Genomic DNA, 288,358 nt, shown 5'->3' with positions numbered 1-288,358 from the left:
GTGCTCATCTTCCTGTCTTCCAGAATCAGCCTTGACAGAAATAACCAACTTTGTCCTTGCTCATCTTCATGAGTTTATTTAGTAACAACATTTAACAATTACTGTGTGTTTGCTGTCCACAGGTGCTGAGCCTGGGACATAACAAAGACAAGATGGGCTTAGGTCCAGGGCCAGCTGCTGGATTTGCAGGGCCCGTAAAAAATTGTTAAGAATTTCAAGACAGGCCAGGCATGGTGGCTCACACCTGTAATCCCAGCACTTTGGAAGCCTGAGGCGGGTGGATCACCTGAGGTCAGGAGTTGGAGAGCAGCCTGACCAATATGGTGAAACCCCATCTCTACTAAAAATACAAAAATCAGCCAGCTGTGGTGGTAGGTGCCCGTAATCCCAGCTACTCGGGAGTCTGAGGCAGGAGAATCGCTTGAACCCTGAAGGCAGAGGTGACAGTGAGCCACGATCATACCATTACACTTCAGCCTGGGTGACAGAGCAAGACTGGGTCTCAAAAAAAAAAAAAAAATTCAGGACAGCAACAGCAGAGCCTTAACCCCAGTGTGGGTCCCTTCTGAGAGGGGACCCTGTTCGGTGCACAGATTCTTTGCCCATGATGCTGGCCTGAATAGGTCATGTTTCCATGAGACGAGTATTAAACCATTAATTACATATCCAGTTGTTTTATTGCAACTGTGAAAAGTGTTATGTTGGAGAGATGCCGGCTCCAGGAAAGCTAGTAAGAGAGTCACACCCTTATGGGTTGGGGCAGGGGGTTGTGGGAGAGAGAGGCATTAGGGACTGACAGTCCCTCACCCCAATTCCTCATCACCTGTCCTGCCTGCCTGACAATTGGCAAGCAGTGTTTTCTTATTTGAGATCACGCGGGCTCTCCAGTCCAAGAAAATGGACCACAGACATATGGCTTCCTCTAGATGTTATACCACACTTCCTGCATGTAGAAATAGCTCCAGGAACAAAAATCATTACAAGAAAAAAAATGCTGTTAAAATAAAGTGAATGGAAACATAAGGAGGTCCTTTACTGCTTTAAGAAAATAAAGCCAGTTCCAAAATATTCTGAGACACACATTAGAGAATTAGAGGGGATCAGAAAAGTCCACAAAAAGACCAGTTAGACGTCACGTTCGGAAACCGATTTAATTCTACACTCACAGCAAGGAGACCACAGTTCTGTTTTCAGTACTCTTTTCTTCTTTTCTTTTTTCACACAGAGCCTTGCTCTATCGCCAGGCTGGAGGGCAGTGGCACTATCTGGGCTGACTGCAACCTCCACCTCCCAGGTTCAAGTGATTCTCCTGCCTCAGCCTCCTGAGTAGCTGGGATTATAGGCACACGCCACCACACCTAGCTAATTTTTGTATTTTTAGTAGAGATGGGTTGCACCATGTTGACCAGGATGGTCTCAACCTCCTGACCCTGTGATCCGCCCGCCTTGGCCTCCCAAAGTGCTGGGATTACAGTCATGAGCCCCCTCCCCTGGCCCTCAGCACTCTATTCTAGTTCTGAGAAAGTCACTTCACCTTTCTGTTCTTTGTCTGAATAAGAAAAAAAAAAGTAGGTCTGTCATTTTGGATTTCATGATTATTATATTAGGATGATTCTTTGAGGATACTTTGAGCTAGCTCTTGCAGAAGCACAAACTCTGTATTTATTCAAAGAGAAGGCAACCTAAGTTTGGCATCCACTGCCCAGCCAGCCTCACACAACCATGGTGTGTGTGTTGGGGGTCACTGGAACTTCATCAGTGCCCACGCCCTCCCTTTGGACAGGGCCTATCTGAGCCAGGTGCTGGGGAGAGGAGCCAGCTTTTGGTGGCCTCTCTGTCTGAAGGCCTCATCCATGGGTAGGATTGGTCTTGACGTTTATTTTTGTCTTCTCTTAAGTGGAACTATTTTTTTTTTTTTTTGAGATAGACTTTTGCTTTTGTTGTCCAAGCTGGAGTGCAGTGGCATGATCTTGGCTCACTACAACCTCCAGCTCCCAGGTTCAAGCGATTCTCCTGCCTCAGCCTCCCGAGTAGCTGGGATTACAGGCATGCACCACCACACCCAGCTAATTTTGTATGTTTAATAGAGATGGGGTTTCGCCATGTTGAACGGGCTGGTTTCGAACTCCTGACCTCAAGTGATCCACCCGCCTCGGCCTCCCAAAGTTCTGGGATTACAGGTGTGAACCACCGAAGTGGAACTATTTTAAGCCATTATTTTGTCCTAGTGATCATTTTTACCTGTCTTATAGACCTGTGCAGCCACACAGGCACACAGTAGCAACGGAAGCATGGGCGGCATGACCACAACAGGAGTGCCTTGGTGTGTAGCTGACGGCAGGGCCCCCTGCAGGCGGGTCTGCCCCTCACTGCTCCAGCACCAGTGCTGTTCAATCTCCCCACACTCATTGTCACACCCATCTCTTCTGTGGGTGGTGCATGAGGCAACAAAGTCACGGCAGGGTAGGGTCTGTCATTTTGGATTTCATGAATAAAACTACGAAAGGGGAAAACTACATAAAGGAAGGTTCGTTGATGTTTCAGGGACACAAAATAACTACAGGATTGAGAGGCTCACAGTTCCATGTTAGAAGGGGTGGGAATAAGCTTCCTGGAGACTGAACTCCTTAAAATCGTAAGACAAAGTGTGTGCACCTGCATGGGTGGGCATATAGGTTTCTTCTAAGCAGAGAGTCTTTAGTGTTTACCAAATTTTAGCCCAGAAGTGCCCAAACACTGCTTCTGCGGCGTCTCTACTGAGTGGCCTTGCAGATGAGAAATAATTGCCTCCTGCGGGGCCACCCTATGTTAGTCAGAGTGTTCTAGAGAAACAGAAGCAATGGGATTGCTTGTGCACTCTCTCTGTCTAATCTATCCATGCAGTGAGAAAGAAATTTATTCAACGGAATTGGCTCATGCAGTTGTGGAGCCTTGCAAGTCTGAAGTCTGTCGGGCAGGCTGTCAGGCTGACAATTCAGTAAGGAGATTGATGTTGCAGTGTTCAGACTGAATTCCTTCTCCCAGAAACCTCAGCCTTTCCTCATCAGTCCTTCAGCTGATTGGATCAGGCCCGCCCACATCATGGAGGGTCATCTGCTTTATCCAAAAGGTCTACTGACTCAAATATGAATCACGTTTAACAAATGCCTTCACAGCAACATCCAGGCTGGTATTGACCAAACAACTGGGCACCACAGCCTGGCCCGGTTGACACATGTGATTCACCATTGTACTTCTCCAGCTTGGGAAAGCTCTGGATTTTCTTAATTGCAGTGAATAATTCCTACGATGATATTCCCAGTTGATAGTTTGAAAGCCTCTTTAATTGGCTCACAGTTCTTATGCTTGCCCAAGGTCATGGCTTGCTTTCTCATATGGCCACATCCCAGCAAAGTCAGCAATCACTTCTGGTGAATGATTTGATGAGCATGAAGATGCAACCCTACTCCCACCCTCACCCCGCCCCCACCCCCCAAAGATATTTGTTCTTTTCTCTTCTAGAAACCTTAACATACTACATCACTCACTTTGGGGGTTAAATCATAAACCACAGAAGTCCAAGCTGGTGGGCATTACTATGGCAATGTGGGGGAGGTGAAGCTGGTTTTTAGAGCCAGTGGTAGTCATTAGTGCTGCTGTTCTCACTTCCAGTGCATGGTAGGTTTGTGCCTCACCCACTGTGAGTTAACTATGGCCACAGGCCTGCTTTGGCAATGGAGGTGAGGATGTGGTGTATGCTGCTTCTGGGCAGAGCTGTGAGTGTCAGGCCACCGTTCCTTATACCCTGTCCATGGCCCATGATAACTGTGGGAGCCTCTTCCATCTGAGACCCTGGAGGACTTTGATGAGCACAACCTCCCTGTAATCCAGACAAGAAATGGAGCATGAGTGAGAAATTGTGCTTGTTACTGCAGCATAACCTGAGCCATCCTGGCTACACGAAACCATGAGTTACTTTCACAGCATACACCTCCCCATCATCATTGTGAGCAATTGAGACACAGGGCTGAGCTACTAGAAGCCTCTGGCTTTTCAGGTTTCTCAACACCACAGGGTTGCATCCCACTGAGGCCTGGAGAGGTGTCTCAGCTTCTTCCCTCATTCTTCTTCATGTTAGCCATGTCCTCTATTGCTATGGTCTGAAGGTTTGAGTCCCCAGGATTCACCTATTGAAATCCTAACCTCCAAGGTGATGCTCTTAGAAAGTAGGGCCTTTGGGAAGTGATTAGAGTGGAGCCCTCACGATGAGATTAGTGCCATTACCAAGAGATCCCAGAGAACTCTCTATCTCTCTTTCTGCATATGAGGATACAACAAGAAGATGGCCATGTTCAAACTAGAAAGAGACCCCTCACCAGGTACAGGGTCTATCAGCATGTCGATCTTGGACCTCCCAGCCTCCAGCACTGTGAGAAATCAGTTCCTCTTGTCTATAAGCCACTCATTCTATGGTAGTTCTACAGCAGCCTGAACTGACTGAGATGTCCATGAACATAGAAGCAAAAATAAGCCTTCACATTTTGAATATTATATTATGAAAAAGAATTATGTATAACTCTATGGTAATAAAATGGGAAATTGAAATGCAATTGAATTGAGAAGAAAGAAATATAAAAAATTAGAACAGAACAATACCATGGAAGAAATTGAGAAGAGATGTCAAATAAATCGCTTCAAAAAGTTCCATAAACTACTTTTTTTAATGGGCACGTTCTTTTCAGCTTTTAGGGAATAATAATGAATAATTTTAGGACAAGTAGAAATAGAAAAGTCACATCAGGCAATTTTACTGACAAAAGGAGCAAAAAAGAAAAGAATCTATAAGTAAATCTCAACTTTGAATATCAATGCATAAAGTCACATTTAAGTAGGGTTTATTCTAGAAATTAAGGCTGATTAATAGTAGTAAATTGAACTGTGTCTTTGTTCAAAGCAGCTGAACACAGGATGCCCCATTTAGGGGCATATTTACCAAATATGCCCCATTATAGGCATATTTACCAAATGCCTATAGTCTATCTACTAAGACCCTTAATGGGGGGTCTACTAAGACCCACTAAGGGTGTTAGTAGATAGACTATAGGCATTTGGTAAAACTCAACATCCATTTAGAATGAAAATGTTCAGAAAGCCAAAACTGGATACTTCTTTTTTTTTTTTTTTTTGAGTGTTTTGTGTTTTTTTTTTAATTTTTTATTGGATTATAGGTTTTGGGGTACATGAGCAGAGCATGCAAGACAGTTGCGTAGGTACACACATGGCAGTGTGCTTTGCTTTTCTTCTCCCCTTCACCCACATTTGGCATTTCTCCCCAGGCTATCCCTCCCCACCTCCCCCTCCCACTGGCCCTCCCCTTTTCCCCCCAATAGACCCCAGTGTTTAGTACTCCCCTTTCTGTGTCCATGTGTTCTCATTTTTCATCACCCACCTATGAGTGAGAATATGCGGTGTTTCATTTTCTGTTCTTGTGTCAGTTTGCTGAGGACATAGGAGTAGGCAAGGACTTCATGAACAAAACACCAAGAGCATTGGCAACAAAAGCCAAAATAGACAAATGGGACCTAATGAAACTCCACAGCTTCTGCACGGCAAAAGAAACAGTCACTAGAGTGGATCGGCAACCAACAGAATGGGAAAAAATTTTCGCAGTCTACCCATCTGACAAAGGGCTGATATCCAGAATTTACAAAGAACTCAAACAGATTTACAGGAAAAAAACAAACAAGCCCATTCAAAAGTGGGCAAAGGATATGAACAGATACTTTACGAAAGAAGACATATATGAGGCCAACAATCATATGAAAAAATGCTCATCGTCACTGGTCATCAGAGAGATGCAAATCAAAACCACATTGAGATACCATCTCACGCCAGTTAGAATGGCGATCATTAAAAAATCTGGAGACAACAGATGCTGGAGAGGATGTGGAGAAAAAGGAACACTTTTACACTGTTGGTGGGAGTGTAAATTAGTTCAACCATTGTGGAAGACAGTGTGGCGATTCCTCAAGGCCTTAGAAATAGAAATTCCATTTGACCCAGCAATCCCATTACTGGGTATATATCCAAAAGACTATAAATCGTTCTACTATAAGGACACATGTACACGAATGTTTGTTTTTTTTTTGAGACGGAGTTTCACCCTTGTTACCCAGTCTGGCGTGCAATGGCGCGATCTCGGCTCACCGCAACCTCCATCTCCTGGGTTCAGGCAATTCTCCTGCCTCAGCATCCTGAGTAGCTGGGCTTACAGGCACGCACCACCATGCCCAGCTAATATTTTTTGTATTTTATAGTAGAGACGGGGTTTCACCATGTTGACCAGGATGGTCTTGATCCACCCGCCTCGGCCTCCCAAATTGCTGGGATTACAGGCTTGAGCCACCGCGCCCGGCCACTTCTTTAATATGATAAAGAATATTTCAAACCAACAGCCAACATTGTACTTGATGGTGTAAGTTAGAGACGATTCCATTAAAGTTAGGAAGAGGAGACTCATGACGACCACTCGTTTTACTGTTGTCAAGAAAAAAAAGGGTGAAGAGAGAGGAGTAAATATTGGTGAAGTGACAGAAAATTATCCTCAGGGTAAAGAGATTCAGAACTATTCACAGATACTAACAAATGAACATTGCCTAAAATATTTATAACTAATTAGCAATTGCAATGAGGCATCTAGCTGCAGGAAAGAGTTATCAAAAACAAATATGCTGAAAATACCAAATAGAACTGCAAAGATGTTGACAATAGCTTTAAAAATATGAAATTTCTGCCGGGCATGGTGGCTCAATCCTATAATCCCAACACATTGGGAGGCCGAGGCCAGTGGATCATCTGAGGTCAAGAGTTCGAGACCAGCCTGACCAACATGGAAAAACCCTGTGTCCACTAAAAAATGCAAAAATTGGCCAGGCATGGTGGTACGATCAAGACTTTGTCTCAAAAACAAACAAACAAATATATATATATATATACACACACACACACACACACACACACACACACACACATACATATATGAAATATCTACAAATTAAACTTATTTTAAGAGGAAATGTAGAGGGTGCATATTTAGAAAAAAGCCTTTAAAACTTTATTTTTTAATTTAATTTAGTTTTAAGAGACTGAGTCTCACTTTGTCCCCCAGGCTGGAGTGCAGTGGTGTGGTCTCAGCTCAGTGCAACTTCCGCCTTCCAGGTTCAGATGATTCTCCTGCCTTAGTCTCCTGAGTAACTGGATTACAGGCATCTACCACCCACCCGGGTAATTTTTTTATTTTTAGTAGAGACGGGGTTTTACCATGTTGGTCAGGATGGTCTGGAACTCCTTACCTCAAGTGATCCACCTGCCTCAGCCTAAAAGTGCTGAGATTACAGGCGTGAGCCACTGCACCTGGCTAAAAACTTTATTAAGGGGCAAAAAAAATGATTAAATGGAAAGGCAGATCATGTTGCTGAGTGGGAAGATATAGTACATCCATGTAAATTATCCTCAAATGAACATAAAGTGTTAATGCAGGGTGAAGGGGAGAAAGAAAGCAAAACACACTGCCATGTGTGTACCTACGCAACTGTCTTGCATGTTCTGCTCATGTACCCCAAAACCTAAAATGCAATAAAAAATTGAAAAAAAAAAAAAGTGTTAATGCAATCTCAATTACAACTCCAATATATTTTTTTAACTTTGAAAAGTGATTATAAATTTCAGCTTGAGGAATAACTTGAGAGGAATAACTAAGAAAAATTAATAATAATAATACCTGAAAATGATGATGAGTATATTTTTATTATTACATATTAATGTGTCTTTCGCTACTAGTTAAAACAGGTTTCTGTTCATGTAAAAAGAGGCAGACCAGATTTAGAAAGACCATTCAAAATCCAGAAACAGGCACAAGTGCATATAATTATTTAATATAGGATAACTTTGGCGCTTCGTATGAACAAGTAAAGGAAAGATTATTAAATGTACCAGGAAACCTACTTACTTATCTGGAAAAGATTAAGCTTTTTACCTTACTCCAAATATCAAAATAAATTTCAGATGGATTAAAGAGATAAAGTGTTAAAAGTGAAACCTTATGAGTAGTAGAAGAAATTTAGTAAATATTTATATAATGTGGGTGTTTGGAAGGCCCTTTCTAAAACCAACACTGAAATCAGGGATTGTAAACTGAATTACCAGTATCTCTGACTGCATGTGATAAATTCTGTAAATCTCCTGAGCAAAATGAAATGTGACTTCGCAAAGCAGAAAAATACCTGCCATATGTATTCCAGATATAGGACCATTGCCCTTTAGATATAAAGAGCTTCTGCAGGCCAGAATGTAAAAGATAGATTCTTTGGCCAACAGTTCACTTTCTGAAGTTCATCCCAAGGAAATAAGCCTGGAGATGACAACACAGAACTTGCCCTTGTAAACTCCCTGTGGAGTTGATCGGAGACTCCACCTTTCTTAGGAGAAAGATGCAGCAAGGCCAGAGTGAGGGGGAGTCAGAGGCGCTGAAGAGGGTCTACTGGAAGGGATCTTCTGGGGGCAACACTGCATAGCTTCAGCCGCTGGAGAAAGGGGACACTGGGGAATTAAAAGAAGGCATTAGTGGGGTGTCGTACTAGGAGGAGTGTCAGAATCTAAGGACAAAGACCTCCGCTCTGGGGGCCCAATAAAAAATGACAATACTCAGCCAGAGTGGCATAAAAGACTGCAAAGATTCCTTGAAACAACTTTATGACTATGAGTAGTTACTGTCACTTCTTTTGTTTTTGGGTTTTTTGGTTTGTTTATTTGTTTGTTTTTTGCAACAGAGTCTCAATCTGTCACTTAGGCTGGAGTGCAGTAGCATGATCTCAGCTCACTGCAACCTCCTGGGTTCCAGCAATTCTCCCACCTCAGCCTCCCGAGTAACTGGGATTACAGACATGCACCACCATGCCTGGGTAATTTTTTTGGATTTTTAGTAGAGATGGGGTTTCACCATGTTGGCCAGGCTGGTCTCAAACTCCTGACCTCAAGTGATCCATCTGCCTGCTTTGGCCTGCCAAAGTGCTGGGCTTACAGGTGTGAGCCACTGTGCCAGGCCAGTGTCACCTCTTTTTAAAACTCAGGAAAATTAAGCTGAGAAAGATGAAGTTACCCATGCTTCCATTCTCGAAAAGGAGGAAACTGATCAAGCCCACACTGTCTTCCAATTCTTTTCTCTCAATCTCTGTTCTTTCTTGGGCGCCTTAACAAATGTTCCTGCTGCTTCTTTTCTTATAGGCCCCCAGTAGGAGGAGGTATTTTTGTGAGAAACATCGGTGTAAACTGCCTATAAACCAAGCCTGGTCAAGGGCAGACTTTCTGTGGGGACCGGTTCGCAGTTTCACGGGCCCCTGGACTGCATCCCCTGTTTCCATAAACGTCCCCAATAAGTCTGGAGGGTTGAAAGAAGAGCTCTGTGTGTTCAAGCTCAGATTTCACGTTGCCATTTCGCAGCTAAATTATAGACCCTGCCACTTAGTTGTGAACGGGGGGCCAGTAATCAGTGATTTAGGTGGGGCACAGAGGCCTCCAAAATTCTTTAAAAATCAGTTTCTCTTTGTTTGTTTTTCACGGTGGGAAAAAGTCAGGCATTGAGAACTGTGAGTGCCTCCACAGACGCTTTTGTCAACGAACATTTCTCAGAAACAAGTTACCAGGTCTGAGCGTGGGTACTCGGTTATTGAAAATGTTTTTTAAAAATCTTCTTGTGCAGGCTTGCAAAGATCCCAAATGTGGAGGCTGTGTTTTGCCTTCTTAGCCCCTTTTTCCTCTCGGACTGTCTCATTGGCCTGCTGAGGTGCACAACTCACTGCGAAATTACAGTGCACATGGACATTCTGGACTTCTTGTAGTCCAGGGATCATCAAACTTTTCCCATCAAGTGTTAGTAAATATTGCAGGCTCTGTGGAGCTTGATGGTCTCTCCCACACTGTTCACCTCTGCCATTTGAAAGTAGCCATAGACAATCCACAAATGAATGGGCATGTCTGTGTTCCAATAAAACTTTATTTACAAAAACAGGTGGGCTGGATTTGGCCCATGGGCCATAATTTGCTGCTCCCTGTTCTGGTCAAAACTCCTGAACTTTATGTCTTGTTTTTCATATATTTCATGTTCTTTTCTTGCTTCTTCCACATTTTATTTAACATCTAAAAGATAACCAGCCCACTGACAACCTCCAGTGAGAAAGTCGGGTTTTGAACATTTTGGTACCTAGGATAGCTCAATGTGCTCCTTCCTCTATGTTCCTATTTCCAAGATGGATTCTTTTTTTTTGAGATGGAGTCTAACTCTGTCACCCAGGCTGGAGTGCAGTGACGCAATCTCGGCTCACTGCAGTCTCCACTTCCCAGACTCAAACAATTCTCTGCCTCAGCCCCTTGAGTAGCTGTGATTGCAGGCACCTGCCATACATGCCTGGCTATTTTTTGTATTTTTAGTAGAGGCAGGGTTTCAACATCTTGGCCAGGCTGGTCTTGAACTCCTGACCTTGTGATCCACTGTTTTGGCCTCCCAAAGTGCTGGGATTACAGGCATGAGCCACCACACCCAGCTTTCATTGCTTCTTTAAATGTCTCCTTTTCCTTTTGTTGTTTGGTATGAAATGACTGGTGCTGCTGAGACAGGGCTCTGAAACTCATCGTCCTAATTTTGCAAGCCACTCTACCCAGACTGAATTCTCTTTGCAGCCAGGTATTAAGAGCATTTATATCCACTGCTTTTCACTACTATTTTCACTAAGTACACCTGCATGCAGAGGAAACCATTGTCATCTCTGCGATCTCCCAAAGCCTCTGACCCTTGATGCTTGCATGCACTGCTATAGCCCTCCATTAACATTTAACTTTTATGGTATTGGGTGGAAATGACTCCTTTTATCGAAATCCTACTAAGTACAGAATACCTTGCAAGTTGTCCTTAACATATCACATAATGTCATTCCTACGACTGTGGCATCCCATTTTCCAGAAGAGGTAATAGAGGGGTTCACTGCATTGCTCAGGGGTACAGCTAGGATTGAACCCTGGTGTAGAGTGGATATTTATCCCTGCCCAGATTTCATGTTGCATTGTAATCCCCAATGTTGGAGGTGGGGTCTGGTGGGAGGAGGTGTTTGGGTCACAGGGGTGGGTCCGTCATGGCTTGATGCTGTTGTAGCGATAGTGAGTGAGTTCGAGAAGGATCTGGTCATTTAAAAGTGTGTGGCACCTCCTCCCAACCCCTCTCTTGTTCCTGCTTTGGCCACATGATGCACCTGCTTCTCTCTGCCTTCTGCCATGAGTAAAAGCTTCCTGAGGCCTCCCCAGAAGCAGATGCCAGGGCTATGCTTCCTGTACAGCCTGCAAAACCATGAGCCAATTAAACCTCTTTTCTTACAAATCACCCCGTCTCAGGTATTTCTTCATAGCAATGCAGGAATAAACTAATAGAAATTCTAAGTTTGTCTGACTCCGATCTCATTACTTGAATCATTATTAATTTACCCACGAATTATTATTATATTAGTATTAATTTACACACCAATTTTTACACTCACCCAAAAAATATTGGTGGAGTTCTTCCTAGGTCCCTGGCGCTAAGCCAGGCACTGGGAATTCAGCAGTGACCAAGGGAGCATCGACCTGTCTGCTAGGAGCGCTTGGATGTTTACCAATAAGCATCGTAATAATGGTGTCAGTACGACTATGGCACATGCTGTGAAGGGAACCCCAGGGAGCCATGTGGGCATGTGGCAGGGGTCCCAGATGCATCCAGTTAGCTCCCACCAGGTTAGAAATTTATTTAAGGACTCATATCACTTGCTGTTTTATGTAGCTGTTCCCAATGGGACAAATTATTCTGGAAGGAAGTCTTTTCCCATTGCCATCCACTACCATGCATGTGGAGTGATGGCAGAGACCCACGTGGCCTGCGTGCACTGTGGTGTTCTCTGCATCAACACAGACAGAACTTAAAGCATAGTATCATGTGGGCAAAGTAAGAGAAAGAATGCGATGTACACCATAATGCCAATTGTGTAAATTAAAGCACATACACATAGCCCAATATGTCCTACAAAGGGAATCCATGATTATTTGGTTATTTGAGGACTTCTATAAAACACCTTACACTGGGTCTGGGGGTAGAAGCAGGGGAATAGCCAGGAAATCAGGGGTAAAAGGAAAAAAATACAGCAAGAGAGGAGCCTTGGACAGATTATACTGATAAACACAATTGATTAAATCTCTGTCTGTGAGGTCCCCAAAATAAACAGAAGTGAGAAATTATTTGACAAAGCCAGTAGCCTCTTGTACTGAACAGGGGGGTGATCTTTAAATACTGGCCTCAAGCTTAATGCAAAAAAGTTTCATGATGGGAAACCAGGTCAGGAAAGATAGAGGCAAAATGGAGGAGAAAAGAAAGACAGACAGAAGGAGAGGAAGAAAGAAGGAAGGAAGAAGGGAGGGAAGGAGAGAGAAAGAGACAAAGGAAAGAAAGAAAGAGAAAGAAGGAAGGAAATAATACACACAGAGAGAGGCAGAGAAACAGCAAAAGAAAAAGGAAAGGAAGGGGAGGAGGGAGGGGAGGGGAGGGAAAGAAGATCTAGGAACAATGGTGAATGTTTCTGTGTTTATATAAATGTGTTACTTTAAGATGGTTGACTCCTTACAGATAAGGGGCCATATCTTCATCACTTCCTATAAAGCCTCTGTGCAATGCCCAACAAAGTGAGAGGTCCTTGGTGCTCCCAGAGCATTTAAGAAGTAACAACAGTAATGTCCATGTGAAATCCTCTCGCTGATGTGTGGCCTCTGAAGTGCATCCTGTGTGGTGAAATGGTAGCCACTATCCAGTGTTGATAACCTCCGTTCACTGTGGATCCCATCTGACAATGTGTAAAGTCAAGAAAAGACAACTGTGACCCCACAGAGGGGGAAACATCTAGTCTCTGCTTCCTGAACAGGCTGTTCCAAAAACGGGGCTGTTGTTTCAGTTACTTGCAGTAATAAAACCACTGCACTTGTGTGCAGGCCCCATATCCATCTTTCCACATTCCCCGCATCCCATCCTACCCAAGGTCATGAATATCAAACTTGGAAAGGAAAGAACGAAGGACGTCTCCCCCAGCAATTAAGGGCCAAGGAGAAGAACGAAGGACGTCTCCCCCAGCAATTAAGGGCCAAGGAGAAGAACGAAGGACGTCTCCCCCAGCAATTAAGGGCCAAGAAAATTAAGTCCTTTTTCTTGTCTCCAAATAAAATCTTGGACATGATGGCAATTGCATTTAGTGGGATACCAAACGCTGCTTTCATATGCCAGCATTCCATTTGGGGAGCTGATTTGTAGGTTAAAAGTATGCAGTGTATGAAAGAGGCACTCATTCATCCCTTTCCTCTCTTGACTGACCTTGGGCCTTGATTTATCTCAAAACCAAGAGAATTTTCCTCTTGGTAAAAGAAGACTTAATTCTTTCAGCAAGTTCTTGATAGCTTTTGCCATCAAAAACAAACCATATGCTGAATATACAGAAATACTCTGAATTTAAGAAAGATGACGTGGGGAGCAGTAAAATCAGGAGGAGGAAAAGTGTGAGCAGAAAAAGAAGCATGGAAAACAGGGGCAGTGGGGAGGAAATTGATGTGGAACAAATCATGCACATTTCAAGATTTTTGAAAAAGCAAAGCATCCCCATTTGGGGATGGACAGCTGTCGCACTCGCCACCTTGGAAGAAGGTTTTGCTGGTTAACTGGTTATTGTCAAGCAGGCCGGGGTGGCGGCCTCGGCGGGCTGGCTGACCTTCCCCTGACTCCAAGAGGAAAGAAATAGTGAGGCTCTGTGTCCTGCAAGTTGGGCCTTCCTGTGACCCGAGCGCACCGCCTCAGCCCCTCTCCGAAAACCCTCCAGCAAAGCTTGCTGGAGCTCTTGGTTTATTTTTTCAGGTGAGTAAACGCCGTATCAAATACTGGTTTCCCAGTTGCTTTTAATTAGGCTTCTGGGTTCCACTCTTTCATCTCGCCTGAAATCTGCATCACTTTTCTCCAGCTATTTCGGGCTCTAAAGCCATGGGTTTGCTTTCATTCAGCTAATTGAAGGCACACAGAAAAGGAGAAGGGGAATAATCCCAATCATTGGGCATTTTTTAGGGTTGTGATAAACCATACATTTTTTAGCAAAAGAAAACCACTTTCAAAATGTGAACTCTGAAGTCTCTCCCCGGGGGCTGGGGTGCCTGCCGCAGAGCCTTTAAGGTTAATGTCATATGGGCTTCTACAAGACTCCTGGATGCAGAGAGAGACTGGAAGGGCAGGTGAGATGCCGTGATGTGACCCAATGGGCCCCATACTTTCCCTTTCTGGTGTCAAGCTACTGGGAACGTTGCTATTAAACCATGTATCTGCAAAGCTCTGGGGTGGCGGCAAGTCACACACCAGCATCAGAGAACAGAGCTGATGCTGATTGTCCCATCAAGTGTCAGCCAGGTGCTTGCTTAATCCCAGAAAAGGCAGATATCTTTCTCAGTAAAATTTCATTAAATCCTAATACAAGATCTTTTTTTGCCTTTTGGAGCAAAAACTCTTGAAAACTATATTCATGAGGTATGTATAATTTGTTGATTTTACCAAGGCTTTTTAGTAAACAAACTTTAGATCTTGCCAGAATATTCAAAATAGGTTTCTATAGAGCAAATATTTAAATTTATCTCTGTTATTCTATTTTAATAATTGATGGATAGGATCATAGGCATTTAAGAAAACTTCTACAAAATAGAGCAGGGTGGGAGGTAAATCCTGCTTATTTGCTACCAAATGAATCAAAATTACATTTGTACTTATATTTCAATATATGGTTCTTCAAATCATTTCAGGAGATGAAACAGAATACATTACTAATGACTTCTGATTTTAAAAGCAAAGTATCTAAATGGATCCAAAACAGTCAGTTGACAAGAAATCTAAATGCCGTGTTATACTGGCCTCTGTAAGACAACAAATGGGAAAAGTATTTGTAATTCACACACAGTCAAAGAATGCCTGATACCTAAATAGCTCCCACAGTCAACAAGAAAAAGACCAACTATCTAGTAGCAAATTGGGAGAATGACACTTTACAGACAAGATCACAGAAGTTTAGGTAGATGAGAAGATACTCAGCCTCACTCACGGTAATTCGAACACAAATTAAACTATACTGAGATTGCATTTTTCAACTCCCAGGTTGTTAAAAAAACAAAAACCAAAACCTAACAGGTTAATATGCTGGTGGCAGTGGAGTAGAGGAAAGACATTTATGAAAACTTGATGGGAATATATATATTGGTTTTGACTTCTATGGGAATTTGTCAATACCTGCTAAAATTATAAATGTAAACGTGTTTTGACCCAAACTTCTTTTTGCAAAAATTCATTCTACAAATGCATTCACCTATAGGAAAAGTTCCTCTTCTCCCGGTTTTCCATACTGTCCTTTTTGAAAGGAAGTCATTATCTGCAGCCCACAGTTACGGGGTGGGGAGTTAGTGCTCCCCCTCCTTGAGGGCAGAGTAGCTGCAGAAATTATTTTGAAATTTTCTGCCCAGAACATTTGTCTCTTTTCTTCAATTGATTTATTTTTTCAATCATTTTGTTTGTATCAGTATGAGTTCGCGGATATTTATTTTATACTTTGGGTTATAATCCAATGCTACTTTATTTACTTAGCTGAGTTTTTGATTAAATGGAATGATTGTTTTGGCATCCTGTACAAATCGGCTTAGAACCCAGAGCTAATCACGCAGCTATGTGGCCTAGTAGTCTCTTTTTATGCGCTCAGGGAGCACCCATGTCTCTAGCCATTTGTTGATTTGACAAGCATGTATCATGTGCCCTTCCCTGTGCTAGGTATACTAGAGTGAATGGAAGAGACTGCCTGACCACCCATGGGAATTATCAACCTCATGTTGGGATGGTATATTGTATACATAGCATGGCATCAGAAAATCTGGGGCAATCGCAGAGGCAATATCATTCCTGTCTTTGGAATGATAATAGTCATCTGGGCCAGCTTGAGGGACACCCAGACTCACACAAAACTAGAGAGAAAATAGGTATAGAATACAGACCAAAACACCAAAACCTGTCTGGTGTGCTGAAGGATGAGGTGAACAAAAGACAGGTTTCTTGTGATGGCACGGGACAGATGTTCTTATAAAAGTTTTGTTAAAATAAAAGAAAAATAAAAAGTGATGTTGAACAAATCATGCACATTTCAAGATTTTTTTTTTTTTTTTTTTTTTTTTGAGCCAGAGTCTTGCTGGGTCACCAGGCTACAGTGCAATGAGATGATCTCAGCTCACTGCAACATCCACCTCCTGGGTTCAAGCTATTCTCTTGCCTCAGCCTCCCGAGTAGCTGAGACTACAGGCGTTTGCCACCACACCAGGCTAATTTTTGTATTTTTAGTAGAGACAGGGTTTCATCATGTTTGTCAGGATGGTCTTGAACTCTTGACCTCGTGTTCCACCGCCTTGGCCTTCTGAAGTGCTGGGATTATAGGTGTGAGCTACTGCACCCGGCTACTCAAAAATTTTTAAAAAGCAATCATTAAAAGAGATATCATAAAAGAGACAACCATTGGAATGATGGGATCAAATGTAGATTTTTCTATGCACCATTTAAAAAAAATAGAACAGACAGACGATCTGTAAAATGTAGGGGGAAGAGGAGGCTGTAGGAGACTGAGGCTGTAGCTGAGAGGTCACCCATAGAGCAGACACTTTCAGCCACAGACGGGCAGAGAGGTTAGTTTTGGAGAGAGGATGAATGTGGAGAAAAGTAAAACACACAACATTCAATGTAAAAGGGAACATGCATTGTTAGGCTCTCTGAGAGGCAAAATAGACCATGCATTCTTAACAGCTTCTGGTGTGTTGGAAATACCTATGAAAACTTTCATTAAGTTTTGGGGAAAAGCAGGTAGGGTAGCTCCATAAATCCAATGTTGAGCTGTTGTGGTGTTTTGTGAATGGTGAAAGATATATTTTTTCCCTTTACTGTGCCAAATTTTACTGCCCACACTCCTACTATTGCTCCCGGGAGATCTGATATGTTGACCTCTTTTTTTTATTTAATTTAATTTTATTATATATATACATTATTGCACTTTAGGTTCCAGGGTATATGTGAAAAACATGCAGGATTGTTGCATAGGTACATACATGGCAATGTGGTTTGCTGCCTCCATCCCCCTGTCACCTATATCTAGAATTTCTCCCCATGTTATCCCTCCCCAACCTCCCTACCCCCGCACTGTCCCTCCCCTATTCCCCCACAACAGACCCCAGTGTGTGATGCTCCCCTCCCTGTGTCTATGTGTTCTCCTTGTTCAACATTGGCCTATGAGTGACAACATGCAGTGTTTGATTTTCTGTTCTTGTGTCAGTTTGCTGAGAATGATGGCTTCCAGATTCATCCATGTCCCTACAAAGGACATGAACTCATCGTTTTTTATGGCTGCATAGTATTACATGGTGTATATGTGCCACATTTTCCTTGTCCAGACTATCATTGATGGGCATTTGGGTTGGTTCCAGGTCTTTGCTATTGTAAGCAGTGCCTCAATGAACATACGTGTGCATGTATCTTTATAAAAGAATGATTTATAATCCTTTGGATATATACCCAGTAATGAGATTGCTGGGTCAAATGGAATTTCAATTTCTAGGTCCTTGAGGAATTGCCATACTGTCTTCCATAATGGTTGAACTAATTTACACTCCCACCAACAGTGTAAAAGTGTTCCTATTTCTCCACATTCTCTCCAGCATCTGTTGTCTCCAGATTTTTTAATGATCACCATTCTAACTGATATGAGATGGTATCTCAATGTGGTTTTGATTTGCATTTCTCTAATGAGCAGTGATGATGAGCACTTTTCATATGTCTGTTGGCCTCATAAATGTCTTCTTTCAAAAAGTGTCTATTCATGTCCTTCACCCACTTTTGAATGGGTTTGGTTTTTTTCTTGTAAATCTGTTTTAGTTCTTTGTAGATTCTGGATATTAGCCCTTTGTCAGATGGGTAGATTGCAAAAATTTTTGCCCATTCTCTTGGTTGCTGGTTCACTCTAATGATTGTTTATTTTGCTTTACAGAAGCTATGGAGTTTAATTAGATCCCATTTGTCTATTTTGGCTTTTGTGGCCAATGTTTTTGGTGTTTTAGTCATGAAGTCCTTGCCTATGCCTATGTCCTCAATGGTTTTGCCTAGGTTTTCTTCTAGGGTTTTTATGATGTTAGGCCTTATGTTTAAGTCTTTAATCCATCTGGAGTTAATTTTAGTGGAAAGTGTCAGAAAGGCGTCCAGTTCCTGCTTTCGGCACATGGCTAGCCAGTTTTCCCAACACCATTTATTAAACAGGTAATCCTTTCCCCATTGCTTGTTTTTGTCAGGTTTGTCAAAGATCAGATTGTTAGAGATGTGTGGTGTTGTCTCTGAGGGCCTCTGTTCTGTTCCATTGGTCTATATCTCTGTTTTGGTACCAGTACCATGCTGTTTTGATTACTGTAGCCTTGTAGTATAATTTGAAGTCAGGTAGCATGATGCCTCCAGCTTTGTTCTTTTTGCTTAGAATTGTCTTGGCTATGCAGACTCTCTTTTGGTTCTATATGAAGTTTAAGGTGCTTTTCTCCAGTTCTGTGAAGAGGGTCATAGGTAGCTTGATGGGGATAGCATTGAATCTACAAATAGGGCAGTATGGCCATTTTCACAATATTGATTCTTCCTAACCATGAGCATGGAATGTTTTTCCATCTGTTTGTATCCTCTCATTTCGTTGAGCAGTGGTTTGTAGTTCTCCTTGAAGAGGTCCTTCGCATCTTTGTTAGTTGTATTCCTAGGTATTTTATCTCTTTATAGCAATTATGGCTGTTTGTTCTTGATTTGGCTCTCTTTAAGTCTGTTATTGGTGTATAGGAATGCTTGTGATTTCTGCACATTGATTTTGTATCCTGAGACTTTGCTGAAGTTGCTTATCAGTTTTAAGATATTTTGGGCTGAGGATGGGGTCTTCCAAATATACAATCATGTTGTCTGCAAATAGAGACAATTTGACTTCCTCCTTTCCTATTTGAATACCCTTTATTTATTTTTCTCACCTGATTGCTCTGGCTAGAACTTCCAGTACTATATTGAAAAAGAGTGGTGAGAGAGGGCATCCTTGTCTAGTGCCAGATTTCAAAGCGAATGCTTCCAGTTTTTGCCCATTCTGTATGATATTGGCTGTGGATTTGTGGTAAATAGCTTTTATTATTTTGAGATACGTTCCGTTGATACCTAGTTTATTGAGAGTTTTTAGCACAAAGCGCTGTTGAATTTTGTCAAAGGCCTTCTCTGCGTCAATTGAGATAATCATGTGGTTTTTGTCTTTGGTTCTGTTTATGTGGTGAATTATGTGTATAGACTTGCGTATGTTGAACCAGCCTTGCATCCCCGGATGAATCCTACTTGATCATGATGGAGAAGCTTTTTGATGTGCTGTTGCAGTTGGTTTGCCAGTATTTTATTGAAGATTTTTGCATCTATGTTCATCATGGATATTGGCCTGAAGTTTTCTTTTTTTGTTAAATCTCTGCTGGGTTTTAGTATCAGGATGATGTTGGTCTCATAAAATGATTTGAGAAGAATTTTCTCTTTCTGGATTGTTTGGAATAGTTTCAGAAGGAGTGGTACCAGCTTCTCTTTGTATGTCTGGTAGGGTTCAGCTGTGAACCCAGCTGCCTCAACTTCAGCCCATGTTATTGGCTTACTCAGGGTTTCAACTTTTTCCTGGTTTAGGTTTGGGAGGGTGCAAGTGTCCAGTAATTTATCCATTTCTTCTAGGACTACTGGTTTGTGTGCATAGAGTTGTTTGTAATAATCTCCGATGATGGTTTGCATTTCTATGGAATCAGTGGTGATATCCCCTTTATCATTTTTTATTGCATCTATTTGATTCTTCTCTCTTTTCTTTTTATTAATCTGGCTAGTGGTCTGTCTATTTTGTTGATCTTTTCAAAAAATCACCTCCTGGATTTATTGATTTTTTGAAGGGTTTTTTATGTCTCTATCTCCTTCAGTTCTGCTCTGATCTTAGTTATTTCTTGTCTTCTGCTTGCCTTTGAGTTTTTTTTATCTTGCTCCTCCAGCTCTTTAAATTTTGACTATAGGGTGTCGATTTTAGATCTTTCCTTGCTTCTCATGTGGGCATTTATTGCCATAAATTTTCCTCTAGACACTGCTTTAATGTGTCCCAGAGAGTCCGGTATGTTGTGTCTTTGTTCTCATTGGTTTCGAAGAATGTCTTTATTTCTGCCTTCATTGTTTATCCAGTCAACATTCAAGAGCCAGTTATTCAGTTTCCATGAAGCTGTGCGGTTCTGAGTTAGTTTCTTAATCCTGAGTTCTAATTTGATTGCACTGTGGTCTGAGAAACTGTTTGTTATGATTTTTGTTCTTTGCATTTGCTGAGGAGTGATTTACTTCCAGTTATGTGTCCAGTTTTAGAGTAGGGGTGATATGGTGCTAAGAAGAATATATATTCTCTGGATATGGGGTGGAGAGTTCTGTAGATGTCTATTAGGTTTGCTTGGTCCAGATCTGAGTTCATGTCCTGGATATGCTTGTTAATTTTCTGTCTCATTGATCTGTCTAATATTGACAATGGAGTGTTAAAGTCTCCCACTATTATTGTGTGGGAGTCTAAGTCTCTTTGTTGGTTGTTAAGAATTTGCTTTATGTATCTGGGTGTTCCTGTACTGGGTGCGTATATATTTAGGATTGTTAGCTCTTCTTGTTGCATTGATTCTTTTACCATTATGAAGTGCCCTTCTTTGTCTCTTTTGATCTCTGTTGATTTAGAGTCTATTTTACCAGAGACTAGGATTGCAACTCCTGCTTTTTTTCTTTCTCTTTTGCTTGGTAAATCTTCCTCCATCCCTTTATTTTGAACCTGTGTGTGTCCTTGCATATGAGATGGGTTTCTTGGATACTGCACACCGATGGCTTTTGACTTTTTATCCAATTTGCTAGTCTATGTCTGATTGGGGCATTTAGCCCATTTACATTTAAGGTTAATATTGTTATGTGTGAATTTGATCCTGCCATTTTGATGCTTGGTGGTTGTTTTGTCCCATTAGTTGATGCAGTTTCTTCATTGTATTGATGCTCTTTACCATTTGGTACGTTTTTGGAGTGGCTGGTACTGGTTGTTCCTTTCTATGTTTAGTGCTTCTTTCAGGAGCTCTTGTAAGGCAGGCCTGGTGGTGACAAAATCTCTCAGCAATTGCTTGTTCATAAAGGATTTTATTTCTCCTTCACTTATGAAGCTTAGTTTGGCTGGATATGAAATTCTGGGTTAAAAGTTCTTTTCTTTAAGGATGTTGAATATTGGGCCCCACTCTCTTCTGGCTTGTAAGGTTTCTGCTGAGAGATCCGCTGTGAGTCTGATGGGCTTCCCTTTGTGGGTGACCTGACCTTTCTGTCTGGCTGCCTTTAGCATTTTTTCTTCATTTCAATCCTGGTGAATCCATAGAGTTATTTGCCATCTGTATACCTTCTTTGGTGAGGGATCTGTTAGGTCCTTTGGCTTATTTTCTAATTGAGTTGTCTTCTTATTGTTGAGTTTTAAGAGTCTTTGTCTCTTTTGGATACCAGTCCTTTCTCAGATGTGTCTTTTGCAAGTATTTTCTCCTAGTTGGTGGCATGTTCTTCTTATTCTCTTGATAACTTTTTCACTTACAGCTTTGCAAATGTTAGCAAATGACCATAATAGGGCTCTGGGGCAACACAAGCAATATCCTCTCACGAGGCTTCATGTGGCAGTGATTGCTCTGAATGCCAGCATTGTTGCTGCAGCCTGGCCAGCAGGTGATTAATCACTGTCAATGTTTTCATACCTTAACTTCTTTCTGAGGAGTGTCTCAGACCTGCTGGTAAATGGTATCATGAAATCTCTGCCCGCAGTCCAGCTGACTTTGTGTGGGCCAGCTGAGTGGCCAGGAAACTGGATTTCTTCCCAGTTGTTACTCTATGTCCGAGCTATCCGTAGGAAATAGGCATCAACTCAAGAAACCAGATCTCCCTAAACTAACATTAATTAGTTTGAGCTCAACTCTCTCCCCTTCTTTGAGTGTTATATGTACATTTTCAGCTTCAGTTCTAGATTTTGTAAATTGCATTCTCCTGATCACAGGGGACAAGTTCCTTTGCCACTTACTATTATGTGATGCCAATAATTATTAAGAAGAATAATAGTGACAATTTACATTCCTATTGCAAATGAGACATACAAAGTGACTTCACACGTTTTCTCATCTTGTGATCGTGGACCTTCTTTACAAGCTTTATCTTTGTAATGATTATAATTAACATTTATGGAACCCTCTTTGTGCTCCAAATTCTGTTCTATGACATTTCTTTGTACTAATTTATTTAACCCTTATAATAACTTCTGGCAGGTAATTTTACTATTCCCATTTTACAGATGAGAAGACCAAGCATGACACCTTGCCCAGAGGTTATTTGCTTGTACGCTGCCCAGGCTGGCGTACAGTGTTGTGATCACGGCTCACGGCAGGCTCAAAGTCTTGGACTCAAGCAATCCTTCAACCTTAGCCTCCTGAGTAGCTAGGAATACAGGCATATACCATCACACCCAGCTAATTTTAAATTTTTTGGTAGAGACAAGGTCTCTCTATGTTGCCCAAACAGAACTTGAACTCCTGGCCTCAAGCAGTCCTCCTACTTCAGCCTCCCAAAGTGCTGGGATTACAAGTGTGAACCACTGTACCTAGCCCTGATCAAAGCTAAACATACTCTTGGCTGTCCGGTTTCAGAGCCTGCACCCATATCTGCTCTGCTACCCAGCTGGGATTCAAATCTCCACTTGCCACTCACTGTCTGCATGAGTTTGGACAACTTATCTAACGTTTTCTTAAAAAATCTCAGTCCCCTCATTTAAAAATGAAGGTAATAGTAGTATCAGTTACATTGGGATTTGATTGAATGACATAATTTTTGTGAAGTTTCTGCTATGTACTAAGTAAGTGTTAGGTATTATTTTCATCCTAAACCATGTATTCTTCTGATAAACAATGAGCACATATTCTCTGTCTGGCACTAGACTTATACACTGAGGGTCTTAGGGTGTATGAGTCACCTACTGATGCTAAAAGAAGTTGCCTGAAGCTTGGTAGCTTAGAACAACACAAGTCTGATTTATAATCCTTTAGGTATACACCTAGTAATGGGATTACTGGGTCAAATGGTATTTCTGGCTCTAGATCCTTGAGGAATCGCCATACTAGACTGTATTTTAAGAAATGTGGTACACACACACCATGAAATACTCTGCAGGCATAAAAAAGGATGAGTATATGTCCTTTGCAGGGATATGGATGAAACTGAAAACCATCCTTCTCAACAAACTAACACAGGAACAGAAAACCAAACACCACATGTTCTCACTCATAAGTGGGATTGAACAATGAGAACACATGGACACAGGGAGGGAAACATCACACACTGGGGCCTGTCGGGGGGTGGGAGGCCAGGGGAGGGACAGCATTAAGAGAAATACCTAATGTAGATGATGGGTTAATGGGTGCAGCAAACCACCATAACACATGTATACCTATGCAACAAACCTGCACATTCTACACACACATCCCAGAACTCAAAGTATAATTTTTTTAAAAAAATGTATATAAAGAAAAAAACACAAGTTCTGTTGTCATAGTGGAGGTCAGAGTCTGAACAGGGTTTCACTGTGCTAAAGTCAGAGTGTCAGCAAGATGGTGTTCCTTCTGGAGGTTCCAAGGAAGGATCCATTTCACTGTCTTTTCCAGCATCTAAAGGCCACCTGAGTTCTTCGATTGTGGTCCGCTTCCTCCATCTTCAATACCAACAATGGCAGGTTGAGTCCTCACATCCCATTAATTCAACCTCTGCTTCCAAGGTCACATCACCCTCTCTGGCTCTGACTCTCCTGCCTCTCTTTTAAAAGAACCTTTGTGATTACATGGGACTCACTTGTCCAATCCAGGATCATCTGCCCCTCTCAGGAGCCTTAACTTAAGCATGCCTGCAAAGTCCCTGTGGGAAGAAGAAAAGTTCCTCTCTAAAGTTTCTTTTCTTGTTTAAGAATAAATCATAAGTGTGCTAATAACTGTTTGTTAAGCCCTATCCTATGTATCTGTTAAACATGCCATGCTTACAGGCACTTAGTACATTCTATGTCTTTATACTTTAACCAAGATATCTGTGCTGGGTGTGCACACAGGCATGTCCCAGCTCTCCATTGCTTTTACCTGTTTAGAAAAGTTTTAAGTTGTTAGTCAATTGGGTTTTAGTTTAAATTATGAGGTCTAGCTTCAGCCAACAGAAATCAGACACAGCAGTAAGGACAACCCCAAATGTGTAAGGGATAAATATGTCTGTTTTCCTTTGTTCATTGTACTCTCACGGCAAGATGGTTAGCAAGGGTACCTTCCTGCAGTCCAGGAAGTAAAAGTTGCATTGCTGAAGGATCTGTCGTTTCAGTGCTATTTTTTCTTTGTGGCACTGAGAATCTGTTTCCCGCAGTCCCTTTTGCCACATAAGATAAAATATTCACAGGTCTCAGGAATTAGGATGTGGATATCTTTGGGTGTCATTCTTCTGCTTTCCACAAATGATAAACCAGACACTATCTGGCTTAATGAGGTTTGCTTATGATTACCAAAAAAAGTTAACAATAAGAGGTGAAATGGTTTACAAAAGCCACTGAGAAGGCCAGGAGTTCTGAGCATTGTCACACCAACTATTTTAAGATTCGGGAAACTGAGCTTTTATAAACTACTCAAGTTTCTTCTCTAAATATGTAACCTCTCAGATTAAAAAGAGAGAAAAGAGAAGTTAGTGTTGTTAAAGATGTCAATTATGATACTCTAGTTACTTGTCCTTTTAAAAAACTTTCCTGATACTTCAGACGTAGTATTAATACACTCCGATACATTAACTCCGGAGGTGCTATTTTAGGAAGACTTTGAAAATATATCTAAAATTCTTCCTCTCAAGGGCGATTTTTTTGAACTATCTTCCTTTGTTGCTATGATTAGCCACATTTGCTTTCCTGTCAGGGGGTTTAATGTACAGATTACTTCAGCACCCAGGTACTAAGCCTAGTACCCAATAGTTATTTTTTCTGCTCCTCTCCTTTCCCCCACCTCCATCATCCAGTAGGCCCCAGTGTCTGTTATTCTCCTCTTTGTGTCCATGAGTTCTCATCATTTAGCTCCCACTTATAAGTGAGAACGTGCAGTATTTGGTTTTCTGTCCTGCATGTTTGCTAAGGACAATGCCCTCCAGCTCCATCCATGTTTCTGCAAAGGACATGATCTCATTCTTTTTAGGGCTGCATAGTATTCCATGGTGTATATGTACCATATTTTCTTTATCTAGCCTTTCACTGATAGGCATTTAGGTTGATTCCTTGTCTTCGCCATTGTGAATAGTGCTGCAGTGAACATACACATCCATGAGTCTTTATGATAGAATGATTTGTATTCTTTTGGGTATAGAAATCATTTTTAGCTCTTTGAGGTGTCACCACACTGCTTTCCACTGTGGTTGAATTAATTTACACTCCCACCAACGGTGTATAAGTGTTTCTGTATCTCCACAACCTTGCCAGCATCTGTAATTTTTTGACTTTTTGATAATAGCCATTGATAGGTGTGGAATGGTATCTTGTGGTTTTGATTTGCATTTCCCCAATGATCAGTGATATTTGAACTTTTTTTTCATATGCTTGTTGGACACATGTAAAAAAAAATAAGGTTTTAAAAAGTGAGAGTCCATCAGCCTTGCTGTACTTTGTAATGACTACCATAGCTCATCCGCTGCTGTTTAAAATCGCTGCACAAGCAGAATTATTCAGTTCTGCTTGCGTATACTGCATGTAACTCCTTTGACAACTCCTTCCAAAAGAACATTCTTGCTAAAGAAAAAATGCAGCCCATGACCTCTGCTTTCCATGCATTGAATAAGCGTGGACAGATTTTTCATGAAGGAGGCCTGTCACTGAAGGCCACAGAGATGTCACCATGCCAGCGTTTCCTGTTGGGTAGCTGAGATGCCTGGGACATGAGAATTGGCTTTCTCCTAATAGATCCTGACTGAGTTAGGTAAGTTGTAACACAGAATACCATATCCACGAATCAGAGAGCAACTGATTCTCAGGGTGTTTAATATGTAGGTCAGTAAATTTGGTGAAATCGTGATTCAGTTAAAAAATTGGAAGAGATCATACTGATCATTGGCCTCAATTTTATTATTTTCTGATTGAATGGAGTAACTGGAGCCCAGGAGGCTCAGGTGACTTGCCAGGGCCACCCTCAAGACAGAGGCAGAGCCAGGATGTGCCTGGGACCAGTGACTCACATCACACTTTCCTGGGTTCTAAACTCAGTGGAGGAAACTCTTTGTTTTAAAAGTTACATTTTTCTCTTTCAAGCTACTGAACTTCCTGCATCTGTAGGAAAAATAACATTTTTGTGTGTACGTAGCCAAGAAAAAGCAGGATAAACAACATGCCATTTAAGAATTTTGGTGATGATATCAAGCACAAGAAGTGTAGAGAAAAATGCATTTTTTATTAATTTTTATAACATTCTGGACAGATGTAAAAGTTTTAATATGCAAACATTATTCTTCCTCAAGTTCATATCTGAAGTGTACATTAGCTCCATGCTCATCTCTCCTTGTCCTGCTCCTCAACCTCTGCCTTTCCAATCCCATATTCCCATCCTTCCCTCAAAGTAGGCTCCAGACATGCCAGACAGTTAGTGCTCACCAGGTGGGCCATGAATTTCTGCTCCCGTCCCGCTAGATATTCCCACCTCTCTGCACGAACACATCTCTTCCACACTTGCTGAATTCCAGCTCAAGCATCGCCTCCCCAGTGCAGCCTTCCCAGACGCTGGGACAGAATTAATCAATCCCTCCCCTGTGCCACCATTGTATGCATTTTTTTTTTTCTTTTGAGATAGAGTCTTGCTCTGTTGCCCAGGCTAAAGTGCACTGGCACAATCTCGGCTCACTGCAACCTCCACCTCCCAAGTTCAAGTAATTCTCTTACCTCAGCCTCCAGAGTAGCTGGGATTATAGTGCCTGCCACTATGCCCAGCTTATTTTTGTGTTTTTAGTAGAGATGGGGTTTCACCACGTTGGCCATGTTGGTCTCGAACTCCTGACCTTAAGTGATCCACTCGTGCCTCGACCTCCCAAAGTGCTGGGATTACAGGCATGAGCTGCCACACCTGGCCACTGTACCCATCTTGACCTCCACTCTAGCTCTCATGGCCTTGTATTATGGTTATTTATTTACTTGTACATCTTCCAGTATTTGACACAAGAGCTCCAAGCATGTTTAATAGATAAATGGATACTGATATGTCAAGATTGGAGGTGGGGCCTGGTGGGAGGTGCTTGAGTCATGAGAGGGTATCCCTCATGACTGGCACTGTGCCCTCCATGTAGTAATGAGTGAGTTCTCACTCTGTTAGGCTCTTCTATAACAGTTTACATGAGAGCAGATTGTTTAAAGGAGTCTGAGATCTTCCCCTCTTTCTCTTGTTCCTTCTCTAGCCATGTGAAATGCCACCTCCCCCTTTTGCTTTCTTCCATGACTGTAAGCTTCCTGGGGCCTCCCCAGAAGCAAAGCAGATGCTGGCACCATACTGTACAGCCTGCAGAACCATGAGCCAAATAAACTTCTATTTTCTGTATAAATTACCCAGATTTGGGTATTCCTTTATATCAATGGACTAACACAAATACACAGAGGTCCTCAGAATTTAGCCTGAGGCAGAAAGCAATGAACAAAATCATCTCAGTGGAACAAGCCATCCTTGCAACAGCATGCCTAATTCTGAGGGCAGTTTGACTTTTACAAGCATCATGCAGAGCTTAACCCTAGGGAATGTGGGCATTCAGGGAGCCTGAAGTTAAGCTGTGGGGGGGCACCGTTGGTTCCCAGGCATTGCTAAGTGGAAGCAACATCCTGAGGAAGTGAGTCCGTTTGGGGACTTTCTCATGCTTTGTTTTTTTCATGTCTTAAACGTAATGTGTGTTCGTGTGGCAGAAACACACTAGACAGAAAAAGCTGGAGCAAAATGACCTATCAAGGGGCAGAAATGTCAAGGGCATGACAACGCCATGACAAGACCTAAGACAGAATTTTCAGAGTGACTTTAAACTGAAGATCTGCCCAGGCTCAGGGAGTTCCTCAACTCTACTTATGGGCATGCAAAACGTTATTTCCTATATATATTTGATAAGAGGCTAAGTGGTTAAGACACAGACTTGGGCTGCAGACCAACCCGGGTTCAAATCTCAACTCTAGCACTTGTTGAAAATGTGACATTTGATGTGCAGCCTCTCTAAGCCTCCAGGTTTTCCTCTTTGAAATGGGAGCTTACTGCCAATATTGAGAAAATGCAGCTAAGACATTAAGCACAGTGCCTGGCATACAGGAAGTGACCAAAACATTAAAAGCTAGAGAGAATAATCTGGTGACAGTCATAAAATACATTTTTCTACTTCTGGACAAGCTGGAGACTTGAAATATGTCTCTAGATAAATGAACCATATAACCAAGACTGTTGAAATGTCAAGAAAATAATCCTTTTCCTGTAAGTTGTGATTAATTTGCCTCTGTTAATTTTTTGGTTATCTCAGTGACTGGTACATTGAGTTTCTTGATATTCCAAGCATTTTGATTATCTGTTGCTGGATTAAAACACTGCCCCTAAACCTCAAAAGTATATTACTAAGTAAGAAGCCTATCTGCAAAGGTTTCGCACTGTGTGATTCCAACTATACAATATTGTAGAAAAGGCAAAACTATGGAGACAGTAAAAAAAAAATCAGTGGTTGCCAAGGGTTAGCAGGAGTGAGGGATTAACAGGCAGAGCACAGAGGATTTTTAGGGCAGTGAAAGTGCTCTGTAGGATACTGTAATGGTGGACACAGGACATTTTACATTTATCAAAACTCAAAGAGTTTTAATACAAAAAGTGAATCCTAATATAAACAGGGACTTGACTGGGTGCGGTGGTTACGTCTGTAATCTCAGCACTTTGGGAAGCTGAGGTGGTTGGATTATCTGGGGTCAGAGTTCGAGACCAGCCTGGCCAAGATGGTAAAACCCTGTCTCTACTAAAAATAAAAAAATTAGCCAGGCATTTTGGCAGACGCCTGTAATCCCAGCTACTCAGGAGGCTGAGGCAGGAGAATTGCTTGGACCCGGGAGGCAGAGGTTGTAGTGAGCCGAGATTGCGCCATTGCACTTGAGCCTGGGTGACAGAGCAAGACTGTCTCAAAAACAAAACAAAACAAAAAACCAGGGGCTTTAGTTAATAATAACGCACTGATACAGCCTCCTTAACTGTAATGGATAAACTACCCTTAGTGCAAGATATAACAATTGGAGAATGTGTGTGCAGGGCACAGGAGCTTGAGAATCCTCTGTATTTCCCAAGGGGAAGCCCAGATTCTAAGGGAGAGCAAATAGATTCCGTTCCCAATATAAGGAGTGGCCAAGAGTGTATGGCCATCTATAACCGGCTCAGCAGGTTGATTCATGTCTTAGTGAGTAAGGTGGTTCCGCTTGAAAAGAAGGTAAAAAGACACAGTTGTTCTTCCAAAACAGGGCAATTTACCCGGGATGTTTTGTAAAAGGTCTAAAGTCACAGTAAAGGACTCCGAACCCAGCATGACATAATGTACAGACAAAGGTTGATCAGTGTGTGTAAAAAATTCTTTTGCCAGAAAATTGTAGGAAAGTTGCATCATTTCCAAATAATTAGCAGGAAGGGTGGTTTAAGTTAATGAAAATTCTGAATTACAGCCTTGTAAAAATGCAATATTATTACTTTCAAGCAAGAGTAGTCATTAGACACAGGCTAATAGTATTTCTAATTAAGTCCTTAAATACTGCAGCAAACATCTCTTCCATTAAAACCATGGAGAAATGTTGGTGGGTCCCTCCCATGGTCTCCAGGACAGCTGAGTAGCTCCAGTTCTTCTGGCCACAACAGGGGCCCTGGAGTCTTAGAGAGGTACCAATGGCTCAGTGGCCCAAATGCACGATCCCACCTGGGGTCTTGTGGAAAACCTGCTGGTTCCCTCCCTGCTGTGTCCCTAGCCTCATGGAGTCTCTCTTCTAGTCTGTGGGGGACTCTGTACATCATACTCTCCAGCTCTTGGCCAGCACATTTGCCTGTATCCTAAATCCTTTCTTCTCTAATGACTTACAGTTTTTGTCCTGAAAAGCCAAAAGCATTCCTAGACCATTTTTCTTTGTGATTTGACATTGCCTCCTTTGAGACAATGAAGATATGATACCCTGGCAGATACCTGCTAGAGTTGAGGGCAAGAGGAAAACACAGGTGCAGAGGGGAGAAGACTATGGATTCATGTGTCAAAAATACAACACTTCCAGGCCCAGTTGTGTCAGGCTCTCTCAGAGAGAAAACATGGCCAGCTAGGATGCTGCATCATGCCTCACCAGGAGTCCATATTTCCAAACCATGGGAATATTCTATCAGAGAGACATGAGAGAGTGAACGGAGCGTGCGGCAATATGCTGCTGTTCCTTTCCTAGACCACATGCCAACCCAGCCAAATGGTAGAGACTTAGAGCAGAGATGTAGAGGACCTTGGGACACCCCATACCATTCAACGCCATGAAAAGAAGAGAAGCCAGGATGCACTGGGATGGGAAAATCCATTGGCCACCGAAGTAATGGACCCACAGGGCTGGGGGAGAACTTGAGTGCACTGATCAAAGTGGGGCTCATTTCAGAACTGACAAAAGGTTGAGGGAGTCTTGAGAGGAGGAGAAGAGGAAGGAGGAAGAGGAGAGGACAGTAAGTAAGATAGGCAAACTCTGTGGATAGTAGTTGGAGGAATTCCAGCAAATTCTGACACGAGACAGTTTGAAATAAGATGCTGTCCAAAAAGTGCCTTCTTTCCAGGGTGGTAGGAGCCTGGAGTACACAGAGAACCATGAAGGCAGGGCTGGGACTTCAGTGACTGGGGCCAATGGAAGACAACTAAAAGGTGAAGGACAGCAGCAAGGGCAGCTCCCAGGAAGCATGTGCCCAGCCGACTGAGTGGCTCACATTCAATGGTGAGGTTTGTTGCAGCAGCTCCCTGCCTTTATAACAGGGGACTCAGTACAGAAGAAAGTCACTGGGAATGGGGAGAGAAGAGAAAGACCGTAAAGCCATCCCACCCTAGTCCCTATTTTGGGAAAGAAAACCTTTCCTTATTCTTTTTCTGGATGGTAGTAGCCAATCTTATCCAAAATAAACGAATGAAGAATCAAGCAGGATGAGCCCCCTTCTCGGTGCCTGAGCAGGCAGGCAGCAAGAAGGACTTCATTTAATAAACGCAAGGTTTATAGTTAGTGTGTGAACTACCTAGAGATGGTTTCAATTGTTTATTTTATTACTGTCAGTAGGTAGATACTTTACCATATTTACACTATTAACAGAGCCCCTTTCCCTGGAGAGAACAAAAGTAAATGTTAGTTAATGCTTCCAATCCCTCAAAGTTGATAATCTGCACACTTTTCTTTCTCTTTGTACTATTTTCATTAGCATGATATGCACCTGTGACCCATATCTCAGTGCAATCATCGCAAATGTCACTAAGATATACTGCATGCTTTGAGAATATGCAGGAACAGATGCCAAATGGTATTTGTAACTAGCTAGTAAGGGTTTTGCCTCTGGAGGCTGGTTACTCAACTTCTGAAAATCACTTCCATCTGAGGCAGGTTTGGGGGCCGAGTTTGATAGAAGGGGAGAGACTCAGCCAGTAATCTGATCTCAAAAAAAATCATCACAATTATCACCTATGCCGGTGGTCTTGGCCCAGGTTCACACTGACCAGGAGCAGAGAAAGAATCCACTGGAAGAAGAACGGAGAAGAATCTCCTTCGTGTTCTCAGAGGCATGGCTATGGTACCTCCAAGGCCCTCCGTGGTTAGCAAAGTATGGAAGGCATTGCTTCTGTGTGGGCAGAGCAGGCACAGGACTTGAAGGTGCAAAAGCCTCTCACCCAGAAACCCAATACGTTTCAAAGGCAGGGTTCTGAGATGGCCCAAGATTTCTCCCCCGGGGCACACTGCGCATCTCTCAGCTGCTGATCTAATTATGGCTGGGATAGGCGTTCACAGTTGTAATCAAGGTCCCAAATCAGTTGACAAGATAGGGAGGTTGCCTGGTGGGCCTCACTTGACCCATGAGCTTTTTACACCTGGGTGTAGAGGCCCGAATGGATTCTGAAGTGGAAGGAACATGAGAATTCTGTGTGCCATTGCCAACTTAAAGATAGAGGGGCTGGCCAGGTGCGGTGGCTCACACCTGTAATCCCAGCGCTTTGGGAGACCAAGGCAGGCAGATCACAAGGTCAAGAGATAGAGACCATACTGGCCCACATGGTGAAACCCCATCTCTACTAAAAATACAAAACTTAGCCAGGCATGGCGGCAGGTGCCTGTAGTCCCAGCCACTCAGGAGCCTGAGGTGGGAGAATCGCTTGAACCTGGGAGGTGGAGGTTGCAGTAAGCTGAGATTGAGCCACTGCACTCCAGCCTGGTGACAGAGTGAAACTCCATCTCAAAAACAAAAGATGGAGGGCCACATGCAAGGAAGGGGGGCCTCTAATTGCTGAGAGCACCCCCAGCTGGCAACTAGCAGAGAAATGGGACCTGCAATCCTACAGCTACAGGAACCAAATTCTGCCACCCATGAGAAAGAGAGCTTGGAAGCAGATTTTCCCCCAGAACCTCCAGACGAGAATTCAGTCCAGCCGACACTGTAATCTCAGCTTTTATCCTGGTCAGAGAACTCAGCCACACCGTGTGGATTTCTGATCTGCAGAAACTGTGAGATAAGAGATGTGTGTTGTTTCATGGTCATAAAGATGGAAATAATAGGCACTCTGGACTCCAGAAGTGGAGAGTGTGTGCGAGCAGCGAGGTTTGAAAAGTTTCCTGTGGGTACAATGTTCACTGTTTGAGTATGGGGTACACTAGAAGCCCAGTGCCCACCGTAGGCAGTATACCCATGGAACAAACAATCATAGGTACCCCACAAATCTAAAATAAAATAAAAATGAAACAAAGATCCATAGAAACGGTTGAGAAAGAAGAGAGAGAGGTGTATTGCTTTAAGCCGCTAAATCTGCAGTCATTGATTACTCCGCAATAAAAAACAAACACAGCCACCTTTGTGTCCTCCTGTATGTGTCTTTCTCCTTCTACCTCACTCTCATTCTCTATCTCTGATGTACAAAAAGCAAAAAGTCTGTCAAGGTCTGAGAGGAGAGTCCTTCATATGTTTTAAGGTAGAAGTAATATTTATATAACAAGTTTTTGGCATTTTAGATTTTGTGCCTTAAGAAAAAAAAAACAGCTTGCTGACTGTGTAAAGTGTAAACAGGTGACTCTCTGTGATGCGTGATGTGCCTGGCTCTCCTCTGACACCCACTGCCTCAGCTTCCTGGGGTCAGGAAAGGCGTGGCCGGGACCAGCGTGCAATGAACAAGGCACTTGCCTTCGGTGCAGTTTAAGGAAATATCAAAAACTCAGTCATTAAGAGAAGTAACCTGTTTTAATTGCAGTGAAATATACACAACATAAAATTAACTATCTGAACTATTTTTACTTGTACAGTTCACGGGCACTAAGTACTTTCACATTGTTGTACAAATATCATCTCCATCCATCTCCAGAACTCTTTTCACCTTCCAGAACTGAAACTCTGTACCCAGGAAACAATATCTCCCCAGATCAAAGTTACTTTTTCTTAGCCTACATTTTTTAGAGCAGTTTTAGGTTCACAATGATACTGAGCAGAAGGTATAGAGGGTTCCCACAAACCCCCTTCCCTGACACACGCACAGACTCCCCCATGTCAATATCCTCCACCTGTGGGGTTCATTTGTCACAGTTGATGACATATTGACATACTATATTCACACAGAGTCCACAGCTTACAGTAGGGTTGGCTCTTGGTGCTGTCCATTCAGTAGGTTTGGACAAATGCACAATGACATGTATCCACCATCATACTATCATACAGAGGTAGTCTCAACACCCTAAAAATCTTATTTGTCCCTTCCCGATTTATTTTTACTTTTTGCTGACCTTTTTACTGCCTCCCTGATTTTGCCTTTTTCAGAATGTCATATAGTTGGAATCGTACGGTATGTAGACTTTCCAGATTGGTTTCTTACACTTCCTGATATGCATTTACATTTCCTATGCAATATTTTTTAAAGATCCAAATTAATGCAAAAAAAAACCTCAGGATGAACGAAATACCATTAGTGTCTGCCCTGTCTTCACACTTCAGCTCACACTGCGCTCTGATAAAGTAATAGGGCTGGCTTGTCCTCTAATAAAATTGGGGCATTTCCCTTTGACCATTTGCTGCCAACATTTTGTGCTTATTTCAGAGCCCTTCTAAGTGAATTACTAAGTTGGCGGTGACAGTTTGGAAACAGAGTCTGGCGGCTGCGCAGTCGCCGCCAGAGCGTCGGGTGCATTCTTTCTCATTCCCACCCTCCCCTGCTGGACATTTCTGGGAAGTTTCTAGGTGGCGGGTGGTGTAGATTACAGCTGAGAAATTAGCTCAGATCATGCAAATAAATAAGAGGACTGGAGAATCAGCATGGAGCTCTGTCCTCGGCTTCCAGCACAAGCTCCCATCACAGTTTCCAGAGCTTTTACTGGCGTGACTTCAAAATAAGTTCTTTCTGAAATTCAGCAGAAAAGTGCTTTCAGGGATGAGAGAATTACTTGGTGATTGGGGGAAAAGCAAAGTTCTGTGCCTTCACCAGCTGAGTCTTCTTCCTCACCCAGCCCACACCCAAAGGGTGCCATGAGGTTAGGATTGAGGCGCTGCCAGTGCTGGCAGGTGCTTGTTCCCTCCTGTAATGAGGAGGGGCTTACACCAGGGTGACATCCTCAGGGGAGACAGCCATAGGGTCATGGCTCCCCTGAGTGGTGTGTGGGTCATCGGGCCACCTCAAATGAGTGTGGGAGCTCATTGCAGTGGATGGAAAGAAAGGATGAAATTCCTGTTGAGCCCAGTACGGGGAAAGACGTCAGACAGCTTCATTGCTAATCTCCCTCTGACGGAAGACGGTCTCTGGGCTTCTCAGATGCCAGGGAGTGGCCTGGTCAATGTTGATCTTGGAGGGTGTGGGACCAGTGGGTGAAGGAGGAAATGCTCCAGGCCTGACAGCAACTGCAATGAGGAGATGGGGTAGGAGGGGTTGGGGCTGACAAAGCTGGACCTGGGAGGGGAGAGGAACCTGTAGCAATCTGAGGCATGCTACCTCACCCTCAGATTGGGCCTGGCCCCTGGCAGAGTGGCTCGATGCCATCAAATGCCCTTTCTCTCTCAGGAGACAGGGAAGCAAAGCCCTCTCCCCGCCTCCAGGGAATGTTCCTGAAGAGATCAAGTGGACAGATCATCAGGGAATCCAGAAAGACCAACACCTGCTACTTTCTTATGTTGATTCTTCTATGTCTATTATGAATGTGCCAGTTTCAAAAGAAATAGAAATCATTTTCATTTTTGATTTTCTGGAAATAGAGCTCAGCTTTTAGAGCAGAAGTACTTTAATTTTAAAGTATCTTATCAAAGGAACGACTGAAAACCTTGCATCTCTTCCCAGCTTTTATGAGTCTTGATGGGGTGTTGAGGGGATAAAATCCACATCCCTCATGGGAATTGTAAGCCACTGTAGGCTGTTCCTCAGAGGCAACTTCCCTGCAGAAAAGGGAGACAGAGGCAGAGCATGGGTCAGATCTGCACATAGGCACTTTACACTGACTTCATGTTTGCCCTAGATAGTGGATTAGTCTCTGGATTTTACTGACGAGGAGACACGTGCTCAGAGAATTTAAAGTCAGACAGCGGACAACTGGAGTTGCTGGGAGCCCAGCCTTAGTAGGGCTCAGGCCCCCTGTCCCACTATCCTGGCTGCTCCTGGAGAGTCAGATTTCTCAGAATGAGGGCAGCCTGGGGACGTGAGGGAGAGCGGAGGGGATCCAAGGGATGTGGGTGCTTTGTGAATGAAGTCAAGTCACACAGTGCACTCATCCAATATTCCAAGACTTCCTTTTGAGAAATGGAATATTTTGTCATGCATGTTGCTGGCCTGTGTGGGATAAAATTAAAAGCGAAAACTAGGCTTTTGGTTATTTTCCAGAAATGGCCATTCTGATATTCTCAGGACCTAAATCAAACTGGGCCTTCCCTCGGAGAAATCAAAGGCCTCAGAGATGCTAGCAACTGATGCTGCCCACCAATGCCACCCCACTCCCTGTGGCCCCATCCAATCCCCCAAGTGCCCACGGCCCAGAGGCAAGAGGCAGGACACCTTATCTCCTTTGATGCATGTGAAAAATGAGATTCAGAGGGATTAGCCAATTTCCCCCAGTAGTGGGATTTCAGCCCAAATTTCCTGACTGAAGGTTTCCACTCTAGAATAGCACAGTGAGAACAGGTCACCTGTTCATCTTGAGGGCCTGAAAGAGGGCTTGCTGTTGAATTGGGAATCTGGGATCCTCAGAGTCTCTATGCCAGGACTGAAGGATCCAAATTTTCTTTCCTGCTCCTGAGAGAAGAGCCCAGTGCAGCTCTTTGAGCCTGCCAGATGGGCCTGGACATAGGGCTGGAGGATCTAAAGAGGCCTGTGACATTGAACCCCCTCCAACAAAGTGAACATGACGCATTCATGTTTCTGCAGGAGCGAAAACTCACCCTTGGAGCCACCCAGGAAGCAACTAGAGTGGCTTTTCCCCCTGAAAATTCTACCCATGTTGAAGTTTGTCATGCAATAAACCTAACAACATGCTGCCATTTATTTAATTTAAAATAGCAAAAATGCATCTGGGCTCTAAATCATCTATTTTCTCAACAAGGAACTTTGCTGAAACAATCTTCAAAATGGCTCATTCCTCACCGCCAAGATTTTCTCCGTTCCTCATCAAGAATGGCAAAGAAAAGAAGCAGAGGGCAGAAGGAAAAGGGAAACCCTTCAGACCGTACAGGTGTGTTTCTGCTTCGTCCTCTTTCACAGGGAAGTTCATACAAAAACAAACGGCTCATAAAAATACAACCTCAAGAGTTGTGTGTTTGTTCCAGCTCTGTCCTGATTTGCATTCCTGTTTTGATATGTCTTCGCTACATCCTGGGCCTATGATTGTGATTTTCTTTTCTTCCTAGTAAATTTTCTATTCTTTTGAAGTTAGGAAATGTCCATGGTTTCTTTCAAGCGTCTTTGGGTGAGTTTTTTTCTTTTTTTTAAGAGTCAGAGCAGGAAAAGTCCATTCAGCTTATCTTGTCCAGTTCCCGAAATCCAAACAAACTCTCAGAAAACTGCCTCACACCCTATCCATTCAGCATGTGTCTCTGTACTTGGACAGGAGATTTCAGAGCCATTTCGACTTTATGAAAACTTTTGGAACTGGTTTGAATAGCCCCCAAAGATTTTGAGAAATAACTTAGAAAGTTTGAGACTAAAATTGGTGTGGTTAGTTCCCTCCTAAGGAAATGATTCAGAAAAAAAAAATTCTTTCTTTTCTCAGAGAATTCCATCCCAGTTGGCTGCCCAAAACTTCCAAGCAAACTGATGGCTGATATTTTCAGACTCCCGTCCAAATTCTATTTACCCGTTCATTGAGTGGAGTATCTCAGCCTTTTCTTAGAGTTCCCTGTATCCTAAGAAATGAGTTTCGCAATTGGCATGTGACAGAAATTAAAGGAATCTATAGTACTTGCCCGTATCAAACAAAACATAGTTTAGACTCATTTACAGAACATTAGCATTCTCACTGTGCAAAACAAAAAAAAAGATAAGAATTTCAGTGCAAACTTCCCCACCAAAAGAGTCAAAGCTATCTCCCTTAAGAAACAGTTACCAGAAGGCAGGGGATCTGTACAAACCAACTAACTTTCCAAACACAGCACCATCTCTTGGTGACTCTTCAGCGCCCCTCCTAACAGACTTTTTCCCCTTCCAATGTGGAAAAGCAAAAACGTCAAGGAAAACATATTGCTAAGGAGAAGGGAGCGGGAAACGACAATGACGAATTTTCTCATCAGACAGTCTCAGACCATACCTGGTGTGGTCTTGGGAACATGACAAACTGTGGGTTTATGTGAGTGAGCGCTCAAAGCCTCTGCCATTCTGATAAAATTAACTCTAAATGGCCATGCTGCTGAATCAACGTGTTTACTCCAGAAGCCTGGGAGGGTTGTGCCCAGTGCCTGCCACCAGGAATCTGTCCACTGTTATCAGTCCCGACCGTAAATGTATTCATCCATCAACCCTGGCTATTCATGTGGAAACCCTAAGCCAACACTCATCAGAGGAGTCAGGCTGGGCCGGGCCACAGAGAGAGCCCAGCCTTACAATGCGGGATTTTTTTGTTGTTGTTTTAAAGTCACATTATCAGACCACAAGATTTGTAGCCATATTTCATTGTCAGAGTTAAAAATAAGACCCAGTCCCCAAAAATCATGATATCCAATTCCTTCTGTCAAAATATGATTATTTGCTTTTGAACGAATTCCAGTGACACCTTATTTTTCAAACATCTTTGATGAAGGAGAGACTATTATGAGTGAATCATCAAGATAACGTTTGCAAACTCTTGAAGGAGCACATTTTTATTTTTAATCTTAGAAATGTTCATTACATTTTTTTTCCTGAAATACATTATGAAGTTGCTAATTCTCTTATGGACTGATTTTTTACTGTGGTAAAATACACAAAACATCAAGTTTACTATTCTGACCATTTTGAAGTTTACTGTTCAGAGGCATGAAGTATATTCATCTTGTCGCATCATCACCACCATCCATGAGAACTGATTTTTCTTAAACATAAATTTACCTCGTCTGATGACTTTGTGCCATGATTACAAATATGCAGTCCTGCGCTGGGTCATTCAGTATAGCAGTCACAGGGACGAATGAAGTGTTTATGACTCCTTATCCCACATATAAGATAACCTGAGGTTGCTAAGCTTTCTGAGGTCGGGAGATGTTTTTTATTGTCCTTATATTTGTGGTTGTTCTTTGTCTTCTTCCGTCAGGTTGTAGGCAGTCATTTTTATCTACTTTCAATACACTCACCCGGGGCATCTATCCTTTCCTAATGACTGCAGGGAAACCCAATAATCAAACTGTTAGAATTGTACTCAACCAGGAGTCCCAGTGTGGAGAAAGACTTCCTGTGAGTACGGGTCAAAAATACCCAGACGATATCTCAGGATGTGCATCTGGGCACTTTGTAAAACATTTTTGCTTCTTTCAGGTTCTCAGCTTGGTCTTAAGAGTGCAGTGATGGACATATATCTGACCTGTGGATGAAGGAGGACTTGTTCTTGTATTATCTTGGTTGCCTTAAGCTTCCCTTAACATCAAAAGGCAAAATATACCAATAACATCTGGTAGCCTCCTCCCAACTGTGAAAGCAAAAGAGAAAATTCAATTTAGGAGACAGAAAATTTAAGCAAAACTCCCTTCTCGGTAGCTACCATTTCCTGCCATAGAAATGAAAGATAGATCCTTTCTCTATTTGCTCTTGATTTGTCATGAACATAACACTTTTTCTCCTGAAACTCCTCCTCCTCCATATGTACCCGGACAGAGAAATAAACCCTGACTGAAGCCGGAAAATTCAGAGCAATCAGAAAGCAGACAGCACCAGAAAGGACTGAATCGGGTGGGTCGGTGATGCCTTCAAATATCTTCTCTCCTTTCAGTTTCAGGATCTGCTGGCTGGACAAGTATTTTCTCTGAGTATCTGCCACCAGCACTCAATCTTGGTCTTTAATTAAGTGGGTAGTTCTCACCTGGGAGTGACTTTGTCCACCCAGGGGACATTTGGCAATGTCTGGAGACATTCTGATTATCAGACTGGGGAGGAGGTGCTCTTGGCAGGGATGCTGTTAAATATCCGCACAGGACTGCACCCATAGCAAAGCATTTGGTCCCCAGTGTCTGAAATGCTGAGGGTGAGAAACCTCACCGAGCCGCTGAAGTAAGCTATCCAGGGAGTAGCAGGAGGAAGAGATGGGAGCCGGTGAGGGAGAGGAAAGCTGGCACCCTAGCACTACCTGTAGGTCACATAGGTGCGGCGAGATTTATGAAATGTTTGTGGGTAGAGTCTCTAAAAGTTGATTTGTGTAGCTAGAGGACTATGGCTTATTGGAGTTTGAGGCTACAGAATGTGAAGGGTCATGGTAAGGAGTTGCGGCTGCAGGGAGGAGCCCAGCCGAACACTCCAAGAGCTGCCCCTGAAGGCAGGAGACAGACGTTGTCTTGGGTCTGGAAAAGGGACCTGACTCCAGCTTGATCTTTAAAGAATGTGATGCCCAGAAGAAACCCAATTAATCAATAGTAATTGAAGAAACGCTCAAGCTCTTCATAATCAAAAAACACAAATTGAGAAAATGGAGCACCCATTTTCACCCTTCAAATGGCCAGTTTTTTTTTTGAGACAGAGTCTTACTGACTCTGTTGCCCAGGCTGGAGTGCAATGGCCTAATCTCAACTCATTACAACCTCTGTTCAAGCAATTTTGCTGGCTCAGCCTCTCGAGTAGGTGGAATTACACACATCCACCACCACACCTGGCTAATTTTGTATTTTTAGTAGAGACAGGCTTTCACCATGTTGACCAGGTTAGTCTTGAACTCCTGACCTCAGGTGATCCACCTGCCTTGGCCTCCCAAAGTGCTGGAATTACAGGCATGAGTCACTGTGCCTTGCCAAAATGGCCACATTTTTAAAACTCTGACAATATCAACTTGTGTTCTTTGTCCCTCAGTATGGTTTTGTATATTTCCCAAAGACTGTGTACTCTTGTATTACTTGTGGACTGAAACAGTCATCATTCACAAGAACAGAAAACCAAACACCACATGTTCTCACTCATAAGTGGGTGTTGAACAATGAGAACACATGGACACAGGGAGGGGAATATCGCACACTGGGGTCTGTTGGGGGCTTTGTGGGGTAGGGGAGGGATAACAGGGTGGGGATTAGGGAGGAATAACATTAGGAGAAATATCTAATGTAGATGACGGAGGGATGGAGGCAGCAAATCACCATGACATGTGTATGTTCCTATGTAACAGTCTTGCAAGATCTGCACATGTACCCAGAACTTAAAGGTTAAAAAAAAAGTCACAATTGTTGTCTACAGAATCCAGTCCATTGACAAGTTATATAATACCAGTCAGGACTCACTACCATTTATTTTGTGATCTGTTCATGTTCATGACCCATGGTCTGAAAAACACACCCCAAGAAGAAGAAAACTTGTATGAGGATGTGGTTTAAATATTGTTGTGTGATGGTTAATTTTATGTGCCCATTTAGCGAGGCCACGGTACCCAGATATCTGGTCAAACACTATTCTATATGTTTCTGGGCAGGTGTTTTTCCAGGGATTAATTTGTATCAGGAGACTTTCAGCAAAACAGATTATCCTCCGTGATATGAGTGGGCCTCATCCCATCATTTGAAGGCCTATGGAAAAGACTGACCTCCCTCAAGTCAGAGGGAATTTTGCCAGCAGATGGTCTTCAAACCCAAACACAACTTCCCTAGGTCCTCAACCTGCCAGCTCACCCTGCATTATGGGAACCTGCCAGCCCCACAATGCCATGAGCCAAGTCCTCAAAATATACTTCTCGTTCTCTCTCAAATGTTGGATTTTGTTATGAAAAATACCCCGGTCACCTAGGATAGGATATTCACATCTGTCCTTTCTGGATGATGGTTGAAGTGGGTTGAAGAGTGCCCCCATCAAAAAACTGCATCCACCCATAACCTGTGGATGTGGTGATATTTGGAGTCTGTGCAGATGTAATTAAGTTGGGGATTGGAGGTGAGATCATCTTGGATTAGAATGGGTCCTAAATCCAGTGACAAGTCCTTACCATCACAGACTCCAGTTTTGCCTCTTCTCAAAAAATATGTTAATGTATTTGAGAGAGAATGAAGACACGACTTAAAGGCATGATGATTTGATCTGACCTGCACAGCAGCTCTCAACCAGCCCTTGTCCCTCTTGGGTAGAATAAATTTATACATTAGAATTTCTACATTCCAGTTTCTACATTAGTATATGGTCTTAGACCTTCCCACCAGTCCTCTGGCCCTCTCTCCCTCACTTTAGTAATGCTGGAAGCCGGGGCCTCCAGACAGCCCAGCTACAAGATGAAAGTGGCAAGGATCCCGCTCACCAGAGGAGAGCTGGCCTGGAGAGCTGCCTGACCCGGCCTTTAATGAGCAAGAGGTAAACTTTTCTTACGTCACTGAGACCTTGGGGTTTGTTTCCACAGCATGACCTGTTTTTCCTGACTCATACAAGCCCCTGAAAGCATCTGACTCACTAATCCATTGACCTTCTCTAACATCAGCGTTTACAGATCCTGCCATCAAAATTCTTCATTCATTATGAGGGCTCAGCCAGTTCTCCCTAGGATTATTAAACCATTAGTAAAAGTGCATTAAAATCAGTTTATAGTCTCTTCCAATGGGATTTCACAAATATCACTCCATAGCCAAATGGTTTACCGCTCTCTTCTGACTCAGAAAAGCATATTGTAATTACAACACTTTTGCACAATAATAAAAACAAAGCAGCTTTCACAGGTTGCGCTGGATGTCAAACGTGGTTAAACCACTCAACTTTGAGCTCAGCTCAGCACAGGTTTATTTATTTACAGGCACTTCAAAAAGAAGGGGGTAGGCCACGTCCACACAGCCCAGGGTGTGGAGTGTGGATGCATTTGTCTGTCTGTTATGACTAAGTCTTGCTCGGTCTTAATTCTTCCTGGTCAAAAATTGTTGTTTTTAAAAGACTTGAACACAAAACCCTTCAGATGTGATGGAGATGTGGCCAAGGGAAGCAGTGAAGGGTAGTGATGCTGTGATGTGAATGCAGGCTCTGAGCCCAGATCCCAAATCCTGACACCCACCCGCAGCTGTGCGTGTTTGAACTTACGAACCCATTTCCGCAGGTGGAAAATGGGCGAGTAAGCTCACCCTTGGCTTTGTCAGGAGCATGAGAAGGCCTCAGCAGGGAGCCTGGCTAGTCCTGCTCCCAGGCTAAGAGGTAGCTCTTCCTGTTGTCCTGCGGACCAGAAAGAATGTCACAAACTCTCCCGCCCACAGGTGGAGGCCTGGGGAAGATGGAAGAGGCAGCCCATCACTAGGCGCCTTCCACGGAACACTGCCCCCTACAGGCCGACGGTGCAACAACCCCGTCCTGGCAGCTGATACCTTAGTTGTCCCGGAATTCGAGAGCGTTTTTGGAAGAGATAGTTAGGTCCTTCCTAGGGGCACGGAAAGGGGGACCAAGCCCTTACCTGACTGAGATGAGGAGTGGACACCATGGGGAATGGGGGAAGAGAGAATTGCAGCCCAGAAGGCGCTTCCTTTACAGAATCCCGAGGCCAACTCAGGCAAATGTCAAGACCAGCAAAAGCCGCCCGCTTCAAATCAATTAAATGTCTAGGACCAGCTTCCAAGGAGGAATAACCTGGGTATTGACAAGCTTGTCTTCAAGTTAATTCAAGAGAGAGAGGTCTTGAAGGATATTCATTAAAATGATCCTGGTTATCCCCGGATGGTGGCATTTGGGGTGATGCTCATGCGTTTTACAAAAGCAATTAAGCTATTTTGAATAAGGGAGGAAAAGGAAATACGAAAGAACTCAAGTTCTGGGTTAGAGATCTGACTTCAAATCCCACTTCCACTACCACCAGCTGTGACCATGAACAGTCTCAGCATTATAGAGGGCCTCAGTTTCTGCATCTGCAGAATGGGAATAATAGTATCTACCGCCTAGGATTATTGAAGCTGAAAGTGGATAATTTAGGATATGCCAAACATCTGGAATCGGGCTCAAAAAGTGGTAAGAAATTTTGAAGATTTTTTTCTTTACCACTCCAAAACAACTGGTCAGGGAAAGTCATTTTTCATGGAAGGTGCTGACTTTATTGGAGACTGACCATCCCGTCATCACAGTCCACTCCAGGAAAATCAGAGGGAGGTGGGGAATGTTGTACCCAACTTTCTAATGTTTTTAAGATGTGGGTGGCAAGGTGGGGGCTGTCGGCACTCCAGAATAATGCTGCTATCCACCCATTCGGGGCTTCGCATCACAGCCAAACTGAGATCCAGACCCCAGAGAAGCCGTGTGAATCAACAGCAACTGTGCAGACCCCCACCCATGCGACCCCACCCCAGCCCTGGCATCCCACTCACTGAGGTTCTGGCCAGGTGGTGGTGACTCAAGCCTTCTCCATTTTAACTTGGCATCTCAGAGCTTTTGGACACAGTCCACAAATGCATGAGACAGAAATAGGCCTGCATGCCCTCCCTTGCCAGGCCCTCATTGTTGAGGGATGACATGAGGGCTAGGCGAGCCATCACACAGCCAAAACCAGGGCCCTAGAACCCAGCTCTGCCACGCATGGGCGCCCCAGACCTCTGCCCACAGTGTCTGCTCTTTGTTCTTGATTTCTCCTCTACTTCTCCTCCACCTCCCATTCTTTGTGATCGATCTTTTTCCAAAAGTTGACAGGTTGGCAGAAGACAATTCCCCCTGCCAGCTTTTCCATCCTTTCCACCTTTAGTTTAAGTCATCCCAGAGGGCTGGGGATCCACTTTCTGTCTCCACTACCTTCCCGGCACATCCGCGGCCTCCACCTTCCCAGCTCCCTCCTCCCGGGGCCTCAAGCTGTTCCCTTTTTCCATCCTCTATGCACCTTTTCACCCCGACATGCACGTTATTGTTTTATTGTGGCATCAACCATCCTTAGTGACTTTTCCCAGGACTTGCAATTTTGTAGCAGACAGAGATTTTCTATTGAAAGCAAAATGCTGGTCCTGTTTAAATAAATAATAATAAGATAAAAGAATCAGGCACTGTAGGGGTATTTGGCCCACAGCCATCCTGTCTCAGCAGGGTCCTTTTCATTGAGGGAAGCATTTTTCATATCTATAATTTGCCCCTTTCCTAACCCAGGGTGCATGCTGCCATGGCCCTTGGTGACACTTTCCCTGTGGCCTTCCTCCAATGCTTGCTTCAGCAAACTCGGACACGGTCTCCTCCCTGCCTTTCTGGCTATGGCTTCTTCAACCCGCCCCCCTCCCCACCCCTAGCTCCTGCAGACAGAGAAGCAACAGCAAGGCACAAGAGAAGACAAAGACCCTCTAAGCCCCTCGCTGCCACTCCGAGACAGCAGGGCAAGAAACAGGCTCCAGCTCTGAACGGCTCTCCTCCTCCGGACCCGAACCCTAACTGTAAGCCGCTAGAACACCCATGGGAGAAAGGCGGACCTGTGTTGAGGCTCACCTTGGGTGCACATGCATCCCGCCTCTCTCAAGAAGGAAGCTGGTGTCTGAGAGCCGCGGGTCATCATCCCAGCTCTAGTATTTCTCTCATGTGGTCACGTAACCTTGAATGTCTGACCCTCAGTTTCTTCATCTGTACAGTGGTGAAAATGATCTCCACTTGGCTACATTGGTGTGAGAATTGCTTAAGAAAAGAGGTGCGATGGCGGCGTGTTTGTTGAGCTAGGAGGACTTGGAAACAAAATTACCTTCTGCACTGGCTGTACTGGAGCCAGGGAGGCCGCTTCGGTGTGGCTCTGTTTTTCCTGGTTTGTGTCCCAGAAACCTGCCAACCCTCATTGTCCAGGATTTTCCCTTGGACTCCGAAAGCCGTGTCATTTTTATCAAGCCTCTTTATTTTTGTTATTATCCCATCAACATACTCCCCTCTGATTTGCCCTCATTAATGACCAGCGCCCTTTCCAAAATCCCAGCACCCCGTCTTGATAATCTCTTTGAACGGTCCTCAGAAGGGCTCCGTTTGTCACCTCCGCCCCGCTCAGGGGCGCCCGGACTCTGCGGTGAGACCCTCCCCGGCTCCCGGGTTCCTTCGATCGCGTCCCTAACCGTGCCGGCCGCAGTGTTGGCCTAGCGGGTCTCGCACGGGAGGGAATGTTTGGATGGCTAACACCCAGACGTGGTCTTCCCTGTGTCTTTTCTGGGAACACGTTCGTGCCTGCGCCCCACGGGACCGAGCCATTTTCCCGCCCGGCCACCCCGCGCCCGCAGGTCCCGCTGCCCGCAGCCTCTTCCCGACGCCCTCGGCGGTGCGCGGGCTCTGCGGGGCTTTCGCTCCTGCGCACCAATGCTTCTGCGAGCTTTCTCGGAACAGCTGGGGGGCGGGGAATCTGCTGAGGAATGGCGCTTTATAAATCAAAAAATAATAATAACAGAGCCGACGGTGAGCACCGGAGGCTGGAAACGGCAGGGCATCCGCTCGGGGCGGGGCGGGGCGGCCAGCGAATGACAACAGTGCCCCCTGGTGGCCGAAGCACCAGGCCCGAGGGCGCACAGGCCCGGTGCGAGCCAGGGTTCTTCACCTTGCAGCTTCCCATCTCATCCCATAGAAACCGTAATTGATGGGAGGCCGAGGCGGGCGGATCATGAGGCCAAGAAATCGAGACCGTCCTTGACAACACATGGTGAAACCCCGTCTCTACTAAAAATACAAAAATTAGCGGGGCGTGGTGGCGCGTGCCTGTAGTCCCAGCTACTCAGGAGGCTGAAGCAGGAGAATCGCTTGAACCCGGGAGGCAGAGGTTGCAGTGAGCCGAGATCGTGCCACTGCACTCCAGCCTGGCGACAGAGCGAGACTCCGTCTCAAAAAATAAAAAAAAAAATTTAAAAAAAGAAAAGAAAAAAAGAAACCATAATTGAGCAATGACAAGAATTCCCCAGGAAGCAGTAAGAACACAGGGGAAAAATCCGAATCCCGTTTTTTTAGAGTATTAATTTATTTACTGTTCTCAGATAGAAAGCTGAATTTCTGAATAGTTCAGAGCTCACAAAAGAAGCCAAGACCTTTCAGGGCATTTTATAATGTTGTTTTTTTATAAACAAAAATTTAAACCATTGTTATCACTATTACTGGGGAATTACTGTTGATCAGAAATGCCTGTGAAACTCCCAAAAGAGTCGTTTGTGCTTCTTTGGCATTAAGTAAAAATGTCCTGTTTGGTGTGTACACGTTTTCATATTTAATCATTCAGACCGTGCACTTTCTACATAAACTCAGCGCCAGAAACCTGGCTCATCCACAGACCCAATGAGAGCACAGAAGCCAAGCCTGGTGGAGCCTGTGATTACCAGGGCAATTCACTAAAGCTTCACCCACGCACTGTAAATATCTCTCATCAAGGCTGAGGAAAAGTTGTAGCATACTTGGAAACTGGGGTGGAGTACTGTCGTCCAAGAAGACATATTTCTTGTGGTGTTTTCCATGCCTGGCTGTGTCACTATGAAGCCTCAGCTCTCCCACTCTCCCCATAAACTGGAGGAATTCTAGTGTTTCCTATCCTGCCACTTCATGTGCGGGAAAGATTTTTTTGCAGCGGGGCGGGAGCGGGCGGTGACAGAGTTTTGCTCTGTTGCCCAGGCTGGAGTGTGATGGTGCAACTTCAGTTCACTGCAACTTCTGCCTCCTGGGTTCAGGCGATTCTCCTCCCTCAGCCTCCAGAGTAGCTGGGATTATAGGTGCCCCGGCTATTTTTTATATTTTGTAGTAGAGACCACACACCCGGCTATTTTTCATATTTTTTGGTAGAGACCCACACCCGGCTATTTTTCATATTTTTTAGTAGAGACCGGGTTTCACCATGTTGGCCAGCCTGGTCTCAAACTCCTGACCTCAGGTGATCCACCTGCTTCGGCCTCCCAAAGTGCAGAAAGAATCTTAGGATGGATTTTTAGTAAGACTTTAAGCAGTTTTATGAAAGCTACCTTCAGTAAAGTAGAAAACTATATATGCACATATTTAGACACCGAGTTCCCAGGAAGGATGTACTCTGAACATTACAGGTCTAATCTGTCCCCAGATAAGTTGATAGAAACTTCAGGGAAGCATGTAAGCGACCTTGCTGTGCATTTTATTTTACAGAGTGTACGTGCCTAATAAATGCGTGTGTGGGTCTGAAGAAAGTGATATTTTCTAATGAAAGTATAAGTGTCACAGTCCAGAAAAGCAGAACTCAAGCAAACACGGAAAGGAGCACGCAAGGCCCACACCGTGACACAGACTCTCCACACCTGACCGGGGGCCAGGCCGCAGGGACAGAAGGAAAGGTCGCCGGCACCGAACACCAGGCAACCCCATGACGTGTGCACTCCTGAGAGCAGGGGCCCCCAAATGAAGTGGGCGGTGGCCTGCGCCTCCTTGAGAGCTTGTCTTCCACAGTTGTTAAAGCTGCCTTCTGCTCTGGTCAGTTCTGGTAAGATACACCTAACATAAAATGGACCCTCCTAACCATTTGTCAGTGTGGAGTTCAATGGCATGAAGTACATTGGACCATCTCTACCCTCCATCTCCAGGACTTTCTCCTCTTCCAAAATGGAAACTCTGGCCCCTCTACACACCAACTCCCCAGCTTCTCTCTGCCAACCCCTGGCAATCCCCATTTCACTTTCTGTCTTTGTGAATTTGACCACTCTGGGAACCCTATGTAGGTGGAATCAAGCAGCCTTTATCCTTTTTATGACAGGATTACTACACGTCGTGTGATGTCCCCCAGGCTCATCCATGTCGCAGCCTGTGTCAGGATTCCCTTCCCTGTTAAGGCGAATCACATTCCATCACACGTACCCATCGCATCTTGCTCATCCATTCATCTATCCACGGACCCCGTGGACACTTGGGTTGTTTCCACCTTCTGTTTCATGTGAATAACACTTCTGTGAAATGGGTGTACAAATAACTCCTTGAGTTCAATTCCTTTGGATATATGCCCAGAAGCGGGATTGCTGAATAATGTGGAAATTCTGTTTAATTTTTGGAGAAGTCACCCACCCACGGATCTGAAGGGTTCCACTTTTTCCGCATCCTTGCCAACACTTGTTTTCTGGGTTTTTGACAGTGGCCATCTTGATGAGTATGAGGTGGTAGAGCTGCCTGCTTTTTGATTAATGTGACAATCACACCCTCTGCCTGGGAGTTTTACGGAATGATGATTTCTTTTTGTGGCATCTCAGGAAAGAAAAGAACTTAGTGGATGTCCTTAGTGAGGATCTACTCAGGCCAGGCTTACATGAGACCTCACTTCCCCAAGCAGTTGCCACCTCTACAGCACTTCTTCCTTCTGCTCTGCCCCCCACAAACTACCCTGCCAGCCCTCACCCCCTCAAGGGAGATTGGGAGCTGGTCGAGGAAAGACACCGTAAATCCCCAAGGTCAAGCAGAGCCCTGGGCTGCACGGCAGGACACATGCATCAGGCCTGCCCAGATGGTATGTGAATAAGTCTCCCCGAGATTTGCCCCTCTGTGACCTCAAGGACTGGCCAGCCTGTGTGGCCGTGAGCCACTCTCTTCCTAGAGGAGCTCGACTGCGGCAGTAAGACTCCCCAGCCTCAGGGGCAGCCTGGGTATGTGTGTTCCTGTGCCTCGGTTGTATGTCCATTCGTGTGTGTGTATGTGTGTGTGTGTGTGTGTGGTATTCAGCAGGACCAATGTGTCTTGTATACTCAAGGGCGGATTCTTTCAAGTCAGCCTTCTTTCTGGTGCTCCGCTCCCTGCGTTTCCACTCGTGCTGTGTGACTGGTTAACATTTGTTTATCCTGCGCTTCTCTTTAAAGTTTCTCTAGGCCTGCGAGGCACTGTAGCTTATGCCTGTAATCCCAGCACTTTGGGAGGCCAAGGCGGGCAGATCACGAGTTCAGGAGATTGAGATCATCCTGGCCAACATGATGAAACCCTGTCTCTACCAAAAATACAAAAATTAGCTGGGTGTGGTTGTGTGTGTCTGTAATCCCAGCTACTCGGAGGCTGAGGCACGAGAATCACTTCAACCCAGGAGGCAGAGGTTGCAGTGAACCAAGATCGTGCCACTGCACTCCAGCCTGGTGACAGAGTGAGACTCCATCTCAAAAAAAATTATTTAGGCCATGGCAAAGTGGGAAGCTGCCTCGGTTAGGTGAAGGTCCAAATCACCTCCCTATCCAAGAGGCCACTTCTCTAGAGAGATGATACAAGCAAGAACCAAAACCTCACAGGAGCTGCTTGTTCACCTTCAAGAAAAGCAAAGACAGATGTCCACAACGGTGGATGGAAATCCTTTTCCCCATTTCCTCTTCTCGCCACACCATTGCCCAGCAATGGAGAAGAAGCCAAGGACCTAGCACGCATCTCTTTTCCTCCAACTGTGGCCTTTCTGGCTAAGCCGCCCGTTGAGTACCGTTCCCAGCTCCACATGGCGGTGCCTTGCTGCGTTCTGCTGGGGCTCAGGCCTCTACACTGCCCTCACCATTTTTCTGCCTTCCGTGTTTCTTGGTCTGGCTTAGGGTCTTCAACCAGCCACATTTCCCAGTTCATCTGGGATCCTTTGTTCCCTTCCTCAAACCTATCTCTGCATGGTTGGGCAGGTGTGAGGATTCTGGAGCTCTGGGTTTCCATACGTGTCACCCAAACAGAAACTCCCTTGGTCTCCAAGTTCAAGCGGACGGTGCATGACTCCTATAGGATGAGGCGTAGCCAAGCATGGCTGGCCTTTGCCTTCTGAGAAGGATGGTGTTTGCTGACATCTACACTGCCTCTGCCACTCTTGAGGGATATCCAGCCCTCTGTTCCTGGGTGGGACCACCTCACAGCACTGGATCTTTTGGCTGCGACAGATTTCACTGAGCCAAGAGGACTGAGGTTTGGCCTGCTTCAGCTGTCGGTGTGTGTGCCGTCGCCAGCATGGGGTGGGAGTGGCTGGCATGAAACAGGAACGTCTTGGGTCTTCTGGCAGGCATCCCTAAAGGCGGCTTGGACCCGAATGTGGCCCTCCTGGGGTCCCTAGGTGTGCTTGGCCTTTTCTTCACTTTCTTGGTGAGGGGGTCTCCAGGTGGGAATCCCGCCTCGGAAACACACTCTCACCCCACCCGCTCGCCAGCCTGGTGGAGTCCCGTGTCACAGCACCCCCCACCATTGCCTGCAGGTGGGTTCCTGAGGCTCGGTGGAGCGGGTGCCCTCTGTGGCAGGCTCTCTCCCATGGTCTCTGTGTTGTACTGCTATGGCCTGTTTTCTCCAGGCCATAGGGACTGGAAGTCATCTAAATATAGCATCACCAGGGTGGTCCCGGGATCTTAGGACTCACAGAGGGCTGACCAGGATGAACAACTGTCAATGGTAGCCCCAGCGATGCACCACGGGACCCCTGTCTCAGGCCTGCCGGGGTAATGTGCAGGCGAGTCTTCCCCGGTTCTTCCCACTGTGACTTCAAGGGCTGGCCTGCCTGTGTGGCTGTGGGCTGCTCTCTTCCCAGAGGGGCTTCCTGGCAACAGCAGAACTCTGCAGCCTCAGGGCAGCCTGGGTATGTGTGCGTTTTTATGCCATGGTTGTATGTCCGTGTGTGTGTGTGTATGTGTGTGTGTCTGTGCGTGTATGTGTGCGTGCATGTGCATGTGTCTGTGTTTGTGTGTGCGTATGTGTGTGTTTGTCATGTCAGGAGGGACCAATGTGGCCTGTATACTCCAGGGCAGATTCTTTAATGCCAGCACTCTGTGTTTCCACTTGGGCCGTGTGGCACGTTGGCATTTGTTGATCTTGCACTTCCTGTTTGGGTTTATTTAGGCCTTGGCAAAGTGGGGAGCTGCCTCGGTCCAGCGGGGGTCCAAATCCTCATTTAGAGGGACCATGTCTCTAGAGAGAAGATGACATACCCCAAACCAAAACGCTCACAGGAGCTTTGTGTCCACCTGCAAGAGAGGTACAGACACATGCGAGACGGTAGATGAACTTTTTTTTCCTTTTCTCTCTTTCCAGAATCTAGACATGCCACAGCCCAATCATGGAGAAGAAGTCGAGGTCCTGGCAAGGATCGTCTTTCTTAGGAGTCTCGGAGGGCTGACCAGTCTCAGTAAAGCACATGGGGAGCCCATGTGACCCAGCGTCTGGGTGGCAGCCCGTGGGCCATCTGCAGCTCATCTGGATCACACAGCTCAACTGAACTCACAGCTCGAGGTCCCGCCAGGGGCTGGCGGCTGTCCTGCTAGGATGGGGCTCCACATGATGGACAGCCACACAGCGGTCTCCCAGGGAGCCTGGGAAAAGAGAGGGTCCCCAGATTACAAGGGGACAAGACCCTGTTGGACAAAAATGACCAAGTGGGAAGCTGCCTAGCTCTGACCAGGTCTGGGAACGCATTGGGACTGGAATTCATCTAAATATAGCTTGTTTACAGCCTGTGATCTGACTTTCTCAGGCACTGTTTGTACGAGAGCTGGTAACTATAGCACAATTTTTCTAAACTGATCATTTTCAACACTGACTTTTTATTTGCATTTGAAATGATTTGATTATTGGCACCAGAGAATTAAAACCCCAGACTATTGCCATGGCTGAAAGCTAGGCACGGCTTTTCGTGAAATCTTAATGTATCAATCTGTTTGGGTGTTTGAACATTTAAAGCAAGATTAAAAGAATCTCAAGGGATTGCTTCTTTTCATATCTCATCATTCATCTGACTTTGTTTTTAACTGTTCAGTTCACTGAAAGTTTATATTAATGCTTCACCCATCCACAGAGGTGTAACTATGAATGACAGTGTGTGCCCATTCAAAGGGACAATGGGAGGAAGATAATCCCATAGTCTTGGGACCATGTGGCATCCAAATACCTGCAAAGCAAATGAGTGAAGAGACTTAGTGGCCCCTTTGCCCCTCACTTCAGGCATTCTCCAGGTTTTGGGAATCAGCATCTCCATCTGCCTTCATTCTTTCCCCTTAGTGGTCCCCTCAACCATGGCTACCTCTGAGAATCCCCTGGGCAGATTTTCAAAGCTCCATGCCCAGCCCCACCCAGGGTTCACTCCAGACCTGTCATTAGGCCCTAACCCTTGGGGTGGGCCTGTGGAAGCTCCCTAGTGGATTCTCAAGTTGTACTGGTGGAGACTGCCACCTAGCAGGCCACAGCACACGGAGCTCCAGAGCTGATCTAACCGTGCAGCCGGGAACAGAAGCAGCAAGACATTGTAAAAGAAAGTAATGGAGCAAAGATTCTTTGGTTTTGACCAGTGACTAGTGGATTTCTGAGAGTCATAATATTTTAGGCAGTTCTAAAGTAAAGCCAACAGAATATAGCCACAAAGACCAAAAAAGCAAAACCGAGGGCAGTCTTCTGAAGCCCTTTCAGTCATCTGGTTCCTTCCTCAAGACTCAGTGCCTATGAACTTTCCTTCTCCGTTAAATGCCGCTCTCGATGCATGAATGTAGCTAATTCACCCCAAAGAGTCAATGACCAGTGAGAACTAAAACGATACGTTTTCTGGAGTGCTCACACTTCATCCCGCCTCCCACACGCATCAGTACACAGGCACACATCACACGCATGCACAAGCACACAGATGTGGACCTGTGTGCACACACATGCATGCACTCATACACACATGGGTACACACACATGGACAGGCACACACACAAGCACAAACATGACTAGGGCAGCAGGCTGTTCTCCTAATCACCACGGTATAAATCATCACTTTTCTTCAAGTCTTAGGTTAGTTTTCTTTCTGCCTCTTTAAAACCATCTGCTTTTCCCCTAAGATTAGCTGTATCCCAGGGATCCTCTCCCATACTTCTCCTAAAAGCAAGTGTTATATTGGGGTTCAGGGGTTTAGGGTACCCTCAGCTCCTCTGAGACAATGTTCCTCCAGGTTCTTGGTCTCCTGCTCTCAAGAATGAGAGAGGGGACCACGACACAGTGTGCAGTAAATTCTGGACTCAAAAGTGTTTGTAGAAAGTGATTTATTTAGAGAGAAACAGGAGAAGGAGAGAGAAAGAAACAGCTAACTCTCACTCTCAGTGAGAGAATCCAGAAAGATGGAATCCAGGAGAGGAAAGCAGCTTCCACACTGAATGGAAGGGAGTAGAGAGAGATGGAGTTTAGGAAGGGAAGATAGGCTTCCATGAGACAGGGCCGGACGGGACTCCAGAAGGGAAATCCAGGAAAGAGAAAGATGGCTTCCATGAAAGGAGTGTTCCTAGAAGGGGACCCAAACATAGAGTCCAAAGGCGTGTGGAAGAAGGGGACTTTTAACCTGGGAGTTAAGTCCCACCTTCTCCAAGATCCCTGGCCAATGAAAGGAGTTCCTTAGAACTTCCACTGGAGTGATTGACTCTTAAGCTTCTTCCCATGCCCGCAAAATTTAAACATAAACCCTTAAATCTCCCAGATGGAGAGAGACGGGAGGAGGGCATGGCGCTGGGAAGTTCTTGTCCTTAAAACTACGCCCCCTTGTGGACCCAGAAAGAGAACATATTCCCTCATACATCTATAAGACTTTTATTTTAGAGAACTTAGAAGAAAAAAAAAAAAAACAGAGAAATAGACAAGGTGGTAGGAATGACAAGTGCAGGAGGTAACAGTCTAAAAAGATGGAAATTTCTTTTCCCTGTGGTTTCAACACTCCTAATTGCCGTTTGTAGGAGATTAGAAACAATCACTTACCTCTGGCTCCAATGTGTTTCCAAGTGGCTGGCTGGGAAGCCCCGTGGCTTCAGGTCTTTGATTTCATTCCTGCAGGTAGAACTCACTCCTCACCCCGCCCCATTCTCCCCATTCACTCTTCCCTACGTCCTGCAGGATGTGTGTGTCACGAAGGTTCTCTTTTTAACATCTCTGCTTGCAGTGTTAAGCATTTACTCCCACAGGGCTCACAGCGTCTAGTTAAAAGAACAACTCTACCAGGACAGAAAGTGTTTTAGCCATCAACCAAGAGGGGAGGGAGGATTGAGTGACCTGGACCTTTTCCATGTCCTCCCAGGACCAGGGAGAACAAATGGGAAGCTTCCTTCCTATAAATGCTACATGGGCCAAGATAGCGGAGGAGAATACTTCACTCCTGGAGAAAAATAACTCTCAACACTTCCTAATTAAGCACATGGAAGTGCCATTTATTAAGTCTAGTAGAAATGGTTAGAGGCTCAACAGCTTAAAAGAAAAAAAATAGGCCAGGCATGGTGGCTCATGCCTGTAATCCCAACAAATTGGGAGGCCGAGGTGGGCAAATCACAAGGTCAGGAGTTTGAGACCAGCTTGGCCAACATGGTGAAACCCCGTCTATACTAAAAATACAAAAACTAACCTGGTGTGGTGGTGGACACCTGCAATCCCAGCTACTCAGGAGGCTGAGGCAGGAGAATTGCTTAGGAACCCAGGAGGCAGAGCTTACAGTGAGCCAAGATCACACCACTGCACTCCAGCCTGGGCAACAGAGGGAGACTCCATCTCAATACATAAATAAATAAGAAAAAAAAATAGTAATATTTAATAGTTCTATTTATGTCAAACTACGATGACATATTAATGTCAGAATGCACAGCCAGTCTCTCACCATTTGAAGTTACTAATATGTCTGCAAGGCTCTTTAAGAACAGTTGTTCCCAGCAGTGGAGAACATGTGGCCCAGTGGAGAACATGGGTCTAGGAAGCGTCAGCCCCAGTTCTGCAGAAAGGAACGCAAGGCAATCGTGCAGCCACTATGTGCCTCAGATCTTCTCTGCAAATTGAGGGCAATAACATCTGCCTTAGGTCTGGCACATCCTTCAAGAGTGTTTCAGGGCTGGGCACTGTGGCTCATGTCTGTAATCTCAGCACTTGGGAGACTGAGGCCAACAGATAGCTTGAGCCCAGGAGTTCAAGACCAGCCTGGGCAACATGAAAAGACCCCAACTCTACAAAAAATATGAAAATTAGCTGAGTGTGGTGGTGCATACCTCTAGACCCAGCTAATAGGGACGCTGAAGTGAATGGATTGCTTGATTTCAGGTCAAGTCTGCAGGGAGCCGGGATCATGCCACGATACTCCAGCCTGGGTCACAGAGCAAAACTCTGTCAGAAAGAAAGAAAGAGAGAGAGGAAGGAAGGAAGGAAGGAAGGAAAGAAGGAAGGAAGGAAGGAAGGAAGGAAGGAAGGAAGGAAGGAAGGAAGGAAGGGAGGAAGGAAGAAAGGAAGAAATTTCAGGATATCGCTTAGTAGCAATGTTAGCTGGACTTTAAGTGCATGAAATGGTACTCAACATTAAACCACACTGAGAGAGCACTATACTCCCACTAGAATGGTTACAGTTAAAAAAACTGAGTACATCACTTGTTAATGAGGAAGAGGAGTCTAGCTGGGTCTAGAGGCATGTACCACCACACCTGGCTGCTTTTTGTATTTTTTGTAGAGATGGGGTGTTTTCATGTTGCCCAGGCTAGTCTTGAACTCCTGGACTCAAGCTACCAGTTGGCCTCAGCCTCCCAAAGTTCAGGAACTCTTCTATACTACTGGAAAATTGGCACAACCCCTTTGGAAAACTGTGTGGCTGTATGTATTTACCCATGACCCAGAAATCCACATCTAGGTATTTACCCAAGAGAAATGACTGCTAAGATTATGCAAAGACTCAAATGCCAACGTTCATGCAGCATTACGCAAATAAGCAAGAGCTAGAAACAACTCAGATGTCCACTAGCTGCTAAATAAATAAAGTCTGGTATATCGATATGATGAAACTACTGAGCAATAGAAAGGATTGCAGCATTAACACAAGCCACAGATGAATGGAGCTCAAAAACATTCTGCTCAGTGAAGGAGTCAAACACACAGCGTTACATATCGCTTGATTGCATTTATCTGAAAGTCTAGACAAGGCAAAACTATAGCTGCATAAAGGGACTGGGGCCAGGAGAGGAAATCGGCTACAAACAGACTCAAGGAAATTTCTAGGGTGATGAAAATGTTCCAGATCTTGATTGTGGTGATGGCTGCTCTATAAAATAACCAAAACTCACCACACCAGGCACTAAAGTGTGTGTTAACTGTACAATGCGTGTAATTTAAATGCCTGAATTTTATCATAGGTAAATATTGCCTCAATAAAGCCAGAAAGACATTTATGAATTTTCCCCATGCATCATCCATTTTGATACTATCATTATGGTAGTATCCTGGGGGCAGGCAGTATTTGCTGACTTCCACCCATGGCTGGTGTTACCTGCTTCTGGGGCACTTGGTTGCATTTAAGGATCACATTAGCATGGCTCTGCCACTTCTGAGCTTTCTAAGGGGGTGGCTGTGTCTTCTACTGGCTGGAGGAGCAACAGTAGTATGACAGTCTTCCATTTCCAGCAGAAGAACCAGCACCCGTAAGAGTGAAGCTGCCCTTTGGGTCAGAGCTCAGGGAAGAGAGGCTGGTGGCAGAGACGTGTTAGACACCCTTTACTGTTCTCAGAGGGCCCTGGTCACTAACTGCAATGGCCAGAGCCTTACAGGGAGAAATGGTGGAAGCTGAGTAAAAGAGGAGGTCCTGAGTTATTCCCGAAGTAGATCTCACATCCAAAGGGACACATGCAGGGAGGAAAACCACTCAGAGGAAGCAACATTCATCCTCCCATTGCATTAAAAATAAATACAAGACCGGGAGGACTCAAGATGGCGCTGTGAGAACAACCCAGGATTGGAGCTCTCGTTGAATCCACAAAGAGGTGAGTCGGGGCTGCATTTCCAGACTGATCTTTGTTGCCCACAGAACGGGGAAACTCCCAAGTATAAAAAAGACACGGGACGCCAGGCAGTAGGCCCTACTCAGCAATCCCCACAGGGCGCGCTTGTCCGGCAACCTGAGACATGAGAGGGCTGGACTTGAGACTGAACGAGACTTGGACAGTAGGCCAGCCCAGGGGATTGCAGGGACAGAGTGTTTGGGGTACCCAGTGGGACGAACAAAACTGCGATTTCAAACTATCCCGAGCAGACAGTCCGAGACACTCTGTGGGGGAGGGGCGTCCACCACTACCGAGGCAACCCGCCCCAACTGAGATACACGCCCACTGCTGACGCAGCCAGCCGTTGCCAAGGCAACCCATCCCTACTGAGATACATGCCCACTGCTGACACAGCCTCCCGTTGCCGAGGCAACCCGTCCCTACTGAGATACACGCCCACTGCTGACGCAGCCTGCCGTTGCCAAGGCAACACGCTACAACGAAAAGACTCCGCCGCACGGCGTGGCAGAGACCACAGCAGAGACTGCAGGAACAGGGCGAATCACACAACAGCAGGGCAGAGCCTCGGCAGGCAGACAGTGGCTAGTCTGCCTTCTAGGTGGGCAGGACACCTCAATGGACATCGAAAAATAAAGCCCGAACCCCCCAACACAGAGCATTTGAGAAAAAAACGGTTTTTTTAATGAGCTCTGTTGCAGCAGAATCAAACATAGCAGACTAACAGCCCTGAATGAACAACAGAGATCACAGCTCAGCAATTGAGCTCCTAAAAAGTACAGACTGTCTCCTCAAGCAGCTCCCTGACCCCTCTATATCCAAAAGACTGACATTTGGCAGACATCATTCTGGGACAAAGAGAGCAGAAAAAGAAACTGGTAGCATCCGTCACTGTGCCACAGCTGCTAGAGGTGCACCCCAGACAAGCAGGGTCTGGAGTGGACCTCAGCAGTCGTACAGCGAAGGGGCTAGACTGGTAGAAGGAAAACTAAGTAACAGAAATACTTCATCATCAACAATCTGGGTGTCCACTCAGAGACCCAATCAAAAAGTCAGCAACTACGCAGACGACAAGCGGATAAACCCACAAAGATGGGAAGAAACCAACGAAAAAAGGAGGAAAACACCCGAAACCAGAACACCTCGCCTCCTAGAAAGGACCAAAACTCCTCACCAGCAAGGGAACAAAGCTGGACGGAGAATGACTGTGACGAAATGACGGAATTAGACTTCAGAAGGTGGATAATGAGAAACTTTTGTGAGCTAAAAGAACATGTATTAAATCAATGCAAAGAAACTAAGGAACTTAAAAAAAGATATGAGGAAATGATAACAAGAATGGATAACTTAGAGAGGAATATGAATGAATTAAAGGAGCTGAAAAACACAATACGAGAACTTCGCGAAGCATGCACAAGTTTCAATAGCTGAATTGACCAAGCAGAAGAAAGAATATCTGAAGTCGAAGACCAACTCAATGAAATAAAATGAGAAACCAAGATTAGAGAAAAAAGCTCAAAAAGGAATGAACAAAGTCTCCAAGAAATGTGGGACTATGTGAAAAGACCTAACCTACGTTTGATAGGTGTACCAGAAGGGGACGAAGAGAATGAATCCAAGCTGGAAAATAATCTTCAAGACATCATCCAGGAAAACTTCCCCCACCTAGCAAGAGAGGCCAACACTCAAATGCAGGAAATACAGAGAACACCACAAAGATATTCTGCAAGAAGAGCAACCACAAGGCACATAATCGTCAGATTCAACAAGGTTGAAATAAAGGAGAAAATACTAAGGGCAGCCAGAGAGAAAGGTCGAGTTACCCACAAAGGGAAGCCCATCAGACTCACAGCAGATCTCTCGGCAGAAACTCTACAAGCCAGAAGAGAGTGGGGGCCAATATTCAACATTCTTAAAGAAAAGAACTTTCAACCCAGAATTTCATATCAAGCCAAACTGAGCTTCAGAAGTGAAGGAAAAATAAAATCCTTTGCGAACAAGCAAGTACTCAGAGATTTTGTCACCACCAGGCCTGCTTTACAAGAGCTCCTAAAAGAGGCACTACACATAGAAAGGAACAACCAGTACCAGCCATTCCAAAATCACACTAAATGCTAAAGAGCATCAACATAATGAAGAATCTACAACAACTAACAGGCAAAACAGCCACTTAGCATCAAAATGGCAGTATCAAATTCACACATAACAATATTACCTTAAATGTAAATGGACTAAATGCACCAATCAAAAGACACAGACTGGCAAATTGGATAAAAATCCAAAACCCATCAGTGTGCTGTATCCAGGAAACCCATCTCACATGCAAGGATACACAAAGGCTCAAAATAAAGGGATGGAGGAAGATTTACCAAGCAAATGGAGAGCAAAAAAAAGCAGGAGTTGCAATTCTCATCTCTGATAAAATAGACTTTAAAGCAACAAAGATCAAAAGAGACAAAGAAGGCCATTACATAATGGTAAAAGGATCGATAAAACAAGAAGAGCTAACGATCCTAAACATATATGGACCCAATGCAGGAGCACCCAGGTACATAAGGCAAGTTCTTAATGACTTACAAAGAGACCTAGACTCCCACACAATAATAGTGGGAGACTTTAACACTCCACTGTCAATATTAGACAGATCAACCAGACAGAAAATCAACAAGGATATCCAGGGCTTGAACTCAGACCTGGAGCAAGCAAACCTGATAGACATTTAGAACTCTCCACCCCAAATCCACAGAATATACATTCTTCTCAGCACCACATCACACCTACTCAAAAATTGACCACATAATTGGAAGTAAAGCACTGCTCAACAAATGCAAAACAACTGAAATCATAACAAACAGCCTCTCAGACCATAGTGCAATCAAGTTAGAACTCAGAATACAGAAACCAACCCAGAACCGCACAGCTTCATGGAAACTGAACAACTGGCTCTTCAATGTTGACTGGATAAACAATGAAATGAAGGCAGAAATAAAGAAGTTCTTCGAAACCAATGAGAATGAAGACACAACATGCCAGAACCTCTGGGACACATTTAAAGCAGTCTCTAGAGGAAAGTATATAGCAATAAGTGCCCATATGAGGAGAATGGAGAGATCCAAAATTGACACCCTATCATCAAAATTGAAAGAGCTAGAGGAGCAAGATCAAAAAAACTCAAAACCCAGCAGAAGACAAGAAATAACTAAGATCAGAGCTGAACTGAAGGAGATTGAGACACGAAAAACCCTTCAAAAAATCAATAAATCCAAGAGCTGGTTTTTTGAAAAGATCAACAAAATAGACAGACCACTAGCCAGATTGATTAAAAATAAAAGAGAGAACAACCAAATAGATGCAATAAAAAATGATAAAGGGGAAATCACCACAGATTCCACAGAAATTCAAACCATCATCAGAGAATATTACAAACAACTCTATGCACATAAACTAGTAAACCTGAGAGAAATGGATAAATTCCTGGACTCCTGTGTCCTCCCAAGCCTAAACCAGGAGGAAGCTGAAACTATGAATAGACCAATAACAAGGTCAGAAGTCGAGGCAGCAATTAAGAGCCTACCACACAAAAAAAGCCCAGGTCCAGACGGGTTCACAGCCGAATTCTACCAGACACACAAAGAGGAGCTGGTACCATTCCTTCTAAAACTATTTCAAACAATCCAAAAAGAGGGAATCCTTCCCAAATCATTTTACGAGACCAACATCATTCTGATACCAAAACCCGGCAGAGACCCAACAAGAAAAGAAAACTTCAGGCCAATATCCATGATGAACATAGATGCAAAAATCTTCAATAAAATATTGGCAAGCCGAATGCAACAGCAAATCAAAAAACTTATTCACCATGATCAAGTAGGATTCATCCCGGGGAGGCAAGGCTGGTTCAACATACGCAAGTCTTTAAACGTAATTCACCACATAAACAGAACCAAAAACAAAAACCACATGATTATCTCAATTGACGCAGAGAAGGCATTTGACAAAATTCAACAGCCCTTTATGCTAAAAACCCTCAATAAACTTGGTATCGATGGAACGTATCTCAAATAAGCACTGACCGACCTTCTCTTCCACGTCATCAAGTGGTGGAGAAAGCAGAAGCGACCTGACCAACTGGTCATTTTGATCACATGTACATAGACCCAACCTCAAGGATGCTGAAGCAGTGGCTGTTTTAGAAAGCAAAGCCTGAAACACACATGTGAATGCAGGTAGTTTCCATGGAAAGTAATTGCAGGAAGCAGCGGGAAACAGAGAGAGGAAGAGCTAAAGGGAAGAAAGTCAACATGAACTGTGTTATCGGGCTGGCCATTGCAGGGGGCAACTGGGCTCAGCTCTGCTGGAGATCTTCTAAGGAACTGGAGAGGAGCTAGACCTCTCACCCAAGGGCAGAAAGCTGGGCAGTTCCTGCTGACTCCCAGTTCCCCTTAGTTGAGGGTCCCCATTCCAAGGCTGGGTGCGCCTGGACAAAGCTACTGTCTGAGGCTTAGAAGAAAGTTTTGGGGCTGAAGAGAGACCCCTGGGTCACACATGTGGGAGAACACTGAAATCAGGTTGGCAAAGTGGTGTGGCACCAACTGCAGCACCAGGTTCCAAAGGAGGGGGCCGGGATGACCACCTTTCTGATCAAAGAGATGCAAACCCAACATTTCTGAAGAGGAAGGGCAGAATGGACAGCTCACTCTGGGAGATGCTTTGGCTGTCCCTCAGCGCTGCTTGGAGCACGGGGTGGGTTGGGGGGGGTGGGTACTTGCAGCCATGCCTAGTTTGCCGTCAGCCCTCTGATTCTCTTGGACCTCGGTGGTGTGGGTCTCCTCGACCCTGGAATAAATAGAGATATAAGATTTTTGCCATGTGATTGTCATCCTGAGACTTGAACCAAGCCATTGCACAAACATGTGAAAGTTTCATGGTTTAACTTTAATCACATCCAATTCCCACCAGGCAAGCTGGGGGCACACTTCCTGCCCTTCTGCCTTGCACCTGCAGTGAAGGCACCTGGATCTAAGTAGGTGCATTTGAGACAATCTGATACTTCAGCCTCCTTCCGGGGTAGGTGTGCACGGTGTGCATGTGTGTAATAAGAGCTCCAGGGGTGACTGAACACTTGCCAAATGGCCTGGGGGATACTCTGTGCTTTTTGAATTTTTCTTTGGAGACGAGCAAGAATCAGCAGGTTTCTGCCATTTTTGAAATATCAGCTGACTGTGCCCTGCCTGCTCAATAAAGGTCATTCCAGCTGGAGCTTTAGGTAAATGTCTCTAACTCTCTGAAAAGCTCACATCCTGGAACAAAACTCTTGCCTTCCCAAAGGAGAAGAAAAAAAAAAAAACCCAACCAGCTCATAGAGGGGAAACCAGAGGCAAGAGGAGGGATCTCAGATAAGCTCTTAATAACAAAAACCTTTTATTAACAATGGTTTTTCCCTGTCTCACAAATTTCCAGGACCTGGCTAAGCACGTTGGGTAACTGTGAGGCCAGCCTATCCCCAGAGTGTATTTGACACTCAATAAAAAACCTGCACTAATTTAAATAGCTCCAGAATGGCTGACAATATGGACATTTTAGGCTGGAAGGAAAAGTGAAAAAGGAATGAAACACTTTCATTTTGAATGAAGAGTTTGATGTTAAAACACAAATGATGGATAACGTCAAGCTCACAGACATGTTTACAATGAGTAATTAGCTGGTAGACGTTGGCCTAGCCTGGGAACAGGCCGGGATATTATGTGAGCCCCAATGTGCTTCCTTGTCTTCCACTTGGAATGGTGGCCTTTCATGACAGGTGCAAGGAAGTGGCGGGCTGTGAGTGTGCGTGTGTTTAAACAGTTTTCCATCTTTAAGCCAACTGTACAGGATTCCAGTATTTTACATCTGAACTCATGATTAGCTTAACCTTTATTTACATTTTCTCTGAGAATGAAACACTGTGTGTGCGCATGTGTGTACGTGTAGTGGGTGGGTGTAGGTGTGCATGTATGTGTGTAGTAGATGGGTGGGCACAGTTGGGTGTGTGTAGTAAGTGAATGGGCATAGGTGTGTGTGAGTGTGTAGTGAATGGGTGTGTCTATAGTGAGTGGGTGGGCATAGGTGTGAATGGGTGTGTGTGTAGTGGGTGGGTGGGCATAGGTGTGTGTGTGTGTGTGTGTAGTGGATGGGTGGGCGTAGGTGTCCATGAGTGTGTGTATGTAGTGGGTGGGTGGGTATAGATGTGTGTGGGTATGTGTGTATGTAGTGGGTGGGTGGGTGTAGGTACACATGGGTGTGTGTATGTAGTGGGTGGGTAGGCATAGGCATGCATGGGTGTTACATGTGTAGTAGATGGGTTGATATAGGTGCACATGAGTGCGTGTGTGTGTAGTGGGTGTGTGGGTGTAGGTGCATGTAGGTGTGTGTGTATATTGGGTGGGTGGGTATAGCTGTGGGTGTGTGTGTGCATAGTGGGTGGGTGGGTATAGGTGCATGTGGGTGTGTGTGTAGTGGGTGGGTATAGGTGTGTGTGGGTATGTGTGTGTGTAGTAGGAGGGTATAGGTGCGTCTGAATGTGTGTGTGTAGTGGGTGGGTGGATAGGTATAGGTGCACGTGGGTATGTGTGTATGTAGTCGGGGTTGGGCATAGGTGCGGGTGGGTGTATATGTGTAGTGGGTGGGTGCTTATAGGTGCATGTGGGATGTGTGTGTGTAGTGGGTAGGTATAGGTGTGCACAGGTGTGTGCATGGTGGGTGGGTGTAGGTGTGCACAGGTGTGTGTGTGGTGGGTGGGTAGGTGTAGGTGTGCACGGGTGTGTGTGTAGTGGGTAGGTGTGTGTGCACAGATGTGTGTAATGGGTTGGTATAGGTGTGCATGTGTGTGTGTGGTGGGTGGGTGGATGGGTGTAGGTGAGCATGGGTGTGTGTGTAGTGGGTAGGTATAAGTGTGCACAGGTGTGTGTGTAGTGGGTGGGTGGTTATAGGTGCGTGTGTGTGTAGTAAGTAGGTATAGGTGTGCAAGGGTGTGTGTGTACTGGGTGGGTGATTGTAGGTGTGCACATGTATTTAGTGGGTAGGTGAGTGTAGGTGTGCATGGGTGTGTGTGTGTATTAGTCGGCAGGTGGCTGTAGGTGTGCACGGGTGTGTGCGGTGGGTAGGTATAGGTGTGCACAGGTGGTATGTAGTGGGCAGGTGGCTGTAGGTGTGCACGGGTGTGTGTGTGATGGGTAGGTATAGGTGTGCACACGTGTGTGTGTGGTGGGTGGGTGGCTGTAGGTGTGCACGGGTGTGTGTGTGATGGGTAGGTATAGGTGTGCACACGTGTGTGTGGTGGGTGGGTGGCTGTGGGTGTGCATGGGTGTGTGTGTGTGGTGGGTGGGTGGGTGTAGGTGTGCACGGGTGTAAGGGTGTGTGAGTTTATAGAGAATAGAAGATAATAGCATGAGCATAGACATAAGGAGATTGTCTGATGCTGTAAGGGCCACTTCAGTGCTGGCTACTTTTGTGACCACAGTTATCGTTGCTGCAATGACATGGGTCAGAGGAGCAGCTTCCCAGTAACCTCTAAGAGGCGTTTTTCACAATAGAGATATTTTCTTTTCTTTTCTTTTTTTTTTGAGAAGTTTTGCTTTTGTTGCCCAAGCTGGAGTGCAATGGCACAATCTCGGCTCACCACAACCTCCACCTCCCGGGTTCAAGCGATTCTTCTGCCTCAGCCTCCCAAGAAGCTGGGATTACAGGTGCACACCACCATACCCAGCTAATTTTGTATTTTTAGTAGAGACAGGATTTCTCCATGTTGGTCAGGCTGGTCTCAAACTCCTGGCCTCAGGTGATCCTTCTGCCTCAGTTTCTCAAAATGCTGGGATTACAGGCATGAGCCACCATGCTCAGCCAATAGAGATACCTTCAAAATTTCTCAAATGACCTCTTTCACATGGTCTATCCTGTGCCCCATTCATTTTTTTGATGCCATTCTCACCAGATCAGCACCCACAAGCTCCAGGTTTGCCTGTGAACAGACACTGGAGGAAAGTGATGGAATGGCTTTTGGGTTAGAAAGTTCTTAGCCTAAGTCTCAACTTGGCCACTTTCTCACTGAATAAACTTAGCTGTAACACTTAGCTGTAAAAAACTGTTTCCTTATCTAGAAAAGTGGTATTACAGCAGGACATACCATTTAGCGGTTTATTATAGATTGAATTAAATAGTGAGGGTAAACCTCTCAGCACAGTGTCAGACACAAAGTGTCTGTCGAATTAATGATGATAACTATGAACCCATGGTGTACCAGATGACTTGTACAAACATAAGCACCAATGCTTGAAAATTTCCTTGATGTGTTTGTCTTGGGGGCCAGCCTGCCTTTTTGGGCAGCACAGTAGGACTTTATCTTAATACGGTACGTGACAGCATAGAAAGCAACACTGCTCTGCCATGGATTGTATCCCAAAGAGTATAGCCGTGAAGGAGTTAATGCAGTTTCGCTTATAAGGAGATGCCATGGAGTGGATCCCATACACACTGCTATTGGGAGAGTGCTGGCATTTTGTTGTATATTGTAAGCTGAGTCATCCCCATCTGTATCACAGTGACATGATTTCTATGCAGAAAATGTAATGAAATATACAAACGTGAGAATTATTGAGCTCAGCAACATTGCAAGATAGAAGATCAACATATGAAATCAACTATTTCTTAAATAGCAAAAAAAATCAGAAACTAAAGTTTTAAAGATACATTTACAGTATCACTAACAAATATGAAATACTTAGAGATAGAACCTGACAGAAAGAATGAAATATTAGCACACTGAAAACTGTAAAACACTGGTGAGAGAACTTAAAAAAGATCTAATTAAATGTATAAATACAGTGTGTTCATTTGTCATAACTCACTATTTTCAAGGTCTCAGTTCTCCCCAAGTTAATTTGTAGGCTTAATGCAATCCCAATCAAACTCTAAGCAGATGGTCTTTGTAAAATTAACAGACTAGTTCAAAAATTCATATGGAAACATTAAAAACCTGAAATAACCAAAACAACTTGAAAAAGAACAATGTTAGAGGACAAACAATACATGATTTCAGGACTTTTTATAAAATTCCAGTAGTGAAGACAGTGCAGTCCTAGCATCAAGGCAGACAAGTAGATTTATTTTAAAAAAAATAACAGAGAGTCCAGACCCCACATATGGCCTTTTCTAACTGATTTTAGACAAAGGCATAAAGTTAGCACAAAGCAGAAAAGATTTTCTTTTTCTGGAAATAGCGCTGCAACAATGAATAGTCGTTGGTAAATAAATAAATAAGTAAATAACTTATATTCATATGTTTCATCATATTCCAAATTTAACTCAAAGTGCATTATAAACCTAAATATAAAGTTTAAAATAATGATACATTCAGCAAAAACCATAAGATAAAGTCTTTATGATTTGGGGTTAGGCACAGACTTCTTAGGAACAAATTGATGAATTTGATTTCAAAATTAAGTTTTGCTGGCTGGGCACAGTGTCTCACGCCTATAATCCTAGCACTTTGAGAGGCTAAGATGGGGGATCACTTGAGGTCAGGAGCTCAAGACCAGCCTGGACAACATGGTGAAACCACGTCTCTACTAAAAATACAAAAATTAGCCGGGTATGGTAGCGGGCACCCTATAATCCCAGCTACTCGGGAGGCTGAGGCAGGAAAATCACTTAAACCTGGGGAGTGAGGGTTGCAGTGAATCAAGATCACACCACTTCATTCCAGCCTTGGCGACAGAGCAAGACTCTGTCTCTAAATAAATAAATTATAAAATAAAACTAAGTTTTGCTACTTAAAATATACTTTTAAGAAAATTAAAAGAAAGCCACAAATTAATATAAAATATTCACACATTGTATATCTTATAAAGGATCCATAGCCAAAATATCAAGAACTCTCAAAACTCAATAATAAGGGAGGAAACCACTCAATAAAAGACAAAAAAATTCTTATCAGGCACTTTATCAAAGAAGATAGGCAGGTAGAACGTAAGCACATGGAAAGATACTCAAATTAAACAGTCATTAAGAAATGCAAAATAAATAGTAATTTACCACTACATATTTATTAGAACGGCTAAAATTTAGAAGGCTGACCATAAGAAGTGTTGGCAAAGATGTGGAGAAACTGGCAACAATGCCAAATGGCACAACTAATGCAGAAAACAGTTTGTCAGTTCCTTAAGAAGTTAAATATTCATTTATTATATGATTCAGACATTTTAATCCTAGGTATTTAAACAAGAAAAATGACAGCTTACGTCTAGACAAATACTTGCACATGAATGTTCATAACAGCTTTATTCCTAATAGCCAGAATTCGGAAACAACCCAAATGTCCAACAACAGGTGAATGCATTAAAAAGGTAGTATTTCCATGCTATGAATTAATACTCAGCAATACAAATAGACTATTGGATGCATCTCAAATAATTATCTTCCATTAAAAGAGCCAGACAGAAAATGAGTACATATATATAATTCTGCTTATATAAAATTCTAGAAAATACACACTAATTCATAGTGACAGAAAACACTTTAGGATTTGTATTGGAATGTGGATGTGGATGTGATTTACAAGGAGGCAGTCAAGAAGGCTTACAACGAGGCATGAGGAAATTTTGAAGAGTAGTGGATATGTGCGTTATCTTGATGTGATCATTTGTAGGTATACACGTTTCAAAACTTCTCAAACTGTACACTTTATGTGCAGTTTACTGTATGTCAACCATATCTCAATAAAGCTCTTAAAATCATGAGTATATTAGTTATTTTCTTTATGAATTACCTATATGCATATTTTCAATGCACAATGTGTATAGATTTTTCTAAGTCTTTTTTTCTACTTTATGTTTACTGTGCTTATTTTTTAAAAGTAAAATTTTATGTCTGTTAATTCTAATAATAAAAAATTAGGACTCAAATTTTGAATGCCTTGTTTTTTCTGTCTCATTTTGTTAGTAATTGCTTTTTTCTGTAATTCACAGAAGTATGAGTTTCAAATAGATTGAAAATTAAAACAAACAGCACAAATTATAGATTGAAAAACTGCTCTAGCATAATTTCTCTCTATTGATCAGAATTGGGTCTGCAAGAGATTCTGAAAAAGTAAAGAGGGGCAACCAATTCCTTTCACAATATCCGGGTTTACAACATCAAAATGGTGTGGCCAAGAATGATGAAATAAAAACTGAATATCCATTGCTTCATTAATTTAAAAAAATCCAATAACTTCAGCAAAAATTATCAAAATCAGCTTTTTCAGAACTCTGGAAATTAACAAAAGGCTTATAACTTTGCAAGGAATGTTTATTCAAGACGAACAGCTAGCTATCATAAGAACGATCAGTTTTGTGGCATTTTAGCTTGCCCTATTACCATTCTCCTCTCCCCACTTCCATGGTTGTCTTGAAAACCAGCAGCCTTGCAGCTGTTAAATAGGATTTGAAGTTTCTCAAAAAGTTCCATCCTGACAGTATTGTCGCCATTAGACCTGTCTAACAGCTTCTGGGAAAATCCCCATTTGTGGCGCTTGTTATTTGGCCTGACTCACAGCTCACTCAGTGGGAAAAGCCCTATCCCCAAGGCATTTGTCAAAAAGAATCATTGGCAATTGTTTAACATCTCAACTGCCTGAGGTGATGTTACCAATGGGCACAAACAAGAGACTGGCCAAAAAAATTTAAAAGACGTCAAAAATAAAATGTTCATAAGGGTTTTGACAAGCTTTTTCATATTCCAGGGATCCAGAAAGCCATGAATCTCTGTAGGGCTGTATACAACCCTGAGGAGGGAGAAATCTGATTTTCAGAGTAATCACATTATATTATTTAAAATGTTCTTCTTTCAACAAAAAACTATAAAACACTGAAAACAAAGGAATATATGACTCAAATAAATGAACAAAGTAATCAGTAGAAATTATACATAAGGAAGTCAGACCTGGGGACTTACTAGAAAGTTATTATAAATTTATTCAAAGAACTAAAGAAAACCATGTCTAAAGAATTAAAGGAAAATGTAAGAATTATGTCTTGCCAAGAAGAACATATTAATAAATAGATATAAATTATTTTTTTTAATTGGTCATTTTAGAACTGAAAAGTTACACTAGCTGAAGTGAAAATTGAATGAGATGGGCTCAACAGTACATTTGAATTAGTGGCAGAAAGTATCGACAAACTGGAAAATAGACCAATTAATATTATCAAGTCTGAGAAACATGAAGAAATATGAAGAAAAATGAACTGAGCCTCAGATATCTGTGGAGATGGTTCAAGCATACCAACATATGCTCAATGGGAGCCCCAGAGAGAGAGAGGGAAAGGAGGAGAGAAAGAAGAAGAGAGAAGAAGGTATAATATTTAAAGAAAAAACAGCTAAGAACTTCCAAAATTTGATGGAAAATACTAAGATACTCAAAAGACTTCATGTAGAATAAACAAAGAGATCCACACCTAGGAACATCACAATCAAACTGTCAAAAGACAAAGAATCTGGAATGCAGTAAGAGAAAGCAAGCAACTCATCACATACAAGTGATCCTCAATAAGGTTAACAGCTGACTTATTTTCAGAAACCGGAGTCCAGAAAACAGTGAAATGGTATATTCAAAGTGCAGAAGGAAAAAGACTGTCAACCAAGAATTCTGTATTTGGTGATCTGTATATTGGAAAGAGTAAAACATTCCAATATAAACAAAAATTGAGAGTATGTATTACTAGCCAAACTTCCCTACAAGAAATAATAAAGGGAATCCTTCAGGCTGAAATGAAAAGACACCAGACAGTAACTCAAATTTATATGAAGAAATAAGGAACACCAATAGAGGTACACAGGTAAATATACTATCACCTAATTTAAAATACAGCTGTGTAAAGCAGTAATTATAAAATTACATTAATATGCTTATAGTATATACAAACTTAAGAGTTTGCATGCTAAGAACACAAAAGAGAGAGTTGACATAGAGCTACTTGGTAGCAAAGCTTTATTTATTATTAAAATTATGTTGATATTAACCTAAAATAGATTGTTGTAAGTCAAAGTGTTAATTGTAATCACCAGAAAAACCTCTAAGAAAATAATTCAGACAACATAGTTAAAACTGTCTGGGTGTGGTGGCTCACACCTGTAATCCCAGCACTTTGGGAAGTCAAGGTGGGCAGGTCACCTGAGGTCAGGAGTTCAAGACCAGCCTGACCAACATAGTGAAACCCCATCTCTACTAAAAATAGAAAAATTAACTGGGTGTGGTGGTACATACCTGTAATCCCAGCTACACAGGAGGCTGAGGCAGAAGAATTGCTTGAACCTGGGAGGCAGAGGTTGCAGTGAGCCAAGATCGCACCACTGCACTCCAGCCTGGGTGACAGAGTAAGACTCTGTCAAAAAGAAAGGAAAGAAAGAAAGAAAGGGGGGGGAGGGAGGGAAAGAAAGAGAAAGAAGGAAAGAAAAAAGAAGAAAGAAAAGAAAGAAGGAAGGAAAGACAGACAGAAAGAAAGAAAATGTAGTTAAAACTTTGAGGAACAAAAATGGTGCAGTAAAAAAAATCTGTTTAATAAAAAATGAAATAGTAATAGAGAAATAGAGGAGGACAATGATATGGCATATGGAAAACAAATAGCAAAATGACAGATGTATAATCATGCTTTGTCAGTACTTACATTAAATGCAAATGCGTTCCATACTCCAATTAGAAGGTAGATATCGGCAGAAAGACATTTAAAAAAAATATGATTATCTACATGCTGTCTGGAAGTGACAAACTTTAGATGAAAAGTTTGCATGAAAAAATACACATGCAAACAGTAACCCAAAGAAAACTAAAGTGGCTATTCCATTATTAGACAAAAATAAACTTTAAGAAAAAAAGTTTTTGCTAGAAAAACAAAGGACGTTTTCTAATCCTAAAAGGATCAATTCATCAGGAAGACAACAATTATAATTTATATACACATAACAATAAATTCCAAAATACATGAAGCAAAAACATATAAAATTGAAAGGAGAAACAATTCACAATAATAATGGTGAGTTCACCATTTTCAATAACAAATAAAACAAACAGAGGATCAACATGAAAATAGAAGAATTAAACAACACTTTGAACCAACTACACTTAACAAACATCTGTAGAACATCGCACCCAATAGCAGCAAAATACACATTCTTCTCAAGCCCACAAGCAACACTCTCCAGGATAGTTTACATGTTAGGCCATAAAACAAGCCTCGATAAATTTAAAAGGATTGAAATTATAGAAATTATGTTCTCTGATCACAAAGTCATTAAACTAGAAATCAATAACAGAAGGAAATTCGGAAAATTCACAAACATGGAAATTAAGAAACACACTGCTAAATAACCAAGTAGCCAAAAAAGAAATCACAAAGAAAGTAAGAAATACTTTGAGATGAGTGAAAATGGAAATGAAATATGTCAAAATTTACAGAATCCAGCAAAAGCAGTGCTTATAGGGAAATTTATATCTGTAAACACCCATATTAGAAATGCGTGTGGTTACCATTATGGAAGTAACTTGCAAGTTACATCTATTCAATTGTTCTACCATATCTGAAAACCATTTTGGAACTTTTCCTGAATAATTTTTAGGGTAGCCCTTATAGTTTTAAAAACATCTTGAATGATGGTAGCTCTTTACATTTGGATGTTGTATATAATTTTTGAAAACACAAGTAATTTGGAGATGCATTACTGAATAAGGTGATGAGTGAGGCTAATGATCCCATTGTTGGGCTAAACACTAGGTGTGGTCATTAAATAAATTATACTGATTTCCACAGAGGAATTTATGAAACAGAACACAGGGTAGTTCCTGAAGAGGAATTTCAAGTATGCATGAAGTAGAGAAAACATAATCAGATTAAGTACCTACCCATAGAGGATGACTATTTTGAGTACAAGTCATTCACATGCCTAGGTTTTAGGCATATTTCAAAGTAAGCATCTTCAGAATCTTATTAATGACTTTGTGTATATCATTGTTTCCAGGTGGTAATATTTATATCAGCCTCTATTGCAATAAACAGAAATTGTAAATGATGAGTAGGCAAGAATTGGTCTAGGAGTTTGGTCCTTTAATTTAAGTTCATATTGATTAAATCAGTTTCTGTTTGATCTTAATTTAATTTTTCTCCATTGTCTTCTGTTCATAAGTCTAGAGATGAATGTATATGTGCGTAAATGTACATAAGAAATACAATAAATTTTTAAAGACACACAGTCCATGTACCATATATACTCTCTAAGCCTGATTTTTTTTTTTGGTTACCTAGGTGCCTCTGCACAGTTACTACACAATAGTTACCAATCGCTAATAAAAATGACTGTTAAGTTCCTATGCAATATAAACTACTGTATAAAGGCTAAGCAATAAATCATTTACTGCTTACTCTGAGCAAATGGAAACCTTGTTTTGCCAATATAAACAAGACCTCCTCTTATCCTATACTTTATAGTGGTATTATTTTGAAATCACAAGTCCCAATAGATTGTCACAACAGGAACAACCATTATCTGATTTGCTCCTCTTTATGGTATTAATAATGTTCTAATGTTGTGAAGCACCTTAACCAAGTAACATTTGATGTTTTGAGAAACATGCGGATGTTAGCCACATTTGTAAGACAGCACAACCTAGAGCGATAGAACTGGTGAGTGAGGCAGAAGGAAAGTGAACACCGTTGCAGCAGAGCAGTGACCAAGACTGGAATTTGGCTTAAGGGAAGTTGGCAGAAGGTAGGTTTGGCAGGGTAGCGAAAACCATGCTTCATCTTGGAAATCTGTGAGCTACTGCACACAAGACAAGCTGCTAAGCTAATTATGAAACAATAAGATTTGGGACAAATAAGAATTTTTTTAAAGACTATTTTTAAAGCATTTCTAAAAGCAGACCATACATAAGCTTTTGAAACCTTAGGAATACTTCATCATTTTTTGAAATATAAAGTTCAACTTTATTAAACATATGGGTTACCTTGAAATTATCCAGAATATTAAAATTAATTTGAAAAAAATTAAAATACAGAAAAACTTCAAGTGTGCGTCCAAGTTCTGGGTAGCATTAATATGATATAAAAATTGCTGAGAAAATTTACAGTGAACAGGTGTGTGAAATAATTGAGGGTAAAAAAGTTCAGACATTAATTAGCAAGAATTATGAATTTTCATGTTAGGTTGTACTCAAGTTGATGTATTTTAAAGCATATGTAGGTATATATATATATATATATATATATATATATATATATATGAAATAGTTTAAAGCTTGGATACACATGGAAAACAAAACTTTATTCATGATATTCTGTACTTTTGTTATCAATCACCTGATCAGACATGGAAAGAGAAGAAAAATGTCTAAATTAAAAGAAAAAATAATTCTAAACATTTTGGAAGTTTATTCAGTAAGTTTTGCTAGTGGTGTTGAAATGTTCTCATTTCAAATACAGCAAAATAAAGACATGCACTTAAAGAATGTCTCTACTGAGACTTGGGGAGAAAAGGGATAAATATGCCAAAAATAATACCCTAATTTCTGCACTCAAAGAATTTATGGTGGGGAGGGAAGCCAGGCCAAAATTAAAAAGCATAATGTTAGAAAATAATGAGACAAATGCTATTAAAGAAACATATATTAATAGAAGATGTGACAAAGACATAAGGACTTTACCCTGGGTTGGGAAGTGTGGTGCGATCTGGGTATTTATCAGGTAAGATTAGTGGAAAATATTTTAGACAAAGAGAAGAGGATGTATAAAGCTTCAGAATTATAAACAAGAGTACTGTACTGGTGTTGTCAGGATTTGACAATACTCAAAAGAGAACTGCCATAAAAAAATCTAAAAGGTGGGAGAGACATTGGAACCAGGCTATGGAATAAGCTGAACAGACTTTGATAAAAGTATTAGCGAAAGCTTGAAGAGGCTTGAAGAGTGTTTCATGACATCTTAATGGTCGTTGAGGAGGTTGAGAGTGAGAGTTTGAAGAAAAGTGAAGAAAATTTTATTTGAAACTGGAGAAAAAAATTCGTTATATGGTGGTAGAAAGTTTAGCAACACTGTCACCTGCAATAATGGGAAAAGTAAAAAATTTACCTAATTAACTGTGTCATGGAACAAAGCATGCTTCCAAAGAGTGCTGAAAGTCTCCCATGTTTCTTTTTGCTGCTTGTAATAAAACATGAGAAGAGAGGGATAACATAAAGAGAGGGAAAGACTTTTGAAGAAAAAATGATTTTTTAAAAAAGATTCCAACCTCTAAGGACAACAGATGGTGCTACAATTAAGAAATGACTTCTAGGTAAAGATCAAATCCAGGACACTCTAAAGAAAACATGGTCTAAATATGAAAGCCAAGAATTTAAAATTATTTGTTAAGACCTCAGAAATATTCAAGACAGTGCATTAGAGAATTATTCAGTCAAATGATAAGGCTTCTAAGGTGTTTGAGGGTGTTGTCCCTCAATAGGTTCAGCAGAAGTTCAAGGTAAAGAAGAGCGTATCTTGAATGGTGAGTGTAATCCTTGTCTAATGGAGTGAACCCCAGCAAAACTCACAGGAGGCCTAGAAAGTTTTGACTTATGTTATTTGAAGCACCACCAGTTTGGACAGAAACAGGCAACGATCGTAAAGAGAAAAGATGCCTTTGTGCTCCCAAACTTCCACCACCAGGAAGTAAATTGAGAAACCTACACACACAGACTAACCTTCATGGAAAAGGGAGAATGACTCAGAAGATAAAAGCAAGAGTCCAGAGGGCGGATCCAGGAGTGGGTGACTGTACCTTGCATGGAGTGGGACATGTGTCATTGTGGAGCCAGGGATAGACAATGATCACTGACCTGCAAAGTTGTCCCCAGTGATTCTCACTTCCTGGGGGATGCCAGGAAGCCGAATCCTTATCGGGGTGCCTGTGTCTGTCAGGGTGGACCAGGGAAGTGGCAGGGAAGTGCTCAGGGGGTGGCAGGTGTATCCTGCCAGAAGAGCCCATTCTCTCTGACACACTAAATGCTAGACTCGTGTTAGAATGTTTTAGAGGTCTCTAGAAATAACCAGGTGAGCTGTGAGGTCCTAAGCAGCTAAATCCAGATGAGCATCTTTCATGAGACCCTATGTCCTCATGGTACTGTCTGGAGAGCACTGATTACAAGCTCTTGGGGAAACCCTAAATTAGGAGCAGGAGAGAGAAATGACTGAAGGATGAGCAGCGGGAACCAGTCTTCCTAATGGCTCAAGATCATGGGGGGTGGGGGGACTGGCATCCCCTTTCCAATTGGGAGTGGGAAGGCAAGTGGTGAAGGAATTCAGCACCCTCCCTCTGTGGCCATGGTGAAGGAGATGCCCCCCCACCCCACCGCCATCCACCTTACCCCGGGAGAGGCCAAGAAGGGCCAGGGAAGAAGAAGATGGCTGACCCTTCTCTCTGAGTTGCAGGCCCTGAGACTCTAGCACTGAGAATCTGTTCTGGAAATGGCTGGGGTCATCTTTTGGGAACTGCACCAATGATGGCGGAAGGACCAAGAAGATTTCCTCACTTTGGGGAAGAAATCAGAATGCCTCAGCTAGAAGTCCAAGTGGGAAAAGACTGGGTTCAAGGCAAGATTGCTTCATGTGAGAACACAAAGCCCTGTGCCTCCCTGCTGCTTGCAATACGGGCAATAGAAAACCCAGTGGGGCTGCCTCAAGCCAGACCAGGGTCGGAGGTCTTGCTACCGATGGGAGAGTTGATCACTGCTGGGCTGAGATGGGAGTGCTGGCCTAGATCCACGCGTCAACCACAGACTCACATGCAGGCCTGGGAGAGAACAGTCCCATCTCCAGACAAGAAATGGGCCCAGAAAGTGATGCAATGGCCTATGGTGGTTGGTTTATACTGGGGTCCTTCAGCGTTGGGACTTTTGAAGCAGACACTTTTCAGTGTTTAAGGAATAATCACTAACACATGAAAGGGGTTGAATTGCTACTAATTGCCTTAATAATTTATTAAATATCCTCTGGAACTAGACACTTCACATAAATCTCAGTCAATATTTGTGTGTTAATAGGGAAAAAAACACCCTGAACCTTGTCTTGGTACATCAGAACCACCATGTTTTCAAATGGGAGAGTTGTTTTTCCCCAATGTGGCTGGCCAGTGTTACTGTGGACAGGTCTGGGGCCACATAAGTGTGAAGCTCTTTTAGATAGCTTTGGTTCTGAGTGTCCCAGGAATTGACATGTGAGACCTGAAGTAAAGGAGTTTGCATTGTATTTGCCAAGTTCACATCTGATATGGTTTGGCTGTGTCCCTGCCCAAATTTCATGTGGAATCGTCATCCCCAGTGTTCAAGGAGGGGCCTGGTGGGAGGTGACGGGATCATGGGGTGATGTTTCTCTTGCTGTTCTTGTGATAGTGAGTGAGTTCTCATGAGATCTGGTGGTTTGAAAGTGTGTAGCTCCTCCCCCTCACCTCCCCTTTTGCGCGCTCTCTCTCTCTCTCTCTCCCTCCCTCCCTCCCTCCCCTGCTCTGGCCATGTGAAGACCGTGCCTGCTTCCCTTCACCTTCTGCCATGGCTGTAAGTTTCCTGAGGCCTCCTGAGAAGCAGAAGCCTGTACAGCTTGCAGAACCATGAGCCGATTAAACCTCTTTTCTTCATGAATTACCCAGTCTCAGCTAGTTCTTTAGAGTAATGTGAGAATGGACTAATACAACATCATTGAATGAGTGAGCCCATTAGTCAAAAGATAAATAAGGTCCATGTTTATTCTTCAATATAATACATATACATGACTGCTAACATGTCTTTATAGAGCAAAGAAAAGCAGCCGGATGAAAGCGAGTTCAGAAATTTAAAATATACATCATAGACACAATCACCACATTATGAATTCTTTTTTTATCTCTTACCAACACCAGTAAACCTAGTCATAAAGACTGACACATCTATCCGCTGAGATGACAGCAAAACACACATTAGGCCACATATGAACGCTCACAAAGCAGGTGCTTTCTGCTTTTCTAAATGAGTAGCAGTGGTTGAGTTACAAGCCTTCACGGAAGGTGAAACTGCCCATAGAAAGAAAGACCACCTATACAAAGCACAGCCCACTAAAATGGAGCAAAAAGAAACACAGAACGCTTCTAATTGAGAAACTGCAGACTCCAAGCTATGTAAGGAAGTCATCTTAATGCAGAAACACAACATCTAATAAATCCAGTAACCCACTTCCCTTTAGGACAGATGGAAAGTTGCCTTCTGGTAAGAAAATGTCTTAATCTCAAAAAGGCTTTCAGGGAGCATGGTGATGGATAAGAAGACAAACTTTGATTCTAACTTAAGAAAAAGGAAAGAAGTAAAAAAAATGTAAAAGAGAGTGCAAAAGCAAGGGAAAGCTTTGTGGATACTGGGAAGTGGATCCTGGTGACGCTGCAGCTCACAGAGACGACAGGATGGCCAAGGGACAGGAAAGAACCAAGTCCGAGGACCACAGCCCTCCGGGGGCCTGAGGCTGCCTCTCAATTGCACTTTTACAAGTGGATTTTCAACCAGGTTTCTGTCGTTTGGCCCCCAGCACAAACTAACCCAGTAAACACATGCTCACTGGCACCCCATGCTGGGCGGCTGGGGAGGGGCAGAGGAAGCAGAAGGGACGAAAAAGGAATGAAATAAAGAGCTGATTCTGTTCCTAGTATCAAATCCATATTTTGATTCTTAAAAAAAAAGATTCTAGCTAATTTCCATAAAATGGATAAAAATTAAGCATTCACACATCTTTCCAAACATACATCAAAGCAAGCCACAACAATGGCAACCTGCCTACTGACACTTTTGAGGAAAGAAGGCAAATTAATATCAAGTCAGACAAAATAACTGAAAACAAACTTATGGCCCTCAACAGACATGAGTGTAACCAACTTCAACCTAGAAATTGCTCCCCAGATTAGGTCAGGTGGGAGTCTTCCAAAATTTCAACTGTAACAAATGGGGATATATGCCCCCCTGATTTTTAAATAGCATCAGATTGTGGGTAAGTGTTAGTGTCTTCCAGATACCAATGCGGCATGCCTCCCCTGAATAACTTGCGAGTTTTATTTCTCTTTAGGCAGTGGGAAGTGCCACATCAGTGCTTAATTTCCTCCATTTGCTAAAGAAACTGGGAACTGCCTAGTGAGTGAGCAAAGCCATAGCATCCATTAAGAGGGTGGAGGAGAAATACAGCCTCCCAAATCCTAATGACCTGTTGGAAAAATTGATCTCCATAGCCCTGGTCTAGCCAGACTCAAGCGTCTCTGAGTCCGTGTTCACATCTGGCTTGATTCCTCGGCTTTGCAAAGCCGCCTTTTCCCATTAGAGCAGCAATCTACCTAGTTACCAGTTCTCGCTGGAGCAGCCACACAAAGGCATGGAGGTGGGGGTGGGCAGGATGAACACTAGACTGATAATCTCTCATTTCAAGTAACTCTAGACTGTAATCATCAACTCTGCAATGCAAACTACCCTCAGCACTCATATAAAAGGCACCCTGCTGGCATGGGGATGCCTTCCCATTCCAAATGTTGAAATTTAACTACAGAATCAAACAAGACCCATTTTGAAAGTAGAGTCTCCTTTCTAAACCTCAAAACAAAACAAAACAAAACTCACACCCACTCACTGCAGGGTCATCAGTGGATTAACTTGGCAAAGAAAGCATGCCTGCATTTGACCTGAGCTGTCTCTTCCATGTGTGGCAGGGTCTGGGATCTGCCAGTCTGAGTCAGAAGGGAAGGTGGATGCAAATAGCACATCATGCAAAAGACCTCATGCTCGATTTGGTAGAGAATCCACACCACAGGGCAGAAAACGCCCTTCCACGAGGGGCTTCAAATCAGACCCTTGTGTCCTGTTTAGCATTTGAGTGGAGGCCAGCTCTCTGTGGTTTGACTGAATATTAATGCATGCACTGGCTTGTGTTTTTCTAGACTCAATGAATAGCATCAGCTAAAGATAGCACAGTAATATAACACTTCAGTCCCAGGGTTGTGTATGCATGTGTGTGTGTGTGTGCGTGTGTGTGCGTGTGTGCATGTTTTAAGGAAACTAAACATTTTAAGCATAGTCACATAATAGGAACATAAGAAACCAACCTTGGATAAATGCCAGACCAAAGGAGAAAAAGATATGCCTTCTAATGTAAAAGCAAAGGCTAGAGAGGAGTCAGTTTTGTAACTAGTACGACCACAAAATTTGCATGTGGCCTTCACCAAATCACACATTTCCTCCTATCTCTACTTCCTCCTTACCTTAAATATGACAATAAAGATGTTGCACATATTCATGGCATGCTGTAAGGATTCCTTCGGTGGATCTGAGAGATAATGGGGGAAAGCTGATGCAAAGTGAATCTACCCTCCCTGCTGAGGCCACCAAGTAATTCTTATACCTTTCATTGCTACTGTGACCACAGTAGCCCAGAAGGACAGATGGATAAAAACAGAGGAATTAACACAGCCGATGTCAGTACAACAGTTATTTGGAAATGGAAAATGTGAGGAAAGCTCATGAAGCTGGGTGGTGAGCGTGGAGTTGAGTGGGTAATGGGAATTTTGTGGGGCTTTTCCTTGCCTCTCCTTCCTGTGGAAATGACACACTCAGTTTTTCACTCTTTAAAGCCCAGTTCCTTTCAGGATCCCATAAGCCATCTACAGTAGGGCCCATTTCCCTTCTTACATATCTGCCATGAAGTGGCACACGAGCTAGGCATAGGAACCTTCCAGTTGGAACATTCCAACAATCTCATGTCCAGTGGGTGAGCCAGCAGAGTTGCCCTCACCTCTGCTGTGCGACTGCGATTTCTTCACCACCACTGAGTCCCGTGAGACTGCACAGGCCAGAGACTGCACTCTGTCTTTGTCAGTGTTTGTGTTTACCCAGAAGCTTGAATGTTATTTCCCAAGTCACTTCAACATTGGAAGCTCAGCACTGTCTTTCTCCAGAAGGTGCAGATCCATCTCTTTTCGTTGACAACTGGGTCTTGAGGAGAGCTCTTTGTGACTGTTGACATTATTCCAAAGGTTGGAATTTCAAAGACCTACCATAAACATACACTTGCTGTATCACCTCTCAAAACCAGTGTGCTTTGTGGGGATGAACTGTCGGTCAGAAGGCTCCGGGAAGTACAGGTGTGAAAACAGAATCAGCTACTTGGAAGAAAATGTGCGTGGGGGACAATTCAGAATAAACGAAAGACACAGGGGCTGATGCCTCTTGTTTGAGAATTCAGAGATGGCTTCTGTTCCAGCAAGACAATTATTTAGCTATTGTAGTCACGTGACCTCAGAGCAAACCAAAACGAGAGAGTCTGAGAAACTAAGTGTTCAAGGGTGCACTGGACTTAGAATTCTATCTGGTCATCAAACGGCCCCTTCGAAAAGCATAGTTTAATGGCTGGAAGCCGTTTTCTCCCTCTCAATGCGTCCTCCAGCTTTAAAATCTCCAACAAATCTCAAGTGTGATAGCTGCAGTAATATGAGAAATAGCAGACAGAATGCACCCCTGCCCCAGTGACTAAGATCAAAGAATTTTACAAAACAAGTAAAAAAGTCTCAAGATGGCAGGAAAACATCTTCCCAACATCACGACCCCCCGATGCAGGGATGCGTTTGCGCCCTGGGACGGGACCCCAGCGCGGGGTGTTCCTCTGAGCGCAGCAGAGGCACTCCAGTTCAAGTTCAAGTTCAGGGTCAAGGGCTCCCCTGCTAAGACTGCCAGTCATCATAGGGGTCAGGGCATCAGAACTGCTGATTTTTCCAAAAATTTTCTCAAAGCAGCAGCAACCACAGCAGTTTTCCTGCAAAGCAAACAAAATATGAATCTTGTTAATTCAGCAGGGCTTTTAAAATTATAATTAGTTGGTTGTACCCCTTAGGAAAACCGCAGATGATTTATTTAATAATGTATGTGTGCATGTGAGAGGAAGAAAGAAAGAAAGAAACCTCTTGATGGATTCCACCGCTTACCAGAGTTGGGCTTTTTATTTTTTAGTTTGTGCAAGATATTTTTTTTCTTTCCAACTTTCATTTTAGGTTCAAGAGGTACATGTGCAGGTTTGCTACATGGGTAAATTTGTGCAAGATATTTTAGTACTATTTGCAGTGTTGAAGGACAAGGCGTCTTTGTTTCGTCTGAAGTACAGCCACTCCGTCCATCTGGTCAGTTGATCCCAGCATCAAAGGGAGAATGCAGCCTCAAGCGTGGGGACATTTCCATTTGCTTTACAACCACGTCTGACCTGGGGCCCGCACACAGCCGCCCGCCATCATTCCTGTGGATCTGAGAAGTGCCCTAAATTTATATCCCAGAAGTTGGCAAAAGATACGACGGAGGTAACCAGAAACAAAATGCCACCAGGTTGATTTTGGGAGAGTTTCCTCTAATAAATTGCAGGAGGTGTATATGCCTCAATTGACATTGTGGATTATGCCTTATTTATCAGCCTGGAACTCTTTCCTTTTTCCACAGGAATAATCTTCAACCACCAGATTTTTTAAATCAACATTATCTCGAATTTGGTTTCCGTCATAATACATCCTGCCATAAACCCATCTCATCCTGGCAGGGAATATTATTATAAAGAATAATCTCTTTTTTTTTCAAACTTCTCAAATGAGGCCACTCCCAGAGTTAAAAATCTTACATTAAGTTTCAATTAAAAGAAAAAAAAGAGTAAGAAGGTAGGCCGGGCATGGTGGCTTATTCCTGTTATCCCAGTGCTTTGGGAAGCAGAGGCAGGACAATCACTTGAGCTCAGGAGTTCAAGACCAGCCTGGGCAACATAGTGAAAGCCCACCTCTACAAAAAATTTTAAAATTAGCCATGCGTGGTAGTTCATGCCTTTGCCCCCAACTACTTCGGAGGCTGAGGTAGGAGGATCGCTTGAGTCCAGGATGAGGCTACAGTGAGCCATGCTGATGACACTGCACTCCAGCCTCAGTAACATAGCAAGACCCTGTCTTAAAAGAAAGAAAGAAGGAAAGAAAGAGAGAGAGAGAAAGAAGAAAGAAAGAAGGAAGGAAGGAAGGAAAGAAAGAGAAGGAAGGAAGGAAGGAGAGAGAAAGAAAGAAAACTAGAAAGCATCCAGATTGTGTGTATCTGAAATGATTCTTCCTTGGCCTTTGGTGTGACTCAGGTGAATTTCTGAGGCCAAATGGGGCTGGAGAGTGCAAGAGAGGAAGGCAGCCAGCCCCACGGCTTTCAGGAGCCCTCCTCAAGCAGTTCCAGCAGAGGCTGTGTCCCGCTGCCCCAGCGTGGCCAGCCCAGATATTGCTGTCTTTGTCCTCTGCACAGCCATCACTTCCTAGGCTGCTGCTGTCATCCATCACATTAGGTTGGAAGCATCCATGTCTGTGTGGAAGGACTCTACCCCTCCCACCACCATTTCCTCCTCATTCTTCCCGGCCAGTCACTGGCGGCTGGCCCGCCTTGGAATGCAACCCTGTCACCCAGTGAATTCGTTCCCACCAGGCCTCCAAAGTGGCTCCAGTCCTTATGGTGGGAAGGTGGTTTGTGGCAAACCCTCGGGGTTTGTGGTCGCTGGGGACAAAACTGCTTCTGGGGGAGAGGGTGAAGGCGGGGGAGAGTGGGGGGGACACAGCCTGGCTGCCTGTGGATCCAGGCACTCATGGCGCAGGGCTGGGCACCTCACTGAGTGCCATAACCCAGGCCTGGGGGCACGAGGGTCCTTTCCTGATGCAGGTTGTCCTCACAAGAAACAGAACTCCCTCCTACCTTATGGAGACGTTCATGTCCTTGCTGTTTTTGACGAACAAGAATGGTCTCTGTAAATAGAATGCTCAAGCCTTCCGGTTCACTTTTCATGGATTTCTAAATAAGTGACAGGGCATATGTAAGTGCCCCTTCCTCTGAAGGCCAAGTGTTTTCCTAGCACTGATGTGTGGCCTTTACTATGAGGTGCTGGTTCATTTCGACCCCATCTTATTCTACAAAAAATTCAAGGCAGCTTACAAAAATACGTACAGTCAGACATGCAAAAACCTCAGGCCCAGAAACATACCTATCAGAAGAAAGGATTAAGGCCAGGCCGGGCCCATTGGCTCACGCCTGTAATCCCAGCACTTTGGGAGGCCAAGGCAAGTAGATCACTTAAGGTCAGGAGTTCGAGACCAGCCCGACCAACATGGTGAAACCCAATCTCTACTAAACATACAAAAATTAGCTGGGCATGGTGGCGCACACCTGTAATCTCAGCTACTCAGGAGGCTGAAGCAGGAGAATTGCTTGAACCTGGGAGGTGGAGGTTACAATGAGCTGAGATCGCACCATTGCACTCCAGCCTGGGCGACAGAGCAAGACTCTGTCTCAAAAAAAAAAAAAAAAAAAGACCAGTAGGCAGCAAGAACTCACTCACAAGTCATCAACCCTGTGCAGTTATGTGCATAAAGCTGCAAGAATGGCTGTGGACTTTCTGCCCAAGATAAGGGAGCTGATTCACTGCAAGGACATGAATGTTGGGTTTTCTTAGAGTCTTTTGCAAGTACAAGTGCCTCTTAGTCTTCTCCTTTAGTGCTACATTGGGCTAGATTATTGATATCAAAGAAGGTATTCATGTTTAAACCCATCTCTCAATAATTCCAAAAATACCTGAGCTGGATGGAGGTCTGCATGTGCCTGGGTGTGTAGGAGGTGGTATTCTTTAGGCTCGCAAAGCAGGTCAATATCAGAACACAGCTCAGGGTACTAAAAATCGTGGGCTTCAGCTTCAGATACACCCAAGGGAACCACACTCCACCCTTTACAAGCTGCATGGCCATGAAGGTGTTATTTAGTCTGAGTTGCTGAGACTCAATTTCCCCATCTGTACAAAAGAGGGTGTCACTTCCTCTGATCTCACATTGTCGTAAGGAGTACCCCCAGACAGTCACCAGTATCCCCTGGGCAGGTTAATTGATCTCTCCTATGCACCAGGCTCCTGGTCTCAGGGCTTTGCTTGGATGCTCTCATGGGAGCCACTCAAGAAGCTTAGGAAGTGAGACTCTCCCCAACCCACAAGTCAGGCACTGAGCTTCCTCCAGTAAGAAACAGCAGAGCCAGGGTGCGGACACGGCAGTCTGATTTCAGCCTCTGCGCCAGTCAAAATGCTGCTCTTCTTCCTGCATAGTCTGTTAGCAAATGTTCCATTTCCTTCTTATCCCTCTCTCTTAAGGCCTTCACAGAAACCTCTTCAGGAGACCCAAGACTAACCTTTCAAATGGGTGCCTCCAGTAGACTATTTGGTCACAAAGTCCTGGACATCAGAGCCACGATTCTTCTTCTTCTTCTAGGGAAAGCAGAAGGCACATGGGAAGAATTAGGACATTTCCGTCAGGTCCTGATTTACGGGAACACATGAAGAGACAATCACTTGCTACTGAGTGGAAGGTGCTCTTCAAGAGAGGTTCCTGAAGCTTAAATTGCCAGGGAGCCCCTGGCGGACACATTGGCCAACCTCAGAGTCCATCTCAGAGTCCACTCTCCCCTGAGGCCCCTGTCACACAAGAGTCAGGGCCAAACAACTCAGCACCTCATCATACTTAGGTGTATTTTGCCGAAACTCACGCCGATACAGCGCAAGAGTGCTCTATCACGCGCGATCCTGGGGCTACCATAACTACAAAGATGAGTCACACACAGAAACGGCTTCTTCCAAAAGTTTTCAAATTGAGTAACAACAGTACTATCAGTTAAATAAATTCCACAAAGAGATTTAAGAAGACAAAGAAAGAGTCTCCAATTTCAGGACTGAGAAAAGCAGTGGCTTTTGATACAGGCCTTAGACAGGAACTGACTTGTGGGCTGCTCTGGAGGCAGCAGTGGAGCTCAACACAAGAGCTGGGGGTGCCCTGGAGCAGGCCCTGACTACCGCTGGGTCAGGTCTGCTGTGGACAATGGGGAACGGGTGAAGATTTTTTCAATCAATGGCTGAGGTGTAATTAAGGAACTAATGATTTGATAGATTAGGGAAGAGGGTGAGTGGAGGCTGGATATCAGTTCATAGGTTGTTTTATTAGTTCACTGAGATGGCGTGAGCCAAGATCATAACAGAGAATGGGAGGGAAGGGTCAGAGGCTTCGTAATTCTAGGGGAAAGAAACCATGTCAAATGTGTGTGGTGGTCCTTCCTCTGGCCCCAGAACCCTGGTTAATTCTGCAGTAGGTGCTGAGTTCTAGTAGATTCCTAGTTTGGGAGTGCTTTGCCCCACCCCAGCTGAGAGCTGCTTCTGATGGAAACAGGTTACACACAGATGGTTGGGGACATAAGAAAGACTGCGAGCCATTGCATGTCACCTTGAGGGTGACACACAGAGAGCAGAGAACTCTAGGATATTAACTTCTAAGAAAAAAAAAATCCTTCTTAAATTTAGTGACAGTCAATATGCTATTCAAGTGGTTACGAAATAGTGCTTTTAAGCTTGATGCCAAAGAGACTAATAAAAATATATGAAAGACTTAAAATATATAATTTAGGTTGAAATGCTAAACAGTTTTGGATGAGAATTAAATGTTCAACATAAAGGTGAATTCTGATTTTGTAAAACATATCAGAAGCAAGATTATTCCAAAAATAAGCCTTCCGGAAAACTGTAGCCTCAATATTTCATTGAAAAGTAAGATACACTAAGTTTGAAAATTGACTTTCAGGAACGCTAAAACTGTATGGTACAAGAAAGGTTCTGGAAGCATCGCTCAGGTCCCCCGTGCCCAGCAGCCTGTCACCAGCAGGAAAGCATAGCAGTGAGGCTCTACCTGGACTCCAGAGCTCAGCCCCAGTCCTGAGTATTCTCCGATACAGACACTAATGTGCCTGTTTTGTGGGTTGGTATGAGGAGTGCGTGAGCTAATTTTTGTAAAGCAGGTGGAAGAGTGCCTCCACAGTGCTGTATAATTATAACTGTAATAACTAGATTTATAAAATGGAATTTGTTTTTCATTTAAAAAAATCCATCATCACCCTTGAACTTCAGTTCAAGTTCACTTCAGGTACCAGCAGATGGATGGATACAAAAGGTGATTTTACCTGTTGTTGTTTTTAAAAAATATTCTTAAACACTTTTTAAACTGTACAATGTCATTAATTATCTGCCGTGGTTTCTATACTGTCCTGCCATGTCAAAGTGTATTTGGAGACCAATAAGCTTGGATAAAAATACATTGGTGGAAAATTGGCTCAAAATAGGTTGGTAACCCTAATAAGCAGTTTATGTAGTCTGGGTGAGGTACCCACTAGGTAATAAGTCTATTTTTATTTGACATCAGTACCAATTATCAAGGAAAGGTATATTCAGACACAAATAAAACTTAGTGCCGATGCTGAATTTAGAAGTAAAGTTAATTTCAATAAAAACTGGATGTGGAAAAAGTGAGTACCTAAGGCATAGTCATTCCAAGGTTTGTTGGTCAGTGAAAAAGTTCTATTTGAAAACCTCAGGAAATGGAGAGGATGAGGAGCAAAGGTGGAAGAAACAAAAATGTATCAAACCCATGCTATGCCAGGGCAGGGCACCAGCCACCCTAACTGATGGGCATGTCAGACAGGTCCCCGGTGAGCCCAAAGGCTTGCATGGCATCTTGCCTGTAATGCATCTTACCAGTTGAACATCCAAGATGTTTAGTAAAGTTACTTGGGCATTACACATCCGTTTCTGTGTTAATTATATAATCCACAATTATTTGGATGGAGACAACAAGAAGGAGGCAGAGAAGCCAGTTAGGAGGCTGCAGTCACTCAGGGGAGGCATGTCCCAGGCCGCGGTAACCATGGGAATGGAAAGAAATAGACAGATTCCAGAGGTAAATAGGGGATATCAGGTACAGAACATGGATGTAAATTAAACATGCAATGGGGGATCGAGGGAGAGGAAGGAAACAAAGAAGATGCCCGGGCCTGGCTGAGGCCACTCCATGGACATCCTTCCCTAGGAGGGTCACTGACGGTGAGGCAAGGTGCAGGGAGATGAGATTAGTTTAGGGATGGGAAGATCCAGGTGGAAACATCTAGTACACAGGAAGACATATGGACCTGCAGCTTAGGAAAGATATCTGCGCCAAAGAGACAGATGAGGAAGTTGGAATATAAACATCTGGTAATCAAGGCAATGAGAGTAGATGGAGACTTCACTGTAAGAAGTTATACAGAGTGGGGCTTGCTTATTCCCAATACTCAGTCTGTAGTCTAAGAGTCTCCTCCTACACATAGACTTGTATAGATAGCTGGAACAAGCGGAGTATTAGAGTTTAGATTTGGTGCCCAGTGCAGACCAAACCAGGCAAGCACAGAATTTAGAATTCTGAATTCCATTTAAAGGAGGCATAGTTCTCCTGAATGGACATGACTATATATTGTCCAGGACTTTATATGTTTATAGGTTATATGTGTGTATGTATGTGCACATAAGACAATGAAGTAATTCATTTTATAATGGATAATAAATAGTTATGATGAAAATACTCTACTAAACAACAAATACATTATTTTTAAAACACAAATTGCTCAGAAAAACATTTTAAGGCTGGGTGCAGTGGCTCATACCTGTAATCGCAGCACTTTGGGAGGCTGAGGTGGGTGAATCACGAGGTCAAGAGTTTGAGACCAGCCTGACCAACACGGTGAAACTGTCTACTGAAACTATAAAATTAGCCAGGCATAGTGGCACGTGCCTATAAGCCCAGCTACTTGAAAGGCTGAGGCAGGTGAATCGCTTGAACCCGGGAGGTGAAGGTTGCAGTGAGCCAAGATTGTGCCATTGTACTCTAGCTTGGGCAACAAGAGTAAAATTCCATCTCAAAAAAAAATTTTTTTTTAAACATTTTGGCTGGGCGCAGTGGCTCACACCTGTAATCCCAGCACTTTGGGAGGCCAAGGTGGGTAGATCACAAGGTCAGGTGGCTGAGACCATCTTGGCTAACACCGTGAAAGACCATCTCTACTAAAAATACAAAAAACTAGCTGGGTGCGGTGGCACGTGCCTGTAGTCCCAGCTACTCTGGAGGCTGAGGCAACAGAATTGTTTGAATCTGGGAGGCGGAGGTGACAGTGAGCAGAGATTTTGCCACTGCATTCCAGCCTGGGTGAGAGAGCAAGACTCCATCTCCAAAAAATAAAAATAAAACAAAATAAATTTAAAAAAATTAAAAAGGCATTTTAAGTAATTAATACCAGCACAAGATTTGCAGTCTACAAGAAAAGGAATGAGAAAGAACCTCATTTAAGGTTAAGATAACTCAAGCATCTGATCTTCGAAAGACAGACAGACAGGAGAAGAAGAGGAAGAGCAAGAAGCCGTGGTCACCTGGGCATTGAGTCTGGAGTGGAGCTTGTGGTCTGACAACCAGGGGTGCTTGAGAGCTTCGCTTGCACTTATTCGCCAACTAGAGGGAAATTCAGAAGGTAATTAGTAGAAACACACAGAAGGAGGCCTGTCTCTGCTGTGCAATTTCAGCTCTAGCCTCTGCCTTTGGGAGACCAGATGGCCGAATGTCAAACTCATGGTCATTTCTGCCTTCTCTTGAATTGTATGCTGTCAACGATGGCATAGGCGACCATCAAATCCACTCAGGATAACATTAGTAAAGACAAACAAGGCAAATAATCAAAATTCTTCTTAATAACAACATTTACTGTCAAATATAACCATTTCTGCGATAGAACATTTGAGATTAGTAAAGTGAACTCCTATCAGTTAGTTGAAAAATAAATATATATTTACTATTGTAAGAATAAAATGCTACAATGATTCCTAATGATTGCCAAAGCAATTTACATATTAAAACTTCTGAATAGTAAATATTACTAACTTTTGTAGGGAAAGAGTTAATGTAATTGTGAAGAGAAGGACCATTAGAAACTTTTATGAAGAAACAATATCCTTTTGGAGCTAGCAAAGGTTTATACAATTTTGGAAAATAATATGAGAAAAATAATATTGATTTATTATATTTGAATTCTAAGTGCTATAAATTTGTTTGATGTGCTAACATTTATCACATTAAAACAAATAAACTTCAAAAATAAAAACTGTAAGTGAATGCAACAATCTGAAGGCAAAGAATTAGTTTAAGCAGCACGAAAGCTTCAATTTGTAGGATCGCTTCAATACAATCATTTCATCAGATACCAAAGCACTTAAGTATCAGATTTGAAGAGGAGATAAGTATTACAGTCAGTGAACTTGGTGAGAACATCACCATTACAGTGCCCAAAACAGGCAGAGGTAATTTTTAAAAACTTCTTGAGTGCCACCAACCTCAGGTGGAAGTGTGGTTCTGCTTAGTATCATACATTTTCAGTACTGGACCTCCAGAGATTCCGATGGCTGATCAAGGTGAAAAAGGATGATTCTGTACTCTAGTGTCGAGCTTTTTAAGTCTGGCTATTAAAAAGTTAACAATAGTGGCTCATGCCTGTAATCCCAGCACTTTGGGAGGCCGAGGCGAGTGGATCATGAGGTCAAGAGATCGAGACCACCCTGGTCAACAAGGTGAAACCCCATCTCTACTAAAAATACAAAAATTAGCTGGGCGTGGTGGTGTATGCCTATAATCCCAGCTACTCAGGAGGCTGAGGCAGGAGAATTGCCTGAATCCAGGAGGCGGAGATTGCAGTGAGCCGAGATCGCGCCATTGCACTCCAGTCTGGGTAACAAGAGCGAAACCCTGTCTCAAAAAAAAAGTTAACAATAACATTGTACTAATGATTAAACTTTGAATAACATTTCAAGTTTATTTTTGTACCCCAGAAATTCATTCTATGATAGTGCAGTTTGGCTTTTGGCTTTCGTTTCATCCAAGCATTGACTGGAATTCTAAGCCAGTTGCCATTGGCCCAAATGTGTATCTGATGCTCCTTGGCATTAATGAAGCCCTCAGACTGAAAGGATGAGTGGCACTAGAGCCCACTGGGCCCACCTCTGCATCTGCTTGGAGCTGGCCATGTGACTGTGGCACTGCTCTAAGCCTCAGTTTCCCCATCTGTAAAATGATAGTCTCCACAGACCACAGAATTATCCAGAAGCCAAATAAGATAACACATGAAAGTACACATGTAAAACAGGTTCACAGTAAATATGGATTTCTCATCTTCCAAAGATTTGATAGGGTTCACAGTTTCCAGCTATTCACTGCCTCGGGTAGGGTAATGTGCTAATAATAATGACCTTGGCTATATTTTGCCTTGACAGGAAGGCACAATGACAGCCAAGGTTATTATTATTATTAATCCACTATTTGTCAATTGTCCCTCCTGTTGAATGGATGTTCTTAACCTGGCTAGTTTCTCCTCATCCTCTGAGACTCAGTTTTATTACATTTTATTTCATCTTTTTTAAAAATACCTAAAAACAATAATAAAATTAAAAATACCTACCCCTTTGATTAGATGGTAAGTTACTAATGGCAGGGACTGGATTTATGCATCTATTCTTAGCACACGATGCATTCCTGGCACACAGTAGGTGATCAATGCCTGAATGAACGCATCTCCTGCCAGGCTCTGTACCACACCCACTGCCCACACTGTTTCCCCACTCCCTGTGACACCCTCCTACTTATTGATTCCTGGCCATGTGTATTAATAACCTTAAAGCCGTAAAGATAATAAAATGATAAAGCAAGTGCTATTGGCCCTCAAAATCTCAACTGCTTCAATCGTTATGTGGTTCAGTTATAAAGCCATCTGAAACAGTGTGTTTGATGGGTTAAAATCGCAATGCCCTTCTCCCTCTATGATTCTAAAATGCAGATCCCTATATTTCAGTGTTACTCTTTTTCACCCACTGAATATTGAATTAATGTGGTTTTAGCATGACAGAAAATAGAGGGCCATGTAATAAATAACAGCCAAGTGTGTGGCCTTGGGGGAAGGAGAACTACTTGCTTGAGCCTCCGTTCTGCCAATTACTAGTGGTGTGATCACAGACCAAACCTCTCGGGATCTTCTACCTCACTCTACCTTACGGAGTTGGGGCTGGGGTGGTTGTTAAAAGAGATAATGTCTACAAAGCACTTGGCATGATATGGCCCGTAGTAAGTTCTCGAATGAAATGGTGGCTAAAAGATTCAGCTAATGGAACCATATACAGCTTTGTAGAGGTGAAAGGAATCCTAGAAATAACTTCTCCCAAGCCCTTCATTTTGACAGTGAGTCAGCTGAGGCCCAGCAGGAGCCCATGACTTGTATAGCTGCGTGGTGAATGGCAGGAGAAAGGTTTGTGTAGCTCCATAACCAAAGCAGCCCCAGATCTCAGTAGATTGGGTCAAGAGGATCAAACCTCATTCTATCTACAACTTTGCTCAAGCATCACAGATGTTATCAAGGAATGAATTCTAACAGCCCCGGTGGTGCGCACTGCTTCCTGATTGTCCCTACTTTGCCCAGAGCACAGGAAGAACTGATTACCTCTTCTCCTTAATCAGAAGCTTGGAGATGAACTCCTTGGCCTCATCCGAGATTTCCTGAAATTCTTCATCTTCTAAGTCCCACCTACAGGCCAGGATGTTGTTCAGCGTCTCGGCATCATTGTCACCCAGGAAAGGGGACAAACCGCTAAGTCTGGAGGACATAGGGTCCAGAGTGAGTATTTTTTAAACAGCCTCAACCCCTTTCCATGAAGGTTGCTTTTTCTGTTCTGCCATTTAAAAGTGAGAGAAGGAAAATAATCTAATCCTAAAGTGTAATTTTATAATATATTATTGCAATCAAGAAAATGCTTGCCACCTCCACCCAACTCCTAATTCAACAACTGCGGCAATAAAGACAGCAGCAAAGGCCAAGCCCGGTGGCTCACACCTGTAATACCAACACTTTGGGAGGCCGAGGTGGGTAGATCATGAGGTCAGGAGTTTGAGATTAGCCTGGCCAAGATGGTGAAACCCCGTCTCTACTAAAAATACAAAAATTAGCTAAGTGCAGTGGAAGGTGCCTGTAATCCCAGCTACTCAGGAGGCCGAGGTAGAAGAATCGCTTGAACCCAAGAGGTGGAGGTTGCAGTGAGCCGAGATCGCACCACTGCACTCCAGCCTGGGTGATAGAGAGAGACTCCCTCTCAAGAAAAAAAGAAAAAAGACACAACAACAACAACAACAGAATATGAATCTCAAAGAATAGTGCGGTTTTCTCTTTAAAGTACTTTATAGCTTGCAAAGTGCTACTACATGGTCAGATGGCAAACGCCAGGCATGTCACCTCTGAGGGGTGAGACTAGCCTGAGTCATGTAGGAGATCAAATAGCAAAACCTCAGAAAATACGGATGAAGTTGGAAAAGGCTAAGAGAGAGAGGAGAGCTGCTTACAGCATATAGGCGATGACCCCCACACTCCACATGTCCGTCGGAAAGGAAACAAAATCATAGTTTACAACTTCAGGGGCGAGAAATTCTGGGGTTCCAAAGTTCACCTTCAGCTTCTCTCTGGGTTTGTATCTGGAATTTAAGAGACAAAATGGAAGGATGGAAGTGTCAATCAAAAATCATGAACATTGAAATGATGCCATCTATGAGAAAAAATAACTTCAGCCACATGGCAAACCTCAAATAAATAAACATTAAAGGAGATCAAGCCATTAAGCAAGAGTGTCAAAAACTTGTAAAAGGGCCCCAGAAAATTTTAAAGTCAAAATTCATACTAGAAAACCGTAATAAGCTGAACCAGTTGTGGGAGAAGCTGCTGTGAATAATTAGAACATCTGAATTATAGAAGATGACAAGAGGAAAACTGATACAGTCATTGACATGGGGATAACTCAAATAAAGCCATATTAATGAATAAACAGAGTGCTGCAATAATTTACAACATCCATTTTATACGCATCATTAATGTGCTGAATTGTTAACGTGTCCACATAAACGCTTTGTTCCCTGAAGAAGCTTTTATGTGCCAGAACCCTTTGCAATCCTATTTACATTGTTAATATTTTTAAAGTAAATCTTCTCTGTACAGATGGAACAAATATGAACAATGAGGACAAACTCTTGCAAATGCTAAATTAATGGCTTCTAATTTAATAAACTTCACTGTATCAGGTTTTAATTTTTTATACTTTTTATTGCATGCATTGTAGGAACTTCTAAATGCTCAAATCTCAAATTTAGCAAGTTAGGGCCAAACATAATTTTTGGTAAATGAATTATAAATGAGATCACAAAACCAAGGAGCAGATCAGATATATGTTTGCAAAGACAGGGCACCCATCATGTTCCCTAACTCCATTCGTACATCTATGTCCAAATAGACATACCTTCTGGCCAATCCAAAATCAATAATTTTTATTTGCTTAGCATCCCGACTCACACACAGGATATTCTCAGGCTGCCAGGAGAAAGAGACACATTAGCAATGAAAACAACCATCATTCACTCAAATTGTCCTTGAACCACAACTAAAAATACAACGATGCTCAGAAAAAAACATATCAGGCCTTTCACTTCGGGGCAGGCTTGTCTGTGTGGGTATTTTCTCCTTTAATTATGTGGTGGATGAGGTTGCGGGTATCCTGCCAGCCCTGCATTATCCAGCCTGTCCTCTCCCCAGCTTCACAGTTCACCATAATGCCTGAGTTCAGGCAGAGGCCTTGAGGGGAGCAAGAAGAGGAGGCTGCTTCAGTCCTTCCCAAATGCACCGGCGGAGGCCCACTCAGGCCAGACATCTGCCCCTCTAAATTATTCAGTATGAATTTCCCCTTCTTGAAGAAATATTTTTCTTAAGATTTATGAGTTTCAAGAGAATTGACCTGATCCATTGAAACAGCCACACTGAACATGCACTGTAATGTGAACGTTCCGGCCTCCAGAGCTTCCCTTTGCTCAGCGCCTAAGGGAAAGTCGCGCAGCAGAAGAGAGCTTTTCTCTCCAGTCATTCTTCAGTCTCGGCAGCTCCAAGGTTTTGCTGAGTTTGGTCTCAATGCCTAAAAGCCCTGACTAAGTGTGCCCTTGGAGCTAGGCTCTAGTAAGACCTTACCCTGCTAACCTGACAGTCTTGGGGTGTACGGGGAGAAAAGTAGGTTGTAGTGCAGCTACTCAGTGATTACAGAATGTCTTACAAGTGCCTCTAATGTTTTTTGGGGTAGAAAAACAGAGTAAGGGATTTGATTTAAAGCCAAAGCTATTTATAAAAGAGAAAAAAGTTTTTGAAGAGTCAAGAACCCTAACATTCCAGTCCCAATGCTTCTTTACGAGCTAGAGGCCACCAGCCCAGAAGCTGAATGCCCAGGATCCCATTCCTCAGCCTTTAGTGGGATCAGGCTCCCCATCCCCGACCTGTCTGGGTGGAGAAGAGGTTCCAATGGGACCAGAAATTCAGAAACACATTATGAAATGACATAGTGTCACCTTATCAATATTCAATAGTCCATTTGGTTGGGTAAAATATCTTTGGAAGCGCTTTTCTAAAATATCGCTAAAACAGATGTCTGTGAGTAAAAATCATTACAGAGAAGGGGGTGCTAAGTAAAACGTTCGGTTTCATGCTTCAATAACTGATTGATCATGTATAAGGCTGTCCAATTGTGAAGGAGTATTGTGGCATCAAAAAGTTTGCAAAATACAGAGAAACTGCTTTGAGGGCATTTCAAAATTTAGCCTTTTTATGCTTATAAAATTAAAGAATGTTCATTGGATAAAATTTGCAAAACAGAAAAATATAAAGCAGACTGTTTTTAAGTCACCTATAATCTCCCCCACATAGTGACAAACACTCAATATTCCTGGCCCTTTTCCTTCCAAGAAGCTTTCAGAAAAGCAGCTCCTTAATGACTCATCCAGCTGTCACCTTTATTATGATCTTTGCATCCAAGCCATAACTAAAATTGCCCACTGCAAGTCCCCAATCAATGTTCTGAAGCCCCATATGGAGGCTTCAGAGAACTAGGAGAACTGGAACTCCTAGTTCCAGTTGCCAATCAAATCCCTGTAGGAATATCTGCAGAATATCTACATTCAATGAAAATGCTCCATGAAAGCATGCATTATCAAACTCGGTTCATAGTGAGGGTTTTGCTAATGATTTTTAACCTCTGACTGTGTCATTTTATAAACCACTTCCTCCTGCACTCCTCCTGCTCACAAGTGAATGGGAAAGGCAAGGCACATAAATCAAGACAGTGAGGGAAGCCAAGTTATAGGAAGAGAGGCCCATGGAAACCTATTTAAGGAGGCTAAATTTATTTTGCTATGCAATCCCTAGTGACTTGCAATAGATGGGATGTTATATAGAATATATATTTTATCTCACTGTCGTGCTGTGCAAACAGGGAAATGAGAAAAAGACCGAGCCACGCAAGATGTACTTTACGGGTACTTAGTCCCAATATGAGACTTGATCAGGGTCGTTGGGCCTAGGTCTTTTATTGGTTATAACTAAGACTATGTACAGTTCGATTCTAGAAACTTCTTAGTGAGAGAGGTAAGGAGGGAAGGAGCAATCGAAAGGAGAATAGAGAAAGGCGGCTTGGCTTATCCTGTCTGCTTTTCGCCATTTGCAGTGGGGTGCCCGCTCCATCCTCCCTGCTCCTTAGCATTTCAGCCTCATCCTTCTGACTGCCCTCTGCTCTATTCTCCATCGGATTCTATTCCATGGTGCAGCAAACCCACAGAAAAACAAGTCCCAAAGTCCAGAGCTTCCTGATTGATTCAAGGACTTGCTGGTGATTCTTGGAGACCTAGAAAGGCTGGCTACTACTTAGGGAATTCTGAGCGAGCTAAAGTCCTCCCACCTACTTGTCCAGACGAGAGGGATCCGTGTGGTATCCCTCTCATCTGGACAAGTGGTGGTGGTGATGGTGATGACTTTTTTAATTCTAAACTTTTAGGGAAACTGTTGCCATATAGATTTCCTTAAAACAGGCAAGTTACAAGAATCTGAATATTAGCCCCTGAAGATGGAACGTGCAAATATTAGGGGGTGACAGAGCTGAGAATAAGGAGATGAGGGTAACAATCCAGATGTTTATTCATTTCTGAAATGACTGCACCAATTTCCCCAGCTGATGTGTAATAGCACACAGGACCCACTGAGCAAGGGATGGGAAGGGCTTAGGTCTCACAAGATACAAAACACGCTCTACCTTCAGGTCCAAGTGGAGAATGTACATCTGATGCATGTGCCTTATCCCCTCACATATTTGCTTCATGAACAGGATGGTATCAAGCTCCGTCAAATTGTAGTTCTCGTCAATGATGCGGTCAAACAGCTCCCCACCATCCACACTGCAGAGGGAAGAGGAGCAAAGCCCTCAGTCCTGATTTTCCAACCACAATGCGCCTTTCTTGTAGCAACTCATTGTGCAAGTTCTGCTACCTCTTCTGAAAGGTGTATGTGCAGTGATTTCTCTGCCTTCTTTGCTATCTTACTTAGATGATTCTTATCTTGAAGGCCTGTATTTTGTATACCTTCAATCTCGCAAATGGAAATCCTCAAAGTCCCCCCACGACTGCCACCTTTTTAGTGTGTGTGTGTGTGTGTGTGTGTGCGTGTGCGTGTGTTTTTTGAGATGGAGTGTCACCTAGACAGAGTGCAGTGGTGGGATTTTGGCTCACTGCAACCTCTGCCTCCTAGATTCAAGCGATTCTCATGCCTCAGTCTCCCAAGTAGCTGGAATTACAGGCATGTGCCATCATGCCCAGCTAATTTTAGTACTTTTAGTAGAAATAGGGTTTCACCACATTGGCCAGGCTGGTCTCGAACTCCTGATCTCAAGTGATCCACCCGCCTTGGCCTCCCAATGTGCTGGGATTACAGGCGTGAGCCACCGCACCTGGTCCTCAAAGCCCATTTATCCAATGTCTTCAGCTCTGAGGCGAGCACACATGTATCATGCTCTAAAGATGTTGAAGAGAAAGAGGACCCTAAGAACTCTGGGAGGGGAACTCCAAGCCCTGACTGAAAGTAGTCAGGGTCTCAGCCCTTTAAGTCTCCAGACTGAATTCAGTGATAAAGTGCTTCGATGTGTCTGGTGCTAGACACAGTAATTTCCCTTATCCTCAGGGACACATTCTACGACCCTCTGTAGTTACCTGAAACTGTGGATAGTACTGAACCCTGTATATATTATGTTATTTTCTATAGATATATACCTCCAATAAAGTTTAATTCACAAATTAAGCACAGTAAGCAATTAACAACAATAACTAAGGGTAAAGAGAACAATTATAACAACATGCCAGCTTCACTATTCTTGTGCTTTTGGGCCATTATGAAGTAAAATGAGAGTTCCGTGAACACAAGCACTGCGATACCTCCACAGTCCATCTGATGACCCAGTTGGCTACTAAGTGACTAACCGCAGGGAGTGATGGAGACGCCGGACAAAGGGATGATTCACGTCCTGGGTGGGACCGAGCGGGATGGTGGGAGATTTCATCAGGCTACTCAGAACAGTGTGCAATTTAAAACCTGTTGATTGTTTACTTCTGGAATTTTCCACTTAATATTTTGGGGCCTCTGGTAACTGAGACGATGGAAAGTGACAGTGTGGATAAGGGAAGACCACGATACTATACTTTTTCAAAATGCCTTCTTGCAGAATGAAAAACAAAACAGAATCACAATATCGATTCAGTGTTGGAAATGCAGTCGGCCCTCCCTATTCGTGGGTTCTGTAATCATAGGTTCAAACAATCGCAGATTGAAATGTTTGACCAAAAAAACAATAAAAATTGACAATACAACAACAAAAATAATATGAAATTTTAAAAATACAATATACGGACTGTTTACATGGCATTTACAGTGTATCAAGTGTTATAGGTAGTCAGGTGTTGATTCAAAGAACTCGAGAGGATGGGCACAGGTTATATGCAAAAGACTATGCCATTTTATATCAGGAACTTGAGTGGCCTCTGGTTTCGGTATTTGTGAGGATCCTGGGACCAATCCCTCTCAGATACCAAGTCATGACTGTACCCAGTTTCTAATTAACCAGTCCTTAGGTTTTTATAAAGGTAAATTTAAATTGAAGCTTCTTAGCCCTAATCATCAACAGTTTTTGACATGAACTTTGTATTAGTGAATATGTTGAAAGAAAGACGTAGCTCAAAAACCGCTTTCCTCAGTTTGCCCTGGCTAATATTTAAGCTTGGTTTTTGACGAACAGCTTAGATACAAAGCTAGGTCTACGTGGCCCCGCTATTTCTTAGCAATAAAATCCTATATTGAGATGCGTAATTCCAAGTAGTTTCCCTTGTAGAACTGATGTGATTGTGTGATCCGTGGGAATCAGAGTCTACAGGGGCAAGCTTGGTTCTGGTCCCGCTATACAGGACGGAGCTGCTGGCGCACAGTCATGGTCAAGTATGCTGTTGGGGAGGTCAGGGAGGGAACAGGAGGGATACGTACTACTCCATGACCAGGACAATGTCATTCTTAGACTCAAAGGCATCGTAGAGCTGGATGAGGTTCGCATGGTCCAGCTGGTTCATAACGCTAATCTCATTCTTCACCTCCTCCTGAGAAGCAGGAAACAGTGCATTAGTGTGATCAAGACAGGGCGGGGAGGGCGGAGCTGCCTCCCACAGGCTGTACCTTGTCCTTCATGCCTCTGGTCTTGATGATTTTGGCTGCCAGCTTCAGACCTGTGGCCGTCTCCTCACACTTGTGAACCTGGCCGAAACGCCCTCTGCCAAAAAAAAAAGGAAGTTGCACAGCATGAGGCCCTGTGGTCAGCTGCCAAGTAGACAGAACACAGTGGCCCCAGCATTTCTCCTTCTGAGTCTCAATGAGCAGACCTATGAGTGCATCAACTTTGTTCAGTAAACTCCTAGGCAGCATTTGTCAAGGTGTGGTCTGTGGGTCACTTGCATCAGAATCACCTGGGGGCCGTGAGGAATGCAGGTTTCTGGGCCCTACCCCAAACCTCCTGAGGCAGAAATCCAGGGGGAGGCCCCAGAATCTCCATGTCAGCCCATTTCTTGGGTGATTGATATGCACCCTAACATTTAAGAACCACCTTTACAGACCATGCAGAATCTTTCTGAATACCTATGAATGTGATAAGCTGGGCTTTGCTGGCATATGAACAAGAGCCTACCTTCAGATATATGAAATTATTTTTGGAAACTGCATATGTAACTATACTGCATATATCTCCATATAGTCAAGACTACATGTTGCCCAGGCACCTATGAGCTTGAATATAAACATAAGACAGCTTCTTACCTACGTAATCACATACAGATGTGCACACTTGTGAGTGGTTTTAAATTTAATTTGCTTACTTTGATTTCTTAGTTAGTAAAATAAGCTAGAACATGTGTCCCTGCTCTGCAATGGTGGTTGTCACAGTAGGGAGTGGGGAATGGCTTCCCTAGCAACACAGTGAACCCAAGGTAAGCCCAGTGACAAGGCCAAGGACCTCAAGGATGAAGTTCATGGCAACGCTGGGCAGACACAGGGCCCCTGGCAGCCACCGCATCCCATTGGGGCTGCAGCACAGAAGCAGAGGATCTTGGAGAATGACACAGGATTACTGTAAACATAGCCATGGAGTGACTTCAATTCCAACCTCTGTTCCAGATGGGGTCCCTATGGGAACATATGGACACAGCCCCAGCCACCTCTTCAGTGGCTCTTATAAAAATGTTTTTTTCCCTTCACTAGCAGTGGCCCCAGAACCTCCTGAGCCAGCAGTGGGGCCCATCACTGTCTGACTTCCCAGCTCCCTCAACCCTCTGGTTGTTTCCCCTGATTTATTCTCCAAGGCCCAGAAGGTTGAGGCCGATTCCCAGGATTCATGCTGGCTCAACACAGTGATAACCTTATCCTCACTGAACATGGTAAGCAGGGATGATAAATACCCTCGAGGCCACAGGGCAGGAGATTAAGCCCCAGGAAAACTCAGGGGCTGCTGCATCGTGAACCTCCTCCCCTCAAAAACGAGGTACAGCACTGGTGACGTCTGCATTTTGAAGGCATCCACGCACATTTCATCATGCTCCTTTAACTTATTTGCTGAGTGAATTACGGCTGCCAATTTTGGTAAAGCCCATAACAAGAGCTGATGGGCAGCTGGTCTAGACTACGGTACCAAAGGGAAGATTCCACGGAGCCCAAAGAGACAGAAAGGAAATTTCAAGGAGCCACTGACAAACCTTGACCAAAAAAACAGCACAAACCCTGGGAATTATTTCAAAGCTTCTTCTGCAAATAACTATTCTCGGTTAGAGAAATAGTTGCTGGCTTGCCACTGAAGTCCCTGAAGACCCAAATACCTCAGACCTCCATGGCACCACTTCATGCTGTGGAATTCCTGTTTCTCCCTCAGCCCATCCCCGCAGTCTCATGGGGCATTCTCCAAGATCAGCCAGCTCAGGAAGGAAGAGTCCAGGTGGTTCCATACGGCAGAAGGCAAAGAAATAGAGTGGGAAGAGGAAGAAGGGACTTCACAATATCAATGACTCCCTGAAGACTACTTGCAGAAGCCTGAACTGCAGTGGCGATGCATGCTTTCCTTGTGCTGGTGAGTAAATATTGTATGTATGTGTCCAAACGTTCTGCTTTCCTCTTCCTATTTCACACAGACATGTTGATGGCAGCAAACGTTGTAATTTAGACTTTGAGTTACAAGATATCATAGGGGGATTGTGAAAGAAGTAGAAGAAGAAAGAACACTCTCTCCCCACCCCCAGCATGAAGCTGATGGACTTTAATCTTTCTTCTTTAGGGAGAGTGTGCATTTAGGTGTCCCTAAAATAATTTATTTGCTGAGCAAAGTAATCGATTGAAATGGATAATAGCAATTAATACAGTAACAACATAAATGAAAAACCAGCAGCAATGACAGAAAGACCTAATACAGGCCACAAGAATGACATACTGTTGACTCATTTCTGTGTTCTGTCTCCTGGAGGCTACGCTATGGGCTTTGGATAGCTGGTCAACCTGGTGACTCACAATGGGTTTTTCTTTCTTTTAGACATTACAACATGGGAAGTAAAGCAGATAATAAATGTAGAGTTTAGTCACTACATCAGCCTTTCTGGCAGCAGTGACAATTTTCAGAAATGGTTACAGTTTCTTAAAATGTTTGTTTCTAACGTTGCTAGTTCTCAGGTCAAGATAGGCAGACATTTACAAAGTCGTCCGCCCCGTGTCTTTGCAAGCGCTCTTCTTTTGTTGAGAGAATGTTAACATTCAGCATTACTCACCCTCCTAAGATTTCTGTCTTGCTCACTGTATAGAAGCTGTTGACCGCTGCTTGCTTGGCTGTCACAATACGATGGTCGAATGGGGCAGGAGGGGCCGGGACATCAACTAGAAGGTAAGAGAAATGGAAGAACCATCTGTCAAGCAGTCTGACCTTGTTACAGCAGCAAGTCTGGGACTCACAGTAAAAATATGGTCATTTAATAGAAAACACAAGGAGCTATCTGTTTGATTTCTAATGATCCAGGAATATAAATTTTCACTTGAGATTATGAGCTGTGACTCACAGAGGTGATACCTGACCCCTCTGAGGAAGCGTGTCAGAGGGCTCAATGGTTATCTATACCATCTTCAGGATCACTTTTAGAAACGTCAGAATAGTTGCAAATTTCCAACCCAACACAGTCCAAACAGGTAATACTTCCAAGCCTGAGACCATTCAAGTTCAGACATGAGAAATTGTTTCATCCATTTTTAATAATTTTTTAAATGCAATACCGATAATCTGCATTATTTTAATTAAAGCAGAGAGAAAAAAGAAAAATGAAACATTTCTTCATGTTATTGAAATGCCCGATATTATATATTACTTTCCAAAATGTTTTAGACTTTATTTAAGACAGATTTAAGGCACAAAGATGAATTTTTTCTGACTGGCTGGAAATAAAACACCCAATAAAACCATGTAAGTGTATATTCAACAGCGATCACATTTCTCCCACGTTCTTCCCTTCCACCTTAAGTGTTTAAACGCTAGTCCACATCAGCACCAGCTCTAACATACAGAATTACTCGGGGATATTCCTCCCAGTATTCTCTTATCTTTCCATGACTACTACTGTTAAAACTGGCTTGCCATGAACCCGCTCATTCTCCATTAATTCATTTATTAAGAAGCTACTGCGCTCATACAATAAGAATACAAAGGGAGGTAAGTAAATAACAGCCTTGCTTCCGAAGAAATCTAAATTTATTTAACATATGTTTCTTGAGCATTTATTTTGTTCCAAACACTCTGGCAAGTGTTAATATTTTTAAAAATTCAGATAATATAAATCTCTGGGAATCTGATTTGACATGGACATCACCTCTCACAGCGTAATATGCTGAAAAATGAAGTCACAAGAGAAGTGTCTTGATAACATTCACTGCTTCAGATTAATGAAAAGAGGGAGTTAAATACACAGGCGGCATCGAAATGGCATTACATCTTCTGCAGGCTGTTAGATTAAATGAAATTTAGTCTGAAATGCTTGCTGGAAAAGGTTAAAGAGGCTTCAAAGGCCAATACAAAAGCCATTTCCTACCCAATTGCGCTGTCGTGATCTTGCCCTCGGGAGGTCTTCATACCGGCAGGTTCCTGGAGTCTGCCCTGGGAGCTCCTCAGCCTGCCTGGCTGTCTGTGTCTAATGACACATGTGTTCTTCACCTGTGCCCACTACGTCACCTACTCTGCACTTTTTGCTGTCCTCCTTGACGAAGCGCTCCTCTGCCACTCTCCACTTACTGCTGCCCAGGTACTCTGTTTGGTCCACATTCCAAAAAATGGATCCTACTGCTGAACGTCCAGAGATGCGTGGGGTAGAAATGGCCCTTATGCTGTGACACACCTGGAAGGTGAAATCCAATTGCAGCTCTCCAAGTTTCAAGAAGAGAACTTCCAGATGGTGAAAATTCTTAGAACTAAGCCTTTCTTAAAACAGTGTTTTGGTGATGAGGACGCGAGCTCCGTGATAGAGGTGACCGTTTCGGTGCTTGGAGACGAGATGGAGCAGCATGCTCTCCCCATCAAGCCTATGGGTGTAGATAAACAGGGTCCCAGGGAATCTCCCCACTGACCAAATTGTGACCCCAAGTTATTCCACTGCCCCTTATAAAAGCAGTCATTTTATGAATTCCTAACTAATTTGATCTTCATTTTTTCACTTCCTTTCCTTTAGAGAAGAGAGAAATTATTATAGCATGATAAAAAAAACAATAATCTCTCTGAATCTTAACAGCAGTGAGACTAAACCTTTATCAGTGGAAGAATTGACCTAACTTCCATTTCTCGGCAGCTCCTGACCTTATCGAGCACATCTGACAGTGATGAGGTTTCTTTCTCAGCATTTAGTAGTATTTATGCTTAAATCTTGGAAATTAAATTTCTCCAAGATGAGGTTTCAGATATCTTACTTCAAAATGAAATAAGAATTATGTTTTAAATCCCTAAAAAAGACCACAAAAGTGTTTTGATACTTTTGGTTCCAAACAGATACTGTGGTATGTGACTACTCATAACTTAGAGTAGTCCATTGTAATTGGCTACAGTATTACCTGAATCTGTATGCGAAACTTTGTAGGTGAGGAAAAAAGTCATTCAATAATCTACGTCTTACTTAATCCTCACAATATTTGGGAAAAATAGGCAATTTATCTATGAGGGGACCTTTGTATTTTGCTTTTGACCTTGGTTCTGTGGTTTGAATGTCAACAACTTCCCTAAAAAGTATGTTAAGTTCTAATGTCATGACCCAATTCGTGTTATTCATCTTTAATCCTGTTTCAGTCTCTGTGTGTACAGCAGTATTTTTAATAAAAAATTACAGAGATTTTAAAAAGTTATCATTTATAATGAAGTAGGCAAGCTTTTTCAGATTTAGGTTTTTAACTTATAGATAAATCTAATCACTTGACCTTAAGAAGGATATGCTCTGTATCGCTGAAAAGAACAATGCTTTACTTGATCTTTAAAAAATACTGATTCCTGTGGGCACTATTAATCATCGTCTTTGTCTACCAGTTAGTAGAAAACATAGCAAGTGATAAAATGCCTGAAAATATCACAAGCAAGAAGAAAAAATAATGGCAAGAAAATGTGGCCATGAAAAATTCATATAAGCTGGAAAACCAAGTTATAAATCATTGCTTCAAACAATCTCTTCATTTATCCTTTTAGTAAGGCCTTACACGGCAGCGGCACACACATCTACAGAAAGCATTGCTGTGGCTATGCAACGCTGTAACCCCACCTTTCATGGAATTGGTCACCGTTAGTTTTATACACGTATTGATATTTATGTGGACGTGGGTCCAGCACTGTCTCATACGCACTTGCCAGTTCTCCTTTCTTCTCGTCTTCTTTTCCTCTAGTATCTTCCTTAGAATGAAATCCATTTTCCTCTTCTTCAGACACTTGATGCTGATTTCTATCTACAGTGGCTTGTTTAGCATTCCCAGCACTTCCACTTTCTTGTGTATTCAGGCTCTCTGTGCATGACATGTCTTTTCCATCTATATTCTCTCTTGGCTGTACAGAATTTCTTGGAGCAAAAGCTTCTACTTTGTCTTGTCTTTCTGTATCAATGATGGCAAAACTTCTGTGAACCAGAGAGGCACTGGTCTTCTCAGGATTTTTCTTGTTGAATTTATTAACCTTTCCTTTCTCAGAGGAGAGCAGACTCTTCTGGGTAGATCTCTCTAGAAGCCACCATAGGACACAAAATATTTTAATGGAGAATGCAGTATAATTTTGGCTTTCTATAATGGGATCTTTATCCAGATTTCTTTTTACCAGCAGATATAAGCTTTCAAAAGCAAAGTAGAAGGAAATATAACCAATTGGCTTCCAAAAGATCTTCATGTTTGTAACTAGTGAGACCCAGACAAGCAAAAAAAAAAAAAATGTATTTCTTTTTAAAATAAAACAGCACAAGAACAGAAAACAAAACACCGCATGTTCTCACTCATAAGTGGGAACTGAACAATAAGAACACATGGACACATGAGAACACATCACACACTGGGGTCTGTCAGGGGGTGAGGTCTAGGGAACCTAGGATAAATACCTAATGTAGATGAAGGGTTAATGAGTGCAGCAAACCACCATGGCACGTGTATAGCTATGTAACAAACCTGTACATTCTGCACATGTATCCCAGAACTTAAAGTATAATAAAAAAAGAAAGAAAAACATCACTTCTTCCTACACAGGGCTTTATGCACATGCAACTTCCTCTCTCTCGACAACAACAGAACTTTTATAACAGAACTTTCTTTATCCATAACGATCTAGCTTTCTGGAGATGTTACCTGCGAGGGCTGATGTCCTTTTGCTTTGGACGGGCATCCTTTCTGCCAGGCCAGCGTCTGACCACAGCTTCTCCTTCGCCTGCGGAGGCACAATCGAGTAATTGAAGTTACCGATCACATCTGGGTTTTTCAGCACTCCTGACACTTGTGCTGGATGATTCTGTGTCGTGGGGCATGTCATGAGCATTACAGGATGCTCAGCAGCATCATTGGCCTCCGTCCACCAGATGCAAGTAGCACCCTCTCCCAGTTGTGATGACCAAAAAGGTCTCCAGAGATCTATAAATGGCCCCTGACAGCAAAATTACCCATCACCCCAGGCTGAAAACTACTATATAATTCAAATATACAAAAAAAAAACCCACAAAAATTAATAGTAATGTAGAGGGCAGAATAGTCTGAATTAATGAAACCCCATATAGCCTACAGTATCTGAAATGAACTCACTATTTTCAAAGAAATTCTTTAAAACTGTTATTATGGGAAAAGGCCCATCTTCATGAATAGATTAAAGAATATTAATAATGTGTACATCACCCTTGACCTCTATTTAAGTGTCTTGATATGGTTTACATATAAATCAAACAAAAATGAGAGGATACATGTGAATGGGCTCTGTAAGCCAGAGAATAGGAGATGAAAGTCAGCTTTGTAAATGGAACCTTTACAGTGCTTAGAACAGATGGCCCTTTTCCTAAGTGGGTAAACATTTTTCTCAGAGTCCTGGAGGCTTTGAATTAGTTGAGCAAACCATTTGCTAATGCACCCCATATAAAAGGGAAACATTAGTTCAATCCACCCAAATTATCACAAATTCTAAAGTTATGCATTATAAATTAATGACATTGTGTGGATGTCCCCCAAAAAGTTTTTATTTCCCCTTTGAAACACAACATAATTTGCCTTCAGCTGATTTGCAAGCATGAAACACCATGTAAATTCAGAGAACAGATATCGAGACAAATTGAAAATGTGCTTTTTTTTTTTTGAGAAGGAGTTTCACTTTTGTTGCCCAGGCTGGAGTGAAATAGCATGATCTCGGCCCACTGCAACCTCTACCTTGCGGGTTCAGGCTATTCTCCTCCCTCAGTCTCTCGAGTAGCTGGGACTCCAGACATGCACCACCGTGCCTAGCTGATTTTTTGTATTTTCAGTAGAGACGGGATTTTGCCATGACTGCCAGGCTGGTCTTGAACTCCTGACCTTAGGTGATCTGCCCACCTTGGCCTCCCAAAGTGCTGGGATTACAGGTGTGAGCCACCGCACCTGGTTGCAAATGTTTTTTTAAACAATTCAGAGGGCAGCTCCATGGATTCAAAGTATTCCTGTGTTTTAGATGGTGAACTTACAACATAAAGGCATGTTTAGTAAATCTGTGGAAAGCCAAGGCTAGAAGTGAGAGCTTCAGAGTTTCTCTTTAAGTGAAGGTGCAGAGAGGCATCTGCCTACTTTTCCCTTTGCAGAGAAAATGAGCTGCAGCTTCCTCAGGCAAAGCTGATTGCTCCCTTCTCTGTGCTTGCACAGAACTCAGCATGTAGCCCCAGCCCTGGTATCCCTTATAACACTTTGTTAAGCTTTTTTCCTGTCAATATCCCACTAGATTGTGGAATTCTAATGGACAAAAAGACTGGTTCATCTTTGACTCCCTGGTGCTTAACCCAGAGATCAGTAGACCAGTATGTAGTGATGATGATGATGATGATGATGGTGGTGGTGGTAGTGGTCATGACAGTGGGGATCATGCTGGTGGTGGTAGTGGTAGTAATCATGCTGATAGTGGTAATGATGGTGGTAGTTACAATGGGGGGCAGTGGTAGTGCTGGTGATGGTGGTAGTGGAAGTGATGGTGGTGGTAGTAATGATGGTGGTAGTGGTAGTGCTGGTGGTGGTGGTGATGGTGGCAGTGGGAGTGGAGATGGTGGTAATGGTGGTGGTGGTTGTAGTGGTGATGGTGGTGGTCATGGTGATGGTGGTAGTGGCAGTGGTGGTGGTCATGATGGTGATGGTAGTAGTAGTGCTGCTGGTGGTGGTGATGGTGGTAGTGGTAGTGCTAGTGATGGTGGTAGTGGGAGTGGTGATTGTGGTTGTAGTGGTGATTGTGGTGGTGGTGGTGGTTGTACTGGTGATGGTGGTGGTCATGGTGGTAGTGGTTGTAGTGGTGATGGTGGTGGTCATGGTGATGATGGTGGTAGTGGTGATGGTGGTGGTCATGGTGATGGTGGTGGTCATGGTGATGATGGTGGTAGTGGTGATGGTGGTGGTCATGGTGATGGTGGTGGTCATGGTGATGATGGTGGTAGTGGTGATGGTGGTGGTCATGGTGATGGTGGTGGTCATGGTGATGATGGTGGTAGTGGTGATGGCAATCGCATATTGAGCACACACTATGTACCAGTCACTCTTCTAAGCACTTCATTTACCTGGTTGCTCCTAATAGCCCTTTAAGATAGATACTATTAGCCCCATCTTATAAATGAAATTAGGTAATTTCCCAAGGTTATAAAGTTTATAAATGATAGAGCTAGGATTCTAACCCAGCTGTCTACTTCAGTCTGTGCACCTAATTACCACACTGTACTGCCTTTCTGAACAACAAAAAAAGATAGAAGGATTATAGCCAAGTTACATGATTTGTATTTATTGAGATCAACTACATAGTTGGCCCTTGCCAGCCCCTGGATCTGCCAGCAGCCTGATTTGGGACCTCTCAGCCCCCAGAGAGAAGGTCATAAATCAAAAACAAATTAGCAGAGTGAAGAGATAAATATTTATTGGTCAAAAGATTACAATTAACATGGAAGAGAGGCAAAAAAGAAAAAAGAAGAGAATTTAAGTTCAATTTTGAAAACATATATCCAAATTAGTTAAATAAGTTTAACAAATTGTGTTTAAAATGTTTTATAACCATCTTTCAGTTCTTCCCTTTTGAAATGAAAACTCCTGGTGTAGCAATAGACATTGTGCTTCTGGATTTATTCTGTGTGGCATGAATGCAATGATATAAGCACATGTGGATTTAATAATGAAAACTGCTATGTATCAGTCAATTTCAGCCCATCAAAGTATATAAAATTGAAGAGCTGGCTGTAAAAATCTGTAGAGCACTGATGGATCCACTTTTGCCTCTGAGGCCGTCTGAGTGTCAAGTGGAAAAGTCCACACGCTGGGAAAATATTCTTTGGATATAGAGTCGGACTTGACCAACAGAAGAAGCTGTTGGTATTGAGGAATATAAGAAGCCAGCTTCCAAGTGAGTCTGCTTTTTTCTTCAGTAATTATATGTCACATATGTTTTTTCATTTAAATAATCTAAGAAGGTCTTTATTCATTGCCAAAGGCTGTTATATTTTCATTTCCCTATGTAATAGTGACATCTAGAGGAACTTGGAATTGAAGAGTTTCCAACAAACAGAAGTTGTATTTTGCCTGTTCCTTCCAGGACAGCAACCTCGTGAACCTCAATATGAAACGTTTTTACTTTGTATTTCTACATTATGCCTAGAAGTTGCTAAAATAGGAAACACAAGTCTGTAGATACATCTTGTTTGTTGTCCAAAAATAAAACATTTCGTCTACAGATTAAAGAGGATAGCACCAGTGCTCTGGAGCATGAAGTTTCTGACCCAATCCCGACCATCCCCAGTTAATGGGATGAAAACCACATCAGTGACTATGTTCCTCTGTTGAATTCACATCGATGGCTGGGATGAACCTAAGGGCCTCTTTCATGCAAATTCACTTAAAAATATTTCTATATTTGCATAAGATTCCTTTGGAACTATTTACCAATTCATTTTATAATAGTTTATCTGTGGGTGTAGGATGACACAGGGAAGAAAAGCTACATGGTCCAGTTGCCCAAGTATTCGAAACACAACTCAGCTCTCTCCACTCTGTCTGGCTTCATAGACTGGTATCCTAAGTGGGGCATGCGTACCTGGAGAGTGTCCACAGTAGTTCTTCGGATGTTGTCAAAAAATGCTAGAACTCATTTCAATTTATTCCATTTCTTATGGATTGAATGTTTGTTCCCCCCCACCACCATATACACACACAAATTTATAAATTAAAATCCTGATCCTCATGCCTTTGGAGATGACTAGGTCATGACTGGGGAGCCCTCATGAATGGGATTAGTGCCTTTAGTTTGCTCACTTTTTATGATGGGAGGGCCACTGCACACTAGTAACTCGGCCCTTGACAGTCCCTGGATCTGCCAACAGCCTGATTTGGGACTTCTCCATCCCCAGAACTGTGAGATTTAAATGTTTGCTGTTTAAACCACCCAGTCCAAAATAATTTGCTAGAGCAGCCCAAGCTAAGACACCATTCTTTTAACACTTATATTTTACATATGTTTTTAAAAATATATTGCTACAATTGGACACATATAAAAGTATCTGATGTATTAAATGTTATTTCTAAAAATAAAAGTGCAGCCAGGCATGGTGGCTCACGCCTGTAATCCCAACACTTGGGAGGGTGAGGTGGGCAGATCACAAGGTCAGGAGTTTGAGACCAGTCTGGCCAAAATGATGAAACCCCAGCTCTACTAAAAATACAAAAATTAGCCGGGCATGGTGGCACACACCTGTAGTCCCAGCTACTCAGGAGGCTGAAGCAGGAGAATCACTTGAAGCTGGGAGGCAGAGGTTGCAGTGAGTCAAGATTGTGCCACTGTATACAATCTTTGTTGCCTGGGCAACAAAGCGAGACTCTGTCTCAAAATAAAATAAAATAATAAAAGTGCATGTAGTGGTCATCAATATATACAATTTATAAATAAATATATTGGGATGTCCTTTAAAATCTTTTACCAGTGGCAGTGCAAAATCAAAATAATTTTGAGACAAGTCTAGATAACATCATGCTTCACACTCTGATTTTCTGAAGTGCGTTTTGGAGAAGAACCATTCTAATTAGCAGGTTTGAGGCCAAGAACATTATTAGAACTCTTAGCTCAATTCCTGCAAACTCTTTTTCTCCTTCTGCAAAGTACTGCTTTTAGGAGTTCCGTATTCATTGCTCACATGCTAGTTTTGATTATTTAAACAATTTTTAAGCAAGCACTTTATCCTCTTTTCTCTGTCAATCATCCCATTTACTGCCATAGAATCCAGATGCGAACAGGAGGTCAGCATTGGTCCACAGGTGTGGGCTGGCTATCTGGGCATGAGTGCACTCTCGCCCTACCCTACAGACCTGTCCCAGGACTACACCAAAACTCTACTTTTCCTGAAAGTGGTGGAATAACCGAAAGGGAAATTAATTCAATTGAACAACATAATCTAGTCCTTCTTTCATTCCCTTTCAATAAAAATCCATTTAAAAATCAATTGTAAAATAGATTTGACCTTAAAAGGACATACAGCCTAAGATAAGGGCTGTCTCTTGTGGACCTCAACAATACCACCATCATTTTCCATGTTACTGCAGCGTTCTCGATGCAGCTGTCTGCCCACTGGCATACGGTCCCTTCTCTTCTTTGTTTCCCCAGCACCAGACACAGGTTCTAAACGTGCTTGATAAAGCAATGTATGATGACAAAAACACATTTTTTTAGAATGGCATTCTCACTGTGAGAACACTCTCTCATCAAGCTGCACCACTGAAAAGCCAGGCTGCCCTGGGGGCCATCTCGGTTGCATCCCTGCCACAGGGGCTCATATCCACAGCCCTGAATTTACAGAACTGATGGCTAGCAATATCAACGGTGATGCATTTTGGGATTACAGTTGCTACAGAAAATTGTGTTCATAATATAATATATAGGGCATGCCTGGTTCCTTTCAAAATTTGTGCAGAAAAAAAGAATGGTGGAGAGCAAATATTTGTAATAATTTGTAGCTATGACCCACAGCCTGGACCCTGATGGTGGCAGGTAGGTGTTAGGCTCGGCCACCCTGTCCTACAGCTCTGTCCTCTACCGTCAGGCTCAAGCGTTGATCTTTTCAAACCTCCTCAGCTCTGAACATATCACCCACATAGCCTTCCTACAAGGGGGTTATCAGAATAAGAAAATTTGGAAGTATATTTAAATTTTAAAAGCTCAATGTCAAAAAGGAATGGCCTAATTAAATAAATGTGATGGGTCACGAGTTCCACAGTCTTTTCTTGCTAGTAGAGGATGCTAGGTCATGTACTCTGAATAACAACTTTTCATATTACTGCTTATGGAGATGCCAAGATGAACAATTTTTACCCATTTTAACCTAAGTCCTGGAAATATCTAAGCAAATTATAACAATTTGTAATAACTTTACTAAATTTTGATTAGGTTCCTAATGGGGGAGAGAAAAAAAAACAAATAAATCCTATAGGAATACAAAGAGAGGAATTTTCAGAAGAAATATTAAACCATTTTCTTGCCTGAGGACAGAAGATACTTTTAGAGATTGTTTGTAAAGTAAATCAATTTCCCTTCATCATCAGCACACACTCAATTTCTCCATGCATTCAGCGAAAAAACTCTGAAGTCCTGGGTAATAAAAGGAATTCTCACAAAGCACAGCCTGTTTTGTGGTCTGTGGGGACTGGCATGGCGCAAGGCAGAACAGGATCTGATGGACCAAATCCAGAAAGGGAAAGTGTTTGCCTGTCCCCAGAACTCAGTAAGTGGTTCCTCCCCAGGCTGGTGATGACATTAGGTAGAATCAGTCACCTGAGAAAATAACCCTGCCAGGAAAATTAAAGCCTTTTGATGTACCCCACATTATGTGCACAGTGCTTTATTTAGAAGCCAAGTTAATGGGACCCTCCAAGGACACAGACCAAGAAAGGGCCTGAAATTAAAGATGTGAATTCAGGAAAGCCTAACTGGATCATCCATCAAATGAAGATGCATGGAAAACTGTACTTTATTTTATTATAATATGTATCAAGCTGTATCATAAGAGAAAGCATGCTGCCACTTTTTTTTTTTTTTTTGAGATGGAGTCTCGCTCTGTCACCCAGGCTGGAGTGCCGTGGGGCGATCTCGGCTCACTGCAACCTCTGCCTCTCAGGTTCAAGCAATTCTCTGCCTCAGCCTCCCGAGTAGCTGGGATTACAGGTGCCCACCACCATGCCTGCCTAACTTTTTTTGTATTTTTAGTAGAGACAGGGTTTTACCATCTTGACCAGGCTGGTCTTGAACTCCTGACCTTGTGATCCACCCACCTCAGCCTCCCAAAGTGCTGGGATTATAGGCATGAGCCATCATGCCCCGCTGCTACCACATTTAACAGCCTTGGCTAGCAAGAAAAGACTGTGTGGAGCCCAGGACCAGTGAAATTTACTCCATTAGGCTATTCCTTATTGACATCAAAACTTTATAAATATACTTCTAAGTTTCCTTATCCTGATAACCCTTTTGTTGTAGAAAGGGTGATATGTTTGGAGCTGAAGAGGTTTGAAAAGCTCAATGCTTGAGCCTGGCAGTAAAGGACAGAGCTGTAAGATGGGGTGGCCAACCCCCAACATCTACCTCCCACCATTGGGGTCCAGGCTGTGGGTCACAGCTACAAATTATTACAAATATTTGCTCTCCTCCATTCTTCTATCTAGCCTGTCTGCATCAATTTAAAAAGAGCCAGTTAAAATGAACAAATTAAGAACCTTCACCTACCTATGTGGCCACAGTAAGTAGTTTGATAATACAGATGTTATTTCCCCCCATCTTATGCCAGTTGGATGTGCTGACACCTTATAATGAGTTGGAGATTGTTATTTTCTTCCCACTGCCACCTTATCTATCCTCTCCAAAGAGAAAGCTCTGAGCTCTCTGACATGAGGCCGCTCCTTCTTTACCTCTCAAACTCCCGTTGCTCACCCTGCCGCTCCACTACTGCACTTGCCTTTGTTGCCCAAAGTGTTCTAAGCTCCAATATGTGGCTCTCAACCATCTGGGGTCGTTGGACGCTATTATTGCCTGGGTCCTCCCCTGAAGATTCTGATAAACTGGGTCTTGAGTGGGGCCAGGACACTGGTGTTTTTTAATCCACCCACACCCCAGGGATTGTAAAGTACTGAAAGGGTGGGGACCCATTTCCTCTGTTGCTTCCGGTCACTCTGGCCTTTGTTCTGAGGCCTTCATACCAGCCGGGCTCCCTCCGGCCACAGTTTGGAGTAATTGTAACAACACTGGAATCCCTGTTCCTCCCCCGCACAAATAAAGGTCTTTGATCCTATCCAGGATGGATTATCTATCAAATCACTGCCTCCTCCTTATCCCCAACCCAGGGATACATGTGTGGAAATGAGTTCAAGGCAGACGGCCCTGACAACCATAAAACCTCCCTCCGAAAATGATCTATGGGGCATCCTGGGAGGGAAGCAAATTAAAAAATCCAACATTCCCAACCATGCCTCTGGTCCTCTGCCTGAAAGCTTTCTGCCTTGCTTCTTGGCCAAAATTCAGTAATTGAAAGTGATTTAATTCCTCCATTAAAATGGAGGTAAGCGAAAGAGAGGAGGACCCAGGCTGAGGTGGAGAAATACCGCCTTTCAGGGCATAGAAGTATTTATAGTACTTTGTGTAAAAGTATATCTAAAAACTATACATCAAGAGGCATGTTTTGCCTTCTTGGGATTCCGTCACCAGAATAGCACACTTCAAAAACTGTGCAGTGAGGCTACTAAGAAATCGAGAGCATGAGTGCATGTGTACGTCAACCAACTTCAAATGGAATCACAGCTCCTCATGTTCATTTCATTAAAATGAGTCTTACTCAGTAAAATTTCCCTTTTATAACACAAGTCCAAATCTTGGAATGTTTTCACATGAAGTTTACAGTGTTTCTTCATCACCCAATAAAACTCTTTGATTTCTTCCCGCCACAGACAGTTTTAAGAGCCTTCATTTCACATGGTGTTCTCAGTATGCTTTTTAATTTTTATTTTAAGTTCATTTTTTATCACTGCATCTCCTGTCTCCCACTCAGAGCCTAAGTTCAGTCCAGTCTCCCCCAGCCCACTGGCTTCCTGCAGTGGGGCATGCTGGCGGAGGCTCAGAGGGGCCTGGTGTTTCCTAAGGTGAGGTAAGGTGTGGTCCCCTGGACTGCAGGAATATTTAGAGATCTGCACTTAGACTCACTGAGCAAAACACTTAACCTCCTAATGGTTTATCTTTCTGCATCTTCCCTTCCACAGGAAACACACACAGTGCAAAGCAGAGTGACTTTTAAAAAGCTACCTCTGAGGTAGCAGTGAGCCGAGATCGCCCCACTGCACTCCAGCCTGGGCGACAGAACGAGACTCCATCTTAAAAAAAAAAAAGAAAAAAAAAAGCTACCTCTGAAAAGCAAGGAGATACTACAAAGCTCTTAAAAAATGTCTTTGAATGAATCCATTTGTAGTATATAACACAAACTTCATAAGTAAAAAACTAATGAGTTATGACTGCCCCCAGCATTTAGTCACCTGGTCCAGTTTATTCAAAGTAGGCTGGTGAACCTGCAGTGGGGACATCCCCTAGAAACCTGCTAAAAATGCAGAACCTCAGCCCCTTCCCATCACCCACCTATTCAAAATCTGCTCTTTAACCAGTCGCCAGGTGGTTCCCATGCACCTTAGAATTTCAGAAGCGTTGACCTAGTTAATATATGTCATGAATTGGTGTGAAGAAACATTTTATAAAATATGTGTCCTGGCCTCATGTGTCTATTTACATCTTGCCTCCATCCACAAGGGCTCTGAAGAGCTAATCTCATACTTGGGTAACTCAGAGGGAAGCCAGTAAGGAGTGGGAAGGGAGTCAGAGACTAAACTCAGCAAGGACTGCATGCTGCTGGCCTTGTGGGCAGCTGTCAGTGGAGACCCAGCACTGTGTGGAACATCCATGAGCTGCTCAGGTGGCTCAGGACTCCCGCCGGGGCTCAGAGAAGAGCATGCATGACTAGGTATCATGTGCCTGGAACTCTCCATTAATCTCTGGGGTTGTCGGATTGTCCAAACTCAGGCCTCAGAGAAAAGCAACATCTAGGCGCACAGAGAGGATGAAATCCAAAGCAAAGCAAGCTCTAGAGAACTAGGAATGTATTCTGATGGGCCCCAAAATACAAATTATGCAGTCAGGATTAATGCAAAGAATACAGTTAGGATTAATACAAGTGCTGTAACGTGGCTATGATAACAGTGGCTATCAACTTTAGAGACAGTAAGAGTCATTGTATTTAGCACCGTTCTTACAAATCAAAATTGAGAGGCTGAAGGGTGGAGTGGGGGAGGGACGGGGATAGAGGAGCTGTTGATTAAAGGGTACAAAGTCTCAGACTGGAAGGATAAGTTTTAGTGAACTATTGCCTGCCTTGGTGACCATGGTTGTTAATAATGTATTGTACGTATTTCAAAAATGCTAAAAGAATAGATTTTTAACATCCTCACCACATAACAGTGTTAAGATGGTGAGGTGGTGGTTGTGTTAATTAGCTTGATTGACCCTTTCTACAAAGTATACATAGATCAAAACTTCATGCTGTGTCCCACGAATATATACAACTGTCATTTGTCAGTTAAAAATAAATTAATAAAAAACGTTAAGTACACAGCTAGCACATACTTGCCAACACCCTTGATTGATCTGTGCTTTTACTCTTAAGATATGTTTAAGCCCTCCTATATGAAGAACGTGAATACCTAGCTGAACTCTTCGGGTTCCTGTCTCATTGTCCTTCATTTGATTGTGGACATTGGGGAAATATGCCAGTACTGTCCCAGTTATTCAAACATGGAAATACCTCCATACTGGCTGGTAAACAGGGGATGTTCTGAGACTCCCAGGAGCTCCTCCCACCTGCCGACTTTGCCTCCTCTCAGCCTCAGGACTGCCCTAGGACCGGTAACTACAGGGTCAATATCTAGCAGGGAAGGGGCCCCCAGAACCCTGCTCCAATGCAGTACACTCTGATATGTGAGCAACTGTGGACTCCCAGTTATTAGTGTACAGACCAGCGAACAAGGGTGTCATATGAAGGCACATGGCCACAATAGGCTGCTGGTTATGTAATTTTCAATATTTAAATAAGAAGTTTTTAAAAATATTTACATTATCCCTGCAAGTTAATTATTAGGTAGGTAATCAGAGTGTGTTTTGAAAGTCAAGGACAGAGCAGTAGACAACAGTAAAGAAAGGTAGGTGAGTTATTACCAGCAATGCCTTTGCCTACCTTAGGGCCTGGGATAGTGGCCCTGAAATTTACAAAGCTCCTTCCCCAGAAATGATTAATCAGTAGGTCTGGGTTGAAGCCCAAGAACATTTTTCATGAGCTTTGGGAGTGATTCTGATGCACGTGTTCCAGTTTTCTACTTTCAGAAAACTGATGGAATTCCTACTTATTATTCAAGACCCAACTCAGGAAAGTTTCCCTTTGTGAATTCTTTCTTAAACACTCCCCTCCCTTATGTTCTATGCTAAAAGGAGTCCACCTTCTCTCCACCTCTGTTGATCGTGCATCTTTGTGGATTTGTGTTGAATGATTTGTTTGCATTTCTGACCCAACCAAGGCATCTCAGTATCTCTAGCATCTAACTCAGTGTCAGCTCATGACAGACACTGATCGACTGTTTTATTGATTAGAAAGTCGGATGCGGGGAACTGATGCCAGGCTGTATTTACTGAGCATCTCAACCACCTGTATTTAAATTTTTGTCAAGGGCTGCCATTGCATGCCTCTATTACATCCTCCTCAACATCACACTTTGATGTCCAGCTCCCAAACTCCTGTGATACCTACAAGTCCCAGGTCTGTGCAGGGCAATCTGTTGTCCTGTACCACTAGAAAAAAAGTTAAGTCTTCTCAGACCTTTGTAGAAATTCAAATGTTTGTGTCACCAACAGCATCTGAAACTCTGTCCTCAGTATGGTTTTTGAAGTAATTTACTATTTGGCCACCTTCTGAAACTTCGTAGACCTGCTTAAAATCAGAGCATGTACTATAAACATTCATTTGCTTAGTGTATATATTTAAGATCTATTATTCATATTTCTGCGTTGGCCATAACTTCTTTAGCATGCTTTAACGTATTAGCACAGAGAGATAGTTCATGAATACTTTTGATGATGGGAAATGAGGTTACGTATTGTTGCTGCCACATTTTACTTTATTATGATTATGGAAACTAATTTTGCCAGAAGGCAAGAGCAGGCCGTAGCTCTTTCCTTTGAAATGCCTGATTAAATTTATTCGTACAGGCGGGCGCTGTGGCTCATGCCTGTGATCTCAGCTCTTTGGGAGTCTGAGGCAGGTGAATCACCTGAGGTCAGGAGTTTGGGACCAGCCTAACCAACACAGTGAAACCCCATCTCTACTAAAAATACAAAAAATTAGCTGGGCATGGTGGTGGGCCCCTGTAATCCCAGCTACTAGGGAGGCTGAGGCAAGAGAATCGCTTGAACCCAGGAGGCCGAGGTTACAGTGAGCTGAGATTGTGCCATTGCACTCCAGCCTGGGCAACAAGAGCAAAACTCCATCTCAAAACAAAAAAAAAATTTCTTAGTTTATCACCTAGCCCAACATCCAACCAGGTGCTAAATAATGTCTTTGCATTTTACTATTAAGGTCCTTTACAATATTTCTAATGGCAACTAAGTAGCCAATCCAACTAAATATCATATCCGTCACTTTAATGTCCCCTCAGCTTTAAAATTCTAGGATGTCACAGAAGCTAGAAGAATGCGAGGCAGAGAAGCACGCTCAGAAGCTTTGTATGGTTGCAAGAAACTCCTTCTTGGGTGCTTTTCCAAATATCTCTGCCCTTGGAATTTGTCTTCTGATGTGATTATGATATAGCAAAATGTCTTTATGACAGATTACAGAAAAAAGCAAGATGCTTGTTTGGCTGACTGTGCTGCTTATTGATTTATTTAGTGTTTTTAGTTCTTCCCCATTTCTCAGCAGGTGAGGGCTTCGCTTGGGTTAAGTTCTTAGGTTCTCCTTACTGCATTAGGAACTGTCAACATGGAAATCGTTCTACTGGGGACTTTCTCAACAAAGTTTCCCATTCCCCTCCATACAAAGGGAAGGGAAGATGATGGGAGTGGTCTGGAAGTTCTTCTCAAGTTTCTTTTCAAGCATTGCTTGGAGGTAGTAATCAGTGAGGCGGGATGGAGGTATATAGAGTCTGAGCTTGTAACACATGCCCCTCCAGGTCCTTTTCAAATTCCTGGTCCCAGTCAGCCGTGGCAATGAGCCTGTCTTCCCTCTTTAAGCAGGGAGCTCAATTTGCTGACTCAAATAAGAATAACAATCTCTTATTCTCCATGGCAGGAAATTGCTGTTTTAGTGAATAAAACCAAAACAAACCCAAAAAGTAACATTTTTTTTTGTTGTGTAAATCAGCTATTTATTTTTCTTGTTGGCTGAAGGCAGAACAAGAAGAAATCTGAAAAAAAAAAAACTTAGGTTTAACATCACATTTAATTTTATGTTACAAAGAAATTATGGCAATGAAAGGAGTTTGCCTCCTAGTCCATTTGGTTAGAAAGGTAACTGTTTTGTATTCCCAACCATACAATTTACCACAAAAGAACACAGAAGCCCAAAATAAGACAGAGAAAAAGAAAATTTCTCAAATTATATAATTCATTTGAATTGGGGGGGAAAAAAAATTAAAGAGGATGTAGCCCAATCAGCTCAACTTGGAGGCTGAGGTGAATAGGTCAGGAGTTCAAGACCAGCCTGGTCAACATAGTGAAACCCTGTCTCTACAAAAAATACAAAAATTAGCCGGGCATGGTGTTGTGTGCCCAGGCCCAGCTACTTGGGAGGCTGAAGCAGGAGAATCATTTGAACCTGGGAGGCGGAAGTTCCAGTGAGCTAAGATCGTGCCACTGCCCTCCAGCTTGGGCAACAGAGTGATACTTTGTCTCACAAAAAAAGGAAAAGAGAAAATGAGATTCTACCCAATTTCACCTAATTACAGGAAATTTCAAAACTGTTTAAAATGTTTCTGCCAAAAAAGTTGACTGTTGATAATACTGGTTAACACTGATGATCTTTTCCACACACCTTCATCTTTAAAAATGTCATAGGACATCGCAATATATGATTTTTTCCTCTCATTAAACATCCAACCATCACAATGCACTTTTCAAAGGCACACACAGTTCTTAACATTCCATCTGTTATTATACACTGGTTTTCTGTGATGTTTAGAAGAGTAGGCAACTGTAGATTAATTTGTGTTAGATATTTTTATAAGGATGACAATTAATTTATGTTTTGGTATCAGGTTGCGATAGTGAGAATCATGTTCTTCATCACTCTAAAGCAATTTTTTTTTCCAGAAAAAAAACCCCAATGAAAAAAAGGACATATTGGAGGTGATGGGTAAGTTTAGTAACTTGATGGTGGTGATGGTATCACAGGTGTATGCATATGTCCAAACTCATCAAAATGTGTATATTAAATATGTGCAATTTTTTATATATAAACTTATACCTCAATGAAGCTTTTTTGAATATAGATATAATAATGGACAGGATTATGAAAACTATATTAGCACCTATGGTTTTTATAGAGAAACTTTAGTCTTGGGCTAGACAGCTCGTGGGAGCCCGGAGAGGCTGGCCTACTTTCTTGATTTGCAGAGGGTCCCACTTGGAATTCTCCAAGGAGGAGAGAGGCACAGTATCACCCAGGGTGTGTATTTCCATAGGAAGCCACAACAATGCAGACTGGCTCTTCCTCCTTCACAGAGAAACATGCCGAACTACACCCGGAGCAGTAATAAGTAAATCGGTGCCCACGATGAGGTGACAGTTGGCCTCTGCAGCAAAAACACACGATCACAGATGGAAAGTTCAATTATGGGTATTCCAAGAACCGAATTAAAGTCTGTTTTCAGTTAGGAGCCTCGTATAAAGCGGGGCTCCATCTGTATTTACTACATGCAGCTGTGTCTTTCTCAAAGTGCTTAATGAACTTTTTCTTCTTTGTGAACGTCCACTCGCATACAAAGTTAGCAACCTGAAGTAAATATCCCAGGAAGATACCTGCACAAAGCAGCACGGGACAGCACGTTTCTCTTCCTCTGTTCACCGAGAGGCATTACATACTCCATCCTCACATCCTGAGCTATTTCACCCAACTGCGGAAAATAGATCTAAACTGTGAAATAAAAAATTGCTTTAAAAATAGTAACTTTTCCCAACTATTCTGGTCATATCTCATTATTTTCATGTATTAAAATTTAGACCACAGTATAAATATACTTGAATTTCACATTTAATGAGATCAGTTCAATTTGGCATTTAACAATCACTATAAAATTTTTCATTTTGATTTAATTCAGTTATATAGCAATATATTTTCAAACTGATCTCATTATTGGTCGCACACATTTACACATACACAGCAACATCAGTCAAATTGCAACACGAAAAGTTCGAATGCCATTACGTTGCTGTTCATTTTCTATTCACCGCCACAGAATTAGTTATACTGGCATGAACTTCTCCTAATAGAGAAGTCGTGTTATTTAAAATAAGTAAGTTCGGTTCCCAGGTAGATGCTATAAAAAGTGTTAAGCACATTTTATGAATTCTACTTTTAGTTAGTATCACCCCCAAATTTTTCTCCACTAAAAGTTGTGACAATAAATGTCAAAGTCAAATGTGGTTTTTCTTTTGAATTTTAAAGAAAATGAACCAAATAAAGATTACAACATCTAAGAAAATCCACATTCTGTAAACCTGAGACTCCAGCTGCAAAAAAATCAACAAATCAAAATCCTAAAATCTGTTTTTCAAGTGATTAAGTAACTAAGACTAATTTATTATATAATATGGAAATACATATTTTAGTGAATAGCATACCATTCATAAGCATCATATTTTTATTAAAATCTTGTTTAATCATATTCACATTCACAGAATGTATATAATCTTTTCCCCGGATGATTTAATATCTTTATTAAAACTCAAAAATAGAAATTTTGATGGTATTAATTTCAAACTTATATGGAAACATACTTTCTCAAAGCAATGTTTTATTTTGACAATCAATAATGTTAAAGTTGGTTTCCTTACTAAGTTCAAGTAATAATCAAAGGACACCAACTCCAAAATAAAAGTTGGGAAAGTTGACAGTGAATCTACAAACATATTCATACTTAGAAATAATAAAAATGTGTGCCTCTGAGTACTATCCTTGATGAAAACCTCAGTTATAAAAGTTTGCCTTTGAGTATTACATTTTCTTACATTCTCCAGTTTGTGAATGATTTTTCAGAGAACACAAAGGAGCTGATCTTTGCTCACCAAAGTTCAACTTCACAGATTTGCCATACAATGTAAATTTCATCGCCATTTTGTCTATGGGAGAAAAAAAAATCATGGCTCACCTTTCCATTTCCTCTGCTAAGTAGAGGAATTATCCAATCTCAAAAAAGTATGTTTACTTTGACTTATACCGTTAGTCTCAGTCAGCCCCAAAGTAAATCGGCTATTCTAATATGCTTAGGGATTCTGGAAACGCTCAGCTCTCCCAAAGGTTGTTGTTTTGGTTACACCCAGAACTATATGTTCCAGTCCACTTAGTCTTTTGACTTATTACTTTGTACTCCGACTCATAACTAATAGTCCCTGTTCCCATGAAGAAACATGGTTCCCTCAAGGCAGAAGTCAGCATTATAGTAAAGCCTGGATTCCCCTTCTGGCTTCTGCATTTCCCTGTATTTGCTCATAGTCTTAAACACAGTATCTGATTTCTTTCTAAATAAGCTACTATTGTAAAAACTTGAAAACGTTTAACCTCCCTTCTCAAGCCATGTGCCTATAAAATTTCAGATTGTCCCCATTTCTTAGAAGATACTTCGCCTTCTTCAGCTTGATAATAACAGAATGATCATGGTTGCTAATGGTCTTTATCCTGTTAATGGTGCTCATCATTTATGTTTAATCAGAACACCTTGCTGCTATTGGACATTTCTTCCCATTTTGGCATCATAACCCTCTATCAGTCTTCTCATCTACTAGTCTACTAGGCATCTATTAACAGTGAACTGAGATGTCTTCCTTTTGGAAAACTCGTCAGCCCTTTCTACTCAACTCTGCCCAATCATTCCAAAATTCGGTCTGTATTCCTATCACACAATGTTAAGTAGACCTTAACATCTGGTCATGCTGTAAGAATCTCGAACTTTACTTATCAAAAAGAAAACATAATTTTACATCAACATCCTACACTCCGTATTAGCTTGCCTTCCCATTGTTTCAATTTCTGTCAGTGGTGCCATGAAACCCATGTCTTATTCATGGATCTGCCTGTAAGGTATGGGGTCCCACTTAAAGCCAGACAGAGCCAGATCTGTGCTTTGCACCTTACCACTGGGCATATCTCACGAAGGAGGTTCACCACCTTAGAATTCAGGGCCATTGCAAGCCCCAGGATTGAGGTTCATGAATGGCACCAGGAATTCAACAAGCAAGCAAGCACAGCACATGGCAAGCCACAGAAACGCTGCTGTGCGCTTCCATTTGAGCTCGCGTTCTGCACATTTTTCTCTGGCAACCTATGTGATTCTAACCCTTCTCAGTCAAGGGTTGAGAACAATTGCCCTAGGGTTAACTTACTAATGTACCATCCCTATAATTTGTAAAGCTTGTGCTAAGTGGAAAGTGAATTCTATAGCCCCAGCCAAGATTTCTCTTTCAGGTTTGGTTAACAATGTTCAATTCACCAAACTTTAATAGTAGGTATTGGGAGGTGCTAGGATTGACAGCAGCGAAATATACAAAATACTCTCCCGGTCCTCAAGAAACTAATAGTCCAGAGCTGAAATAAAATAAAATGTTTCACACTTGAACACACATTTTATTAAAACAATAAATAATTTCTTTAAAATATAAAAATATTTAAGCAGTAATTGGCTATGCTGACATTTCTGTTTATAAGAGATGTCCACTTGGAATAAGATAAATAAAACCCTGTCAGTTGGAGGCATCAAAAATATATTCTTAAAAATTAGCAACTTTTAAGTACTAATATAAAGCTTCTCTCACTTGAAAGTTTTCTGACACTGAATGCTGCTTCCAGATTTGAATGACGCCTCACTCCTGCAGGCTGCGTTGAATAAACATAGAAATTGATCCTCCCAGTGTTGGTGTTAAAGCTCTCAAGCCATGTGGTTCCTTAGGAGATTGAAATCAGCCCAATTGTCACACAGAACAGATGTTCATAGTTTCCTATTAGAAATTTACAGCCCCCACTCCAGACCCAGTCTTAAAACTTAAGAAAGTTACATTTTTCTTATCTGAGTCCCTTTCTCAGGAAACCATCAGGTCTCTCAGACAGTATCAAAGAACTAAAACTTACCAGGTCACCACCACATCTGGACAATGAAATGCCAGCCACCTCATCCGTCGTGATTATCTAAACAACCACTTCCTTCCTGCTGACCAACTCTTCTTCCTTACCCATCCCTAAGTCCTGTTTTACATTTCTTCACTGCTACAAAAACCTCGAATTTCAGCCCGTTAAGGAGATGGATTTGAGACAAATATCCCACCTCCTTGGCTGCAGCACCCAAAGAAAGCCTTCTTCCCTGGCAAGACTCGAAGTCTCAATGATTGGCTTTCTGTGCTGCAACAGGACCTAGACCAAACCCCTGGTGTTCCAGAAATAAGATTAGACTTTCAGTATTCTTTAAAGCTGGTGTTTAAAAAGATGAACAGAATGAAGGGCTGTGTTACAGCACAGGCTATCTTATAGAAATCTATAATATCACCAGTAATTTGTTACCAGCAACGTCTGAGGTACTGAAGTCTTGCCAGCCTTTGTTTTCAAATCAGTGGTTTCAGGCTTATTCCTTATAATAACATATCTTGCACTCACTTGTCTCTAGGAGTGTTTTCCTGAGTAGGAGACACAGGGGAGGACCTGTGGCCATTCTGCTGACTTGCGTATAACCACATACAGCTGTGTACATGAGACCAGGCTGGGAACATCCTCCATGTGAGCCGCAACAGAAAATGACAAGATCCTCCACTCCAGGTTCATATCAGTCCATTAATCCAAGCGTATCAGTGCCACAACTTCACCCAACTGTTGTTACCCATTTCTCATGCTTCTGAATTTCCCACAGGGACATGGTAAGAAACTGAACTGCATAAATTAATCTAATCCAGGTATTGCCATCAACAGCTAGTTTAGTAACTATAAAGAAAAGGAAATAAAATGACTTTAGCATGATATTTCTTAATGAACTCAAGTTACAAATAATTTTTCGTGCTCTGGATGTGTTAGCATCTCCCCACCTTCATGCTCAGGGGGTTCCATATTCTAAATAGATTTCAATTACTTCAGAATCTTCTTATTAAATGTTCTTGCCTATGGCTCAATAGAGATGAAATGAAATGAGGGGAAGACGCTCCTCTTATTTTCAAACTTTGCACTAATATGACATAGGAGGACAATTTCCTGTTTATCCCACATGAGATCTGCTATGCGGTGTCAGCTCCATGGAAGGGCCACAACTGCACAGGAACACACATCAACGGGGCAGCACTTATCTGATAAGCTAAGAGGGGCAAAGATGTTTTGGAAGGGCATCTGAGACATGCATTTAGCATGTAACATTATCCACTAACTGAAAGCCATTTTTAACAATACTGAAGTTGAGTATCTTTTTTTTAAAAAAAGGCAAATTTTAAGGTATATAACTTTAAAGTAGGCTTTAAGAATTTCATCTGAAAGAGCAACATATAAATGATAAATATTTTTCAGAATAACTAATGCTCTTTCATGCAATCATCATATCCTTGACAAAAGGTGCTTCAGTAAAGATGTAAATCATGAAAACACAAGTTATACATTATGCAGGTACATACGTATCAAGATACATTAAGAGTTGGTCATATGAAGTAGATTTTTCTTATCCTTTGTTTTAAAAGCAGAAGAGGGATTGCTGTTAACTGGTTTATTTAAAGAAAGCATCCCCATGTTTCCACTAATACTGTAATCTAAGGCCCTCGAGCACGGATGCCCCCTCCCTTAACAACAGCTTCATCATGTTCTGGAGCTCATGTTCAGCAGAGGCCACCTGAGATGATAAATGACCTTTGTGGAGAGAAGCTATAAATCTAAGCTGGCTCCCTTTTGTCCATCAGCGGCAGTCATCAGCTGTGTTCGGTAGCACTCATGTACTCTCTCTGACACTCAGGTCCTGGCTAGCAAATTCCAGAAGATGGACCACATATGGGTAGGCTTGCCCAGCCCTGTGTGTCTACTTCAGGCCATTTAAACTCAAGGAGAGAGCCAACAGGCATTCAAAGTACATCGCCAGTGATGTAAAATGTCAAGTGATCTCTGACTTGCACTAAACAGAGCAATGATGACAACGAAAACCCAGCAAATTCACTAGTCTATGACATTCATGTTTTTGAGAAACAGATTTTAATGATCACAAAAGTCATAAGCAATAGTTTCTAAACTTAAGCTAAGCAGAATCAAACAAACAGAATCTCCAATAATTTTGAGACACACTAAGTGGGACACAGAGGTTAAGAAGGCCCAGATGAGATATGCCTCTCTTCACAGAGCCAGACTGCTGCATCAGGCTTTCACACACCAAGACGTTATGGAGAAAGGACTGGACACAAGCTACTCTCTGCCATCACTCAACAAAGTACCTTGCTTCAAGCCTTCAAAAGTCCTGAAGACAGCAGGCTATTCAAATCCACAAAATGTTAACTCCTGGATGGGATCCTCGTTCTCAAAACCAATGATTAATCTACACCCAGGACGCTGGGTTCTCATCCCATTTCTGCTAACTAGCCATGTACCCTCGAGGAAGGCATTTAATATCTCAAAGGCTATGCTTCTCTGTCAAATGAGCATACTTCCTACCGGATCCAAAGATTATTGTGAGGCCAAGATACAATGACACATGTGAAGGTGCTTTTGGAAAGAGAAAAGCAACATAAATACTAACCCGATTTAGTCTTCCCATCAACAAGCATTTTCAAGTTCTGCACAAACGGAGCAGTGCAAAGAATCCTCTCTCCAGGGCCCAAAGAGAAGATTCTGTGTGTGTCTCAGTGCAGAGTCTTTGTCACTGCTTGGTGAAACAGGAGGCCCGTCCACGCATGGCCCTGATACTTGGAACAACATTCTTCCTTTACATAACAGGAGGCACAAAGCTGTCCTGGTATTATGTTAGAGAGAACTCACTCCCCACCCCATGAGTCAGGGCAGGATTTAACAGCCAGGAATGCCCTGGGGAGGTCATTGAGGACCCGCTGAGCCAGGTGGTACAGCCAGTACCTTTTAAAGGTCGTATCCCATATTTAGGCCTACGCGTAGGCTGGCAAAGCTGCCCTGACCTCCCATTCAGTAGGGAATCTGCCTTTGTAAAAATTCCTCTTCAAAACACAAATAAATCAGGGACACTCCTACTCAAACCCAGGGTGAAGAATAATTTGTCTTGGGTGAAAAATAATATAAGCCCAAACCACAATGAGATAGTATCTTATACCCATTAGGATGGCCACTGACAAAGAAAATAGCAAGCATTGTGGAAAAACGGGATGTGGAAAAATGGGAACTCCTATGCACGGCTGTTTGGAATGTAAAATAGTGCAGCTGCTATAGCAAGCAGTGTGGAAGTTCCTCAAGAAATTGAACATGGAATTGAGGTAGGAGACCAGTAGGACTTGTTTCCCAGACCCAGACAGAGGAAGTGAAGAAACCAGCCAAAACCAGCAGATGGCGACCAAAGCAATTCCTAGCTGGCCCCATTGCTCATTAACATAACACATCCCACCAGCCCATGATCACATGACAGTTCACAAATGCCATGGCAATGACCCAGAAGTTACCACCCCCTTCCTAGAAAGTGCTAAGTAACCTGCCCCTCAGTTTCCATTAACTCACCCCCTAATTTGCATGTAACTGAAAGTGGGTTTGAAGGAGTATAAATACAGTTGCCAATAGCCCGTACATTACACTCTGGACGCACTGCCTATGAGTCAGCCCTTCTCTGCAAAGAGCAGTACCATTCGATTAACAATTGCTGTCTAATGTCACTGACTTACCCTTGGATTCTTTCCTGGGCAAAGTCTCAGTTTGAGGGTTCATCTGTCCTGCATCAGAGTTATATGACCCAGCAATTCTACTTCTGAGTATACATCCATGAGAACTGAAAGCAAGGATCTGAAGAGCTATTTGTACACATGTGTTCATAGCAGCATTATTCAGAGTAGCCAAAAGGTGGAAACAAACCAAGCATCCACTGATAGCTGAATGGATGAGCAAAATGTGGCATTTACACACAATAGAAGATCATCCAGCCTTAAAAAGAAAGGAAATTCTGATCCATGCTACAACATGGATGAAACTTGAAGGCTTTATGTTCAGTGAAATAAGCCAGACACAAAAAGATACATTCTGTACCATTCCATTTACAGTAGTCAAATTCATAGAGACAGAAAGTAGAATAGTGTTTCCCAGGGGCCGGGGTCAGGGAATAGGAAGTTGGTCTTTAACAGGTATAGAGCTGAGGTTTTATAAGGAGAGAGTTCTGGAGATGGATGGTGGTGATGGCTGCCCAACAATGTGAATGTGCTTAACGTCACTGAACTGTACATTTAATGGTTAAAATAGTATTTTATGTTCTGTGTATTTTACAATTTTTTTTAAGTCATGAAAGCCACCACCCAGGCTACCATGACTGCCGCCCGAGGGATTCCAGAGCCTTTGCACTCTGGTCAAAGCTCTCTGCTGTCCCCCTTTTATTTCAAAAAAAACCTCCAGTATATATTTTTTTGTAAAGACAGAATAACAGAAATTACAGGAAGAATCCTTTAGTGATTCTGAGCATTGTGGACAAGCACATTGGTTAAGACAGCTAATTAGTTCTCTTTCCTAATTTCTGTTCCTCATCACCAAAGGATCTGAGGTTAAAACCACGTGGTCAGAACAACTATTTTTATGGACACAAAAATCAAAGGAATTTTCAAGTACTATAGTTAGCCAAAACATCATACATCATCCCTTCATTGGGTTTTCATTTTGTCATAAGTTAAAAATTATCTTTATACCTGTATGTGTTAGCAAGGAGCAGAATGTACTTCAGTGTGATCATGTTCGGATACATTTTTAAAGGAAAATACATATATGCTGGTGTGTACATTAAAATGTCTCAAAGAAATCACAAAAAGCAGTGTTTGTTATGCAGATGGAAACTTGAACTGGGGGCATAGATACTCTATTTTTAGCATTTTCTGTAGTTTGAATTTGTTACCATGTGCTAGCATGTGCTATTCATTCATTCATTCATTTATTCAGGATAAAAGCTGCCTATGCTCAGAGGAGTAAGACAGAGCCCTGACAGAAACGTCCTTATAACCTAGTAGGGGAAACTGATGCACACATTATTAGTTACCATGTGTGTACTGTGATTGCTCAAGAACCTGGGTTCAAATCCTGATTCGCTGTTTCTTAGCCATGTGACCTTGGACAAGCTATACCTTTCTGTGTCTCAATTTTCATCTGCAAAATGAGGACTGTAGTTCCTATCTGAGAGTTTTTATGAATATAAAATGAATGAATCTATGTAAAGCAGTTAGGACAGTGCTTGGAACACAGTAAGCTCTCAATAAATGCCCGATGTTACTATAGTAAAGATATGAGACAGGCATTACGCCAGTAAAAGAGGGATTTCTTCTCTCTAGACCCTGAGGTATCAGGGCTCAAAAAAAGAGATGCTTTTTAGCTAGGCCTTAATGGAAAAGTGGTGTTCGGCCAGGTAAGAGGAGGGGAAGGATGTTTCAAGAGAAGGGGACAGCATGAGCAGAGGCAGGTTGGTATAACTGCCTGGTTAGCAGCGACGCAGGCAAGGTGAACTCCTGAACTTTCCTTCCAGAAGCGTCTCAAGGAAATGAAGAAGAAAGGGCAACTTTGTTGGTTTTTAAAGTCCAGTACGTCATTTGTGTAAAGTCTGACCCTTCCTATGGCATTTCAGACTCACTTGTTAAATTTGCTTTTTACAATCTTCTTGGTAGAAATTCACACCTGATCAAACATCTGTAAATGAGCTGGTATAAAAAATGAAAATCCTGAAATATAAAGCAGACCCCTAAGCAGACCTCCAGAGCAGACACGCAGTATGCAGCGGGCCTCACACCTCTCGAAATCCAATTGACACCTGCTTCTGGGGCCGGGGAATGTACAACATGGCTGTTGGGCATTGGGAGATCCGTTCAGTATCCACTAAGTGGGGCTGGTCCTGCAGGTCACATTTCCCTGGCTCCCCCCAGACTTGGGATTAGACTGTAGCCTTGGGTTTCTCAACTTAAGGTCACACTAGAAACACCTACATGTTTGAGGTACTGCACTATGATGCCCTCATCCAATCCTCAGCAGAAACTTGTGGGCAGACATTATTTTTTCCCTTTAGTAGGAGAAAAACTGGGCCTCTGAGAAGTCAAGAAAGTTGCCTGAATTCATGATCAATAGTTCAGGATTTAGATCCGTGTCTTCTGACTCCACATTCAGTGCTCTTTTCACCGCCACATGCAGTGAAGTGCTTTACACTCAGCATCCGAAGATGTTGACTTCATAGGATCATTGTGCGAGAGATATAAGAAATCCTAGACATCGGCCAGGTGCAGCGGCTCATGCCTGTAATCCCAGCACTTTGGGAGGCTGAGGCAGGCAGATCACCTGAGGTCTGGAGTTTAAGACCAGCCTGACCAACATGGATAATCCCTGTCTCTACTAAAAATACAAAATTAGCCAGGCATGGTGGCACATGCCTGTAATGCCAGATACTCAGGAGGCTGAGGCAGGAGAATCGCTTGAACCTGGGAAGTGGAGATTGCAGTGAGCCAAGATTGACTGGCAACAGCAGTCAAACTCCAACAAAAAGAAAGAAAGAAAGAAAGAGAGAGAGAAGGAAGGAAGGAAGGAAGGAAGGAAGGAAGGAAGGAAGGAAGGAAGGAGGGAAGGAGGGAAGGAGGGAAGGAGGGAAGGAGGGAAGGAGGGAAGGAGGGAAGGAGAAAGAAAGAAAGAAAGAAAGAAAGAAAGAAAGAAAGAAAGAAAGAAAGAAAGAAAGAGAGAGAGAGAGAGAGAAAGAAAGGAAGGAAGGAAGGAAAGAAGGAAGGAAGGAAGGAAGGAAGGAAGGAAGGAAGGAAGGAAGGAAGGAAGGAAGGAAGGGGAGAGAAAGAAAAAGAAAGAAAGGAAAGGAAAGGAGGGAGGGAGAGAGGGAGGGAGGGAGACAGGAATCCTAGACATCTAGTGCTGCGGTCTCCAAACCATACACCAAGAATCCCCACCATGCCCATGATTCCAGATGCACTCCCAAGCATTCTCTATAGATTGAACAAGTCATAGATTGCTAGTAGCCTAGCCAATGTCCTCCCTTCTTCTATTCTAACAGATACCTGGATAATGTGCTCTCCTAAAAAACTATATCCTTTAGCCTCCTTTGAAGAAGGGGTAGCCATGGATAAATAAGCATAAAAAGTATAAAAACCTTTTGAGGAAAACTCTTTTCCCTTCCATCATCCTTCCTTCTTCAAGCTGCAGGAAAAGCAGATGTGGTAGGAGCTCAAGCAGCCACTTCAGGATCATGAAGCAAAGGTCAGAGAATTTCAGAGATCTTGTCTACAAACCAACACTTCTGGCTTCTTTATTGTGAGGGCCGATATCTTTATGTATAATATTTAATACACTATGCTTAGACCTCTATTTCTAGAAGCTGCATACAATTTCTAACTAAATATTAGCACACTACGGAATGTATGAGCATTGTTCAGATGTTTGTTTATATTGGTGTGGTTAGTAAGAATCAAATTTATTCAAAAGAACAACTGAATAAAAATAGCTATTAGTCGTGCATTTTCTCAACAGGAAATAACAAGGGCACAGCTACTATGATAAGGAAGTCTGTGAATGTTTTTCTTTTACATTAAGAAGGCCTTTTGATATGGCTAGAAGTCATTAGTCTCCTTTGATCTATAAAGTGACATTCTAAGACCAGTTATCTAGATCACAAAGTGATCCTCTTCCCACCATCCCACTGACGTGACTTGAGACTGTTCTTGCAGACAGACTGTATCAGCAAGGAGCGAGGGAAAACAGGGCACTTGCTTTGAGCAAAAGTCCCAGGGCTTCTTAGGGAAAGCTAGAACTCTCTACAAAAGGCTCTTCAAAGGGCAGGATGTGCAGCTAAATCCTGGGTTACATTCTTGAATCACATTCACCCACATACGTGAAAAAACACTCCAGTCAGCTTCACACATAAAAACCAGTACATTGAACTTTTATCAGTGAGAAAGGCGGGAGGGGAGAAGGACCAGACCAGTGCTATTAAAAAGAAACAAACCAACAACATTTCTGTAAACTGTTAAGGGTAAGGCGTAACCCCCCCCACACACACACACACAAATACCTCATGTTTTATAACAGTTCTTTAAACAGTCAAAAGAGGGCCACCGTTTCACAGGTAACATTATGAGTCTGAAAGCCACTAACTACAGTAACTTCCTACCCAGCTACAAAAGTGCCCGTGCCAAATAATTTATTATTAACTCTCTGTGAAAATGTGTGGCATTTCATAGCCCTTGAATTTTGTGTCTCTGTTTGGTGATTTATTAATTACAAATGACATGTTATATCTCACGGTTTGTCTTTCTATTATTTTCATTAGCATAAACCCCCAACACTTCCAAGTTCAGGTAGATTACAAGTCCATAAAACAAAAAGAAAAAAAGCATGAAATTTGTTTAAAAAGCAGCACAAACTGTATCCCAGTCTTGTTAATTCAGTGACACAAATTAATAGCTAACAAAGTGAGGCTCAAGTGTGTGCCATATCAGATTCACAGCAACAAGCAGCATTTGTCAGCAGAAAAATTAGTCTGGGCTGGGTGTTCACGCCTGTAATCCCAACACTTTGGGAAGCTGAAGTGGGTAGATCACCTGAGGTCAGGAGTTCAAGACCAGTCTGGCCAACATACAGAAACCCGTCTCTACTAAAACTACAAAAATTAGCTGGGTATGGTGGCAGGAGCCTGTAACTCTAGGTACTCAGGAGGCTGAGGCAGGAGAATTGCTTGAACCCCAGAGGTGGAGGTTGCAGTGAGCTGAGATCATGCCACTGCACTTCAGCCTGGATGAGAGAATGAGACTCTGTCTCAAAAAGAAAAGAAAAGAAAAGAAAAAAATTAGTCTGTCTTTCTATCTATAAGATCTTTTATTTTTCTTTTCTTTTTTTTTTTTTTGAGAAAAGGAGGTTTGCGGCTCACCGCAACCTCCGCCTCCTGGGTCCAGGCAATTCTCCTGCCTCAGCCTCCTGAGTAGCTGGGATTACAGGCACGCGCCACCATGCCCAGCTAATTTTTTGTATTTTTAGTAGAGACGGGGTTTCACCATGTTGACCAAGATGGTCTCAATCTCTTGACCTCGTGATCCACCCGCCTCGGCCTCCCACAGTGCTGGGATTACAAGCTTGAACCACTGCGTCCGGCCCTCTACCTATAAGATCTAATAATATTTTTGCACATGTCTCTTAATCAGGTTAACAGCCAATCTGGAACCTTGTTTGCACTATTTAAAAAAAAAAAAAATCAAATCCTCTCCCTGCCAAAGAGAAGAAAGATAAACTTTAATCCAGTTCATTTTCTCTAATTATAAATTAGTAAAGTTTGACACCATGAGGTTATATTGTGTAACTGACTACGATGCCAGTGCTCTTGTATTTAAAGATTTGGGTTGTTATTAAGCTTGTAGCTCCTTTTTGAACAAATGAAACAAAGTCCAAATTACTGCTGATATGTTTGTATATATGTCAATAGGACCCTTCCAGTTCAAAACTCACCGCCTCAAATTATCATTTCCTACCTAGCTGTACTCCATGCTCTGCTCTTCTGTAAACCCAACTAAAATAATAGTAAAGGAATTTGTAAAATGGCAAACACGTGCACACACAGTGAAAAAAGACAAGGGAGGAGACAGTAGCAATAGACTTTTGGACGAGGAAGTGGTGATCAAGGACATGGGCAGGAAAGTTAAATCTTAAAATAACAGGACAAAGCTGAGAAGAAACTTTTCCCAAATAGCTTTCCAGGTGACCCATGAGGTCACCTGGAAAGCTATTTTTTTTAAGTCCTATTCCCAGAGATTATAATTTAACTGACCTGGTCTTTAGAATTTGTAAAGATTTCCCAGCTGATTCTAATAGACAGACAAGTTTAGAGACCATTGTTCTAACTTTTTTTTTTTAAAGCAGAGACTAAAACTAATGAAACAAAGCAAGTTGGAGGCAACAGAGATTATGCAAGAAAATGAGAACTTTAAAAATTACTCATTGATATTAGGTTAATACAAAGGTAATTGCGGTTTTTGCCATTAAAAGTAATGCAAAAAACTGCAATTACCTTTGCACCAACTTAATATCTTCAGGGAAATAAGAAAATGTATTAAATCTGTGTCACAAGAATAGGGTTCATGTAAAAGAAACATTCAGAGAATAAAAAGAAATTCTTGGAAATTAAGACTATGATAGTAGATAAGAAAACTTAAAGAAAGTTGCCACAATAGAGTAAAAAAGTCTCCCTGAAAGTAGAGCCACTAGATACAGAGAAGAAAAATAAAAGCAAAAGGACAGGAAATGTAAAGAACTAAACCAGGAGATCTAACACGCAAACATAAATAACAGGACTTCTAGAACAAGAATAAGAGAATGTGGGCTGGACATGGTGCCTCACACCTGTAATCCCAGCACTTTGGGAGGCCAAGGAGGGCGGATCATGAGGTCAGGAGTTCAAGACCAACCTGGCCAACATGGTGAAACCTCATCACTACTAAAAATACAAAAAATTAGCTGGGCATGGTGGCACATGCCTGTAATCCCAGCTACTTGGGAGGCTGAGGCAGAAGAATCACTTGAACCTGGGAGGCGGAGGTTGCAATGAGCTGAGATCATGCCACTGCACTCCAGCCTGGGCTGACAGAGCAAGACTCTGTCTCAAAAAAAAAAAAAAAAAAAAAGAAAAAGAAAGAGAACATGAAACTATCCAAGAAAGGTTCCCAGACTGAAGGATGTGAGTGCCCAGCAAATGTCCAGCACAATGGATGAACACCCATACAAAGCCTATCACTGTCAAATTTCAGAAAACCTAGGTGTTGTGAAAATGCATTCTGGGTACGTGACCTCAAAGTGAGTTGCAGGATGCAGTGACTGGGGCACCAAGATCATTGCTGCTGCCAGGAATATCTGACACTGCTTCAGGAGTGCTGACCAGACTGGAGGGAATCCAATTTCTTTAGTAGAAAGTAAATAGATTAAGAAAGCAACTGGATGGTTTAACACACCTTCGGTGACTTTTCTTTTCTTTTTTCTTCCCCTTCTCTTTCCGTGACGTAAAAGGTTAGAGAGGCATACATCGCAAGCTCGGAGATCTACCTCTTGTTTCTGCTACCCAAGGCTGCCTCAGATATAAATTCCTCCTGAATGAGCCTTTGACTACCTACCAACCTAGAGTGGTTTTGCTCTTTCTTCAGTCTGAACTTGCCCTCCACTTATGGACAGTGGTTCTTGGTTCTGGCAGAAACTTTTCCCAGCACAAGGACAAAGAGAAGTTTCCCAAGTTGCTAGAGACAGAAAATATAGGTCACATCGAAAAGATCAGGATTCTGAACTTATTTAGACTTCTCAACAGCAGCTTGAAAGCTAGAAGACAATAGAAAACAAAGTCAAATGAACTATCCAAGTATATAGGTAAGATTAAGACACTTTCAGAAATGTAAAGTCTCAAAAATATACAACCCTGCATCATCCTTAGAAAACTACTGGACGATGTATTACACCTAAACAAGGAGTAAAATCAGAAAGGAAAGCAAAAGATACCTAACGGAGGTGATGCAACAAAAAGAGACAGGGTTTTCCAGACTGTTGGAGAGTTGAAATCCTCAGATGCCAGCTGTGCTTCAGACTTAGAGGGCAACTACTGTAATAAAGTCCAGATTGGTTAGAAATCTCTTGGAGAGATTTAAGAAGATAAAATTGATAGAATATTTAATAAATCTGAAGGTATGTAGAAAGGATTTTGACCATTAGTATACAGTGTGGTTTAGAATTAGTGATCTGTTTTTCAAAAATAAGCAAGTTTTAAAAAATCAAGGCAACCAATAACTCCAGGGGAAAAAAAAAATCTGAGCAAGAAATAAAAATTTATAATAGCGTTCTACATAGCTCTCAGCTATGAATAATAACATTTTCAAAATAACAAACATGGAAGCACTTTTTATTTAACCAAAAATTATAGCTATGTTGAGAGAATAAGGGCAGGAAGTAGGACATAAAAGATTGGGGTGTGTGTGTGTGTGTGTGTGATGTGTATGTGTGATGTGTGTGTGTTAGATGTGTGTGTGGTGTGTGTGATGTGTGTGTGTGAGATGTGTGTGTGTGTGTGTGTGTGTGTGTGTGTTGGAGGTGGAAAACAGAAAAGACCTAATCCTCATCTTTCTCTATACAGAAGTCAATTTTTAAAACCCAATTATGAAAAGAAAAAAGGACACAGGCATATTATTTAGGCACATGGAGGTAAATAACAAAAGAATCAGATAAAAGAAATTACAATGTTTACCTCTGGTGAGGGGGAAATGGACACAGAAGGGGTAGGAAGTGCTGTGTCTTGGCAAAGACTTGTAAAACATTATGACTCTTGAAATTATGCAAATGCATAATGAATATAAAAAATATAAAAATTTTTATGTAAAAGTATTTTATATACCATATATAATGTTTTAATTATTAATGAATTGCCTCAATTCTTAGAATGACAATTTGAGAATCTATTGCATCACCTTAATATGCATTTTTTCAATGATATGCCAGCTTCTCATATTTATACTTCTCTAAGTTTTTTAAAAAGCTAAGTATGGGCATGGTGGCTCATACCTTCAATCCCAGCACTTTGAGAGGCTGAGGTAGAAGGATTGCATGAGCTCAGGAATTCAAGACCAGCCTCGGCAATATAGTGAGACCTCATCTCTACAAAAATTCAGAACAATTAGCTGGGCATGGTGGTATATGTCTGTAGCCCCAGCTCTCAAGAGGCTGAGGTGCAATGATCTCTTGAGCCTGGGAAGTCGAGGGTGCAGTGAGCTGAGATCACGCCACTGCACTCCAGCCTGGGTGACAGAGTCAGACCTTGTCTCAAAAATAAAGAAAAGGAAAAGCTATGTAAGTGCTGATAATTATTAAGATAAGTAAGGTTCTAATTGAAAACTCTTTGTTCTCCATACTTGTGGAACATGAGGAAGTTTATTTTAAAGCTCTAATTTGAAAAAATCAGCTGAAGCAATTGAGCATTCAAATATTGGGGAATAAAACAGATGCAAAGATCTCTCAAAAAAAACTGGTAACCTCCCTCACACTGAGTTAGCTTGAGATTCTCTCCCTCACCAGCACGCCAGGGTCTGCATTCGTCCTTTCACTCAGAATCAGTTTTCCATATTTCCTCTTCACTTATGGCCCCGTCAGAGCACCTCATAAACTTAGGGTTTTGGCTTTTTGCATCCTCAGTAAGAGTTCGGGTGGAAGTGGTTGGGCTGTGGGCAGCTTTGGCTCCAGTCATCTCTGGCTAGACAGATGCCCTTCGGTAGGTTGTCAGCACTCATAGGAGCCCCATTATTTCTGGGATCTAAGACAACTTTCGTTGTCCTCTACACAGTTATTTTGTCAGTGTCTGATGCCCTTCACACTGCCTCTGTGGATTGATATTTTATTTTATTATTATTATTTTTTGAGACAGTGTCTCAATCTGTCACCCAGACTGGAGGACAATGATGTGATCTTGGTTCACAGCAACCTCTGCCTCCCAGGCTCAAGTGATTCTCCTGCCTCAGCCTCCCAAGTAGCTGGAATTACAGGCATGTGCCACTACCACTGGGCTGATTTCTGTATTTTTAGGAGAGATGGGGTTTCACCATGTTGGCCAGGCTGGTCTCCAACTCCTGACCTCAAATGATTCAACCACCTCTGCCTTTCAAAGCAATGGGATTACAGGTGTGAGCCACCTCACCTGGCCAATTGATTATTTTAAAGTTGACCTTGTCCTCCTTCAGTCTCCCTGTAGCCAAGAATGACATTTCTTTCCTTATCCAGCATCTGTTGTAGATGGGCAATACACAGAGGACTTTCCAGTGACCGCTGAGTTATTGTCACCAAAAACCCATGTCTCCTGATGTTCCCACTCCTGAGGTTCCAAATGGGAGTTGCCTTGGGTAGGGGCACATTAAGAAATCCCAGAGGGTTCAGATCTTTAGGAGGTATGAAAGGTTTCTTCCAACTGGAGGCAGAAGAATCACTTGAACCTGGGGGCAGAGGTTGCAGTGAGCCAAGATTGCTCCACTGCACCACTGCACTCCAGCCTGGGCAGCAGAGTGAGACTCTGTCTCAAATAAAGAAAAAAAAAAAAAAAAAAGAATATGGGGCCAGGCATGGTGGCTCATGCCTATAATCCCAGTACTTTGGGAGGCTAAAGTGAGAGGATTGCTTGAGGCCAGGATTTTGAGACCAAACTGGGCAACATAGAGAGACTCCATCTCCACAAAAAGAATTAAAACAATTATCCAGGTGTGGCATGGTGGTACACATCTATAGTCCGAGCTACTTGGGAGGCCAAGGTAGGAGGATGGCTTGAGCCCAGAAGTTCATGGCTGCAATGAGCTATGGTTGCACCACTACACTCCAGCCTGGATGATGGAGTAAGACCCCATCTCTAAAAATGAAAGAAAGCAAGCAAGAAAGAAGGAAATAATTTTTTAAGAGAATATGTTGTAGATAAGCAGAATGTTAAGCTTATCTTTTAACTATTAATAGGCAGAGCACTTCTTAAAATAACCTCATGTGTTGTGGGGGAATATACATCAGAATTCAAAGCACATCCGAATTTAACATTTTTAAAAATCAAAGAATCCTGCAGTTTGAAGGGACACGAAAGTGCATCTCACTCAACCTTCTGTGATATTAATAACACACGTGACAAGTGATCATCCAGCCATGAGCACTCTATTTCAGAAGGTGTTCTAGCATGGAACGAGCTCAGTGTTTGGAAGGTCTATTTTTATATAACAAAGTGACTAAGATAACCCTGGTCTCTTATCTTTAAGACAGACTTTGAGGGGTTTTCCAAGGAGTACGCAGTGGCCAATGGCGCTGAGTCGTCCCTTTCTCTGGCTGACTTCTCTCATTGACAGTTGCAAACATCTCATAGAGTTAAGGCATTAAAAAGGCTGAGAAATAATCCACATATCCAGTATGTTTAGAAGATATATACTGTTATTAAAGTCCAAAGATGGTTTTGAGACTCTCCAACAGCAAAATCACAAAAAAGGAAAATGCTTTGGGCTATTGACAGATGTAATAAAAAGCAGAAAGATATAGTCGGTGAGAAGGACTGGGTCGACAGAGTCGGTAGCCATTTTTGCTGGAAGTAGCCTTAGGTGTTTTTGGACTGTTAGGTGAGCGGCTGGCCTGAAACCAGATCTCAGCATTCAGGAGCTGCTTCCATAAATTGCATCCTTTCAGTCACGGAGAAAATTAGTCACTCCAACTTAGAGGAGACAAAAGCCATGCCCAGAGCTGTTAGGGCATTACCAAATATGAGAAGGTAAAGTGAGGAGCCAGAGTGACTCAAAGGAACCCCAAACTAAAGTAACTCCCACATCCTTAGTTGTGCCTACTACAGAATTGGTTTTGTTTTGTTTTTTTGAGACTGAGTCTCGCTCTGTCGCCAAGCTGGAGTGCAGTGGCGCGATCTCGGCTCACCGCAACCTCCGCATCCCAGGTTCAAGCAATTCTCCTGCCTCAGCCTCCCGAGTAGCTGGGACTACTGGTGTGTGCCACCACACCCAGCTAATTTTCGTATTTTTAGTAGAGACGGGGTTTCATCATGTTGGCCAGGATGGTCTCGATCTTTTGACCTTGTGATCCGCCTACCTCAGCCATCATGCCCGGATAGAATCGTTTTTTTTTGTTTTTGTTTATTTTTTTGTTTCTTAGGGTTTTTTCGAGACAGTCTTGCTGTTGTTGCCTAGGCTGGAGTGCAATGATGGGATCTCAGCTCACTGCAACCTCTACCTCCTGGGTTCCAGCGATTCTCCTGCCTCAGCCTCCTGAGTAGCTGAGATTATAGGTGCCCAACACCACACCTGGCTAATTTTGTATATGTAGTAGAGACGGGGTTTCTCCATGTTGGCCAGGCTGGTCTTGAACTCTTGACCTCAGGTGATCCATCTGCCTTGGCCTCCCAAAGTGCTGGGATTACAGGTGTGAGCCACTGTGCCCAGCCACCTACTATATAATTAACCAAATGATTACCTGGGCTAAAACAAATTTCTGTGTAAATATCAAAACTGTATTAACTCACAGTAGGAGAGATCAGTTTCATGACACAAAATACCAGAGAGTGGGCTCAACAGAGAACGTGGCTTCAGAGAGGTGGGCAGAACAGGTGGAACCCAATCTAGAGGATTTGTTCTTTTTTGCCTTACTGTCAGTTTTCACAGATCTTAAAGAAGTGGCTCTATTAACTAGGTCAATCAAAGGCTGCTATCTTTTAAAGCAAAATGAAGCCACTGCTCAGCCTTAAACATAAAAACTTGGATTCCACTACTCTAAGATTCTGCCCACAAGGAAAGAGAAGACCTGGCAAGCCCTGCAGAGCTGTCAGCGTTAAATGAAGTTGGGAGAGCTGGAGGAATGCCACGAAAAGGCTGCCCAGAGCTGGAGGCAGGGGTGCTGAAAAACTCTGCCTTCTCCTCTAGAGTCTCAGGAGGGCCCTGATTCCCGCCCCCATGCACAAGTGAGTGGGAAGCCCCATCAAAGACAGCCACTCTTCACAGAAAATGACAGTCAGTGCTTCCAAAATCGTAGAGTGCCTACAAACCACTCGAGGTTGCATTTAGACAGAAGGTTCAGAAGTTTTAATTTCATAAGCCTGGAATGGGGTTCTAAAATAAAAATAAGATGATTCATATCTCATCATCATCATTATTATTAATAGCTGTAATTTACTAGGGCTTACAGTATCCCTGGCATAGCCCTTATTTAGTGCTCACCTCCACCTTGTATGGATTCCATTTTCCCCCATTCTACACACAAGTAAACTGAGGCAGAGAAAGGATAAAGAATGAGTCTGAGGTCACTGAGATAGTAAGTAGCAGGGCTGATATCTCTATTTTTAAAAGTGATCAAGGTACCACAGTTTGAAAAATGAAGTCTCAACAATTGGCATCATCCCAAGAAGCTATCCCTACTGCTGACCTCAGAGGAAAGGGAGCTGAGAATCTCCACGGTGCATGGCAGGTCCTGGCTTTCTGTGTCTCTGCCTTCTGTTGCTGCCTCCCCATTTTGCTATAATAGAGCTAGGCAGTCTTTGCTGGGTGCTATCTGTACACACATACCATAGTTCAAAGGAGGTTTCCACTCCCTCCTAGCTCAGAATCCACCAACTGTGCTCATGCTTGGGTTCTCAAGGTTCCAGCTCTTTAGCTCACATTCTTGCAAAGCCACAGATATGACACATGCTTCATGTTCCAGCCCCACTTACAGGTCATGCCCCTATTATCAGGCAAATAAAAATACAGAATGCCCAGCGAAGTTCACATTTTCAGATAAGCAACAAACAACTTCAGTATGTTTACCAATTATTACAAACTTACACCAAACACGACCACCATTATCTATATTCCAATATCACCAAAGGTCCTGTATTTTTCTTAGTTCTCCTACCCTAAACCCTGACTGCAGCAAGGGGCCAGGCTCCCTCAAGGAGTGTTTCTCTTCAGGTCTCTTGGGATGCTTTCCAGACTGTGGACTTCAGTGGATCCCATGTGTTTAAGTGACTTTGAACTTCACTGGGGAGTGGGTGAAGGCCTCATGCTGTTTCTCTCTAGGAGGCATTTTTCAGCATTTACACACCAAAACCATTGGGAGAGAAGTTTCTCACAACCTACAAAGAACCCCGTTAGGACCTATACAAAGGCAGTGGCTTCTGTGATCTTTTATTTACATAAGCAAGAAGGGTGGCTGGAGCAATCCCTCCCAGCCAGGCCACTGGGCCCAAGACAACTTCTTTCCTCCGTCCAGACAGAAACACATTTGGCAGTCTTCAAACGCTGGATTTTCTCCCTAAAGCACATCACCTTACTGAAACTATACTTCCTTCAAAACTTCATGATCTGGGGTAAATGATTTTGGATAAAATGTTAGTGGTTCAATAAGAAAGAATGGACAGGTAGATGAGAACAGCGCACTGGGGAAGCATTCCAGCAGGCCATATGCCTGCAGCATATAGTTCACACCCTCCACAGAGCTGCCCTTCGAGGAGGTAAGGGGCTGAAAGCAAGTGTGTGCTCCCTTGGCCAAACCCAAGGAGGGGAAGTGCTGTCAGCTGGCCAAGATGTAAGCCAACAGGGCACATAGAAGCATATCCCTGTTGGCTGGGTGTGGTGGCTCACACCTGTAATCCCAGCACTTTGGGAGGCCAAGGCGGGCAGATGACAAGGTCAGGAGATCAAGACAATCCTAGCTAACACAATGAAACCCCATCTCTACTAAAAATATAAAAAAAGATTAGCTGGACATGATGGCATGCACTGGTAGTCCCAGCTACTTGGGAGGCTGAGGCAGGAGAATCGCTTGAACTCGGGAGGCACAGGTTGCAGTAAGCCGAGATTGTGCAACTGCACTCCAGTCTGGGCAACAGAGCAAGACTCCATCTCAAAAAAAAAAAAAGAAGGATATCCCTGTCAATCTACTACCCCCAAGGGAGTGCCTCTTTCAATTTTGTACCTGCTTGCTTGAAGCGATCCACTATTCTGGGAGAATTGTGCAGCATAGAAGGAGGAAGGATGCAGAAAACACAGGCAAAGTGTTGAATTTGAAAATTCCAGTTTCCTTCATTGCAGCATTGAATGAGGGACTGTAAGTAGCCACAAGAACAGGTCCCCGTGTAGTTAAAAGCCCCGGCGTTCACCTAACAGGCGAATTTCCAGGCAACATTCTCTTACTCAGCACTTTTAGTCAAAATAATCAGTCCAGTGTCTGAGGAGCAATGAATAGGGCAGTGTAGGAATCCCCTGTTGCTAATGAAACATTTAAAAATCCAGGACAGTAATGACCTGTGCTATTTAATACAGAGATGCTTACCACAGCCCCCCACACCCTAGTTTTCTTTTTCTTATTTGCAAAAGGAGAAAAAATAGACTTAATTCACCTTAAAAAAATATGAAGTGAAAAATTATCCATTTGCACAGCAAAGACCTATTTCCAGGAAACGAGTTTTAAAAAGAAAATTCTTGATGTCCTAAGGTTGAAAGCAGGAGGTGCCATGACTTTGAATGTGCAGGATGAAAGGCCCAGTCTGTCCAGGTGCAGTTCAGGCTGGCCTCGCTTCATCTGTTACGGGAGGCTGCTTAAAACCCTGGTTGTGGTCCAAAAATATCCTGGCAGTTAGCGTCCTGCATTAAAATTTATAAACCACGAAAGACCTTTTCTTACAGAAAAGCTAATTCAGGCTGGATAGCCTTTAAAAAAAAAAAACAAAACAGGATTTAAAAGGGGTAGTCATCAGAAGAGGTTATATGGAAAACTGGAGGTAAGTAATGCTTTTCACTCCCCCAAAACATACTAAAAATATAGCAACAGTAATTTCAGAAGAAGGAAAATGGTACCAAGTATAATTTCATTTCTAAGAAGTCCCAGGAATGAATCCTGGAACTGCCAGAATTAACTTTCAGGAGTGACCGAAAAAAATGGTAGGAATATGATCAGGAAATGGGACCTGACAGGAGGATGGAAACAGGCTGCACCCTGGTGTCTCGGCTCCGGGGCTAGATACAAGGCCCCAGTCTCTCTGGACTCTAGGTAGGCAGGTCTGAAACCTGGTCACTGAGCCATGGCCGCTGAAGGTGCTTCTGCCTGTGCCTGGGGGCAGTCCTTCACCCCCTGCTGAGCCTTTGCTGAGCGCCTCCTATGCGCCCTGGCTTTAGTCCCCGCTATCCTTCAGGTGCAGATGAAACTTCACCTGTTCAGAGATGCCTTCCTTAATCCCTACAGCTTAGATAGACTTCCCCTGCTCTGGACTCCTACAGCACCTGCTCTGGTCTTACCCTTGAGCACCGTTTTCCACTGCTGAATTCTAAGATTGGTGGGGGAGTGGACTGTTTCTTTTATTCATCGTTGTATCCACCCTCCCGCACTCATCCAAGCCCATACCCACCCGTTGGGTGCTGAATGAATACTAATGAAATGAATCAATACTATTTTCTGTGAGTCCAGTTTTATATGCCTCGGTTATCTTTTATTACAATAAGAAATGATGATTTGGCTTCAAAGTTAGCATTTTAAGGAGATTGGTAAGGAAGAGCAAGCAGCAGCAAGGACAGGTGAGGTGACCACGGCATCGTCCTTCCAGCAGTGGGGAGGCCATCCACAGGCAGTCAGGCTGCCCATCTCCGGGGTGCACAGCATACGCTCCATTTCTGCCCAAACTTAAGTGAGAGGGAAGAAAGAATAAACAGACCTGGAAATTGGCCAGGACCAGTCTGCTCATGCACCTGCAAAATGCACCTGGAGGATTGTAGCCTCCAAGACCTATGCTGGGATTTGGCCAGCCTTGTTTTCTTCCTGATTCATATAATCAGACGTGTCAGTTTCCAAAAAAATGATAAGCTTCTGGAGTGATGGTAACAATACCATCAGTAATGATTTTAGCTACCATTTAGTGAGTGTTAACTTTGTGCCTGACACAGTCCAAGCATTTTATGCATAGTATATATTTACCTGCACTGCAGCCCAGATGGAAACAATAGCGTTAACCCCATATATCAAATAGGTTACATAGGTCCAGCAGCTCATCGTGATGGGCACTGGAAACCCCATTTCTTTGGCATCTTCCATAGATCCTAATGGATATCTGAGCACTCAGGAAGCACTCAATAAATCCTCTCAACTTAGCCAGAGCAGAGTAGAAGTCCTTGTATTTCTGTTTACAGAAGCTTCCACCTGAGCCTACACTTACAGCCACGGAGTCGGTCTGAGTGACCCCGGCTGACAGAGTTTGTCGGCCAGCTCTGCAGTGGCCCTAGAAACACCACACTATGCCTATCATGCCAAGTGACCCCTGAGACCCACTGGGGCTGATGGAGCCTAAGGAGAGTGTTAGATCAACATCCTGGGTGGTTGCTGTAGCTTCCTCTGACACCGTAAAAGTGAAAATCTAGAGGGTTTGCAGGAACAATCAAAGGGACTGGACTGTGCTTTGTTTCTGCTGGGAGTGACCCTATATCACAGAGAGTTGGGCTTCACTCCACCTAGCCCTGGCTGTTCCTTCCAAACATTCTTTCACTCACAACCTTCCTTGACCCTCTGTCCCCATCTGCTCCCTTGATCTATTTGTGGACGTGCTTAGGGCTAATAACACTGGAGTTGGATTTCATTCAATTTCTCAAGTAGATTAAAGGAAGGTTGATTTTATTATAACTATTCAGGCAGAGAATGGCCCACTGCTTTCACACAGAACAAAAATGGTCTCAACACTTCTTTAAATTGTCAAATTATATTCTTCTTCTTTTTGAATTATTTATAATCTGTTGTTTTTATCCTGTAAAAATGGGCTTTTGCTACTTCAACCACATATTAGATCTCTTTTGCAAACTGTAAAAGAAGCCAGCCTACTGTCAGAGAAAGGTTTCTGACTTCACTAGGTATAAGAGAACCAAATTTTTAATCCCACCAAATTTTTCCTATTTCAGTCTTAGCACAGCTGATGTAAAGGTAGAAGAGTTATGGCGGAAATGAAAATACATGTGTAAAAACTACAGTCCTACAGTTTTCTGTGAATTCATAATCCCCAGAGAACAACAGACCTCAGAAACCAACCAAGCAATGGGAAGAGCTAGAAACCCAATGGTATCAGCCAGAACGAGCATGGAGTGTTCACTCAGAATGAGGAACCACCTAAGAGGTGTTTGTCATCAGCCTCACTCATAGAGAAGGAAGCCTCAGTAGTCACAAGACTGAGCTGTACAAGGGAGGGGCGATATGAAGTCAGCCCAGATAGAGCTCAAATGTTTTAAAGTTTAATATGTTTTTTATAGTCTAACCAACCCCTAGCTAGCAATGACACAATATCACCCTCTTGGCTGTCAGTTGGCATCTCCTGGTACAAGTGAATTTAGAAGGATGAAGGAGGAAAGTGAGCGGACAGCAATCAAGTGGATTCCCTCCAACAGCACAAACCATACCTCTCATGAGACCCCTGGAGGGTTATCAAAAGCACAGATTCCCAAGCTCCACCCATGGAGATGCTGCTTTAGTGACTCTAGGGAATCCTGGGAATCTGGATGCTAACTAATACCCTGGGTTACTCTTATCTACAGTGGTTCTCATCCCTGATAAATAAATAATAAATGTCAGAGCATCCCACAACTTGCTCAAAGTCAAGGTCACTTATCTAACATAAGTGCCAAAGCCCAGGAGGACCACTAACTCCAGACCCTAGTGACCTTTCCATTCAACCCTGGGAACTTACGAGCTAAAAAACATGGTAAAACCAGAGACAGTAGAATTAAGTGGTAGTTAGCTGCTCCATGCCACACATACTCATGTCTGCAAACCCTTGCTAGCGGGCACCTGGCAGAAGCAACTCTATTACAAGATAGAATCTCGTGGTTTGTCCCCTTACCCAGCACATATGTGGCTTTTGCCAAAACACCTGCTGCTTTGCTGACAAGGGCTGACCAAGGAATTTCCGTGCTGGGGTCTGTCGGGGTCTGTCACAGAGTCACCACCCTTCCGATGGGTGGGGAACGTGGTTCCCAGACCTGCCTTCCAGGGGCACCTCCCAGTGTGATCCTCCCAGGGCAAGGGGAGTGCTGCCACTTCACACGTCCTCTCACCCTGGCTTATCTCACTGGCTGCAAGACAAGTTCTGTGTTTTGTCTGCCTGGGAAATCTAATGGAAAGTACTATTATTAGAAATATTTATTTTATCAAGGAAAATATGCTCTTAAAATGTTCAAGAAAGGATACTGCCTGGTTCCCAAGGAAGAGCCCCAGAGACTATATATATATATATATAGTATATATATATATATATATATATATAGTATATATATATATATATATATATACATACACACACTCATACACGCATACATATTATACACACATATACACATGTGTATATATATGTGTGTATTTAAATGTAATATGCATAGGAATATTACTTAGGTGAGCATATAGTCACAACTGCAGTAGTAGATGTTACCTTTTTTTTTTCAGCAATGTTTTGAAGTAAATTTCATTATTCGACTGCAGGGGTTAATGAATATTCTAGTGCTTCTCACACATTGATGTGCACATGAGTCATATAGGAACCCTGATAAAATGCAGATTCCAGGGCCAGGCGTGATGGCTCATGCTTGTAATCCCAGCACTTTGGGAGGTCGAGGTGGGTGGATCACAAGGTCAGGTGTTCAAGACCAGCCTGACCAACACAGTGAAACCCCTTCTCTACTAAAGATTCAATGTATTAGCAGGGTGTGGTGGCGGGTGCCTGTAATCCCAGGTACTTGGGAGGCTGAGGCAGGAGAATTGCTTGAACCTGGGAGGCAGAGGTTGCAGTGAGCCAAGATTGTGCCATTGCACTCTAGCCTGGGCAACAGTGAGAGACTGTGTCTCAAAAAAAAAAAAAAAAAATGCAGGTTCCTATTTACCAGGTTGGATGGGTCCCGAGAGCCTGCATTTGCAGCCAGCTCCCAGGGAATGCTGGGGCTCAGGCAGGAGCCACTCAGCAATCAGCTTCCAGTTTGTGATAGATGACCGTGTTTGTATCACACATAAAACAGCACCTGTCAAAGCTTAGAATATGTAAAACAAACAAAACTAAGTTCAAACTAAGACACTCTTTCAATGCCTCTTAGCCACCATTACAAACAATTCTTCCAATATTAGAGCCATCTCAGTAAGAGTTAACAGACAAGTCGTGACTTACAAGAATCAGGTTGCCTTCTTCAGAAGAGGACAGAGAGCACCCAGAACTATGGGTATTTTTGTGTCATTTTTGACACTCTGATCTGAAGGTAAGTGAAGAAAGCCGGGACATATCAGGCCACTCTGACTTTTCAAAATTGATTCCACCAGTCTAGAAATGATTAAAATTCCAGTCTTGAAAGCCCTTGGGAAAAAATATACAAACCCTATATTATTCCAAATATTCTGCTATATGAAGGCTGGCCCTATTCATTACATTGTTTAAGTATTTGAAATAAGTACATTAATCATTATCTTCACTTCTAAGACATCAAAGATGAAATTATGCCTAAAATGTATTGGTAACAATTAGTACACAATCCATTGAGAATGGACATGTCTCATGTGAAGGGTACAAAGAAATACACAGAACGATTCCCATGGGGCGGGAGATCCAGCTTTTCAGGAATGGAGGTCCACACCCGTGAAACAGTATTTATCACACAGTACCCCAAAACTATGCACACACCTGGTGCAGCGTATGTAGTCAGTGCAAACTGGGGAGGGAAAATGAGAATCAGCTGAGGTGGGATTTCAATCTGGTGTGAAGGATTTTTAAAAGGCATAGAAGACGAGGGAGAAGAGAATGGGTTTGGGGAAAAACAATGAAGCAGACCGAAGTTAAGTTTTTGGGTCACATCTCTAAAGACACATTGCTAATTTAGTCCTCCCAATGATCCTGCAAAGCGGCATTATTCCACCAATTTCACGAATGAAGAACTGATGACTTTGGTCACACAGCTGGTAGATGGTCCCCATGGGGATTTGAATTTGCACTGATTTGATACCAAAGTCAATCATCAGTCCACACTAAACCAGCACTCCCCAAAGCACATCTTCCACACTCCCCAAAGCACATCTTCCAGCTCCCTAAAATGTTAATAATGCGTCAGGAAAAAGAAAAGGGCAGAATCAAATAAATTTTGAAAACTCTCAGGATAAATAATAATACTGTTACAGCTACAAGTTAACATTTTTGCATGCTTTCCGTGTGCCTGGTTTAAAATATTTGCCATTATTATTGTTGTTGCTGTTGTCGTTTTTGAGATGGAGTCTAGCTCTGTTGCCCAGGCTGGAGTGCAATGGCATGATCTCGGCTCACTGCAACCTCTGCCTGCCAGGTTCAAGTGAATCTCCTGTCTCAGACTTCCCAATAGCTGGGACTATAGGCGTGTGCCACCACACCCAGCTAATTTTTGTAACAGAAACCTCTCAGAGCATTTAACACTCTAGCCTGCATTGAAAATCTCTAATATTATGTGTTGGAGTCATATTAAAAATCCCACTCAAGAAAATATGGATCATGCAAAAACATAATATTGAAATCAAATAATGGGAAGTAGACTCTGTAATTTTTCAACGTCAGTCATTGTGTTAGGGTGAACTAGCTTAAGAGAGACACTGTGTGCCTGGTGACTTTCCATTTTTCCTTACCTCCCCAGCTAATTTCATTTGAAAACACACTTTAACAGACTTTGGCAGTTCTCAGGGGAAAAGGACAGAGAATGGAAGGTGGAGACACAGCTTCTGCTGTGGTATCTAACAGCCAGGTAAGTCAGGTCTGATGGTTCACCATTTGACTTATCAAGAGGCAATGGTTCCAGACAAGACACCAGAAGAATCTCTCCTGCCCCCTTTGTTACATTGATTATAGGAACTGTTGTAATTTCCTAATTTATAAATCTTTGTACACTATCTGCATCAAGCTTAAAGTAGCCATCCATCACCTGGCTTTCATGACATACCGAGTTGCATGTGTCCAATAAAATAGTTTCTGCCTTCTCTTATGTTCTACGAAGGCTATGTTGCTAAGTTCTTACGCACATCAAATAATACGATCCTACCGTGATGCATTGCTTAATGCTTTGGATTTTCCAAGTCATTTTCACACCTGTGACCTTGGTAGTACTTGGGCATCGTATTTATGCTGGACTGGATGAAGTTCCATTCTCCTTCTTCAGTCTCTCATGGTAACTCATCCATCCACATCCTTAGATGACAGTCAGGATGGGGAGGGACTAACACATTTTGCAGTCTTACCAGTAGGAATGAAAAACATAGACATAAGACACATTTCAAGAAATAATGTGCAGAATTTGGTATGTGATGGGATATGACAGGGGAGGGAGGGGGAGTCCATAGCTCCAGGCAATGTGGCATCGATGCCAGGATCCCAGCCCAGTGCCTGAGAAACGTGGCAGCATCACCCACAGAAAGAAATTAAGTGTGGAAAGACGTGAAAGAAGAAAATGTCCTTCAGGAAATTAAATCTGTAGGACTCTGAGCAGGGAAGATATTGGGTCATAGACAATATGCCCTATAAATTACTATAACAGTAGAGTGGTGTAAAGTTTTAGCTGTATTAATAGTAAGAGTGCATTATATTGTTCACTTTGCTTTTTTATCTCTAAGCCAAGCACTGTGTTAACTACTTTATACAACAACTCTGTGAGGTCAGTATTATTAACCTCAAATGAGGAAATAGTTGAGAGAGGCTCAATGACATCCTCAGTGTCATAGAAGTAGCAAGAGGCAGAAATGAAATTCAAGCTGGTGGTCTTATGTGAAACTAGATTGCACAGTAAGAATGTGTTACATTGTAACTTATTATTAGGTAAAACAGGTGAGTAGGCAACCCTGCAAAACTAGCAAGTGGCTGACACTATAAAAAGCTAAACAGGATAAATTTTGAATCACCCACCTTCCTGATCTATCTTTAGTGAAATGTCAATTCCATTCAGTAGTCAAGACTTAATTATGATTAATAAAGTACTGAGCATGGGAATATGTTAATACATTGTTTAGCGAAACAAGAAAGTATTTTAGAGCATGCTGACTAACTGTATTTAATTTATAATTGTCCAGCCTTATTCTATATACTTGAGGGAATCATTCGTTCCAGTGCAGTCTTTCCCAGCCACTTCTGTGTCCACGAATGGAGAGCTGAGAATGCCTGACATTGATTTCAACAATTAGAATTAGCCTAAAATGCTGTGACTTCACTGCATTGCTACAGTAACTTTTGCAACTTTTCCCCACTGGAGGTCACTGTTACCTTGCAGTTGCAGAGAAGAACCTCAATTTGTGTGGTAAAGAAAGTGGACACTTTTATCTATCTAGGCTGGCTGTAGTTGCATAAGGAAATCAACCAACCAACCAAAGCAATAATAAAATGTTAAACATACTTCAGATCGTGTGGCTATAAACTGTCCTTAGAAAATTCATCAGTGATAGCAGCTTGTTTTCAAAGACTTAATGTTTCATCTTCACACTTTTTAATTATTAAGTTACTATAATGGTAGATACATGTTATTATATATTTGTCCAAACCCACAGAATGTGCAACACCAAGAGTGAACCCTAATGTGAACCATGGCCTCTGAGTGATACTGATAGGTTAATGTAAGTTTATCAATTGTAAAAATATGCCCATTCTGTTGGGATTGTTAAGAGCTTGATAAATTATCATTGATAGTTGATAAATTTTTTGAATTCAGTTAAAATTCCTACAAAGAGACCTAAGCACCTGTTTCATATGTTGGGTAAGAGAATGCATTCAAAGATCAGATGGCATATAGCTCCATAACTTTGGGCCAGTTCCTGACCTCACTCCACCTCAGTTTGCTCACCTACAAGGTAGAGATAAGAATTCTACCAACTGCAACCAGGTGAGGTGGCTCAAGCCTATAATTCCAACACTTTCAGAGGCCAAAGCAGGCGGATCACTGAGGTCAGGAGTTCAAGACCAGCCTGGCCAATGTGGTGAAACCCCATGTCTACTAAAAATATAAAAATTAGCTGGGCAGGGTGGCAGGTGCCTGTAATCCCAGCTACTCAGGAGGCTGAAGCAGGAGAATCGCTTGAACCCAGGAGGTGGAGGTTGCAGTGAGCCAAGATCACACCATTGCACGCCAGCCTGGGTGACAAAAGCAAAACTCCGGCTAAAAAAAAAAAAAGAGAATTACACCAACTTCATGGGCCCCTGTGAATATTCCACACTATTTAGCACAGTGCCTGGAACACAGTCACTCCAACAGAAACATTACCATTCACTATTATCGTCCATTGAGCCAACCTGGGGAGTGCCTACCGCCTGAGGTTGTGGCAAGATTTGAGTTCACATTTGCAAAGCACTTAGAACCAGGTCTGGTTACATATTTGTCATTTTATTTGACAAATGTGTAAATGTGTAACGCCCATTTACACATTTGTCAAATAAAATAAGTAAATAATTAAATATACCCAAAGCAAAAGCCTAAATCCGAAATAGGTGACACACAAACATAGCTTTAAGACTGTAAAAATGTATCTGTAGCATCTCAATTCAACATGCTCATTCTAGAAGGCAGAACAGAAGTGAGACTTTACTTGTTACTGTCAGTTTTTCAGTTTCTAAATTACTTGGATCGCCAAGTAGTCTAAGGGACATCCTCACATAGAACATCTCTGTATCAAGGGGAAAAAAGCACTTCACAAACGAAATATGTATCTATGTTTACCTTTTAAAGAATGATCCTGTTTCATCAGATTCTGTCTCTTTTTAAGACCATCAGTAACCATTAATAAGTAAAACCACTTATGATCTCTAACTAAACTTGGGTCTGCTGTCCTGGCATGGCCAAGCTAAAGCCAAGGACAGACACTGTGATTTTGACAAGAGAAAGAAAGGCATTTATTGCAGGGTGCCAAGCAAGGAGAAGCGAGCAGCTCATTCTTAACACTAAGCTCTCAGATGGCTTATAGGTAAGGGTTTTTAAAGACAGGAGGCAGAGGTTATAGTCAAAGGCATAAATCAATATTTCAAGGCTCTACGTTGGTTTGACCTAAAAATGTGGGACATCTTGGAGTGAAGGCCCACAGATCATTGATGGATTTAAAGATTTTCCAATTTGTGATTGGTTAAGGAGGAAAAGCTTTGTCTAAAAATTCGAGATTAACAGAAAAGAATGTTAGATCTGGGCTGTGGGCATGACCCCTTCCAGGACCCTCAGGAAGGAATTTAGAACGAAGAGCAGTGGTGAAAGTTGAGTCCTCAGTTTCCCCTTATCTGTGGTCTATGAAACAGCAGATGTCATTTTTTTATTTGGCGTGGATGCGGGTTTCTGAAAAACAACTCCAGGACATATGTTAAGATGTTATATTTAGTTTTCATAGGGAACCAAACATTTTGTGACTCAAACTTCCTTGGCTATTGTTTTATGCTATTATTACCTTCTTGTTTATTAAGTTGTTTAATATTCAGGGCTAGCTAGGTGCCTGGAATTTTTTGGAAGAAACTTAAATTTTATTGTTTTAATTTCCATGCCTGGGGAGAGGGGTGCCACACAGGCACCTAAGAAGGGTCCCTGCTGTGTCTCACTTGCCTTTGGGTTTCAAGTATTTCTCCTCCAAACAAGAGTCATATTTGGCAACCATTACTGGAGAGCCCAGCCAGAACCAACACAGTGTCTTTTGTGCAGCAGGGGCTCAGCAATTATTTGCTGAGTAAATTAATACAGAATCTAGGCATAAATATTTGAAGGAATGCTTGGACACTAAGGAATCTTGGACAAGTCCATCTAACTTCTGATCTTTGAGTTCTTCAGAGAAGGGTTTGGATGAGCTGACCCCCAAGGTCCCTCAAGATCTACGCATTAAGGTCCCTAATCTTAGAGTCACAACCTGTGGGTCAGAGCACAGGCCTTCAGTATCCCATTCACATGGAAATGCCATGATAACCTGTGTGCAACCCCAAGTGGAGGAAGCCATGAGTCATGGATTATATTTCTACTGGTATCCAGTTGAGCACGCAGCATACTACCACCCTCAATGGACGAGCAAATCGGACACTTTTTTTTCCCCATTGAAAATGGCAAAGGAAGTTTTAAAAAATCATTAAAATTAATACAAAATGCCAGGAGGTACTGAACAGGTTGTATCTCTGTATTTAATAAGTCCTAGGACCTGGGCCAGGTGTGGTGGTTCATGCCTGTAATCCCAGCACTTTGGGAGGCCAAGGCCGGCAGATCATGAGGTCAAGAGATTGAGATCATCCTGGTCAGTTGGTGAAACCCCATCTCTACTAAAAATACAAAAATTAGCAGGGCATGTTGGTGCGTGCCTGTAGTCCCAGCTACTAGGGAGGCTGAGACAGGAGAATCGCTTGAACCCAGGAGGCAGAGGTTGCAATGAGCTGAGATCAAGCCACCGCACTCCAGCCTGGGCAACAGAGTGAGACTCTGTCTCAAAAAACAACAACAAAAAATTAGACCTAGGACCTGAAGATAGTTAAGCACATAAGAGAAATGTACTGATCGCAGTACTTACAGCATCTTACATTTTACAATGAACTTTCATACACACATGGTACTTGATTTGGCCCTGTGTGGTAGATGGGGCTGCAGAAACTGACATGCTCTCTTGAGGGAAATGGTCTTCTTTGCTGTGGCCATAAGGTGGGTAGAAAATGAGAAATAAGTGAAGTGGTATTCCCACAGGGCAAAGACCTGGAATAGCTTCCTGTGTCGAATGTCCACAGACTGACTTGGGGCCACTTCACTGCAAGAGGCTTAAGGTGGTTTTAGACCATAAGTAACAAACCATTTAAAAAATTTATGTGTGTGTTATTGTGCATTAGAAAATCTATAAATAAAACATCAAAATCATGATTTCACTTTATTTTTGCTTTTGCTAAAATGTTTTAAATGACTTGATATATGAAAAATATTAATAGAAATAAAGACAGCATGTAAATACAGCAAAACCATGATAGTGGTGTGTGAAAAAAAGGTCTGGAAAACTAATAGATGACTGTGCATTTTATCACCATCATGTTTTAGGTAAGTGGATACGATCATAGTTTGGGGGTCTATATTTAGGAATTTTGTTATCAAGTATGCTAACTATTCTCTTACTTAGGAACACAGATTTGATTTGTATTTTTTATAATGGTGTTTTAACTTTCAGAGAGAACAAATAAAGATATTTTTCTCATATTAAATCAAATAATAGAAATAGCATAATCTATAAAAATCTATAAAACGATCATAATTTTAATTACTCTAAGAAGCCGAAATAACATCCACATAAATATGACTTATCTGTGCATTTGATCAAGGACACTCAGAATTTACGTGAGCAGGTATCTATACACAGTACATTGGAAAACCTTTTTATTGCTCTCTGTCTTGAATAGAGATAGAGCACATTCAAATATCCAGGACTTGAACTCAAGCCTGGACCAAGCAAATCTAATAGACATTTACAGAACTCTCCACCCCGAATCCACAGAATATACCTTCTTTTCAGCACTGCATCACACCTACTCTAAAATTGACCACATAATTGGAAGTAAAGCACTCCTCAGCAAATGCAAAAGAACAGAAATCATAACAAACAGTCTGTCAGACCACAGTGCAATCAAGTTAGAACTCAGAATTCAGAAACTAACTCAGAACCGCACAGCTTCATGGAAACTGAACAACTGGCTCTTCAATGTTGACTGGATAAACAATGAAATGAAGGCAGAAATAAAGAAGTTCTTCTAAACCAACGAGAATGAAGACACAACATACCAGAATCTCTGGGACACGTTTAATGCAGTCTCTAGAGGAAAATATGTAGCAATAAGTGCCCACATGAGAAGAGTGGAGAGATCCAAAATTGACATCCTATCATCAAAATTGAAAGAGCTAGAGGAGCAAGATCAAAAAAACTCAAAACCTAGCAGAAGACAAGAAATAACTAAGATCAGAGCAGAACTGAAGGAGATAGAGACACGAAAACCCCTTCAAAAAATCAATAAATCCAAGAGCTGGTTTTTTGAAAAGATCAACAAAATAGACCACTAGCCAGACTGATAAAAAAGAAAAGAGAGAATAACCAAATAGATGCAATAGAAAACCATAAAGGGGAAATCACCACAGATTCCAAAGAAATTCAAACCATCATCAGAGAATATTACAAACAACTCTATGCACATAAACTAGTTAACCTGGAAGAAATGGATAAATTCCTGGACACTTGTGTCCTCCCAAGCTTAAACCAGGAGGAAGCCAAATCTATGAATAGACCAATAACAAGGTCTAAAGTTGAGGCAGCAATTAAGAGCCTACCACACAAAAAAAGCTCAGGTCCAGATGGGTTCACAGCCAAATTCTACCAGACACACAAAGAGGAGCTGGTACCATTCCTTCTGAAACTATTCCAAATAATCCAAAAAGAGGGAATCCTTCCCAAATCATTTTAGGAGACCAACATCATCCTGATACCAAAACACGGCAGAGACTCAGCAAGAAAAGAAAATTTCAAGCCAATATCCAGGATGAACATAGACGCAAAAATCTTCATTCAATAAAATACTGGCAAACAAACTGATTGCAACAGCACGTCAAAAAGCTTATCCACCATGATCAAATAGGATTCATCCCAGGGATGCAAGGCTGGTTCAACATACGCAAGTCTATAAACGTAATTCACCACATAAACAAAACCAAAAACAAAAACCACATGATTATCTCAATTGATGCAGAGAAGGCTTTTGACAAAATTCAACAGCCCTTTATGCTAAAACCCCTCAATAAACTCGGTATTGATGGAACGTATCTCAAAATAATAAAAGCTATTTACGACAAACCAACAGCCAATATCATACTGAATGGGCAAAAATTGGAAGCATTCCCTTTGAAATCTGGCACTAGACAAGGATGCCCTCTCTCCTCACCACTCCTATTCAATATAGTACTGGAAGTTCTAGCCAGACCAATCAGGCAGGAAAAAGAAATAAACTGTATTCAAATAGGAAAGGAGGAAGCCAAATTGTCTCTATTTGCAGATGACATGATAGTATATCTAGAAGACCCCATTGTCTCAGCCCAAAAACTCCTGAAACTGATAAGCAACTTCAGCAAAGTCTCAGGATATAAAATTAATGTGCAAAAAATCACAAGCATTCCTATACACCAATAATAGACTAGAAGAGAGCCAAATCAAGAACGAACTGCCATTCACAATTGCTACAAAGAGAATAAAATACCTAGGACTACAACTAACAAGGAATGTAAAGGACCTCCTCAAGAAAAACTACAAACCACTGCTCAACGAAATAAGAGAGGACACAAACAGATGGAGAAACATTCCATGTTCATGGTTAGGAAGAATCAATATCGTGAAAATGGCCATACTGCCCAAAGTAATTTACAGACTCAATGCTATCCCCATCAAGCTACCATTGACTTTCTTCACAGAACTGGAAAAAACCACCTTGAACTTCATATGGAACCAAAAGAGAGCCCACATAGCCAATTCAATTCTAAGCAAAAAGAACACAGCTGGAGGCATCACACTACCGGACTTCAAACTATACTACAAGTCTACAGTAAACAAAACCGCATGGTACTGGTACCAAAACAGAGCTATAGACCAATGGTACAGAACAGAGGTATCGGAGGCAACACAACATATCTACAATCATACAATCTTTGATAAACCTGACAAAAACAAGCAATGGGGAAAGGATTCCCTGTTTAATAAATGGTGCTGGGAAAACTGGCTAGCCATGTGCAGAAAGCAGAAACTGGACCCCTTCTTGACACCTTATGCTAAAATTAACTCCAGATGGATTAAAGACTTAAACATAAGACCTGGCACCATAAAAACCCTAGAAGAAAATCTAGGCAAAACCATTCAGGACATAGGAGTAGGCAAGGACTTCATGACCAAAACACCAAAAGCATTGGCAGCAAAAGCCAAAATAGACAAATGGGACCTAATCAAACTCCACAGCTTCTGCATGGCAAAAGAAACAGTCACTAGAGTGAATCGGCAACCAACAGAATGGGAAAAAAATTTTGCAGTTTACCCATCTGACAAAGGGCTGATATCCAGAATTTACAAAGAACTCAAACAGATTTACAAGAAGAAAACAAACAAGCCCATTCCAAAATGGGCAAAGAATATGAACAGACACTTTACAAAAGAAGACATACATGAGGCCAACAAACATATGAAAAAATGCTCATCATCACTGGTCATTAGAGAAATGCAAATCAAAACTACATTGAGATACATCTCACGCCAGTTAGAACAGCGATCATTAAAAAATCTGGAGACAACAGATGCTGGAGAGGATGTGAAAAAATAGGAACACCTTTACACTGCTGGTGGGAGTGTAAATTAGTTCAATCATTGTCAAAGACAGTGTGGCGATTCCTCAAGGACCTAGAAATAGAAATTCCATTTGACCCAGCAATCCCATTACTGCGTATATATCCAAAGGACTATAAATAGTTCTACTATAAGGACACATGCACGTGAATGTTGATTGCAGCACTGTTTACAATAGCAAAGACCTGGAACCAACCCAAATGCCCATTGATGATAGACTGGACTGGGAAAATGTGGCACATATACACCATGGAATATTACGCAGCAATCAAAAACAATGAGTTCCTGTCCTTTGTAGGGACATGGATGAATCTGGAGAACATCATTCTCAGCAAACTGACACAAGAACAGAAAATAAAATACCGCATGTATCACTCATAGGCGGGTGATGAACAATGAGAACACATGGACACAGGGAGGGGAGCACTACACACTGGGGTCTATTGGGGGGAATAGGGGAGATACAGCCGGTGGGGGGAGCTGGGGAGGGATAGCATGGGGAGAAATCCCAGATGAGGGTGAAGGGGAGGAAGGCAGCAAATCACACTGCCACGTGTGTACCTATGCAACTATCTTGCATGTTCTGCACATGTACCCCAAAACCTAAAATGCAATTAAAAAAAAATACAAAAATTAGCCAGACACAGTGGCAGGCGCCTGTAATCCTAGCTACTCAGGAGGCTGAGGTAGGAAAATAGCTGAAAAATGGGAGGTGGATATATAGTGAGCTGAGATCTTGCCACTGTACTGTAGTGTGGGCAACATCGTGAGACCCATTTCATAAATAAATAATAAAATAAAAAAAAAAAAAAGAAAGCCTTTGACAAAATTCAACAGCCCTTTATGCTAAAAACCCTCAATAAGGCCGGGCGCGGTGGCTCAAGCCTATAATCCCAGCACTTTGGGAGGCCGAGGTGGGTGGATCATGAGGTCAAGAGATAGAGACCATCCTGGTTAACAAGGTGAAACTCCGTCTCTACTAAAAATACAAAAATTAGCTGGGCATGGTGGTGTGAGCCTGTAGTCCCAGTTACTCGGGAGGCTGAGGCAGGAGAATTGCTTGAACCCAGGAGGCAGAGGTTGTGGTGAGCCGAGATCGTGCCATTGCACTCCAGTCTGGGAAACAACAGCAAAACTCCATCTAAAAAAAAAAAACCCTCAATAAACTAGGTATTGATGGAACATATCTCAAAATAATAAAAGCTATTTACGACAAACCAACAGCCAATACCATACTGAATGGGCAAAAATTGGAAGCATTCCCTTTGAAATCTGGCACTAGACAAGGATGCCCTCTCTCACCACTCCTATTCAATATAGTACTGGAAGTTCTAGCCAGACCAATCAGGCAAGAAAAATAAATAAAGGGTATTCAAATAGGAAAGGAGGAAGCCAAATTGTCTCTATTTGCAGACGACATGATAGCATATCTAGAAGACCCCATCATCTCAGCCCAAAAACTCCTGAAACTGGTAAGCAACTTCAGCAAAGTCTCAGGATATAAAATCAATGTCCAAAAATCACAAGCATTCCTATACACTAATAACAGACTTAAAGAGAGCCCAATCAAGAATGAACTCCCATTCAAAATTGCTACAAAGAGAATAAAATACCTAGGAATACAACTAACAAGGAATGTAAAGAACCTCCTCAATAAAAACTACAAACCACTGCTCAAAGAAATGAGAGAGGACACAAACAGATGGAGAAGCATTCCGTGCTCATGGTTAGGAAGAATCAGTATTGTGAAAATGGCCATACTGCCCACAGCAATTTACAGATTCAATGCTATCCCCATCAAGCTACCAATGACCTTCTTCACAGAACTGGAAAAAAAACACCTTAAACTTCATATGGAACCAAAAGAGAGCCTGCATAACCAAGTCAATTCTAAGCAAAAAGAACAAAGCTGGAGGCATCACACTACTGGACTTCAAACTATACTACAAGACAACAGTAATCAAAACAGCATGGTAGTGGTACCAAAATAGAGATATAGACCAATGGAACAGAACAGAGGCCTCAGAGGCAACACCACACATCTACAACCATCTGATCTTTGACAAACCTGACAAAAAGAAGCAAAGGGGAAAGGATTCCCTGTTTAATACATGGTGTTGGGAAAACTGGCTAGTCATGTGCAGAAAACAGAAACTGGACCCCTTCCTGACACCTTACACTAAAATTAACTCCAGATGGATTAAAGACTTAAACATAAAATCTAACACCATAAAAACCCTAGAAGAAAATCTAGGCAAAACCATTCAGGACATAGGCATAGGCAAGGACTTCATGACTAAAACACCAAAAGCATTGGCAACAAAGGCCAAAATAGACAAATCAGACCTAATTAAACTCCAGAGCTTCTGCACAGAAAAAGAAACAATCATTAGAGTGAATGGGCAACCGACAGAATGGGAAAAAATTTTGCAATCTACCCATGTGACAGAGGGCTGATATCCAGAAGCTACAAAGAACTAAAACAGATTTACAAGAAAAAAACAAACAAGCCCATTCAAAAGTGGGCAAAGGATATGAACAGACACTTTACAAAAGAAGACATACATGAGGCCAACAAACATACGAAAAAAATGCTCATCATCACTGTTCCTTAGAGAAATGCAAATCAAAACTACATTGAGATACCATCTCATGCCAGTTAGAATGGCGATCATTTAAAAATCTGGAGACAAGAGATGCTGGAGAGATTGTGGAGAAATAGGAACACTTTTACACCGTTGGTGGGAGTGTAAATTAGTTCAACCATTGTGGAAGACAGTGTGGAAAGTCCTCAAGGACCTAGAAATAGAAATTCCATTTGACCCAGCAATCCCATTACTGGGTATATACCCAAAGGATTATAAATCTTTTTACTATAAGGACACATGAACACGAATGTTCATTGCAGCACTGTTTACCATAGCAAAGACCTGGAACCAACCCAAATGCCCATCGATGATAGACTGGTCAGGGAAAATGTGGCACATATACACCATGGAACACTATGCAGCCATAAAAAACAATGAGTTTGTGTCCTTTGTAGGGACATGGATGAACCTGGAAACCATCATTCTCAGCAAACTGACACAAGACAGAAAATCAAACACCGCATGTTCTCACTTATATGTGGGTGTTGAACAATGACAACACACGGACACAGGGAGGGGAGCATCACAAACTGGGGTTTGTTGGGGGGAAACAGGGGAGGGACAGCAGCAGGTAAGGAGTTGGGGAGAGATAGCATGGGGAGAAATGCCAGATATAGGTGAAGGGGAGGAAGGCAGCAAATCACACTGCCATGTGTGTACCTATGCAACAATCCTGCATGTTCTTCACATGTACCCCAAAACCTAAAATGCAATAAAAATAAAATAAAATGAAGCAGTAAAAATAAATAAATAAATAAAAATAAACAGGATTCACTGACACCTCTACAAAAGACAGTTCTCAAAACTGCTGTGCTTATAGATATTTCAAAGACAATAGGTTGCTCACATTTCTTTTTTTTTTTCTTTTTCTTTTTCTTCTTGTTTTCTTTCTTTCTTTTTCTTTTTCTTTTTTTTTCCTTCTTTTTTTATTGCATTTTAGGTTTTGGGGTACACGTGCAGAACTTGCAAGATAGTTGCATAGGTACACACATGGCAGTGTGTTTTGCTGCCTTCCTCCCTGTGTTGCTCACATTTCTAAATATTCATTAATAATAAGAAAAGCTATGAGAACATGTTGTATATACTAATATAAGAGAGATTTTCTTTATGGCTAAAAAGTTGCAAAAACAGTCTGAAATATACATCCACAATACTCCTAATGAACTCATATATCTTGTTGACCTTTTCACTGGGAAATGCTACAAGGGCTACATTCTCATAACATTCTTTTCCACGTGGAAGATGAAAGCCCTCACAGTATTTCCCATAGGAGAAATGTAGTCCTCCTGGTATCTCTCAAGGAGAAAGATATCCCTCCTAGGATCTCCCATAGGAGATATGATAAACAGCAAAAAATATTCACACACGGGTAACAGTGACTGCCTAAAAATACAAACTTACCCATGATGTTAGGTCAGACCTAAAGAGAATTATAATATTTTATGATTTCTTACTTTAAAAACAAAAAAACTCTCCCTATCTTTCTTCCATCTCTTTCACTTTGTCCTCAACTAAGATAGATCAGATGATTGACAAACAATTCCAAGATTGGCTTGCCCATTCAATTCCTCTTAATATGAACTTGATGCTCCAGAAATATTTGCTGTGGAAGGGTCCCCTGGAAAGGCTCAGGGTATGGAGGAACTCCTAGAGTTCTCTGACTTCTGAATGCCAACAAGATGCTGGGTTGGTGGCTTCTTGTTGAATAAGATATAAATGAGGGATTTGTACACAGGTTTAGGGATAGATTGTCTAACTCCCCTAGAGAAGCTGTTTTAACTGCATGTATTGTCAGTGGGGACAATAGCACCCCAAAGAAATGAAAATTGGTTCTTTTGGAGGCATGTAAAAAAAAATCTTACTCCTTTTATGTATAAAGCACAGATATACAAACAATGCATCAATAGGTATGCAGTATATATGTGGTATTAAAATTTAACGGGAAGAGTTGACTGGGGGAAAAAACCCTAAAAAATCTAGGAGAGGGTACATAATAACGGAAAAAAAAGACTGAGAAACATTGCCACAAACCCACCTTCAGACAGGAACAATGATTCAGACTGTTTTCTGTAGTGCTTTCTAAACTGTTGCATATTGTTTTAAAAATAATTTATCATATGCTAATTATAAGGTAGCTAAATATGAGGAAAGAGCTATCTTCCCAGATATGAATACCCTCTCTTGAAAAGGGCTAAAATCCTTAGAATAGGAATTATTTCTTTTCTTCCAGAATTCTACTATGCTCCTGACTGAATTCCATTCCTGGAATAGCTATGGTGTCCCATGAAGCACATTATCAGGCATCAGTTCAACAAAGGAAGCAGAGAAGGCTGTGCTCAGAAGGGATGATGGCTGCACGTGCTGTGTCTGCAATCTATTTCGTAGTAAAAGAACTTTTGCTTAGGTTTTCTTTTCTTTTCATAACTCATATAAGAAATAGGAGAATGAAGAGATACGGACATTATTTGAAGTCCTCACAAACAAAAACAGGTCACCAACTTTAATACGCACAGGGAATCCCTGCCCATGAGGTTCCCCAAAAGTTGGTGCAAGTGTTTGAAAGGTTGAAATGTGCCACATGCCACTATTATTACCCCAACTGCTCCTAAGGCCAGTGTCCTGGGCAAAGATTCAGCCAGGGCATGCATTCCATTTTCTTTGGCAAGCACCACTCCCAGGTTGGAAGTATTCAAACAAAATGAATCTGTCAGATAAAAGTGATTTTATTACCTGCACGTCCTCAAGAGCAGGAGCCTGGCAGTGGCCTCCCCGGGTCATCATGAACCGGATCAAACGCCAGAGAACTGAAGACGAGAGAAGGCACACGCTGCCTACAACCCAGATGTCTTTTCTTCTGAGTGTGAAGTCCATTCTCTGGGAGCAGCTGTGGATGTCGCTTGGCTTATATGCTCCTTCCCTGCCCTGATCTAGCACCAGCACTTCCCAAGCAGTGTCACCCTTTGCTCTGCCCTGAGGAGTGGGTGTCACCAAATTACAGAGGTTCTTGCAGAGTCCTGCCAATGCAATGATGTCTCCAGTGACGTGATCAGCAAATTATCTGCCTCTTTAAAAGGAAAAATACGACGGCCTTGTGTGACAGATCTGAAACAGGTGTAGGGGCATTGGGAGAACTGCTGGCAACAATTTACACCATGAATGCGCATTCGTTCCCAGTTCAAGGACAATTAGCACGACTGTATCTGGCATCTGCTGGCTGCCAAGGCTGGGCCACTGCCAGGGAGATTTCTCCTGGCCTTACAGGGTGAGGAGCACAGGGATGGGGGTAGGGAAACACAACTTTAAAAATCACAAAACCTCCGCCCTCAGCCTTGTTATTTTGAGATCTAAGTTACAGTCACTATGGATGGTGCTGATGGTACAATTTCACAGCAGTTGGTCAGGAAATTCCACCTGGTGTTAAATCCACCAACTGCAATGAAAAAAGGGAGATCCACACTTTGCTCCAACCCACTCTGTCCCTCTGCACATCCTGTTAATAAATATTTTGCTTTGCTTGGTCTTGGGAGCATTTGTCCTGGCCATTTAAACACTCCAGGGGCTGTGAGTCCTGAGTCTGCTGGGGATATTCTTGATTCTACCCCCACAGTTTTGGGATACCCCTGGTTAGGATATGGAAGAACTTAAGCCAGGTTTTAAGAAGGAATTATTCCCTATGAAGGAAGGCTTCTAGATACAAATCAACAAGGGTTAGGATAAATTCAGAAACGATTTACTTAGGGGTCCTCTAGCCGCAGATGTGGAATGGTGGGCCACGCTGACATATTTGTGTAGAGTGAGCATTCACAACCTGTGTCATACTTTTGAACTTGGGGCCATGCCTTTTGGATGGAGGATGAGTAACTAGGGATGAACAGGAAGGTGGGCAAAGCCAAGGGATGAGGAGGTGAGCACAGACAACCCCAGGCCTCATAAGCAGGGATGGGGCGGTACACGGAGGAAAGCAGTGAGAAGCACACAGAGCCGAATGGTCGGCTGAGAATATTACCAGGCACATTTTTGTTTCATTAAGCAAGAAGAGGGGTGCGGGGTATATGTGAGAGAGATCCTATTAAGCATTTAAGTAAATCTGAGGGAAATACAAAGGACGGCTACTTACCATATAGATAACAGAAAACTGACAAAAGAAAAAACTCTAGATTTGATTGTACAAAAACAATACTAATTACAGTGATGAGATCTGTTCATCATTTATAACATAATGGTACAGACACAGCAGCCATTGAGCTCATCACTCATATGAGTCAGACCAATTTGGTTTTGTAAACTTTACTTGATTTCAACACCACACCATGTACATATATTTAGATCTAGTTTATTATGACAGATGGTTATCCGCTGAAAACTTAGAATTTCACACAATACGTAGAACTTGGGTGACTTTGAACAGCCTTTGGAAATAATAGAATGAGAAAAGTCACTAGAAAACAGAAGAAAAAGAAAAGTAGGAAAAACAGGCCACACATATAGCTCATGCCTATAATTCCAGCACTCTGGGAAGCCAAGGCAGGGGGATCACTTCAGCCCAGGAGTTCAAGACCAGCCTGAGCAGCATAAGGAGACCCTGTCTCTGCAAAAAAATACAAAAGTAGCCTTGGGTGGTGGTGGCTGCCTAGTCTCAGCTACTCCGGAGACTGAGGCAGGAGGATCACTTGAGCCAGGGAGGTCAAGGCTGCAGTGAGCCAAGAGCACCCCACTGCACGCCAGCCTGGGTGACAGAGTGAGACCCTGTCTCAAAAAATAAAAAAAAAAGAAAAATTAAAAGAACAAGAAAAAGAAAAGAACTTAAGTAAAAAAAAGAAAAATACACTATGAAGTGTTTCATAAACTCAACAAAACATAGAGGAAAAGAAAGAAGATCGTTAAAAAGTAATTCAGTGGAGGAAATAAAAAAATAGAAAAATCTGATTAAGAGCAGGAAAACACAAAAAATCAGAGGTTTTTTTTTTTTTTTTTTTGAGATGGAGTTTTGCTCGTTACCCAGGCTGGAGTTCGATGGTGCGATCTTGGCTCACCGCAACCTCCGCCTCCTGGGTTTAGGCAATTCTCCTGCCTCAGCCTCCTAAGTAGCTGGGATTACAGGCAAGCGTCACCATGCCCAGCTCATTTTTTGTAGTTTTAGTAGAGACAGGGTTTCACCATGTTGATCAGGATGGTCTCGATCTCTTGATCTCGTGATCCACCCACCTCGGCCTCCCAAAGTGCTGGGAGCCACCGCGCCCGGCCAGAATCAGAGTTTTATCAAACTATTTTAACAAATATAAGTTGTTTATGTAAAATTCTTCCCCTATTGGGAGCGGAGAGTGATTCCAGACACTAAAGAAACTGCACTGTGAGCTTCTAGAACAAAGCTTTCATGTCACCATGTCACCAAAGTCTGAAATTCAGAGTCAATTCTATCCAGTGCACCAGAGCACATGTTTCTACTATGATTAGCCATGCTAATCTTCTCAAAGAGAAGAGGGATGAGAGAGAAAGGGAATAGGTGGAGAAAATTGACAAGCATTTTTTTATAGTCCCTGGAGAGAAAAGAGTGGCATTTTAAAGATTTATTGCTACTCCAGCAGAAGATGAAGACGTGTTAATCTCGCTCAGTCTGCATACCTGAAGACATCTGAGCTGCTGGAATGTCCTTCTCCACCCACTCACTGCCAAGCCTGCTGGCTGCCCTGGCACCCACCAACTGGGCAGGCTGGGGCTCCAGGCAATGGAAAGGAGAACCCTGTGCCTCTGACACGTGCGTCCATCCATTCTCCACATGGATGGAGAGAGACAGGGAAATTTATTGCAGACGTCTCCAGGCCCTTCACCATTTGCAAGTAAGAAACTGAATGGGACACATGGAGCTCCTAGTGACTCCTTCCCACCTTCCACAAGCTGTCAACTGCAGGACCCAAGCCAGGAGGCCCAAGTTACAGAAGGGATATGAGACTTACTACAAAGGACATTCTCTGATGGTTTCTAGGGGTTAGATAACAGTCTCAGTTTTTCCCTCAAAAACATCCTAAAAATATTTAACTTCCAAATCATCAACTTCTGGATGCAGCTGGCTATCACCAAAGTAATATCCCTACATATATTTATATTCCAACTTAGCACTATCTCATTCTTTCTTTTATCTTCAGAAACAGGGTCTTGCTCTGTTGTCCACGCTGGGGTGCAGTGCTGTGATCATAGCTCACCGCAGCCTTGAACTCCTGGACTCAAGCAATCCTCCTGCCTCACCCTCCCAAGTAGCTGGGACTACAGATGCGTGCCACTATGCCTGGCTATTTTATTTGTATTTTTTATTTTTGTAGAAATAGAGATCTCACTATGTCGCCTGGACTGGTCTCAAACTCTTGGCCTCCAGTGATTCTCCTGCCTCAGCCTCCCAAGGTGCTGGGATTACAAATATGAGCCATGCACCCAGCCTATGCACCCACTCTTGAAAGTGTTTCCCATTTCTAAAAATTGTGTCACAAAATTTGGACACAAAATTTGGAGAAAAACAGTACTTGAAAGATAATAAAATTCATGTGAACTATTACAGTTAGTTGATGATTTCAAAGTTATCCAAGAAGAATATTTTGTCTTCTCTGTCCTGCCAAAATTAATAAACAGAAAAAAGTATCCTGTTTGTTTGTATCACTAAGGACCCTAATGAGAAAGTCATGTCCCACTTAATTTTGCCTGTGGATATTTCTTCTTGGTCTATATTGAACTCATGGGGAAAGCAGAGGTCTCAAAAAAATCTGTTTCAATCTGATTCATTTATTCTCTCCAGCAAATTTTGTCATTTCTTATTCACTTATAATAAAAAGCCTCCTAGACCTTTCTTATACAATATTTCTATCTCATTGTCTGTCGCATTGTTAGAAACGCCCTTCCTACCTGAATAGTATTTTTTAGAAAGTAGCTGGGCAAAGAAGGATGTTTTCTAAACCTCCCTGATAAGAATCACTGGCTCTGATTATCAAAAATAATGGTTCCCAGCCCTCAACCAGAATTCATTTAAATAGATCTGTTTGTTCCAAAAACACTTTTCGTGCCTATTCGTTCCCATTACCAGGAAAGTAACTAAGAAAACATGTAACGCAAGGTCCCAACCTGGAGGAGCCTTGTTTAGAGAAAGGTGACTCACATGTTCAAAACCACTGCATGTGCTGGAATGAAGCATGGGCAAAATGCTTGATGCTCCCACCGGGCAAGGAGCCAATGGATGATGGGCCGGAACTGACTGGGCCAAGGCAGGGGAGGGAATCGATGCTGCTGCTACCACATATGAAATGCTTACTCTAGTGACAGATACTAGGCTGAGTGCTTTACAGATGTGGTCACACTTAATTTTCACAACTGCTGTTATCTCACTAGTTCAGATGTGGCAAGCCCTCGGTTAAATTAATATTTTGCCCAAGAACAAGCAGCTGCATTGAGTTCAGACCTCTCGTTCTGCACAGAGGAGGACACAGCCCCACAGTCGTGCCATCTGTGGCACGACTTTCTTGTCCCGTCTCTGAACTTCACTATCAACAGCTCTGCCATCTACCTCGTGAGGAACTCAAGGTCTGGAGGAAATGAGAAACTTCTTTTGCAGAACAGTTGTGCCTCTCACAGCACTTTTCAGAATTTCAAGCCCAGATCCAGCATTTTAAAGGACTCTTCTTCATTTCCACAAGCAAGCTGGCTGTATAAGTCTGAAGCCACTAACCATAATGTAAAGTAGATTGCAGGCAGAAATGCAGTTTCAAAGGCCTAATTATTTACCAGATGCAATTGCATAGTTGATATACACAATTCTCAGTGAAGCAAAATTGAATGGTGTCTATTCATAGACTTTCCTTAATTCTACTCAATTTGGAAAGGGTTGATGAACCGCTCCACAACATAAGAAAAGGTAAGGTAGAATGAACAAGCACATGATTACCTCATTCTGTTCAGATCTTGAATCCTGGTCCCCAGAATTTTCTCCCAGAAAACACTTCACTTTCTCCACCTCTTCCCTGCACTGAAAAAAGGCCATTTTCTCCAGCTGGTTGCTGTTGTAACACGTGTTGAATTCTTCCAGCCTCTTCACTTTTAACATCTTAGTGGTGAGTCCGATTAAGCTTCTGTCTGGAGTGCGGTTTTCGTCTCCCTCTGTCTCCGATTTATAAATTAAGACACAATTGTGACTCTTCAGTGCTTCTTTTTCTTTACTGCAGAGAAGGGAAACACGGAAAGTTCTCTCACTTATTCACATATTTGACTTCTTGGGAAAACGAACAGTGAGAATTTGGAAGTCTCTCCTGTTTAAACTGGAGAGTGGATCCAAAATTAGGAAAAGAAATGCTAATATTCATATCAAGTTTCCAACATTGGAACTTTAAAGGAAATTTTTTTTTTACTTTAAAACTACAAAAGCAAACAGTAAGAAGCAATGTTGAGTTTCACTGAGTGACGAAACTGCTCCTCATTGCATAAAATAAGCTGTGGACCAAGTGGCCAGTTTAAATGTAAAGCACAAAGCATCTTTGGGTTTAATTGGAACCGCAGGTTTTGCAGCCCCGTAGGAAGGGCTTATCACAGAAGGGGTCTCTCCTGCTTCCCCTGGCCTCCCTCTTCAGGGGGATCTCCCCCAAATAAGTCCTTTTCCAGAACTCTTCTCTACCTACGTCTTAACATGTGCGGTGTTTGTGACAGAAACGTGTTTCCTTACAGTCCTCTCACGTGGGCAGCATACCCAGATACCTTTCTTTGCATCTGCATTAACAGCTATGTACTGAGTTCAGAGTCCTTTCACTTTCCTTAAAATACTTTCCTCACAAATGAAGTAATGCAAAACACATAATATGCCTTGATACTGGAGCATATACGTATGTCTATATGTACACATCACTTGAGAGCATAGAGAGTCAGAGAGAGGGAGAGAGGAAAGATTTTGATTTGTGCTGGTTCCGCATGGCTGATTACTGAGGCCCCCTGGTGGAGATTTTTTTGAAAAGCGCCTCTACGAGCATTTTCTCACCTTAAAAACCGTATTGTAATTCTCACCACAAAACTTAATATTTTGTTTTCTCAACTCCTATAGTAAAATGATACTCTTGAGTTCCAAAGTATTTAAAATTCACTGTTCTAAAAAGTTACACTTATCCATATTCAAACAAAGCTTACACACATTCAAAGCTTACAATCAAACAAATTAAAATGCAAATATTAATACTATCAACCAGAGCTCTACAGATACATTACAGACCATTCCTAGCATTCTTTCAAATTGCCCTGAAAAAAATTATTAAAAGAAGGAAACAAATGCATGAATATTTCTAAAGCAAACGATGACTAAAATGCTATGGCTAATTACAGATGAAACTCGAGTTGGGTCAGGAAGCCACACAAAATTAACATATTAAAACAAAAGCTTAGGTTTAAGACACAATAACTTTGCAAAGAAATATTAAACATTAAGCTCTACCTAAATTTTGTTACAATTTGTTATTGAAGACAACTTAGAAAAAAGGGAAGGAGATTAGGGAGGTTATAGCTATAAACAAAAATAATTACCATTGATAGAACATCGAAGAGCTTGAGCCACTCCAAGTGTAGAGCATACATTCCAGAAGGTAAAGAGAAATTTCACGGAATTCAAACTGACTATGGAAGTCTCTGATAAAAGTTTTGACTCTCAGTCGTATAAATCTTCTGAAAAGACAAGTGTTCACTACGAGAGGAAGTATCTTCTCTCTCAAATGCCACTTTGAGCCCCTGTTTAAATTAATATGGCCCTTGATCTCATGTTGCTCAGCTGTTGCCTTCTTAGTCAGATGGGGAAGAATATTAATTTTAGACACCAGGCTTTTCAAGGCTGATGGCTCCATTTCAGAGGTCAGGTAAGGAGAGGACGAACTGGGAGCACTGGATGAAATATCACCTTGACCTTTCCCTCGTATCAGTGTGGCAACACTCTCGGATTTACAAAGCTAGATTTGTCCTCGGCCATCATCTGCCTGGCCCCTCTGCCCCTTTCAGACTCAGGATTATTTAAGTGCTCGTTAAATTTCCCCCAGCCGGGAAAATTCCAGGCGTGGAAACTCCACAGCCACCTCTGTTTGCCCATCTTATGCTGTGAGCATATCCAACTGCAATACGGAAGATCTTCTGAAAGCAGTTAGCAAGTTTGTTTTAATTTTCTCAGTTCTTAAAGATGTTTGCAATGTCTCCAATCATTTAAAGCTCTAGGGAAAGGTTAAAAGGCACAGGCACCCAGGAAACAGGAATGAATTTTTCATAAATTCTCCTTAAACAACACTGGGACTTCCCCTGTAGTTTTTTGCACAGACCAAGAAAGGGGAGTTTCAACCTGCTTGCCCCACTCTCACAGAAGTGTATGCCTAGATTCACTGAGGTGGCGTAAAAAACTTGATTGCCCAGAGACTGGACTTCGTACTCTAGACAGCTCTGCAATTTTTCAGGACCCAGACAATTGTCACCTCTTATTTGGAGCCTGTGCCAGCCCCTCTATGCCCCATTATAACACCAGCCTCCTCGGCTCTTCTGCTTCTTAAAAAAAAAAAATCCTTATTTTTAATTCAGATTAATGCATTCCATGTGAAATAAAAATACACATTTTTCCATTTTATGTAGTACTAATGACTTATAGCAAACTCTTTTTAAAAACACAAAACGTTTGTTATTTTTCAGATTAGAGAGCTTTGTTCTTCAGGAAAAGTAATGAGGTGGAACTATAAATTTGTGAGAGATAAATTATCTGACAAAATTATTATATAAAGACTAAGCTGATTTGAGGTCACCAATTTTGTTAGTATAATTAAATTGTGTAAAAGTACTGATAAGGTGACAAATGCTTTGCCAGAAGCCAAATGTGTGTGGGCTGCTGCTGATCCAACCACATCCTCCACCCAGACCACCACCACACAAAATCAGACTTTCCATCTCCTTGGCTCCAGCAAAGCAACCACAGGCTTGAGTGAGCCAGAGGCCAGGAGAATCTGCCCCTTTGCTTATTCTGTTGTAATAAACTTTTCCTTTTAGGGTAGTTTTACATCTACAGAAAAGGTGCAAAGGCAGTTCAGAGAGTTTCCCTTGCCCTGCACCCCAAACCCTCTGTTTTTCACATCTTACCTTGGTCTGGTATACTTGTCACAATTAATGAAACATAGTGAACATTATTATTACATAAACTCAATACTTTATTGTTGTTGGTTCCCCCCCACCTCAAATGCCCCTTTTCTGTTCCGGAATCCCATGCAGGATTCCAAATTATCTTTAGAATCAGGATTTATGATAGATTGGGTAAGAGATGTGAAACAAAGATGGTAGACACCTTTGCAAATTTTCTCCTGAGCACTTGAAAGACAGAGTGAACATTAACTGAGATGGAGAAGGCCGTGGGAGGGCGACTCTGGAGGGGAAAAGTCAGGCATGCAGTCTTTGGTAAGCCCATTAAACATTCAAGTTGAATAGGCTGTGGAGATAGAGATCTGAGTTCAGGGGAGGGGTGTAGGCTGGAGATAAGAATTTGGAAGTCATCCACATATAGATATTTCCATGCACAATATACATTCAATACATATTTGATTAATTACTAGACAGAATGATCTTTAATTGTGTCTACTTGCCCTAAAAAACAAGTCAATTAAAAGAATCCATGCTACTTGTCCTCTAAAATTAGTGACAGTTGTCTGGTTCTGCTACATCACACTGTTCCCAGCTTTTGATGGTAGAGAGGACAAGCTCACTGCTGGTACAACACTTGACCACAAAAAAAAGTGGTTATATACACATACTCATTCTGCTCTATTGGCCTCACCTCAGGACCCTAAGCCTGTACCCATAAAATATTCCGTATGCTTAAAGATGCTCTTACAACTGGAAAAATTCATTAGTGAGGAATATGAGCAGGCCCAGTATTACTTTTCCAGTATTTCCATATTTTGGAGTTATACATCTTTAAAAAAAAAACTAACATCAGGAAAATAGCACCCTACAGAGCAATGGAAAAGAATCCCTTGATTCTTTTCAAGGGACATTTCCATTAGCTGAGTAGGAGACGGCTGTCAAAGGAGCCACAGGAAGAAGCATCGTCGCAGCTCTTGTCTACGGGCTGGCACTGAAACCCACCTGGACTGCACTGAGAGTTGTTTCCACACAGCATTCTCAATGTTTCCAGAACAAGGCCTCTTGAATGTTTACACACAAAAGTGGAGCAACAACACAAATACCAAAACCCAAATAAGAAGCTACAGCATCCCTGTTATCCACATTACAACAGAACTTCCTCACTTTCAAAAGCACCGCTGAATACAACCCTTAAAAGCAAGGATTGATAAATTGCAGTTCTTCAAAATTCAAACATTTGACTTTTAAAAGGCACTATTAGGAAAATGAAATGACACTATTATGAAAATAAGAAGAGCAGCTACAGATGTGTAGAAAATACTGTGAAGCCACATATTTGACAAAGCACTGTGTCCAGCACATATAATAAACTCTTACAACTTAATAATAGGATGACAAAACATTTCAGTTTTTTAAATGGACAAAAGATTACAACAGACATCACCAAAGAAGTTTAATGGTTAATAAGCACATGAAAACAATGCTGAAAACCAGTCATCAGGGAGATGCAAATTAAAACCACAATGAAACATCATTTCACACCCACTAGGAGTGCTGTAATAGTCATGAAAAAATAATGAGAGAGAAGCTGGATGTGGTGGCTCACACCTGTAATCCTAGCGCTTTGGGAGGCCAAGGCGGGAGAATCACTTGAGCCCAGGAGTTTGAGATCAGCCTGGGCAACATAGCGAGACCCCATCTCTACCAAAAAAAAAAAAGAGAGAGAAAAGCAAGTGTTGACAAGGATGTGGAAAAAATGCAACCCTCACCAAATATGTTGAAGGGAATGTAAAATGGTACAGGTGTTTTATAAAAGAGGTTGACAGTTTCTTAAAAAGTTATTTCCCATATGACCTAGAAATTCTCCTAGGTATCTACCCAAGAGAAATGAAAACATATGAACACAGAAAACATGGAACATGAATGTTCACAGCAGCATTAATCACAACAGCCGAAAACTGAAAACAACCAAAATGCCCATCAGATGGTTTGGGGACTAGGGAAAGCTAAGGTAGTATACCCATATAAATGGAATACTACTCAGTAATCAATAGGAATGAAATACTGGTATCTACTACAACGGGAATGAGCAAAACATTGTGCAAATTGAAAAAAAAAAAGCCTGAAACATAGACCACAGACTGTATGATTCCATTTGAATAAAGTGCCCAGAAAAGGCAAATCTATAGACATAGAAAGCAGACTGGTGGTTGCCTGGGGCTGGGTGCAGGAATGGGGTGAACTGTAAACAGAATCTTACCAGATGATGTGTTGTACTGATGACTGTACAACTCATTACATTTCTTAAAACAGCGTAGAATTGTGCCTTTCGGATGGGAGAATCAATAGAGTCATTAAGAAAAGAGAAAACCCAATAATACAATTAATAAAAAGTAAGGTTGTTAAAAGGAGAGGAAAAAACCTGAACACTTTGTGACCATCTGTCCCCAGTGACCAAGTCTGGATTCCAGGGAAACATAAATTATATTCCACACTTGCCAGGTCACGTAGGGCCAAAGAAACGGAAATGGTGAGCAGGAGACAAGACTCTCCTGTGCTTTTCTTCTCCCGGCATAAATATCACATAATGTAAGATTTTGTAATTAATAGAAAAATTAATTGTAATTTGAACATTTCTATGTCTTATTTTCTGCTTGGAGATAGGATACTTTGAGCAAGAAAGATAATGTTATAGAATATTCAGTTTTATTTACAGAAAAGTTTGATATTAGACCATTAAAATGTCTAAATGGCAGCAATTAGCTAAGTATTATGAAATTTAAAAATGAAAATAAAATAGGCTTTAAAAATTAGATAAAAATATGTATTGGATCATTTAAAAATTAATATTTTTCAGAAATATTAAATAATGTTTCACTTATTACCTCTATAGTGGCTATATAAATTGTTCCTTTAATTATATCCCTTAAACTTTCTTATAAATATCATTAAGTTGAGGTATTGTTTAGAGAACAACACGTGTAATATTTCAATGGGAACAAAGTACATTATGCAAAACTACTCATAAATAAATTCATAGATGACTTTAATATTGTTTTTGTTCAATACTTTTCCTTCCTCACACTTTTTTTAAAAATTTCAAACCTACATAGAATTTGCAACCACAGTACAATGACTACCTATACATCCTTCACCCATATTCACCAAATGTGTTTTCCCTGTTTGTTCTCTCTCTTTTGCAAGTAAGTTGTATATCTCATGAAACTTTACCCCTATACAAATTGGTATATGTTTCTTGAGAAAAAAGACACTTTCTCACATAACAGAATCTACTCAAAAATCATATAGTGCATTTAATCACCATGTCTTTTTAGGCTTTTATCTATTTAGGAAATAGTCATTCTGTCTTTTTAATTTTATTTTATTTGAAACAGGGTCTCACTCTGTCACCTGTGCTGGAGTGCAGTGGCGTGAACACAGCTCACTGCAGCCTTAACGTTGGCTCAAGGGATCCTCCTGCCTCGGCCTTCCTAGTCTCTCTTTTTTAAAATCCTTCATGACATTGATATTTTTGGTCTTCAAATTGATTCATAAAACATCTCTCAATTCTAATTTGTTTTAAAAACTTCTGAGCTCACACTCACATTAATACACTTCTATTGTGTCTTTGTTCTTGGAGCCAGGTTATACCTGAGCATGGAAACTACAGAAATAACACTGTATCTTCTTCAGAACATCACAAAAGGTGGCATATGATGTCAGCTTGTGCTATTATTTGTGATGTCAAATTTGGTGATCTGATTAAGGTTGTGTCCACCAGAATTCTCAAATGTAAAATTAACCCTTTTATTTTTGTGATTGACAAGTAACTTGTGGGAATTTGTAGGTATCATGTTCCCCACCACTGCATCACCCAGTGTTTCTTAGTATCCATTCTTGAGAATCAGTAATCACCACAGTGACTGTGAAACGATTTTCTAATTCTACCACTTCTTCTATACTTACTAATTGGTATTCTTTTATAAAGAAGAGTTTTCCATCCCCATCCTGAACCTTGATCTTTTTAGTATCAGGATGAGCTCATGGCCTTTCAGATTTATATCTTTGCCATTTATTTTTAAAAATCAGTAGAGATGGGTTTTCACCATGATGACCAGGCTGGTCGTGAATTCCTGACCTCAGGTGATCCACTCACCTCAGCCTCCCAAAGTGCTGGGATTATAGGTGTGAGCCACCGTGCCCAGCCTCACGACCTTTTAAAAATGGATATACATGCCCTACATTATTTATTTTGATGCTCTAATTGTCCCAGAATGGCCAATGGAAGTACCTTTGAGCTAGCTCCTATGTACTTTTGACATGTCATTATTATTTTTTGAGTACTTCATTAGTTTCTATACTGTTTTCACCCTATTTCTGAATTCTGCCATTTCTTCAAGGAGTCCTTCTTCCTCTTAAGTATTTAGAGGTATTTAGAAATCAAGCCCTGGGCACCAGCAGCGTTTTTACTACTGGGGTGTCACTGCTCCTAGACACTTCAGAGGATAGAGCAAGGAAATATAATTGCTTAAAAACATGAGTTCACAATCATATTAATATATTTCTAATTCCAACCAAACATCATAGGATTCTTTCCACCCTTTCCCCATACCACATACATAATCCCCTCCTATTCTTTGAGCCTAAAACTTTTAAACATGAGAAAACACAAATTAAAATGCTGGCTACAAGGTAAAATTCATGCTTCTGTTGTGACTATCCACTCTAAACAATTGAGGAAAGTCTAAGGATGTTCATTTCCAATATTTAAAAATCCCACGCTACAGCATGAGTCATCACTTTCTAGTTTTAGGAACTGGAGGAAGAATATGTTTATATTTACATTCTTGGGAATGCTTTCCTACCTTCTAAATTGGAAGTGGATTTCAGAGCTAGAATAAGCTTATGATAGTAACAAGGCATGAAATTACAGAAGTGCAAAGTCCAAGTCATGCTCTTCTGACCAAATGTTGGCCTGCTTGTCCGAAGAGGGTAAGGCTGAGGGGAGAAATTTTCCACATGGAAAAACACTGCCATAGAGCGTGCATTAATGGCTGATGGGCAGTTTGGTGAAAACACACACTCTCAGAGGTATTTTTTTTTTTATTTAAAAGTTGTATTTTTAGGTAGAAAATAAATTGAGCTATTATGTAACGGCTCATAATAGGTTGCTAGCTTTTATTCTCTATGTCCAAAAATATTGAAGATTCTGGGGTGTAAAAGGACCATGGCAGCTTGTAAAAATGGTAAAAGGCATTATAAGCCCCAGTTAGAATATGGAAAACATCTTCAGTGTGAATGAAGCCTGGGAGGGAGAAGGCAGATTGGCAGCCTTGTACACTTCTGGTTAAAATGCATATTGCTCTAATTTTTATGGAAGGGAACTTGGCCATGCCCTTTGACCCTGCAGTTGCATTTCTAAGAATTTTACCTCAAAGAAATACAGTTGAACACAAAATATTATCTCTGAAGATATCATCATAACATTTGTTATATACAGAACACTGAAATAGAACCTAAGTGCAAGAGTTGGTAAAATAGATAGGGTACTACCATAAAAAAAAATACTAGGCTTCTATTAGTCATGTGTCAATGTTATCATTAGGGGAAAAAGGGCAAATCAGGACACAGTAGATGCAATAGGATCCGAATTTTAACTGAAAAATGATGGAGCATCAATACATAGCAGAGGAATGATAATACAGAGATCCACAGCTAAATAGATAAGATTGCTGCACCAAATATGGGTTTGCGCTTTCCTAATCATATATTTTCTTCTTAATTTAAAAAAAATTGTCAAAATAAATTTCCCAGCCTAGTGGGATAGTCCTGGGCCTTGGAGACAGCCTAGGTTTCAGTTCAAACTCTACTAACTGCATCTTCCTGAGCCTCAGTGTTTCCTGCTAAGTGAGGATAACAACATTTACCTATGGGGTTGTTGAGGGGTAAAACATGAGATAAAAATGGTTCATGCATCAGAGAGACTTAATAAATGACAGCCTTTATGGTTATCACTGGTAATATTATTGCTATTAATGTTACCAAATCCCATAAGAAATGAAAGAATATTGGCTGAAAAATTTAGAGCCAAGATTCTAAGGAGAAAAAATATTCCAGAGTAGCTCAGTTTCCTTCATCAACAGTGTAACATCACTTACTGTTACTGTACACCAGGGCCTCGGCAGCTGCAAAATGAAGTCACAGTAACTTAAAATATTTTCTTTTATCAGGACTTATATATTAAATATATATTACATATGCATATATGAAAACACATATTTTTGATAACATACAAATGTTATATAAGTATACATGATATATAACATGTAAGATATGACAATAAAAGATATATATATATCTTTTATTGGAAGATATATATATATGGAAAGTACATAAAACCATAAATACTATTTAATAAATAGTTATAAAAGTAATACTCATAAAGCCACCACCAGGTCAAGAATCCCCAAATTCCAAAATCCCATCCTTTTGCCCTTCCCAAGCTAACCACTAATCTGAAACTTTTAAATAATTTCCTTGATTTTCCTTGCAGTTGTACCATTTACATGTGCACTCTAAACGTACAGCGTTGTTTTGCCAGTTTTTATTTGTTTGAATGTATTCACACTGTTTGAATTATTTTCTTAGTTTTTCCTCCAATCAAAACTGTCTTTGATCCATCATATTGTTGTATATAGTGTGTATAGATGTCTCTGTAGTTTTCACTACTATGTAGTATTTTGTTGTATGAATATTATAAAATCTATGTCTATTTACTGATGGACATTTGGCTGTTTTCCATTTGGGGCTGCTATGAAGACCAATGTGCAGGCATGAAGTACATATACTTAAATGTATGTACCAATTTACACTCCCACCTCTAAAACTCTCCTGCTGCTCTAGAGCTTGAAGAAGATTTAGTTTTTGCTAATCTAGTGGGTGCAATAATATATCATTTTTAAATTTAAATTGCATTTCTCTGATTACTAGAGTTGAAGAGTTTCTTCTTTGCTGCTATTTTTCAAGATGGAGTCTCACTCTGTCACCCAGGCTGGAGTGTCATGGCACATAGCTCACTGTAGCCCGGAATTTCTGGGCTCAAGTGATCCTCCCACTTCAGCCTTCCAAGTAGCTAGGACCACAGGTGCACACCATCATGCTAAGCTAATTTTATTAAATTTTTTTGTAGAGATGGGGGTCTTGCTTTCTTGCCTAGGTTTGTCTTCAACTTCTGAGTTCAAGTGATCCTCCTGCCTTGGCCTCCCAATCTGCTGGGATTACAGGCATAAACCTGCATCACTGGACCAGCCAAGATTTTCTCAAATGCATATTTGGTCACTTGGTCTCTGTTTTTTATGAAGTACATATTTATGTTCTTTACTCACTTTTAATTAAATTTTCTGCTATTTTTTTTTTTTGTCTTTTTGTTTTTGCTTTTTTTCTTTTTGTGGAGAATGGGCTCTCGATATATTGCCCAAGCAGGTCTTGAACTCCTGGGCTCAAGCTATCCTCCTGCCTCTGCTTCCCTAGGAGCTGGGATTACAGGTGTGAGCCATAGGGCCGGCAATTTTCTACTATTTTCTTATCATTATGTAGGATTTACTCTACAACCTACACACTGTGCTTGACAGTAATGTGTGTTTTAGATGCCTTCTCCCTCTCCGTGCAATGTATTTTCACTCTTTCTTGTAGTATCTTCTGATAAATAAATAGATCTTCATTTTCATGTAGTAAGATGTATTCAATTTTTCCTTTTATGGTTAGTGCAATATTTTTTAAAAAGAAACCCTTCCCTCATCAATGATATTTTTACCATTTAATAAGATAGTGGTACTGGTTTGAGGCAAAAAAAAATCATCATGTTAAAAAGATAACTTTCTCTATTTTACTAGATTTTTTTTTTAATCAGGGATTGAAGTAGACTTCCATCAAAAGTCACTTCACATTCCACTTTATAAGATACAGAGAACTGATCTTTCCAATAATTTGACAATACAGTTGGCCCTTCATTTCCATATGTTCTGCCCCAACTCATTCAACCAACTGTGGATCAAAAATTTGGGAAAAAATAAGAAACAGCAGTACAGTAACAAAAAATAATACAAATAAAAAAGCAACACAGTATAATAGCTATTTATGTAGCATATACATTGTATTAAGTATCACAAGTAATCTAGGGATGATTTAAAATATGAGAGTATATGCATAGGTTATAAAAAGCAATACAAGTAAAAAAGCAATACAGTATAACTACTTATATAGTATTTTCATTGTATTAGGTATCATAAGTAATCTAGATGATTTAAACTATATGGGAGTATGTGCAGAGTTTTATTACAAAGTTTTATTAGAAGTTTTCTTATGAAGGAGACACATGGGGTGAGGGGCAGGAGGGTCCCAGACGTAGAGTTTCCATACCCTCTCCTTGCAGAATCCAGGCACACCACCCTCCCAGCACATTAGCATGTCCACAACCAGGAAGCTCCACAGAGCTTCTGTGTCCAGAGTTTTTACTGAGGTTTCACTATGTAGGCCTGACTGATTAAATCAGTGACCAAGCAATCAAATTCAATTTCTAGCCCCAGAGATTGGTCTGGTCCCAAGTTCCAACCCTAGGGAGCCACTAGGAGTTGCTTCATCAGCATTATAAAGGCACTCCTAGCACTCAGGAAATCCCACGGGATTCTGAAGATCTGTGCCAGGAGCCGGGGAGAAAGGCTGAATATACTTCTTTTTATACTACTAGTATCAATGGAAAGTCACTTAAAACTAATAGGAGTTCACAAAAAAGCCAAGTATGAAAGAAATTAACAAAAAGTCAAGGCATTTCTTTTATAACAATAAAGGGCAGTAATAGAGTAAATAAAAGGTTCTACTTACAATAGCAAGAAAATATATAAAATGTGTTAGAATAAACAATAAGAAATGTGGCATAGGTTCCAGAAGATGTAGTGGAAAGACAAGAAGAGAAAGGAACATGAGGTTGGGTTAGGGGAAAGTAATCAGAGTAGGAAGAATAGATGACCACTTTGAGGATGCTGACTAAAGATGGCAGGGATGTGAGTCATGTGGGATTAACTGGACTCAACTGTCCAGCATACCCTGCGTATGAAAACGAGGGTGCAAGATGATGCCTAAAGGTTCGCTAATACTTGGACGCTTATAAAATACCTGCTCGTAGGCACTGCAGCCAAGCTGACTCTACTTGTGGTTCCCGACAGAAGGTCTATCTGAGTCACCACTGAATCTATCCCCCCGATTCTGACTCGGGGAAGGAAGACAGAGAAGATGGTTACATACTTAAAAGTAAACCCCTGAGGCCACCTGCAGACAATTCAACAGTGAGGTATTAAAGGAGAAAATGGAAGCCCAGATTTCTGCTTTACATTGATGTCATCTCCTAAGACCTTATAATACATGAGTTTAAATTTATTTGTATTTATGGTGATCTGAAAAGAAAGTTTAAACATGGTTGGCAAAGCAATAGAAGAGGAGGGGTGATTTTTCAAAGGATTTTTCATTTATTTTTCTACCATCGCCACCTAGTGGAGAAAACCTTGAACTTCAGACAGAGGGGGCTAGGGTTTAGGAAAAAAAGAATATAGGGCCTACTGGGTGCCAGGCACTATACTACTTTGATATTGACAAGTTCATTTAATTCTCACAACAGACTGTGGGGTAGGCATTCTTATTCCTCCTTTAGATTTGGAAACTGAGTCTGAGAAGTTATATAGTTTTTCTCAAGGTCACGCTATGGACATCAAAACCCGGGTTCTTAAAGTCAAGGTCTAGTGCCATTTTCACCTTATAGTTCATCCAAATAACTCAACTTCATCTATACGTGTGGCCATGGGAGTAAAATACATACATACATACATATACATACACACACACACACACACACATATGTACATACACACGGAATCTTTGCTTTGTATTTCTTATACGTATTATATAGATTAGTAAAGCACAAATAAAAAGGAAATGGAATTATACTATATATACGCTTTATATCTCTTAATTTTTACTCCCACAGTACATAATAGTTTCCCATAACAATACTTTTGAAAACACTTACGTAACAATAAAGTTGGACACAGAATTACATCTGTATGTAAGTACTGTCTAATCTTGAAATACACCTTAAAAGACTAGGAAAATGTGCTAAAATGCTAACAATGATTATAAGTAATTTTCTATGGCATGTATTTTTTTTTAAAAAGAAATTTTAGGCCTTACATTTATTAAAAGAAGAGATTTGGCCAGACGCTCTGGCTAATGCCTGTAATCCCAGCACTTTGGGAAGCCGAGGCGGGCAGATCACGAGGTTAAAAGATCGAGACCATTCAGGCCAACATGGTGAAACCCTGTCTCCACTAAAAAAAAAAAATACAAAAAATAAGATGGACGTGATGGCGCGCGCCTTAGTTCCAGCTACTTGGGAGGCTGAGGCAGAATTGCTTGAACCCGGGAAGCGGAGGTTGCAGTGAGCCAAGATCACGCCACTACACTCCAGACTGGCGCCTGGTGACAGAGTGAGACTCTGTCTTAAAAAAAAGAGAGATTCAAGAAACTTCACAATTGTCTAGTTTGTTATTATTTAAAAAATTTTTTGGATGGGTTAAGAGTGATCATGTGTCCATATATTTCTATAAATGTTTAAAATCGGTGTAGTATATTTCCAAATTTAATAACACTTTTCAAAACCTGCTTTGAGGTCGGCCCTAGAACCTCTTTTTCCAAGAAGTACTTGCTTCTGTGATGTTCCTGTGATGGTCCTTCTGAGGGACAAATAAAAATAAAAGCTCAGGTGGGCGTGGTGGCTCATGCCTGTAATCTCAGCACTGTAGGAGGCTGAGGCAGGCGGATTACCTAAGGTTGGGAGTTCAAGACCAGCCTGACAAACCTGGAGAAACCCTGTCTCTACTGAAAAAAAAAAAAAAAAAAAAAAAAATTAGCTGGGCTGGTCGCGCATGCCTGTAATCTCAGCTACTCGGGAGGCTGAGACAGGAGAATCACTTGAACCCAGGAGGCAGAGGCTGCAGTGAGCCGAGATCACATCGTTGCTCTCCAGCTTGGGCAACAAGAGTGACACTCCGTATCAATCAATCAATGAAGCTTACGATCCTCTGTCTTTTGCACGATTTCAAATTATACGATGATAAACGAAATAAAATTTCTTAACTCATGTTTCTCTAGCTTTTCTATTAATCTTATTTTTGAGCCTAACTTTTTTAGTTAGAAAAACTTTTAACCATCAAGCCAGGTGTCGTGGCTCAGCCTGTAATCCCGATGACTAAAAAGACTGAGATGGGAGGGTCCCTGGCGCCCAGGAGTTCGAGGCTTCGGCATTCCAGCCTGGGCGACAGAACAAGTGAGATCCTCAAGCTGCTCTTCTGCAGATTAAATAAAAATTCCACGTCTGCCAAATTTCATAAAAGTCTTCCTTCTCCCTCAATTCACTTACGTCCTCTGGTTACCAAAAATGCATGATTAAGATACATATTTTAAAACGAAATATTTACAGAAAAGCAGAAAATAAAATCACAGAACACGGTAATTCATTCAGAGATGCAGAATGCCACACTTGCTTTAATCTGATATTCTATTTCTATCCCTGTCTACGACGTAACTGCACACGGGCACCTCTCATCATTTGGTTGCTAAGGAAACCTAAGGCTCCTGTTTCCGATTTGCCCCTATCACACAGTGGCCCGCGAGAAGAATCTCTAGGCTCGAAGCGCGCTATAAGTGAACCACCCTTGACTAAAAAGGTCAACAATTCTAAAAGGGGGCGAGGGACTTTTATTTGCATTTCTCTGGCCGCCACTGAGGTGAGCATTTCTTTCACCTGCGTACTTGTTTGTATTGTTCTGCTGTTCAGGTCCGTTGTCCAGTTTTCTACTGGAGCCTTTTGGGGGTGTTCTCCATTTCCTTTTAGTTATAAACGACCCGCTGCGGCCTCCTCCTGTTCCTCCCATTCATCAGCCGGGCGCAAAAGACCGGGAAAGCGACGCTCGCCGCTACAAGAATTGCAGGCAGTCCACCGCTCCGCCCCGCCCCGCCGTCGCGCGCCTAGCAGGCTCGAGTGGGGCGCTGCCTCCTCCACCGCTCAACCTCGCGCACGCGCAACACGCTCGCCCAGCGACCCGCCCCCCCCTCACAAATGCCGGGCTCATAGCCGGAAATGGACGCACGGCGGCTGGGGCGAACGGCTGCGGACTACACTTCCCCAAGTGCAGTGCGAGGTATTGTCGGCGGAGATTGGGACAAATGGCCACAGACTACACTTCCCGACACGCCGCGCGGCGAGGTGCGGCCGCCGGGACTAACAGCAGTGGACTACACTTCCCGACACGCCGCGCAAGGCGCTACCAGCGGCCGGCCGAGGGCGGGCAGACGCGGGAGCTGCGGACGTGAGGCATGAGCTGCGCCCTCCCTCGACCCGCTAGCGTCCTGCCGGCTCCCAGAGCAAGGGTCGCGCGGCGCGGGGCCTAGTGGAGGGCAGCAGAGGCCTCAGCGTGCGCACGGGCTGCTGCGGCCGCGCCGGGCGCCGGGGAGAGCGGCGGCCGCCATGGAGGTGAGCGGGCCGGAAGACGACCCCTTCCTCTCGCAGCTGCACCAGGTGCAGTGCCCCGTGTGCCAGCAGATGATGCCCGCCGCGCACATCAACTCGCACCTGGATCGCTGTCTGCTGCTCCACCCCGCGGGACACGCGGAGCCCGCGGCCGGGTCCCACCGCGCCGGCGAGAGGGCCAAGGGATCCTCGCCACCCGGCGCCAAGAGGCGGCGGCTGTCGGAGAGCTCCGCGCTGAAGCAGCCGGCCACCCCGACGGCAGCCGAGAGCAGCGAGGGCGAGGGCGAGGAGGGCGACGACGGCGGCGAGACCGAGAGTCGTGAGAGCTACGACGCGCCGCCCACGCCCAGCGGCGCCCGCCTCATCCCCGATTTCCCGGTGCCCCGCTCCAGCAGCCCCGGGAGGAAGGGGTCTGGGAAGAGGCCGGCGGCCGCGGCTGCAGCGGGGAGCGCGTCTCCGCACAGCTGGGACGAGGCGGAGGCGCAGGAGGAGGAGGAGGCGGTGGGCGACGGCGATGGCGATGGGGACGCGGACGCCGACGGCGAGGACGACTCGGGGCACTGGGATGCGGACGCTGCGGACGCCGCCGCCGCCGCCTTCGGGGCCACCGGCGGGGGCCGCCCGCACCCCCGGGCGCTGGCGGCCGAGGAGATCCGACAGATGCTAGAGGGCAAGCCGCTGGCGGACAAGATGCGTCCTGACACGCTGCAGGACTACTTCGGGCAGAGCAGGGCGGTGGGCCAGGAGACCCTGCTGCGCTCGCTCTTGGAGACCAACGAAATCCCCTCGCTCATCCTATGGGGGCCGCCGGGCTGCGGCAAGGTGAGTGCCGCCTTGGCCGCAGGGCTTTCATAGTTATCTTGGCCGTGAATGCCGCTGGCGGTCCCATAGCCGGGTATGCTGCCCCCAAAGAAGCCGCCTGGCTTGCCTGGATATGAAGGCCCAGAAGTGCAGACGCAGCCTACGTAGCTGGGGCAGTGCCTGGTCCACAGGTGGAGTCTGTGATGGGTGTGAAAACGGCACACACCCCCCTCCCCAGATTCGTAAGGCAGGCTTGCCGAGTTTTAAAAATAACGTTGTCTGTGAATCCATAGTTTTACAAGATGTGGACTCTTAGATTTGATCTGCCTTTATCTTCCATCAGCCTCCCTGCCCGCTCCCCAGTCTTTGATTTAGTAACTGAATTCTCCAGGAATCAGCAAGTTTAAATTGTAAAGAAACATTTGTGTATTCCGTTTGTACCTAATAGTGTTTCAGCTTTGGAAAAAAAAAAAAAAAATCAAATTCTGTTGTGCTTCCTTCCCTTTCCACTAGTTGTTGGTTTAACAGACTGATATTTTTATTTATTCTTGAGAATATGTTTATTTAACATTCTTATATTCTTGAAAATATATTTATTTTACTAAATATACTCATACATTGACAAAACTAACATAAAAACTTTTTCATCTGCAAGTTATTTTCGTCCAGTACTTTCATAACTTTTCTCATGATGTCTTGTACTCTAGAGAAGAATCATCTGTGCATTTTGGTGTCCATTTCTATGCCCTTTGTGAGGCGTTAGCACAAGTCCAGACGAGGGCGGTTAGGATACTGTGGGTCTAGAAAGCATGTCAGTGGAAGAACACTTGAGAAAAAATGGAGGCGGTGAGCCAGAAAGCAGAGAAAGCCAAGAAGTGCTTAAATACAGGATGCTTTTGTATCCATAATAAGGGAGAAGAACCAGCATCAGGGAGTGAAAGGGAGAATTCAGGATCAGACTGTAAAGAGTTCCTGTAGGTCTGAGATTCAGACTCTTGCACACAAAGCTTTTATGATTTTTCTCCTATTTTTCATCTCCCACACTTAACCACACCCCCTTTAACTCCAGTTCCTGGAATGCATCTTGCCCTTTTTGTGCCGCCTTGTTTGCCCTCATGCCTTCCCTTTGGCCAGGAATACACCAGAGCTATCCCAAATAACATTTTATGATGATGGTGGTCGAATTGTTGACATCTGTCCCCATGGATTTAGGTGTTACCACATTTAGGGGATTGAGCAATATCGTTCTTAGTAATTGTGAAGTCTTTACATAAGATCATGAGAATGGATAATCAGTTGTTGGTAGCCCCAGTCAGCAAGGTCCTTAGGGAAGTGAGTGGGTGAGCTCATCTCACCTACCAGGTGCCAGGCAAGAGATTTGAGAGATCCAGGCTGCTGGATGAGATGGGCGTTGGTCAGTTGCAGACCTAGACATCTGTGACATGGGAGCCTGATTCCAAAAGGCAGGCAGACAGGTAGGCCGGGATTTGGTAAAGAAGCAGCCACAGAATGGTGCTCTACAACTTTGAGGAAACAAAGTGCCACCTTACCATTCCACTCATTAAAGAGTCTTCACTTTTTCTTTATTCTCATGCTTTAGGACTAACAATAACAACATTCATATTCATAACAGCATATACATATTTGTGGTGCACCCATGAAGTGCTAGGTACTGAGCTAGTGTCTTACTTGGGTCTCCTTGGTTTTCTAGTAATTGCTAATGTGACCACAGTGCTGTTGTTCATCTCCTACCAGAGTGAACACACAGAAGTGGCCTGCAGTCATCTCAAATGCTTGACCATTGTCATTGGTCTTAAGGCAAAGTCTCCTTCTCTCTCCTTTTCTCAGCTGTGCTGAGCTTCCAGTTTGAGCTGTGGTTCTGTGATGAGTTCTGCACCTAGATCCTTCAGCAGCAGTGCTGTCTCAGCTGGAGGCGGAAGAATTTTCTCTTTGGTGAGAGGTCACAGCTGTCACTCTGCTAAATCAAGACAGCCGCTCTTTACTGGGATTCTAAAGATCTTAAAGAGTCCCCCAAAAAGGAATCAAAGATGATTAGGGACAGAGGAGAAAAGGTCAGGATTAGCCTAAGGTTTAGCTGCTTTCCTGTTTTATTTATAATGTTGTTGTTTTGGTTTTTTTGTATAGAAATGTACTGTGGTATTTTAGATTGCATCTGTGCTGCTAAGCATTCTTCAGCGTTCCAGTTGCTTGGGAAATGGTGATGCTGCTTGTAGTAGTTCCCATGGGTGCTGGTCTCTCTGTGTCTTATCAGCTTTTCAAACTGTATGTGTCATCTTTTCTAGACCACTCTGGCTCACATCATAGCCAACAACAGCAAGAAGCATAGCATAAGGTTTGTGACATTATCTGCAACAAATGCCAAGACAAATGATGTGCGAGATGTCATAAAACAAGCTCAGAATGAAAAGAGCTTTTTCAAAAGGAAAACCATCCTTTTTATTGACGAGATTCATCGGTTCAATAAATCTCAGCAGGTATATTAACTTCCTTCTACCTTTTGGTCATTGTGAACATCAAACAATATGAAGTATGTGATCTCACCTTGAAAAGTAGAATGCACTATACAAATGCTAGAGACTTGTTATTATGAGCTTTGTTTACAAAGAAGCATGGGCTTGTCAACCCATCTCCTTCAAGCCTATTAGTGTTTTTTGGGAACAAGAAAATGTTTTCTCTATCTGATAAATGAAGTGGTTGGTATATCCCAGAGCTGTACATATCAGAAAAGCAGCTTTGAATCAAATTTTCAAGTATTAGAAATTTTTCATCTAAGTACTTGGAGTCATTGAGAATAGTAAAATGATGATTTTAAGATCATTATTTTAATGTGTTTTTAAATTTCTTTAATGGTGTTTTTATTTTCAAAATTAAAGAATCTATTTTCTGTAACTCCATTAAAATTTTATCAGGCTAACATCTGAGAGCTATACTCTAAATTTAAAAAATTAAAATAAATTTTTAGGCATACTTTTTAATGTATTTTGTTGCAACTTTTTAATCATACACAGAATATTTCACAAAATTCTACTAAGCCTTTTTTGAAACTTTTTGAATAAACAGACCCTTTTAAAGTTCTGAAGGGATGTTAGCATTCTAGGTTTCATATTGGACCATTGACTCATGTTAGTAATTTTCTTATAAAACAGCATAATCACCAACTTTGTTAGGAATAATAATATGATTGAGTACTTGCAGTGGAAGAAGATTTTGGAAGTGTTAATGTTTTTGTGTATTCTTTCTCTTCTATAAATAAATAACTGTTACATGTAAGCTCTGTGCCAGTTCAGCCTTGGGTAGATGTTTTTCTGAGTAAAAAAATCATTTTGGTTGAAACTAAGTTAGAATTCTATTTAAAGCTATTAGTCTACCAGCAAGAGGTCAGGCTTAGACAGTCATTCCAGAAGATGTGTTTTAGACTTAAAAGTTGTACTCCCCCAATATATTGCATCCATATTCAGTGACTATAAGGCTGCCGCTATTCCTGAACTCTGAAGGTGAAAATGAGGAAAAGGAAGGAATGGATAGCCAACTTACATAGAATTCTGCAGGTGGCTGTTGACTGGAATCACTTTTTTCTGTTTTCCTCCCATGATTAGGATACTTTCCTTCCTCACGTGGAATGTGGGACGATCACTCTGATTGGGGCAACCACTGAAAACCCTTCCTTCCAGGTCAACGCTGCTCTTCTGAGCCGCTGTCGAGTGATTGTTCTTGAGAAGCTTCCAGTAGAAGCAATGGTGACTATTTTAATGCGAGCGATCAACTCCCTGGGAATCCACGTCCTAGACTCTAGCCGTCCCACTGACCCTCTGAGCCACAGCAGCAACAGCAGCTCAGAGTAAGTTGACAGTGTGCAGCGTCTTGGGGGCACACACCTCCCAGCGAGTCTCCTGGCAGGGGACCAGAAGGGGCTGGGCATCAGTGAGGAGAGGGTGGGGACAGAGAGGGGACAGAGAAGAATTGTTGATCTGCCAGTGATGAAAATAAAAGAAGAGGGAAGTGTTTGATTATCGACAAAGGTACAAAGGTATCCTGGCAAACTTTATAATTTTCTAACCTCTAATGTGTGTTTCTATGGTTGTTCAAGCTTTAATTTAGCTTTGTTGTTTTAGTACTTGGGTGTTTGCTTTTGTGCTTAGGGTTCTATGGGATCTATCTTAGGTTCTTAGGGTTCTATCTTAGTGATTATATGACAGGCTTTATGTACCTCATTGATGATTTGAAAGGCTTTATGTCCCTAACTGAATAGAACAAAAAAATAGATACTTCCTAGACTTAAACTCTTTTGAACATTGTACTCACATTTCAGTTTCTTTTTAACCTGCAGTTTAGCATTTTGTTAAAAAATATCAAGTAAAAATTAATGTACTTGCAGCGGAAGTACTTGTCACCTTAAAATTATGTAATCCCTTTTTGCATACTTGAAACTCAACTTCATGAAAGTAAAGGAATGGTAACTGGAAATGACATTAGAGGCTGTCCCTATCCTTTTTGTTTCTGCATCATGAGTACCACATGGGCTCATTAATGTACCATGTATATATCATAGATAATCAGTTTGATTTCTTGGGTCAGAGGTTTTCCTTTTTTCTATATTAGAACATATTCTTCAGATGGGATTTGTCCATGTGTTGGCTGAAATACTGCCATGGAACATAATCTGGTCTGATGAGAGGCTGTTGCCCATCTCCTCCTGCTTGGATTCTGCAGCTGATCGTGCCTGCCCTGAGGCCAAGTTCTGGAGCCACTTTTCTGTGAGGATTAAAGTACAAGGCATAGTTTTAGGCTCAGGGTTTCGGTTTCAACAGCTCTCCCTATGTGTCTGGCTGCATTTGCTCCTGTCTGAAATGGGGGAAGAATTCTGCCGTGTATGGTGAAAGCCTTGAAACATTCGGCCAATGGACCACTGGGTAGGTCAGAGTGGCCTCGTTTTGGAATACCGTTGTGATGGGGATAGCCATTAGAATTGCGACCACAAGTGAAGTGTAGAACCTGTTGATATCAGCCACATGGACTCATACTTAGAAGCCCTTTGTGTGGTGGGCATTTGTCAGGGCCTAAGGGGGCTGCCAGCTCCTCATATATAGTGTAGGTTCAGTATCCCAAATCTAAAATCCAAAATGCTCCAAAATCTAAAGTTTTTTGAGCACCTTCATGATGCTCTAAGGAAATCTTATTGGAGCACTTCAGATTTCTGGAGTTTGGGTTGCTCATCTGATAAGTATATAATCCAAATATTCTAAAATGAAAAAAATATGAAATTCAGACCCCTTCTTGTCCCAGGTACTTCAGATGTGGGATTCTCAACCTGTGTAGCTTTCCTGTAACAGAATTCTCATTACAGATTCATGTAAACCACATGTTAAAGACAAGTTGAAAGCAAACGGAGGGAAATCCTAACAGGTTTCTTTGTGTTCTTTTTCCTATGTACTAATTATCATAATGTATCTGCAACTTGATGTCTTGCATGTGTATTTGTCTAGGGTGATTATTATTGATTTCATGTCATCAGTTCATGAAATAGAACATGAAATCAATAATTAATATTGATGACATGAAATCAATAATAACCAATTGTCACTCAGATATCCTCAGATTTTCTGCTTCCCCCCAGTCACTGCCATGCCAGAATTTCAATGAAATGAGGAAGACAGCAGCCAAAGAGCTCATCCTTGTGAGAAGAATTTCTGTATTTTATTATGAAAAATTCTCAGGCGATTTGCAGGCACATTAAAGTTTGAGACGATCAAGTGAAAGAATTAAGACTTAGTTATTGAAACTAATACAAAAATGAGCTAGAGATTCTTAATCTGCTAAAATTGCCTTTCAGAGAAAACCTCCCTTACCCAGTAAATGGTTTACTGTTTCCACTACCACTTGCTTAGAATTGATCCCAAGTATGACTTACCTTCATTCACTTATTTGCTGTCTTGTGTTCCCCTCTCCTGGGAAGACTGGGAGGACAGGAACTTGTCCTTGTTCATATCCCCAGCACAGTGCCTGGCATGCATAATGTGCTGGGTAAATGGTTTGTAAATGAATAAATCCTAACTTTCGATGTGAGAAAAGTAGTTTAATTTTTTTTCTTGTATTATCCAGCATAAGGAATAATTACCCAGGTATCAAGAGCCTTTTTCTTTAATACTATTGCCCTTCTCATCAGCAGCAAGCAGAGTAAAATGAAAGAATATTTAGTTTAAATCCATTAATTGGTCTACTTGTTAGCAATTCTAGCAAGAAGTTAAGTTAGGAGATATTATAGGCCACAGAAAGTACTTTTACATTACAAGTGACTTCCAAATAGAAGTACCTGCCACCCCAGTTGTCATGGATAATTAAGAGTGGATTGTGACGTCTTCTAGTTGTTTTTAGGTAAAATGTTACTTTCCAGTCCCTGTTGACGGCTATGCATACATCCTTGTGCATGTAAATCAGATTTGGTGACACTAATCTACTTGAAAAAAAAGACTTTGAATCCCAAATACTTACTTTCTCTCTCCGGGAAGCTATTAGCGTGCATTTGTATTCTTCTGTCATGTTTAGGTGCCCTAGATAGCAACTAGAACATTTACAGAAAAGTCCCCAGGCTGTTGAACTGCATGTGAGAGGAGGTGAGCAGGGCACTGGATTTGGAAGCTAATCAAGCTGCCGCTTAGCTGTTCTTGATTGCACTTGAGTTCTCACGCAGTATACTCATGTAAGTGATACACTCCCGTTAGAGCGAATTAAGTGTTCTTTTTAAAAAGTCCCTCCTATGGTTATTATTCAGTTGAAATTGAAGGTCTTGCTTATGCTAGGCATTGGCTGAGGGTTGAAAAGCTTGTTCCTGTGCCTTTAAAGGGAGTGCAGTATGATGAAGGCTAGAGGAGCAGGTCTGCTTCCAGTGCCATGATTATATGCCAAGCGCGGTGGCTATAGAGAAGAAGCGTTCAGAATATGCTAAATACAATATTCACCTCCTAGATGAGGGGCGCAGAGTTGTTTTGAAGGATAAGCTGAATTTGCTGAGTGAAATAGAAAGCTCGTTGTGTCATAGTTGCTTTGGTTTGTATGGCTAAGCAACAGTGTTCAGGTATTTTTCTCTCTAAAAATATTTGGGTCACATGATATAAACAGTGAAGCATGCTATCTGCTCTACTTTAATTTTGGAGGGCAGGAAAAAATGTCCAAGGTTTGCTGAAAATGAAAAAGTAAACTAGTATTTCATCATCCTGCACTACGTGCTGCTTTGAAGGAGTGTGGATTCCTAGGTCATAGACTATATATATAATTCAAAAACACTCCTAAAGAATCAATTCTTTGTGAACCAGATAGAGTATACAAGTCTTTGGAGATCAAGAGAGTGAAATGAGAAGTTGTAACTGCCCTCTGCCTCGCTAGGCCGAGTTCCAAGAGTTGGCTGGAAGACTGAAAGTGGGGTCTGTCCCTGGGTAAGGTGCTGTGGTGTAACTGGGTTTGAGACTTTTCTCTAATCATCTGGAGAGGAGAGCCCCTGACAGGCTGGCCCCCAAATAAGGTGGCTATGCACTCTTCTTTCTTTTTATAAAAGTTTAAATATTTGTTTCAAATAATCTTTTCTGCCATTGGATAGAAAAAAAGGTAGTAGAACTTCAGAATACAAGGTCCTGGTCAGAATAAGTTGTTGGTATAAGATAGACTTCAATAATTTTACTTAATATTATTTTAAGTACATTAATATAGTACATTAACATAGCTGTTTTAATATAAGGGTTCATTAAAATAATGCTATAAAAGCACCAGCAGCCAGAACCACAGGTCTCATCGGCCTTGGATGCATTTCCTGTGGCTGCTGTAACAATTACCACAGACTGGGTGGCTTAGAACACAGAAGTTTATCCTAACAGTTCTAGAAGCCAGAAGACCAGAATCCAAGTAGCAGCAGGGCCATGTTCTCTTCCAGTGTCTGATGGCTCCTGGCATTCCTTGGCTTGCGGCCATGTCATTCAAGTCTGCATCCATCTTCGTATGGCGGCCGCCTTCTCTGTGTCCCTGTGTCCTCTTTTTCTGCGTTTTATAAGGACATTTGCCATTGGATTTAAGGTACACCCTAAATCCAGGATTATTTCATCTGGAGACCCTTAGTTACATCTGCAAAGACCTTATTTTCAAATAAAGTTACATTCACAGGTTCCAGGGATTAGGACTTACATCTTTTGGGGTCACTGTTCAACCCACTACAGACCCCTACCAAGTATAATATAATTTGGAAAGACACGTGCCTCTGTGGGATTGAACAGAAAGATACCATCATCTGAAATGTACCTTCTCTCTTTGTGGAGAGTGTACGTTTTGTTTTGCTTTGCTTTCACTCTGGTGTTAGGGATCCAGCAGTGTCTGGGGCTCTCCCTTGAATATGTGCAGTTCTGGAGAGTATGCTGTTGCAGTCTGATGAGGGCGATTCTCCTCACTGTTGATCCTGATAGCAGCATTTGTTGAGTCTCATGACATGGCAGGCACTGTTCCAAGCATGCCGCATGTCTTATTCAATCCTCAATACAGCTCTGCAAAGTAGGTCTCATTACCTCCTATTTACTAGATGAAGAAACTGAGGCACAAAAAGGTTAACTAACATGCCCAAGACCAACCAGCTTCAGTGTGATGGAGCCAGTGTTTAAGACATGTCTCTATGTACTCAGCGACTTCAGGTGTGGGTGCCAGGTTTAGAGAGGTGGGACCCACTGCTCGGTTTTTCCATTGTGACTGTTCTCTCTTGGCACTTTGTGTAAGAGCAACTGTGTATCCATTTGTAATGGATTAGGAACAAAGTAGTTCCATCTGTAAAGTAGCAGGAGAGCCTTTTTTTTTTTTTTTTTGAGACAGAGTCTCCCCCTTGCCAGGCTGGAGTACAGTGGTGTGATCTCAGCTCATTTCGACCTCCACCTCCCAGATTCAAGCAGTTCTCCTGCCTCAGCCTCCCACGTAGCTGCGACTGCAGGCACTCGCCACCACGCGCAGCTAATTTTTGTGTTTTTAGTGGAGATGGGGTTTCATCATGTTGCCAGGGATGGTCTCAATCTCTTGACCTCATGATCTGCCCACCTCAGCCTCCCAAAGTGTTGGGATTATAGGCGTGAGCCACTGCGCCCAGCCCAGGAGAGCCTTTTAACCAGATCTACACATCACTCTTCCCTGGGATACATTTTAGAAACATACCTTGCCCAGGGTCTGTCTCTGGAGATTTGAGCTCAGTCTATGGTAAGGTGCATGTAGCTGTATTTGTGTCTAACTTGATGCACGTACCTAGTTGAAAACCACAGCACAGCAGTTATCACCCTGACTGTGAAATGTTCCTTTTCCTTAGTGAAAGCAATTTGTGGGGTTTGGTTTGTAATTTAGAGAGGGAGCGTTTAATCAAGCCATGTATATTATTTCATTCTGTCGTGCAATAACAGATACATTTTTACTTACCACTCTCCTCCACTTATAAATCCAGCTATCTAATTATTCTCCAAATCCCAGTATTATCCAATGTATAGAAGGCTTCAGGATTTAGGCACCCGGAAGAAGAAGACAGCTTCCTGTATTCTTCTATTAAGATTAAGGCTCTTCTCTTCAGTTGGAGAAGCTAAGCTTTCTAACTCTGTGTTTATCGCTAGATCTTGTTAACTAGAAATATGATTTTTCCAATGCATTATTTGAACCAGTTTTCCCTTGTTACTGAATAGTGTTTTATTATAACAACATAATTTACTTCCTATTGTTTATTTCGATGTAGGATGCCATGATGTTTTGGGCAGTCTGTCTCCAGAATAGATCTCACGTCATTTAATTGTATTCTACCTTTGGAAAGTTATTATTAAATGCAAAATGTTTTATAAATATATGCTTAAATTTAAAAATAATTGTAAATTCTCTATACTAGGAATACTCTTTCAAAAGAGTTTGTGTAGCAGTTACTGTTTGCTGAGGGATTTTGCCAATATCGATACAGCTATCCCTTCATCACTCTTGGCATGAGTGCTCTCATAAGCTCCCCATTTGAAGGACTCAAAGTATTTTAGTGTATCTTACTTTATTCCTCAGGACTTAGTAAATGGGGGTTCAAGATATATATTGGGTGTTAAGTGGAATCTTTCCCTAAAAGGCTCAGTGTTCTTCATGGTAAATTTCCATTTTGTAATTTTCTTTTTTTTTTTTTTGAGACAGAGTCTTGCTCTGTTGCCCAGGCTGGAGTGCAGTGGCACGATCTCTACTGACTGCAACCTCCACCTCTCAGGTTCAAGCGATTCTCCTGTCTCAATCTCTCAAGTAGCTGGGATTACAGGCATGTGCCACCACACCTGGCTAAGTTTTTTTTTTTTTTTTTTTTTTTTGTATTTTTAGTAGACACGGGGTTTCATCATGTTGGTCAGGGTGGTCTTGATCTTCTGACCTCGTGATCCACCTGCTTCCGCCTGCCAAAGTGCTGGGATTACAGGTGTGAGCCACTGTGCCCGGCCCATTTTGTAATTTTCTTGTGTGACTGTTGTGAGTGGTGTCAGTAGCTCCTGTATTACTTGGACAGAGTTGCTAACAGATTGATTTGGACCTTGAAATACTTTCTTCTTTTGGACAGGGGTGAAATTTAAAAAGTGGATTATACCCAAGGGGAAGTGGAGTGGTGGGAGCTCAGGTGGCTTTCGTTGTGGCAGCACCTCCATTCCCCATGACCCCAAACCAGAAGAGTAGAACTACTTGTGCTTTGGTCAGGTGTTTACAAGCCAAAGGAAGACCTTATTTTCCAGCCACATAAAATACATCATCATTGCTAAAGACTTATTCACAGCATGCTGTTCATGAATCTGTAGACTGCTAGTTGGCTTCTCTTCCAATTAATAAGGCCTGCCTTCCTGACTGTACATGAGGACTAATAGAAGTGGGACAGTATACTAATAAATACCGTGGTATATAAGGCCACCCATCTTGTTACTGTCCCCACTGTACCCATCTTGTCACGCCCCTGAATGTGTACAAAGGACAAATACGTGGAAAAGGGGTACATACCAAAATACTAATGTCAAGGTAGTCTAGTGCAAGGTGAATTTTCTCCCTTTGTCTATTTTTAAAATTTAATGTACATTTTTTAAAAGTAAATATTCACAGGTCTGAGTAACTTGTTTTTCAAACAACTATTTAATGGTAAAGGACGTAAAACTATACAAAATATGGTCCCAATTTTTGTTTTAAAAGTAAGTTGTAAGGTTGATGATTGCATAAAAGAAATTCTTGACACGGCAGCTGTTATTTCTGGGTGCTAAAAATATGGATTCTTTTTGTTTTCTCTACACTTCCCATATAATTTATAAAAAGTAAAGGTTTCACTCTGAGATGATGATGAAACTGAAGTTAGTCCCTTTATTGTGCAAATATTGGATGCCTATCATCTGCCAGGTCTGGGAATACAAAAAAAGAATAAAATATTCCTGTCCTTGAGGTGCTCAACATATAGTAGGGATGGAGAGATGATGAATGTAATGTAAGCAACCCACAACCCGACCCGTGGTGCAGGAGATAGGCTGCTTCAGTCCATTAGGATCCAGTGGGCTCCTGCTTTTACTCCGTTTTCTTCCCTCAATTGTCCTACAGGCCTTTTGTTGCTCAGCAGCTTTCCAAGGAGATAGAAGACATCGCTTTTATTAGTTCTGAGGCGGAAATGAGATGCCCAGGCAGTTTCTATTCTCCCTTCCTGTCTCCTCACACAGGTCGAGCCCAGTAAGGAGCTAAGAGCGTGCCCTTCTCTCCCAGGGATGTCGCACGCTGCCACACCCCTCTGATGCTGGTCCCTCTCATACATTTTCTTTAGTTTATATTCTGCCTCTCATTATCTTCCAAATCATCTTCCAGAAAACTTGCCAACCAATTTCCAGCTGAGAAATGATCCAGAGGCTTTATAGAGTGCCAGTGACATGGCCTTGGTGTGTGTTTTGTGTGCGTGTTCTGGTGAGGTTTGCTGAGAGAATGCTGCCATCAGGAAAGAGGAAGATGGGTCTCCAGGCTGCACCAGTGGCTCTGGGGCCCCGGTGGTTGGCATGAGTGAGGAGAGAGTCATTTGTTTTAAAGCTGGGCCAGGTGTCTTAGGTGTGGTGAGAGACCCACAAGGAATAACTGGAAATCAACTTCGGTAAATATAGGGATGAGGTGAAGCATCTTGAAGACATTAGGAACAAATCTTTCCATGAATGAAATGCCGATTGGTATTATTCGGGTTCCTCAGTGAGCAGAGTAGTGTCGGTGAGTGGGTGTGTGGTGAGGAGTTCTGCATTGATGCAGCAGGCAAGCTTGGTCCCCTTTGGAAACTGCCACCCCCTCCCTGGCCCAGCCTCGTTGGTGATTGTACATTATTTTCCAGGTAGCTGATTCAGACGGTCCTAATGGGCTTTTTATTTACTCTTCAGCTTATAAGCTGAACGTTGATAGTAATGACATAAGTGAACTGTAACTGAAAATTTATTTTTTTGCTTCACAAATATGCAACTAGCAGCCCAGCCAGGAATAATATAAGACCCCACGAAGTCATGAAATGTGTTACATATCTTGTTTAACTTGACTAGAAATAGAAAATTTTACTGACTCAGTCTTCTGATCATAGATAGGTCTTATTTATGAGGGTCCAAATTTAGAAATGTGACTGTTAGTTTTAGTCCTGATGTTCAGAGAGAGGTTAGATGGCTTACCCAGGGTCTCATGGCTATGTACCAACAGTCTTCTGGTCGCTTCCCAGCTAATGACCTCTGCTTACCCTGTGCGGATTGTGCATGATTAGTGCCCACTATGAGATGACCTACTGCAACCTCCAAAATGTCCCAGGCCAAATTCCTGAGACCTTCTAGGACCTGCTGTGCTCAGAGTAACTAGGGACTCAGTTGGTTGTTTTTAAAGCAAAGGAATTGAACTGCATGATCTGGAGCCCTTCACAACTAATATTCAGATGTGATGCTGTCTCTCCCTTGTGTGGAAAGTAGTCTAAGTTTATGCCTGTCTCAGCAGGATGTAGGCTGCATTTGGAACATGTTTTCCATACACGGTAATGAGGTGCTAGCTTTTCTAATAAAGTTTTCACTGATCTGTAGGGTAGAACCAGAGAGACTACCTGACAACAGTAACTTTCCAGGCCATTCAGTGTCTGTTTCACACAAGCTTAGATGTGTGAACCTATGCAGTGAGAAACCCTTGACACTCATAAGATACAGGGCGATAACCTGCTGACTTAGGAGACCCAGTCAGTTCATAGTCTTGTTGATGCTTAAGCACATTGACAATGTGAGGTGAAAATAAGAGGCAAAGGCCTTCAACTCTTCAGTGTCCTTGCCGAGAAGTGTGAGTTTCTAAGAAGTATGCAGCCTGAGTGTGAGGGTAACTAACCCTGGTTGTGTTTCAGGCCCGCCATCTTCATAGAGGATAAAGCAGTAGACACCCTGGCTTACCTCAGTGACGGTGACGCCCGAGCTGGGTTGAACGGACTGCAGCTGGCAGTGCTGGCTAGGTTAAGCTCTAGGAAGATGTTCTGTAAGAAGAGTGGGCAAACCTATTCTCCCAGTAGAGTTCTGATCACAGAGAATGACGTGAAGGAGGGCCTCCAGCGATCCCACATTTTATATGACCGGGCAGGTAAGTAATTGACATGTGCAAAGAGTAAAACTGTGGGAAAAGAAGTGTGTGCACACATTCTCATTTCTGGAAGCCTGACTTTCAGCTGGGTCCAAAGCATGCCAGTGATTCTTAGGTGGATCTCCATGTTGATATAAGCCTTCCACACAGGGCTGATCTTTCCAAAGAGAGGCTTGAAGCAGAAGCTACCCTGATGAGAATCTAGAGGAGTTTTGGGATTGGAAATGGCAGGCTCTACATTCACCTTAGAAGGTAGTTAGCTATTCCCCACCTTGCAGAATACAAGCACCTTTGGAAGACTTTGTGTTCACTCAACAGTGAGTATGTTTTGTGATCATTTACAATGGCAGTAAATAAAAAGAGGACTTTTGCCATAATGACTTAATAGGTTTAATTGAGAATTACAGTGCTTTATTTCTAGAGTCTATACTAAAAAATAAATTGTCGTGGATCTTGAAGTTTTTGGTTTTTTTTTTTTTTTAGTAGCTTTTTCAAAAATTAAATTCACTGTGTACACTTAACTGTGTGGAACTGCATTTACAGATACCAGGTTTGATACCAGCTCTGTGAAATCTGTGACCTAGCAATATTAAATGCCATTAGCACTGCACATTTGCATCTTTTTATAAAAGAAGTGGGAGATGAAGATAGCATACGTAGATTAGGCCAAACTTCTGCTGCTTGAGCGTTTGTGGGACTTTGGATGGAGTCACATTGCAATCACTGTGGAATATAACTTCCACACTTAAAAGCTCTGCCAGAAAAGGAAGCTGATAATTGAATGTTCCAGATCTCATGTAGGCTGTGCCACATGACAATGGAGAGTCCTTACCGGTTAGAGAACGGGTGGAGGGGCTTAAGAATGACTTTGGTTCGGGCGCTGCCTCTTCATGAGTGAGCACACTCACTGCATGACCTTGGCAGGCTGACCAAAGCTTTTCAGCCTCAGCACGTCTCAGCTGATAGTAGCTCGGGAGTATTCATTGGTGCTAAGGATACATTGGCAAGTTGAACAAACAGTCCTATCCACATGGTGACGTGAATGTGCCCTCAGTGGGGCCTTCTCAGATGACGGCTCTCCTTTGTGCTCTGCAGTGTGACGTGAATGCTTGCAAAGTCTGAAAAGCAGCACGTTCTAGGTGTAGAGTTCTGCTTAACTCTTGGCTGAATATAAAAAATGTACATGTAAACAAGATAAAAGGTTTTAAGACGTTAAAAAAAAAAATCTCCCCATGCCGGACTTGCCACTGTTTCTGAGGTCCAGCAGCAGCAGTCTCTCTCCCTTCTTGTAGGTGTCCCAAAGGATTCGCCCTGTTTTGATTGGACCCACTAGGACTATTCTTTGACATTTTATCAGACTGTCAGTTGACATCTGTGTAACATGGCATTCACTAACAGCCATTGAGTATTTTATAGATTGCATTCATTTTTTAAATTCTCAAAATAATCTTATGGAGATAGCTATTAATATTACCCCCATTTTCACAAAGCAAGCAGTGAGGCTGACCCTTAAATCCCAGTCTGACTGGTTCCCAAGACTGCCCTTCCCCACATCCGCGTTTGCCTCCATACCAGCCTCACTGTGCTGTAACTGATCTTACCCATTACATCACGCTACTGAGAGGGATCACCCTTCCAACCACATACATGCAGAGGGGATCTTGGAGGGGTCCAGTCCTAGGAATCCCACTTCTTGAGCCCCATGTTGCAGAGCTCTGCACAGTGGGGATCACCTTGTCTATAGCTTGTAGGTGGGGGGCCATGGAGGCTGCCTGGTACCACCGCCTTAAGAACCCCACATCCTACATGTCTTGCCAGGATGAGTATGCTCACACACCCCACCCCACTGCAACATGTCTGCCCCATGGTGGATCCACAGGCACATAAATATCATTCAGATCCTGGAGAAAGCTGCTCTTCCAGGCTTTGCTCCATAAGTAGCGATGGTTAGCAGCATTGCCCTGGAAACCTGTTTGCTTATACTCTTAGGCCTTTTTATAACTCGAGTAAGATAAAAACCCAGAGTTTTTATTATTTTTTTATATGTCACCTAGTACATAGTTACCTGCTAGTAGGATCCAGTGATGTTTCTGTATCAGAGTGAAGGAATTTCTAAATAAGAGCAAACTCTCTGCCATGCATTGACATTGGGGTTCTATATAAATAGACAAATTACAGGTTATAAAGTAGTATATATTAAAAGTAAACATGGAAGATAGCATAGAATAATACAAGTATCTACCACTGATGCAAAAGAATCTTTCTATAGTGCCTGCTCTGTGCCAGGCGTGTGTTATTTAATACAACCCTGTGAGGTAAGTGGTTTCGTCCCCATTTTACAGATGAGAAACCTGAGGCACCGTGAGAATCAGAAACTTGCCCATGGCTCATGAGCTTTGGGGTCCAACCCAGGCTGCCTGGTCCCAGAGCCTGTGCTCTTGCCTATTATACTGGTGGTATTGCCTGATATTGACAAGGTGGGAGAAGATGATTGACCTGTGTGGGGGAGTTTAACTTTGGCATAAAGTGGCCTAGGTAGTTTCTTCCAGCCCCGGTGCCCTGAGTTTAGCCTGGCCTGTTCTCTGCCACCCTCCTCCCCCACCTTCCTCTGCCCTGCAAAGGAGCAGAGTGTAGCCAGAGTGCCTGGGCCAGCAGCGTGATAGCATGGGCCAGAAACATGCAGATTTCTTCCAGGACACCCTCTGAGCCAGTGTTGCTAGCACTCTGACTTCACCAGGGAAGCCCAGGACAGAAGACCCTCAGTTTGTTCTCAGAAATCCAGTAGCTGAGCTGACTGACCCATTCATCTGCCCCAGTTCTCGGAAACCAGGGTCACTTGGGCTGAGCTGTGAGTCCTGCAGGTCTTTCCCCTGTGGGAGGCCAGCATCTTCTGCTTGCTCTCTTCTCTACCTGAAGACCAACTGACATTTTGCCAGTGAGCTCAGCTGCCAGGATTTGTGACTGGTGCCAGTTGTATTGTGGACGTGGGCTTATGCTGAGCACAGACCAGGAGCTCCTCTGGGAGGAGTGAGACTCACAGGAACACCATTCTCTGCTTTCTTGTGAGAAGGGTGCCCCCTCCTTGAACTTACGTAAGGGACAATGGCCAAAGAATAGTGAAATGTGTGCAGGTGCCACTGCTTAGTTCCTGAGAACTGTTTAGCTTTAATGTTTTGCCCTTAAATATGCCTTTTTTTAAAAGCACATTTCACTGATTTCATGTGAATCTAGGGTAAAAATGGGATAAGACCAGGCGGTGAGAGAGTGGGCTTCTGTACCTTCAGAGGATAGTCCATGTGTTGGTCCTTCTGGGACCCTGCCACACAGGTGTCCCCACACCAAGGCTGGCGGAAGGAGGTTTAGATGATGGCAGGCTTCAGATATCAGAAAGGCAGCTGGAAATGACACTGAGGAACAGATGGGCTGTAACAGCTGCTCTGGCCACTTGGCTCTGCATTCTCCTGGCTCCGACCAGACCCACTGTCGATTTTCCTGCTGTAGAGGGTGGGCTGCAGGATGGAGCCAGAACATGAGACTCGCCGTCCCTTCACTCTTGTCTCTGGCAAATCCGCCAGCTGGAAGGACCGCCTTTCCAAGTGAATGTCTCTTACCTGCTGCCTCTGTGCCTGTGTGTGCACACTGTGTGGACAGCCACAGGTTTCTGCTGCAGCAGCCTCTTCCCCTGAATAGGACTGGGTTCCTGAACAGGCTCCTAGCCCCACAGAGAACTGCATTGGGCCATGTCCCAGGTTTAGGCCCGAGCAGCCAGTGCACCCTGCTCAGAGCATAGTTGAGGCAGCTGCCCAGACCTCTCCTCGGCTTTCCCAGGGCCTTTGTTCAGGCTTCCTGGAAGTCAGCTGGTGGAGACTAAGATGGCTTGGGCGCCCCTCCTGTGAGCTCTATGTGAGTGGTGCTCTTTGTGATGTCAGGAGAGGAGCATTACAACTGCATCTCCGCCCTGCACAAGTCCATGCGGGGCTCCGACCAGAACGCCTCCCTCTACTGGCTGGCTCGCATGCTCGAGGGAGGAGAGGACCCTCTCTACGTGGCACGGAGGCTTGTGAGGTTTGCCAGCGAGGACATAGGTGAGTGTGGTGGGAGGGTCCCGGAGCCCTATGTCCTGGGGGTGGGGGAATGGCTGACAGTTACATCGTGGCTTTTCAGGGGAGTGGGGGCAGGAAGAATGTCTCAGGGCTATGTGAGACTGGCAGGGGAAGATAAGACTATGTCTAAGCTCAGGTGTTTATTACTTGGTGTGTGTGCTTTTGAATATTTGTGTTCGTAAAGTCACCATTTTCTGTTTCCTCTTTGGGAATGTTTTGACTAACATTCAGAGCATTGCAGTAAGATGAGCTGCTTTCCAATTTGCTTTGAAGTCAGGTGTTCAGGGTTTTCTTTGGATAGCTCCCAAGGTAGAAATGGAAGACTCTAGACACTATATGAAGGGAAAGATCAGGAAAGCACTCCTCTTCTTTGGTGTTAGGGAATGTTTGGCTTTTAGTGTTTCCATCCTGGCAAATGTCTCCATAGCCTTGACGTCTTATGTTTGTTGTACAGAGACGCTTATTTTCCTAGATGTAGAGTTTTTACCCCCAGGGAAACCGCTCTTCACACCACACACAGTAACCACTCACTAAATACTTCTTGCTTAAGTTCATGGGATCAGAGACTAGAGCTAAGTCAGTCCGTTTTGCTACACGGGATTGTTTTAGTCAAGTGTACAAGCAGTGGTGGTCTGTGGTCACCTGCCCATAGGCCAGGAGGACAGTGTGTGTCGTGACTAAAACTCTCCTTTGTCTCTCTGTGTGTGGCAGGTCTGGCAGACCCATCTGCATTAACACAAGCAGTTGCTGCCTACCAAGGCTGTCATTTTATAGGCATGCCCGAATGTGAGGTAAAGTAATCAGCTCAGCTCCTTGCACGTCACTTCTTTTCTCTTGTGCTCTGTCCCTTTGTAGATTTGAATAGATGTCCCTCCTTCACCATTGGTGGATTGAGCCCACCAAATATGCTACTTGGCTTTTGAATCCCTATAGTAGACTCTTAGACTCCGAGAGAGGGAAACCTTCTTTGTCAGCGAGGTCGTGTTTCACACTGTCCTCAGGATTCTGGGTTTCAGAGGACATGCGCCAGGTTTTCCAGGGAGCAGAAAGGTTAAAGGAGCTGAACAGGAAGTCTCTGCGAGTTTGCCCCCAGAGCACCTTCATATTCATCTCTTTATATATTGGGGGCCTAAGAAAAATTTAATTTAGTAAACAGTCCTTCAGTTAAAAAAAAAAAAAAAGAAAGAAAACCACTCACCTGGTTTGCCTCTCACCTCGTGGGAATTTCTTCTGTCTGTGATAGGTGGTTATCCAGGCTGTAGGCACAAAATGGGGATAAAAGCATGTGGGGATCTTCTCAGCATTACCTAGAGATGTGAATTGGAAGGGGATCTGCAGAGCAGAAGCGCAGCCTCTTGCTAGTAAAATGTGTCCTTCTGTGTCGTTGGTAGGTGCTTCTGGCCCAGTGCGTGGTCTACTTTGCCAGAGCCCCAAAGTCCATTGAGGTGTTCAGCGCCTACAACAACGTCAAAGCCTGCATGAGGAACCACCAGGGGCCGCTGCCCCCCGTGCCCCTGCACCTGAGAAATGCACCCACTAGGCTGATGAAGGATTTGGGCTATGGCAAAGGCTACAAGTACAACCCCATGTACAGCGAGCCTGTGGATCAGGAGTACCTGCCGGAAGAGTTGAGGGGAGTCGACTTCTTCAAGCAGAGGAGGTGCTGACTCTTCAGGCCATGATAGCAGAAGGATGTTGCTTTTTTAAGGGAGGGCCAGAAAGAAAGTAACTGGGTTGCAAAATTGGTTGCCTGGTGGAAGTTAAAACAGAACCACATTTTGTGCCAGAAATTTCAGAGTTTTGTAGGTGGAGGCACAGTTATTTCAACTAAATGTGTAACATTGAAATTGTGTTCATTTGCACTTGGTGCGGCGGTTATGCTTATGAAAATATCTGGCAGCTTTGTGCAATGATTTAATGTTATAAGGAATTATCTATTTTGTCATAGTATTTAAGTCATGTCATTTCAGAATTCAGTTCCATAGGATTTTTTTTCTTTAAAAATGTATATTCTAGGTAGTTTCAATTGGTTAAAAAAAAATGTAATTGTGATTTAATACTGCATAGTGTTTTGGGTATTTTTTTTATATGCAAAGGTCTTATGAGCCAATAAAACTATTTCAAAGTACTCAGATTCTGTCATGATTTTCCCGCCTGGATGCTGGGTACCAACATCGTCACCATTGCATTTGGTGGGTGGATACTGGGAAGGAGAAATATCACCCTGGTGGTGGGAAGAGTGGGGAGCTGAGTTGAGAAGTCAGGGTTATCTTGTGGGAAGTTAACTTTGATTTCTTTAAAGGAATTCTTTTTTAAATGGCTTGTGAAAGACTCCAGTAGTCCCCATGGCCCATTCCTCCCCACCTCCCCTGGTTTCTTCTTGCAGCTCCATATTTCCAAACAGTAATTTGTCTTTGAGTTTTTGTGTTTCCTGAACATGAAATATGCCACTCCCCCTCTCAGTTTAGAGGTATTTGTGCCTGCTGCTACTTACTCTCCTTAGTTGCATGTCATGCATATTCCTGCAAGGACGGCCCCTTCAGGTATTCGGTTCTCGTCCCACCTTGGCGTGAGGCCTACTGGGGTCCTCCTGCCCACCTTGGCGTGAGGCCTACTGGGGTCCTCCTGCCCACCTTGACGTGAGGCCTCCTGCCGTGTCTGGAAAGCTGCCGGCTGTCGGCCCGGGACGTCCTCTGCCTTTCTTCTGAGTGAGATTCCCATCCTCTGTATGCGCCACCATACCTTCTTGGTTTATTCTGCTATTTCAGTGTGACCCGTCCTCTAGTAGTTTTTATCATGCCGGAGGGACTGTACATTGCAGAGCCCTGGTCCTGACTGGGCCTCCCTCCCTCTGCCTGGAGAGGCTGCACTGTAGTGTGCAGTTGCCATCCCCAGAATCTCCCTTCATCACCCTGGAGCTTCCTTTGCTTCTCCCTGCACACCCCGTCTGATTGCAGGATCCTGTGTTTTCTGGTGCAGGGGGTACATATCCTCTAGTAGCTTTATGGAGCAGGGGTGTGTGGAGGAAAAATATTTTTAGGCCTCGAGAGACTCAAAATGCTCTTATTCTACCTTCAGATGTGTCTGAGAGGTTCGATAGGAATAAATTGTAGGTCAGAAATTACTTGTCGGTTGTCTTCCACCTTCCCACGTTGCTGTCAGTTTGAAGGCATCCTGATGTGTGTGGTCTTTTGTTTGTAACCTCTATCAACTTGCAGACTCCTCTGTCTTTGTTCCCCATGTTTTAAAAGTACACTGGGCACTTGGTGGGACTTTCAATCTGGAAACCCTAGGGAGTTTTGTCTTTCAGTTCTAGGGAAGTTTCTTTTTTTACTCATTCAATAAATATTTTTATTTATTTTAATTTTATTTACTTTTTTGAGACAGAGTCTCACTCTGTTGCCCAGGCTGGAGTGCAGTGGCGCAGTCTTGGCTCACTGCAACCTCCACCTCCCTGATTCAAGCAAATCTCCTGTCTCAGCCTCCCAAGTAGTTAGGATTTCTGGCGCTGCCCACCACACCCAGCTAATTTTTGTATTTTTAGTAGAGACAGGATTTCGCTATGTTGGTCAGATCGGTCTCGAACTCCTGACCTCAGGTGATCCACCCACTTCAGCCTCCCAAAGTGCTGGGATTATGTGAGCCACCATGCCTGGCTTCAATAAATATTGAGTGCCTGCTTTGTGCTAAGCATTCTTGTTGATGATGTTGGAAACACATCAGTGAGCAGAAGAGACCAAAAATCTTGTGCTCAAAGCCTATGGTGTGAAAAATAACATGTTAATATCTCAAATAATAAGTGCTATGCTAAGGAGAAAATGAATGGAAGAATGGATATGGAAAGTGTAGGGAGATAGGGGTGCAGTTTTAGTACAGTGGCCAAGGTGGATCTCACAAGGGTGTTTGAGTCGAGACTTCAAGGAAGTGAAAGTGCCATTCAGACACCCCAGGCAGAGGAAACAGCAAGTGCAAAGGCCCTGCGGGAGGAAGGAAGGCTGGGTGGGTTCAGGGTCTAGTAAGGAGACCAGTCTCGCCAGAGTGGGGGAAACAGTGATAGAAGTCAAGTTCGAGGATCATGGAGCTTCAGATAAGGTGGGACCTTTAGGTCACGGTGAGGACTCTTACACTCAGGGTTTCCCCCAAAGGAGTGTCATGATAAGACTTAGATGTTATAGAGATCCCTTGCCACAGTGTTGAGACTAAATGGTAGGTAGGGTAAGGCTCATCTCTTCAGTCGAGTAGGTCAAGGCATGGCTCCCTGCCCTGACTTCTGAGTGCCAGGTAGGGAAAGAGGACCGTTGTCATACATTAATTAGTATGTGCCTATAATTTTGACCTTCTGACTGAAATAGTACCCAAGCCCCTGGCTCTATCTGGGGCCCTCTGCTTCAGAGTACTTCCCATGGCATGGAGTAGGAGAGGGTGCCTGGGGACCCATCTTCCTCTTAACTTCCCTACCTGCTGCCACCTTCCAGGCCTCTGAGATGTTTGCCACGTTGACCCCTTGGCATTCCTTACTCGACTTACCAGGTCACTTAGCATTTGCCCATCAGGTTTCCACCTCCAGCATCATGTTCCCATTCTCTCACTTGTTCTCCTTACTTTTAAGGATTGATGGCTTTTAAGGATTCCTTTACTGTAGTTTTGGTGGAGGCTTAGGAGGAAATAAAATTACATATGGGTTCAATCCATTATCTCTACTAGTATTTCATTAAGAAATTTATTGCCCAGTTTTTATTGTTGGTTTTTTTTTGGAGACGGAGCCTTGTTCTTTTGCACAGGCTGGAGTGCAGGGTGTGATCTCGGCTCACTGCAACCTCTACCTCCCGGGTTCAAGCAATTCTCCTGCCTAAGCCTCCTGAGTAGCTGGGACTACAGGCGCATGCCACCATGCCTGGCTAATTTTTTTGTGTTTTAGTAAAGAAGAGGTTTCACTGTGTTGCCCAGGCTGGTCTTGAACTCCTGAGCTCAGGCAATCCACCCGCCTGGGCCTCCCAAAGTGCTAGGATTACAGGTGTGAGCCACCGTGCCCAGCCAATTTTGATTCTTTAAAAATAACATTTTTGTTGGGGGATGGAGTCACTTTCAGATAAGAAATGTGCTGTGATATAACTGGAGGTAGCATTAACTTGCAAATAAGCTGGTCAGTCATGACTCGCTCTTGCCAGTTTGCTGAGGGACGGAGAGCCCAGGGGTGGTGAAAGCACAGGTGTGCATTTATGCCAGGAAAATATGCAAGCATCATAACTCAAGCCAAAAAATACACAATGAGAGACATGTGGCCCTGGACACACACTGTGTAACACAGACACAGGGCCTGCTCCGGAGCATGCGGGACTGGGGAGAGCCTGCAGCACAGTTCTTGCTGTATCCAGCCGCGGACGCTGAGGAGCCAACTTTCTGTAATTGTAAAATCAAGCTTGAAAGTTTGGAAACGTTCATTTTTTGGTTTCAACGGATCTTATATGAAAGCAGTTTTTTTTTTAAGTTTTTTAAAGCAGATGTTTACTGCCTAAATACCACATACCACAGTGAGTATGAGTGTGAACATACAACATTAGCTGAACCCTGGGAAAAACTAATGCAGTGAGCTGGTTTCTGGTGAAGGAGGCAGATCTCTTGCCTGTTTATAGTAGATTTCAACAATTGGGGGCAGCCCTTTTGTATGATGCCATTTAAATATCACAAATTATGGGCCACATGCAGTGGCACACACCTATAATCCCAGCACTTTGGGAGACTGAGGCAGGTGGATCACTTGAGGTCAGGAGTTTGAAACCAGCCTGGCCAACATGGTGAAACCACATCTTTACTAAAAATACAAAAATTAGTCAGACGGGGTGGTGCACACCTGTAATCCCAGCTACTCAGGAGGCTGAGACAGGAGAATGGCTTGAACCTGGGAGGTAGAGGTTGCAGTGAGCCTCTACACTGCACTCCAGCCTGGACGACTGAGCAAGATTCCATCTCAAAAAACAAGAAATAAATAAATATCACAAGTTATGTACTGTTTCTGAAAAAGTAGTATCACCACCAGACACAATTTATTCCTTATGTTCTGAGTGTATTTTGTAGTTTTGTTCACCCTCATACAGCCAAACCGGAATTTAATAACAGTAAGAATGGTGACTTGCAGAGATTCGTTCCAATTGTTGCAGTAAGAGTAGTTGTTAACTCATCTTTTCAGATACAAGCCTTCAACCCTAGACAATGTTATCAATTAATTCCAAATGAGAGAACCTGCCTTTTGATACTGACATTACATGAGAAAGTGTGAATTTCCTATACTTTCATGTAAATGCCATGGATGTCTTACTTTTTTATGAATTAGCCTTTGTGTAGTGACTACAGTTTGAAAGCATTACTACCCATTCATAGATGCAGTTCCAGGCAGTTTGAGCCCACAAAGGCCTTTATAACTTAAGTAGAAACCAACAGAAGTAAATAATTTTTAATCAAGTTAACAAATCTTCATAGAAAGCAATCATTTAAAACTAAACGCTTTGAAGCTCTTAAGCCAGTCAAGGCTCCAGGGAGGATGGTCCCTCAACAGGCCACTGAGTAACTTTTAATCAGGGATCACAAGTCTTTGAAAAGTATGGGGAAGGGTCAGGGACCAACACAAGGTATGAAGCAATTCCCTGGCCAGACCTGAAGAGATAAGGGGTGGGAACAGGCAGGAATCCTTGGGAGAGCAGGAATTGGCCAGCGGCCTTCAGACAGGAACTGCAGCCCTTAGCGGAGGCGAAAAACTCAGCAGCTGCTGCACGTCTGGAGTAGGGAACTGGGGGCTGGAGGAGGAAATGGATGGTTTGACCCCTCTCTCTCCTGCCCTCTCATCTCCTGCCAGCCTCTCCCACGAGCAGGAACAACCAGAAGTTTCCCCAGTTAAAAAGCCAGGCAAGAGTGGTGAAGAATACCCAGTGTGGGCAGATTTCTGAAATGAGAAATACTACTGCTCTATTTCAGAAGAAACAAAATTCTTTCTGTGTGATTGTATATCTTGAGAGCCGAGAATAGTCCGAACAGCTAACAGTCCAGTAAAGTGGCTACATGGAAACAAGAATGGAAATCCATAGCTTTCAGGCCACTACGGTAATCAGAAAAGACACCAAGAAAAAGATTCCATTCTCAATAGCAACCTGGAAATAAACTGAATTGTAACTGAGGAGCAGGATTTACATGAAGAAAACTACCGTACAATACCATACTGTTGAAACAAAAGAAAATGTGAATGAAAGTAGACAGAAGCCATTTTCCTCAAGGCCTCATCTCAAATTTATTTTTACAGTCCCGTCATGCTGGACAAGTAGAATGTGATGGGTACATATTTGTGAATGACAAAATGAGGGGATAAATAAACTTTCCCTGAGGTGTGTATGTAGAGGTTTAAAACAGAAGTCTGCCCTGATGTTTCTGTCCACCAGGAGGCAGGCTTCAGCCAGGAGAGAGTGAGGCAATGTCCGCGCTGTCTCTCACCAGGGCTTCCACCAGGTCCAGGTGACCAGGTTCAGGCCAAGACTGAGTTTCAGTATTTGTCATTAACCTGATAGATTAATAAACGGTTTTAAAGTAGAGCTTATGTATTTTTCTGACTGCAAAAGTAATACATGATCATTGCACATAGACACAGGAGAGATTAAAAAGTCGATAAAAGATAATAAAAATCAACTTTAATATTTAATATTTTTTTCTCAGTGGTAACCACTATAAACATTTTAGTACGTCCTTTGGGAATTTTTTCCAATGGGTGTGTGTGTGTGTGTGAAAATTGGAGACCTACACCATCTGTTTATAGCTTGCTGATTCTCACCACTCACGTGATTTCCCACATGCAGAATTAGTCTCTTAGTGTGTGACTTTTCATGGCTGAGTTGGAGCTACGGGGCGGGGGGCTGCATCCCTCCGTGCTGCACCCCATTGGCCGTTTCATCCACAGGGGATAGGACACACTGGGCACCTAAGAACTGGATTTATTTATTTTATTTTATTTTATTTTATTTTTGAGACAGAGTCTCGCTCTATCACCCAGGCTAGAGTGCAGTGGCACAATCTCAGCTCACTGCAACCTCTGCCTCCTGGGTTCAAGCGATTCTCCTGCCTTAGCCTCCCAAGTAGCTGGGATTACAGCCATATGCCATCACGCCCAGCTAATTGTTGTGTTTTTAGTAGAGATGGGGATTTCACCATGCTATCCAGGCTGGTCTCAAACTTGGGACCTCAGGTGATCCACCCACCTCAGCCTTCCAAAGTACTGGGATTATAGGTGTGAACTACCGCACCCGGCCTAGAACTGGATTTAGTAAGAGAAATGGAGAGCTTCACACCACTCTGTCCTCCTTCAGCACCCCGCCCCCAGGGTTCTTTCAGCTCTCCAGCCAACCGTAAATGACAAGGCTTGTGGACCCAAAAGTCTGTCTGCTCTGGTTCAAATCCTATCTGAGCCACTTTACTCCATGACCTTGGTCAGGTTATTGTATTCCTATTTCCTCATTTTTAAAATGGGGATTAAAATATTACTTAATCCCAATGGAGGTTACATGATTCAAATCTGGCATTGCTTAAGTCAATTCCTGCACATGGTCCCTAAATGTTGGTTATCGCCATTAGTCATTCTCCCTATCTCAGTCAAGGATTGTTTTCCTCTCAAAGCCCATGCTGAGCCCTCAGGCTGGGTCAGCTTTCCAGCCCAGCTGCGTGCGACCCCAGGTGCTGTTGCTCATGGCCTTGAGCCCTTGCGGTGTTCCAGGGCCCTGGGTGGTTACGGGTTGGGCACTGCACTCTCCCTCTGGACTCCCCCTGGACGCCAGCCTGCATCCTCCTTCACTTTTTCCTCTCAGGGGCCAGGCTGAACCTGGGGACAGCAGAGGCTTGCAGTCTTGCAAGCACACTTGATGCTTCATTTTGGCTGGCAGCAGCAACTGCAGACATGTATTCCCTGCCAGCCATATGCTGGGCACCATGCAAAATGTTTTCCATTTGTGATCTCCATTTCCAAAAAGACTGCATAAGGCAGTGCTGGTATTATGTCTCTTTTATATGGAGAAAAGGAACGTACAACTTAAGGTGGTGAAGTGACTTCCTGAGAGTCAGCTAGGCTGGAAACCCCCAGAGCCTGATCTGCCCGGCCCCCTTGCCCGTGGCTCCCAGGCCCTTATATGCAATCAGAATTGCCTAGAGGGCTCATTAAAAATCCCAGAATTTCTAATTCAGTCCATCTTCAATGGGGCCTAAGAATTTGTATTTCTAACAGTAAGTTCTCAGGTGGTGCTAATGGGGCTGGTCCACACCGACCACACTTTGAGAACCACTACACTGTGCTATGTGACCTGCCATCAGTAGCCTAGAAATAAGTTTTTAGTGGCAAACAGGCTCTTTTCAGACCCATCTCCTGCCTCCCTACCTATAGCTGTCATTTATCTTTTCTTCCTTGCTCTAAACACATGCAGTGACTTATGAAGCCTTCAGGCAGTCCTGAGTCCCCAATGCCACCTGCGCTTGCCTCCTTCTTGCCCCTCCCCTGTCACCCCTTCTAACGATGGCTGCTGCTTCTCTCCAGGTGTGTCATCCAAACTTGAGATTGCTGCATGGGTGGGGAACTGGCTGCTGTGTGGCTGTGTGGATGGGGCAATGCCTAGGGGGCCTGGCTGAGGGCTGACAGTGAGCAGACAGAAATCCAGAGGAGAGGACGCCTTTTTCTGAGTCCACAAAGGCACACATGGGCTAGCTGGGCTCTGAGGGAAGAGAGAGGCTTTTGAGCAAGTCCGTCCATGCCTCGTGCCTATTTTGCTCTAGCTTGTGGCTTCCAGTGAAAATACACCTTCTGCTGGGCACGGTGGCATGTACCTGTAGTCCCAGCTACTCGGGAGGCTGAGATGGGAGGATTGCTTGAGCCCAGGCGTTCTGGGCTGTAGTGTCCTATGCCGATCGGGTGTCCGCACTAAGTTTGGCATCAATATGGTGACCTCCCGGGAGCGGGGGAACACCAGGTTGCTTAAGGAGGGCTGAACCGGCCCAGGTCAGAAACAGAGCAGGTCAAAACTCCCATGCTGATCAGTAGTGGGATCGCGCCTGTGAATAGCCACTGCACTCCAGCCTGGGCAACATAGTGAGACCCGGTCTCAAAAAAAAGAAAACACACCTTCTCACTCATTTGACTCCTTACTGAGGAATAAAATACATGAATTCCACTCCATAGCCTGCAAATTCTCTACCTGCCTCATCACCTCATCACTGTTCCAGGTACTTGAGACAAGTGCAGTGAAATGGAAAGTCTATTGGGCCATGAATAGACTTTCTGGTACGAGATTCCCCCAGTGTGGGCAATGGTGAATGTCGGAAGCTTGAGTCGCAGGTGCACACAAAGGGCAGGTCTCTTGTCACTTGGGCTGGTTGTGCTCTAGTCACAGCAGGCTCTGAGGAAGCCAGGCTCCATGTGGCCATCTGCTTGAGCAACTGCAAAGTCCTGGGTGTGGTATTTCTTTACTCTGCATGGAAGTTACTCAACTGCCATCTCTGATTCCTCAACTTTGTTTGAAGCAAAAAGTATTTGAATTTGAATTCCATATTTCTTCCATGTCCTAATTTTTTGAAATCCTACCCCAGGGTCTATTTAAAAATGAACGATACAGTTTATTAAGTCTCTGTTTCCTCTGCTCACATCACATTACAGAGGTTCTGTCTTTTTGGCTATAGATTATAAGCTTTCTGAGGGCAAGCATAGTCATATCAAAGTCATGTCCACTCCACAATGTTTGGCTCCTAGTAGGTTTTCAGCAAGCAATTGCTTAACTGCCTTTCCTCGCCACAGAAGATGGTGCTTTTCAAGAATAGGCATGTACATGTCTCAGATAGTGTAGGTGTGAATGTCCCCCGGCTCAGGGCAGTGGACTAGTCATGACTTGAGATCATTTCCCATGCTCTGGTTTGCAGAGTGGAATGACTGGTGTAGCTTAGGATATGGTATGAATTTCCTACTAATGCACTAAAAACAGGATTCACATCCCTTCTGCTTCATGATAGTTTATGCAATATCCTCATGGCAAATACAGTGTTGCTGTACCTTCCCATGATGTTTTAATGAAGTAGAATTTAAAAATATAATTAACATGCTTAAGGTCATAAATCATAAAACAGATCTGAACAACTTCTGGATCATAGGATATCAGCCTCTCTAGCCTCAGCTTCCTTATCTCTTAAAGGAGGATAAATTACAATAATCTCTAAAAACTCATGCTGTTTAAAAATACATAGTTGTTATCGATATCATAAGAACCACTAAAATGAAACTCTCCATTTTGCTAAGGAGCTGTTAAATATGTATTTTACATCCTTCCAACAAGCTTCTATGTTGAGAAAAATGGTGTTTGAGACAAGGCCATTGTTCAATCTCTGGTAAGTCACTTCACTCATTCAGGCCTCAGTTTCCTCAGCTTGGAAGTGGGTATAACAATGACTTCTAGGCTCACTTTTATTTTTTGGCAGGGCCACTTTTACATGGGAAGTTTCTTATGAAAATCAAGTAAGATATGCAGATAATAATATTCTACCAACTGTCACGTGCTATGCAAACTTAAGGCAGGATTATTTTGACTGTTTATATAGGAAAGCATTAAGAAATATTAGCAGTTTTCAGAAGGGAGATGCTATGGAAGTCAGAATTGTTTCATTAACTCGCATGATATTCAAATAGGGACGGAATGAACTCTGATGGGAAGATGATTGAAGTGCCGTGTGCCTCCCTCTTTCCTTGTCTCCTTTTCTCCCTGGTTGGAGAAACCTTGGCTCCTTCCTCCTTGGGAGAGAACAGACCTGGATGGCCACAGATTTTGATGGACATGCTGCCGTTTGTAAGCTGGAGTTGTCGTTGGCCTCTTTGGTAGATTTAGAAAGATCTGTTACTACCAGTCTGCCCACTCCATCTGCCCATTCCTGTTACCGGAAGCAGGCTCTATTGAGAAGCTAAATTTAGAGAATTTAAGATCATCAAAGAATACTGCTAACCTGGTGACAGTGCAGAAATCGTGAAATAGAGAGGAGAGGAGCCCTGACAGTTCATACCAGAAACCTCTTTTCTAGTTTCCTTTGGCCTGTGGGTTGTCACCATGACACAGAACTGGGAAGAGAACAGAGGCAGTGTCACAACAGTGAGGCTTATGAAATCTTTGCAAATGTTTCTGCAAGTCAGGCTTGAACTAGGAGTACGAGCTGCCCTCCAGGTGGACGGCACATCCACAACCCCGCAGGACCACCAGCCCTGTGCTCTCAGCCAGTGCTGCCCAGACCTGCAGCCAACAGCACCTGAGCCCACGAGAAATGCAGAACACGAGGCCCAGGCTCGGCCAACTCAGCTGGAATTGCTAAGGAATCTGTGTGAACGAAAGCTCAAGAGATTTTGTTGTGCCCCCTACATTTTAAGAAACAATATTTTAAGTTATGCTAAGAGACTTTTGTGTCAGAATGTCAGAAAAATGGATCACATGGTTCAGTAACTGTGAGATAATATCAAAACAGCAGGGCGGGGCACGGTGGCTCACGCCTGTAATCCCAGCACTTTGGAAGGCCGAGGTGGATGGATCACAAGGTCAGGAGTTCAAGACCAGCCTGATCAACATAATGAAACCCCATCTCGACTAAAAACACAAAAATTAGCTAGGCATGATGGTGGGTGACTGTAATCCCAGCTACTCAGGAGGCTGAGGCAGGAGAATCGCTTGAACTGCAGAGGCGGAGGTTGCAATGAGCCTAGATCGCACCATTGCACTCCAGCCTGGGCAACAGAGCAAGACTCTGTCTCAAAAAAAAAAGTAGCAGATCAGCTTTTTCAGGCTCTTCTCTTTCTCCTCAAGTGCCTCACTGGGACTCTCCTCTTTTATCTAGAAGCAGATGCCTTAAAAGGGCTAGCTGATCATTCCACAGTTCCACAGAGTTTGCAGGGCAGCACCGGGCATTTTGAAGACCAAGGAGGAAGAGGAGGTGGGCTGATCCTGCACCTCCCCTGTGCCCACCTCCAGCCACAGCCCAAAAGCTGCTCTCAGAGAACAAGTCCAGTCCTCTCTTCTGCCCCATTCCTCCACTTCAAGTGTCTTTGATATGGAAATGTCCAGGGCTCTCCAAGGCTGGTGTCTCTCCATTGACTGAGAAGACTCTTACACAACTCATGCCTATGAGCAAATCCCATCACACTCTTGCTCTTGGCCCACCTATTCCACCCATTCCTTCTGGATTTAGGCCCCTGGCGTTAGGGAAAAGCTGCATGGGATGGCCACACATGGTGGAGCCCACAAGGGCAGCTCCAGGGTTGCACTGTGTCTGCACGACCAAGGACACAGGGGAATCCCCTTGGGGCAGGAAGTGGTCTTGGTGAATTGAGAAACTGAGGCCTCAGCACAGAAGAAAGGAGATAGAGGAAGCTGGCCAGGTGTGACTTTGGGCTCAGTGGCCTGGAGGCGTGACACCAGATCCATTGCTGCAGCTTCCGAGGCCTTGGCCAGCTCCTTCCAGCCAGGAGTTTGAATGGTGGGTGGAGGAAGGCACCTGAAGTTCCCCACAATGGCAAGGGTGGGAGAGCAGGGGTTGGCCCTCAGTGAGGTAGTCCCTGGAAACTTGGGCAAGAGCTGAGAATGAATGTGTCCTCAGCAGTACTGTGCGGCGGTCCCTCCCTCCCTGATCGCCTCCCGGGATATGTGACAGGTGGCATTCATGAGCAACACAATTCCCAGTTCCCAGTTCCCTGAAGTCCCTTGAGACAGACAATAGCAAGCAAGGGCAGAAGGGACAAAGTCCCAGGAATGACTTCACAAGAATGTACACAAACGATGAAACCACCAATTTGAACACCACGGTTTCAGGCTGGGCCTGATCTCATTCCAGGCAGATCTCCTCTCCCTCCCCCTCCCCCTCCCCCTCCCCCTCCCCCTCCTCCTCCATGCTGCCATGGGCACGCTGTGAGAGGAGACGGGGAGAGAGCTGCTGTCGCTTTAAAATCAGCCTCCGCCGTGACTTCAAGCTAATGCATCAAACTAACTTCAAATGAATTCCTCCTCTCCATCCAAATATGTTTAAGTGTCACACTTTCTTCTTATTTTTGTATCAAGAAGATACTTTTAAACAAACAGTTGTTAAAATACTTGTGAGGTACTGATAACTTTGAAATAAACAATGTTTTAAACATAAAAGTCACACAAAGCTCCCTAGTGACTGGAGTCACTGCCTGTAGTGAGTTCAGTGAGTTGCAATATACAAATAGATAGCTCCCGCTGCATGCCCAGTGATGAGAACCCTCACTTGGGCGGTAGATGGAGATGCATTTGCAGAGATCTGCCTGGTTGGCTGCCATGAGCATGGAGGATTTCACGTAGGCATGACAGCAACTCCTTTCTCCAGGGACTCCTCTTCCTCTAGTCTAAGTGTGTGACGTGAGGGGAGATGTGGACTTCTCAAGTCCCAGGCTGCCCCGCCCAGCACAGGGAGAAACATTCCCTCCAGGCCGCCTCCTCTGGTGCCCCCTCCTCAGACCCCAATCACTCCATCCAAAGATAGGCTCTTGGCCTACGTTCTTCCTTGGGGACACAGGAGCAAGCCCCGATTCTTCTTTGGTCATCTCAGAGATGTGAACATGTGTTTCCCGCTATGTGAAGAAGCCAGTGTGAGGAAACAAGGCTGGGAAGAACACAGCTGAGAGGAGGAAACAGCAGGGGCCATGCCACGCCTAGTGACAGGTGTTTCTGATGCCAGCCACACCCCTGCCATTTCTGTGGTAGCCTGAAGCTTCCAAAAATCCCTTCCTTTATTTCCTCTTAATCCAGTTTAAATTGAGTTTCAATAACTGGCAACCAAGAGGGGTTATGATCACTGCACAGCAGGGCTAGTGTCGGGTGGAGCCGGGACAGCTGGGTTCCAGCTGTGCGGAGGCCCATGAGGCCAGGGCTCAGTAGCTGTCGGGGTGGGTGGAGCGCAGCCCCAGAAACCCCATACCCATTGCGGTACCTTGGTTTATTGGGAACTTGGGAATTTGGATTTTCTTTCTTTTCTTTTCTTTTTTTTTTTTTTTTTTTTTGACGGAGTCTCGCTCTGTTACCCAGGCTGGAGTGCAATGGTGGGATCTCAGCTCACTGCAACCTCCGCCTCCTGGGTTCAAGTGATTCTCCTGCCTCAGCCTCCCAAGTAGCTGGGATTACAGGCATGCATCACCACGGCCAGCTAATTCTTTTATTTTTAGTAGAAGCAGGGTTTGCCATGTTGGCCAGGCTAGTCTCGAAACTCCTGACCTCATGTGATCTGCCTGCCTCAGCCTCCCAAAATGCTGTGATTACAGGCATGAGCCACCACATTCAGCCTGGATTTTCTATTGAAAAAGGAACGCTCAAAATTTATTTTGAAATGGAGGTAAGCAGAGTGTCTTTGTCTTCAAGAACTATAAAAGTCTGGTGGGAAGGTCCTTTTACTCTAGTTCTTTTTGTTTCTTTCTTAATTTCAATCAAGCACAGCCAGGTTTGGCGGCTGCTCCTTGCTTACCTCTGCCCCTCTCCATCAGGCCCTGATACCACATCCCCCACCAAGGGGCGGAGTCTGTGGAGAGACCATGGGCTTTGCACTCAAGCCTGGTTTCCTGGCTCATTGCAGCCACACACTGAACCTCCATCCTTCATTTGTAAAACCGAGCAAATGACACCTACTTGTAGAAGCAGAGCGGAGTTCAGACAACGAATACAAAATGACGGACACATACAAGGTGTTTTGCTACAGATCTTGAAAGCTCCCTATGTGATAACACTTTCTAGTCAAAGCAAAGATTTTTTCTCTGATCCTGGGTATTTTTAGAAGTGGCCAGCATAGTACTCCTGGGCTGAGGCCTGGACAGATGTGGTTTTTCTGTCCACTTGCAAAGCCAGGAGTGTCAAACTCATTTTGGGGGATTTGCTTCTGGAGGTCCTTTTCCCTGTGTTGTTAAAACATATATAAGTCAATCGAGCTGGGTCTGTGTTCAAGGTCTAAGATTAGATCCCTTGTAGATAATCAGCACCATGTCACATAGCATTATGGGACTGGAAAGGAACTTCTGAGTCATTTAATTCAATTTCCATAGTAACCATGTGTCATCCCCTGACAATGTGACAGAAACACTGTGGTGGGAAAAAGAAAGATCAAATCACAGTTACTTTGGTAGATAATGTGTCTGATTATAACGTTTTCTGTTGAAATAACTAGTAAACACCAATCCCTAATCTAATCAGCTCGATAATACTTCTGCCTGAAAATAAAAAATGGCACATTATTTTTAGCACAGTGACCATAGGTTACAGATATGGAGAATGTAACTGGAAACCTGACTGCCTTCACTAAGTATGTGAGTAACAGACCAAGTTAACTCCTCCACTGACTCTATGCCCTCCCGTGATATTCCACTTAGTTCCCTCGGAGTTTCTGTGACTGGTCCAGGCTCACTGGAGAAAGGTCTAGAAAGGGTTTGTGAAGCAGCATCACTGAGCACTGGTTATGAACACGTCTGAGCCTGGTGAGACAGAACACAGTCAAATTTAACAAGCACCATGAAGTAGATTTCTTACACACAGATGGTCCGCAAGGGACCACAGAAGCCTCAGCTTCATTGCAAGCCAGTCCTCAAGGCTCAGGAAACCTGCTCAGGCGGGTAGAGTCTCATCTACCTGTACCCCTCTTGCACTGCAGCTGAGGAACCCCAGAAAGCAGCCTGCCTGGGTTTTATACCCTGGGGTTGCAGGACACACTGGGCTGAAGTGTTGAAGGACATCCTGTTTCTAGAGGAGACTGGAACAGAGCCTAGGCAGGCCCAGTCATTCCCTCCCTATCTTGGGATGTTGCATTCCAGCCAATTCTATGGTTATTCTTGACAGCTATGAGTGAGAAGTGGGCAGAACTGGGTTAGTCCAGGGTCACCTGGAGAGCTGTCCCACAGTCCACTTCCCGACCCACATGCCCCCTTTCGCAAAGCCAGTCCATTGCACATGCCCTCTGACATCTCCAGATCTGGAGGCAGAGGCATGTCCTGTCAGGTCGATGTAACACCTTGACAGACACAGGCTCAGTGCAATGTCATTGCACCATAGCCCAGTTACACTTCACCAGGCCCGGGAGGACCACGATGACCACAGCAGGATGGCCAGGCCTGCCGAAGTAGCAATCTGGCCCAGGATCCCAGCGTGATCCAGGTAACGAGGTTGGAGAAGGGTCCTTAGGTAGCCTGTGGCCCAGTGGGTCTGCCTCCAGATCTCCTCTCCTTGTGTCTCTGCAATCCTTGGCACACACAAACGCTTCTTGGTCAGGGAAGACAGTCTTGAGCAATCCTGTCATCTGAAGCAGCTTCCAGAAGGAGCCAAGGGCTGGCTACTGGCTGCCCAGGCATAGGTGGTGGAGGCTGTGATACCTGCAACATTCAGGGACAGGTTTCTTAGGTTTTCATGAGCACTGACTCATATGATGGTACCAGAGATCCCTTAGGGGACAGAAACCCTTGGTCTGTTACTCCTCCTGGCAGGTCCCTAGCAAGCCTGGTGTAAAGCTCCAGACTCTTTGCCCAATGGTGTGACCCATTCCTAGAGGTGATAGCCAGGGTCGCTCCTAGCACACACAGTATGCAGGATCCCACCCTCTAGCGGCTTTGCTGGCATGGCATTGCCTGGCCCAGGGCTGCCCACAGAGAAAGGTATAGCCCTTCCCCACGTTACTGCTCAGTGCCCACTCAGGGGGGAGGGGGGATGGAGGCACTGTTGTTCACCAGCCAAGCCTCATGGATGCAGTTGCTGAGCTCATCCATGATGCTAATCCAATTCGGATTTTCTTTACTGCACGGGGACACCTCTTGTCCATGAAAACAAAGGAGTGTGCTGTGTCAAAGGACCAGCCCATGGAAAGGTTTTATTAGTTGTGTTCATGCCATTTTGCTGCAGACTAGGTTAAGTTAACACATGCCACCTCCAGCTCCCTCCCATGCCTGGGTGCCAGAGGCTTCCTCCGTCAGCCAGGATTCTGGCTTTGTTGGGTACACGGTGGCGTCAGGCACACAGATGTCACTCACCATTGATGGGATGAGAGGGTTGCTCTGGTCAAGGACAGAATGAGATCCAGGAGGGCAGATCTAGCACTTTGCCAGGTTGCCTGGTGGGGGCAAGGGGGCTGCAGCTCAGAGAGCCTGACAAACACATTGCACTTCTGGACCTCTGCTGCCGCGTCCTTGTAGAAAAGCAATGACATGTTAGTGCCCCTCCTCCATCTGGGGTCCCAGGTGTTCCCCACCCGTGGACGAGGCTGGGCTGAGTTGCTGCAGTGACCCAGTCTGTCTGCCCCAGCCCAGGCCACCACCTCTGTGGCACCCATGGCTCTGGTTGCATGACACAGAACTTCTGGCCTCAGTCATCCAGTCCAGGAAGGGGTGTCACATCCTGTACAGATGACATGCCTGATGATGTTGCCTACCCTAGTGGAAGATCAGATGTTCCCTGTGCCTCTAGAGAGACCCAAGCACCTAGGTATTCCTTGGTCTCATCCCCACTCCTGTGGGACCCCATAGAGGGGAGGCCCCCAGGAGAAGTATTGAGTCCAGGTTCAAGTTGGGGGCCCTTTCTGTGGTACTATGGCAGCCTGAACCACAGACCACCTTCAGGACATGCACTCTAAAGGGAGAAGGGAAAAAGAATGGTAGGGAATGCTGAGATTGGGATTTCGCAGGTGCAGCCTAATCAGGCGCTACCTGGTCCCCTGCCACCCTCACGAGTGCAGTGTCTCTCAACGTGGCCTGCAGTGTCATGCTTCCCTTGTGTGGGAGTGCAGGATTTAGGGCCATAATGCCCCAGTGAGATGGTGTCACCCCACTAGCGGGCCATCTTGATGTCCTGTCTTCGGTTGCTTTGTGGACAATGGTTCCGTCATTCAGTAGCCTGACTGGCCTGCAGATGACAGCGTGCATGGAAAGTCCATCCTATTGTGTAATTATGCACCCACTGTTATGCTGCTCGGGCAGTGAAAGAGAAGAGTGAGGTTCCGGGAGATCCAAAAACATGAGAGAAGCTCCTCTCAAGGGTGGCCATGGGAGTCTCAACATCCACATGAGTGACATCTCTGTGTCCCTTCCAGGCAGCAAGCTATTGTCATAGTTCTTTAACAGAAGACCCTTTAATAGTCCAGCTACTCGGTAGCCATTCTCCTGAACAGATGGCTAGGCTGTGAGCCACAGTTCATTCATCAGTGAATATATGACAAGATATGGTGGTGGCCTGCATGGCCATCATCACTGCCTGTGGTCCAGCCTGTTGGGCAGAATGTCCATGCCCAGTCTCAATCAAAAGATAGCCATTCATTGGCTGGACAGTGGCTGCAGCCCAGTGGACCCTGTCTGCTGGTTGTTTTGCAGAGCTGTCCGTAAACCATGCCATATGATAGGCAGTCCAGTCTCTGAATATGGATCTTGGGTCCAGGTAGCCGCAGAAGGAGCTGAAGCACCCCCATCAGCTCACACCGTGCCTTCCATCAAACTAGCCATTATTCCAGAGGCTCACTGGGCCCTGGGGTCCTGGCTGGACCCAATCTTAAATGTACTATTTTCATTTAACTGTTGGGCTCTGGTGAGCCTGTTTGATTTTATTGGTGGGATTTGTAAGCATTCAAGTTGGGCAGTTCAGGTTGCAATGTCACATGTGGCTCCAGTCTCCCCCAGTGCCCAGTAGCAAGCAAGGAGCTGCCATTTGATAGACGTATATCTGGGGGCTGCTTTAGGAATTATGCATCCAAAACCTAAGGCCGGTGCACCCCAGTGGCAGTTTCCTGTTGCAAGAGGCTCCAACGGGCACGTGTGAAGATGGTAGACTCTTATAATTCCTTTGTGCTAGCAGGTTCTAAAAGTTTAAAGGCAGTGCCTGGCACACAACTTGTTAATGACTCCCAAGGCCTGCTACTGCAAAGGGCCCGGTTCAAAGTTGGCAGCTTTGCCTGTCACTTTGACTAAGGGAGGGGTAAAAAAACAAAAGGTGGATATATGCTATCTCTAGCACCCAAAGCGACCTACCTGCTATGGGACCTCCTCTTTATTAGAGGACGCTGCCAAGCCAACAATTTTTGCTTGATGGCATCTGGGATATTTCTTTGGCTTGCTGCCCACGTGGCCTTGGCATTCAGCCTGCAACGGCCCGTTGTTGTTCTCCATGCCCTGAAGGTCTTTTTGACCAGCCCAAGTCAACTGTCACATTGTGACAGAACGGTTGTAACCTTTTTTATCAGAATTAACGCAATGTCCCGTTTTCCCCTTTGCATTCAGTACCGCTTTTGCTGAACAACCGCTGGGGCTTGGGGAGCTTAGGTGGTGGGCAGGAGCAGGTCTACTGCACTGTGGCTGTGAGGGCATACCATCTAGGTAGTGTGACCTTCCGTGCCACAGCAGCCCAAGTGTCAGTGCCCATCATGCAGAGGTTCTCAATCTTTTTGGCACCAGACATTGGTTTTGTGGAAGATAGTTTTTCCCAGACAGGGGAGTGGATGGTTTCAAGATGATTCAAGTGCATTGTATTAATCATTACATTCTCATAAGGTGCGCACAACCTAGATCCCTCGCATGCACAGTCCACAATGGGGTTCGCGCTCCTGTGAGAATCTAATGCCGCCACTGTTCTGACAGGCGGGGCAGCACAGATTGGCAGCAGTCTGTGGCCTGGGGACTGGGACCCCTGTTATAGGGCACTCAGAGGTGGGAACCATGGTCACTGTGCCCAAAATGGCCCAGATATCATTCCGGAGTTCACAAGATGTGCAACTTCCCCAATTATTCCTGAAGATAACATCATTATTGTAGAACCGAAGATTGGCCTTTTAAGATGTGTTTTCAGGTCCCTTGCATGTCTGACACTGATATCCCACCTGGACCCACCAACCACTCCTATGGCCCCAACCAGAAGTGACTCAGTGTGCAGGAGAACCATTTCCCAGAGCCCAGTGATTGCAGTCTCAGCCAATCTGCAGCAAACACCCAGCCTAGCCACCACTCCTCTCTTCCCCCAAACTACCGTTGAAAAACCCTAGCCTCCCAGCTTTCAGGAAGATTGAGTTGGGGAATAATAAAACTCTGATCTCCCATTCAGTCAGCTCTATCTATACAAAACTCTTTCTCTATTTCAACTTCCTTGCCTTGATAAATTGACTCTATCTGGACAGCAGATAAGAAGAACCCACTGAGCACTTACATTCCAAGCCTCAGGAAAGCTGCCCGGAGTAGAGATCTGGAAAGAGTAACACAGAGGGTCTGTGGCCTACGTGGAGATCAAATGAACCTGTACATACCAAATATCAACGCAGAAACTCACTTCCTTCTTCCCAGAACATTGGCAGCCAGATCTGTAATATCTAGGCAGGAAATTGGGGGTATCCTCTGGGATTCTAATCAGTGAAAGAGGAAAAACCCAGACACCCTGACAATGGCCCACCTTAGAGTAAGCTGCAAGCTGGTGCTGACCACCTGGGTGCACAGAGCTCGTAATTACTTGTCTAGTCCCCGACTCTTAGTCACAAGATAACCAATCGTCAGATGCCCAAGAAAAATGATATTTCAGAATGCCGAGGGTAAAGAGAGTATGTTTCAAATTTCCAAAGAAAAAGACAGGTCACATACAAAGGATCGGGGACTTGCAAATGACAACACTGGAAAAATGGAAGGCAAGGAAGTATTGCCTTCAGAATTCAAAAGGACAATGACTTCCCAAGTAGAATTCTAAACCACAACTACCTATCAGATCTGCTGGTAGCATAAAACAGGTGCAGACATGTAAATTCTCAACAACAACAACAAAAATAATTGCCCCGTATCATTTTCCAGGATAGCTTCCCCCAAAGAAGAGAATGAACCAAGATAAAGGAAGACATGGAATATAGAATATTAAGAAGTCCAACCTAGAAGGAAAAGGAAATCCCCTGGATGATGTAAATCTTGAGCTGAAAAAGAATTCTATAATGACAAATAAATGTAGGGCAGAGAGAGCACCGAGCCAGAACAGGCAGTGAGACTCTGAGGCAGCACACTGCACTGGGTGTCAGTGTGCCCTCAGCCTTGCGCCACCTCCTCCCTGGGATGAAACAATGGGAGGCTGTGCCCCACCAACCGAGGACATAAAGTCAAAAAAACAAGAAGACGCAAGATCCAGGAAATAGGGGATCGAAGCAAGAAAAAGATAAAGGGAATTCCATGAGTTAAAGTAAAAAGATTTGTTCATCATACCTAAATACAGCTGGGGGAAATCAAAAGATAACAAGTGTCAGGATGTGATGAAAAGGAACCATTCCCACTGTTGATGGGAAGGTAAACTGGCACAGCCACTATGGAAACAGTATGGAGGTTCCACAAAAACAAAACTAAAAAATGGAATTGCCTTATAAGGGGCCAGGCACAGTGGCTCCTGCCTGTAATCCCAGCACTTTGGGACACGGGGGCAGAAGGGATTGCTTGAGGGCAGGAGTTCAAGACCAGCCTGGATAACACAGTGAGACCCTGTCTCTGCAAAAAGTAAAATTAGCCGGGCATGGTGGCACACACCTGCATTCCCAGCTACTCAGGAGGCTGAGGCAGGAGGATTGCTTTAGCCTGAGACGTTGAGGCTGCAGTAAACTGTGATTGCACCACTGCACTCCAATCTGGGTGACAGGTTGTCTCTTATAAAAATAATAAAAAAAAGAACTTCCATATGATCCAGCAATCCTTCTTCTGTGTATATATGCAAAGGATGTAAGAGATCTCTGCATCGCCATGTGTATTGCTGCATTATTCACAATAGCTAAGATAATGAAACAATCTAAGGATCCATCGATGGATGAATGGATTAAAAATGTGGTATATATACAGTAGAATGTGATTTATCCTTAAAAGAAAATCCTGCATTTGCAACAACATGGATGAGCCTGGAGGACAAAATGTTAAGTGAAATAAACCAGACACAGAAAAACAAATACTGCATGATCTCATTTATATGTGGAACCTAAAAAAGTCAAATTCCTAGAAACAGAGGGTGGAATTGGGGTGGACAAGGGCTGGGATGCAGGGAAAGGAATGGTGAGACATTGGTCAAGGGGTACAAACTTGCAGTAATAAGATGATTGTGTTCCAGGAATCTAATGCACCGCACGGTGACTACACTTAAAAATGTACTGTACACTTGAAATTACACACACACGTAACTCTGTGAAGCGATCAATATATTAGCTTGAGGAATCCTTATGCAAGATATACATATATCTAATCATGTTCTTTACCTTAAATATATACATTTTTTAGTTTATTTAACAATCATACTTTAATAAAGCTGGGTTGTGGGGTTATAAACGGAAGTCCCAGGATGCGACCTATGCAATCATTCCAGATGAGAAAGGAGGTTCGCAGGGGAATATCTCCATGAACAAAGTGGATCCAGCTGATCAACTGATTCATTGACCTTGCTGAAAATAGCACTAAGAGGCTCTTGGAAAGCATGGGGAAAATTATAGGTACAAAGAAACCGAGCAATGAAAAACAAGGCAACTATTAACCTTGGGAAATACTTCAAAGCAAGAAGGGAAGCAATCAGAGTTTACCATGCTGCTCAGTTGTGGATAACCCTTGTGTGATTATAAAAATAATGTTATACCAAATATTGTTTAATTCAAAATTATAACCAAAGAAGAGGGTGATTGGAAGCAAAGGGAACAGTGGAAGCTGAGAGCTAAATCCTCACCCACCCTAAGTGAAAATCAATTCTCTATCCATCTCATTCTATTCAACTTCTGTTGATGAGCACAACTTCCCCTTCAAGCCTGACTCCCCACATAAGTTCCTCTATTCCAGGCTCTGTTTGTACCCAGGACTACTGGAGGACAGGCTGTCCTAGGCAATGGATTGGTCAGAGGACAACTTGGCCCAAGTTATCTCTGCTCTCTGGTTCCTCCACCCATTCTTACTGTAGCACAGAGGACCTCACTCCCTTCCTGCCTTCCTCAGTTGTGCCAGTTCCTCCCCCCGCCCCCCATTCACAGCGTCTCATCTTTCAGCCTAAGCCAGTCTCATCAAGGGCTTGCAATCAGAAAGACTCAAATATGCCTACCTCGAGGCTGCCCTTAGAAACCACGGTAACAAAATCAGCAGTTCATCTTTGGGTTTGTTTTCCTGTACACCAGGGGTGTCCCTGGGTGCGGCAGGAGAGAAGACAGAAAGAGGAACACCTGGCTTGGGTGTTAAACAGAGTAGTACTTGGAGTTATAATCATGCCTTAGTGATTTGTAGGTGATGGAGAGTCATGAAAGATTTTCAGTCAAAAGAGCGATTTCTGTGGATTAGAATTCTGTATTGTGAACTGCAGCCACAGTGGGGTTGAATCACAGGCTGTTCCCGTGGGCTGGGTGACAGAAGGTGAGATCTCCCATGATAAAGGTGGGTGAGGACAGAGTGGGGTTGAGAGCCTTGGGAGTCAGCTGGAGGAAGATTAGTAAGAGGGTGACTCAGGTAGCTATTCTGCGGAACAGGTGCTACCCACGAGATGGTAAGGCACAGGTGTGGTCAGGAAGTTTCTGATTAAGGATTTGGGCCTCTCCCTGCCTCCCTTCAGTCTCTGCTGAGACAGCAAAGAGTCCGGAGATTTTTGAAAGAAGGGAACTCCCAAGAAGGATGTGGAGTGTAATTCTGGGAACGCTATGAACTTGTGTCTGAGGTCACAATTGTGTAATGGGGGTTGCTGACTGTCCTACAGGTTAGCTTTTCTTACTCTATGAAAGGGAGTGCCTCTCAAATATGTAGAGACTGTTTCACAATTATCATCACAGAGTCAATGCCACAGGACTCAGAGATCCTCGGCTAAACAATGCTATGCCTTATTACCCACAGAGGCAGGCTTTGGTCATCTTTCCGACACTGCACTGTGCTCTATAATTCAGGTGCAGTCCTTAATTTTATAAAATCGAGTATCTCAGAGAAGCCATCACTCCAATTAACTTAGCAGTCTTAAAGATCCCTAAATACTCACACAGTTGGAAGCTTAAACACTTTCACACATAATTCCAAAAGAGTTGGTACTTTGTCAGAGAGAAAATTTGCTAGGAACAGGACAGGTTCAACGCAATCTCTTAGGAGAAGTCTTTTTTTTTTTTTTTTTTTTTTTTAGGGAAAAAGAGAAAGAAGGGGAAAAAAAGAAAAAGAGGGAAAAAGGAATATTACTTCATTCCTAAAATGGGTTTCAATAATGGCCGATCAATATTTTGAGTGGTTAATGCATATTTTATGTGTTTAAAATGGAGACCTCTATTGTGTTTATTTGTTCTGGCTCTGAGTTCAGGTCCTGGATATCGTTATCAATTTGTTGTCTCGTTGAATCTAAATCTTATTATGTGTCTTATGTATCTGCGTGTTAAGATCACTTATTGTTACATTAATCCTTTTACCCTTGCATCCTTGTAGCTTTGAAATTTATTAAGTGTGAGAATTGTAACTCCTGCTTTTTATTTATTTATTTTTGCTCTCCATTTGGTTGGTGAGTTTTTTTCCATCCCCTTGTTTTGAGTCTTTGTATATCTTTAGACATATCGTTAGATTTTGTGGATAATGTATATTTTGTGTGTTTAAAATGGAGAGCTCTATTGAGTTTATTTGTTCTGGATCTTAGTTCCAGTCCCAGATATCGTTATCAATTTTCTGTCTCGTTGAATCTAAATCTCATTATGGGTCTTATGTATCTGGGTGTTAAGATCTCTTATTATTACATTAATCCTTTTACCCTTGTATCCTTGTAGCTTTGAAATCTATTTTGTCAAATGTGAAAATTGCAACTCCTGCTTTTTATTTATTTATTTTTGCTCTCCATTTGGTTGGTACGTTTTTTTTTTTTCCAACCCTTTATTTTGAGTCTATGTATATCTTTGGATATACCGTTAGATTTTGTCTGTATCTTTTGATTGGGAGATTTGGTCGATTTAAATTTAGGGTTGCTGCCATTTGATATTAACTGGCTATTTTGTCCTTTCGTTGATAAAAATTCTTCTTTATGTTAATGCTCTTTACTTTTTGGTGTATTTTTAGAAAGGGTCATACTGGTTGTTCCTTTCTGTGTATAATGCTTCTTTTAGAAGTTCTTGTAAAGCAGGCCTGGTGGTAATAAAATCTGAGTACTTGCTTCTTCCTAAAAGATTTTATTTTTCCTTCAAATGTAAAGCTTAAATTGGCAGGATATGAAATTCTGGGCTGAAACTTCTGTTGATTAAGTATATTGAATATTGGCCCCCACTCTCTTCTAGCTTGTAGGGTTTCCGTTGAGAGATCTGCTGTAAGCCTAATAGGCTTACCTTTATGGGTAACTTGATCTTTCTCTCTGGCTGCCCTTAATATTTTCTCCTTCGTTTCGATCTTGGTGAATCTAACGATTCTGTGCCTTGGGGTTGGTCTTCTTGAGGAATATCTTTGTGGTGTTCTCTGTATTGCCTGGGGTTGAATAGTGTCCTGCTTTGCTAAATTAGGAAAATTTTCCTGGATAATATCCTGGAGAGTATTTTCCAGCTTGAATTCATTCTCTCCGTCACATTCAGGTACACCAATCAAGCATATATTAGGTCTTTTCACATAGTCCCATATTGCTTGGAGACTTTGCTCATTCCTTTTTATCCTTTTTTCTCTATTCTTGTCTTGTCGTTTTGTTTCATTAAGTTGGCCTTTGACCTCTGATACCCTTTCTTCTGCTTGATCCATTCGGCTGTTTAAGCTTGTACATATTTCACTAAGTTCTCGTGTTGTATTTTTCAACTCCATAAGTTCATTTGTATTCCTCTCTATATTGTCTATTCTTTTCAACATTTCATCTAACCTTTTTTCCAAGTTCTTAGTTTCTTTACATTGGGTTAGAACAAGTTCCTTTAACTCCCAGAAGTTTCTTTTTTTTTTTTTTTTTTTTTTTTTTGAGACGGAGTTTCGCTTTTGTTACCCAGGCTGGAGTGCAATGGCGCGATCTCGGCTCACCGCAACCTCCGCCTCCTGGGTTCAGGCAATTCTCCTGCCTCAGCCTCCCGAGTAGCTGGGATTACAGGCACGCGCCACCATGCCCAGCTAATTTTTTGTATTTTAGTAGAGACGGGGTTTCACCATGTTGACCAGGTTGGTCTCGATCTCTCGACCTCGTGATCCACCCGCCTCGGCCTCCCAAAGTGCTGGGATTACAGGCTTGAGCCACCGCGCCCGGCCCCACTCCCAGAAGTTTCTTATCATCCACCTTTTAAAGCCTACTTCAGATAATGGAACACAGTCCTTTTCCATCAGGGCTTGTTCCATTACTGATGAGTCCTTTTCCATCAGGGCTTGTTCCGTTGCTGATGGGTTCTAATTTTGAGTATACTCGGCCTTCTTAGGCTGTTTTTTTCCCTTCATTGTAGATGAACCGCCTTTCTAATTAGGTTTCTGAGTCGACGTCCGACTTATTGATTCCCAGTGCTGGGATCCGAGCAACCCACTGTGGCGGCCTAAATAGCAGCAATAAGACTGATGGTGCTCTTCTGCCCGGGAATCTCTGGTCTGGCTTCCCTCTTGAGTCCGCAACAAGCAGCTCTGACTTCCCGGGGCTCCAAACTCCGATCAGTAGGGGAAGCAGTCCCGTTGGCTCTGCATGAAGAGCTGCTGCACCGAGACGCTAGCAAAACCGCTGCGGCGGCCACAAGAGTCGCGCTGGCGACCCGTGAGGCTCCTCCACTGGGAATCGGCTAATCGGTGAGTGACGAAAATTCGTCTAAAGATGTGGCGTAGTTTCGTTCTCTGAGCTTTCACTGGGAGCTACAATCCTGAGCTGTTAGTGGTCGGCCATCTTGGATGGATCTCAGGAGAAGTCTTTTGACCAGAATTAATCTTTTTGTTCAGTCAAATAAGGCTAGTACGTCTTTGATATTCTATTCCTTTTCATGGTCTGCTTTGTATTTTAGTTAAATTACTAGGATCTGAAGAAGGTACAAAGATAAGCAAGAAGTGGGTATTTGCCCTTGTGGAGTTTATGGTAAGTCTATTATATTTGCAGCTTGAAGACAGAAACATTAATGGTAACTCGAAGAAGTAGTATGTGGTGCATGTTAACTAGCAATGGAGGGCCGAGAACGTGAGCAAGGATGCCGCTCCAGCAGGAAAGATCCGAGTGCAGAGGGCGCTGAGGGCATCTTGGAGGTTAAGCGGTATTCCAGCAGGTGCAGACGCCAGAAACCAGCATTCCAGAAAGAAGACGGCATCCACAGCTCTGCTCCAGTGTAGGAGATCGTTTCACAGCTGCAGCACGACTGACATTTTGGCCAGATAATTCTTTGTTGCGGGGGTTGTCCTGTGAACTGTAGGCTATGTAGCGGCATGCTAGTGACACCCCGACCCCAGTCGTAACAACCGGAATGTCTCCAGACATTGCCGACTGTCCCCTGGGGTTGAGGGCAGAATCATCTTGGAGGAGAGCTAATGACAGAGAATATATAAGACACATATATGAGGAAACATATATATATATATACAGTAACTGTCCAAGGCCCTTTAACTTCAAGAGAACTGACAATGTGCTGCAGGTCCTCCAATAACATCATTTCATTCACATCATTTTGTTATAACATAAAGGAGAAAAAAACTCATTTTCATTATACGTCATTTCACTTACAATTGCAGTTTCCAAAAACCTATTGGTGAAGTTAAGACTTACTGCACATATATGTATGTATATGTAATATAAAAACATGTACATGTATCTTTATAAATGTATACATACACCAATATATGTACACACACATATATAGTTGAACCACTTGAAATTGTCTGTATTTCACCATTTTTTAGCTACAAAAATGGCAACGTTATATTGGCTCAACGATGTAGACCCTATAAGATATAGGTATTGATAGACATAGCTAGGAGGATGAACTAGGGAGCCACTGTGAATGTCAGGCTGACTAGATTATGCCGGGATGGATTGTAAAGAGGTGATGAAGGGTCATACAATCAGACGACATGGAGTTTTTTTCTGGTGCTGCTGTGCAAACTTGGGCAAGTGCTGTCTGAAAACGAGGATGAGGGAAATAATACATTGAAAGATTAATGAAAAGATTAAATAAGATAAGGTATGTGAAGTTTCCGGCACATAGAGCTGTCATTGTTCCTTAAATCAGTGCATAATAGGAGTTGTTGAAGATACTGGAGCAGGGCGTTGGTGTATTGGTATGGCTGGATTTTAGGAAGTTGGATCTTGTGGCATGGATGAATGGTTGATTGGAGGATGTTAAACAGTAAACAACAACAAAGGTGTTAGCAGAGGTGGGGTAAAATTAGAGCCCGAACATAGAGGGTGTCCATGGAAATGGAAGAGGAAAAACAGGCTGGGCGTGGTGGCTCACGCCTGTAATCCCAGCACTTTGGGAGGACAAGGTGAGTGGATCACCTGAGGTCAGGAGTTCAAGATCAGCCTGGCCAACATGGGGAAACCCCATCTCTACTAAAAATATAAAAATTAGCTGGATGTCATGGCAGGGGCTGGTAATTCCAGCTACCCGGGAGGCTGAGGCAGGAGAATTACTTGAACATGGAAGGCGGAGGTTGCAATGAGCTGAGATCACATCACTGCACCCCAGTCTGGGTGACAGAGCAAGAATCACTCTCAAAAAAAGAAGAAGGAATGGGTTGGAGACAGAGATTTCTTTAACACCTTTGTTGAGGTATATTGACATATCATAAACTGCCCATATTTAAGGTACATATTTGCTGAGTTAGGCTTTTTTTTTTTTAGCTCTTGTTGCCCAGGATGGAGTGCAGTGGCACGTTCGCGGCTCACCACAACCTCCGCCTCCTGGGTTCAAGCAATTCTCCTGCCTCAGCCCCCGAGTAGCTGTGATTACTGGCATGTGCCACCATACCCATAGTAGAGATGGGGTTTCTCTATGTTGGTGAGGCTGGCCTCAAACTCCTGACCTCAGGTGATCTGCCTGCCTCAGCCTCCCAAAGTGCTGGGATTACAGGAGTGAGCCACCGTGCCCAGCTGATTTTTGACATATGTATACACCTGTGAAATCATCATCACAATCAAGAAGGCAAACATAGCCATTAGCCTCCCACATTTCTTCATTCCCTTTTTTAATCCCTCCCTCCCTTCCCCAGCCCAGGCAACCATCGACCTGCTTTCTGTCACTGCAGATTAGTTAGCAATTACAAGAATTCTATAATGTATGCTCTTTTTTTTGTCTTGCTTCTTTCACTCAACATAGGTATTTTTGGAATCATCCATGTTATAAAGTTTATCAATAATTTTATTTATTTTTTATTTTTTGCTGTGTAGTATTCCACTGTATGACTATATCACAAGTTGTTTATACATTTTCCTATTGATAGACATTTTGGTTGTTTTCAGTTTTTGCCTATTGCAAATAAAACTGCTATTAATTTGTGCATACTTTGTATGGGTCTATGCTTCCTTTTCTAGTAAACACCTATTAATGGAAGTGGAATGCCTGGGTCACATGTCCCGTATACATTTAATTTTTTAGAAAATTGTTTTCCAAGCCAGGCACAGTGGCTCATGCCTGTAATCCCAGAACTTCAGGAGGCTGAGGCGGGAGGAACACTTGAGTCCAGCCTAGGCACTGTAGCAAGACCCCATCTCTAAAAGAAAAAAAGAAATTGTTTTCCAAAGTAGTGTACTAGTTGACAGTACCCCCAGAAGAATACATTTAGTGTGGTCAGTCTTTTTAATTCTAATCATTCTAGTGGGTCTATATCTCATGGTGGTTTTAATTTGCATTTCCCTAATGACGATCGTTACACGACTAATGGTGGTCCCTGCCTGGTTCTTGATCGTAGGGTGAAAGTAGTCAACCATTAAGTATGGGCATCCATCTTTTCATATGCTTATTTACCATCTGCATATCTTCTCTGATGCAGTGTCTGGTCACATCTTTTGCCCATTTTTTAAAAAGTGGATATGCATTGACAGAGTGGAGTCATAGATATTGGAGACTCCGAAAGGTGGGGGGTAAGAAGGGGGTGAAGAATGAAATACCACCTATTGGGGATAAGGTACACTATCCAGGTGACAGGTACACTGATAGCCCAGACTTCACCACTATGCAATAAATCTATATCACACAACTGCATACCTCATACCTCTATGAAACTTAAAAACAAATATATAAATTGGGCTGTTTGTCTTCTTATCATGTAGTATTCTTTATATGGTCTACATTCAAGTCCTGTGTCAAATATATGTCTTGCAAATATTATCTCCTGGTCTATGGCTTGCTTTTGAGGAGCAAAGAGGTTTTTTGTTCTGGTAAAATCCAATACACCGTTTTGTTAAAAAAAAAAATAGTTTGTTTTATGTCACACTAAAGATTTCTTTGACAAACCCAATGTCACTAAGATTTTCTTAATGTTTTATCCTAGAAGTTATGATTTTTTAAGCTCTTGCATTTGGGTCTGTGCTTCATTCTGTACTTCATTTTTGCATATTAAAATTATACACAAGGAATAGTGTTGAGATTTGTATTTTTGCATATGGCTGTCAAATTGTCCCAGAACCATTTGTTGATAAGATTTTACTTTCCCCATGGAATTGCCTTGGCACATTTGTTAAAAATCAGTTGACCATATATGTGCGGGTCTATTTCTGGACTCTATTCTGCTCCATGTGTATACATGATATAGAATACATATATATATACACACACAAATATAATTGCATACATATGAATACATATGTGTGTGTGTGTGTATGTGTGTGTATCTATCTATGTATATCCTTAATCTGAATATCACAGAACTTTGACTACTGGATCTTTATAACATATCTTAAAGTAAGGCATTTAGGTTGGGCACAGTGGCTCATGCCTGTAATCCCAGGACTTTGGGTGGCTGAGACAAGAGGATCGCTTGAGCCCAGGAGTTTGAGACCAGCCTGGGCTCAATAGCAAGACATCATCTCTGCTAAAAAACATAATAATAAAATATTTTAAAGCCTCCAACATTTTACATCGTTTTCAAAGTTGCTTTGACCTAGTCTAGATTTTTTGCATTTCCATGTAAATTTTAGGTGTAGCTTTTCAGTTTCTACAAGTGGCCTGCTGAGACTCTGCTTAGAATTGCACTAATCTACAGATCTAGTTGGGCAGAATTCACCTATTAACAGCAAGGAATCTTGCAGTCCACAGGCATGGTAATTCTCACCATTTTTGTTTTGTTTTGTTTTTTCCTTTCTATGAACCATTTTGTAGTTGTCAGTGTACAAACCTTAAATGTATTTTGTCACATTTTTGAATAAGTATCTTATATTGATGCTCATGCAAGCGATATTTTTAAATTTCAACTTCTGACTGCTCATTGTGAATGTATAGAAATAATGATTCTAAGATTGATGCTTTGCATATTGCCCTTTCATCCTGAAACTTTGTTAAGTGGCTTTTTGTACTTTCCTTAGATTTTCTACATAGATTGTTGTGTTGTTTATGAATAAAGGCTATTTTAATTATTTCTATTCAATTTGGATGCCTTTATTTCTTTCTTTTTGTGGCAATGTTTAGAACCCCCTATATGATGCTGAATAGAGTAAATGAGAAAAGACATTCTTGCCTTGTTCTCAGTCATAGGGTAAAAGTATTTAATCTTTCACCATTAAGTATTAACGTTAAGTAGGTTTTTTGGTAGATGTTCTTCATCAAGTTCAGGAAGTCCTCTTTTTCTCTTTCTCTTTCTTTCTTTCTTTCTTTCTTTCTTTCTTTCTTTCTTTCTTTCTTTCTTTCATTCATTCAGAGATAGGGTCTCAGTCTCTCATCCAGGGTGGAGTGCAGAGGTGCAATCATAGCTCACAGTGCCTTGAACTCCTGGGCTCAAAATCCTCCACCTCAGTTTCCCAAGTAGGTAGGACTACAGGTGCAGCCACCATGCCTGGCTACTTTTTAAATTTTTTTGTAATGACAGGGTCTCACTGTGTTGTTCAGGCTTATTTCGAACTTTTGGCCCCCCAAGCAATCCTCCTACCTCCACCTCTCAAAGTGCTGAGATTACAGGTATGGGCCCTCTCTTCTCTTTCTAGTTTGTTGAGGTAGAGTGTTAGTATGAATAGATGTTTAATTTTTTGAATGCTTCTTCTGTATCTATTCAGATGATTATATTGAGATAGTCATGAATATAGTCTTTTGTTTTTAATCTGTCAATATGGTGAATTTAATTCTTTTTTTCTTTTATTGTGTTTTGATTGATTTCTGAATGTCAAACCAACCTTGCATTCCTGAGGTAAATCCAATTGGATCACTAGGTATTATCTTTTTGTATATGGCTGTGTTTGACTTGCTAAAATTTAACTTGTAATTTTTGCATCTGCATCATATTATATCTTGTTGTCTAGTATTCCTTTCTTGTAATGTCTGTCTGGTTTTGGTAATAATGGCCTCATGTAATTAGTGGAAAGGGTTTCTTTCTTTTCAATTTTCTAGGAGAGTTTATATAGAATTATTATATATTCTTTAAATTTTCAGTAGTATTCAGCAATGAAAGCTATCTGGGCCTGGAGTTCTCTTAATGAGAAGATGTTTAGTTACAAATTCAACTCCTTTAACTGATAGTTAGGTTATTGATTTATTTTTAGTGTGTTTTGGTAATTTTTATCTTCAATAAATGTACTCATTTCACCTAAGTTTTTGACTTAGCATCAGTATAAAGTTTGTAATTCTATTTTCTTATTGTCTGTAGAATCTCTTGTTTTGTCCTTTGTCTCATTTCTGATATTTGTAATTTGCATCTTTTTCTCCTGTTCAATCTGGCTAAAGATTTGTCAATTTTATGTATATTCTTAGAGAATTGGCTTTTAGCTTTTTTTTTTTTTTTTTTTTTTTTTTTTTTTTTTGTCTGAGACGGAGTTTCGCTCTTGTTATCCAGGATGGAGTGCAATGGCGCGATCTCGGCTCACCGCAACCTCCGCCTCCTGGGTTCAGGCAATTCTCCTGCCTCAGCCTCCTGAGTAGCTGGGATTACAGGCACGCACCACCATGCCCAGCTAATTTTTTGTATTTTTTAGTAGAGACGGGGTTTCACCATGTTGACCAGGATGGTCTCGATCTCTCAACCTCGTGATCCACCCTCGGTCTCCCAAAGTGCTGGGATTACAGGCGTGAGCCACTGTGCCTGGCCGATTTTCTCTATTTTTAATTCTGTTTTCTATTTGATTGACTTCAGCTCTTATATTTATTATTTGCTTTCTTCTGCTTACTTGGCATATATTTTCTTTTCTAATTTCTATGCATAGAAGCTTAGACCATCAATTTGAGACCTTTCTTTTTTCTATCATAGACATTTGATACTTTAACTTCCCTCTAAGCATTCTTTAGCTGTATACCACATATTTTAATATGTCATTTTTTTCTTCAAAATTAAATTTACTTCAAAGTGCTTTTGATTTATTTTTATTTTTCTCCTATGGGTTACTTTAGAGTACATTGTTTAATTTTTACATAGAGGATTTTTCTAGATATCTTTCTGTTACTGATTTCTAATGCAATTCTATTGTGATCAGAGAAAAACTTCATATGATTTGTATAATTTTAAATGTATTAAGACTTATTTTGTGGTCCAAAATATGGTGTATCTTGCTCAGTGTTCCATGTACTTTGAGACGAACGTGTATTCTGCTGTTTTTGGGTGGGTGGAGTGTTCTGGAAATGTCTGTTAGGCCAATTTGGTTGATAGTGTTGTTTAAGACTTCTATATCTTTACTGATTTTCTGTCTGTTCTATCATTTATTGAGAAAGATCTACTACAATCTCTTACTATAATAGTGGGTTTCTCTGTCCCTTCTTTCAGTTCTTTCAGTTTTTGCTCAAAGTATTTTGATATTTTGTTATGCGCATGATCAAGAATCAGTTTAGGAGGAAGGGAATCTGTAATTCTTTATAGCTTTGTGGTTGATGAGGATGGGGTGCTGGTGAAAAAGAAGGAGGAATCAAAGTAAGCCTGTATTATCTGACATCTGAGCATTCAGCTATTTATGTAAGTCACTGGACAACTAGGGTGATCAAATTAGGGACAGTCTTAGGCCAGCATTTCCTCCAAAGACTGTTTTTGTCTGTTTTGTTTTGGAGATGGAGTCTTGCTCTGTTGCCAGGCTGGAGTGCAGTGGCCCAATCTTGACTCACTGCAACCTCCAACTCCCTGCTTCAAGCGATTCTCCTGCCTCAGACTCCCAAGTAGCTGAGATTACAGGCATGCACCACCATGCCTAGCTAATTTTTGTATTTTTAGTAGAGACTGGGTTTCACCATGTTGGCCAGGATGGTCTCAATGTCCTGACCTTGTGATCTACCTGCATCAGCCTCCCAAAGCGTTGGGATTACAGGTGTGAGCCACCGCGCCCAGCCTATTTTGTCATTTTATCCAAAGCGCAGTGGCTTCATTCTTTCTTGCCACTCATATCTTGCTCTCAGATTCTTCATTCCTACAAAGATATAAATGACTAATCTTTACTAAGATGTAGGTTAAAGACCATCATTCCTGTAGTAAGCATCTTTATAGTAAACAGAACTTAAGATTTTAAGGTAACAGGGTGTAGCTTAGCCATGGAATTTCAGGCATTAGTCAGAGGATAAGCAAGATCTCTGGAAGCAGAGGAACTGGACTCCTGCAGGAACAGCTGTAGACTATCAACATTTCTTTTTGGCTTAGATGAGCCTAGTTTCAGGTACAATAAACATTACATGTTCCCAAAGAATCCTCCAACATTTTTACCATTATAATAAGGAAACATGTCTTGTTGCTTCTTGTTGAAAATTCGAAGGTTATCATACCCTTCCTGCTCTCCAGGAAAATCCAGTTCTGACCAAATCACTTACAGCACATGAACCTGAACTCTGAAACTCTATCTTTGCTTTCTCCCAGTATAGCTGCTTGCTCTGCCACAGGCCTCACAGATGGCATTTTCAAAAATCAATAGGAATTTTGACCCATAATGCTTCAAACTCAAACCAAAGCTGAGACTGCAGAAATAACAGTAAAACATCCAGCATCTTATCTTATAATTAAGCCTGCTGAATCTATCACTTTTTACTTCTCCTGCCTGGTAATTCAGGAATGTAAAGGGACTTTATTATGTGTGGGAGGGAACAGAATAGGGATAGATTTGCCGAAGTTACCGAGACAATGGTAAGAGGAAAAATGAAATCAACAAGGAAGTTGTTGCCCAGCAACATGGTTGGTTGTCAAAGAGACAGAGCAACCTTCGGTAATAACCATGAGCAATCTATGATGATAACTCACGAATCCCTGAGTTAGAAAATATCTGTGTTGTGACTGGGTTAGGCCAAATACTTTCCCAAAAAACCGAAGCATCTAGCTCTCCTGTTATATTCCGTAAACATGGACTGTGGTTCCTGTCCAGGGTCCCTCCCATTTGGAGTGCAGTCTCTTTTCTGGCTGGGACATTTTGTGGCTTTTATTTTTTCTATTTTGTTTTGATTACATATCCAGGCTGTGTGTAACATTTTTACTCAGCACAATAAACTGCAGTCATGTGATGCATCCAAATAATGCCAGATATCTTGTTTTGCCTGCCTGGTGCAGCTTTGCCGGCTTGATCGCAGCATTTGACCAGTGAGTCCCATTCCTTAACAGGACCATGAACACTAGTGAGGACCACAGGGTGGTATAGCTTGAAGGATCATTACAGAACATTCTTCATTTTTGCCCGTGGGAAATGTGGCTTCTATGCCTTATATGCCAATGACCATCTCCTTTTGCTCTTTGAGTCAACAGCTCCAAATAGTATGTGGTCTTTATGTTCAGTCTTGTGCAGCCGAGCTCATCCTGCCTTGTCTTTTTCCTCTGTTAAAAGACTCCTTGCTAGCAAGGACTCTGCTATACTCATTCCGGGTCCCCGGCCGCTAGCACACTTTCCAGTATTCAGAAACATTAATATGTGGATCGGAGCAATGATCTTCAGGATGCACAGTAGATTTTGGTCTGCCACAGGCTGTCTTGAGCACATAAAGAAGTGTCACTCCTCCCTTGCCACCCTGTATTATGCTGGGGGCAGTAAAGTGGGTAAGAGCACAGACTTTACAAAAAACAATGGATGCTGGTGAGGCTGTGGAGAAAGGGAAAACTTACACACTGCTGGTGGGAATGTGCATTAGTTCAGTCACTGTGGAAAGCAGTTTGGAGACTTCTCAAAGAACCCGAAACAGAACTACCAAGTGACCCAGCAATCCCATTAGTGGGTATTTACCCAAAGGAAAACAAATCAATCTATAAGAAAGACACCTGCGCTTGGACGTTTACTGCAGCACTATTCATAATAGAAACGATATGGATTCAACCAGGTGCCCATCAACAGTGGATTAGATTTTTTAAAAAAGTGTTAGACATATACCGTGAGATACTACTCAACCATAAAAAAAAGAATAAAGTCATGTCCTTTGCAGCAACATGACTACAACTGAAGGCAGTATCGTAAGAGAATTAACACAGGAATAGAAAACCAAATACCTCATGTTCTCACTTATAAGTGGGAGCTAAACACTAGGTGCACATGGACATAAAGATGGGAACAATGAACACTGGGGACTACTGGATTGCAGAGGAGGGAGGGAATAGGGGCTGAAAAACTCTCTCTTGGGTACCACGCCCACTACCTGGATGATGGGATCGATCAGACCCCAAACCTAAGTATCATGTAATACATTCATGTAACAAACCTGCAGATGCACCCCTGAATCCAAAATAAAAGTAACAATCATTTTTAAAAGGTAAAAATAGATAAGTAAATACAAATTGAAAAAAGAAAAGAGCACAGGCTTTGGAGCCAGGCAGTCTGGGTTGAATCCTGGTGACTGTTGGCAACATGCCTAACAGCGTGTGTGTCAGTGTCACCGTCCATAAAATGAGGACGCCGGCCATACCCAGCTCATGGATTGTTGAGAGGATTAAATGCACTCCTAGAACTTAGAAAAGTTTCTGTTACTTCAGCACTTTGTAGCGTGAGATATTATCTTCCTTTTAGGGTTCAATCTATGTCAATGTCATCGTTGATCATGTCAACGCAAAACTTCCTCAGGGTGACAGCCTGGAATTTGGAAGGCTGTGCTCAAAACCAAAGCCAAGAAAAACAGAAAGTGGGTAGGGTTGGGGGAACACAGACACCTTTCCTTTTCTTTGGGGTTTTTTACTTTCCTCCCATGATCCACTTGATTCCTGGGGCTTGGTGATTCTTAGCAAAATAAATTAAGAAATTGTTTGGCTTTTCTTCACTGGGATTTTCTGTGTTGGTGCTGATTTTGACATATAATAAAAGTAAGCTTTTATTTTTTCTAAAAAGTACCAGGCAAAGAGGCCTTCCTGAGAATCTGATGGATCATCATGACAAAACTGTGGTTGATCTGTTCAGGAAGAGAATGGTTTCCTGCCTAACTGGTGCTAGATTGCTCACATCTAGAAGGGTTTCTTAACGTCCAAGAGAAAAGAGCAAGCTAGGGAAAGAACAAAAAAAGATGGCAAGAATTTGCTGTGAACTTGTATGTACCTAAAAGCCAAATACAGGACTTCAGTCCTAAAGGATGTTATTTTCTTTACAAGGGGAGTTGGTCATTCAAAATAAATTGATCATGGATGCCACACATATGTATACAAAAAATATAACAGTAAGAAAATGAAGACTGTATGTAGACAAAAGTCCTCTATGCTCATTAGAAGGGGTCTGTGGCCTCTGGAGTGCTGGGAGAATTGGATTTCTTGATCTGAGTGCTGAATACGTGGGTGTATTTTTTTTTCATTTGTTTGTAAAGAGCTTTCTAAGTTTCATGAGGACAAATAAAGGTATTATTCCCTTGCTAGAAAAATGGATGGTTACAATGATTAAATAAAACAAACATCATCACAGAGCAACAAAATAACTATAGTAATGTGTGGAACCCAGTTCCAGGCTAATCTGAGCTCCCCAGGGCAAAGTGAGTCTCTTCTCCCTTTGTGCTGCAAAGTGCAGTGGCTGTCCCTGCTGCCAGCTTATGGTATTTGTCTCGCCATAGATGGCCACCTTCCAAAGGAACCATCTTAGACTTTTCTTACTTATATGTCATTCTTCAGAATCTAGGGCAATGAGAGGTATATATTAAGTGTTCATGATTCATCTGTTGAGTGGGTGGGTGGACAAGAGGACTTCGCATCTGGGTCCTGGTGAGGCAGCTTCCTGGAATCACAGGATCACAGGGACAAAGACATTTTTTGAGGGGTCATTCACACAACCTTCTGTCCCTGATGGTGGGACACAGCAATTACCTCTCCTGGCACATGTCTCAGATACATTACGCCTTTGTTATGTATTGTGCAAATATTTTATATGGGTAGTAGAAAAAAATTATGAAATCAAATCTTTAAATTTCTACTTTATGGCTAAATTTCTACTTTCTGGATCTTTGGCTTGTTTGAGAAGTCCTTTCCTCACTCAAGTATATAAAATATATTCTCCAGTATCTTGTTCCAGTGCTTTTGTGGCTTTATCATCTAAATGTATCACTTTGATCTACCTGAAATTTGTTCAGGGTGCAAAGTAGAGAACTACTTCTTACCAAAGAACAGCCTCGACACCCACCTAGTCCATCCTTTCCCAAAATTTGAGGTGACACATTAATCACGCAATGAACTCTCACAGATTATATTCCTTGACAGTTTTTTACTCTGTTGATTTTTCTATTTCTGAGCAAGAGCCACAGAGTTTAACTATAGGACTAATTCTTTCTCATTTTCCCCTCTTTCAAAAATACTTTTCCCATTTCACTCATTTGCTCTTCCAGAAAAGCCTTAGAATTAGTTTGCCAAATGGGGATTGGGATTACATTATAACTATGGATTAATTTGGGGAGATTAGTGTCTTTGCCATATTGAGTCTGTCTTCTAATAATGTGACACCGCAGTCATTGTCTTCTGTATCTTTCGCTAAAGTTTTGTAGTTTTCTTCCTACTCTTGCACCTCTATTAATCTCTAGATTTCTTTATCCGATATGGTAAATTTCTACTTTACCACTGCTGTTATGTAGCAAAGCTACTCATTTTCGCATCGTTGCCTTGAATCTTGCTATCCTATGGGTCTCCTTTATTTGTTATAGCAGTTTATTCATTCATTCCCTAATTTTCTAGATATCATCTTTATCTTTTTTGAATATTCATACTTCAGTTCTCTTTCTTGACTCATTTCACTGTCTGCAATATCTAGAAAAATGTTGGTGTTGGTGATAGCAGGCATCCTTAATAACAGGTCTTGACTTTAATGGAGATGCCTATAATATTTTATCACTAAGCATGATGTTATGGGTTTCTAGCAAAAGTCTCTTATCAAGTTAGGGTGTTAAGTGTTTCCAAATGGTTTGTCACCATTTGTCGTAATGATTGTATTTTTTCTCATTATATTGTGTTTCTTCTTACTAGATTGTCTAATGCAGAATTGTATTTGCTTTTATAGTGAAGAGTCAATTCAATTATGTCCATTAAAAATATGCAGATAATTAAATTATAGTATATATCTAAATGCTATGACCTGAATGTCTGCATTCCCCTAAAATTTGTGTGCTGAAACCTAATGCCCAAGCTGATGATATTAGAAGGTGGGACCTTCAGGAGGTGATTAGGTCATAAGGGTAGAGCCCTCATGAATGAAATTAGCACCTTTATAAAAGGGACCCCAGAGAGCTGCCTCCCTACTTCTTCCACATGAGGACAAAGCAAGAAAGGGCCATCTAGGAACCAGGAAGCAGGCCCTTGCCAGACATCAAATCTTTCTGTACATTGATCTTGGACTTTGCAGCCTCCGGCACTGTAAGCAATACATTTCTGTTGTTTGTGAGCCACCTGGTCTATTGTGATTTGATATAGCCACCCAAATGGATTAAGACACAGTGAAATACTATTTGGCATTAAAAAAGAATGAATTGATACATATAATAACATGGATGAATCTCAAAAGCATGCCAAGTGAAAGAAGTCAAGCACAGAAAGTGCATAGTATATGGTTCCATTTCTATAAAATTACAGAACAAAGGAATCTGTAGTGACATTTAAAAATCACTGTACTCCTGGAGTGACAGGGTTTTCTATATGTTGACTGGGGTGCTGGATTCACAAGAATATATGCTTATCAAAGTTCATTGCACTTTATGCTTAAAATGGGTGATGATATGTAAATGATGATTCAAGACTGATTAATAAGAAAAAAATCTATGTTAATGCCCCAATCTTGCAGCCAGAGTTACTCTATTTACTCTTTAAACCACTTCAACTTGGCTTTTGTTCCCACCACTCCAAATACATTTTCCTTGCTGAGGTCCCCAGTGACCTCCATGTTGCTAACTCACCTCACCTGACTTCTAAGTAGAATGTGATGCAGTTCATCCCAAGGTCTCCCATCTCCTGGGCCACTTCTTGTTGGCCTCTTGTCATCCTTACTCTGTTCCTGGCCCTGAATGGTGGATAACTCTGGTTCTTTTTTAGGCCCTCCCCTCTTCATATCCTTCACCTTCTCATCCGTGTAATCTCATAGCTCTGTGGTGTGTGTAACCAGGTTCACATCTCTTCCAGACCTCACTTCTGAGCTCCAGGTCCACATGCCCAACCACCAATGTAGCATCTCCTTCTGAAAGACCCAGGTGTTCATGACTGCACTCCCAACCTTCTCACCAGAACTGTTAGCCTTCTGGGCGTCTCATCTCAGGGGTAGAATGTTCGTTTGCCCAACTGCTAGAAAGCTGAAGGAAAACTTTAATAGATGATTCATTTTCTTTCACTCTCCACAACTTATCAACATTGCAAAGTGCTGCTTTCAAGTAGGTCTCACATCCATCTCTTCATGTCCACTTTCTCTGGCCCCTGGTGGAAGCCACTCTTGTGACCCCTAAGTGACCCTGCAGCTCCCACTTCTGACTACCTTGCAATTATTCTTCAAGTGGCAGGCAGAGTCAGTATTTTAAGGTGAATTTGTTTATGTCACTCTTGGCCATAATATGCTTCAGCAGCCACGAGGTTTTTTGACATTAAAATATATATATATATATATATATATATATATATATATATATATAAAAAATATATTTTATATATTATAGGTGGGTGGATCACTTGAGGTCAGGAGTTCAAGACCAACCCGACCAACATGATGAAACCCCATCTCTATTAAAAATACAAAAATTAAGGGCTGATATTCAGAATTTACAAAGAACTCAAACAGATTTACAAGAAAAAAAATAAATAAGCCCATTCAAAAATGGGCAAAGGATATGAACAGACACTTTACAAAAGAAGACATACATGAGGCCAACAAACATATGAAACAATGCTCATCATCACTGGTCATTAGAGAGATGCAAATCAAAACTACATTGAGATACCACCTCACGCCAGTTAGAATGGTGATCATTAAAAAATCTGGAGACAACAGATGCTGGAGAGGATGTGGAGAAATAGGAACACTTTTACACTGCTGGTGGGAGGGTAAATTAGTTCAACCATTGTGGAAGACAGTATGGCGATTCCTCAAGGACCTAGAAATAGAAATTCCATTTGACCCAGCAATCCCATTACTGGGTATATATCCAAAAGACTATAAATCGTTCTACTATAAGGACACATGCACACGAATGTTTATTACAGCACTGTTTACAATAGCAAAGACCTGGAACCAACCCAAATGCCCATCGATGATAGACTGGACTGGGAAGATGTGGCACATATACACATATACACCATGGAATATTATGCAGCCATCAAAAACAATGAGTTCGTGTCCTTTGTAGGGACATGGATGAATCTGGAGAACATCATTCTCAGCAAACTGAGAAACAGAAAATGAAATACCACATGTTCTCACTCATAGGCGGGTGATGAACAATAAGAACACATGGACACAGGGAGGGGAGCACTACACACTGGGGTCTATTGGGGGGAATAGGGGAGGGACAGCGGCGGGGGGAGTTGGGGAAGGATAGCATGGGGAGAAATGCCAGATGTGGGTGAAGGGGAGGAAGGCAGCAAATCACACTGCCACGTGTGTACCTATGCAAATGTCTTGCATGTTCTGCACATGTACCCCAAAACCTAAAATGCAATTAAAAAAAAATACAAAAATTAGCTGAGTGTGATGGCTCGCGCCTGTAATCCTAGGTACTCAGGAGGCTGAGGCAGGAGAATCGCTTGAACCCAGGAGGTGGAGTTTGCAGTGAGATGAGTTTGGGCCACTGCACTCCAGTCTGGGAAACAGAGCAAGATTATATCTCAAAAAATATATATACAAAAATTAGCTAGGTGTGGTGGCACACACCTGTAATTCTAGCTATATGGGAGCCTAAGGCAGCAAAATTGCTTGAATCTTGGAGTTGGAGGTTGGAGTGAGCCAAGATCGTGCCACTGCACTCCAGCCTGGGCAACAGAGTGAGACTCCATCTCAAAAAGAAAATCAGCTTTGTTATACAAAACAGGTAAGATGTCACATTATAAGTTATCCTTGGGCAGAGTGATTTGAGGTCAATTCGTTCACTCCACACCCCTCTTCCACAACCTGGGGATTCAGCTGTAGTCACAGCAGCTGCTGGCTGTTTTTTCAGATCAGATGTCTTCCCAGAATTGCAATTCTGTCATTTAAAATATATGCAATTAGCAGCTGAAGAAATACTTTTATACTTTATAATCTGTAGATGTTTATGAAGCATCAGCTTCTCCAAGGTTGAAATAAAACAGATCCTCCCTTATTTCTGAAATTTTTTTTAAGTCAAACTTGTCCTTTAGTTTATTACTTATCCCCAACCAGATGTACGAGCTTTCGTAATGCTCTTGGCTGTTGTCAGTGACAATGGAGAGAGATAAGGCTGCTGAATTTGTTCCATGAAAAGATGATAACTCAGCAGGTTCTACTGAAATGTCATTTACCTGCTATGTCTGAGGAATTCCCAGTCTGCCTGATGAAGAACAAGTTTATAGAAGATTGCAAAATTATCCGGGGTTCCACTTCCATTGGTGGAGTTTCACAGGGGAGAGTGAAAGGATTACATTAATATTGAAGCACCCAAACGCTTAGAATGTGTTTTCAACCCTCTGAACAAAAATCTTATGGTGGAATTCAGGGACTTCTCATGATGAATCAGGTTGATTTCTGCCCTTCAGAGCTGTGAGACCAAATCCCCATTCTGCTCTGAGATCATCTATAGAATCAGGATAATAGCACCCGCTTCGGGAGGTTGGCGTTAATAATGAAAATACAAATATCAGATTCCAAGCGCTAGGCTTGCCTATGTTATTCCTCACTAAATATTAGCAAGTTCTTACCACCCTAAGCTAGAAGAAGAGCTATGGTGGAATGAGAATTCTAGGTTACAGCATAGTTATTATTTTTCAAGTAAGGAAGAATTTAGAATACAGGGACATAGGCTGGTGCAGTGGCTCACACCTATCATCCCAGCACTTTGGTAGGCTAAAGCATGTAGATCGCTTGAGCCCAAGAGTTCAAAACCAGTCTGGGCAACATGGTGAAACCCCGTCTCTACTAAAAATACGAAAATTATCTGGGTGTAGTGGCATGTACCTGTGGCCCCAGCTACTTGGGAGGCTCAGGTGGGAGAACGGCTTGAGCCCAGGAGGAAGAGGTGTAGTGAGACAAGACCACACCACTGCACTCCAGCCTGGGTGAAGAGAGAGACCCTATCTCAAAAAAAAAAAAAGAAAGAAAGAAAAGGACATAGCAGTCACCTATTTAAAGAAACAGACCAATGCAGAAATCACATTGACATTTGTCTTTATTTTGGTGATTTTAAAAGCACCCTTGAAAAAATAATTAAATAAATGAGGCCAGGTGCAGTGGCTCATGCCTGTAATCCCAGCACTCTGGGAGACTGAGGCCAGGAGTCAGGACCTGAGGTCAGGAGTTCGAGACCAGCCTGGCCACTATGGTGAAACCCCAACTCTACTAAAAACACAAAAATTAGCCAGATGTGGTGGCAGGCACATATAATCCCAGGAAAATTGTTGAACCCAGAAGGTGGAGGTTGCAGTGAGCCGAGATCGCACCACTGCACTCCAGCCTGGGTAACAGAGTGAGACTCTGTCTCAAAAAAATAAATAAGTAAAATAAAATAATTTTCAAATGAAATAAATAAATAAAAGCACCCCAGATGTTATAATACTCAACCAGATCCCTCTGCTCTCCCACTTCAGAATTGGCCTCCGCTTCCTCTGGGTCACCTAAGGCAGTGTTTCTGAAATATTAAACACTCGGAAGATAGTTGGAAGCCAGTTCTCCAAAGTTGTGACTACACAGAGGTCCCTCCGTCTGCCTTCACTATACTTTTTTAGCAGCAGCTTGGGAGATCACAGAGTGAAGTGGGAAAAGCTCTAGAGTTGGAATGCTGCTAATGGAAACTCTCAGACCCTGTCTAGATGTTACAGCTTCTTGGGGCATTGGTCTACATAACTAACCCTGAGGCTCACCATTTTCCTCTCTTAATGCTATGTTTTGCAGAACAAAAGTTCTTAATATTCATTTGGTCCAACGTAGCATCAAAAATGTCCATATGCCTCAGACTAAATGTAGCAAACATGGATGTGTCTTCTTCAGAAATCTCTCTCTTCACAAGTTCATGAAGATAGACGATTCTATTATCTCCTGAAAGCTTTATTGTTTTGCTTTCACAGTTAAGTCTACAGTCCATCTGGTATCAGTGTTCGTGTTGGTTGTAAGGCAGGAATCAACTTTAAATTGATTTGTATTGGTTCCTAAATGTCCCAGACAACTTATTGAAAATTTTCCCCATTAACTCTCAACCCTGAAATGCTGCATTTGTCATAAGTAAAATGACCATAGGATTTATTATCCAAGGTGATTAAATTTTGAGAGTAAAAGATAAAAGATATAGCCGGGCATGGTGGCTCACTCCTTTGATCCCAGTACTTTGGGAGGCTGAGGCGGGAGGATCACGAGGTCAGGAGTTCAAGACCAGCCTGACCAATATGGTGAAACCCCATCTCTATTTTTAAAAAAAAGAAAAAATATAAAAGTACTAATTACATTAGGACCAAAGGTGTAAACAGGCTGTTTTGGGGTACACTGGGATGATGGTCCTACTCATCATAAAGCTGGGCTCATCGTATGAGGCTATTTCTCAGCTCTCTGTTCTAGTCCATTTCTGACCATCCTTGCACCAGAACTGCTTTATCTTATTTTTTGCAGCTTTAGAATAAGTCTCAATTCAATTAAGTCCATCTTCTTACGAATTATTCTTCCAGATTGTCTTGGGTAGTCTCTGCTTTTGCATGTTTATATACCCATTAGAACCACTTGGCGGGCACAGTGGCTCATGCCTGTTATTCCAGCACTTTGGGAGGCTGAGACAGGTGGATCACGAGGTCAGGAGTTCGAGACCAGCCTGACCAACATGGTGAAACCCCATCTCTATTAAAAACACAAAAATTAGCTGGGTGTGGTGACTCCCACCCATAATACTAGCTACTCGGGAGGCTGAAGCAGGAGAATCACTTGAACCTAGGAGGCAGAGAGGTTGCAGTGAGCCGAGACTATGCCACTGCACTCCAGCTGGGGCAACAGAGAAAGACTCTGTCTCAAAAAAAAAAAAGAACCACTTGCCATATTTCACAGAAAAGATGACCAAACCAAACACAAATAACTATTGTGTTTTTTATTGGGATTGCATTGATTCTATAGACCAATTGGCATTTTTTTTGTCTTCTTTTAGACAGGGTCACCCAGGCCGGAGTGGCGGAGTGGCGCAGTGGCATGATCATACCTTACTGCAGTCTCAAACTCCTAGGCTCAAGTGATCTTGCCTCAGCCTCCAGAGGAGTGGAGACAGGCACGTGCCACCATGCCTGGCTAATTTTTTACTTTTATTTTTAATAGAGATGAAGTCTTTTGCCCAGGCTGGTCTAGAACTCCTGGGCTCAAGTGATCCTCCCTCTCAGGCTCCCAAGTGCTGGGGTTACAAGCATGAACCACCATGCCCAGCACAATTGACATATTTAAAGTTTTGCATCATAACTGTGGCATAGCTCTCCATTTTTTCAGATCTCTTTCATTTTCTCTCAATAACATTTATAGTTTTCTGTACAGAGTTCCAAACAATTTGTTGGATTCATTCCTGGGCACTAAAGTATTTTTTGATGTCATTAGAAATGGTATTAAAAGTTTGTGAACTGCAGATATTACCTAGAAATACAAACTAGCTTTATAAATTAAACTTGTAACCAGCAACTTACTTAACTTTCTTAAATTCTAATAATTTAGATATTGTGAGGTTTGTTCTTTCTTTCAAATAATTATAAACTTTATTTATTTTTCTTGAGTTAGTGTATCAGCTGGGATCTTCATTAAATTATTAAGTGGTGATAGTACATGCTGGTCTTGTTCTCAAATTGCAGACCAATTCCACCTTTAATTTCTTTCTATTTTTGCTGTTTCCTTTTGAGGGCATGTTGTTGGGTACATACAAGTTTAGAATTGTTATGTTTTCCTAGTGAGTGGAACCTTTTTGTTGTTGTTATGAAGTGTCTGTCCTTATCTCTAGAATAGGAATAGAAAATATGTAATTATGTAATTATAATTGTACTTTATTCTCTTCCCAGACAATGCAAGAAAGAACTTAGAACTTTGTGTGTGTGTGTGTGACGGAGTCTTGCTCTGTCACCAGGCTGGAGTGCAGTGGTGCGATCTCAGCTCACTGCAACCTCCATCTCTTGGGTTCAAGCAGTTCTCCTGCTTCAGCCCACCAAGTAGCAGGGATTGCAGGCACACGGCACCATGCCCAGCTAACTTTTGTATTTTTAGTAGAGAGAGGGTTTCACCATGTTGCCCAGGATGGTCTAAATCTCCTGACCTCGTGAGCCACCTCCCAAAGTGCTGGGATTACAGGCGTGAGCCAGATCACGTCCCACCAACCTTAGAACTTATGACTCCATTTCCCTCCCCAACATCTATGTTATCATTTATTTTAATTCTAGATATATTTGAGACTCCGTAGACATTATCACTAATGCTGTTATAGCTACACTTACTTTTATGGTTAGTATTTGCATGATATATCTTTTTCTATTCTTTTCTTTTCAAATTCTCCCTAGTCTTATGCTTTATACCTATTTCCTCTAAATAGTGTGCAGTATTTTTTCATTCCAGCCTGACCATCTTTGTTGTTTTACTGGAATGGGAACATTTACCAAATGTACATTTTATTTAGAGTTCAATATGCCATCTTGCTGGTTGTCAGGCCTACTCTATGTATCATTTTCTCTTCTTTCTGTTCTTTCAGACTGATGATGGTGTTCTTTATCATTCTTTATCAGCCTCCAGTGTAACTGTAATTGTACTTTATTCTCTTCCCAGACAATGCAAGGATCTCAGAACTTTCAACTCCATTTTCCTCCCCAACTTCTATGTTTCATTTCTTTTAATTCTGGATCTGATTGAAACTTTGTAGACATCACGTCTGTCTTACATGGTCAATATTCATTTAAACTTACTATTGTCACTAATTCGTCTTGCTTTTTTATTGTTGTTGTTACAACTCTGACATTTCTTGTGCATAAAGAATCGTGCATAGACTTTCTCAGGGGAAGTCTAGTGATGGCAAACTTTCTCAGTTTTTGTCTGAAAACATCTTGAAGGATCTTCTTCCTGGCATACAATAACTCTAGGTTAGCAGGGTTTTTAGACTTTGTTTTTTCCAAGGCACTTTGGTCTTTTCTTTGGTGGCTTTCATTGTGTGATTTTTCCCTTAGTTGTTGGATGAGTGCAGTTTTACTAGAACGCATCTGGAGATGGATTTCTTTGTATTTTCCTACTTGGGGTTTGAGTAGGGTTTCCGGATGCTGTAAATTGACATCCTTTATCTGTTTTAGTATAAACGTTTGAAAGTTAGATTTTAAAATATGATTCTGTTGCCTGGTGTGGTGACTCAATCCCAGCACTTTGGGAGTTATTTTTCACCTGTCACTGAAAAAACAATTAAAAAATTAGTCAGGTGTGGTGACACACTCCAGTGTTCCCAGCTACTTGGGAGGCTGAAGTGAGAGGATCACTTGAGCCCAAGAGTTCAAGGCTGCAGTGAGCCATGATTGTACCACTGCACTCCAGCCAGGAAACAAAGTGAGACCCTGTCCCTAAAAAATATAATAATTAATAAATACATGAATAAAATATTATTCTGTTCCATACTTTCTTTCCTCCCATTAAGCATCTTCTTATTGACTACCTTGGGTCTCTTATCCTCCCTTTTATATTTGCCATTCTTTTGCGTTTTGAGGTTTTATTTATCATATTTGTCTTTCTGGAGGCTCCTCAGCTGTCCATTTATTTTTGATTATGTGTTGGGTATTGTATTATAGAACCTGATAGTCAACATGATTTGAAGTTTATGGGTAATTTTCCCCAAAATCTGATTTTTGTTTGCTTCTGCAATGTGCCCACAGATAGCAGCAAACAAGGATGAAAGTAATCTATCTACCTTGAGGGACTGGAAATTTCCGGGCTCTCCAATGACTTATAGCAGAGTTGCATTCTGAGCTGACTCTGTCATACTCATGACTCAGGTAGGGAATAGCTCTTAGAATGCCAAACAAAAGCAGAGGCAGTCTAATGGTCTGTCTACCACTTCCCATTTCCCTCTTCTGAATTGGCAAATGCCCCTGGGGCAGAAGTGACCCCAATTTCCAGATTCACTTCTCTGAATTTCCAATTGGTTCTGGATCTTGGACCAGTAATTCTTTATAATCAGGTTAGCCCTCTCTTGCCTTTGGGCTGATACTTGTTTTATTTATTTGGTTTTTAATTGTCTTCAGAGGCCTGAGGTAACTATTTCACCATTACATAAATTAGAGCCTCTCCACATAAAATAAGAATTGGATTCTAGTCTCTGCCCTGGAACTCACCAATTGTTTTGACCTTCAACAATTTACTTATAGTCTATGGGCCTGTCCCCTCATATATAATTTGAGCAGGTTCGCTGGGCCCCTGCAATTCAGTTTCTACGTAATTTGCACAATTTACTCTACATCACAGTGGATTTTAGGATGAGGAACCAAAAGAGAAGACTTACAGAAGTCAGTGTTTTTCCTATAAGTAAGAAAACGTGGAATATGGCAGGTGCTGATAAGTATTTTAAGAACGGGGGAAAGAAAAAGTTTGTTGGCAAGAGAGGTGCCAAAATTTTGTTGTTAACCTGTAGAATTCCTCACTACCAACACTGATGTCAGGCCAGGAATCCCCTTTTGTAGTCTTAATTTGTCTAGGATAAAGGAGAAATAAGAAGGGGCCTGAGACCAGTCTGGCTTGCAGAATCCTAGGAAGTTTTATTAATTTATGATGCCCTCTATCCTTGTGGGAGCAAGAAAATGCAGCATTTCAAGCCCCAAGGAACTACATTGATAAAGTTTTCTATTAGTACAAGAGCCCCCGCCCCATCTCCCCACACAGCCTCGCACAGTGCCATCTTATTGCCATAACAACCTGGGTGATTGAGGGAAGTCAAGAGCCTCAATCAGAAAACACATGAGAAGACCAAGGTGGGCAGAGATCACCTGAGATCAGGAGTTCAGGACCAGCTGCATCTCTACTAAAAATGCAAAACTTAGCCAGCTCTGGTGGTACACACCTGTAATCCCAGCTACTTGGGAGGCTGAGGCAGGAGAATTGCTTAAACCCACGAGGCAGAGGTTGCAGTGAGCCAAGATGGTACCACTGCACTCCAGCCTGGGCAACAGAGCAAGACTCTGTCTTAAAGAAAGAAAACACATGAGAAGGTGGCTAAGTGTAAAACCTTTGTTCAGCAGTTTATCCCACTACATGGTTATTTTTGTAGACTCTTGGCATCTTTTATCCTAAGACACCCACTTCTTGACTCCATGCAGTCCCACATGAACATATATTATACATAAAGAAGAACGAAAAAGGGAATGCAGGTTATAACTGTAGGCCCTTTAATTGAAGAGTCTAAAAACCAGAGGGCTGTAACAGAATACTAATCCTGCAGAAAAGGAAACAGAAACATCAGGCAAGGCAAGTTTGTCTTAACCCAGGCTCTCAATTGGGGTGCTCTCTTACATTTCAACTGAATACCTGTTTTTAATCACCCCTTCAACAGTCAGGGTGTCTGTCTATTTTGCAGCTTCCAAAATTCTAATTTCAAAATGCATGACCATCTTATCATGTTTTCCCATGGCTATCAGGAAGATACGGCAATTTTAGAGATTACGGCATGGTCAAGAATCTACACATCTGATGTGTTCTCTTTTCTTTTTTACTCGATGCACTCAAAAGCAACCACTGGATTTTTTCAATGTGAAAAAAGAAAAATAGATACTCATGCCAAAATTCATGAGTGTAAACACCCAATAGAGCAGAACTTACAAAGAAATTGAAAGATTCATTTCTGGATAGTGGTTTTATTGGTAAAGATGTAAGAACAGTGGCACTATTAAAAACTCAGGTAATAAAGCGCTAATCTTGGTTTTGTATTGCTATAGTCTCTTTCTTCTAAGGGGAAGAATATCTGCCAAAGAACAGGATGCTACCTGAGGATTTGTGCCGAATAAAGAAAATAAATGGATGGTCGGCTGTGAAATTTTCCTCTGGCATCAGCATGCAGAAAGTGACGACGCCCGCTGTGGCAGCTGCTGCCTCTGTTCCCTCTTCATTCACCTCCACAAAGGCCTTATGAACAATTTTTGATATAAAGATATCTCTGGCTCCTGACATGCCAGACAGATCAGCCTTGCTACTGTCAAAGAGATCCTGCACACCCAGGCGGGCCAGGTCAGAGTTGAGGATGTAACTCTCTTCCAGTTTGAACCTGGGCAAGCTGACATTAACTTCAATGGAACTGAGATTCTCAGGTTTGGTCCACTCACGCAGCTTTTCCAAAGTCAACTGTTCCTCAACCTGTAATTAAAATGAGGCAAAAGAAGACGTGATATCAATTTTTATGTAAGTAAGGCAATAAGGTAATATTTAAATAATAATCCCACAATATCAGTTGCTAGTTATTTTCCTTCATGTTTTGTGCCAAAACAGATTCCATTTGGAGAATTTTATTTTTTTCTGTCAATTGATGAAATAGGGCAGAGCTAGTGTTCCAAGTCATCAAAGGTTCAAGCACAGGGACTTTGTAAATTGGGTCCATCATCCACTCACACACCCACCCACCCAACCACCCATCCATCTGCCCATTCATCCATTCATCCACTCATCTATCCATCCATCCATCCACCCACCCAGCTACCCAGCCACACAGCCACCCATATATCCATCCACCCATTCACCTATCCACCCATCCAACCATCTATCCACCTATCCGTCATCCATCCACCCATTTACCCTTCCACCTATTCACCCATCCATCTACCCATTTATCCATCCATTCATCCAAGGCTTACTAAACCCCTGCCACAATGGATTACTATAATAGGCCATGACAGCTGCTATTACTCTTCATTGGTTGAGTAGTGCTAGAAGAAATTTAAAATATTTCTTCTATTTAGTCTGAATCCCACTGAATCTGTGAACCTCACTGGAGCTGAAGTAATATCTAATAACTTTAGCTCCTGGGTAAAAATTACAAAGGCAGATTATGCACTGGGTCTAGTTCCTCATCTGAAATTGTGATGTGGACAATACTTATATCTACCTTATAGAATGTTGAGAGCATTAAATGAAATGATGTATATAAAGTGCTTGGTGCATAGTGCTATCTAAATGTCAGCTGTTATCATTACTATTGTTGTAGCTATTGGTCTGGAACAGAACCATCACTCTACTTGTTCCAGTCGTGCTGATAATCCCTTTTATGAGGCTAGAGATTTCACTTTACAATCAGAAAAAAAAACTAATGCAAAAATACAACCGAAAGAAAGACCACATTGATTTTTATACAATGTATTAAAAGTCTGTACATGCAAATGATTTTTTTTAGAAATATAAGGCAAAATTTTTATTATTTAAGACCAATATTATTTTTATTTATTTATTTATTTATTTTTATAAAGATGGGGTTTCACCATGTTGGTCAGGCTGGTCTTGAACTCCCGATCTCAGGTGATCTGCCCGCCTTGGCCTCCAAAGTGCTTGGATTACAGGCGTGAGCCACCACGCCTGGCAAGACCAGTATTTTATATATATACGTATATATATATATATATATATGTATGTATTTTTTTAATTGCACTTTAGGTGCAAATGTTTATTATTAGACTTCCTTCCTGATAGCAAGTTTAGTTGGGGAGGAGAGACAGAGCACAGAGCAGGCCAGGGTCCCTAAACAAAAACTTTAATCTTCACAGTTTTGCTTACTTCTAGCCCTGGCAAGAAATATAATAGCCTTTAAGTTACATATAACAGACAGCTTGGACAACATAGTGAGACACTGTCTCTACAAAAAATTTAAATGATCACCAGTGCACTCCAGCCTGGGAAAGAGAGTGAGACCCTATCTCAAAAAGAAAAAAATACACATAATGGAAACCTCATACAAAGTTTCTAGTAGTAAATAGGCCTAATGTGTCACATGAGGCTTTTTCTGTCTTGTAACCATTGGAAATTTAATTCACTATCTATATGAACTGTGATGAGAATGAACAGAGTAATAATAGAATTTTATAGTACATGATGAAGCTATATGCTGCACTATTAGGATGTTTCAATCTTTTTCCTTAGTAAAACAATCCTTATCTTACCGTAATTTCCTCTAAAGTTAATTCAAGAGCCTTTCAATGGGCTGCTACTAACCAGTTTTAAGGTTAGTATAGATCTTTAGATGACCCCATCACATGTGTCCACTGAAAGTAGCTGCCTATCTTTCTTGAAAAATGAAATGTTAGCCGGGCACAGTGGCTCACACCTATAGTCCCAGCTACTCAGGAGGCTGAGGCAGGAGAATTGCTAGAAGCCAGGAGGTCAAGACCAGCCTAGACAAGATAGTGAGATCTTGTGTCTATAAATTAAAAAAAAAAAGATTAACTCTGAGCTTTGGTATAGTAAGTGTTGATAGGCTACATTTACAAAGGAATAACAAACTACTGGAAAATGTGCCATCAGCGAACACTTAATGAGCACCTACCTACCATGGGACACATACACACAGGAGGAACCACACAGCATGAAGGCCAGGAGCCATACCTTCTTCAGGCCCATGGACTCATCGTCAGTGTCATCCGGCAGCAGGATGACCATGCTGAGCTCCTTGCCTTGGTAAGGCAGTTCCAGCACACGGCACTTAAGGTCCTCGATGTAGCCAAATGGAAATTTGTTCTTCTGATACATCATTTTCACAGTTTTTGTATCTTTCTGAACAGTTAAAAAAAAAAATCACTGAAATTACTCTCTGCATTCTTTTCGAGCAATGTACGATTCTGTACAGTTACCTCACCTCACCTTATTCAATCTGAACGGAGCATCCGTCGTGGCCTCTTTTAGGAATTTCTCCTGCCAGTTTCCCTTGAAATAGATGGCATTTACTAGCACAAGTTTAGTCATGTTATCAACCACGCCTGAAGCCAACAGTTCTGGAATCTTCCCTAAAAAAAATCAAGTTAGCTTTAGAAAAAATCCAAATTGGAATTCCAAATTTGAGCTGACAATATATTAGCATAGAAATACAATGCAAATGTATACTTTCTACTTACTCTTCATTTAACAACATATTAAGTTAGGAAAGCTCTACCCAGTAGCATGTCTTCACTTTAAACATAACAACCTGTGGGGCAGACCAGGGTGACACACAAACTACCCACAAAGGACTCCAAAATTTAAACAAGTCAAATGTGCTGAAAGACTGAAGACAGGAAAACCCTCCTTTTCTGGACTGTATGATAATCAATGAGCCTCATTTTGTAACCACCATTCATTTTTAGAAAAACAGTTCTTGAAAAAAATGTCTTTAGCTATCAGTAAATCACTTCTTCAAATCACTGAGTAGATGCCTACTCTCACAAAAAAGATTTAAACAACATCCCAAACGCAGAACAAGACCAAGCATGGTGGCACACACCCGCAATCCTAGCGCTTTGGGAGGCAGAGGTGAGAAGATCCTGTGAGCCCAGGCGGTCAAGGCTGCAGTGAGCCACAATAGTGCCATTGTACTCCAGCCTGGGTGACAGAGCAAGACTCTGTCTCTTAAAAACCGAAACCAAAACCAACCAAACAAACCAAAAAAACAGCAGAACAGCTACTCCATGGAAACAAAGGTCACCTTGGTGACCACAAGTATGGCCAGGAACACTTCCCATAATGGCAGACAGGCCTTCTGGAGTCGGTTGATTGATACAGGACTACATAAGAAAAGAGATGTGGTAAAGAAATAAATTATACCCTAAAGAACAAGTCAGGCCTGTAATCCCAGCATTTTGGGAGGCCAAGGCAGGTGGATCACGAGGTCAAGAGATCGAGACCATCCAGGTCAACATGGTGAAACCCCGTCTCTACTAAAAATACAAAAAATTAGCTGGGCATGGTGGTGCGTGCCTGTAATCCCAGCTACTCAGGAGGCCGAGGCAGGAGAATTGCCTGAACCCAGGAGGCGGAGGTTTCGGTGAGCCGAGATCGCGCCATTGCACTCCAGCCTGGGTAACAAGAGCGAAACTCTGTCTCAAAAAAAAAAAGAGCAAGTCAGTCCCCACCTACCCACCTTTTTTTACTGGACTAGATCTTGGCAAAAAATTTATGACCACAGCAGTTTGTGAATATTGATTTCAGGTATTTCCTTGAAATTCCGGGACATTTCTTTCCTTATGTGTATTAGATAATTTTTGGCAGGCTGGATTCTCCTCAAAATTTTAATTTCTTTTTTGCTCTATTCAGTGTTGGTTTTAACTTTACTTATTTACTTTCTTAATTAATTTTTTTTTTAAGACAGAGTCTTACTCTGTTGTCCAGGCTGGAGTGCAGTGGCGTGATCTTGGCTCACTGTAACTTCCACCTCCCAGGTTCAAGTGATTCTCCTGCCTCAGCCTCCTGAGTAGCTGGGATCACAAGTGTGTGCTACCACACCTGACTAATTTTTTTGTATTTTTAGTAGAGACAGGGTTTCATCAAGTTAGCCAAGCTGGTCTTGAACTCCTGACCTCAAATGATCCCCCTGCCTTGGCCTCCCAAACAGCTGTGATTACAGGCATGAGCCACCGTGCCTGCCAATGTTGGTTTGAACTTTAAAATGTAGTTTTGGGGAGCTGACGAGAACAAAGAATTTAGCTGCTTGAGTTAAATCATGTTTAAGTTTCCACTCTGGTGAACTTCGAACATTTGAGAGCTGTCCAGCAATGGGCAGTGCAGAGTTCACGCACCCTGAGCATCCTCTGACTGTAACCGCGATGTGTGCCAGGACTATGGGAGCTGGGGAGGGAAGAATTGCAGGTGGGGAAGGCAGACTGAGGAAAGGAATGACCTGTGCCTAATGATTCCATTCTGCCCAGGCTCTCACCTTCTGTCTGTCCCTTCACCCACTGGTTTATGGTCTTCCTTGCGTCTTCAGGGGCATGCTGAAAATCCACACCAGTCAGGACGGCACCATATGTTTTCTCAGTCGAAGCCAAGAACTCCTATTTTAAAAAAAGAAGAAAATAGAAGCAACTCCTACCTATAGAAATTGTTTTCTAAGATCCCGAAAAGCAACAGAAATTGTCTTAAAAGGCTACAGTTTCAACTCTTACAGTTTTTCTCATTGTAGCAAAAAATATTTAACATTAAATTTTACTATGTTAGCCATTTTTACATGTGCATTTCAGTCACGGTAAGTCTAACCCTTATCCTGTTGGTGTTGTATAAAAATTACTGCTCTTTTCTGACCTTGGACTAAGATTTCACAAATACTGATTGTACTCTTGCTTCTGTAAAACCTCCAGGAGCTATCTTTCCACTAAAAAGACTGTAATACACAAACCACCATGTCAATTAAAGTTTGCATTCCGTCATGTTGCCTTCCATATTGTTTCTGCCATATTTGCCTTCTGTATTGTTTTTCTGAAAGTTTACAAATATTAAAACTGACTTCCATGACTTGATAGTGCTGAAAAATATCTACACTGTATAGCGGGATTTTAGAACGTGAAGGGCAAAGTACTTACAGGGAGGAAATTGTAAGTTTTCTCTCCGTATAATCTATTAGCAAGTTTCAGAATATAGGATGCACCACGTTTGTTGATATCAGCATTCAGGCTCTGGAATCTTGAATGAATCTCCTCAACCGTGTTGAAATGAAAAGTCTAAAACAAAGAAGACATTCTTTCCACAACCATCTATTTTGAAACCATAAAGTGGTTCCTTGGTGTTTCCTTCTATCAGATTAAATTAGTGTGTTTCTATTACTAACTATTGATGATCCCCAGCCCAATATTTGTAATTTGCCATTGCTTTCACATCGCTTTTTGTTATACTTGCAGTTCCTCAAATGTGAGTCGTTAATACACTATATATTTATGTATAAGTCTGCCTTTTTCCAAAGAAAATCATAACTGGTATGTTTATGTTTATTTTCTGTATCAAATACAGTTTTACTGAAAGTTCTCAGAAATAAGCAGTAAAAATAAGATTCATCCTCTATTCAGAACCACAAACATATTACAGACTGAGGTTTTTAAAATTTTATTACCCTATTAAACATTAACTCATTTATTTTAAAATAACTTCCTTAAACTTAACATTCTGGCAAAAGTTTAATTCCTCATGTATCAGTTACAAATCAAGAGGCCCTTTGTGGTTTTATGAGGCCTAGGCTGGTTCTTTTATTATTAAAACACAAAGAACAAAACTACATAGAGTACAAAGTCCACATTACTCACTGGGATATGGAATCTTTCCACTGTGCCTATGATCCATCTGCTTTAATGGAAATGAGGGGGGGAGTCCTTAAAACTATTCTTTGCTGAGGTTTTTAAAGTCCCTGGAAAGTCTCAAGCTAGGAACTGCTATAACCCTGCAAGAAGCAACTAACAATTAGTAACAGAAGTTTCTTTAATGAATTTTTTAAAAAATCTTTAAAATGCTTTCATATCTAAAGTGATGAGCAATAGAAGCTTCGAAGCCCCTTAAACATGAATCCCAGGCTGCACTTTGCCAAGGAGCAGGTGCCGCATAATTTATGGCAGGTATGTTAGAAGAACCGCCACTGTTACCTCTCCTTTCTGCTGAGATTTGAGAGACAGCTAGAGTTCTCTTCTCGGAATTGAAGAGTACCAAGCACAGGAGTCCCCTCCATTAAGGACAAGAAGGAAGGCTGGGCATGAGAGTGACTTGTCACATCGCCAGCGGCTGGGTCCTCCTCCCGAAGCTGTTGGGTCTCCCGCTCACCTCCCCTGCAGGGCTTGCTATGCCACAGCCCACTAAGCCATGCACAGAGCCCTAGGACTATAGAACCACAGGGTCACTTTCTTCCCGGCAAAAAAGCAATGCCACTATCTCCATTATAGTGCATTCCCTATGTCTCATTGCTCTCAGTATAATTGAAGGTAGCATTATGTAACAGGCAGTATTTATGAGTTGCAAATCATCATATGCAAAGCGAAAACTGGAAGCTGCTGGCCCAGGAGGACCTGGTATGGCTTTCAGGAAAGCTGTCAGAGTCATCGACTGGAGCAGAAGCCTCGCTCTGAAGGGATTTTTGTCAGCTTTGCTCAATGCTGTCTCCTCAGGAACACAAAAACCAGTTCCTGGCATGTGGGAGGTACTTAGGAAAAACCTGATGACGAATGAAAGCCTACATACAAATGGGATTTTTCAGAAAGTCTGATCTCATAATGTATAGTTGTTGAACACAGAAATACAGTTTTTTGAAAACACGCTGTAAGAGCTCAACGGCACAACCTTTCCATACAGACTGTCCATTCGTAGGGAGACAGCAGGAAAGACCCTTTTGTTTGCTTCTGCTGACCTTGGACAGCTGCGCCGCCGTGTTACCTCTGGTCCCCAGAAAGACCATGGCCATCGCAGATGAAATGCTAAAGGGAGAGATGAAGACATTTCCAGCCGGATTGTTCTCACTCAAGGCCAGGAACAGGTCCAAGGCGAAGCGGGTGTTTGCTGAGCTCAGCTGCTCCATGGTGAAAGCTGTAACACATAACAGGAACCCCATGGTGCCTGGTTCCCGCTGCTCATCCCAGCTGATCAGGCAGCACTATTTCCCCAGAAGCTTCCTCATCTTGTGCCAACCACCCTGTGATGCCATGGATCTTGTACTTTCTCCCCACTTTTGTATTACAGGGGCAAGAACACTTTCCCAGGCCCACAGATGTGGGATCATGCTGGCCAAGGATTCAGCAGTTAAAGGGGATCAGGACCCAGGGTGCCCTATAGGGCTCTGACCTTGCAGACAGGTGAGTCTGGGGGGTAGGGTGGGGCAAACCCCAGCCACCCCAGCCTTAGCATAGCCATCCAGCCCTGGGTCCTTCCAACCTACATCTGGGAATGCACCTGCTTCTGAGCCTTTGATTCAAGTCTGATTCACTGGGCAATGAATCTATCACCTACCTTCACCTGAACTAAGAGTGTTCTATCAGAGACTCATAGCTAGCTCTTATCCATTAAAACTCCAGCAAGGGTATCGCTGTAATTATTATAATCATATAATTATTCCTAATTTTTGAGGTTCAAAAGGTCTAAGAGGTCCAGTGCTCAAAGTCTCAGAGCCGGCGCAGGATGCGCTCGGGTGTGGCGGTGCAGCATCCCCATCCTCCACCCACCAGCCCATCTTGATCTCCACTCTCAGAGCCCTTATTTCCCCAAGGACAGGCAAAGAAGAACTGTGCTGGCTGCTCCGCACCTAAGTACAAAGCTGATTTCTCCTTGTTGTTAAGTCGTCTCTAGAATCGCGCGGGGTTCCTCCTCTCCCTCCCTGCAGCTGCAGAAAGGAGAAGTGGCTTGGCCCTGGGCTGCCTGGAAACTCACAAACAGTTCTGGGAGGCAGAGAATTCAGGGAGAAAGAACAACATTCGGATCTCAGGGTTCAGTCCTGACTTCCGCCTGCATCTGTCGTCCTCCCTCCCTCTCTCGCTGGCTGGCCCGGCCTGCGCCTCGGCAAGGGCGAGGATCCGAGGGGTGTATCTCAGACCGGGCTCTGGTAGGGGTTTGGGGCGTGCACCCGGGGCGCAGGCGGAGCGGTGAGGCAGACTGGCCTGAGCCTAGGAGGTGGGAGTGCTGGGCTGGAAGCTGAGCGAGGGGGCCTGGTCCCTCCGAGTCCCGGCCTTACCCGATGCGCCGAGGCACGCTCCGGGCTCCGAGCTGGGTGCGAGGTCTGGGAGGAAGCGCCCAGGGCCGCTGCCCTTATACCAGGCGGAAGTGTCTCGCAGGCCGCGGCCGCGGGCGGCGCAGCGGCCCTTCCCCGTGACTGCCTAGGAGTCAGAGCTCCTGGGGTTGCCTAAGTGAAGGCAGAAGTGAGCGTGGCTTCCCGGCAGCGCCCTCCTCAGGGAATTGGCGCCTTTCTCAGTTCTAAGCCTTTCCCGGAATCTCTGGCAAAGACCTGAAAAGCTATTTCTTACAAAGACGTGAAAGACTGAGAAGACAGTGTGTCACCTCTTGGAGGGCAAATGACTTTCTTTGAGACCCATCTATATTGGGAGCTTTCTTTGACGGGAGGAAGCAAATGTGGGGATCTTGCATAGGGGAAAAGAGGGGCCTCCAAGATCAGATAAAACAGACCCAATTCCAAAACCTGCTCTCTGCTTCCAAGATCACAGCTTGCTGCTGCATCCTCAATGGTGGAAAGTGGAAGGGCAAAAGGGGCGAAATCCCGTGAAGGCTGTTTTAAAGGGCCAATCCCACGTCTGAGGGAGTGCTCTCATGATCTAATCACCTCCTAAAGGCACCACCTGTTAGTATTGCATTGAAGATTGTTTCAGCATGAATTTTGGAGGGAACACAGACATTGAAAGCATAGCATTCTGCCCCCGCCCTCCAAATGCAGGCCCTTCTCACATACAAATGCATGCATTCTATCCCAGTGGCCCACAAAGTTCCAGCATCAACTTTAAAATGTAAGTCCAAAGTCTCATCTAAATATCTTCTGAATTAGAAAGGCATAAGGTTCAAGGTACAATTCATCCTGAAATTCCCCTCCAGCCATGAGCCTGTGAAATCAAACAGGTTACATGCCTTCCAAAGGCATGTAATGGCCAGACAGGCATAGGAAGGACATTCCTATTCCAAAAGGGAGGGACAGGCAAGAAGAAAGGAGCATCTGATCCCAAGGAAGTCCAAAAACACAACAAGGCAAACAACATTAAATCTTGGGGCTTCAGAATAATCTTCTTTGATGCTGTGTCCCCAGTTTCAAGCACATCAGGTGGGGATTGGGTCCTCTAGTCCCATGGATTTGCCAGGTGTAACCACTGCAGCAGCTCTGACAGGTTGAAGTTTAGGCTCTCACAGCGGGGATTTGCATGCTGGTGGCTGTACAGTTCTGGGTTCTCAGGGATAGCCCTGTCCCCAGAGCTCCACTAGCTATTACCCTAGTTGGGGCTCTCTGCAGTAGCCCCAGTGCCATTGTTCCACTAAACATTGCCCTAGTGGGGGCTTTCTGCGGCAGCCTCACCTCAGTGACAATTCTCTACTTGAGCCCACAGGTTCCCCAAGATGTCCTTCAAAATCAAGGTGGAGGTGGCTATGTCTCCATGGTTCATGCACTCTATGCACCTGCAGACTTAGCATAACATGGGCACTGCCAAGGCTCACAGGAAGGGTGTCCTGACAAGGGCCTGCCTAAGCCACACCTGGAGTGGTGGCCAAAGGGTGCTGCACCAGAATGTGGGGGTCAGGGGGCAGAGACCTGAGGCAGCCCTGGGCAGCAAGCCCCAAGGTTCCAAGGTGTCCTGAGTCCTCCCTGAAAACCATGCTGCCCTCAGGGGCCTGGCACTCTGGGATGGTGATGGGAATCCAGCACCAGCAACCTCTGAAATGCCTTTGGGTTCATTCTTCCATTGTCTTGATAAATAGCATCTGGCTTCCTTCTAGCCATACTCATCTCATTATCAAGTGTGAGCCTGGCCACACCCTTGGTGTTCGCTCTCAAACATGCCTTTTCATTCTTTACATGGCCAAAGATTTGGAAAGAATTTTCTAAACCTTTAAGCTCTGCTTTCCTCTTGATTATAAATTCTGTCTTTAATTCATCCTCTTTGCTCACATTGTACTATAAGCAGTCATGAGAAGCCATGCTGCACTCTGAACACTTTGCTCAGAGATTTCTTCCACCAAATAGCCTAGTTTATTACCTTTAAGTTCTGCCATTCAGAAAACACTAGGACACAGACACAATTCAGTCAAGTTCATTGCCACTGTGTAGGAAGGATGACCTTCCCTCCAGTTTCCTTTTAAGATCTCATCAAAACTGTCTTTATACCTCTAACTGCATTCTGGTCATGACCACTTAATCTCTAAGAAGATTTAGGCTCTTCCTGCAGCAGTCCTTGTCTTCTGAGCTCTCAACCAGAACTGCCCTTAATGCTCTGTTCATGTCTACCTAGGCTTTTTCCCGAATGCATCTCCAACTTCTTCCGGCCTCTACCCATTAATCAGTTTCAAAACTCTCTCTACATATTTAGGTATTAGTTATAGCAACATCCCAATTGATAAATGGAGTATCAATTTCTGTCATAATCCATTTGTGCCATTATAAAGAAATGCCTGTGATTGGGCAATGTATTAAAAACAGAAATTTATTGCTCACAGTTCTGGAAGCTGGAAAGTCCAAGAATAAGGCACCAACATACTTGGTGCCTGGTGTGGGCTGCTCTCTGCAGAGCATTTCCCTAAAGGGGAAAATGCTGTATCTTCACGTGGTGGTGGGAGGGATGGAAAGGGATGAATGCCGTCCCTCAAAGGCCCTAATCCCACCCATGAGGGTTGTGCCCTCATGACTTATCACTTATTAAGGCTCTACCTCTTAATACTTTCACATTGGTGATAAAGCTTCAACATATGAATTTTGGAGAGACACATTCAGCCCATAACATCTCTTCTGCCACATGAGGACACAGCATTTGTCCCTTCTGCCTTTCCCACCAAGTGAGAACACAGCAAGAAGATGCCCTCATCAGACACTGGGTCTGCACCTGCAGATCTTGAACTTCCCAGCCTTGGACTTCCCAATCTCCAGAACTGTGAGAAATATGTGTCTATTGTTTACAAGGTGTTTTGATAAAGCAGCAGGAAAAGGCCAAGACAGGAGCTCTTCTTGAGAAGCTGGCCTTGTCCTTACCCTCTTGTCTGGGAGAAACATGTGGACACCTCCATATTACTGCCCCCTGAGTCTTCCTAGCCCATCTCTGCTGACAATAACATGGAGAAATGTTGGTCTCCTATGAGATTTTCCTCGTTCTCCTCCACCTTGAATTATTTCTGAATTATTCCTCCTGCCCCCAGCTCCTGAAAGTAGAAGCGACTTACTCTTAGACTTTTCTGGCTCTTCAAACAAGCTGCTACTGGTCACTCAGAACTCTCAGAGCATCTTGAGATGCGTTCTTCACTCTTCAAAAGTCATTTGGAATTAGCTTGTTTTCTTGTTTAGTTTAAGAAACGGCTATTAAGTGAATAATGACACTTTGAATAAACTTGCAGCACAGTGAAATTAAAAGTCTCACAACAGCGCATTATAAATATGTTAAATATAATTCTTCTGGGTAAATTATTTCCACGTTGTGTTCCCTGAGTAATGTATTTTATTCTATTTAATCAATTCCTCAAAACCTAAAATTCATAGTAATCCACTAGCAGTTCAACAATTCAAAACATTTTAAACTAAAAAAGCAATTTTTGTGTGCCATAGTGTGTATTTGCTATAGTAAAAGAGAAATATGAAAATAACTGTTAAACTTGTTCTTAATAAATAGTTTCTCCAGCCTGGGCAACATAGGGAGACCCCATCTCTAAGAGAATTTAAAAGTTAGCTGGGCGTGGTGGTACACACCTGTGCTCCCAGCAACCTGGGAGGCTGAGGTGAGAGGATTGCTTGAGCCCAGGACTTGGGTGAGGCTGCAGTGAGCTATGATGGCGCCACTGCACTCCAGCCTGGGTGACAAAGTGAGAAACTGTGTCAAAGGAAAAAAAAACATCAAAAAATGAATTAGTAACTTATAAGCTAGAAAAATAACACAAAATCATTCTACGGATAATGCCTTTTTTTTTTTTTTTTTTTTTTTTGATGGAATTTTGCTCTTGTTACCCAGGCTGGAGTGCAATGGCGCGATCTTGGCTCACCGCAACCTCTGCCTCCTGAGTCCAAGCAATTCTCCTACCTCAGTCTCCTGAGTAGCTGGGATTACAGGCATATGACACCATGCCCAGCTAATTTTTTTGTATTTTTAGTAGAGACGGAGTTTCACCATGTTGACCAGGATGGTCTCAATGTCTTGACCTCGTGATCCACCCGCCTCGGCCTCCCAAAGTGCTGGGATTATAGGCGTGAGCCACCGAGCCCGGCTCGGATAATGCTTTCTTATAATAGTCTGAGAATTTTGGGTGAGGCTAATTTCATGACTGTGAATAATTTTGGCCCCTGGGCTGTGGTTACAGATAATAAGACATTTTCAGGAAAGTCTAAAATAATTTACATTTTCCTATGTTAGGCAGCTTACAGGATTGAAATGACAGAAATGAATAAAGTAACCAAATAAACTCTCAGGGTTTGTTTGTTGTTTCTTTTCTTTTCTTTTTTTTCTTTTAGTGTGATGGCACGATCTCTGCTCTGCTCACTGCAACCTCTGCCTTCTGGGTTGAAGCGATTCTCCTGCCTCAGCCTCCTGAGTAGTTAGGACTACAAGTGTGCAACACCAGATAGTTTTTTGTATTTTTAGTAAAGCAGGGTTTCACCGTGTTGGCCAAGCTGGTCTCGAACTCCCGACCTCAAGCAGTCCGCCCACCTCGGCCTCCCAAGGTGAGGGGATTACCAGCAAGCCACTGCGCCTGGCCAGGGTTTCTTTTAGTCCTTTTATTTTCTGCCAAATAATGGAACTAACCTAGCATTAAAATTTCAGCTGTGCAACATAGCTTTATCCTCCAGAGGGCAGAATTGCATCATTTATAAAATGCAAATCGTTGGCTTCTGCTTAGAACGTAAATGCCAGGACAACAGGTAATTTTTCTTCAGTCAAGCTTGAACCTCCTTACTGGGGTAGCTAGAATGTCTCTAATTTAATTTTATCTTGCGAATATCCATGTAAGTAGTCCACTGGGGACTTCCTCTGACCTTGCATCCTTCTTTCCCCCTCATTTCAGAGGCTTCTTTTCAGTGTCTCACCTTAGAAGGTTCATTTTCTTTCAGGCCTTAGCCCCCTGCTGTTGCCTCTTCCTTTCTTTTTTTTTTTGAGACGGAGTTTAGCTCTTGTTACCCAGGCTGGAGTGCAATGGCGTGATCTCGGCTCACCGCAACCTCCGCCTCCTGGGTTCAAACAATTCTCCTGCCTCAGCCTCCCGAGTAGCTGGGACTAAAGGTGCGTGCCACCATGCCCAGAGATGGGGTTTCACCTTGTTGACCAGGATGGTCTCGATCTCTTGACCTCGTGATCCACCCACCTCGGCCTCCCAAAGTGCTGGGATTATAGGCCTGAGCCACCACGCCCAGCCTCTTTCTAGCTGACTCTAAATCTGGTCTCTACTCAATGTCACCTCTTCCCTAAGACCTTCCCTGACTTCTGTTCTCTTCCCAAAATTATTTTCTGTTTGCCTTGTAGCCTCAATTGCCATTAGAAACTGGTTGCCTACCTCCTTCAATAGAACATAACATCAGGAGGAGAGGGCTTTGACCTACTTGTTCACTGCTGCACCCCCAGTATCTAAAACACCTGGCATATAGTAGTTGTTTAAGAAATTTTGTTGAATAAGTGAATGAAGGTTATAGTTCAGAATAAACCAAGCCATGTGGACAGATGATGTGCTCAGTTCAGTTTCTTGATCAATGATAAGGAGAAGAAAAGGCTCTCTAAACTGCATGCATAGAATAACTACAATGTGAATGAAAATGGGGCCCCCACAAGAGGAATTCAGGTCCCAGTATAACTAGCAAGATATATGAAACAAAGTACTTGAGAAAAACGATATGCATGGCATAATCATGGCACAAAAAGTCTGCCTGGAACTCAGAACAAAGAAAGTGGCATTCACTGAAGCCTCCCAGTGTTACTCTGAGGACAAGATAAACAAGGGTAAGCTGATATTATTGTAAAGGTAGCCGAGAGAAAGGAGAATAGACCCAAAGTCAGGCAAGGAAGTTGTATTAACCTGCCGGGCTGCTCCCTAACAGTCAGAGGAGGCAGCCCTGAGCTTACAAAATGAGGGGCTTCTGTAGGGTGAGAGGGGCATAAGTTGCAGGGGGTGTTTCAGGTAACAGGCACAGAAATAGTTTGTTAACTTGCAACAGACCTACGATACATCATCCTGTGACTTCTGTGGCGGCAGCCTTTAAAAAAAGACAGAAACCGGGATTTTTTACAGACGTGTCAAACAGTAATTGACAAGTATAGAGAACCAACATCTGTTTTCCCCATCCTCCCGTGAGCTGCCCAGATGGCTGTAATCAGACTTTGCTTAATTGCCACATGTCTGGCAGCCTTGGTGTGGCCCTAGGTAGGGGTTCAGGAGTGCAGCTGCAGAGCAATTAGATCGGGGGAAGGGGTCAGCCAGCACAGAGGGGGTTTTCTGAGACAGCACAGATCATCCCTAACAATTATAATAAAGGATTGTTAGCTGGCTATAGAAATAACCTAAAATTTCAAGATGCGGTGGCTCATGCCTGTAATCCTAGCATTTTGGGAGTCCGAGGCAGTTGGATCACGTGAGGTTAGGAGTTCTAGACCAGACTGGCCAACGTGGTGAAATCCCGTCTCTACTAAGAATACAAAAATTAGCTGGGCGTGGTGGTATATGCCTGTAATCACAGCTACTCAGGAGGCTGGGGCAGGATAATTGCTGGAACCTGGGGGGTGGAGGTTGTAGTGAGCTGAGATCATGCCGCTGTACTCCAGGCTGGGCGACAGAGCCAGACTCTGTCTCAAAAAAAAAAAAAGTAATGACTCAAAATTGTGGCTCACTTGGGAAGGAGGTCTCTCAAGGTACACCACAGGGCTCTTCCTGTATGTGTTCCTGTCTCACCCTCTCACAAACAACTTTGATGGACGCATAGAAGGCCATAAAGAAGAAATTTTCTAATAGCACAAGCCTACTGCAGTGATGACAGAATTGAGATTTGAAAGAAGCCTGCTAGCTGAGATGTCATCCCAGACCAATACAAAGAAATGTCATAATGATGATTGAGATGTTTTTAAATTTAGATATTTTAAAAAATCAATTCTGCCAATGCCAGAAATGGGAAGCCTATTTTAGAAGCACTTCACGTGAAGAAAAATCTGAAATTTTAACTGACCGCAAACTCAATATTCACCAATAGGGTAAGAAAGGTTTTAGCACTGATAGAAGTGTAGCAGCCACAACCAGTAAGGGGGTAGGGGCCATTCCCCACGCTCTGGCCTGATCTGTCCAGAGATGGCTTTCAGATGTGGGTGCCACACATAGTCAGAGGGAGACAAGGGTGATATTCTGCAGGGAATTTTGGAAGGAATTGGATTTGCTTAATTCAGAAGAAAAGACTGAAAGAGTGAAAACCATCAGGTAGAACTGGACGATTCAATAGGACATTTGAAGGAAGCTTTTGTGGCAAGAGGACCTGGGTCTGGATGCCAGTGCTGCCTCTTACTGGCTGGGTCTTTGGGGAAAATTTCCCATATCCTCACAGACCCTGCTGCATCATCTATGATTGGGGTTAGTAATGGCAACCTCCTAAGGTTTTTGGGTAGATTAAATGAAATGTCTGTAAAGGTTAGGCTCAATCTAGATACAGCCCAGGTGGTAAGAGCATGCCTAGCTACAGCATGCGTGCAATAACTGGTTGCTGCAGCTCAGGCTGCCTCGGTGTGTTTCAGGTATGGCAACAAGAAGCTGAATGCAAATGAGAGCACGTGTCCCAGGAGCCACACCCCTAGCCCCACCCACTAGTGACATTCAGCGCAATTCACAACAGACACTTACCAACCGGACTGATGCGCCTCCGTCCTTCTGGATGAGAGACATGTGGGTCAAGATGGCCAGGGTCAGACCTATGTTATTTCTAGTTGAATCATTATAAGCTTGCTTTGCTTATTGTACACTGAAGTTTATACCCCGAACTAAGCTATATCAAATATTGATGCAGTAAAATAGAAATCAAGCAGCAACAGGAGGCCCAAGGTAAAGACCATCTGAGACCGCTGTAAAACCGTGGAACACTGCCAGGTAGTTGCAGAGCAGGAAATACTGCTTTGGTCCCAGGAATGCCTTCTCAGCATGGAGGCTCCCTGAGGGTCGTAAAGAGGACTTGTGCAAGATCTCTGAGAAGGGAGGCCACCTCTGCTCACAAGATCAGGAGGTCTCTGCAGATGGGAGTTTGCAAGGAAGAAAAGCCTTGCAGGGCAGAGATGATCCGAGGTGGAGAACACAGGCTCTGCCTAGTTTCTCAGAAGTGTGCAGTAATTTTGATTGTTCTGTGTCCTCAGTGCTGGGAGATAAAAGCCCCTTGATGCATTGGATGTGGTCAGACCTGGAGAGGCTGCCTTATCTGCTATGCTTCTGATGCAAATGCACCTTGATAGGAACCAGAGATAGAATTCAGTGTTCTAGTTTTGCGTAAGAATCACTTCTGCTACTAGGTACTGCAGACCACACTTCTCTCCCCGCCTCCACATCTTGCCCGCAGTAGTTTCAAGTTCTTTCCTGATCACCCCTCCCTGCTCCCCACCCCTCGATTAACAAGTGTGTGTACCTAAGACTAAGGGTACCCACGAATAGGGTTGGGGCTGGTATCCAACAAGACAGACCAGAATGTTTGTTCCAACACCACCTGGGTTGGGGACACCTAGGCAACCTTCCAAAGTTGTAGGTGCTGTCTCATGAAGCACCATGTCATGGACAGCAGGCTCCTGCATGGCTCTGGTGACTGATGATGGATGTGACAGAAGCAGTGCGATGTCAGGACCTTTCTCATACACAAACCGGAAGCCCTCCATGGAAATGCTATGCTCGTTTTTGCCACTGAAGCCAACTTGATAATCTACTCAGGGATAGTGAAGAGGAAATTTCTACTTTCCTCTTCAAAGAGGACCAAAGAGTGAATGAATTAACATCAAAGTTCTAAATTTTGTTCTTAATTCTAAATTGTCTATGAAATCAGCAACTTAGGCTACATTTTTGTAAGGAACCCAGCAACAGCCCCACACTCTGGACAGGTGCAAAGGGCAAAGCAGAGGCAAAATGTCTGCTTTTTTTTTTCTTTAGAAAAAGATGGGTTTTCACCATGGTGGCCAGGCTGGTCTTGAACTCCTGACCTCAGGTGATCCACCCACCTCGGCCTCCCAAAGTGCTAGGACTACAGGCATGAGCCACCACGCCAGGCTGTGTCTGCTTTTTAAAAGTACCTGGGGGCCGGGAGCAGTGGCTCATGGCTGTAATCCCAGCACTTTGGCAGGCCAAGGCGGGCGGATCACGAGGTCAAGAAATCAAGACCATCCTGGCCAACATTGTTTCTACTAAAAAAAAAAATACAAATATTAGCTGGGCATGTGCCTGTGGTCCCAGCTACTTGGGAGGCTGAGGCGGAAGAATCGCTTGAACCCAAGAGGCAGAGGTTGAAGTGAGATGAGATTGTGCCACTGCACTCCAGCCTGGTGACAGAGCAAGATTCCATCTTAAAAATAAATAAATAAATAAATAAATAAATAAATAAATAAATAAAATAAAAAATAAAAGTACCTGGGGCCAGGCAAGGTGGCTCACACTTGTAATCCCAACACTTAGGGAGGTTGAGGCAGGCAGATCATCTGAGGTCAGGAGTTCGAGACCAGGATGGCCAACATGGTGAGACCCCTGTCTCTACTAAAACTACAAAAAGTTAGCTGAGAGTTGTGGTACATGCCTGTAATCCCAGCTACTCTCAAGGCCGAACCAAGAGAATTATTTGAACCTAGGAGGCAGAGGCTGCAGTGAGCTGAGATCACACCCCTGTACTCCAGCCTGGGCAACAGAGTGAGACTCCGTCTCAAATATTTATATATGCACCTGGGACCCTCAATGTAGGACTCTGTGTAATGACTGCATTGGAGGAGATGGCTCCCACCTGAGCTCCACACCAGAGCTCCCAGCTCCCACCCCAAGTGTTGACCTGGGGACCTGCCAGGGGGACAGCCTTTGGGACCCTTTCCCCATCTCTTCTGGCATTTTCTTTAGAGGAAAAGCAGAGCAGAATATGTAACCCCTTTTGTTTCCTTGAGTACTCTCTCCTCAGTGTATGTTTTTAATAGTTCTTTAATTTTTATTTTAGTTTTTTGAGACCAAGTCTCCCTCTGTTGGCCAGGCTGAAATGCAGTAACATGATCTCAGCTCACTGCAACCTCCGCCTCGCAGGTTCGAGTGATTCTTCTGCCTCAGCCTCCAGAGTAGCTGGGATTACAGGGCATACCACCACTGCTGGCTAATTTTGTTGTTCTTGGCCGGGTGTGGTGGCTCACGCCTGTAATCCAAGCACTTTGGAGGCCAAGGCAGGCGGATCACCTGAGGTCAGGAGTTCAAAACCAGCCTGACCAACATGGTGAAACCCCGTTTTAAAAAAAAAAAAAAAGTAAAAAAAAAAAAAAATTTGTTGTTTTTGTTTGTTTGTTTGTTTGTTTTGAGATGAAGTCAGGCTAGAGTGCAGTGGTGCGATCTCGGCTCAATGTAACTCCACCACCTGGGTTCAAGCAATTCTCCTGCCTCAGCCTCCCAAGTAGCTGGGGTTATAGGCACCTGCCACCTCGCCCAGGTAATTTTTGTATTTTTAGTAAAGATAGGGTTTTACTATCTTGGCCAGGCTGTTCTTGAACTGACCTCGTGATCCACCACCCACCTCGGCCTCCCAGAGTGCTGGGATCGCAGGCGTCAGCCACAATACCTGGGCAATTTTTTTTATTTTTTAGTAGAGACAGCATTTCGCCATGTTGCCCAAGCTAGTCTCGAACTCCTGACTTCAGATAATCCACCCACCTCAGCCTCCCAAAGTGCTGGGATTACAGGCATGAGCCACTGTGCCTGGCCTGTTCATGATATTATGAATTTCAAGGCTATTTAGAATTTCAGTAAATTCTAGCTAAAATATGAACATTAAAGTTTTAACCTTTTTTTTTTTCAGACTGGGTCTTGCTCTGTTACCCAGGCTGTGCCATCATAGCTCACTCCAGCCTGGACCTCCTGGGTTCAAATGATCCTTCTGCCTCAGCTTCCTGAGTAGCTGGACTATAGGTGAGCACACCACTGTGCCTGGTTAATTTTTTTTTTTTTTTTAAGAGACAGCGACTTGCTATGTTTCCTGGTCTGGTTTCAGACTCCTGGGCTCTTGTGATCCTCCCACTTCAGCCTCCCAAAGCACTAGGATTACAGACCTGTATAAGCCACTGGGATGGGTCTCTAAACTCATTTAAGAGATTGAGAGATAGAGAGAAATAAAATTTAGCCACGTAAGCAGGAATTAAGTCAGTGCCGACCCCTCTCCTTGCAGAGGTGGGGTGGGGCTGAACGTTCTAGCCCTCTAAGTAAGGACTTGATCTCTCCGGCATGGTCAGCCCCTCCCTTGAAGCTCTCTGTAGGCCCACTTTGAGGTGCCTCATTGGCATAAGCTCAGGCATAGTCAGAAATAGCTCTTTACAAATAAGCTGACACCCTTATCACTCAGGAAATTCCAGGAATTTTTGGAGCTCTGTGCAGGAAGCAGGAACTAAGACCAAATACATATTTATTTTATTTTATTTGAGATGGAGTTTCGTTCTTGTTGCCCAGGCAGGAGTGCAGTGGTGCGATCTCCTCACTGCAACTTCCACCTCTCAGGTTCAAGCAATTCCTGTGCTTGGGCCTCCTGAGTAGCTGAGATTATAGGCACCCTCCACAATGCCCAGCTAATTTTTTTTGCTGACCTTCTGTATAAAGCGTGTTGACACAGGGCGGTGCTGACCCTCTGTATAAAGTGTGTTCACACGGGGCGGTGCTGACCATGTCTCTGATATTTAAGCCCATGGTGGGCCTATGAGAAGTCATTGCTTACTGAGATGGAATTTTAAGGTGTCTCCTACCCAGGTGTCCTCAGACCCTCTCCTGAAGCCCCGCCCCTTCCCCTGACCTTCTCCTGGATCCCCCTCCCCTTTCCTTGACCCTCTCCTGAAGCTTCCTCATCTCCCCCTGGCCCTCTCCTGAAGCTCCTTCCTGGATGCTCCTCCCCTCTCCCTGACCCTCTCTTGAAGTCCCCTCCCTCTGACCCTCTCCTGAAGCCCCTTCCTGCAGTCCCCTTCCCTCTCCCTGATTGTCTCCTGGAAACCCCCTCCACTTCCCCTCCCCTTCCCCTGACCCTCTCCTGGAACACCCCTCCCCTTCCCCTGACCCTCTCCTGGGGCCTCCTCCCCTTTCCCTGACTCTCTCCTGAAACACAACCCTGCACCATTGTCTTATATTTTTCTCATAGTTAGACAGGGGTTATGGGTTTTTTGGGGAAAGGCCACAGAGATAAAGTGCCATCTCATTGTGTCATATCCAGGGTGCATGCCATCAGCATGACTAATGAGTGCTGAGGCTGTGATGACCTGGGGGACCACACGTTTTCCCCACCGTGCCTCTGAAACTCCAGCAGTGACAACCTGCTCCACCACTCAACAACCATTTTCTTAATTGCTTCATTGCTACTATCACATTTCATAGCAGAATCCATACCAGGACTCTGTGATAGGGAAACCAGGCAAGAAATACTATCTAATCACAACTTGAGGAGACAGTATTTCTTGCCTGATTTTCCTACCATGGGAAGTGAAAGCCCCGAGTCCCCCACAGTTTCGGTTCTTTTTCTCAATCAAGCTAATTACTGAGGTTGCTTAGTAACCTTGGGAATGAGCACACAGGAAACTTTGAAAAGTGTCTGTGGAATGCCAACGATAAACATTTCGGCATCTCCCAAAAATTTAGAACATTTCCTATTCAGTTACGAAAGTGAGTCTGAACCTCACTCTACAGAAGTTCACCTGCTCCCTCTTCCAGGTAAAATTGCCTTTGTGATTTCTTCTCATGACCTACAGCCTAGTGCTTGGGTCTCCAAATGGTTTAAATTCCCTTGTCCCTTACTTTGTGTCAGGGGGTGTTTGAGCCTTAAAGAGAAGATCCTGTGCCCTAAAGGAAACCAGAACCGATAGTCAAACCCAAGCAGAAGCCTTGATCAAGCACTTCACTCTTGGGAATGCACCGTGATGTGATTGCAGGCTGGCAGTCAGGGAAGTGCCTGCAGGAGAGAGGACTCCCCCCATGAGCAGCAGCACAGTCCGGCTGTATGAACTTGCAAGCCGGGAAGTACTGTGCACTTTTACTGCTCTCTCTTAGGGAAGGACATTCTCAAAAGTTTCCGAACTGAGCATCGCTTTTATTTTCCCACATCATCTGTCTCCGTTCCTTCTGCTTTCAAAATGTTTCCAATGAGAGTTGAACAGCAGAGCCATCTTTATCTGGGCCTTTACCCACAGAGCAGAGGACAGGAAGTCATCACTTCAGAGATGAGGCAACGTTGGTTTGACCCCTGGAGCACTTCGTTAGGGTCAAAGTGTGAGTGTGAATGCGGGATGTAGGGGCAGTGGAGGGGCACCCACTGGAGAGGAAGTTTAGGGACAGTTTTGCAGCAGCCAAATATAAAATAAGTATACTCTTTCTAAATTCAAATGAACATTCTACCCTGCTGTAATTTCCATGTACACCAGAGCATGCTAAAGTTTCCCAAAGCTGTTTGAAAGTCACAGCCTATGTAAAGTGTGAGTGCACAGGTCTGTAAGCTCTGAGCTCAGGATTCAAACGAGCTCTTTTGTTGGGGAAGGGGGAGGGGGTTCTCCCAGCTGCTGGCTGAGGTCACTGCATACACATTGTGACAGGCGACAGTAGAATACAGCAAAGCAGCCTGAGGGATTGGCTCCTGGAGAGGAAAACCATCCACAGAACACAACGCTCTCTGTCCTACCACACTGAAGAACAGAAAGGGGTGGCTGGTCGGCATTCAACCTCTGTGGGGCTTGTGCATTCCGACACCATGACCGCTGAGGCTGCCTTTGTGCCTTCCTTGCTGACCTCCATGAAGGACTAGCGCACAAACTTGGACAGGGGAGGCCCTATCTCTTGGGTGATAATCTGGAAGAGTCCATCTTGGTTTAGTCAGAGGTATCAGTAATTCCCAAACAGCTGAGAGCAGTCCCCAAACTGCAGTTTTCTTCTAACTTGAATAGAGAAGAGAGATCTCCACATCTTTGCTATCCATCACACCTGGTTTTGTCCTCTCGCTGACCTCTTCATACAGAAGCTCATTTTCCACCTAGAAGAAAAGAGGAGAGAGCCGTAGGGCCCCAGCATTAGGTCAGCACCGAAGCCTGCACTGCTCTCCCATTCCCACCTAGGACCATAGCCTCCAAGTCCTCTCTCCCGGTGGGAGGGTTTCCAAGGTTCACATGGGCCCAGACCACTGTGATTTTCTGAGTCTCCTTGTTTAATAAAAATATGAAGTACCAAGCCTTGTGGTATGTTTTAAAGTTTTGTATTTGACAAGTGATCTTTCAAAACTGCAATACAATCTAATTGTGCTATTCTGAAGTTAAGCATAGGATTTAGAAAACATTCTTTTCTTTTCTTTTTTTTTTTTTTTTTTTTTTTGAGACAGAGTCTCGCTCCATGACCAGGCACCAGGCTGGAGTGCAGTGGCGCAACATTGGCTCACTGCAACCTCCGCCTCCCAGGTTCAAGAGATTCTCCTGCCTCAGCCTCCTGAGTAGCTGGGACTATAGGCTCGCGCCACCGTGCCCAGCTAATTTTTTTTTATATATATTTTTAGTAGAGACAGGGTTTCACCATGTTGGCCAGGATGGTCTCGATCTCTTGACCTCGTGATCCGCCCGCCTTGGCCTCCCAAAGTGTTGGGATTACAGGTGTGAGCCACCGCAGCTGGCCTAGAAAACATTCTTATGGCATTTCTTTCATGGAACATGAGCTTCACTTTTATCATTAATTTCTGTTTCTCTTTTCAGTGTATCTGTTTCTGTGACTCTATATATAGTAAGATCACTAGGAAATAATTTCAACAGTTTAACTTTGAGGCCAGCCACAGACTCCCAGCCTGGCTCTGCTGCCTGGCACCTCAAGGTCTGGACCTTCTACAGGGCCCCACATGTCCTGACACAAGCTCCCATACGTCACCTGTGCCTAGTAGAGGTGTGTATTGCAATGAAAGTCACAAGTCAGAAGGGAGCTGCAGCTCAAGAATTTTCACGTTTCCTGTACCCTACCATGGTTTAAGACAAGGATCAAGTTTATTTCAAATAACTCCTTACTTACTAGTTAATAAATGATAATCTTTTTTCTTTTTGTTTTTCCTTTTTCTTTTCGCTCTGTTGACAGGCCAGAGTGCAGTGGTGCAATCTTGACTCACCAAAACCTCTGCCTCCCAGGTTCAAGCCATTCTCCTGCTTCAGCCTCCCAAGTAGCTGGGACTACAGGCACCCACCACCATGCCTGGTTAATTTTTGTATTTCTAGTAGAGACAGGGTTTCAACATGTTGGCCAAGCTGGTCTCAAACTCCTGACCTAAGGTGATCCACCCGCCTTGGCTTCCCACAGTGCTGGAATTACAGGTGTGAGTCAGCGTGCCCAGCCGGTAACTTCATAGATTATCAGCTAGCCTGCACATATTCATGTATAGCTGGCAGGAGTGTTACCTTATTGGCCAAGAATTTAGCAGGCATCTTTGATCCCATCAGCAGTTTTGCACTTGATATTTGAGTATTTCAAAATGATGCTAGGAGGCTTTGATATTTTCTTTCACCCCAAAATTAAAATGAAACACGGTCCAAAAAGTTTGCGCTATGACCAAATGGCCAATGCAGTTTGTACAAAGATTTCACACTGACTTTTCGGATTTTCAGAAAAAGAGTAAGCAGCCTTTATGGACACTGAAACCATAGCCATTTCCATGGAAGGTTGGGGCAAGAAACCCCGTTTTCAATTTGCTCACATGGAGGCTCTTCATGGGAAGGCCAGACTGCTGTGGGTAGAACATCTGGCGGGGATGTATCTGAACACAGTCTCCTGGCTGGTGAAACAGACCAAGAAGTCCCCTTGGAGCAAGAGGGACCCCTGTGAGCCCTGAGAGATGCTGGAGCCTAAGGAAGACATGGGAGGAGGCAACTAGGCGGTGTCCCAGGAAGTCACATAAAGAAAACAGCATTGGCTGCGTTGCTTCAAATCTGTGTCTGCGACTTTGGACCAGGGCGAGAGGGTTGCAGGCTCTGGGTGAGGGTTGGGAAGCAGGAAAGAGGAGCGGACAGGCTGGAAGTCAGAGGACAGGGTGGATAGGGGTATGAGGAAAGGGGTCCACTAAGGGCAGCCTGGGAGGAACCTCCTTAATCATCAAAAAAATGAGCAAAGTGGCTGGGCACGGTGGTTCATACCTGTAATCCCAGCACTTTGGGAGGCTGAGGCGGGTGGATCACGAGGTCAGGAGATCAAGGCATCCTGGCCATGGTAAAAGCCTGTCTCCACTAAAATACAAAAAATTAGCCAGGCATGGTGGTGTGTGCCTGTAATCCCAGCTACTCAGGAGGCTGAGGCGGGGAATCACTTGAACCTGGGAGATGGAGGTTGCTGTGAGCTGAGATCCCACCACTGCACTCCAGTCTGGGCGACAGACTTTCAAAAAAAAAAAAAAGGAGCAAAGGGCACAAAAGTCTTTTCAAAAAAAGATGCCCAAGGTTGGCCTCAGAAAAGTCTCCTGAAGCGTCTCCTGCTTGCTTTCCCTGAAAGGCTTGACTTTGCATGTGGGGTAGGGTGTCCGGACGTGGTGTCTGTCCTTCTTTCTGAGGTTTCCCCACCTGAGTCATCTGCAAAGGGCAAGGCTGCAGGCGGGAGAGGCCAGTGTGACGTGTGACCGCTGCCTGATGTCCCCACACCCCTCTCTGGGGGCTGTCCCTTCCACCCCATGCCATGACAGGAAACTTTATGACCTGTTCACCAAAAAAGCACTTAAGGATGAGAAAGCACCTCTCTATAAATAAAGGCAAGGGGGCTGCCGTTTTAAAATTGTGGGAGTGGAACAGGTGGTGTGCTCTCCAGTGAGTAGGGACTCACAGTAACTCAGAGGCGGGGCAGAGCAGGAGCTGCACAGGAGCAGAGGCCCGGGTGCTGGGAGGCCAACCAACATTGATGCTTCTTCCTGAAGACAGGGTATTTGAGACAGAACAAGAGATCTAAGCAAGGTTATGATAACGCTGCAAGCCATTTACTGTTTCCACGAGGGCCTAAAGCGAAAGCAGCACTGAATTAAACTCTCCAAGTGGGAGAAGAGATAGCTGTTGAGGGAGAGGGAATATGGAAAATTCTGTGTTAGTCAGGACTCAGCTGTGTTTGTGGCCAAGGCAATTAATTCCCTATTAAGGTAATTAATAGATGACAGGCCTTCAGAATTGTTGTCTTTGCTTCTCTCCCTCTTTCGCCCCTCCCTCTCCCTCCCCATCTCTCTCTCCCTTACTCTCACCCTCTCTCTACTTCTTTTCCTTCCTTTTATTTCTTTTTTTGAGATGGAGTGGAGTCTTGCTTTGTCTCCTAGGCTGGAGTGCAGTGGCGAGATCTCGGCTTACTGCAATCTCTGCCTCCTGGGTTCAGGTGATTCTCCTGCCTCAGGCTTTCAAGTAGCTGGGACTACAGGTGCACACCACCATGCGCACCTGATTTTTATATTTTTAGTAGAGATGGGGTTTCACCATATTCATCAGGCTGGTCTCAAACTCCTGACCTTGTGATCGCCCCGCTTCAACTTCCCAAAATGCTGGGATTACAGGCATGAGCCACCTCGCCTGGCCCCTTCTTTCTGTTATCATGTTTCTAGAAAAAAAGAGCTCTGCCTCAAGGCCTGCGGAAAAACAATTTGGTTTTGTTTTGTTTTTTCCAGTTGATAGCCGTTCTCTGAGTGAATGCCCCTTTCTCATGGCCCCACCTCTGTTTGACCCACCCTACCTTTTCCCCCACACCCAAACCAGCCTCCTTCCGCTGCCAGATTGCCCTTGGAGTGAGAGCTCCCTGCTGGCTTGGACAATAAACATTTGTTACGCACTTTCTATTACAGTGCCAAACATCAGGCTAGGTTCTGGAAAGACAAGAAAGGAATAAGCAGTGTCCCAGCCTCCCAGGAAATCATGTGACTCCACTGATCATAAATGATGTCCTTGGAAAATGTTCCAGCTCCTCTTCGGTATGGCTCTAGCCCCAATGACTCTGCCTCCTGTCCCCTCCCGTCTGGGCTGGTCCCTCCCGGAACTGTCTGATGCGTGTTCTCTCTCTGCACTGTTGCTCATGCAGGTCCTTTGGCATAGTGCAGCCTTGCAGATGCTGAGCTCAGCAGCCCTTTGCTGGAGCTTTTGGGTTTAACCTCCATACTCTTCCTGTTGTTTGTATCTCTGTCATCAAACATCTAAATTTAAGTCTACTATCTGTGTGATCTTAGACAAGTGTCTTGTGAATGTCGGGCAAGTTTCTAAAACTCCTTGTCCTCAATTCCTCATTTATGAAAGGAAAGGAATGGCTTCTGCTTTGCCCGTGGCTTAGAATTGTTCTAAAAATCAAATAGCATGATAAATAAATTTAAAAAAACAAAATCAAGATAACAAGGGCTGGTCAGGATGTGGAGGAAGGGAAATCCTGCACACTGTTGTTAGGAATTTAAATTAGTACAAGCATTTGGGGAAACAGTGTGGAAGTCCCGCAAAAAATTAAAAGTAGAAATACCAGTCAGCCATGGTGGCTCATGCCTGTAATCCAAGCACTTTGGAGGCCAATGAGGGCAGATCACCTGAGGTCGGGAGTTCAAGACCAGCCTGACCAACATGGTGAAACCCCATCTTTAAAATATATATATATATATATATATATATATATATATATATATAGAATTACCATACGATCCAGCAATTCCACTACTGGTTATATCTCCAAAGGAAATGAAATTCTCACCGTGAAGTGGTATCTACACTCCATATTCACTGCAGCACAATTCACAATGGCCAAGATATGGAAACAAGCGAAGTGTCTGTCCATGAATGAATGGCTGTGAAAGTGTGGTGTACGTATATCTGGCGGAACATTATCCAACTTTCAAAAAGAAGAATAGCCTGTCATTTTTGACAACGTGGATGGACTTAGAAATCCTTATGCTAAGTGAAATAACCCAGGCACTGGCACAGAAAGACAAATACTGCATGATCTCATTTATATTCGGAATCTAAACTAGTAGAACTCATGAAAGCAGAGAGTAGAAGACAGCTTGCCAGGGGCTGTGGGACATGGGGATGGGGAGATGTTAGTCAAAGGGTATAAAGTTTCAACTGTGGACTGAGCACAGTGGTTCACACCTATAATCCCAGTAATTTGGGAGGCTGAGGTGAAAAGATCACTTGAGTCCAGGTGGTGGAGGTTGCAGTGAGCTGAGATCACACCGGTGTATTTCAGCCTGGGTGAAAGACTGAGGCCCTGTCTTAAAAAAAAAAAAAAAAAAAAAAGAAAGTTGTGGCTCACACCTGTAATCCAAGCACTTTGGAGGCCAAGGCGGGCAGATCACCTGAGGTTGGAAACTCAAGACCAGCCTGACCAACATGGTGAAACCCCGTCTTTAAAAAAAAAAAAAAAAAAAAAGTTTAAGTTTCTCAAAATTAACACATTCTGGAAATCTAAGGTACAGCATGGTGACAAAAGTTCATGAGCATATATGCTTGAGATTTGCTAAGAGAGTAGAACTTGAATGTTCTCATCACACACACACACACACACACACATACACACACACACGATAAGTGTATTCAGTGAAGGATATGTTAATTTGCTTGACTATGGTGATCATTTCTCTATGTATCCGTATATTTCTATAGTTTGAATGTTTGTTCCCTCCCAAACTCATGTTGAAATTTAATTGCCACTCTAACAATATTAAGAGGTGAGACCTTTAAGAGGTGATCAGACCATGGGGTCTCTGCCCATATGAATGGATTAATGCCTTTATCTGGGGAGAGGGTTCCTTATAAAAGGACAAGGGGGCCTTATTTTGTCTCAGTCACCCTCTTTTGCCTTCCTCCTTCCACCATGGGATGAGGCAGCAAGAAGGCCCACACTAGATGCCAGCCCTTCAATCTTAGATTCCCAGTCTCCAGAACTGTGAGGAAATAAATTTCTGTTCTTCATAAATTACCCAGTATGTGTTATTCTGTTATAGCAGCATAAAATGGACTAAGATATGGTCAAAAGGAAATTTTTTTAAAAATGGACTAAAGCATATATCAAAACATCACATTGTACATTGCCAATAAATACAATTTTTGTTTGTCGATTATACCTCAAGAAAGCTGGAAAAAAATATTAAAATAAATCTAAAGTGTTTCTAAGTAGCAAAAGTGCTTCACACACCTATTTTGTTACCATGTTCTATGTCTATTGAAATGGACTTACCTTTGTGACATGGTAAAAGCCCCATAAAACTGCATACCTTAACCATACCTCAGCTTTCCATTGAAACTGCTCTCTGTAACCCTGATATGACAGTCAAGCCGGCCAAACCCACACCATCTTGGCCCCTGAGACTTGTAATAAGTAACTGAGGTCTGTAATTTCCACCCTACCAAGGCAATGTGTAAGCTAACACCTATCTTGACTTCTGTGAACCACTTAAGTAATAATCGGAATGTCCGAAGCCCCTCACCCTCACCCCACCCAGGAGGTGGTTTATAGAATGTCCAAAGTCCACGGCCCTGGGAATGTCCAAAGCCCCTCATCCCTACCCCTGCCCAGAAGGTGGTTTACCAGCATAAAAGGTGTTAAGACATCCTACTTTGGGGGCCACAGGTTAGAGAGACTCGAGTACTCCGTGGCCGCCGGCAATAAATGACCCTCTGAATTGGCTTACTTTTGTCTCAGTGGTGATTTCGCGCTCACTGGCTTATAACACCTTTCTACCTTTGAAGTAGATCGTGAACTCCTTGAGAATTGGTTTTCCCACAGTATTCCACACATGGGATTACCCAAGACATTTGTGTTGAGTTCCTCTGAATTAAAGCTGATGCTAACAACCCTTCAGGTGTCACCAGAGGGTAGGCAGGGCTGCGGAGTCACCCATCCATTCGAGGATGACGCTCCAGTCACACCCAGTGTGAGAGGTGTCCCCTAGAGCCATGCAAGCAAATGAGGTGGCTCCAAGAACAGGATGCTGACATATCGGAAAGTCAGCCGAACTTGCCTGGCCACAACTTAAGCTGCACTTAATTTTTAAACTATCACTAATCCCCCCAGAACAGGTGGTGAGAAGGGTATGCTTTAGATATGAGTGTGCTGGCTTTGCTCTCATTCTAAGAGAAAGCGGATATTATTGACACCAGGTGATCACAACCATATAATGGACAGGGGAAGGCAAAATGTTTTTAACTTATTAAAAATGCAAACTTGACTCAGAATACTCACATGATTTAGCTAAAGAGAAAGCATCTCTGGTGTTTAGACACTCATTTGCATTAAAAACCCAAAAGGAATCATTGTGACAGTTCATATTAATATTTGTATTAACTGTCGAGGGCTGCCGTTCGCAACTAAGTACCTTAGGCTGGGCAGCTTAAACAGCAGAAAGGTATTTATCGTCTCACAGTTCTGAGGGCTGAAAGTCTGAGATCAAGGTGTCGGTAGGGTGGGTTCCTTGTTAGGACTCAGAGGGAGAGCATGTTCCAGGCCTCTCTTCTTGACTTGCAGATGGCCCTCCTCTCTCTGTAGCTATATAGAGTCTTCCCTCCGTATGTGTTCGTGTAATTGCCCTGTCTCCTGATTCATGCTTTGTTCTCTGGAGCACTTCCCAAGACAACTTGAAAGTGTTTTCCATGCAGCTGTTCTCAACCCTGGCCCAAATAAACTCTGTATATAAATTTTGCCTCAGTTTCTTCCTTTGGGTCGACAACTCCTAACTAGTTATTTTCATCCCTTTTCAGGCTTCCTAAGAGGTGACTTTCAAATAAGGTCATGATATAATAAAAAAATATATCTGGTGATTGGACCCAGTTCCTGGCACAGAGCTCCTAAAACCCTTGGAATTTCCTGAGTAATGGGAGTATGTTTTGCTACTCACAATGAGTCTCTTTAGCTACACCTGAGTTTATGCTAATGAGGTGGCTCTTGGTGGTGCCCTGGAGAGGGAAGAAGGGCCGGGAATTGAGTTCAGTCACCAATGGCCAGTGAGTGACTCAATCACACCTACGTAACGGAACCTCCATAAAGATCCAAAAGACCAGGTTCAGGGAGCATCTGGGTTAATGAACAGACAGAGGTGCTGAGAGGGTGGCATGCCTAGAGAGAGCACGGAAGCTCTCCATGCGCCCCCCGCCCCTGTAACTTCCCCTGTGATCTCTTCCATTGTTTGTTTCTGTGTTGCAGCCTTTATAATAAACTGACGATAATAATAATGAAGTGCTTTCTTGAGTTCTGTGGGTCATTCTAGTAAATTAAGCCTGAGGGGGGTTATGGAAATCCCCAAATCTGTAGTTGGGCAGGCAGCAGTGTGAATACTTGGGAACTCCATTTGTGACAGATGTCTGAAGAGGGGGCAGTCTTGGGGGCTGAGCCATCTAACTGGAGGTAAATGTTGTCAGAATTGAATTGAACTGTTGGACACGAGTTTATGTCAAATAATTGATTGGTGTAAGGAGAAAAACTCAAAGATCTTTACTCCCACTTACTAATAGTGTTGCTAAGTTCATAACTCCTTTTTCTTACCAGTCATGACTTCATTAGGTTTGGCTTACTGATCTTACTTGCCTAGCCTGGTCTTGAACTCCTGGGCTCAAGCGATCTTCCTACCTTGGCCTCCCAAAGTACTGGGATTACAGGTGTAAGCCACTATGCCCAGCCTCAGTATTTTTAATATACACAATAAGACTTAGTACCTTAAAAATTAAACTTCTCGGGCCAGGCGCAGTGGCTCATGCCTGTAATCCCAGCACTTTGGGAGGCCGAAGCTGGTGGATCACAAGGTCAAGAGATCGAGACCATCCTGGTCAACATGGTGAAACCCCGTCTCTACTAAAAATACAAAAAATTAGCTGGGCACGGTGGTGCGTGCCTGTAATCCCAGCTACTCAGGAGGCTAAGGCAGGAGAATTGCCTGAACCCAGGAGGCGGAGGTTTCGGTGAGCCGAGATTGCGCCATTGCACTCCAGCCTGGGTAACATGAGCGAAACTCCGTCTCAAAACAAACAAACAAAACAAAACAAAAAATTAAACTTCTCATATGTTAGTCTGAAAGAATTTCCAAATGAGTTAATGCAAAAAAACAAAATTATAAAAGCTCTAAGGAAAAAGACAAGTGACTATTTATATAATCTTAGTGTCAAGAAGAATTTATATGCAAGACTCTGAAAGGAAAAAACAAAGAAAAATGGTAAAATGAACTATTTAAATAAAAAGTAAAAGTTCTTTATTTAAAACATTAATAACACTAAAATGTAAATTAAAAGCACAGGAGTTTTCTGCAATACGTATATAACACTGAGAAAATCTTTTTAATTGGTAGAGTGCCTAAAAACTACAAGAGAAAAAAATGAGTATCCCAAGGATTAAAGTAGGTAAATAATAAAAATGGGCTAATTCTAAAAGAAGAAGTATGAATGGACAATAAACAAATGAAAATTAAGTAATGATGACATGCAATTTTCCTCCCATCAAATTATCAAAGTGATATTTGTAATGGTAAAAATGTAAGTAGCTGCAATGTCTATTTTTACATAATGGGATAATACATATGGTTAAGTTACCTAATGGAACACAAGGTAGCCATTGTAAATGATGCCATAGAGATGTATTCACAGACATTTTTAACGAAGTTGTGTGAAATATGCATAGGCAGAGTGTCTCTGATTTAGCAGCTAAAGACATAAAGATCCAGAAACATTTTATTTCATGCATCTTTTCTTCTCCCAACCGTATTCTGGCTGAAATCAACTAACGTGAATACGAACAGCAATCTTGCTCATGGGATATTGTAAAATAATGAACTCTGAAACAAGTCAATGTGTCAGAAAATGAAGGAGACAGAATGCTCACAGAAGGTGATCTGGATTAAAAGAGTTTTAAGCACCATCACAGTGAAATTTGATGCATAACCCTTGAATGGATTCTTGTTCAAATAATCAAGCTATAAAAGATATTTCCAAGACCACTAGAAAATTTGAATATTGATTGAGTATGAGAAACTGTTCATTTTAACAAGTGTGAGGCTATTATTATGGTTATATAGGAAAATCTTCTTTTAAAAAGTAAGAAATGCACACTGAAGTATTTAGGGGTAAAAAGTAATGATGTATATAATTCACTGGTTTTTTTTAAATGCCCAATCCAATATTAAGTTCATCTGCCAAATGTTTCATTTTGAATGTTTCAGTTTTATACTTTTTTTTAAGTTTCTATTTTTCTGTTGAGGTTTCCTATCTGTTCATTCACTGTGCCATCTGCTCCTTAAATTCTTTAACATATTTATAAGAGCTGCATTGCAGTCTTTGACTGTTAATTTCAACATTTGTCATGTTTGTGCCTGTTTTTATTGATGGCTATTTTTTCTGGTTATGGGTCATATTTACCTACACTATGTAGGTTTAGTAATTTTTTTATGATATACTGGACATTTTGGGATATAGTTGAGAGTCCAGAAGTCTCAGGCCTTAGGATGAGGGCTCATATAGTCCTAGAATAAAGATTAAAGTATTCCTAATAAAACCAAGCTTCCACAAGATCAAACCAACCCCCAGTTGTTTCATATGTCTTGTCCAGTTTATGGTTAATAACAATGACAGGGTAAATCCAATACTTGTTACTCCATCTTGGCTGGAACTAGAAGTACCACGAACTTCTTAGGCTCTCAGCCTCGGGTTCATGATCACCTGTGGGAAGGGGCTGGGCTAGATAAGTGCTTCTCAACCCATAACATGCATCAGAATCACCCACCTGGAGGTTTCCATTTTCAGAGTTCCTAAAGTCTTGGGTGGGCTTGAGAATTTGGAGGTCTAACAAGTTCCCAGGCAATTCCAATATTGCTCATACAGAGCACTACACTTTGAGAGCCACTGGACTAGAGCCAGGTTTTTCAACCCTGGTAGTACACTGAAACCATCTGGGGGAGGTTTTAAAAAACACCTTTGCTTAGGCATCAATCTAAAATAATTAGACTTTTCAGTGGAAGGTAAAATTTTTGTTTGCTTTTTAATATAAGGGCAGTCTTTAAAATTGTCCCATTCATGCTCACTCTTG

The 288,358-nt window shown here is 42.8% G+C and overlaps 5 protein-coding genes across 15 annotated transcripts; 1 reads left to right on the top strand and 4 right to left on the bottom strand.

The window, feature by feature from the left end:
* Positions 1-77,445: 77,445 nt before the first annotated feature.
* On the bottom strand, positions 77,446-183,992 carry MYLK4 (myosin light chain kinase family member 4). 5 transcript variants are annotated; one of them, XM_035295146.3, is made up of 13 exons: positions 183,726-183,992; positions 168,676-168,946; positions 105,935-106,013; positions 101,866-101,971; positions 99,245-99,338; positions 99,059-99,168; positions 96,789-96,930; positions 93,966-94,036; positions 93,022-93,150; positions 92,129-92,281; positions 89,025-89,103; positions 84,941-85,016; positions 77,446-81,530 (listed from the first exon to the last, which is right to left on the bottom strand). In XM_035295146.3, exons 1-12 carry the CDS (start codon positions 183,845-183,847, stop codon positions 84,966-84,968), a joined length of 1,407 nt encoding a protein of 468 aa, XP_035151037.3. In that variant the 5' UTR covers positions 183,848-183,992; the 3' UTR covers positions 77,446-81,530; positions 84,941-84,965. The 5 variants fall into 5 exon arrangements, with proteins under 5 accessions (XP_035151037.3, XP_035151035.3, XP_035151036.3 ...); XM_035295144.3 differs by lacking the exon at positions 183,726-183,992 and adding an exon at positions 170,292-170,474; XM_035295145.3 differs by lacking the exon at positions 183,726-183,992 and adding an exon at positions 170,292-170,474 and having other exon boundaries at positions 84,941-85,013.
* LOC128931721 (uncharacterized) lies at positions 106,025-126,969 on the bottom strand. Its single transcript, XM_078370581.1, has 3 exons — positions 126,845-126,969; positions 120,906-121,020; positions 106,025-119,293 (listed from the first exon to the last, which is right to left on the bottom strand). Exon 3 carries the CDS (start codon positions 108,269-108,271, stop codon positions 107,600-107,602), a length of 672 nt encoding a protein of 223 aa, XP_078226707.1. The 5' UTR covers positions 108,272-119,293; positions 120,906-121,020; positions 126,845-126,969; the 3' UTR covers positions 106,025-107,599.
* A 244-nt stretch (positions 183,993-184,236) lies between the features above and the next one.
* On the top strand, positions 184,237-205,104 carry WRNIP1 (WRN helicase interacting protein 1). 2 transcript variants are annotated; one of them, XM_002746276.5, is made up of 7 exons: positions 184,237-185,265; positions 187,548-187,739; positions 188,862-189,103; positions 198,644-198,873; positions 202,803-202,958; positions 203,688-203,767; positions 204,368-205,104. In XM_002746276.5, the coding sequence occupies exons 1-7, from the start codon at positions 184,441-184,443 to the stop codon at positions 204,641-204,643; spliced, it is 2,001 nt and encodes a 666-aa protein (XP_002746322.1). In that variant the 5' UTR covers positions 184,237-184,440; the 3' UTR covers positions 204,644-205,104. The 2 variants fall into 2 exon arrangements, with proteins under 2 accessions (XP_002746322.1, XP_008992313.1); XM_008994065.4 differs by lacking the exon at positions 203,688-203,767.
* On the bottom strand, positions 194,193-202,747 carry LOC128931720 (uncharacterized). 4 transcript variants are annotated; one of them, XM_078370583.1, is made up of 4 exons: positions 202,485-202,747; positions 202,152-202,368; positions 200,939-201,028; positions 194,193-200,037 (listed from the first exon to the last, which is right to left on the bottom strand). In XM_078370583.1, the coding sequence occupies exons 1-4, from the start codon at positions 202,605-202,607 to the stop codon at positions 200,027-200,029; spliced, it is 441 nt and encodes a 146-aa protein (XP_078226709.1). In that variant the 5' UTR covers positions 202,608-202,747; the 3' UTR covers positions 194,193-200,026. The 4 variants fall into 4 exon arrangements, 2 of the variants coding, with proteins under 2 accessions (XP_078226709.1, XP_078226708.1); XM_078370582.1 differs by having other exon boundaries at positions 194,193-199,991; XR_013534756.1 differs by having other exon boundaries at positions 194,193-201,028; positions 202,152-202,382.
* Positions 205,105-254,378: 49,274 nt separating the features above from the next.
* Positions 254,379-263,227, bottom strand: SERPINB1 (serpin family B member 1). 3 transcript variants are annotated; one of them, XM_008994064.5, is made up of 8 exons: positions 263,181-263,227; positions 262,755-262,887; positions 261,867-262,042; positions 260,065-260,202; positions 259,422-259,539; positions 257,378-257,520; positions 257,123-257,290; positions 254,379-254,890 (listed from the first exon to the last, which is right to left on the bottom strand). In XM_008994064.5, exons 3-8 carry the CDS (start codon positions 262,032-262,034, stop codon positions 254,486-254,488), a joined length of 1,140 nt encoding a protein of 379 aa, XP_008992312.2. In that variant the 5' UTR covers positions 262,035-262,042; positions 262,755-262,887; positions 263,181-263,227; the 3' UTR covers positions 254,379-254,485. The 3 variants fall into 3 exon arrangements, with proteins under 3 accessions (XP_008992312.2, XP_035151034.2, XP_002746321.2); XM_035295143.3 differs by having other exon boundaries at positions 262,755-262,832; XM_002746275.7 differs by lacking the exon at positions 262,755-262,887.
* Between the last annotated feature and the right edge of the window lie 25,131 nt (positions 263,228-288,358).

This window comes from Callithrix jacchus, chromosome 4 (assembly GCF_049354715.1).
Source record: "Callithrix jacchus isolate 240 chromosome 4, calJac240_pri, whole genome shotgun sequence".
Taxonomy (NCBI): Eukaryota; Metazoa; Chordata; class Mammalia; order Primates; family Cebidae; genus Callithrix; species Callithrix jacchus.
This window is presented reverse-complemented; position numbering and strand designations above follow the sequence as displayed.

Bases quoted from the DNA above. Each gene is read 5' to 3' on its own strand.
- LOC128931721 (XM_078370581.1), bottom strand. From the start codon at position 108,271: ATGACCACCACCATCACCATGACCACCACCATCACCACTACCACCATC.
- MYLK4 (XM_035295146.3), bottom strand. From the start codon at position 183,847: ATGGGAGGAACAGGAGGAGGCCGCAGCGGGTCGTTTATAACTAAAAGG. The intron at 106,014-168,675 runs GTAATCATGTGC...GTGCCTCCGCAG, and splicing joins CAAGATCTGAACAGAATGAG to GCGAAGGAGAAGCTGTGGTC. The intron at 85,017-89,024 runs GTGACCACGGCT...TGCTTTCCCTAG, and splicing joins ACTCCAGACTCAATGCCCAG to AAGAAGAAGAAGAATCGTGG.
- WRNIP1 (XM_002746276.5), top strand. From the start codon at position 184,441: ATGGAGGTGAGCGGGCCGGAAGACGACCCCTTCCTCTCGCAGCTGCAC. The intron at 185,266-187,547 runs GTGAGTGCCGCC...CATCTTTTCTAG, and splicing joins GGCCGCCGGGCTGCGGCAAG to ACCACTCTGGCTCACATCAT. The intron at 198,874-202,802 runs GTAAGTAATTGA...TTGTGATGTCAG, and splicing joins CATTTTATATGACCGGGCAG to GAGAGGAGCATTACAACTGC.
- LOC128931720 (XM_078370582.1), bottom strand. From the start codon at position 202,607: ATGCAGTTCTCTGTGGGGCTAGGAGCCTGTTCAGGAACCCAGTCCTAT. The intron at 202,369-202,484 runs GTAAGAGACATT...CACCCTCTACAG, and splicing joins CACAGGCACAGAGGCAGCAG to CAGGAAAATCGACAGTGGGT. The intron at 199,992-200,938 runs GTAACTATGTAC...GCTGCTTTTCAG, and splicing joins TCACTGGATCCTACTAGCAG to ACTTTGCAAGCATTCACGTC.
- SERPINB1 (XM_008994064.5), bottom strand. From the start codon at position 262,034: ATGGAGCAGCTGAGCTCAGCAAACACCCGCTTCGCCTTGGACCTGTTC. The intron at 259,540-260,064 runs GTAAGTACTTTG...TTTTTAAAATAG, and splicing joins AAACTTACAATTTCCTCCCT to GAGTTCTTGGCTTCGACTGA. The intron at 257,291-257,377 runs GTGAGGTGAGGT...TTAACTGTTCAG, and splicing joins CTCCGTTCAGATTGAATAAG to AAAGATACAAAAACTGTGAA.